This window comes from Candidozyma haemuli (genome assembly GCF_002926055.2).
Source record: "Candidozyma haemuli strain B11899 chromosome Unknown E_2014730914, whole genome shotgun sequence".
Lineage (NCBI taxonomy): Eukaryota > Fungi > Ascomycota > Pichiomycetes > Serinales > Metschnikowiaceae > Candidozyma > Candidozyma haemuli.
In genome coordinates this window covers 405,322-671,659 of record NW_020289903.1, presented here as the reverse complement: position 1 = coordinate 671,659, position 266,338 = coordinate 405,322, and the positions used below count along the sequence as shown (strand labels likewise).

The following is a 266,338-nucleotide window of genomic DNA, read 5'->3' as shown; positions in this document are numbered from 1 at the left end:
TGCGTGAAAGAGGGAGATGCATTGGCCCGGGTCTGTGCAGGTGCCAGTATCGAGTTAGGCCACTCCACAGACGAAGAAGAAACAGTCAGCCAGGAAGTTTGAAGTAGGCAGAAAATATGAAAGAGGGGTGAATATGGTGTATTTACTAAGGAAAATACCGTTTTGATAAATTTCATAAATTCTATATTTGGTGGGTTGGTGTCTCTGGAGGTGCCTGTTTTCTGGACCGGCCCGGTGTACGACGCACAAGCCGAGGCGACGACTAAGTAGTACTGATTTGGACATGTACAGATGTAGATATGAGGTGGGGACAGAGTATGGGAAGTTGGGAAGGCGTAGGTAGAGTTGTTAAGGTAAGGGAATTTGGCGATTAGTGGCAAGTTTCTGGCAGTAGAAATGATAACGTATTATGCTTTGCCTTTTTTTTTTGTTTTGTTTTGTATGGCGTTTATCCGTGGATTGGTATCTCGCTTGTCATTGCTCTTGACTGGTTAGGTGTAGACTTATGCTGGGCAGAATATAGTTAGAAGTGGAGCCTAAGAATTTGTTCATGAAGAGAAATCTTTTGAGGACTTGTCTTAAATGATAAAGTCAAGAAAAACGGAGGTCAATATATATGCCTTTGGAATAGCTGGGTTCTTGTTTGTGGACTCCGTACTGGTTGGTTGGGAGCTCTTATCGAGAAGAGCTACGATAGCAAGTACGTCTATACAAGCGACAAAGCGAACTAGTGTTGAAGAAGTTGACAGATGGATTAAAAGTTGTGTAGTTGCCTCTTGGTCTTTGCATAGCCCGACTTGGCCAGTATTTGGCAAAGTGTGGCATCACTATCCAATGAGCAACCGAATAATCATACATAGTAGTAGAAGGTAGCTACAACAATGCTTTTCTTTGGAAGTCTAAACCACGGTGCCTCGGGAAAAGTCTTCTTCTCGGGCTTCTGAACAGAACCCGGCGACATGGACCTGTTTTAACTTCCCACCTTCAATGGCTGCAAACGCCAAAGCACAGCTACCAAGCAACGCAATGCTTCCCATAATGTGGGTATGAAGAGCTACTCCTCTTTGGTAAAGCTGTACTTAGCTAAAATACTAACCTTTGTTGTTGGTTGTTTTTTTCTTCTTTTTTTTTTTTTTTGAAAATTTCATTACTAAGTCAATTTTCCTATTCTTCACTGAATGTTCATGAGAATGCTGGTTCTGTGGTTTCGTAGTGCGGAAAGTGTAAACCACCTTTTAGTAATACCCACTTCAAAAATCACAAATACCTTGAAACAGCAAAAACACAAGTTTTCTGGAAACCTTTTCGTCTTTTTTCCACTCTCCTCTACTTTTAAGCTCCTTTTGTCGTTTTCCAGGGGCTTTCGTTCCATCACTTCCAACCTACTGGATCTGCACGTCTGCAGGAAATTTTTGACGAAACGAAAACTTCACCACCAACTCTTCCATCACAACAGCCAGCATGAACGCTCCAGACAGATTTGAGTTGTTCATCTTGCCAGATGGCGTTGAGAAGTATGTACCAATGATATTTACCGAGAAAAGCACCCACTAACCGCAGAATCAAAATCATTCCAGACACTAAAGTGCCAAACGCTGCCATCATCAAAATCGAAAGAGAAGACCACACTCTAGCTAACTTATTACGAGCCCAACTCGCCAAAGATGACAGAGTTATCTTTGCTGCCTACAAGGTTGAGCATCCACTTTTTGCTAACTTCGTGTTGAGAATCCAGACCGATGACGACTACACTCCAAGAGACGCTTTGAAGAACGCCTGTTCCAACCTCATTTCCGAATTAGATGTTCTCAAGACCAAGTTCAAGGATGAATGGGCTCTTAAATCATTGCTTAACAACGATGATTATTAATCCCTCAACGAAGATAAAAAATACAGCACCTCACTTGTACATTAAGAAAGCCATTTGATATGGTGACATAATAAAAAGAATAAAAAGGAAACTTACATCATCATCATCATCTTAATCTATGCATTCGTAGTAATTATACATTAGTTGGGAATCTTGTCCCTCATGGCTTTTTCAATCATGGCTATCTTCTCCAAACAGTGGGGCACCTCGGTCTGAGGGAAATTGCCCTGCTTCAACACCAATACTAGTGGATGAGTTTGGATCACTCTATTAGGCAGAACATGGGATATGGCTAGCCCGCCCTTTGAAATGCAAATCTTATGGTGGTCTTTGAAGTTGAACTGGAAGTTGCCATTGGTCATCTCAAACATGATGTAGTCGCTGTTTCTGGTGTATCGCCTTAAGAATACAACCTGTTTGCGCAGCTCGTTTTCGCTGACCTTCGACAAGTTGGTGTTCATGTACTTGGCAAAGAAGTCGACGATTTCAAGCTGTCTCTTTGCCTGTGCTGGTGGGTTGGATACTGAGCTTTCAATGCATGCCCAGCCCTCTTTCTCGTGGTAAATCAACTCGAAGAAAGAGTCGCTGTCGTGAAGTTTGAGAATCGTGTTTTCATCGTTGAAAAGAACGCCGATATCGTCGTTATTCAATTGGTACGAGAAGCCGTACTTGTTGGAATAGTCAACCCACTTGGAGATAAGTGTTGGGTTCTCACATGTGGGGAGTTCTCTGACGTCCAACTCCAACTTGGATCTCTCTCTAGTGAGATCCAGTAGACGGCGGATTGTATCGGCTGTTTCCTGAAGACAAAGATCCAATTTGACAATGGTTTTGTTGAACTTCGAGTGGAAATTGAGTTTTCTCATGGTACTTCTTTGGGAGCTCATCAAGGTGGTTGGCACAGCAACTTCCTGATACTTAAGACGGGTGTCACCTGGCGACAACGATTGTGGCAAGACCGTACGTGGTTGGTCTGACTGTAAGTCCAGCTTCAAAATCTCCACAGGGTTCTTGGTCTTAGGGGTGTAGATACCAGCTCTAGTTTTAGCGTTGGCAAAGTTGAGGGCACTTTGGGCACGGGAAACCTCTCCAACACCGTAAGGAGTAGCCGTCAAGGCGTCCTCAGTAGTCTTATTAGGGAAAGGACCTTTGAACCATGGGTAGTCCAAGATTTCGTGAATAGATGGTCTGTTCAATGGGTTCAAGCTCAACAAGTCTTGGATCAACTGCTTGGCTTCATCGGAAATCTTCTTGTCAGGAGGGAACGAGTAATCGGTTTTCTTGATACGTTCGTAAATGACATTGACATCCTTGGCTTGGAATGGAGGCTTTCCAACAAGCAAGGCGTACATCATGATACCAATGGCCCAGATATCCACTTCAAAGGAGTGGCCGGTGGTCTTTCCACCGAGAACTTCTGGTGCAATGTAGTTTGGAGTACCACAGATGGTGTATTTTCTAGACTCAATGCTAGGCAAGACGGAGGCCAAGCCAAAGTCACCAATCTTCAAGTTCATGTCTGGGTCAAAAAAGATGTTTCCAAGCTTCAAGTCTCTGTGGATAACTCTTCTAGAGTGGAGGTATTTGATGGCGCCGACAATCTGGACCATGAAGTAACGAACCTCTGGCTCGGAAACTCTCTTTCTGGTCTTCAAAAGCTCCATAAGAGACTGGTTAGGGCAGATCTCCAACAAAATGTAGACATTCACATCATCCTCAAAACAGTCCACAAAGTTCACAATATTAAAGTGCTTAAGCGACTTGTGGATCTTGATTTCCAGCAAAAGCTTGGTCTTGGTCTTTTCATTCTTGATCAGCGCCTTGGCTACCGTTTTAGCAGCATATATCTTACCCAGAGCATCTCTCATCTGGAAACAACGGGCGAAACCACCTTCGCCCAAGAAGTTGCCTCTACGGTAGTCAATGCCGCTTCTAGTTCTAACAATGGATGGCGGAGTCTTGCAGAGGGCAGAAAGCTTTTCCTTCTTCTTCTTGGGTTTGTCTTGTTGCTGAACATGGGCCTCCAAATTAGATTGCACAGGCATCTGGTGGTGGACTTGGGCTTGTGCCGGGGCATGATGTTGTTGAGCCTGGTAGTTCTGGTTGTGGTATAGGTCGTATTCTTTCCTTCTGGAGGCCTTGACAGGAGTCAAGTTGGTAGCCTTGTTGAGGTGGCCGCTGTTAAGCGGTTGTAAAGGCTGGGACCTGATGCTCATGACTGGGCGGGAGAAAACAGGCGGTTAGGAGGGAAGGGTTGTAAAGAAAGGAAGAAACCTGAAGGTATGAAGAGTGAACTCACCGGGTTTATTGAGACGATACGGCGCAAGTCAAATATATATGTGTTTGCGTCTTTTGACCAAAACGGCAATGTGCCAACGGAGTAATATTATGTTTTGGGCTGAGAAAGAGAGGGCCTCTACAAAAGAAACTGTGACAGATCGGGAAAAATGAATATAGTCGCTCGGTGGATTCCTGGCAGAGATGTGAAGAAAAGGTGTTTACAAATGCGACCTTTTCGGTAACACCATTGAATTTAGTATTTACAATTTCTCTCCATAGAGGCTGCGCCTGCAGTCTTCTCACCAGTGTTGCAACTACATACCACTCCAACGCCCCGTTTGCTAGCAGACAGGCTAGCGTTGGTGGATTGATGTGTTGAGAGAGTTTGACATTAGTTTAAGGGTATCATGGTGGTATCAGTAGTTTTAATGTTCATAAGATCGGTGTCGCTTGGGTTGCTGAAACATGGTCAATGATAGTGTGTGCAGACAAATCCGACTCGTCCCAATTGGGTATAGTTATGGACGTGTCAACAAACAAACAGTCCGCTATAATTCTCGCACACGGGATCAGAGAGTATCTTCAGGGGCATGGACAGAGCAGGGCTTATTGTCATGGAACACTTCGCAGAACTTATTCGGTGCATCTTTCGATCTTCCATTTTGAGCCCGTTTTGCAGCCAATTTCTCTTGCATCCCGTTTTCTTTCGCCAGAGCCTCGATCTGCAACCTAAATTGAAGCCTATTTTTGCAGCCATTAGTTAAAAGCCACCACTTCACATCTTATCAGCACCTTCGTTGGCAAGCCTATCGGCATGCTCATTACCCACATTGCCCTGGTGACCTCTGACATGCGTAATGCCCAACTTGGACTCTCCACTCGCCTCATACAACTTGTTCACAGCTTCGTACTTACCCACAGCCTCCTTGATCAAGTCCTGATTGGCAACGTCACCGCCCGAGGAGCTTTTCCAGCCATTTTTTGCCCAGTTCTTTGACCAGGTATCCACACAGTTCTTGGCGTAAGACGAGTCGGTATAGATCTCGTAACGGTCACTACCTTGCTTCGCTGATTCCAAAGCCGAGTCCAACGCATGATTTAAAGCATGCAACTCGGCACGCTGGTTGGTGGGTTTAACAGTCGAGACGTTATCCACACTTGACAAAGGCACAGCAGCGTTTCTTGAATCGCCTGGGCCATAGTACACTCCGTACCCTGACTTTGGAGTACCATCCTTACCATTACCACGAGCTGCACCATCAACGTAAATTGCAGATCTGCTAGCCTTCAGCTTGGAGCTGCCGGTGGAGGCAATAGGGAAGCTCAATCCAGTGTAGCCACCCTTGGAGACATTAGAGAAGTCGAATCTAGAGAAGCCACCAGAAGACTTCGAGTTACCATCGCCACGAGACTCAATTAATTCAGGAAATCCAAGCACGCTGCTGGTCCCAGAGGAACCCGAACCAGAAGTTCCCAGGCCACTCGAGCCACTTGCACTGTTCGCATTGATGAAGCTCACCGCATCGGCCTCACTGCTAAACTTCTTATACCTCGAGTTGGATACACCCTGGGTGTTGGCACTGCAATCTTGCCATGAGTTGTAGACACCGACATTCTTTCCTCTTGCCACGGCATAGTATGCCTTGTTTGAATTTCTACCCATGCTAAATAGATGGAATTAGGAGGCAAGATCAAGGGTTGGGCCGCGTAGTTTCAGTATATAGCACGCGGTGCGTACAGGTCCAGGGTTAGTCACGTTAGCATAGATATACCGGTTCCTTGGCGTCCGGGACTGGAAAATTGTCTAGACTGGTAGAGGGCCTGTTAATTGGCTTAAGATTGAATTATGGTGCATTTTGGTACGCCTTGGTGGGTAGTGGTGTTACTGTTTAGGTAGGCAGATGTGCGGTCTGGAACTACATACTAGTGTTCCCCAGATATTTACGGGTATCTTGTAGTGTGGCTAGTTTTTATCTTGAAATGAGATATTAATTGTATTGTGCTAGTTACGATGTGGTGATCGCCTGGCCGTCATTCCTGGTTTCCAGGGAAGCTTAAAGGTTCAGATGGGAATGATCAGGCAATGATAATCTTGACTTCTTCACCCGTAGGTAAAATACCCCACATATATGTCCATTGGATGAAGTGCTATTGAATTCTGGTAGAAAAGTCTGATTTTCAAGCGAATATTAACGGAGTTAGTTTGCACGAGAACTGATACCTGAAAGCATTGGGGCCACTTTTGGAAAATAATTAATAATAATAGTCAAGCAGGTTCCCTGAAGGCCTTCTAGGTTGGGCATTCAACCACGCAACTGTGACAGCAGTTGACGCTCAAGCGGGAACAGCCTGCCAATGAAATGTGGTTACGGCTGTGATCATTCGAACTCTTGGGATACGAGCGACAAAGTATACCAGATAAAGATAGGTCAAGTTTCACTTAGATTGTTCCATTCATATTTCCCTTCCTCAACGCTTCTTCATTAAAAGCACTCTCTTTAGTATCGTGTGTATCTGAATGAGCCTGAAGATCATTTTGACCAGGTTTGTCTCTGGCTAAGGACGCCAGTGTTTGTGCTTTTACCAGAGACCCGAAAAGGGCAATAAATAAACTGGATATGAAGAGACAAGCAACAATCCCCTTCCCGTAATATTTATCTAGAAGGGTATTAAACTCACCAGGATCTAATAGACTAATAAAATGGAGCATCACTATATTAGTAGCTCCACCAATATGAAGTGTCCAATCATGGGGTTTGAACGATCGAGGAGGGCGAGCCAACGATGGCTGGACCATGAATATAACATCATAGACGAATAGACCAAGAACCCAGGGAAGCACAAAAGAATACCCAAACAAACCAATTACTTTCTTGTTCAACCAGTCCACTGTGGTAGAAAAAAGACCCATGTACAACCACAGTACAAGAATACCATAAGAATTATTCCATATGACAAAACGACCGAGATTTACACCAAAGATGTGTTTTCCTAGTTCCAAGAATGCTCCAAAAGCTACGGCCCAAGTATCCTTGCCAAAGTATTGCAAAAGCGTAATCATGCTTTGTGCCGAAAGGATGAGTATAAGCCCAACGAAAACGGAAACTTTAAGTCCAGCCAAAGCTCCCATTCTCCATGCAAACAAAGAATAGCATCCACCAAACAATAAACTCCAAATTGAAGTATCTAGATGGCCTTCAGCGCTGCCGTCATAGGTTATAAGCAGAGCCAGAACAGCCAAGGTCAAAAGACCACAGAAACAGCAATGCACAATTTTCTGCATCTTGGAAAAGCCATTGTATCCCTTAAGAACCAACAGAGCCCCTTCGATATCTTCACTGGCTTCTTCACGTTTCATAGTGGGTTTCTGGAGAAGAAGCGGTTATTGATTGTTTTATCACTGTCAAACGCACTATTACGCAATATGCCAAAATGTGACACATTTGGACAGTTAGACGATACTTAGTGAAAAGTAACATGTTATGTGTTGAAGAAGGGTTCTTTTGAAGAAGAAAGTTCCATTTGACCGTAAGACGTTGACTCCATTGTTTTCGTATCTTTCTGGTATGTCCTATATCTCCTGCCAGTCAAGCCTTAACTAGGTTATCCTGAGAGATCCAATGCTCCAAAACCAACGAACAGAGTCCAGAAAATACAAGTCATTACAGAACTCCTACCCTAAAGATCCATTGCCTCCTGGATTACTGAACAAAATGGCCTTCTTCCACTGAAGTATGCCCTTCACGTCCATGGGCCAGGGCTTTTTGCACCCAACCCAAACTGGCTCAATTCACCCCAGATAAAAACTTCAACTCAAGAATTGCCCTTTTCTCGGCAAAGCAAACCTCAATTGAAGCGACATCCTACGATTGGCTCTTGTTTCACCTGCTTATCTGTAAAGCCCGTTGTGCATCGTCCTTGCTTCTCGCAGAGCATCGCAATGGTACATGTTCAAGAAGCCCCCAACCCAAAAGCTTCCAAAACAAGAACGAGCGGGATGAAATTCCATAATTAAGCTTATTCCTGAACCATAATTTGTTTAAGTTTTGGTTATGGCTATTTCCAGGCCATGGAGGGGATATCTCGTCGGTCGTGTACTTCTCATAATAGAATTCATGACAACAGCAATTTTTTTCCTCAGTCTTCTCCAACACGCTTAGACATCTATCAACAGTCGACCATGAGTGACAGTGAAGATATGACCCTCTCTGAGATCTCGTCTCGAAACGGGCACGGTGTGGTGAAGAACGAGGACGACGAGACCCCATTGGCTCTGTTGAACGGGAGAGCAAAGCAACACAAGAGAAAGCTGTCTGATAAGAGTAATGGAGAGCCAAAGGAGAAGAAGAGGAAGAAGCTGAAGGCTCTGTCTTCTCTGAAGGTGAAGAGTGAAACTCCTTCTGCTCCTACAACGCCAAAAAAGACAAAAAAGACACCCAAGGTCTCACAAACACCAGCTTCTGCTACTCCTACACCTACTCCCAAGAAGGAAGAGTCTGAAGATGCCGATGATGGCTACAAATGGTGGGAAGATGAGAATTTTGGTGAGGGTGAAGAAAGGTGGCAAACTTTGGAGCATGCTGGTGTGATTTTTCCTCCTCCATATGAACCTTTACCAAGCTACGTAAAGCTTTACTATAACGGAAAGGCAGTCGAGTTGCCTCCTCTTGCAGAGGAGGTAGCAGGTTATTTTGCTGCTATGATAGAAACAGACCATGCTAAAAACCCTGTCTTTCAGCAGAACTTCTTCAATGATTTCCTACAAGTATTAGAAGAGTCAGGCGGGTGTAATGTTCAAATCAAAGAGTTTGAGAAGTGTGATTTCTCCAAGATGGCTGCATTCTTTGAAAAGCAAAGAGAAGAAAAGAAGAACTTGACCAAACAAGAGAAACAGCGTATAAAGGAAGAAAAGGAAAAGCTCGAAGAGCCTTACAGAACATGTTTAATGGACGGCCGCAAGGAGAATGTCGGTAACTTTAGAGTCGAACCTCCAGGGCTTTTCCGTGGTCGTGGTGCTCATCCAAAAACAGGAAAATTCAAGAGAAGAGTGTTCCCAGAGGATATTACACTCAACTTGGGTGAAGGAGCGCCAATTCCTCCAGCACCAGAAGGCCATACTTGGGGTGCAATCAGACACGATAAAACCGTCGTTTGGTTGGCAATGTGGCGTGAAAATATATCTGATACTTTCAAGTACGTCAAGTTGGCAGCCAACTCTTCCATCAAAGGTATCTCGGACATGAAGAAGTTCGAGACTTCCAGAAAGCTTAAAGATCACATTCAGCGTATCAGAGCTGACTATACAAAGATGTTGAAGGATCAGTTCATGCAAAATAGACAAATCGCTACTGCCACCTACTTGATTGATATCTTTGCACTTAGAGCAGGTGGTGAAAAAGGTGAAGACGAGGCCGATACTGTTGGTTGTTGTTCTTTGAGATACGAGCACGTCACACTCAAGCCACCAAACAAGGTCATTTTCGATTTCTTGGGTAAGGATTCGATTAGATTTTACCAGGAAGTAGAAGTTGACCGTCAGGTTTTCAAGAACCTACGAATTTTCAAGAAGGAGCCCAAAGGACCTGGCGATGATATGTTCGACAGAATCACCCCCACCATCTTGAACAAGCATTTACAGAATTACATGAAGGGTCTTACAGCAAAGGTGTTCCGTACATATAACGCTTCCAAGACCATGCAAGATCAGATGGACTTGATTTCCAACGAAGGTACGGTGGCTGAGAAGGTGGTCAAGTACAATGCAGCCAACAGAACCGTGGCTATCTTGTGTAATCACCAGCGTACGGTCAGTAAGAACCACGAAGTTGGTGTGAAACGTATCAACGATAAAATCAAGGAGCTCGAGTGGCAGAAGATCAGACTCAAGAAGATGATCTTGGATGTGGATAAGTCTGAAAAGAAGAAGAACCCCAAGTACTTCTCTGAGCTTGAAGATCTCACCAAAGACGAACAAGGCGTTATTGTTGAGCGTGTGATTGAAAGACAGAAAGAGCAGGCCGAGAAGAAGTGGAACAGAGATAACGAGAAGCGTAAGATGGAAAAGGAAGAGTTGTTCACCAAGGACGATCTCAAGGAGAAGCTCGACAAGATCGACGAAACCAAAAAAGAGTACCTTGACGAGATCAAGACCGGCAAGGTGAGTGCCACCAAGGGAGCCTCAGTGTCGTCGTTGCAGAACAAGGTCGAGACCGTGGAGAACAGAATCACCAACACCAGCTACCAGCTCAAGGATAAAGAGGATAACTCAGAAGTGTCGTTGGGTACATCCAAGTTGAACTATATCGATCCACGTTTGACGGTTGTGTTTGCAAAGAAGTTCAACGTGCCGATCGAGAAGCTCTTCACGAAAACACTCAGAGATAAGTTCAACTGGGCCATTGAGTCTACCGATGAGAACTGGCGGTTCTAAAGCATATACACATAATAGAATAACAAAACGGAAAAACCGGAAAGAACACAAAGAAAACCTTCTTTGCCAAGCGCACGGCGTTACACCAATTCCATCATTAATTGGCCTAATTGGTTCTTTGGCAGTATGTAATTTCAGATATGTTTTGCACTTTTGCAACCGTGAACAATTCGCGCTCGCTATATAGGGCATAGTGATAACAATCACTTCGCGCCAGGACGCATTCTGTGCATATTTGCACCCACAGGGGTTCAGCAAAGGGCCATGTATTTCACCAATTCTGGGCGTAAAAAGATGAAAAAAGCTGGAATCTAAATCTCCAAATCCCAAGGATTTTATTGGTGCAATTTTCACATTTTTTCGTCCACTAAATCCCCAAATCGCTAGGACCCTTCATGTCACTGTGGAACCTGCCAAACAGCCAAATCGCGTTTCTACAAACCGCGTACTGCCCCATGCGTCAAAGGTTTTAATGGCTGCAAACCTGATTACCAGCAAGTTCCAGGAGGGTGTCTTTTTAAGCTTTGCACCTCCACTTGTTTTAGACTTTTCTTCCTTTTTTCGATCCCAAGCCTTTTACGTTCCTTTTTTGCTTTGCTTTTTTTGCTTTGGCACTTTTCCCCAGGCTCCACCGTTTACTATGAGACTTCCCTTAGTGCTTCTATTGGCATCGCTTATATCTGCTGGGCCACTTCCACAAAAGACCGGGTTGGTCCATCGTCACCATCTCCATGCTAGAGACGACATGCCGGCGGTCACCGACTCGAAGCCAAAGAGCACGAGTACGACTGAGACAAAGGATCTGAAGAAGACTGACTCTAAGGATGAGTCCAAGGATGACGATAAAGATGAGTCCACGAAAGATGACAAGAAAGATGAATCTGAAACGTCTGACAAGAGTGACATGCCTTCGGCAACTGCTCTGCCTTCAACTACAGATATGCCTTCCGCTTCGGAAATGCCTTCCTTCTCCGAGGAACTGTCGCTGACTACTCTGTATAGCTATGACATTACTGTTCCACCTTCGGTGAATACTGGCGCTTATAGTGCCAACCCTTACGTGCATAGGTCGCTGAAACCGGCCAATATGGTGTTTATTATTGTCGGTGGTATTTTGGGGCTTCTTCTGCTCCTTGTGTTGGTTGTATGGTTTGCTTTCTGGCTTATTAGCAGACACAGAGCCAAGAACGAACGTGCAGTTTACCTAGGCATGCACACGCCTGGCGGAGGCTTCCACCTGAGTCTGTCGAGTTTCCTTCTTAACGACGGTAATCTGTCAATTGCTGAAAAGTCCAGTTCCGGTTGGGGCTCGAATTCTTCAGTTCTCATGCTTCATCGTCAATCGCTGACGCTTACTTTAGACAAACAGAGTGTTTTGCCTTCCCAGGGACGCAGTTATAGAGAAATGCTGGGAATGGAGCATTCCAGACGTGGGTCCATGTACATTTCGCCTGTTCTAGAGATGATGCATGGCAGAAGCCGACTGCAAGTGGATTTGGTACGTCCAGACTCTATATATGGCCTTGAGCTGCCGTATGCTGATTCACCGCTTCCATCGCCTATGGGCAATTCTTCCACAGATGCTATCAACACCCAGCCATTAGAAACACAGGAAAAGAAGAAACTGAGACCGCCTTCACAGCTTCTAGACGACCTTCTAGGCGACGGCATGGACTTTACCATGGATCCAGCGAAGAGGTGAGGAGTTTGAAGAGATGGAGAGAGAATTAAAATTTATAGATTTGTCATGGTAGACATGACACTAATAATACAAACGTCATTTACCAGGGAAGTAGGTAGTGGTAGAGTGGAGGATACGTAATCAGTGGTTGAATTTCAAACGCGAGTAACACAAGCGACGAGTAGGGAACCTTAAATAAACAAATATACCAGAAAATTTACCAGCAAATATACCATGTATATATGGTATACTTTTAGACCTTCTGATGGTTATGGAGGTCCAGTGAATGGCTGCGAATTATATATGTCCCACAGCATAGGCTCCAGAAAAGGGTCAGTCAAAACACGCAATTGGCATAAAGAAGCCAGTAAAAGCATCAAAAGGTAATTAAACAGCCCCAAAAACACCAATTGACCACTTTTCTTCATAAAAATCACCCACCATTCACCCAACGGTTACTTCGGCTGTGGGTCTACTGGACCGAGGACTACTTAGCATGCGACATTGCACTGCCCCCAGGTAACTTCATTTCCAGCGCTTTCCACGTAAAACCAACAAAAATAGACATATTGAGAGGTTCCCAATATTTTCCCCAACCCCTAACTAAACCACATTTAGTCACATTTACATGACACTTGGACGTCTCTGAGTGTGACCAGGCAAAGCCGGTTTCGCAACCACGAAGCCGGTACAGTGAGCCTCGCACGACCACACCCCCATAGTTCCCCGGATACGTCAACTGGTAATTACCTGACACTACTCAACTACACAAAATGCTTAGATCCAGAGTTCCTATCAGAGCATTGCATAACACTGTCAGAGCGTTCGCCAAGAACGACCCTTCCACCATCGACTCCTACAGATTGCCTTCGCAGACGTCTATCAATGAATGGGAGTTCAAGTACGACTATATCCCCAAGGTGAGCCAGCCAAAGATCCCTCCAGTGTCGCCAGAGGCTGTGAAGCAGGACATTGCCCACAACAAGAAGCAGCAGGTTGAGCACGAGTTGTTTGCCAAGGAGCTGAACTCGTCGATCAAGGTGGAGGCCAATGATGCTGATGTGATCCATGGCGGTGAGTCTGTTTCCACAGAACCAGTGAACCTTCAGGAACCGGGCTCCAAGCCTGTGGATGTTGCTAACAAGCACGCTGGCAAGCCAAGCAAGACTCCTAACACTGAGAAGTACGTTCAGTCTTCTACCAATCCCGAGATTAACCAGGCCTCCGTGGTGAACATGGGAGAGAACGAGGTCGACCATAAGGTCAGTCCGGTTAACCCACAAGAGAGAGTTGAGAACGACGTGGAACACGACGAGGTGAAGAGCTCTGGCTCGAGCGTCAACCCAACCACGGTTCTTGCCGTTTTGGGCTTGGGCGGTATCGCCGGCTACTTTGCCTTTGGCCTGGGCCCTCGTGAAAGCAAATCCGAAGCTAAGAAATAATCCCTACAACGAAAGGAATCCCTTAGAATCCCTCCCGCAACAAACAAACGTTCATAGATCAATGCATCGATGCTATATACAATGGCTCACGCTGAAAAGCGTGGAAAAAACACTTTAAATAAAAGCCAAGCGTCTAGTAACGACGAGAAGCCTCCTGGCATGCTCTCAACTGTTGCAAGTAGAAGTCACACACTTGCATGTTGCCGTTGTTCTCCTCCAAACATCTGGTGAAGGTTCTGGCGTCAGCATCACAGGTTCTGCTCTGCTCCTGGTTGTTGTACTGCTGCTGAGCAGCCAAGTCCTGCTGAGGTGCCTCAGCTGGTGGAGCAGAAGAGCCACCGAACATGGAGGTGATACCAGCACCCAAAGTGTGACCAATGGTGGAACCAACAGCTACACCAGCGGCGGTGGAAGCCATTTGGCCAAAGAGACCTGGGCTTTGAGACTGTTGGGTCTGAGGACGAGAAACAGACGATGGGTTGTGAGCTGGAGCGGAAGGAGCAGCGGCGGTGTGGGCCGATCTAGTCTGGGATGGTCTAGCTGGGGCGGATCTTCTTTGTCTGGCCATGGTTTATAAATATGAGTTTGGTGGTTGGATAGAGGCGAGATGATGGGTTATATAGTGTTTTTTAGTGGCGGACGCGCGCGACAATGTCGCTCGTTGTGGAGAAGCTTCGAGAAACACGTGACGCCCTTGGCACGGCTCCAGGTGGGAGATATCAGGTTTTTTTCTGGAGATTTGGGTAATATAAGTGGCTGGTGAAGTTTGGAAGAAATACTGGGTCGGTGGGACAAGGGTGGCGGATGCTGGTAGTTCTGGTAGAAGGTCGAAAACGTGACTGTACTGCATATAACAACATACACCTCTTGGTACCGCTACACCGAGATATTCAAAAAATCAATATCACTAGCAATGTAAAGTACCCTTCAGTAACCGACCTGAAAACTTTGGGGCCCATTGGAAGCAATTGAGGGTGTTTCGATGGAGGGTATGGACTGGTGAATATAGCTGGTGTACGGGTGCGAGCGACATTTTTCGCAGCCAAAACTGAGTCTACCAGGACCCGTGGGCAGTCTCTATATGAGACACAGCTAAGGCAAGAACCTAGTGGGGCTAGGTTGGAGGAGGCTTTTCCAACCTTGTAGTCATGTGACGGCACTCACGAGATACGAGTCACATGACCATAAAGTCACCCTTTCCCGCAAAGTCCAAATTTTTTTACCTTTACCCCAGAAAAAAAGAAAAAAAAAACGAATAGTCTTTGCTTGCACCCATGCAGCATCGTCCCCAGTAAGAGTCACTCTCTCAACCTTCCATCCTCAACGTCTCCCCCCCTTTTCCAACATTCCGTGATTTCCACACTTAATCTTTTCAAACGTCACCTTTCTCGTTCTCTTCCACCTCCCATCTCTTTTCACATGTGGCTTCCCTTCGTGCTCTGGCTCCGAATCGGCAAGTAACCGTTTTACGCCAAACTCGCAGTACAGCCCTCCACGCAGAAGACACTTGAAGGCTTCAACACACAAAGTCACCAAAGAAAAGACGTTTGGTGAAGAGATGGACCAAAAATAGTTGTCTTTAAATAAGCTTTCTTTATCAATCATCTTTTCCGTTTCTGTCTCCACATGCTTGTGGAAGTCACTGGTGCGTCGCTTTATCAGATCTCATAAAATCGCGTGCACCCGCCAGTCCCACTCTACCTTACCACATCTATTCATTAGCAACAAACACAGCACCGTCGATGCTTTCGACACTCGCAAGAGGAGCACTTGGAGGGTCCAGACCGGGAACGCTACTAGCGCCATTGGCGCTTCGGTTTGCTTCTCTGGCGCTGGACTTGAACTACTACCAGATCCTTGAGCTTCCTAGGAATGCATCCATTAAGGATATCAAGGCTCAGTTCAGGAAGCTTTCGAAGAAGTACCATCCTGATCTTAACTCGCATCTTTCAGAGGAGGAAAGGGAGAAGAACAACAAGAAGTACGTGGAGATGCTGCTGGCGTACGATACGTTGAAGGACGTCAAGGCGAAGAGGGAGTATGATGCATCGTTGGGGCTCCGGAAGTCTCCTTCGGGCTCACACTCGCCTAATCCTAACCATTCGGATTGGCAGAATAAGTATTATGGCGAGGCAAAGTATTATTCAAAGGGTAAGGCATCGGGGAGCTACTTCTCCAAGGGCTATAATACCAAGAGACATAGGGTGCATAACTTTTACGATGGTTCGGGCGCTGAAAACAAGAATAGTCAATTTAATGGCGCCCATAGGAACTATGGCGATCGGTTTAGCGTGCCACATTTCAATTATAACGAGCATTTGGCCAAGCATTTGAAGTTTGAGCAGAGGATCATTGAGAAACAGTTGACGCCAGAGAACAGAGAGGCCATTATACGGCAGCTTCGTAGAGACGGCGACATCTCCAAAGTCAGTGAAGAGCTCATCACTAAGCATCTCATGCGCCAGGCTCACGGGAACAATAATCTGGGAAGATCGGTTTCTTCCTCTTCCGCAACCGCCCTGAATCCGTACATGTATCAGGGACCACAGAATGGAGGCCATCACGAACAACTGGCCAGCTTGGGTATGACCACGGCACTTGTGGTTGGCGGGCTCGGCTCTATATATCTACTATACAACGCTATAGCGTGAAACTCTAATAGAAATCTGGTATTAAACAGAAATATGGGAAAGAAAAAAATAGTTACAGAAAGACAACCGTAGCGGCGGATGAAACCTGGGTCTTTTATATAATGCAGTTATGGAGGGTTTATGCGGAAGGAGTGGCAATGCTCTAGAGGGAGGCATGCTTGGGTTCAATTAACGGTCAACCTCACCGAACACCAAATCCATGGTACCAATAATAGCAACTGCGTCAGCCAACAAATTGCCTCTGGAGACGTGGTCAAAGGCTCCCAAGTGAGCGAAACCAGGTGCTCTGATCTTACATCTGTATGGTCTCTCAGAACCGTCAGACACAACGTAGACACCCATCTCACCCTTTGGAGCCTCGATGGCAGTGTAAGTCTCACCAGCTGGGACGGAGTAACCCTTGGTGAACAACAAGAAGTGGTGAATCAAGGCCTCCATATCTTCCTTCATCAAGTCTCTTGGAGGTGGGGAGATCTTGTAGTCTTCGACCTTCACTGGGCCCTCAGGCATATCGTTACAACACTGCTCAATAATTCTCAAACTCTGTCTGAACTCGGCCATTCTGATCAAGTAACGGTCGAAACAGTCACCGTTCATACCGACTGGCACGTCAAAGTCAACCAAGTCATAGGCATCGTAAGGCTGGGACTTTCTGACATCAAATGGAACACCGGAACCTCTAAGCATAGGACCAGACATGGAGTAGTTCAAAGCATCTTCAGCAGTGACAATACCAACGTCTTTGGTTCTGGCGTGCCAAATACGGTTATCGGTAACCAATTCTTCGACTTCATCGATTCTGTCACCAAACTGGGTGGCCCACATGTAGATATCGTCCAACAAACCAGAAGGCAAGTCCTGGGCAACACCACCGGGTCTAACGTAAGCAGCGTGCAATCTAGCACCGGAAACTCTCTCGTAGAACTCCATCAACTTCTCTCTCTCTTCGAAACCCCACAAGAAAGGAGTCAAACCACCGACATCCATAATATGCGACAAGACAGACATACAGTGGTTCAACACTCTGGTGATCTCGCCGAACAAGGTACGCACGTACTTACCTCTCAAAGGCACTTCGACGTTCAACAACTTCTCCACGGCCAAGGCGAAAACCAACTCGTTGGTCATCATCGACACATAGTCCAAACGGTCAAAGTATGGCAATGCTTGCATGTATGTCTTGGACTCTATCAACTTCTCGGTACCTCTGTGAAGCAAACCAACGTGTGGGTCGGCTCTGACAATCTCTTCACCGTGCAATTCCAAAATCAATCTCAACACACCGTGAGCAGCTGGATGCTGGGGTCCAAAGTTGATGGTAAAGTGTCTGATTTTCGTGTTTTGCTTCTCAACCTTGGTAGGGTCATCATCTCTGCCCCATGTCATGTCCACCTCGTCCATGGACTCTGTGAATGTGGTTTTGCCAAACACATTACCGTCCAGACTGACTCGCTGCGCTGGCTTGCCCAAGGCGTTTGTAAATGGCTTAACTGGTTCTTCATTGGCGCCTGCTCTCAATGGAGACATACTGGTAAAGAGTCTGTGGGCATGGGCCACTTTCAAGCTCCTGCTGGCGACCCTGGTCAAAGTAGGGATAGGAAGCATTTCTAGTACTGTGAATATACAAGGGAGGAACTGGTTTGGAAAGGGCTGCTAGGGATCTCTCGGACTCTTTCTATCTTTTTTTTTTTTGAACCTTAGTTTGATCTTTTCGTGCGTAAAATTATGGTACTTAGAAAAAGCCGGGTCTTCATTGGATAGACGACATCAGTACACCGCGACATACCCTATAACACAGAGCCATAAGAAGAAGCAGCAAAAGTGGTGGAAATTATGTAAATAGGGCTTTAGGAGATATATGGGAGGTTAAGTAGAGGGATGGGAGGTTTTCTGGGTAATTTTGATGGCAGGGGCGGGAAATGGCGGGGCCTTTTGGCCAGTAGAAGTCGATGTATGGTTGGTGCGATTGGGTGCAAAAAATGGCCCACTCAGGCTGGATGGATTCATGGAGGGTGGAAATGGGTGAATTGAGTTGGGAGTAGATAAAAGGGAGAGGAAAGAAGATGGAGAGGGTATAGAGGGTATCCTGGATCTTCGTTTTTTGGACTTATGTTGAATTATAGCATGGCGCTTTGGTTGGCTGGTGGAGGTAGCTGGACAGAGTCAGTCGTGGACTGGAAAGGTCAGTTTGGGCAGGGGATTTGGGGATATTTGGTGAACAGGGTTCATTATAAGCTACTTAGTTAGGCTGTTAGAGAAGGTAGAAGGTTTTGGATAGTGGGTGGCATTTGGATGTGGGCTGGTATACCTCTAAGGATAAGGCTGTCCACACAGAGTTCTCATAGATATCTGATAATATTTCAGAATGGTAATTCGACCATGTAGATTATAGTGGATTATTTAAAACCTTTCAAAAGCCGCTGTATAATGAGATATTAGCTAAAACGTTCCACCGGCCCTCCAACCCAAAATCGGCGTCGATTTCGTTATCCTGAGATAAAATTAAACCTAAAAGTTGACAAAAAACAGCAAATTTGATGACTTTTGCCATAGAGCTCTAATATCAAAGCTACTTTTGGTAATGCATAATAGCAGATGCGGTGGCTCAATGGCAGAGCTTTTGATTCCAAATCAAAGGGTTGCAGGTTCGATTCCTGTCCGTGTCATAGCTTCTTTTTTGCACTCTTCACCAAACTCATCTTCAACCTCCAACACCATCTAATCCTCTTCTTTTTGCTATCCAATGGCAAAGAAGAAACCCACCCCTCCTCCTCCCGAGCCAAAGGGCAAAAAGAACCAAAAGGCCAAAACCACAGAGCCTCCACCAGCTAAAGGCAAGAAATCTAAGAGCAATACCCCAGAGGTTTCCAACGATGATCCCCTGAAACCACAACGAGGATTGGCCATTGGAGAGAACTTCGGTTGGACTGGTAAACTTCCAGCAACTTTACTTTACGAGTTCTGTCAGAAACAGAAATGGAACAAAGTCATCTTTGACATGAAGAAGACCTCTAAAGGCTTCATTGGCATTGCAGACCTCAGCTGGGAGAACCCAAAGACCAAAGAGGTTATCCATGTGAAGATGATGCCTGATACTCAGGTCCTTCCTCCTAGAGAAACCACCAACGAGGCTCGTCATTTTGCAGCCACTTACGCCATGCACAGATTGAACTATGTTAAGAACCTACGAATGGTGCTACCCATTATCTTCAGAGACTACTGGTCAGACTTGGAGACTCATAGACAAGAATTGCTTAAGAAGAGCAAAGCTGAACACGATAGGATTTATAATGCAAATCCTTTCCAGGTGTATTTGGACGATAAGGCTGCTAGTGAGAAGAAGGCTAAGGAAAGAGAGGCTAGAGCTAATAACGAAGCTAAGACTAATGCTCCAAAGGCTAGCATATCAATTGGGACACCAAAGACAACAACCAAGGAAAAGACGAAACAGGAGGTTTCCAGACCTATTAGGGTTCGCCTGACTGCTAACCTTCCTACATTTCCTAGAAAAGCATGGGACTCTGCTCCGTTTATTGATTTCCCTATTGAAGTCAGAACGTCTGTGGAAAGGCTGATCAAGGATCATATTGCATGGGTTGAAGATGAAGAGGATTCTCCTGCTGACGAAAAGCTCAGGTCGCAATGGAAGAAGGACTTGGTAGGCTTGAACTTTAGAGAAAGTCATGTTGATGAAGCTCTTTCGTATACACATTCGTTCAAGGACGCTTTGGAATGGCTCTTGTTTCATATTCCCGATGACGATTTACCAGTATTTTTTGCCAAAAGGGACGAGGATTCCAGCGTTTCATTAAAGATTTCCAAGGATATCCAAACCGAGTATGCTATCCAAAGATTGGCACAGTCCGGGTGTGATAAAGACGATATTTTGGAGACTTTGAGCGAATGCAACGGAGATGAAAGGAAAGCAGCCATAAGCCTCTGCTACATGACTCTTGAATACGCTTCTGATGCACCAGAAGACCCAAGCGCTCTTGATACATGGTGCGAGGAATTAGACAGTATAAAGATGATTGGGTCAAATGAAGTTAAGTATCTTGATCAGCTGAAAAAGGTCGCTTGCATAGATCTCAATGTTGAACATGTGGAAAAGGGTATGCTTCTGGTGAACCTCTTCATGCCTGATGCCTACCCAAATGCATTCCCTGGTGTTCAGATTGTTGTCAACAGTCAGTCTTTTAAGCTTGCAAACTATATCAAGTTGGCTATCGTTCGTCAACTTTTAGAGTATGTCGTTCGTGATGGGTTGCTTGGTGACTGCTATATTTATTTTTTGGTTGAATGGCTAGAGACCAACATTGCAAAGGTTATTCAGAACCCTGGACCATTGAGTGTGGCACCAGCAATTGCTGCTTCAGACAAACATCAAACGGCAAGCCTGAAGAAGCTGAGAGATAAGCTGTCTGCTAGAAAGCAACCTCAATTGACCGATAGCGATATTAAAGAGCTTCAAAACGCGTACAAGGCTAAGGCATCACTGGCTGAGCTCAAGAAATCGCTTGATGCTCGTGCTAAACTTCCGGCTTGGCAAAAGAGGGAGCAGTTGGTGGACGTCATTAATTCTAACAAGGTTACCTTGGTCACAGGAGAAACAGGATCAGGTAAAAGTACGCAGATTGTTCAATTCATTCTTGACGACTTAAACAAGAAGGGAAATTTCTCCAGCACAATCATCTGCACCCAGCCAAGAAGAATCTCGACTATCGGTTTAGCTGATCGTATATCTGACGAAAGAATTCTGGATGTGGGCAAAGAAGTTGGATACATTATTCGTGGTGAAAACAAGACATGCAAAACTACAAGACTACTGTTCGTCACTACCGGTGTTCTCCTCAGAATGCTTCAGTCTTTCTTGTCGAACGACCAAGATGGCAATTCATCTATCTTTGACAGGCTTGAGTATATCTTTATTGATGAAGTCCATGAAAGATCAGTGGATAGTGACTTCCTTCTTATCATCTTAAAGAAGATAATGAACAAATTCCCCAAATTGAAGATTGTTCTTATGTCTGCTACCATCAACACGGAGTCGTTCATGAAGTTCTTCCCAACCAAGGTGAATCACATCCATATTGAAGGAAGAACTTTCCCAGTGGAAGACCGTTATCTCGATTCTGTACTCGATGACTTGGACTACAGCATTACAAACTATAACGGTGAAGTCATCAAGCCAAAGGCAGACTCTCACTATTTCAAGACAGGCACTGCTAATTATGATCTTGTTGCCAAGCTTTGTGTTTTGGTTGATAAAAAGCTTGCAAATGAGAGAAATAGTGGCTCCATCTTGATCTTCTTACCTGGTATTATGGAAATTAACAAATGTATCAGGAAGATTGAAGATGAATATGATAGAAAAGGATTGGATTGTTGGTGCTTACCATTGCATTCTACGCTTTCTTCGAAGGATCAAACAAGAGTTTTTAAGAAAGCGCCTTCTGGATCTAGAAAGATTGTCGTTTCGACAAACATTGCAGAGACATCTATCACCATTCCAGATTGTGTTGCTGTGATCGATAGTGGACGTTCTAAGAGCATTTTCTTTGATGCTCAATCGAATGTCTCGAAACTCATTGAAAGCTGGTGCTCAAGAGCGGAAATGTCTCAAAGAAGAGGTCGTTCTGGTCGTATACAGAAGGGAACTTGCTACCATTTGTATACGAAGGATACGTTCGATCTGGTTTTGGCTCAGCCTGTCCCTGAAATTAAGAGAGTCAGGTTGGATAACCTTTATTTGGTTGTCAAAGCTATGGGAATCAAGAAGGTCGATGAGTTCTTGAACAGTGGACTCGATCCTCCTGATGTCCTGGCAATCAAAAAGACAAGAGCTATGCTTGAAGAAATTGGTGCAATTGTTGCATCTGACACTCAGGAATCATTGACCCATTTGGGTAAGTACTTATCCTTCATTCCTACGGATTTGCAGCTGGGCAAGATCTTGATTCTTGGATGTATCTTTTCATGCGTGGAAATGTGTCTTACTCTTGCTGCAATCAGTTCTACTGGAAGTCCTTTCATCAATAACATAGAAAAGGGTGATGAAATAAGACTGATAAAAGCAAGAATAGGAAAGTTGCAAGGTGACTTTATTGCATCAGCTTTGGCCTATCATGAATACGCCGAACTTCAGGGCAATGAGAGAAAGAAGTTTATTGCTGCAAACCATTTATCTTACATGACCTTGCAGGATATACAATCCAACCGTACTCAGTACTTGCTGACATTGAAGGAAATTGGGTTTGTGCCTTTTAATTACCTGAAAGATAAGCCTGAAGGAAAGTTATTGAACAGGAACGATGAGAATTTCGATATCGTTAGAGCCATTATCACTGGGTCTTATACTCCTCAGCTTGCTCGTGTACAGCTTCCTGATCCAAAGTACGCCCAGACTCTTGGAGGAGCAGTGGAAGTGGATCCAGATGCCAAGAAGACAAAATTCTGGATCAGAAACGAAAAGTATATTGCAGAGGTGAATGATGGACCAGAAGTGAAGGAATTGCCTGCTTCGAGAGTGTTCATCCACCCTTCGTCGATGCTCTTTTCGAACTCGGCAACAGGCGCATCTATTCCTAACCTTGAAGACCTCACGCTCGAAGATGGATCCATTGACATGCAAAAAGCCAGAAAACAATTTGACTTGACGCCATCTGTGGGTCTGTCTTCAAAGTCCTTACACAAGTCACCTTTCGTGGTATACAATTCATCCAACTTCACATCCAAGCATTTCTTACGAGACATTACGCCTACGAGCACAATCACTGCATTGCTCTTTGGAGGAGATATTTCGTACGATATCAGTGGCCAACTCCACGCTTCAAAGAAGTGTCCAGGTATTGTATTAGACCGTTGGCAGCCAATCAGGACATGGTGCAAGAACGGTGTTTTGATAAAGAGATTAAGGCTTCTTTTGGATAAGGTGATCGACAACAAACTCTCAAACCCACTGTTTGAAAAATCCCACAATGCCGATGAAGAAATCATAGAGGTAGTCAAGAAGGTCTTGACTGTTGATACCAGGCAGAGATAGATATAGACAGGGTCCAATACTTACAGATTGAGTACCCACAAACATAATATAGATATCACGCAATTGGCGACCACGCCGTCACAACACCTTCCTTTCATCTTCATCATTCATCATTCAACTGTGGAAGTAAGACACTGTCTCAGGATGATCTCGTGACAGTATGCTTTTTAGCGGTTTCGCAGTTTTTTTGCAACCATTCGGAAAACCGTTGACGCGCAGAAGATAAAGAGTTGGACTTCGTTGATGAGCCAACAATAACAGTATAAAAAACGGACTATTTTTCAGATGACACAAAAATCTGAACCCTCTTTTTACCCAGTTTGTGCTTACTTATTCCATTTCCTTGGCTGTGTGGCGGTCACGTGCGCTGATCCAAACACCGACCGCATCGGCTGCGTCTTCTCTTATCGTGCTTACTAACCAATGAGCAAAACATAACATGGCCTGGAGCAACAAAAGCTAACGTTCTTTTCATCTTCCACTACAATATAAAAGCGTTTCTAGAGAATACCTTTTTTTTTTATATCATGTCCTTTCGAAATAGGAAAGATACCCAAGCGCTACTTCTGGATAGCTCAGATCAGAACTATGATACTATCCATCAAAGTCGCCAGCCCGAGGAAGGTGTGAATGAAGTTTCTATAAAGTCAGATCTGGATCTGGACCAGCTTGAAGAAGACCTTGAAGATCTACCGAAAGAGGTTAGGGAGACTGTTCCACTTACAGATGATCCAACTATCCCAGTGTTGACGTTCCGCTACTTCGTGCTACTGACAATTTTCATTATACCAGGTGCTTTTATAGATACGATAAACTCGTTCAGAACGACGTCGGCGGTTTATTCGATATTTTTCGTTCAGATCGCTTCACATTGGGCAGGCAAGTGGATGGCTCGTGTGTTGCCTGATAAGACAGTCAAGATAGGACCTTTATCTTTTTCACTTAACCCAGGCCCTTGGTCGATCAAGGAAACGGCCCTTGTAACTATTACAGCTAAATCGGGCGCTACAGGTAATTTGGCGACCAACGCCTTGGCTCTTTCAGAGCTCTTCTTTCACGTTAAAGTTCCGGCTTACGCCGCCATGCCATTCATGTGGGCCATAGTGTTTATTGGCTATTCATACGCAGCCATTGCCAAGCGAGTCGTCAGCTACGATCCAAGGTTTCCTTGGCCTCAGACTTTAATGCAAACGGCACTTTTGCAGAGCCAGGATAAAGCCGATAAGAAGAATAACTCCAGACGTATGAAAGTGTTCTTCTGGTGTGCTGGTACCCTCTGCTTATGGCAAATGCTTCCGGAGTATTTATTCCCCATGACATCTTCATTGGCAGTCTTGTGCTGGGCAGCTCCTACAGATCCCATTTTGAACTTCATTGGTTCTGGAATGGGAGGCATGGGGTTCCTTAATTTCACCCTAGACTGGGCCAACATCACTTCTGAGGTTATGCTTTATCCTTACTGGGTACAAGTAGTCCAGTTTATTGCATTTATCTGTGGAGCATGGATTCTATTGCCTTTGGCAAAATGGTCCAGCTTGTTTTCCTTCAAGTATGGTCTCATGTCGAACCGTCTCTTTACTTCAGATGGAGACTTGTACCCTACCGAGAAGTTGATCACGCCAGGCGGAGGCTTCAACTCAACAGCATACGAATACTACGGGCCAGTGAACCATGGCGCCCAAAGAGCATGGAATATGTTTTTTGATTACGCAGCTTACGTATCCGGCGTGGTATGGGTGGTGGTCTTTGGCTGGTCCAAGATTCGTTCTTCTTTTGGTCAAGGTGGAGTTTATAAAGACAGATTGAACAAGTTACACTCTGCTTATGCTGATGTACCATTGTCGTGGTATGGAGTTTTATTCGGTATTTCAATCTTGTCATTATTGCATGTTGCAAGAGCTGGCTACATCTTTATGCCATTCTGGACATGTGTGATTGCACTTTTCATCGGATCGATTATCGTCACACCTCTTATGTGGCTTTATGCGCTTTCAAACTTTCAGCTTCCAATCGGTACATTTAATGAGCTTTTGTACGGTTACTTGGTTCAAGATCTGTCACACAAGCACCCTGCTGGAGCAGCATTCTTTGGTTGTGTTGCTGGTAATGCTTGGTATAGATCACAGTTCCACTTGGAGCTGATGAAGCTAGGCTTCTACAACCATATCCCGCCCAAGTATGTCTTCCTTTCACAGATTTATGGCGAACTTATTGGTGTCCCGATCAATTACCTCAGTCTTCGATGGGTATTAGCATCAAAGTGGGATTACCTTGTGGGTAAGCTTAATGATCCATTGCATCAGTGGACAGCGCAAACGGTGATTACATACCACACGAATGCTATTCAGTATGTGATACTTGGTCCACGCCGTTTATTTGCAAACTATCCAGCTCTTCCGTATGGTTTCCTTGTGGGCCTTATAGTCCCAGCTGTGATATTCACTCTCCACAAGAGATTCCCCAACAGCATTTTCAAGTTTCATCTTTGGAACAGTACAGTGTTCTTTTCCACCATGAGTCATTTCTATGGAAACTTGTCCACAGGCTACCTCTCAAAGTTCCTTGGAGGCACTGTCACCATGTTCTACGCCTATAGGTATAAGCATAAGGTGTGGAAGAAGTACAACTACGTTGTTGCAGCAGCTCTCGACACAGGATTCAATTTATCCGTCAGCATAATCTTTATCTTGCTTTCCTTAGGTATTTCTGCACCTACATGGTATGGTAACAACCCCAATAGTGTGGAGCGGTGCTTCGCATTGGACTCATAAAAATCACCCCAAAGACATACACAGATAAAATGAAAGCATCAGGCTTCTATATAACGACTAATAATTACATAATACATTAAAAATTGACCAACTCTTTTAACCATTTAGAATCGAATGGGATTGTAAAAGTCGTCCTTGGTAGTAGTAGCTTACACCCGTGCACCATCAACTTATATCAACCTCACTTATAAACTTCTCAAACAAGCTTGTTACTAAGACTTAAGCTCCACACATCCAGAGATCCAAAGATGAGTCAGCCACCGACACAAGGCAACCCACAACAGGGTGGTCAAGGCGGACAAGGTCAGCAGATCATCCAACCTGCTCAGGCCACTAAACTTCTCAATGCTCTTAAGGAACTGCTTGATCAAGCAAAGAGGGCCACTGACCCACAAGTGTCCCAGCGCTGCTACCAGCGTGCTGAACACATCAAACAGATTCTTATGAACTACCAGAGGCAACAGAAAGCTGCTGCTGCTCGTGGCCAAGCCCAGGCTTCGGGATCTCCAGCTCCTCAAGGTGGACAAGCTCAGAGCCAGGGTCAGGGTCAAAGCCAGGGTCAAGGTCAGGCTGGTAATACTGCAGCAACTGGAGCATCTTTCAGTGGAAATGCTCAGTTGAACGCTCAGCAAAGAATGCAAGCTCAGAGCCAGAATGCTCAGCCTCAGGGCCAGTCTCCAGCTTTGGGTCAGCAACAACCATCACAACAACAGGTCCCTGGTCAGCAGATAAGAGGACCTGGTACAGCAGGACTGCCAGCTGCTGGAGCTGGAGGAGCGGCACCCCAGGGAACCAGACCAAACTCTCAGGTTACCCCAGAGAGATACCAGCAAGTCAGACAGAGAATCCAAGAGGTGGAGAGAAAGATCCAATCTTTGGAGGCTGCCAAGAGGGCCGAGCTTTCTCCAGAACAGACAGCACTGATTGATAATCAACTTAGTGAATGGAGAAACAAGTACGCTCAGTTCCAAAAGATTGCCAACTTTATCAGATCCCAGTTGGTTGAACAAGCTCGCCTGAACTCAGCTAACCAAGCCGGCACTAGCGCTGGAAGCATCGGTGCTGCTGGTAGCCCTGCCGCCTCTTCTGCCGGTGTGAATCTTCAGGGTCTGGCTTCAAGTCCAGTTCCAAGTGCTGCAGCTGCCGCGGCCGCTGCTCAAAATTCTGCTCAGAGAGCTTCTGTGACACAACCATCTATGGGTCCTTCTGGTTCTCCTCCGGCCAACCGCGCCGGATCCCCTGGGTCTTTGGGTAAAGCTGCAAGTGGATCTCCAGTGCCAGTACCTGGCGCTCCGACTCCAGGAGCAGGTGGTCCAAGTGCTCAAGGTGGTACTTCTAGTGCAATGGGCACCCCTGCTCCACAGGGAGCTGCCGCCGCTGCTGCTGCCAAAGGCAGAAGCACTTCTCCTCCTCCATCCGCTAAGGAACCAACGGTGCCTGGTGTGAATCTTTCTGGAATCACTAAACCTAGTGTTCCTTCAATGCCTATTCTGAATACCATCAACGTCAAACCTCCAGCGCCAGTGACGCTAAAACCAGGTGCCAACAATGTGCGTCCTACCTTAACTGGTGGCGGTGCCTCCGGCTTGGGTCAGATCATGGGCACTCCAGCTGTTATGAGAATGCCAACCTATGATATGGCTACCACCTCAGCTGCCACTCTTACTGATAATGGCGGGCGCGTGTTGACTAAGCGTAAGTTGAGCGAACTCATCAATACCATAGGCGCAGATGAAGGCGACGGAAGAACCACGATAGATGGTGATGTCGAGGAATTACTTTTGGATCTCGCGGACGAATTCATCTCTTCCGTTACTTCATTTGCATGCCGTTTGGCCAAACATAGAAAGACAGACTCTGTTGATGTCAGAGATGTACAATTACACCTTGAGCGCAACTGGAACATCCGTATTCCTGGCTATGCCATGGATGAGATCAGAAGCATGAGAAAATGGCAACCAAGCTCATCATACAACCAGAAGGTCTCTGGAGTTGAGATTGCCAAGGCTATTAATGGGAACATGAACTAATCGTGGCGGAACCGCTTGAAATTTATATACTTGTAAACAAATCTATTGCTTATTCTATAACCTTGTAAATTCCATTACTGACGCTTAAGACTGAAGCGTCTACCCAATACTTGAGAGCCTGAGTTGCAGCATACTCCGAAAGACCAGTTGACATTGTGATCAACGAAAGCGATAGACCATCATCTTCCTCATCAAATACTTCAATCACTGTGGCTTGAGTAGGTGTGACAGTGAAGCTCTTTAATTTTCCTTCAAATTCGAGGTCCAAAGTGACCGTGCCCAAGGACGGAAGAAGGTGAAGATCTCTACCCGGCTTCGCTTTGTTGAACAGCTCGGTGTACCTGGTAAACTTATCCTGGATTGGAACAGTAAACTTCTGTTCATTTTCTTGCTTTTGACCTATCGATGGCCAGTACATCTTGGACAAGATCGTCACTTCCATACCAGATTTGTTGAATTTCAGATTGAGTTCTTTACTGTCGTGTACATCCTTGATCATGACATCCAAAGCAGAAAACTCATTAGGACCAAACCTAGCCTTGAGAAGCGTAGTGACATGCTCGATGTCCTCGAGGCTGTATTTGTCCCACTGTAAAAGTCGTTCTCCAAATATGCTTGTGAGCTCCTCAGTGAATACCGAGGACAGCTCGTAGATAGAAACCAAAGCTTCCAATACATCCGATATTTTTCCTCTACGGAAATCAGGCAATGCATCAATTGGATCTGGGTTCCATTTGAGATCTGTCAAATCATCGATAGGCGCAGCAGATGGAGGCTGGTTTGCTTGTAACTCATGTGCCAATTCAACTAAAGGATTTGTATCTGGGTTCAAATCAAGCATTCCATTCACCACTTGTTGAACCAAATCAGGACGTGTGCTTAAGTACTGTCTTATAGGACGAACAACCTTGTCTAGTAAAACGCCTGTAGGATCAATCAAAAGGAATGCCTTGATAGTCTTCATATACGTTATGATCACGTCAGTTGTGTTGGTTCCCAGATGTAGAAGTCTCTGTCCACACTCATCAATAAAAACGTCAACGATCTTTGCACGGTGATGAGCTAAGGACTGGAAACGGTCAGCATCCAATGCCAAACATTCACGTAGCTCCTGTAATGCAACAAAACTGCTTGGATACAGAGATACCATACTGAAGATCTCCTTTACCCGAAGCAGCACTAACTCGTCTCTTGCTATCTGAACGAGATCGTTACTAGAAGCACATGCATATTTGGAACCACATCCTAGAGAAAATGATGGATAAAGCTCAAGTCTCAACCACTTCTCCAAATCATGGAGAACAGGTGAGCTCCATTGGCCACGGCAGACCGTACGCAAATGAGTACATATCTTAGCCACTGTGACCTTTACGACAATCTGTCGTAGCGTAGCATCCATTCCAATTGCCGAAAGAGTCTTCAATTTCACGGAAGGGCCATCAAAAAGAGAATCTCTAACATGGATCTCTAGTTGTTCAAGGAAATGCTGTTGCAGAAGGTACTTGGTAAACAATGCAAACAAACCTCTCAAGAAAGAGTCATTGGCCAATGCAGAAAGCTTCATATGCGTAAGTTGTTTGACGTAGAAAGAACGTAGCTGCCAAACAGTATCCAATGCAGTAAAGAGATCCTGATCTGGAGGAAACCGGTCAGTAAGGTCTAACCTTATCGAGTTGATCCACAACTTCATAAAGTCAAGCTGCTGCAGCTGTGTTCGAAGACACCTTCTTGTTGCTACTTTAGTCCTCGGCAGCGGTTCAGCCTGGCTTGGATCAATGGTCCCCTCATGAGAAGGTTGGAGCCAGTGGAGTAGCTGATCTAGATCATTCTCCAAGTCCTGGTGCAGCTCAGGATTGACATCTCGTAGCGTTTGCAGGGGAAATACCAGTGCAATGACCAGTTTGGAAAGCGTCGGTCTGGCCGACATGCTGATATGTGGAGGTGTTTGGGTAACAGGTAGTTGTAGGTATGGTTGATTGTTGATGTATATGCCAAGCGCGCTTTATGTATTGATGGAATGGTTGCAAAATGGCATACACTGTGGACTACTGATGAGTGGGGCAATGAAAGAGGGGTTTGAGCTGGATTGAAGAATAGGAGAGCACTTTGTTTCGCTTGAGTATTGTATTTTTTTTTTCTTTTTTTCTTTTATTCATTTTGGGTTGTGTTGGTGTAAGTGTTGCTTGGGCGTAGTACTACTGCTCAGTACCCAAGCTAGCCCCAATTATGACACTAACAGGGAACGTAAAGTTTCTAAAAGTACTTACTCTAGTATTTTATTTATGACAGATAAATAAATCATTCTGAAAGAAGCCCTTCTGAGGCGTTTAGTGCTATATCAACATACTACTCTGTAATGCACCTACAGAGACTAACCCACGTAACATAGTTACAGTCTAAGCATCAATTCAAGCCTCATTCTTCTTCTTTTTCGGTAGAGCATCACTTTGAATGATCTACCTAACTTCTTTACAAATCTTGAACTTTACTTCACTTAAGTAGCACCATTGAACGGGACGGTACCACACATTCAGCCATTCAGCCATTCAGCCATTCAGCCATTCGCAGCCAACCACACTGGGTATTCAAAGGACACCAACTTGCCATTGAACGGTCCCTATATAACTTAACTTTTCATTCAATTCCAACCTAAACACCTTCACCGTTCCATTTATCTCCCCTTTATATATATGTACAACCCACCACTGGTTCTCCTCGCCTAACTCGTTGGGTCCACCACGGCCGCGCACATAAATCTGATCGACTGCTAAACTCATCTTCCCACAAGCACTAATGGTATGTACCTCAATGCAAAGTTACCCCAAGAAATTATACTAACATGACAGGCTAGACTTCTGAAGACGAACGCCAAAGCCCAATTTGTGGATATCACCCATGCAAAGCCAGCAGTGGCAACACAGTTTCTTGAAGAGGCAGATTGGAACGTCGATAATGCATTGAGAGAGTACTACAACCAGAATCCCCCACAGGATCCAAAGGTTGGGGCTATTTTTGATAAGTATAGAAGCCCTGAAGATAAAGACATTATCCTGATTGACGGGACATTGGAATACTTGAGTGATTTGGGGTTTGATCCAGAGGAGCTCTTGAGTTTGACGCTTGCATATGTTTTAGAGAGTCCCCAGACGGGTGAGTTCCATAGAGATGCTTTTGTTCGTGTGTGGCTGACGCTATCGATAAACACTCTAGAAGGTATGCGCCAGCACGTTGTGCAGAAGCAAAAGGCCATGGATTCTTCCGTGGAGGAGTTTGAGCCGTTCTACCAGTTCGTGTTTGAATTTGTAAGGGGCTCAGATACACGGATCAAGGTCATTGGCTTTGAAGAGTCTGTTATTTATTGGCAAATGCTCTTGGATACTCGTTTCCCTGCTTCTAAAGAAAGACTACAGCAATGGTACGAGTTCATCGAGGAGACTAAGAAAAGCATCACAAGAGATTCATGGAACATGTTCTTTAAGTTTCTCGTGCAAGTTGTGGAAAAAGACCCATCATCCCTTTCAGCATACGACGAAGCAAGCGCATGGCCTTCTGTGGTCGACGAGTACATGGAATGGCTCGAGGAGAATGGAAAACTACAAACATCTGAAGATACGGCGATGATAAATTAATAGAAACGGAAACTGTTGCGCTCTGCGCGAGAATTGAATCGTTAATAGTGTACCTAATTGAGGAGCTTCTCTATGCTTGGTTTACGAAGCGAGAGTAACGTCTTCGAAGCATCTTCAAGCTTTCCGTCTTCGCTATTCTGGTCCTCGCTCACCTCATCCTCTGGTCCTATATGGGCTGTCATGTTGTTGGCCGGTACACGAGACTTGAAGTACATCCTCTTGGGAAACGAAGCTGCACCGTTGGTAGTGGTTTCGAGGTACTCTTCGTTGGTCGTGACTGGAACACTTGTGGGGATAGCAGGATCAGGAAGGACAAAAGAACCTCTCTTTGCATTCAGTTTGATTGGTATCGTGAATGGAGAAGTTGCGGAGGACACTGAACCTGATTTTGGTGGTGAGTTCAGATACAGAAAGGTCTTGTTAGCCAGTTCAAACTGGTCTGCCAGCTGGTACCTTCCAAAAGCTTTCTGCATCTGAAGGTGCTGCTGCAGAAGAGCACTCTTCTGATCGTTGGAGCACTTACTTAGAAGCGAAAGGATTGGTGTTATGTCTGGGGTCGAGTCAGGACTCGGGAGTTGTTCGCCGTCAGAGGAGGAGTCCCTAGACATGTACATCAGGTCGACGCGTTTCAAGGAGCCTTTCGTATTCTGAAGCACATCTAGCGAGGGACGTTGCTGCTGAGGTTCATCGTCTTCCTTGATCGAACCACAGACAGAGCCCAGTGGCTTGGGAGCCGAAGCAGCAAGATCTGAAAAGTGGAATTCCTTATCGATGTTTCTATACTGGTTAACATCAATTGGCACTTGCGTGTAGCTCGTGTCATAGGTATAATCTATCGGAGTCAGCTCTAAAAGCTCATGTTGTTTCTGGATAATATGGTGCAAGTACAAGATATACTCCACTGAAGACTTAAGGATAGTGAGCTTGTACATGCCATCGATCTTGGAGCTGTTGTTAGACGAAGCACCCTTCTTGGTACCGCCTTCGGTATTACGACAAGCTGGAATAATATACTTGAGGGCCTCAAACTCCCTGTTAATCTTGATTCGCCTGCGCTTCTCGATTATAGAGTGGAGCTGTTTTGTCTCGTTCTTCCTCCTGGCCAATTCGTCGTCGTCCACAAAAGAACTCGATCTTCTTCTCTTCTTTTTTGGTTGTTCTGCTGGAATAGCGTTCAACGAAGGGGACGACCCAGAAGACGCTGGGTTATACACATTATTAAGGATCTCATAATTATTATCCTCCGGATCGATATCCTTGTTAAGCTGGATAATGGTCGTTTTCAACGACGGTGGAGACGGCAAGTGCATGGTTGCAAAAAAAGCGGAAGATGTCTATAACTCTAACGCCAGAAAAGAAGAAAAATCTCTTCACTTGATATTCCCAAGCTTTCTTTCGTTGCAAGCGGCGCAGCATATATAAAGGCTGTAGGGACAAGGCGCTCGCGAGCATAAGCGAAATTAGTGCTGTTTGCAACCATTTGATGCACGTTTACTTCTCCCACGTTTTGCTCACACGAAGCCCACCTGGGCTGGTTCTCAGCAAGGGCCAGGAAAAAAGGGAAAAAAGATAAAAAGAAGAGCTTTTAAAGAGTGGCCTGTATAAAGCTACGTTCAGTGATTTGATTGGTCGAGTTTTATGAACTTTCCCTTCCAAATCTTTTTCCATATCGTGTTGGGATCTCCTTGTCTATTGCTCACACGACCAGGCAGTCTACGTCAACAAAAAAGGTCCCACATGTCTTGTGCGATACAGATAGGGAGGCAGAGAAGCATGGAAAAACAATTAATCACTGGCTGTGTGCAGGCCACACGTGGGGCACGTGTTAGCAATCCCAGTTTTCTGAAACACGGAGGACAAAATGGGGTGGGTGTTGTTTGGGGTGGTCAAAGGAGGGCTGTCTTGTTACGTTTATGAGGTTTTCGGATCGTTTTAGGTTTGTTTTTGGTGGTTTGGTGGTGGTGGTTCACCAGGTGGGTGCTGGAGGCTGTGCAGGAATGGCTGCGAAACAAGCTCTGGCCCTGGTCCACGAGCCAAGTTTAAGAAGCGTACAGACTCCTTGAAACACGTTGACACCAACTAAGGTCATAAGTATATTTAGCGTAATTAGAATAGTCGTACTTTTTTCTTTATTTCAGGCGGAGCGTCTATCTTGTCATATTAAGTTTAACTCAAAAGGTAGGACTTGAACAGCGACGCGTACTCGTCCATCACCTTCTTTCCGTCATTCTCCCACATCTCCATATCATCAACGTTAGCGATCGTAAGGTGGAGCCCACCCTTGGGCGTACTCACAACTGATAAGGTCAAGTGGGATGTAGACACACCTTGGGTAAAGATGATATCGGTGACTTCCCACTGACCTCTTGCGAACCTCTTGCATCCTATATTAGAGATCTCAAGACCACCACGAGCATCTGGGTTCTTGAGCTCGTCCTTAAACCAGTCCCAGATGTTCACCCAGCGAAGCATACCGGCAAACTTGAATGGATCACGCGAAGTCATGGCCTTGTCAAGCAGCTCTTTCAAGCTATCACCCACTTTCTTCACCGTGTTAAGCTCTTGAGGCACGAACGGTAATGTCTGGGACATGTAGAGACCAAAACGCAGCTGGATAGCATGCTCAGGTACAAATCGGCGTCCACAGAGCGCAATTGGCACGTTTAGGCTTCGGCCTTGATCTGGTTTATACCCCTGAAGAACATTAGCATAAGGTATCAAATAGTCTTGAGCGGCAGCATGAGCGCAAGCGCCAATGTAAGGGGTCAAAGTGAGACCGTTTTGTTTACATCGAGCCAAGAGCTGGGAAGTTTCTTGCGGTGTAAAAGCCAAAAGGCGGAACCCCAGGTGGTTGAACTTTTTAGGTCCCACGGGATTGAATACCGGGTAGCGATAAGTATTTGGAGTTGAAGACAGAAACAAGACCTGGAAAAAGTGAACGATGAAATGAGGCAAAAAGATCTCGAGAAGCAAGGTCTTGATCATGTAAAACGTAGGGGTGTCATACAACGGAGCAACCTTGTCCAGGGCAGGCTGGGGAGCAAGATTATCGGTTTCAGCATTGAACAACTGAGTACGGACAGTCTTTGGTAAATTCTTTTCCACCTCGTCGAAGCAGTAAAGAAGTTCGTCAAACACGTTAGCACCAGCGTTCCCATCAAAAAAGATGTGGTTACACACGAAAATGAGCGCCGAGGGTTCATTGTTGTTAAGCTTTAAGTTGTAGATCTTCCAAGTAGGTCTATCAACATCCAAAGGAAGTACTTCCGCTGCCAAGCTTTCAGCCAATTCCGAACCAAAGCTTCCAGCTTCCAATGGCTGGACCACTTGGTCGTAAGCGATCTTCAGAACCGATCTGACCACAAAGTTATCACCATTGTGTTGTCTGTCGCCTTCCTTGTGTCTAAAGAAATTAAGCGAAAATACTGGGTTTTTCAAGATCATAAGACGCAAAGCGTTCGACAAGAGAACATCATCGACAGGACGATTGAAGCGAGCTGCCAAACTGAAACCGTTGTTGCAGTAGCCCATCGAAAGCCGGCAAAGGTAGTACCGCTCAACAGGGCCAATTGGACGAGACATTAGGGGCTGCTCTTCACCAAGCGTGGATGAAGGCAATGTTTTATACGGGCCTGCCATAGTGAGCTGCTCCTTGGACTGGGGGGCCCCAGGGCTATAGTTGCACAAGGGATAATGGGGGCAAGCTGGCGGAAAATGCAGTGGCTGCGAAAAACGTAAAACGTAAAACAAGTAAAAAAATGTACAAGGTAAAATGTGAAAACGCAGTGAGTAGTAAGAATAGGAGACAATAGTGAGAAAACAGGCCTCAGATACAAGACCCAATCCACGAGGTCCAGGGCCAGGGCCAGGTCCAACCAGGTCTAGCCAGTCCCATAAAATAGAAAAACTATAAATTGGATTGACTTCCTCATCCCCATCCCCTTTTCTTTCACCGTTTCACTCCCATTTCATGTTCTACATTCCCAAGGCCATTCCTTCTGCACTGCTTGGCTGGAGCCTCGCTTTTCACACCCTCCAGGCAGCCACACCGGCCAAGGTGGACCCAAGCCGAGCGTAGCACAAAAACGGCCCCAGCGCAAATGTTCCGAGACATTCCCAGGCAGTCCCAGGGAGCCCAGGAAGATACAATAACACAAAGTAACCAGGGGTGACAGAAGAGGGAAAGAGAAGATGAAAAGAATGAGGTTTTTAGTGTTGTTTTGTGTTTTGTTATTTTTTGTTTGTTTTTTGTGTTGGCTTGGGAGTGGCTTGCTTCTTCTGCCTCTGCCTCTGCTCAGCTTCACCTGTCACTGCCTCGCAAGAGCACATTTTTTTTCACCGACGGGTTCCGCCCCGAATTTGCGTTTTCGCTTCCGCCTGCACTGTTTTAACCTTTCCATTTGGGTTGCGAAATTCGCAAAATACCTCGCTAAACCCTTTGTCTTTTGCATCCGCCAATGCGTTCCCGGAGGCTGGAATTTCTCTCGATATCATGTCTGGACGGCTACTTGCTAAAAAGTCAAAACTACCGTTTTGCCTTCTTTTTCTTTAACTTGGTAGATGTAGCCGGCTGGGACTTCCATGTCTGGTGCTGTTTACGACCTCTTGCCTGTAATGAATCATGCCTGTCGCCTTACGCACTTAGGGCCCTGCGTGAAAGTTTCGGTGCTTCTATTTTTTAATCGGCCCTCGTACTTGATTACCTTTTGACGACCCAGTCGAAACAGAAAAAACTCTTCGTCTACTTCTTCACCTTCTGCCTCTTCCCACCATGGCTAAGCTGGCGACTCGAAGAAGACACACAAACTCAAAGCTTGGCTGCGCCAACTGCAAGCGCAAGAAGATCCGCTGTGATGAAGTGCTACCGCAGTGTGAAAACTGCCAGAGGGCAAGGAGAGAAACATGCTCTTACTTGTCGTTGCTGAGTGCCGAGATTAATCGCATCAGGTTGACCCACTCCCTTAGAAACTCCCAGAATAAGCTTCTTTCGAGCAACTTCCGTCTTCCGACGTCTACCAACAACTCGTTTGAATGTCGTGATTTGATCCTGGAAGACCCAACAAAGGTGAAGCTGGAACATAGCTCGCTCGAGTTCAAGTTTGAGCTTTCTAAGTTCAAGAATAAGTTCCCTTCCCTGAGGTACTTGTCTATTCAGTTCCACAACACCTTTATGAATACCTTAGAGCTTGACTATAGACTGGACTCGGATGATCGCTCTCCCGACACCAACACTGTAGTGTCGGACCTCGGCTCTTCAGTTGATCTGGCTGTTGCTGTGAACGGTAAGGCTCTCCCTAATAGCATCCATCGCCCGACTCGTTTCCGCAAGATAGACCATCGTTCTGCCTTCGACAAGTCTATAAACAAAAGGAACCCCATGTGCGGTTTACTATGGGACTTCAACCCGAACGCTTTGTTTTCCGATATCTTTTTCATTTGCCAACGTTGTTTCAGTGCATCGCTACTGCTCCAGCGTGCTAGACAGAACTACGCATATGGCCGGCCAATCCCGCCTTCGACCATCACTTCTCTAGAATCAAAGTGTAACGCGGCAGTTAACGTCGTCAGACAGTTATTTCCTGAAGCTATGCGTACGTTTTGTGAAAACTTGGTCGTTGATATTCATTCTCTCAAGGAGATCAACAGACAGAGGTTTTACTTGGTTCTTGCTAACTGGCTCTGTGCATGTGGCCTCTCTGTGCTTGACTGCTCCATCCCTATAGTCTTTACCTTCCTTGTGGGCCAAAGTATCATCTTTGAAGAATATATTGGGTACACTTTGAAGCATAATCTGAAGCAAGGCGATGGTGTTCAGTGGCTTGGCTTCATGAAAGAGAATATTCTTTTCATCCATTTACCCCCATACGAACCCGCCTTTCTCTACGAGATGCGGTCTAATCTAGACGCTTTAAGGGTGGTTTTCGAAAGCCATTCTATTCCTTTCGAAGACCAGTCGGACGCTATTTATTTCCAAAGACTTAAGCACTATTGTTATCAGATGCTAGAGTTCCTCGATACACAAATTTTAAGTATCGTATACCTTTCCAGAAACGAACATTTCGTCACCACTTATCCTCCAACGGTGATGTATAACGCTGCAAGAAGATGGTGGTTCCTCATACCATCCAAATTCACCCATCACAACCCCAAAAGCCCCGTCCATGCATTCCTTGAAAATCTTACGTGTACGCTCAAAATCTACCGTGCCTCTATTTCAGTCGGCTTAGATGCTGTGTTCCCAACAGCCAGGTACCTTTTGTCACTTGGATTTGAGGATCCAACTTTCCAAGTTAAGGAACATTGCAGCGTCACGCGGCCTCACCCTAACGAATTCCATGATCCCAACCTAGCTGAATATTTATGGAGACATAACGTATATGCTCTTCGAATCTACGGTTTCTTCAAGTCTAGAGTCAAGTTGTTCAAGAACAACGTCATTTGGAAAGGACCTTTCAGTGACTTGAACTCGAATAACAGATTCAGTGCTAGACACGTGAAGAACGCTCTTGAAATCCCTATTAGAAGTTTCAATAACGTTGCTTTACGCCCTGAGCATTACGCTCGCCAGATTCATGGACACTACGATTCGATTCTTAAAGATCCTTCTGCTTCTGCTGTTTTCACACGTCCTGACGAACCACAACTTGATCTCAGTCAGAGATACGATCAGTTCGATGTCTTTGACTACAGTCGGGATGTTCAGCTCAAGGACGATTTCTCGTGCCAATTCGATTATTCACCTGTCATTCAAGATTATGTCGAAGAACAGGAATATTCCGTCGAAGACTTGAAGACATACTTCGAAGACCGTAAAGGTATTCTTCAAGGCATCTTCTAATACCACATTACCACATCACCATACATTGCATCCCCCTCCATCATGTTATTACTAGTCATCACATCCATGTGCTCTACGGTCTGGTAGTTGAATCTACTGGGCTTCTTGTCTATAAGAGCACTATGCATATTTAATAAGAGCAAATTTACGACCCACTAGATTGTAGTACACAACCGAGCTTTTCAAAATTCATAAAAAAATCGAAATCCCAAAAAAGCTTGCCCTAAATATCCTGAAAATTGGTTATACCCTTTGATACACCCGTACATCCCTATACACTAAACCGCCAGTACCATGGCATCGCGATATGCATAGTATATATCAAGAGTCAACCACCTACCCTCTTTATACATACATCCTCCCATGAGCAGAATCATAATACCCGGAGACTCCTTATCTTCTGAGATACCGCAGGATGGTGAGATCACCATTGGTCCAGGTATCTATAAAGTCCCCCAGACGCAACAAATTATTCCTCAACAAGCAGGATACCTCAAGTCGATTGGCAAAAAAAGCTCTCCAGATAAACTTGTATATATTGATGCTAACTCGAAGAGATACACGCCGCAAGTTAATGATTTTGTTGTTGGTGTTGTTTCAGGCGTTTACGGTGACTTTTTCAAGATCTCCCTACAAGACTATTCCCAGCAAGTACAGCTTTCCATGATGGCTTTCCCTAATGCAAGCAAGAAGAACCGTCCTAATCTTAAGCTTGGCCAGGCTGTTTACGCTAGAGTCAGCGAAGCCAACCCAGAAATCGATGTTGAAATCGAGTGCATAGACCCAGAAACAGGTAAAGAAGGTGGCTTTGGTCCGCTAGATGAAAGTGGATTCTTGTTTGAAGTGAATTTGAATTTTGCTAGAGAGTTGCTTTTCAACAAGAGCAGTATCTTCTTGGAGAAGCTTGCTGCCAAGTGTGCATTCGAGATTGCTATTGGAATCAATGGTAGAATCTGGATAAAGGTTGGAGAAGGACTCACATACAAAGGAAAAGAAACGAAAGAAGGAGAAGATGTGGACATGGATCAGCCAGAAGCCACCGTCAAAGACATGAGACTCACAATTGCAGCTGCCAAGTACCTACAAGCATGTCAGCGTGCAAAGAAAGAAGACGCAGATGCCGAACTCAAGAAGGCATTCAAGGGCACAGGTGGTCTTTAGATAGATAAACAGAAGGTAATATCATATAATAATGTAGGCTTACAAGTAGACGTGCTTCTCTCCCAGTGTTAACTATGGCGGTTAATGGCTGCGAGGTGGTGAAAAAATCCACGATGATCATCACCTAGCCTACCATCTATAGAACCCATAGACATGCCCCAAACTCCAGAACAAGTACTCGCCAATAACAGGCGAAAAATAGAAAAGGATAAAAGAAGGTTGGTCTACCATGACTTGCAAGTGCAAGGCACAAACAATTCATCCATTGTATCTAAACGGTCTGTTGAGGCTATCTACAATCCAATACTCGAGCCTGGTCTGAAGGAATGGATCAAGCACTTTGTACCCAAAGCCAAAAGAAGGTCTCCTGCTATTAATAGAGGCTACTGGATAAGAATGGAGTCTATCAAGCAGATGATTCTTCGTATACGACAGAAGTACGCTGAGGTAGATGCTCCAGTGCGTATAGTCAACCTTGGTTGTGGGTTTGATACGCTTCCATTCCAGTTTTTGGAGACGCAGCAAGGAAAATACGAGTTTTATGATTTTGATTACCCTGAACTAGTACAGAGGAAGCTTGCTGTTATTAAAGAATCTGAGGAGATCCTACTGGTCATTGGTAGTCCGAATGAGCTTACTCCAGTGCAGAAGGATATGGGTATCACTATGGCCACAGACACATACAAGCTAGTAGGATGTGATTTGAAGGATACAAAGCTTTACCAGAAACAACTTGAATCGCTATTGCCCAGCTCGAAGGGCGCCGCTACTATATTTATTGCAGAGGTGTCGTTGGCATACATGAAGCCAGAAGATGCTAACCCTGTGATCGAGATTTCCTCTACAGTTGATAACTCCCATTTCCTTGTTTTGGAGCAAATCATGCCTTCTGGCCCACACCACTTCTTTGCCGAGAAGATGCTCTACCACTTCAGCCATCTCCGTTCTCCACTTCAGTGTGTGGAGACATACAGCACTAAAGAAAAGCAAACGGAGAGGTTCGCCCAGTACTTCTCAAATGTCGAGATCAGAGACTTATTTGAGTGTTGGAAAGACCTAGTGGATAAAGAAAAGAAGAAGCTCGTGGACGAAGTGGAAGCGTTCGATGAGTGGGAAGAGTTCATTGTATTCTGCCAGCACTACGTTGTAATCCATGCAACGAACTCTAAACACCTTGTTTTCCGTGATACAGTGACTGCTGAGCCTCTAACGGGCTTTAACGAGAATGTCGATCTCTCGTATCAAGCTTTAAATGGAATAGAACTTAAATTCCCAGGTGCCTGCGAAGATGGCCAAGGCAAGCATCTCGTCTTTGGAGGGATGTTCCAGAGCAGAGAAAACGAGATTTTCGAAATCAATGACGGTTCTAGAAAACCGGTGGGTGATCCTTCACTGCAGAAACCATCTGCCAGGATGTGCCACACGTTCACAAACGTTGGAGATGGTTTGGCCATGATGGCAGGAGGACGTAGCCGTCCTGGGCTTGCATCAGACGACATTTGGGTCTACGATCTCAACAAGTTAGTTTGGAAGCAATCTGGAGAATTACCTGTACCCATGTACCGCCACAGTGCTGTTTGCACTGGCGTTGGTGAGTTATTAGTGTTTGGAGAAGGCCAGTTTACCAAATACGACGATGGGGCTCCCAGTCTTAACCTTTCAGTGGTGGGCAACGTACCATCGCTCAAAAGCTGTGCCATGACCTACGACTCCCAGACGCAAACGGGGTACATTGTGGGAGGAATGGTCGACCATCTTGAGCCATTCATCAACAACCAAGTGTACAGATACAGCCTAAACGAAACCCAGGTCACTGTCGAGCCCGTTTTCCAATCTGAGCATCTTGCCCGTGTTGGGTGCAACGCTATCCAAAAAGACCATCTCTTGGTGGTGATTGGTGGAGCTGGGCTGGCCCTTCAAGACCAGGATACTACCATAGTGGTTATCAACACCACCACCTGGAGCCTTGAAAAAGTACATATCCCAGACGACGTCTGGAAAACCGCCCCTGTCTTTATCGGATCTGCTCTCTCCAAAAACACCATCTTGGTCGGCGGCGCCGTGTGCTACTCTTTTGGCAGCGCCTATAGTGGCCAGTACGAGGTGGTGTTCAAGTGAGACAATGGCTGCAAAATACACCTCCACGATCGGTGCAAAGTCGCGCTGCGGCGGCCGTGCCCTGCCAATTCCACCTCGATGCACCTCCAACTGAAATACCTCCCACGAGGATCCCCCCAATCCCAAGGTTACTCTCCATCCACAAATCTTTATCCGAGATTCCCGTTTATTTACCGCACGTCGATCTTTATCCATGCCTCGGTCTTTTAGCTTTGGCTCTGCCTCGGCCCAACAAAAAACTGTACCATCACCAGACTTAGATCTAACCTCACGCCATGCCGGCCAGTCCGAGCAGTCCGAGCGCTCCCGAGAGGTTTGCTTTTCTTTTCGCAGCCAGCAACTAAAGCAACTGAACCGCCACAGATGAAGCATGAGAGGGGCCATCCACCGAAGTAGTTATGACAGACGACTCATTTCTTTTCTTTCTTTTTTTATTTCTTTGATTTCGGTTCCGGTTGAATCCTTGACGTATTCGTTTTTGTACCTTTATTTGCTGTATCCTCGTAATGAACGGTATGTGGGTGTGTCTGGGCGGCGGCCGCACTAGCCTCTATCTAAGGGGGACCCTTGGGCTCGGACCTGCCTGAGCGATTCTTTCCCGTATAACCCTAATTTTCCTTCAGCGGCAGTGCTGCAACCATACCCTTGGGCCCAAGTTCCCCTGGACGCTAGTCTGTCATTGCATCACTTTCTCTCACCATCTTTGCCAAATGACCACTCTAGGTGCTGCTGCTTCCGACAGCCACCTCGGCCCACCGGCCCCAGATATATCAGACAAGCCTTTGGGTTCTTACCCATCTCCCCCATTGAATGGCGCTACTCCCACCAACGACAAGAACAACCATCATCAAGACATGTCTGCTCAGTCTGAGATCCTTAATGCCACTGATCCACATCCATACTCTGCCCCGGCGGTCGATGGCTACTTCCGCCCTTCCCATGCTGCTTACTCAAGCCACTCGCCTGCTTCCACCAAGCTGAATTCGCTACTGTCTGACTCTTCTGATGATGTCCCGCTTTCCATGAGGTTTATGCATAAACCTCTGCGTTCGGGCGATCAGTTGAGGAAAGCTAGCGACCCTACAAGACGTAACTCCTTGATCAACGCTCATATCGATGATTCCAACTTGAACGAGTGCTCGTCTCCTAACCATCTGCGCCTGGCTTCTATGGATGGAGCTCCCTACCGTTTGGTCAGGAAGAAACTGGGCGAGATTGTCAAGAGTCTGTTGAAGGAAGGCTGTTCTACGCATCGCTCAAAGTCGCTCCCTTCGACTCCGTCGTTTAAGCTGGTTCATTTCGGTAGCGATGCAGATATACGTTATTTCTCCAAGAAGGATAGACCCACAGCTATCCTGGCTCAGAACTCTCCTGCTCTTGGACCTGAAGATGATGACATTAGCGGCGACGACGATGAAGACGAAGACTACTTGGCTCGTGCCCAAAAGGAATTCGATTACTTCGATGATGAGTTGAACTCTCACGCAGAATCTTTTACGCCCTCGTCTGGCCCCCAGAAAGCTAGCGGTATCACGAAGTACCCAGCGCCTCATCATGGTCGTCTTATAGACTGGGATGTCAATGTCACCAACTTCCCTACTACCCTGCTTCATGACCGTATTACTAGCATTCGGCCGCCAGTGTTTCTCGAGAGAGTATTTGTCTCCATTGATAAACGCTTCCTTTTGGGCCATATTGCCGTCAGCAACATCACCTACGAAAAATCTGTCACCGTGCGTTATACCTTGGATAACTGGGCTACAATCGTCGAGATACCAACCATATACGTACCCGATATTCCAGCATCATTGCGCAAGCATAATTACGACAGGTTTGTTTTCAAGATTCCACTCGATTCCATGTTTAATTCCTTCCACATGGGCGACGAATCGAATTTCCTGTTCAGCCGTGAACATCAAAAAATTTACCATTTATGCATCCGCTACTCATTGCCTGGCCATGAATTCTGGGACAATAATGGCGGGAAGGATTATCTGATCAAAATCAAAAAGACGATTCGCTCAAGCGAGCAACTGGCTGGTCCAGATTTCGTCTCTGATGATAAGAAGAAACAGACTCCACGTCTCCGTGGAGGTGGGCTGGTACTTCCTAAGACTGCTCGTTCCAAACCAGAAGCGCACAGTCAGAGGCCAAAGTATTCGTCTCACTACATGAAGCGGTTCCATTCCGAGCCCAACTTAAATGCACCCAAATCGGAATCGAAGAAGGAGAATAAATCTAATGACCATAACGATTTCGAGAATAACAACTTCTACCTTTCTTCGCCTTTATTCACGAGTATCAAAAACAATCGCAGCGATGCACTTTGCGAGGATCAAGACAACCTCAAAGATGCTTCTTTGCAACGTGATCTACTGAATGCAAGGCTGAAAGACAACAAGAAGGAATTCTCGAACATCCCTCGAGACTTGGCATCACGCGAAGATATCCCCACTGATTCAAGCTCGACTGCGGGATCGCCTTCACCTATGGAGGGTATTCTTCCTTCTCGTCCTTTGCATGGAAGTCCTGCCGTGAACGGTTTTTCTGATGGCTTCGATAGCCTCATGGACCTGAAATCCTACAAGGAACTCTTAGAGTCCTACTGCTTCTTCACCACCCCCTCACAACACCTTTGTCCAAATTCACCTCAGCATCATGAGAATTTGTCTCATGTGGATCCGAAGGATACGGGACCTGATAGATCTTTGGATCCTGACAATGCATTTACCGTGTCATCCTTTTTGCGAAAGTAACTTTGTTCTATTTGTTCAAGAGCAAAGCGTTCCTACGGTTTCAACTATCTCCTTTTTCTATAGTTGTAAATAGGTTTGCATTCTTTAATTCTTGCTATAGTTTTGCAATGTTATCGATTAATTTATACCCAAATATATTATCATAAAAAATAAACATGACTTTCTATGATGTTTCGAAATAAAACCATCCTCAACTAGTGAAATTATACATCTTGATCATTCCGTTCTCGAGGCCCGCCACAAAGTTATTACTCGACAAACCGACGCAGCTCACGCTGGCATTGTTACCGAAAGTGTGTAAGCACTTACCGTCTTGTAGATCCCAAACTTTAACCAACCTGTCGTGAGCTCCACTGACAATTCTGAAAGTGTCTGCGCTGATAGACCAGACTCCTTCAATATGGCCAAACTGAGTTCTTACGCATTTTCCAGTCTTCACATCCCACAACTTAATGGTGTTGTCTAAGGATGAGGTCAAAAGATGTGTTGGGTAATCCTGTCCCTCTGCAAGTTCCGGCAAAGGTTCAGGAGCCAGACTTGGCAGAGACGATGACCCGTGTTGACTTTGGTGGTGTGTTTGTTGTTCGTATTGATGCTGCTGATGACGCAAATGATTGCCAGTGTTATCCGAGTCGCTTTCATTTTCGTCTTCAATCAAGTCACCACTGACATATTTGAAAGGAATTACTGTCTCGACTTGGCCAACATGCCCGTTATTCTCTATACCTCCAAATACTCGAAGGCATTGGTTGTTTCTCAAATCCCACATCTTCACCGTAGTGTCATCAGAAGCACTGAAGACAGTATTCGATGGCTCGTGAATCTTGACGCAGTTCACACAATCGCTATGTCCACGTAACGTAAAGCAGGTTCTGGAGTCAACATGCCAAACCTTAACAGTGCAATCGGCAGATCCCGAGACAATAGTTTTGCCAGAAAAGTCCACACTCGACACGGCGTCTTCATGGCCTCTATACGTAGCGATGCAATTTCCAGAGTGGTAGTTCCACACTTTAACAGTAGAGTCTAATCCACCGGTAAACAATTTCTGAGAGTCGAAAGCCAAGGCACGGACACCCTTAGAGTGGCCCGTCAATGTCCTTATGCATTCGCCAGTATCAACATTCCACACTTTGATAGTAGCATCATAGGAACCTGATATAAGATATTTTCTGTTGAACTGAAGACAAGTGATACCATCTTTATGGCCCTGGAAAGTTTTGAGCACATAACTTCCGTTTCTCCAATTCTTCTCCAACTGGTATCTTTCACTGTAAACCGATTTCCAAGGTCTCTTTTTACATTCTGTTTTTCTGCGTTTTTCACCACCTGGACTCTCATCATCGTTGTTGTATTCACGAGCTCTCTTCATGTGCATGAGAGGAAGACCCCAGCCACAGTTAGGACACTTTCTATCGATATGCTGTTCACACATGTGATGCCAGACACGATCATCGTCAGCGAGTTCCTTCCACTTTCTCGAAACCTGTGCTGCATTACATAAAGACTTGCAGTCCAAGTAGCATAGAATTTTCAAGGAGATCTCCACAGGAAGGGTAGCAATAAAATCAATACGAATAAGCTGGCTGATCTCTTGGGAAATAGTGGAAAGCTGAGGGAAACAGCACTGTGTAAGCAAACCCCGAAGGATCAAGCTTCTATGGGAGTGTGGAGCAGCGGAGAAAATCGACCACACATGCGAGATGGCTTCCTGATCTCTGGAAGGTAGCTTTTCAAGCTCTTGTTGGATGTTCTTCATTTTTGCTGCATCGGCTTGTTTATTACACATGATCTCTGGGTTATGTCTGTAGCAATACTTGTGGAAATTGTCAGATGGGATATTATTATGGTCGGCAATGTGTTTCGCCAAGAAGGGCGTCACCACCAGCATTTCTTCAGTAGCGGGAACTGGAGGCAGCAAAGACCCCTTAGGATCTTCTGGCTGGGGAGTAATTTCAGCTGTGGACTCCAGCCATCCACTCTGTCGTATGGATAGTTGATTTTCCGCTTTTGGAGCTTTCGTCGTACGTGAAAGGCCCTTGTTAAGAATCAAGTCGAAGTGCTTTGTCGTTTCCTCTGAGTCGTCAGAGGAACACACGTCATGGAGATTCATGCTTTATAGGAATAAAAAGGGTATGTAAGCGTAGACTGAAACGACAGAAAGGAGGAGGTAAGTGTGGTTATTGTGGCTCTAACCGTTTCTTTGCCTTAGACGAAGGACTGCGCGGACCCTGGGGAAGAAGCTAGGCAAAAGGACGACAAGCCGAGGAACACAGAAAACCGCAAGCTGCAGAAGATAAAGGAGAGAAGAGCCTAATTTAATTATATTATAAAACGTTTACGGTAAAGATATTGGCTTCTTCTACGGTATGACTAATTTGAGTGTTGGACAGTCACGTGGAGTCAGATCACAACGGTTTCGTGGCAGCCGCAAGATCTCTGGTGAAGTAACCCATTCAGCATGGCTGCGGAAAAAGGTCCCAGTGTGATGAGCAAAAGAGGCAATGGGGAAGTTGTAGGGGTTGATTTTGGGGTCGTTTGAGAGAGTAGGAAAATACTTTCAGGGCCTTTGGATTTGGTTTTGGACTTTTTTAAATTTTGTTTTCTTTGTAAGTTTTAGGGGATTCTACTTTTTGAGTAATAGTGCTGGTTTTCAGTAATGGCTGCAAATGGGTCTACGTAAGAAAGAAGCATTCATTAAAAATCGAAAAGTGCATAAAAACGTGTCAGAATAGCACCATAACATAAGAATTTGTCAATAAAGTAATTTCTTTTTGGAAAATTGAGCAGATTCTTGAAATTGAAGAAACTTACCATGGTGGTATCTAAGCCTTCTCTATGACTGGGGCATGCAATAAGAGACCAGCCCATGCCGATTGCCACCAGATCCACAGTTAGCCAAGGATACTTTCATTAAGACTGACCCCTTATATCAGCATAAAAGAGCTTTCTGGAAATAAAATCAGACTACTTTTTGAAAGTAACGTCTATGGCCTTCTACTGCGCTCTATGATACTACAGGTGGTCAGTCATTCATAGGTTGAGATCAACACGCCAACTTTTGAAACAAAAAATAGCACGTTTCGACAAACGAAAAAAGGATAAATCTAATCCAGTAATTCTCTCCTTCCCTTATAGTTTCATGAGCTCCTTGATGTGAACCATCTTAGTGGGCTCTATGTATGGGGCTTACAATGGCTGCGAAATGAGCCCAGCAGACCACATCCCACCAAGACGTTAAAAGTACCGAATGATGCAAAATAAGCATGCTAGCACATAATGACCGGAATGCAAGAGAAGAATGACTAATATGTTATTACGACCGAATATGGCCCCATACTTGTCGCTGACTAAGAAGCTTCTGCCCTGCATTCAGGCAGGATGAGAAGAGCATCGACTGGAAAAATCTCTAGCTTCGAGAACCTTCAATGAAGAGACACGAAGATACTTCTATACCGCTGTCGTCTGAAGACAAAAGACCAAGACTAGACATGCCTGAGAACACAGAAAACCAGGAGAACTTTACCAATGTCGGTGACCAGGTCGCCTCTGTCTCCCAAACTGGTGTTGCCGATGCTCAGGGTCACCCAGTCCAGGAGGTGGAGTCCATGTGTATGAGATGCCACAAGAACGGTTGTACCAGAATGTTGTTGACCAAGATCCCATTCTTCCGTGAGATCATTGTGATGTCTTTCGCTTGTCCTCACTGTGGTTTCAGAAACTCCGAGATCCAGGCTGCTGCTCAGATTGCGGAGAAGGGCTCTCGTTACAACTTCAAGATTGAGTCTAAGGAAGACTTCTCCAGACAAGTGGTCAAGTCCGAGACTGCTACCTGTACTTTCAGTGAGTTGGAGCTTGAGATTCCTCCAGAGCGTGGCCAGTTGACCAACATCGAGGGTCTCCTTACAGAGATGATCAGCAACTTGGAATTGGACCAGGAGGCCCGTAAGGAAGCTCAGCCTGAAGTTTACGAGAAGATTAATGAGTTCATTGCTAAGGTGAGATCTTGCCTCGAAGGTGAGAACTTGCCGCTCACATTCTACGTTGACGACCCTGCTGGTAACTCTTGGGTTGAATACTTGCCTGGCCAGGCTGCTCACAAGTGGTCCATGTACGAATACAATAGAACCGCTGAACAGAACGTCTTCTTGGGATTGATTTCCGCTGATGACGTTGCTCAGCATAGATTGGCTGAACTGAATAAGAAGAAGGATGCTACCGATCAGAATGTGTCCTCTTCTTTGAAGAACGATGAATCTAAACAACCTACAGCATCCGGTTTTGCTGCTGAAAGTGAGATCGAGAACTTCGAAAATGAGGTTCAGACATTCCATGCCACTTGTTCGGCCTGCTCCAACCCTTGTGAGACCCATATGAAGACAGTCAACATCCCTCATTTCAAGGATGTCATCATCATGGCCACCGTCTGTGACAATTGTGGCTACAAGTCCAACGAAGTTAAGACTGGTGGAGCAATCCCAGAGAAGGGTAGAAAGATCACTCTTAAGATCACTGATCCTGAGGACTTGGCCAGAGATATTTTGAAGTCCGAGACCTGTGGTTTGAGAATTCCTGAATTGAACTTGGACTTGACTCCAGGTACATTGGGTGGAAGATTTACCACCATCGAAGGTTTGTTGACTCAGGTCTACGAAGAATTGCACTCCAGAGTGTTCACACAAACCTCTGACTCCATGGACGAAGAGACTAAGCAAAGATGGACTTCTTTCTTCGCCAAATTGCAAGACGCTAACGAAGGTAAGATTGGCTTCACCATTAACATGGAAGATCCATTGGCTTCTTCTTACATTCAAAACGTGTACGCTCCAGACAACGATCCAAACATGTTGATCGAAGACTACGAGAGAACTCATGAACAGAATGAGGATTTGGGTTTGAACGACATGAAAGCTGATTAGGATCAGATCAATGGGCGATTTGTAATATAGTATAACGGTAATGCGATTTTGATATTTCTATGTAATTTTTTCTATGTTGACTTCTTGTCGTCATGACTGGTGAAGGAGTGTTCCAGCCCACCATAACTAGATGCTCGGCGTGAAACATCTTTATTGGAAGATGACCCTCTGCTGGTGACTTCTCTATAAGCGTCGGCCCAACTACTGTTCTCCAAAGTTTCTCCAATGGTCGATAAGTCAACCACAGAAAGGTTGCTTCTTTCGTCGCCAGTAGCCTCCCATGGTGGCAGCCTGCCTGATGGATTAAGCAGCGGACCAGAATGCACATCATCAAACGGCAGATGCAATGATTCATGCTCATGGCCAAACTTCTCCATTCCCTTCAAAAGATGGACTGGTGACTTGGGTATATAATAGTCACTCTTCCTTGCCTTAGCTTTGTTCTCCTTACTCAAAGGTACGGTTTCGGTATCAGAATAGGATTCATCTTCGGTTTCTGAAACACTGACTTCATCATGCTCTTCTAATGGTTCCTTAGAAGTATTCTCCTCGTTAGCAAAGTAGCTTGCCCTCTTGAGCTCTGTGTCGAAACCGATATTAGTATCTCTAACACCATGTCTCTGATTCTCGACATACTTCCAGCGACATGTGAAGGCAGCAATGGTCTCATAAACTCTCTTGAGCTTCATTCTCTTTTCAAGTTTTTGATAGAAGAGTCTTCTATCCAAGAAGTCCAAGAGAATAAGACATTGGCCAGCATCAAATGAGTTATAGAGAGGGATCTGGAGGAGGATCCTGGTGAAAGAAATACCAGGTTCCTCATGGATCTCCATATTCATAATAGCTTCCTCCAAGAACCTTTCGTATTCCTTTCTTCTTTCTTGAATCTTGGGAATGTCCATTTGATCGGTAACTTTTTCAACCTCCTCATAATTCACAGAAACATCATAAGGATCATGGGGGTTATTTCTCCGTATCCATCTATGACAGAGCTCAGGAATAGACAAGTCACCAGAATAGAAACGGAAACTTAAAGATCCCGTGAGAGAGTGCAAAAACTTAGGTAAGTCGTATGGCTTTATAAATCCTGTTCCATTTGGATCAAACTTCTGCCATGCTCTCTTAAACTTTCTGACTTCCTCTCGACTAATCAAATCAATGTAGTCAGATCCGGAATTGATGTAACTGAAACTGTCCAAAATAAGCGAGACGAAAAGGTTTAGGAAGATGTACATCGAGATGACATTCCATGACATGAACAAAATGTATGCGTATTGCTGACTACCGCAATCCAGATCATCAATGGTTTGATCAGCAGTACACCATGGTGATTCAACGATAAAATCACTCATAATGTCGTTCCATCCTTCTCCGAAAGAACACCTGAATAAAAGGATCAATGCTTTTGGCACGGAACGCAAATTAATGTTCCCGGTTGTATTAGGGCCTGTCTTAGTCATACCAAAGATCTGGTTCATTGCAATAGCGTAAACCATAAAGACGACAAACCAGGTAAAAATCAAGGATGCCAAAGATGGGAAAGATGCTGAAGCAAATCGTAAAAGCTGTGAAAGCTTGTTACTTCTGGGAAAGACAAAGATAAGCATCGCGACCAAAAATAACTTGTTAAAGTTGATGAAAACCGAGCCCGAATCAATAGGGAAGGACAAGATAGTGGTGACGAAGGCTCCAATCGAAACAAACGCTTGGAAAATATTCCATTTGTTAGCAGCAAAACTCTTGTAACCGAGCGCGTAGGCCAACATAACAGAATTTAACATGAATATCGACGATGAGATCATCAAAATAACGTAACGAGCAAGATTCAAGCCATCAACCTCAGGGAAGGTTTCCAGTAGCAAGGCCACAACATGAAGAAAGAGACAAGTACTCATGATCTGCCACCAAACATTATGCTTTTCAACAGCTAGGTTATAACAAATCTTTTTAATGCCCGAAAGGGAGGACACATCTTTTCTTTTAGATGGGCGGACCTGCTTCAAAAACTTCTTGACTTGGTACCACTGAATTTGGCTCTTTGTAAGGTAAGCCCTACCTGTCACTCTGGAATAATTGTCGATGATAACAGAAACGAATAATGTCAAGATAAAGACGATAGATACGTTGTTGAAAAGAATCACAAAGACACCATTGAATGGCGAAGCAAAAAGTTCTGGAGGAGTTCCCTCACCTGTACTCGACATGGCTTGCATGAGCAATTCTGTCCAACCCTCCAAAGAGACAATTTGATAAAGCGTAGAAATCGAAGTGGAAAAGTCATTGAAATTGAGGAATGGTTCCACATATGCATTTGGCGAGATAACTTGCCAATCATACACTTTATTAGCAAACTCGTTAATACATTCGTAGTCATGAAGATCATCGTCAGTACAAGTTCCAAGTTTACCGTTGAAGATATTGAGACCCCAAAGTGAGAATGGAAAGAGCAAGGTAATGGATATAAGTGCAGCACTTAAAATCTTACCAAAGCCGGATATCATAGTGAAGTGAAAGTTACTCTTTGCTCGCTCTGAAATTGTCAACAATCTTAGAGCTCTCAATGCTTTCAAACCACGAACAATTCTGGACAAATGCCCATCATTTTTGAGTACAGATATGAACTCAATCCACAAAGATGTCAAGGCAATGAAATCAATCCAGTTCCATGACGATCTCATGTAAGCATTAGGGGTGAAGATAATACCATCGGCAGTTATCTTAATCAACAATTCGGAAGTAAAAATACCGATGAAACATGCATCAACATAGAATGTCCAATTCCACTTTCCTTGATCATTCATGATGTCTCTCCTAAACAATGGCGTCAAGACACACGTCGTCACGACAATTCCAACTGTTGAAAGAAACATAAAGCCGATAAAGAGTTCACCGACAGTTTTGTTAGGCTCCACTCCATCAATTCTCTCACCGTGACTGGAAAATACAAGCCTTTGACAAGCCCTTCTTAATCTATGACGAGGGCCTAACATGTAGAAGACAGTGTTAAACATCGGATTCTCTCTCAAGTACTTGTCTTGCTGATTGACCAATTGATTTCTTTCGCTTATAACATTTCTAGCGAACTGGGCTGGATCAAAGCTTTCGAGCGGGGTAGTTTTCTTTCGAACTAGGTAAAATGGATTCCGGATAAGATCGGTTACACGTGTGAGGTTAACAGTAAACCATCTTTGTACTGGATTCTTTGGAAGCGGGCGCATTTCTTCGTTGTCCCCATCCTCAGGCTCGATATCTTTTTCCAAGAATTCATTGACAGCAGTACCACTCAATAAGAGGTTCGTTATCGCCCTTTCAACATTCTTATCATCCTTTCTCCTGAACACCTTTTGTTTCATTTTCGACAATAGACCGGTTTCATGCGTCACACTTTGAAGCCGTTTTGTCATGTCTTCGATGAATTGCAAAAGCTGTTGCTTACGTTTGCCTTCTTCGGAAACTTCCAAAGTCCTTGCGATGACGGCAATGAAAATACCCAAAATAACAGTATTGGATATGACGAACCAAATGTACAAGAAAACTGTTCCAAAAGCCCTCAGGGCAACAGATTTTGCGTGTTCTTGTAACCCATAAACTGTAGATGTCCAGTTCTCTGTAGTTGTAATGATATACAACGACATGAATGAATTTGGTAACGTGTACATCGAGCCAAAGAAATCTTCGTCCGTATCAGACTTAGTAGCAGTTCCTTCAAAATAACGGGTCAAGATAATACTCAGGAGGAACAACAAAATGTAGTAGAACAAAGCTAAATCGAAAATGGCCTTGATGTTGTTCGTAAGTTTCATCCAGAGATTTCTCGTGATTCCAACAGCGAGAACCACTCTGTAGAATCTAGCGATCTGAAATACCGTTAACCAGTAATAAGCATGTCCCAACTTTGACTTCACTGGACCCAAAATGATGATTCCTGTTATGAGCGCTAAGAAAAGGTCAAAGGAATTTCTTCTTGACATAAAGAAAACACGCCAATGGGGGTAATATAAGGCCATTCTCAAGACAATCTCGGCAAATAAAGTAGCAGTGACAGCTGCCTCAAATCTGTATAACCCATGAGCTCTATTATCGGGCATTCCTTGTTGCCGAAGCGCCATAATAATCAAGTCGGCAGCAATTAGCATAACGAAAAATATCTCGAACTTATAGTATATCCGCAAATAAGATCTCTTTTGAATCAATGGATAAATTCTTTCGTTGTGAAGCTTTTCATTGAAGCCAAAAATGGCGAGTAAAGATGTTCTTCTGCCCTCGTCCTTCCTTTTTTTGTCTTCTGCGTCTTCCATTTGGGCAAGGTTGAACGATGTAACAATCACAGCGATGAAAACGTTCAACAACCACACGGTCAAAATGAAGATAGCAAATATAAAAAATAAGGAAGACCCGATGTTGTCGGTATCCATTGTATAGTACATGAGATCAGTGAAAGTATTGGCACTCATTATGACAAACACCAACTGCATGGACTGCAAGATATTGTCAAAATTGACAGTACCCCCATATGGATTCTCACCAGATTGACAAACGGAATACATGGGGCATCTAAAACCTTTAATTGCACCAGATGGGGAGCCATCTCTTTCAAGGAACGATCTAACAAATCCATCTCGGCCAATGAAAGACCCACAGTACAGGTCCGAATTGAGGTAAGTTTCTGTGGGATCATCAGGATTAGTCCACTGACAATGACGGGTCAAAGAAGACTTGAAAGATTGAACACCGATAACACCGAAGATAACCCAGAAGCAACAGATGAAAAGGGAAACATCAACAAGTTGTGGGATAGCCGAGTGAATAGCACGAAGGATAATATTCGTACCAGTGGTCAAGTTACAAAGACGCAAAATCCTGAGGCAGCTGAGTGCTCTGAAGTGGAATATGTGTTGTCTCGCGTCATAATGATCGATAGACAAAAATAAAGAAATCCAAAAGCAGACCATGGAAATAAAGTCTATGACCTGCCAACTTGTGCGTAAGTACGCACGATGCAAATTCATCTCATCCACCTTCCTTCGTATTTTACTGGAGTGAAGGAATGTATTCTGAGTCCTTAAGTTACGGGACGGAGCCGCACCTTCAGCTATTGAAGCTGCAGATCCAGATCTTTGACGATTGCCGGATTCATGGTGATTGAAATGTGACTCCGGCAGCATAAAGCGATCATATTTAGAGTTGAGGCTAGAAGGACTGTCTGCCAGCATACGGGCCTTCAATCTCCTCTTGTAAAATGTACGCTTTATGATGGAAGTGAACGGGATATTGTTTACCACAGTCTTTGCAGATTGAAGAAAGCCTGTCAGAGGGTAATCCAAGCCCAACTCATCAAACATGACTTTATCGAAAAGAAAGCCGTATGCAATTATCTTGGCGAGAATTTCGGCGGTATACACGAAATTGATGCCCATCAAGATATAGTCTGCCCAGTTATTTCCCGCATAGTAGTATCCACCCAACGCCTCTGGATTCCATTCTCGGTAGGCAAGAAGCACTGTTTGAAATATGAGCAAAAGAAGAAGCACTGAGCTTGTCATAGGATGCGACAGTATACGGTGACATAATATACGAAGGTGGCTGTCTTTGGAAAATATGCCACAAGATTTACCGTAAAGGTAAAGATGATCAAACCTCTCCGTTCTTCTGACCTTCGAAAAGAGTGGGGCTGCAGTCGTGGTGACTGGGGCAGTTCCTCCACTTACACCCAGGCGAGCCTCGGATTGCGTTCTTTGAAGTGTAGGAGCGCTGATGTTCACGTTCCCCTCTGTAGATAGCGTCTGTGCTGATCGTATAGAGCTTTCTCCAGCCAATGAAGGGTACACGCTTGTATTACCAACAGAGGCGGTGTCTTCAGGACGAGCATCACCAAAATACAGATCTTGAGTAAACTTTGGTGAAGTCCCGGATCTAGGTGATGGAAGAGGATTAAGAAGGTCATTGAAAGACTGGTTCTTATCCGTCGTCGGAGTAGGAGGAGGGTTGTTGTCTCCCGCAATTCTATTAGACATCCTAGTGAAGATTCCTGGAAGCTTTGAAGGCGATTGTGGTGGTTTTGTAGGCAGTGGGCTATTATAAGCACCGGCTTCCAAGACATCTAGGTCTTGCGTGGAGAGTTTCAACTGAGGTCTCCCTGAAGAATCATTAGTGGTATCGGGCTGGTTGAATGTAATGAGGGGAATATCATACGTTAGGTCTGTATCAGGAGCGTAATCAGGATGTGTTGATGGATAACGATCGAAATATGAGGTTTCGTCCGGTAGTTCTTCCTTAGCTGGGCTATTACCAACTTTCCACGTAGCCAGGTGGTCCTTGGAACCCAAAGCATAGGAAATACCTTGCTGAACTGCCAGGAAATCAGAATCCACAGCATGGTCAAGAAAATCGTAGTCCTCCTGCGGAACATGCTCTTCGACGTAATCTGGGAGAGCACGGTTCACCGACGTAGATCTGGAAATCGGTTCGAGCGAAGACGTGTCCGACCTCCTGGAAGGTATCAGCAGATTCGTTCTTCTCCGGTACTCCCTCGACTCTCGAGCTCTCCGTTCACTAGACGATACAAACGGGTTCTGAGCATGGTACTGACCTTCAAGGTCGTCGTCCAGCCCAGGCTCGTGGATGTGTATTCCAGGAACAGGCATGGATTAAACAGCTGTGTCTATGCAAGAGATCTAGTGGTCCTGGGGCTGAAAATCACTAAGCAGTAACCGCTTCTTGTCGATGGAAAAATGTATGGCTCTGTGTGTACCGAAGCTAGGGCTTATCCTGAGATGGGTGCTGCGAATTATACAATCGTGGTCTGCACCAGGAGTCCACCAGACAGATCCGCAGCGATAGTACAGCCTGCTTGCAAGGCGCAGTGGGGCCACAAAAGCAGGGGACGAGAGAAGGAGGGAGGAAATGAAAAAGAGTTGGATAAAAGATTCAAGGGGAAATGGTCTCCTTTTATAGTTGGCGAAGGGGAGCCCCTTAGAGTTTGAAGGGGGTGTGCCTTAAGCAATGTATGGTGCTGCGATGGGAGGTGAGCCGAAATCGCTCAGTGTATTCAGACACAAGCGGCTAAAGTGGTGGGAAAAGGCGGCGGGCGGCAGCTTTAGGTTTTTTCAAGCGGTAGCGCCAATTGGGAAGGCTGTGGAAGGATTTTTTTTTTTACCTGATTATACTGAAGGAGACTGGATTTCTTGGAGCTTGTGGGATACGTCTTTTTGTAGGCTTTGGAGTGGCTGCGAAAACAAGCAAATGGATGGTAATAATAGCCAAGTGTGAGCACCAAGAAAAGACGTTGAGTGAAGAAAATGAACGTTGCAAGGGGGTAGATTTGGTGAATTGAGGGAGGTTAAATAAACCGGGTGAAGTGACTTTTGGGATTTCTTTTTTCCATTTTTTACACGTTTCTGTCTTTTTTATCGTCTTCATTGGTGGTTGTTCCTTAGTACTGGCTTCTAAAGACACCACGACCTGCATATACCACCACCTCAATATCTTTACTAAATTTTTCCTACTATATCAATCACCATCCATGTCGCTTCTAAAGTCCTTACCGTCCAAGGGCAGAATGGCCCAGGTCAAGAAGCTTCTGGCACAGATCTTTGGCGAAACATATAACCCTCAAAATTTGAGAAACGGAAACAAAATATTGAGACAGCCATTGCGTGGGCCTGAGTTGTTGGCTTGGTACGGTAACAACGACGCCATGCCTACTTTCAAAGACTTTAAGAAGTGGTTTCCTGAGTTGAAATTGGTCGATCCAAGAGAAGAGGAAAGACTCAGAATGGTCGTCGACCGTAAAAAGAGAAATAAGGGTGCCCCAAAGAAGAAGAAGAGTTGATCTTCTTGACCATGTACATAGCATAATATCAAACAGTCCATACGAGAAGTGTTTTGTTAGCGTAGTTCCGGCAATCCTGGTGGTCTTCGCCGTTTGAAGTTGAGCTTGAACGTATCGGTATCTTCCGTGAGCCTTCTTTTGGCGTTCTTACCCCAGTCGTTCTTCTGAGCCTCTTTCACAAGGTTAACAACTTTGCTGTTGTCCTCACGGTAGGATAAGTTGTTCAACAACAGCAAGCTAGAGTCCTCTGAACTACCTGCCTCTTGCTCGACTTGTCTCCATACTTCACCTTGTGGGGTCCTTTCCACCAAAGTCATTACTGGCGCTCCAAGCTTGTTAGTGATTCTCATGTCAAGCAACGAATACCTGCTTGTAGCCAAAATCGACAAGTTCTCCTCTGTATAAATCGCCACATGTTCCCGGAAAAGTAGAATGATACTGTCGTTGAAGAACTGAATATCATGACAGTGCAGTGATGAAATGTATGCTTCTGGCTCGAACTTCACAAGAGGACCTTCACTAGATCTTCGTAGTATAACAACAACACTATTAGTGGCTAGTACAAGGTACTTACCAGAGTCCTTAGCTAGTTTCCATTCAAATGAGCTTTCTGGACAAACGTCTGTGCGCCTATAAGAGACGTCACCATCAAATCCTTCCAATACCCAGATCGAATCAGATTTCTCGAGATGAACAACAGAAGGATAACAAAGTGACAAATGGCTTACTCCGTGAATGCGGAATTCAAGTTTTTTATAGGACTTTAGCGGGATGGCTGCTATGAACAACAGATCATGAATGTTCAACCATGCAAACGTCCAACCTATCCCCTTGGTATATGAAGAATGTAACGTCGGTTGGGCAAGACGCTTATCACTGTTCTCTGATTTTTGGTATACTCCCAAGCTATTGTAAACTCTCACAGTGTAGCCGAAGAGAGATTCTCCTGAGTCAAAGAAACATATCCAGCTGCCCTTTGGGTCCCATGCAATTTGAGCTGACGGAGACGACTGATGATCCAACTGCAAGGAAGCAAATAGAGCACTTCTGGATCCATTATTTGTAAAATGTAGTAGGTATGGATGACTGTCGGATTGTAGGTCAATCATGATAGACCTTGACGTCAGATTCTTGTCAAAGTATGAGGTCAGTAAAAGAGACCAAAAGCCTGGATGACCTGGCCTGGTCAATGACTTTTGAACAATTGGTTTAGGTACCGTGAAGAGAACCCTTGTGCAATCCAAAGAGTATACACGAGCTAACAAACCAAACAGATCAAACACCACTAGCTGAGTGCAATTCTTATAAGCACTTCCCTCCTCTGGTGCTCCCTCGATCCAAGATATATGTGCAATTGCAGAGTCCAGCTCTATTATTACCGGGTCCGTGGACTGAGAAGTCATATCATAAACAATAGTAGCATGAAAGTCCTTGGACGATATGGATACAGCGATCTTGGTTGAAGTATTCAGGCCAGTAGTGGTTTCCCAAAACAAGCCACCAATCTTGATGGTTCGATCGCTCGAGCCAGACCCTTTAAGGTGCCTTCGTATATCTTTAGCGGCATTGTACCTTCGTAATAGAAAAGATGGCAGGATTCTATGGATGGAAATGTTTGTGTCCTCCACTAGAGCCACATAGTGACCACAATGGGACAACGACACCTGGCTCATTGAAAAAGGATAAATATGATAAGGAACGTGGGCACAAAGGTGTGATTTTGGCCAGTGCTATAGTACAAGGTAGGAACGGTTCTTTATAAAGACAAGATGTATTTGTGGATTTGACGTTTGTTGATAACTGAAAGCGCAGTGTATACAACCCGAAGAGCATCACAACAAGTGCATGTCAAAGTACGAAAGCTAAACAAAAAATACAAAAAAGAAGGAGGCGTCTTTATGATTGAAGTTATTTGATCAATTCAATATTGATAAAAATTATCCTATCTTAACAGTTGAATAGAAGAAGTATGGTAGTTATTGGGCTTCTTTCGCAGCCAATCCACTTACGCCTTACAAACACGACTAAGCAATGCCACAAGAAAACTAGATTTTCAAACATAAGTTAAAGTAGGTATTATCAATTTACCAACTTTAATTTCACTCTTTATAGCCCATTTCATTGGTTTTGCAACCAGCTTCTGGGGAAGCAATATCAATGACCTGCATACCATCATCCACCTACTACTCACCTTCACAATCTCATAAACAAACACCCTCTCACAACATCTCCACACCTGCATCGTTCTCCTACCAACTACGCACTTATCATAATTAGGCTGGCCTACTCAGCTATTTATTAATGCAGCCAAATTTGTTGACAATATTATGCCCCCAAAAAAACTGGCGGCACTGAGGGCCAATGGCTCATCCAAGGTACCTAATCTACCCGGGATCAAGCATAATGCTCCGAGATCCACACGCAATTTTTTCCCTTCGGATTCAGACGAATCTCCGCCTGAGGATACCCCCGAAAAGAAAAGAGCACAACCTTCGAAGAAAACAAGATCTATCCTTGGAGGCACCAATAGTCTAAAAGCTATGTTCTCCAACTCCCAAGAAGCTCAAAAAGAGAAAGAACCCGAGTCAAGCCAAGAATCAACTCCTGTTAAGAAACCTGCTAAGCGAGGCCGTAAACCAAAACAAACTGTTGCGAGTCCCGAAGCACCTATTCATGAAGCTAGTACACCTAAATCGATGCTAAAACGAGCCACTAAGCTGCTTGAGCTGCCCAGCGCACTGAAACCAATCAGGTTTGACGATATCGAAGAAGAACCGCCAAAGAGACTGAAGTCTTCTCGATCCAAAGAACAACAAAGCGAACCACTCCCGAAGAAACGTAGAAAGAAGAATCAACCGCGGGAAGACGACGACTACGTCGAACAGCATTCCCAACACACAATTCAACTTGCAGATGGCGACCGTCCTGGCCCTATACGAAGAAGCTCGTACAGCAACCGTGGGAAACGAACACTGTCTATTGGCAACGGGTTTGTTGCCAAACCACATGATGAAATGTCTGTTACGGAATACTACAAGGTAATTGATAGCTCCTTACCTGGTCCATCAAGAATGCGCCAAGTTCTTGTTTGGTGTTTCAAGAAAAAGCTACAACAAGACCGTGAGAGCGAGGGGGCTGAGACGAACACTGCAAAGGGAATCGCTAAGGTGATCAAGAATGAAATTTTGGAGGATTTAGTCTCCAAAAAGATAGACACCAGTTGGCTACTGGCGAAGCGGTTTGACGCATCGGAACTACAAGGCAAACGGGTGATTAAAAGCAACCCGCTTAATGATGCCAATCAGGAAAGTTATGAAGTGTTTAAGCAGAAATTACGTGAACTACGGCAAGAAAAGCTGCATTGGCAAAGTGCCTTTGATGCCAGCGTGAAACCGCTTGAAGGCTTAGCCATCAGCAGTGAAGATGAAGAAGGAAAGTATAGCCGGGAGTTCAAAGAGTACGTGAAACAGAAAGACCCGAAGCTCGGTGCTGTATTGCAAGAGGAACATCTTGAGACGCTCTCGCAGCAGGTGAAGCAAGTGGAAGCGAGCGTTCCGGAGAAACTCGAAGCAAACATGGCGCAATTGTTCCACACTGCGTACCAACTCAGTAAGAGCGTGGAGCTAGTGGGTAAAATCAGGCAGGAGCTGCTAGCACCCCAAGTGACCCAAGTTGTCAAGGAGTTTATGGAGAGAAACCGCCACAGCAAGCAAGTGACCAAGATCGGAGCCCGAGACCTCCTCCGGGGAATTTCACGGGTCGACTTGCGGCAAAGGTGACGTTAATGTGAACAAAGAAGGATGGAAGTGTTGTATACTAGGAACTGTACTATATCAAACTATGTATTAATAGACGGCGCCGGAGCGCAGTCCGAAGCAAATAAACAAAACAATGCAATCAAATCAGGAACCACTCAGTCCAAAATAAGAGTCCCCCCAACAAAAATCGTCAACCCTCCACAAGCCCCCACGAAGTGGAGAATACCTATTCCCAATTCGCCGTTTGCGGTCCTCTATAGACAAAAAGGCTAATCATCTTTTACGAGTGGCATATTTTGCACCCGCCTGCACCAACGCCTATTAACAAAGCATGTCTCACTCTACCTTCCCCCAAACGTAACTCTACCCCAGTTTCTTCCAACTTGCCTTACTATAAATACGTACCACGCCGCCGCCCTTCTGCCATGGCTAGAAATTTCCTCCTGCTCTTACGACGGCCGTCCTATCGGATATACAGCCTAATGTTTCTTGCCACGTTCGTTCTACTCTTCACAGCATTCCTCTCGGTGCCCCTGCTCGGGTTCCCCATCTACGTGAGGACTCCAACGTCACCTTACCCTCAGGGGAAACACCAGGTGAATGGTGATGACGGTACGCGTCTTGGCCACTTGCAAAACTTGGTGGTTTCACAGGAGAATAAGGCTATTTTCACTAAGCTTTTGTATGCGGATAACGCCTACTATGATAAGGATACCCACACGTTGGGCACTTTGGACTGGGTGCCTCAACATCAGTATCAGAGACAACCATACGTTGCTAATGGGTACTTGGGAAGCAGAATTCCTAACTTGGGCCAGGGTTTTGCCTATGATACTTTGGCTAACGGTACCTATGTGGATGTGTCTACCCCAGATGCTGATCTCCCTTCTGATTTGCTGAATGGGTGGCCTTTATTCAACCGTCGTTATGCTGGAGCTTTTGTTGCTGGTTTTTACAATCTTCAGGAAAATACGACTCTGAATAACTTTCCTTGGCTCTTGGAGGATGGCTACGAGAGCGTAGTGGCTGCCGTTCCTCAATGGACCTCTCTCGCTTTGACAGCCAAAAAGGGCTCGAAATCATACACTTTGGACCCAGCAGGTAATCCAGACAGCTACGGAAAAATTACAAATTACGCTCAGAACTTGTCGTTGGCTGATGGTATTGTCACTACTACTTTTACGTGGTTGGGCTCTCTCGATGTGAAGTATACCGTCCTAGCACATCGTTCCAAGCTTTCTTTGGGCCTTGTTAGCCTTCATGTGGAGAATACTGCTGATTCGAACATCACTGTTTCTGTCCAAGATTCCTTGGATTTTGGAACTGCCCAGAGAGCTCGTTTTGATTCGACTTCGGTGGACAAGGAAAATAGAGCTCTCTATATGTTATACTCGCCCAATGACATTGACTACGTCTACGGAGCTACATATTCATCGCTTCGCTACGATACCTCGGAGTCCCACTGCTTGGGCTCTGAATTCACTACCAGTCACTTCAGCCTGGGCCACACTGTCACGTTTGATATTCCAGCCAAGTCTTCCATTGATGTGACCAAACATGTCGGTGTTGTGACATCAGACTTGGACCCCAAAAAGTACACTTCTTTTGATTTAGTTCTTCTGGAAGCTAAAGCGACTTCTCTCGCTAAGGACCTGTTTGAACTGCTCTCGACTAGCCATAGGGAAGAATGGGGTAATTCGATGGATGCTGGTCTCACTGTTGAATTCCCTGACGATCCTCTCTTGTCTTTAGCTGCTAGAGCTTCCATTTACCACTTGAATGCCAATACTAGACCTGACGCTGAAGGTGTCACTGCTGCTTTGGGTGTATCGGGCCTTTCTTCTGACTCGTATGGAGGCATGGTTTTTTGGGATACAGATCTTTGGATGATGAATGGCTTGCTTCCTTTCAATCCATCTCACGCTCGTTCAATCGTGAATTATCGTCTCCATACTCACGATCAGGCTCGTAAGAATGTCGACAGCGACCGTACTCCGAAGAAGGATATGCATGGTGCAGCTTTCCCTTGGACAAGTGGAAGATTTGGTAACTGTACTGCTACTGGCCCTTGTTTCGATTACGAGTATCATATTAACATGGCCGTTGCTATCTCTGCATGGGAATTGTATAAGAGTGGTGCTGCTGATGATCATTTCTTGGAGCACCTGGCTTTTCCATTAATCAACGACGCTGCTGCGCTTTTCGCTGATTATGTCGAATACAACGACACTTTGCAAGCTTATTCCACACATAACTTGACTGACCCTGATGAATATGCCAATCACGTTGACAATGGAGCTTATACCAATTCGGCCATTTCTGCTACGATGAGATGGGCAATAGCTGTGAGTGAACATCTCGGGAAGCCTGTTCCAAAGTCTTATCAAAATATAATGGGCAATATGCATCTTCCACGTTCTGCTGATGATTCAGATATTATTTTAGAGTTCACTGGTATGAACTCCTCCATTGAAATTAAGCAGGCTGATGTTGTGATGTTAACGTATCCTTTGGAGAATGAGTTGATCACACTTGACCTGGCCAAGGCTAGTATGGAATATGCTTCGATGAAACAAGTTAGTTTTGGACCAGCTATGACATTCCCTATTTTTTCGATCGTTTCGTCGGCTTTACTGGAGAAGGGTTGTTCTGCTGATACCTATCTCATGAAGTCTATTCAACCTTTCTTGAGAGGCCCTTTCGCTCAGTTCTCAGAGCAGAATAGTGATGACTACCTCACAAATGGAGGTACCCATCCTGCTTTTCCCTTTATGACTGCCCATGGCGGGTTCCTCCAGGCAATCCTTCAAGGAATATTAGGTTTGCGGTTTGATCATAAGGTTGAAGATGGAAAGATTGTCCGTTTCCTTAAGTTGGATCCAATCAAGTTGAAGACCCTCCCAAGTGGAGTTTACTTTGATGGTGTCCATTACATGAACCAAACATTGGCATTCAATTTGACCTCCGAGGGTTTGGCTGTTAAACACAACGGCCCAATTAAAGGGCTGGTGCCTCACAAGATCTTGATTGAGTTGGGTTCACGTAACCCTGACGCTGGTACCCATACACTTATGCCAGGTACAGATGCGACGTTCAAGCTTTATGAGACAGAGGATACATTTAAGAATAGTCTTTCCGAATGTGGCCGTGCATTATTTACCAACATCACTGAGTGTGCTCCAGGTGACGCTCCAGTGCTCGCCAACGACGGTGACAATACCACTCACTGGCAAGCCAAGACTCCCGAGAAGAGTAAGGTATTGATTGATTTCCTTGAACCAATTGTTTTGCAGACTTGTTCCATCAACTGGGGCGACAAACCACCAAAGCTGGTTAAGCTTTCCGCAACTGCCCAGGACTTAAGTTCTGAGTATCCTGACCTACTTGAAACTGTTGATTTTTTGAGTAACGTCGACTTTGGTACTGATTTGCCTCGCAAGTATAGTTATAATAACCCTGGTGGAAAGCTATACAAGCAAAGCGACATTTTCACCGCAGTGGATTCTAGGGAAGTAAGCATAAATGAGCCATTCAGGCTAGAGGAGCAGCATTTGATTGTGTTGCCATCAAGGCATAACACTACTGACATTAATCTCGACTCGCCTATCAAGACTCGATATGCGTTGCTTGAATTTGAAGGTGTTCATGACAAGCGCTCTAAGGATGACAAGGAGTCACAGAAAGGTGCTAAAATTTATGAGCTCAATTTCTTCTAAGGATAAGGTGTTCAGTATGCGAATTATATTTTTATCAATACAATCAATTTTAAGTTTAAAGGTAGTAGAGCAATTATCTAAAATGGGTTGGCTAGCAATCAATTGTTGAAAGCTTCAGCCATGGTGATTAAACGCTTCACACCAACATGCCATGTACCGATCTCATTAGGATGTTTCAGCAGAATTTCTTGGTTAATGCTGGATGCTTTGCCCCATTGCTTGCTCTCCAAGGCAGATGCAACTTGTCTCAATTCACCAACAGTCTCCTCTGAAAGCAAATCCCTCTTTTCCAAATGACCATACAAAATGTTGAGTCTCTTCTCCATATCCACCACATGTTTTTCATATCTCACTGGTGCTGCAGGTTTGATCTGGTCCTTGAATTTAGTGAAAGTGGCTATGATTGCACCAGCATTGTCACCAACGGCTGCTTGGCCAACGGTAGTCCCATTTTGAGTGGCATGCGTAGGTGCCTGGCCAAATGACTGGGCTGGTGGCTGTGTAGCTGGTGGTTGTTTCACTTGATTGGAAACAGGTGGAGGCTGGACAGCAGCCTGGGGTGCAGATGTAGGTGGTGCCTGGGCTGGTGGCGCTTGAGCTGGTGGTGCTTGAGCTGGCGGTGCCTGAGCTGGTGGGGCACGAGTAGGAGGAGCCTGAGTTGGTGGAGCCTGAGTGGGTGGCGCCTGGGTAGGTGGTGGTCCCTGAGAGAAAGGTTGTGGAGCCTGAGCGGTAGCTGAAGGAGGGGCCTGAGCTTGGTTCGAGACCTTCTTAGGAGGTGGACCCACGGGAGGTGGACCTACAGGTGGCGTTCCTGGGGCAGCATGTGCCCTCGATGGTGGAGGAGCGATGCTTCCAACAGATGGTTTCCTACTACCTCTGGCCGAAGCAGGTGTCGAGAATTGACCCCTTGGACCCCTCGTAGTTGGTGGTGGGCCATAAGGATTTGAAGGTGGCTGACTTGCTTGCGGAGGAGCGTAAGGATTGCTAGCTGGAGGTGCTGCTGTAGAGGCCGGTGGTCCGTATGGATTAGGTGGATGTGAAGGCTGTGGATAGTTGGCCTGTGGAGGAGCCGCAAAGTTGTTTGCTGGTGGTGGTACGAAAGAGCTCTTTGCAGGTGGAGGATTGTCATTCTGGCTTGGGGCATAAGGGTTCTTAGGTGGAGCCAGAGGAGTTGCAACCTTACTTCCTGGGTTAGATAAACCATTCTGAGGCGGAATAGGAATCGATGATGGTGGTGGAGCGTACTTGTTGTTCACAGAAGCTTGACGAGATGCCGGGGTCACCCTTGGGCTCGAAGCTCCAGATTGCGATGCCTGTCTAGATGCTGTTCTAGGAGGAGGTGGAGCCATCGATGGCGCAGCTGAAGGTTGGCCCTTTCTAACTGGAGGAGCCAATGGTGCTGTAGCAACTTGGGGTGTTGGAGCCTTTGGTGATACAACTGCAGCTGCAGCGGGGGTAGCACGTCTAGCCGCTCTTTGGGACTTGAATGTATCTGGCAAGTCATTCCAGCCATCAGTCTCCTGCTTTACATTCGAAACAGGTTGGGCAGGAGCAGGTGGACTCACAACTGATGCGCCTGGTTGGACTGGGGTGTACCTAGGTGCTGCAGGTGCTGAAGTATTGCCAATTGTTGGGCCAGCTGGAGGAGGCACCACCCCAGTGGATGGCATTCTCTGTGCTGATGGAGGAGCATAAGCATTGGATGGTGGGGCAATGGCAGTAGGAGCTGGTGCAACATGAGCTGAGGGGGCGGCCCTGCTGTAAGGGTTCAGAGCTGCACGAGCTGCTGGAGCAGCAGGTGGCGCTGGGGCAGCAGGAGCACCTGGGAATGAAGGTGCTCCGCCCATTCCAGCAGCAGGTGGAGGGCGACCATAAGGTGGAACTGGTGCACCACCACCAAAAGCTGGTGCCGCATTATTGGCCAATGGATTGAATGCTGGTTTAGCAGGAGTGTTGGCACCGAATCTACCATTCTGAACAGCAGTTTGGGGCACTCTTCTGCGACCCTGCTCTACCTTTTGGACGGGTTGAGCTGTTGCCTTGTTAATACGTTCTTGCTCAGCGTTTAATCCATCGTAATTTTCAGGAAGAATCGACAAGAACTCACGAGCCAACTCAAAGTTTCCGCTGTTTGCAGCCATGGTTGAAAATTCGAATACAGCATTGCATGTTGGTTCAATGGCAGGGCCAGAGAGACGACTAGAAATCTTTGAAAGAGATCTGTAGGCAGAAAGCTTCTCGACAAACCCGCTCAAAGACTTGAACTTAGCATCCAAAGGAGTTTCACCTTCTTCAACAGCGTTACCTCCCTCAGAAGCTGATGGGATCTCCTGCAACCAGAGAGCAGAAACCTTGTCCAACGCCTCACCAGCTAAGTAACACTCCAAAGCGTTCTCACGATCAGCTGCTGTCCCCTGCGATGCAAGAATACGGTCACCCAATTCAACAATCTTCGAATTAAACTCGGTTTTATCAGTGCAATAAGCGAATATACTGGATGCAATCTCCTTCCAGTTGGCAATATCGGCGTTCGCGACAAGGTCGACTACGCTCTTCGAAGATGCGGAGTAGATCAAACGAGATAAGACATCCGAGTTAGTTTCCTTGAAGTATTGGGACTTGACTTTGCTCTTAACAGCATCGTTTTGATCTAGGGACAAGACCAAAGCTTCTAACAACTTACCTTGTCCCAAGCACTGGTCGACGGCATCGCTAATTTTGTTGCTCAAAATGAGCTTAGTCAAACGGGCATCTTGTTCGTTATGAGAGCCATCTAAGATCTTGAATGGGCCACTTGGAGCAAATCCTTCGGAGGAAAATGACTTGACGCCCTGTGAATTAACGTCATTTGATAAGTTTGTGAAGAAATCATCCTCGGTCGTGTTGTCAATTCTACCTGATAATTCCTGGGAATCGGGTTTTTGCTCGCTGGCTTCTTGAGAGTCACCAACGACGTCCTTGAGGAAATGCTCTTTTCCAAACTTTGACAAAGCATCTAATATCTTCCAGTCCGAAATATCGGCAGGGTTGGATTGGAGCTTTTCAGAAATGAGCTCAGAGAAGTCATCATTCTGAAGAGACTGGGTGAGCTTGTCGGCAACGAGCGTTTTGGCACCAGCTGTCTTGTTAATGTTGATGACAGGTTTACCGTCAACAGTCCTGACTGTGACAAGCTTGGATCCAAAACCGAAGGATGCAGAAACAGGTCTTTTGAGCCATTGAGGGGCCTGCTTCAAAGCAAACAGTGGCTGCAGGTGGTCAGCAGTAGATATGTTCGACCAGAACTCATTTTCATCGGTAGCTTTGACTTGCTGGGCCACTGGAGGAGAGGTGTCTTGTAACGTCTGAACGACAATTTTGCCGTCGAAAGAAGCAGATGCAATCACGTCAGGAGCATTAGGAGCGAAGCGTACCAGGAAAGTCCAGTTCGTGGCACTAGGGTAGTCCCCAAGTTTCTCGCCAGTCAATGGATTCCATAACTTGGTTGAATTGTCCTTTCCAGAAGAAAGCAAGAGGCCGGCATCCTTACTGCACCAATCCAAAGATAAAACACCCTTTTCATGGCCTTGGAGTACCTTCTCAGGTTCGCTAGCATTTCTCAAGTCCCAAGTCATTATCGTAGGACAAGAATCACTTTGACTTGCAGTGATCAACTTGGTAGACTGTGTTGGGTGCCATGCAACCTGAGAGAAATCTGCCTTTCCGAGAGGTCCATTGTACTGCAAATGTAACACTTCTCTTTTAGCCTTTAAGTCCCAGATACTTGTGAAGCCGCTGTTCGATGTAGAGGCCAAGATGTGGCTGACGCTGTTGTTCCAGGCAACAGAGGTAATTTCATCCATTGGCACCATAGCTCTACCAGGGGAGAAGGGCTCAGCAAAGGTATTGGCGTCCCAGATGAAAATCTCACCTCTTTGGCCACCAGAAACGAGCAAATGGTTCTGATGAGGGTTAAATGACAAGCATTTCACAGCACCAGTGTGTTTTGAGGATTTATGGACAGAAGAAGCGTCCAACGATTTCGTTCTGATAAGTTTCTCTGCATCCCAAAACTCCACGATACCAGTTTCAAAAGCTCCCACCAACAAACCTCTTGAATAGTTACCGAATGGTTTGGACCAGGCCAAAGCGTGGAACTTGTTTTCCAAAGATGCACTAAACACTGGATCGTAGCTCTGGCTGAAAACATCAAAGATCTCAAGCGTAGAAGACGCAGAGAAGTTCAAATCGAGTGCCCCAGCGACCGAGCCGGTTGCCAACAAGGGGATCACGTCTGAACTCCACGCAAACGTGGAGGTACGTGTTATGTCCTTGATTCTCATAGCGGAACACGAGTCAGGCGAATAATCAAGGAATAACGGTTCTTTAAACAGGTAGCTTCAGTGACGGTAGGCGAATCAGAAGTGAGGAATAGTAATTGAGTCGGTCACTTCCACAGCTATACCTGTGAATTCTTCAGACTCTATGAGTTGCTGATGTGTATTTCCAAAAAATGTCAACTATGGCCAACGCACCGGCGTCTGTTATATGCAGATCAGGAACACCAGGCTACGGCATTTGCACTGAAGAAGTAACCGTCTGAGATTGGGAGGCATTGTGGGTACTAGGGTGTCATTAAAGGAGTTTGGTTGGAGTTTTGGGGCTGGCTTGATAAGTTTGGTTGGTTTCGGAAAAGTCAATATTGAGAGGTAGAGGGGGACATGGTTGACGAGAAGGCTGTATTGACGTGTATCAGGCAACCACATGTCCAAGGGTGATTTAAGGCAGGGAAGTCGATTTTTGTATGGCAAAGTGTTAATGAGTTCATCTACGTTTATTTATTTGGCTGTGGTGTTTTTTGGTGGACATGTGTATTTGGACTTAACATGTAATTGGTGCAAATGGTTGCGAAAAAGTGGCCCCCAGAGAGTACTGCTTGACTGAGGGTTGTTTAGAGGAAAGGTAACAATGTATTGCAAAATGGGAGAGGATTTTTGAAGAATATTAAATTTTTTGGTAATGTCAGGAAAAGTGATTGAGAAAGAAAAATGGAGATAATTCGAGGAAATGGGAGATTTGGATGGCTACATATAGGCTGTACCTATGATTCAGCTCAGCAACGAGCAAGTATACTTGATTATATACTATTTAATTGAAGATTTTTAGGGCTTACTTCGTTCATGAAGCGAAAGTTTAGCGTCTAATATGCTCTCTGAATGATTTATCTCTTCGACACTGTACTCCTCGTCTAGGTTAGTCGAACCATAAATGAAATAAACAAAGCTTCCACTAGACTCGTTCAAGCTTCATCTGTTCAAGCTTCATCTGTTCATATAAGACTTCCAGATATACTTCCATTAAATACAAATACACCTTTTATTCTCTTAATGGCCCTGTTCTTCGCCATTGGAATGTCATACCAGCCCCACACATGGCCCATCGTTTTACACCCATATCTTGCCCATTCTCTTAAATAAGCAGTAAACTGCCAAATTCATACATCCACAGTCATTTCCAACCCTTTCCCTCATCTATAGCAACCATTTGCACCAGCATAGCTCACATAGTGGTCTTTCGCAGCCATTGTGGTTACCACTGACATCACCAACCACCACAGTTTTCCATGTACTAGAACCTCCTAAATCAACCAGCCCATAACCCAAACACAAATAATACCCATTTCAAGTACTTTTTTTTTCCTCTACCTAACAAGCAACTTGTGTATCCCAGCAAGGCGGGGCGGAACCGGTGCTAGTGTATGCGCGGTCTGCGAAGTGGTGGTTTTTCAGCTACCAAGGCAGCTCGAGAAGCTACAACCACATAAACTTATTACATATCAACACCAGCTGGGAAACTTGCATGTCAGATATTGAAGACTCCGACCTGCAACAGGTCATGGAGTTTGATATTCCTCCTAACAATGACGACCAGCGTGATTTCTTCACGGCACACACTATACTTCAACAGAAACTCAGTTTGGACTATGTTGATGATCTCATAGACGATATATTTGAAACGCTTGCGGGTCTTTGTGACCCTTACACACAGCCAGAGGACAACGACGTGAATCCATTGAGTGTTGCCTGCTTGGCAGATGTGTTCATTGCACTTGCATACCAACAACTTCTCGAACAACGAGCTTATGAAGAATATGATGACGAAGAAGATGATGATGATGAACTGCAAAAACCTGACAAGGACGATGACGACCCGCCTCCGTCAATACAATCGCTACGGTTCACACTATCGCTCAAGTGTCTCATTATGTTGGATGCTATCAATAAGAATCTTCGAACAGACGATCCGGTGAGAATAAAAGCTCTTTTGAACAACCTGCTTTATTGGGAGCTTCGAGATCCTTTCTGGCTTCCATCTTTCGAGGAACACGAGGAGCATGATACGAAACTATGCTACTATATGTCTTGTGTTCTCGTAATGACTCTCTATAAGCTCTTCCTACCCGAAGATGGAAGTCCTTATAACCCTGCATTGAATCCATATACTGATTATTTCATCCGTCTATGGAAGTCACACACCGGCATCATAAAGCTTGCCTTTGAGCTAGATCATGATCTCGAACAATTTGCATACCTGAATAGCGATGAGTATTTCGACACTCCAGAGAACGTGAAGAGGGCACTTCTCGGTTCCAGCGCTGTTCGTTCTGTCTTGGCTTACGTCCTTAATCAGACCACGCCAGGCAAAGTATATGGCCAAAGTGTCATTGAGGATAGAAAAGCCCACGAGTATGATGTTTGTCAACTACCACTTTTAGATTTTTATGACCCGCTTGGCAGAAAGCGTGCAGCTGGAGGTTCAATCACTGGTGATTATCATCCCTTCATATTCGTTCAGTTAATACTTCGTTTAGGAATGCCTGATGTTAGGCCTGACCTTGATGGTTTAACGTATGCTTTCTGCAAAGAGGACGACAAGTCTCACTTGGGACGGTACACTTGCTTAAGAGGTGATTACTGTGATCAAACTGAATACAGTTACAGCTTCGATAATAACTTTCCATATGAAGATTTTTTGGACGATGAAATTAAGTACGTCTTCTTTGGCTACGCTGACTCTGAAGAGGAAGATGATGCAGAGGAAGAGGAAAGCAAAACTCCCCTCACCAAAGGTAGTAGCGACGCCAAGAAGGATCTTCGAATGGCTTTGCGCTCTGACCCTGATGCTATTGGCATCGACGAAGAAGGCGTTGACTGGAACGACTGTGCCAGGGGAGAAAATGTGAAATATACAGATAAATTTCTTGACTATTGTGCCCAGCACCAACCCCGGACAAATTTGGAAACATTTAAATTAATGCTCAATATCGTGATGAATATTAATGAGCCTGTTATTGGAGATTCCATCGTGTATACCATCGCCAGGTGTATCAAGGATGAAGCAGAAGAAGCTAGTGATTCTTTTGTTAATCCTGGCGAGATATATGAGTGTCTTGTTTCTCCACCAGACGCTAATGCCCGTGTCCAGGTCCCCCATTATAATATTGAAGCTTACCACAAGGAGGTGACTCGGTTTGAGCGCATCCTTACTGTCAGCCCAGAGATTGCTTCCAGTATTATAGATGAGATCTTGATGTGCAATGGCTTCAGAAGGACATTTATTTGGTTTATCACGCACCTTGTGAACTACTCGCCTAATTTGCTCAATTATATCTATGAATTGGTAGTAGGATTAAGAGGTGCTAAAGCAAACGAGAACTTTTCACGACAAGGTGCGTTGGAACTTTCACCAATCGAAAGGCTGATGCTTCTTCACGAATGCTTCAACAATTTGCTGTTATGGGCACTCTGTTGTGAGAAAGTCTCACGTCTGAGAGCTGAATCGGTCATAGCGGTTGCATGTCTCATGATACGAAGACTTATTGATCATGGGATCATTTCCACCTCCAAGAACAGTCAGTACATGGATAATTATAAAGAGGAAATTGAGTTCCTTTTGATGCCTTACATCGGGGACCTTCCAGAGGCAAGAGATCTATTCTTCGAATTTAAGGGCGGATATGGGAGAAACCAGAAAGAAAGAAAGTTGTGGAATAAGCTTGTGTATAAAGAACCGGAGTCCACTGATGAGCTTCTCCGGGACGTGAGCAACCTCGCCCTTGAAGACGTTGTGCTCTTATATCAAGAGTCTTACGCGGCACAGACGGCAGTTACAGACTTGGTCGAATCCGCTTCCGAAGCTCTCAGGCGTTACCATCACAAGAAGAACAAGGCAAGGGCTACCTACACGAAAGAAGACTTTTATGAAAATGTGAAGAATGCGGACCATGATTTCCGTCTTTTCCTCAAGTACTACAATCAAATCTGTCATCATCCAGAAATGGGTTACCTTTCCTACGTGATGAAAAACAGGGGTTTGATAGTGCCAGGATTTGGTGGTACGTTCCAAGCTGGCGACGGAGAGAGTTTCATGACTGTGGAGGTTATGGAAGGACCTCCTCCAGACCACTATGACGACGAGACTGAACCTCCTCGGTTTGAAGAGACAGAAAGGACCGAGCTTGATAAGCAGAAGAAGAAGAAGGATAAAAAGGGAAAAAAGAAGAAGAAGGGAAAGAAAAAGTAATGGTTGCAAAACAGAGTTTGGGAGTATCCGAGTCACTTTGACAGTCTGACTCGCACAAGTCACTATCGCGCTTTACCTGATAAGGAGCGGGATTTTTCGCCAGATATTCGACTCCGACAGGCCAAAGGTCCGTACCCCACGGCCACACTGTTTGTGGAGACTACCTACCCGTGGAGCTGTGGAATTCTGCCAGTTATAATGTTCACCAATTCCTTACGTGCTGCCCAAAACACATTCAGAATGGCTCAGAGAAACCTTATTACTCCAGTATGTGAATTGGCCTCCCCAGGCCTATAATAACAATTGTATATTATCTATCGAATCAATCCAGCATACTAATCATTTAGGTTAAAACCGCTACCGCTCCACCACCAGCTGCCTCTTACTCCCAGGCTATCAAGGTCAATGGTATGTAACTTCTTTACTTTATCCAATTCTTCAACTAACGCCCAGGTTTTGTCTACGTTTCTGGTCAGATTCCATACACCCCAGAGAACAAGCCATTGTCTGCCAATCCCACCATTGCTGAGCAGGCTGAGCAGGTGATTCAGAATGTCAGCAACATCTTGGACGCCTCCAACTCTTCTTTGAAGCATATAGTTAAGGCCACCATCTTTTTGACCGACATGAAGACCCAATTCGCCGAGTTCAACGGTGTCTACGGTAAGCACTTCAGCGACTTCAAGCCAGCCAGATCTTGTATTGCTGTCAAGGAGTTGCCATTGGGCGTCGACTTGGAGATGGAGGTCGTTGCTGTTGAAAAGGACGACAGCAAGTTGTAAGTAAGACAATTCACTCCGACAATTACTTAAGGATGTAGGCATTAAATTGATGGATTGCCGCATGGAAGATGTACAGTCAATTCATTGGCATTTCGAACTTTGAAACATAGAAGGACCAAAAGCTTCAAATTGGAAGTTCCCTGATTACCACGAATATCTCGGGATCTTCCGGGTATTTTATCCTTGTTGCTCCACGTTAGTTCTTGGAAGGTGGAGACATTTCGCAGCCATTGATAAGACGCTCTATATACTTAAGGACTTCCACTACTTTGATGCTCCAACGAGTCAGAAACGCTTGAAGCTTTTAAACCACAAGAGCAGCATATTCTGTAACTCTCTTACCGTCCTTTGAAAGAATGACTTGCCTCTAGACCACATGGTTCTTGTGCTCTTACCACTGACAGTCTGTCACTACAAGTAGACCACCTACCAATCGAGACATTTTATAAAAAAAGAGTTACAGCACTCACCTACTCTTCTCCATATGACTATGAATTACTTTATACGTTCTTCCCCCACCTCCCATACCGTTTCTCCCTGACTCTACCGTTGTAAGTGGACTAAGTGAGCCTTGAGGGCTACAGCCCTAGCTTCACCTCGCATCACATGACCACATTCGCAACGCACACGAAAACCTCACTAACACAGTACTAGACAGTCTCTTGGTGGAGCCTGCACAGGGCCGCACCCACTAGCCGAAAATTTCTTCTTCATCTCTTAATACTCACATTTTGGGAATTCAGTTAATCCAACGAAACAAAGATGGCTCAGCGTGTTACCTACAGAAGAAAGACTCCATGTATGTTTAAACTCTTCTAATAAGAGAGACCTAAAAAGCCTGCTACCGTTATATCGAAAAAGCTCCATGTCCATTCCGAAAATATGTCCCTTCCCTTGAGATTGAAAATTTTTGATGTCCAAAGAAAGTCCCCATGAACAAGCAACGTATCCAAAGCAATCCATTCCAAAAAACGTAATTTATCAATGATAGTCACATTCCAACATATTGAACTCAAGCAGACCCAGGCTCTTACATTTTATACCCCGTACAATTACTAACAAGCAGACAACACCAAGTCTAACAAGATCAAGGTCGTCAAGACCCCAGGTGGTAAGTTGGTTGCCCAGCACTTGAAGAAGCAGGCTACCACTCCAAAGTGTGGTGACTGTGGTATCGCTTTGCACGGTATCGCCACCTTGAGACCAAGAGAGTACGCTCAGGTTTCCAAGACCAAGAAGACCGTCCAGAGAGCCTACGGTGGTTCCAGATGTGCCAACTGTGTTAAGGAGAGAATTGTCAGAGCTTTCTTGATCGAGGAGCAGAAGATCGTCAAGAGAGTGTTGAAGGATCAGCAGGAGAAGGAGAAGGCTAAGAAATAAGCAGTTTATTGCCTCTAGAATAATAGCCTTGGGGTAAAGCCCCCTTCATGTTGATGTAATTTAGCTCGTGTCATGGTCATTCTGTACTTAATAAAACAGATAGCCGAAAGGTGTTTTAGATGTAGACGTAGGATTTTAAGGTTTAGCGTCGGGTTTTAACCTCTGCGGTTGAGAAGAGATGAGGGAAGTCGAGTCCACGAAAGCCTCGTGCCGTTGTGAACCATTGTATAAGTTGATAACTGCAGCTGGAGTTTAACGTTGACGTGCTTTCGTTGGTGAATTAATATTGATGTGAGTTAGGTGCATCCCAGTGGGTTCATCTATAGGTACCAAGAGGTCCACTTACACTACTAATATCCAGAGAAAGAACAACTAGAGCCTCTTACATGCTATTCTCTATCCTTTAAAAATGCTTGGTCAAGGTATTTACTAGCCAAATTGGGTCCTATACTAGTGACCTTCTGGTTACCAACTTCAACGTCTGGCTTGTACCGTTCCACTGCCTATACCTATAATGCCCACTCACTTAATACAAAACGTAGTACAAAAACCTCCACATAATCTTCCAATTATATCGTACCTCTTTCTTTCGCCGCTAGTGCCTTCCTTAGCGCCGTTCATGACTTACTGATAGCAAATTGTGTAATCCTGATCTGCACCTCTCTTATCCGGATCATCATGGCCCCAGAACTAAGTATAACGAAAATGCCAAAATTCAATTATTTAGAGAATTTAAAGGTTACCAAGTCACTTTTGGACGGATCACTAAGTATATCCCTCACTTCTGTAAAAATCCCTGGCTATCTTTGTCGTCTATCTTCACCAATGGTTGCTCACTGATACAGCCATAGCCCTAATTACCACAAGACATACATCTCTAAAACCAACCCTCCTATAGAAAAACCAATGCCATAGCAATCCTTCCCGAGCTCCAATTACCCAAATTCACAAAACAAAATTCCCCCTCCTTAACTATATACATCAAATACTAGGCCCCTCTGACTCATGCTCTTATCAGTGTGTGGCTGCGAAATAGCGGGAACTTGTTCCCGAGCCTGGGCTATAAAATGGCAAACAACGGTATCAGTAAACTGGCAGTAATATATTTTTCATAAACTCCCCAATGGACTCTACACGTTTGGCTGATTGCCTAAAAAACACCTACATTCCAAAAAGAATAGCATCAACTACTCCTCTGGTACCTAACTACCATCCTTGCTTGATAGTACAGGACTCCCAAACAGACCCAGGCAAGACGAAAAGCTGTGGGTGTGCTGATACTTACTGTGTGAAAAATGCACCTAGATGGATTCCAAGGGGCTAGTGGTAGCATGTTAAATATTTATTAATTTTCGTCTTCTAATATATGCTGGGTATAACGTTTGTGTGTTCTTTGTAGGTTTTTTTCATTCACCCGCCAAAGTTGAAGTATTCTTCGTCATTAGTCGTTTGCGTCATCTGCGATTGCACATCGTCGTAGTGGTTGCTTCCGTCGTCATAGTCGTTGTAGTATTGAGGCTCCGCCTGGTATGGGTTGAAGTTGTGCTGGGCTGTGTACCTGTGGGCTTGTACCATTGGCTCTGGTGCTTCTTGGTATGGGCCCGAGTTTGCAACATATTGCACTTCCTGTGGAGTCTCATATGGATTGACATGACTGCGTGTGCTGTTTCTCTGTTGATGTGACTTTCTGACCTTCTTACTGCTTCTGAATGACTCTGCGTGGTCCACCTGTGGACTGATTGATTCGGCTTCTGTGGTTTGAGAGTATGGCACTGCTGCAAACTCTGAAGGCAGAGGAGGTTTTTGAACTGTCATTCTTTTAAGTACCGGCATGAAGGTTCTTCTATTGCTGTTTTTGTCCTGAGGCAGGTCAAATGGGTTGGACTCTTGCGTAGACATGGACAACTCCCTGGAGTGGACCTTCTCTGAGTGCGTAGACTTCTTAGTGATGGAGTCTTCAGACCAGCTAGAGCCTCCCACCAGTTTACCATCGTGAACGTCGTCGGCTTCTTTGTCGGCGACCTTCATGATCGACTTCATGCTGATGTTCAGGCCCTTACCCATAAGAATACCTGGGTGGAATGGAACAAACAAAATCACCATGAGCAACACCATAAGACCATCGAGGGTCATGACAAACTCTTCGTGAGTGATCAAGAATCCGCTCCAGCCTTCTGTCAATTCAACTAGTCTGTAGACACATCTGACGTAGATGAACATCACTGATAAGAGCAATACCAATGGGAAGTATGCAAACGATCTTCTCGACCAGATATGTTCATACTTCTGGTTATAGTGCTGGTTCAAATGCGTATCCATAAGTCTTCTGCCTCTACTCGTAGCAAAAAGGAAACTGAACAAGTTGTGGAAAGAAAACTTCACTTCTGGACTGGCACGGAACCATATTCTTTTCATGAAATCAAACAAAAAGTATAAGAAAAGCGTCATGGAAGCCACCTGGAATGCAATGCCCGCCACCATGGTGTTTGTGCCTGGAACAGTATCGCCAAACTGCTGAAGCTGAATAGCAGCACTGGCGCCTCCAGCAGCCTGGACAATCAAACTGACGGCATCACAAAACACAAAAATATAAGAAAACCAAAGCGGTTTTAGCACAGAAAATTGTCGTCCGTGTACAACCGTCAACTGAGCCAAAACAAAGTAAACACCTGCCATAAGCAACGCAGGCGCCAACGTCAAACAGATAATCTGGCACAAGTAAGCGTCCAGGTTTTCGTAATCGCCAATAGAAACAAGTCTGCCGATATAACCAGTAAATTCACAAGCCGTGCCCATAGAAAGACAAATACCAAAGTATGGATGTTTCTTCCACACACTAAGCACAATATGAGCCACAAGCAAAAGAGCAAACAAGCCAGCAAAGATACCATTGGCAATGGGACTCAACTCCATCTGGTACAAATTAATACCCTTTTCCAACTCCTGAAGCTCCATGGTAGCGTTCCAGATCACCGAAGTCATCTCTGGAAGCCTTTCATTATCAGTAGCCGTAGCCATGAACATCTGGGCAGAAATCACCGAAAGCGATGCCTGGGCACCTTTTCCCTCCTTGGCCATCTCAAACAAACTCATTCTGTTTGTCTGCGTAGGCAAAGCAGAGGTAATCGACATCAACGTCGAAACCAACCCAGCATAGTTTTGTGGTGCAATGTGAGTCAAGGTAGTCTGGGTTGGTAACTCAGTAGTAGACCAAGGCTGCGTGTACTTGGAGAGCCACTCAGACATTTTTTTTGTTGAAGATAAACGAAAGTCGTTAAACGAAAGAAAGTGTGTTGTTTAGAAAAAAAAAAAATAGATGGGCAAGAAAACAGCAGATATTAATGTGGCATTATATATTTGTATCAGTGTCGAATTGGGCTATTCCAAAGGGACTCGCAGAGGCTTCCCCGGACCTTCCTAAAGTGGTAAGCGAGAAGTGAGTGGTTTGCCTAAAGAAGAAAGAAATTGTGGTTTGTACTGTACACAAGGGCAATTTACGACGCCTGGTGGTATTAGCGAATGAACACCAGCAGAGCATGTATGAAACAGAGGGCTAGTGAACACAAAATCGTAGCCCTGGTGTCCCAAAAGAAGGCATTTTCCAAGACTTTTTGTGCTCAAAGAAGGAAGTAGTGACATGTTGGGGAATCGGGCAGACATAAGTCATTGATAACAAATCTGGTGGGGTAGGGCTTTGCTTACACCTTCTTACGGCCAAAGGTTTACAGATCTGGCTTGCTTCGGACACAGCCACCCCGTTTCCATTGAACATTGGAATATGTCAAGCGAGGCTGAAGCATTCCCTTGTTTCTAGGCTTTGACACAATGAACGGTTTCTTTATCTTGCGCGTCTATTAAATTTACACAATAATCGTACTCTGTATTCTATCAGGAGGGCATCGTGGGTATCCCGATTTGGCAAGGACTTGAAAAGGCCTGGGCCTGGGGGAGTGTGGCACTGTTATCAAGGGATCAGTGGCCCACCAAAACGGTTGTCCAGTCCTTGGAGGGAGGGTCGGCTGGCTGAAATTTGGGAATTTCAGTACCAACGGGGATGCCTTGGGTGGTATGCTCTAAGGGCACTGGGGCTCTGGGGCTGGAGAGGCTTCTGCTAAGGATCACCTAAAGAGCCTGAGTGCCATCCCTTGGGGCGGTAAAATCCTGAGGCTTGGCAATCCTTTCGGGAGACTCTAGTGGGAGAGCATATGGGTCTCTTTGCTGCTGAGTATACTCTTCAGCGTCAGCAAAGGCATCCTGTGTTCTGGCATGGTAGGGAACCTCATCTTCGTCATGTGGAATGTCGTACTGGGTGGTGGTGTGTTCAGGGGTTCTTTCACCACTCTTTAACGAGCCGTCACCTCTATGTAACTTCTCAGCATCACCAGCAGAACCTTCTGAAGGGTTCTGATACTGAGAGTTGGAGTTGGAGTCGCCATAAAGCTTCTCGTTATCGTCAAAGTCGTGGCTTTCTGGCTGTTTCTTGTTTCTGAAGGAAAGTGTTGGGTGGTAGTGGCCCCAGATGAAACCTGGGTGGAATGGAACAAAAATAGTACAGGTAAGGAAAACCATAAGAGCATCAAGACAGAACAAGAACGCTTCGTGACGGATAGTGTAACCGGTCCAGCCCTCGGAAAGTTCCACCAATCTATAGATACAACGGATGTAAATGAGGACAGTACCGGCAAAGATGGCAGTGAAGATGAATGGGAATAACTTTCTGGATCTGACGTGAGCGTACTTTGGATCATAGTTTGGTTCCAATTTCTTCTGCAATTCCTTACCACGGGGAGTGTGAAAGGCAAGGGCGAAAAGGTTACCCAAAGAGAACTTCACCTCCGGCAGAGCCCTGAACCAGGAGCGAGCTACGAAATTGCCGCCCACGATAAGGAACGACGACATGGTAGCCACCTGGAAAGCAATACCGGCAACCATAATATGGGTTCCGTCATCGGTATCTTTATTCGCAGTCAAGGCGGTAGCAGCCATACCACCACCAATGGCCTGAATCACCAAGGAAATGACATCACAGGAGATATAGATGTACGAAAACCACCTGGGTTTAAGCCATGAATATCCGCTGCCAATATAAACCAATTGTCTACCAAGCATATAATAGATACCGGCCATGATGAATGCTGGAGCAATGGTAAGGACAATGATCTGGACCAAGAACGGATCCACCAACGTCTCATCGGTGGCACTGATACATCTAGCAAGGTAGCCTCCGAAATCAAGACCACTACCAACACCAAGCACCACAAAATAGTACCAGTAACGGAAGTATCCAGCCACCAGAAAGTGGAAGATCATGAGCAAGCCAAACACCACACAAAAGAAGACATTGGCACCCATATTAAGATCAGCACGGTACATGTTATCTTCATATGCAATCTTGACAAGCTCAGTGGCAGCCGCCATGATCTCATCTGAAGCCAGCAGCTTGTCTGCACCTGAAGCTGTGGCCATGACAGCCTGAGCGCTGATCACAGCGAGGGAGTTACTGGCAGCAGCAATCAGTTTACTGTACTGATAAAGATCACCATCTTGAGTGGCACCAGCGAAAGCCAGGGTGGCGCTGGCAAGCGCCGTTGTAAGCCCCGGAGCGTGAGTAGGGTTGATCGATGTAAGCGACGTGATAGTCGGGTTTGTGGTAGCCATGATTTGCTTAGCCTCGTGTGGATGATAAAAAGGATAGTGGTTGCAAAAAAGTCGAACCTAAAATGTCTGAGGAAAGCGATAAATAAATAAAAAGAGGAAAATCGATCTTTGCGGGACGCAACCTCTGGGGGGATTGTTCGCTAATATACTTCTGTTTCCAGTTACGTCAAAAACGAAAAAAAAGCCAAAAATGAGTGATTTGTTGCCGCCGCTTCTGCTAAGGTTACAGACGTTACTGCCGAGATGCGCAAACATTGCATCCGGCTGTGTCGCATATCCAGAAGATCCGTCCCAAGACAAGCGGGACAAGAAAAAAACGGGACAAGAAAAAAACTTAACCAGTGTGTAAGGGTTAGAAACGACTATACATGCCCAGCAGGAAAATACGCTAGGTGTTTGAAATTTTCGAGTTTTTAGGTCTTCTGGCGTGGTTTCTTGGCCCCCTGTCCCCCACAAAAAAAAAAAAACAGCCAACCCGGTGTCCAGCTCGGTATCCCCGAACCCGTGTCTTCCGTGTGGTCTCGGCACAAAGTTAACCCGTGCGTTGGATATTTTGCTTTCCGACAGTTGCGATTTTGCAGACTGTGGCATGGGCCCTTACGCCTTACAAGCCGTGCCCAGACGAACAATACCTTAATTTAGCCGTGCCATGGAGTCACAAAGGTGTGGGCAGTGGTGGCTTCAAAAAGGAAATCCAAATCTCATATACTGGTCTTACTGAAGGCTGCCCTCCATGGATGGGACCCTGGAGGTGTGTATGGATATATCCCTTGTTTCCAAGGGCCTCAGTAGTCACAGTTAGTTCCTCGAAAGAAACGCACCTGCTTTTGATTGTATGCCTAACGCGCATCTTTATGCAGAAACTTGTGAGGGAGTTTAGTTCGGCTGTTCAAGGCAGCTTTTGTTTGGCGAGGGTTAGAGCACTTTTTGCTAATGTAAAACCAGCGCCATCGTTTTTTTTTTTGGCTCTTCGCAAACCTCTTCTTAACTCCGGCCGGGTGGATTTAACGCATGTAATCTGATTAGCATGTGACGTAAACTGACTTTCCAAACGGCAACAAGAGAAGTTAAACTAAAAAACGGTGTGCTCTTACTTTGTGAATTAATCCGTGGACCCCCATTGTTTGTCGTGTTTTCTTTTTATTTTTTTGTCAAAGCGTAAGAATTCCTTGTGCATTTGACACATGGGCCTCCTGTTCTTTTCACCCATTTTTAATGCTGACAAACAAGCCACCTGTATGTATGCTGCTGGATAATTGCGCTTCTCATGCACAATATGACACCCATGGGTTTTTGTATTACTTTCGAGCATCCAAACGCTGAACTACTTTGCTTCTTGTGTACTTTTCTAGCGCTTATTATTGCACTTTTTTAGACCCTCGAGGTTCCCTCAGATGGGCTCGTGGGTTGTAGGTTGTGGGGCGGTTCGCCCATAAGTTGGTGGTGTAATATATTCACGTATTAGCCGCCGCGGAGCCTGCTTCCGCCTTGTTAGCAGTATCCACTAGGTCAGTGGCCAATTGCTCTCGTTTCCAGAACTTAAGCAAAAGGTCACCGTAGTTTTGGAGGTCTTCAACAGATATCATGAGCTTGAAATCGAGCAAAAGAAGAAACTGCAACTCTAAATAGTTGAGCTCTTCCAATGGGAGTCCTCCAACTTTGGCATACCGAAGGTTCTTGTAAAAAATATCACTAAAGAACTTCGAACTCACCGTGATCCCCAGGATTATGAGCCTGTGGATGTTGTACGAATCCATTACGAAAAGCTGCTCAGCGTCTCCATTCCCGTCTCCACTTCCGTCTCCAAACTCCAGGTTTTTCTTGAGGTTGTTGGCCTTCTTGGCAATTCGGTCAAAGTAAACCAAAAGCGAAAGGAACACTTCGTTTGTCACAGGACAGTACTTGAGCACTCTCGTGAGGTAGGCGTTAAGAGAGATCCCAGGAATGTTGGTTCCGTGAAATGCAAGGACATTTGCCAAGTATCTGTTCTTTAATTCATCTTCGGCGTCTTGTTCGTCTCCGGACGAGTTCGCATAATCTTCGTCAATGTGCTCCACTGTAGTGTTGATGCCATCGTTCGAGTACGTCATACTGTCGATGGAATGTTGTCTGGACTTTTCCTTTTCTAACTTCTTCTTTTTCTTCTCCTCCTTTAGTTTCTGTCTGATAGCTATGGTTGTGTCAAAATGATTAGGATGAAGCTTATCATTAGCTTCAATGATCTTAGTTAGAAGACATGCAAGCATTGTGATGAGATCATTCACGGGGAACTTCACAATATTAAGATGCTCGTCATATCCATTCTCGTCCGTTGGTGGTGCCTCTGCATCACGTTTGTTGAGTTTCTCCAAGTATTCATCATATGTCATGTAATGGTCAGGTGTGTTTATGAATTGATTGATTTGGCTAAAATCTGGGGCACCTGAACCGACAGGAGTAGGTTCTACCAGGGGGGCCTGCGGCTGTGAAGGTTGTGATGCAAAATTCGTAGGTCCACTTGGCGATTCTTGGGCAAGAGACGAGCGCTGGTTTATTGGGGGAAGCGAACGATTGGAAAACCCACCGGTGGGTAGCGATTGAGCCACCTGATTCAGAAAATGGGAGCCTGGCTCAAAATGTGACTGGTACAGCTGTGGAGTAGCAGAAAAGCTGGATCTATGAAAGTCAGAGCCATGGTTGTATGGGCTTGAGCTAGAATTGACTGAATTCATGGTAAGATTAGTGGTGGGGAGTCCGTGGCCCATTGGCGCCTTTGAATATGATGAAGGAAGAAACCCAGTTTGTACATGGGGAGCGTTTTGATGCGCCATGCCTGGCACCATCCCCGTAGAGTTGCTGGTCATATTGCTATCATTTCTATCCATGAACTGAGCAGAAGCACTTTGGAAAGACGGCGTATGGGAAAAGTTCGAGGTGTATGACGACGAAACCATATTAGGAGCGTTATGGCCCAAAGGAATATAGTTCATGTTGCTGTTGGCAGGCTTGTTGCCATTTTGTCTATAGAACCCATGGTGTGGGTTGGAGGTGAACAGAGACGATATCGAATGTGGAGGAAGGCTCTGGGAAGGGTCAAGGTTCTGCGATGCGGAGGTCACCAGGCCAGCCGGGATGAACTTATTAGAAGAATCGACAGAACCTGCTGTAAAAGACGAGGGATCTCTGGAGTAGGAAAAGCCTTCGGGCCGATTGCCATGGTGGTGAGACAGTTGGCCAGCGTTAAACTCTTGAGGAGCAGATTCAGGCTGGTTTCTGTTTTGCCCTGATGACATGAGGTTCTTGGTTAAATTGGAAACAGGCACAGGCTTAAACAGCGAGTCCAGCAGGGCAAATATCGATGACGATAGGCTGTGGTCACCACTGGAGCCAGACTCGGCATTGGGTTCATTAAAGCGGCTCATATACTGGCTGTTAGTAAACAAGTTTCAAAATCATCAATTAAGTGGGCCCCCAAGCCCATATTAACGCATACCTTCTTGTAGTCTATACTTCACTGTTGGAACAAGGTCAATCAAAAAAATGAGCAAGAATCGAGCACAGACAGCAGAACGAAACAAGGCCAAGGAATAAGATTGCAAATATAAACACGTCTCACTAAGCCTGTATCACTAACAAAACGTCTGCTTCTCCCGATAAAATTGCCTGTGAATATGGACAAGATGTGGTTTTTGGTTTGGACAGACCTGACGCAGATATCACCAACCCAGCCGGTGCACGGGTGCTGTCCACAAGGCCATACTCTGGTTTATTGGTGCGACTCTGATGGAGACTTATCGGACTCTGAACGGGAAAAAGGTGGGTGGATTAAAGGGCGTGGTGGATTAGAGATTGGAGGTGATTTATATTGTTTTGGATTTTTCTACTTTTTTGGATATCTCGTTCTCGTAGACCTGGCAAGTATAAACCGTTGGGGGATTCGGTGTATAATTCTTTCGCAGCCATTATGAGACAATGGGGTACAAGGCTGAAGAAGTAAGAGGAAGACAAATGTGGAAAAGAGTCGATACTGGATTTTCAGATCATTCGTATTCTATTTCCCTCTTACTCTGTTTGATACATTTCAGGAGGGCCTTGGAAATGCCGGTTATGTGAGAGGCTTGACGTGCTCACAGATAATACATCAGACATGAATGGCTGCCGCCGTGCAACTCCCTATTCTGGGCGGTCCTGGGTGGATTTAAGGAGTGGTGAGTGTAGTGTGAGTGTACTTGGTGGGTTTGTGGGAAATTTGGTTTCTGATTTCTGTTTGGGTGGATTTTGGGGGAATTGGATGGGACTGGTGGTGGTGGATACGGTTAGGCACCAGTGGCTGCAAATGGTTAGTAGAGTTGGTAGGAGTGAAGGAAACAGGGTTTGACAGAGTCTGAGCTTGTGAAAAAGAACCTGGTTTACCCCAGTATTGCCTCATTATATGTTTTTGGTATACTTCCTGGGCCCTTCTTGGCCTGTGGATGACTGGTGCTTGTTAGTAGAGCACAGTCTATTGGCCATGCTCAGGGCAGTACATGTCCATACAAATACACCACTGAATGCTCTTATAACTCCAAAATCAGAAAAACTCTACTTCCCCAGAACACTCCCTTCATTTACTTAACGTCATTACTTATATTTTGCTTCTTCACTTATCCCTTTCCCTCATTCTCTATCCACCTCCAGACGTCCCTCATTTTGCACCCAATGGTGGTTGTGCACCCACTCACTCGCAGTTTCTCAGATCGAACCATACTCCATTTCTTCTTACCCCAACCTTCAACTACCAACTACCAACTGCCATGTCAACAACATCCAAAGTCACATTCGTCTCTTCTTGTCTCTTCGCAGCGGGCGCGTTTCTCTACATCTCATACGAACAGGAAGTCGACAGGCATAACCAGAGACAGGGCCCTATCAAGGATGCTAAGAGACTCTTGGAAAGGAACTTATCCAAGAAACAAACAGCCAATGATTTGGAACACGTGGAACAGATGGCGTTGAAGAAACAGTACGAAAGCGTTCAGCCTTTGAATGCTGAAATCATACGAGGTGAAGATGAACCACTGAAGTGAGGAGCCCCCAGAGGGACCTTTTAGAGAGCCTTCCGGCTCTTTTTTTTCCATGTAAATAGCAATAAGATATCATGATCTCAGGTTTGCTTGTGTTTCTACGTATGTCTGTGCGCTTGGAGACACCCGTGGTCTTGACATTCCCCGAAGGGGCCGCCGGATGTACTATGATACACTGGGGACGGTAAGTCCGCTTTAATATGCCAACTTCATCGCCTCTTCTGCCTCAGATGAATCACCAAAACGGGTCTTCGCAAAGAGGATGTTTGGCGGTGAACCGCCGGGCCAGGAGCTTGGGATGAAGTTGGGTGATATAGAAGAAATTCTTCTCTGCTAGCTTTTCAGTCTTTTGGAAATTCCGGTGGTGCACGGGTTTCTTGCCCAGGGCTCTCTGCCTTTGGTAGTCTCTCCAGGTTAGGGCTTTTCGCAACCATTTCTACGTTAAAATGAAGCTCTATATATATATCCTATACCTTGGGCCAGCTCTGCTGGCGGTGACTTTCGAAGACTGATGCTTCTTACTCCATCTTGCCAATGATCTCCTCGTCAGACTCGGCCTCGTTCTCTTCATCCTCCTCCTTCACTTCGCTTTCTCTTCTACGCACAATGTGCTCTCGACTAGGTACATCGATGTAACCTCCAACATGGCCTGGATAAAGCCTGGAGATCTCGACCGCCAGCGGTGGGTGACCCGAAATAGACGAGGATCTGTCCAGAATAGAGTGCGAGCGTTGTTCGACTTCAAACCCGTTCGAGCTGCCGAAAGAATCGTTGAACCGAAGAGAGTCTTGCTGTGGCAGAAATGCCCTTTGTGATAATCTTCTTTGCATTCTTAAACTGGAGGGCTCCAGCACGCCGTCTTCGGGCACAGGATCGTTCATGCCGACCAAGATCGACGCAGCTTCTAGTAATTGGACCTGCTGATGTTTCGACATGACGAACTTCTTGGTCATCTTCCACTCGGGTGTATGTTCCCAGAGATGCTTTGCTAACGAAGAGACATGCTTGTAGCCCTTTCCACACTCTTCACAGTTGAGTTGCAGCTTCATTCGTCCCGATTCACCTTCCGATATACGTCTAGCAGCAAAGCCTCTTGAGACAGAAGGCCCTGATTGTGATAGTCTGCTAGGACTCTTGGTACTATACGAATGAGCATGCATTTGGCTGTGGAGATGGTCGTGAGCGTGCCCGCTGGGACCATGGTGGCTCAGAGGGAGATGAGGTCTGTGGTTATGATTAGCTGGGATCGAGTAAGGAGAAGCGGCTGAATTTCGGCGAGCATATGGATGTTGGACGTGGCTCGACATGGTTAAAACGACTGGTCGAGGAAATCTGGGTATCAGGTGTGGTTGTTGACTTTCAAGCGAATCTTGAAACGTCTCGAAAAAATGCCTCTATGAAGAGCTGCGATGGGTTACAACAAATGCCACAATGGAAACTTTGGGCGGGGCACAAAAAAAAATAGAAACTTTGGAAAAAAACGACAGTGGAGGTTAATTTTTCGACACTTTTGCGCTTCAACAAGATTTCCAAAAATCTGGTGCTGCTTTAAAATAACTTCGGAAAATTTATAAGACCCTTTCTCGACGCCTCAGGGTCTCATCTGCTCGAGGTTTTTTCATTACTGGCAGGAAAAAGACTCAACGAGTATGCACAACCTGCTGCCCAGTTTCCATTCTTGCTAAAGAGATTGCGCCTTGTCCAGCTTCAGATCGTGGGGGGAAAAGAGCAAATGACAATCGGAATATGCGGTTCTGGCGGGGGAGGTCAAGTTTGGGAAAGTTTCGATCCGTGGGAACGTCAAGGCGGTATGTACTCTTGATCCATGTATGCCAGGGGTGTAGAGGTGTGGTCACAAGAGCTTTTGGTCTAGAAGAACTCGGCATCCATTTCGTCTGTGTTACTTTCGAACCCCGTGTCTTTTTGCCATAGGATTTCTTGTACTTGCTTGACCAATTCCTGGATAGGCATTTTCTGGATTTCTTTGGAGCTGGCGTCGTCTTTATCGAAAGCAGTTTCGATATTTTGCGTCAAGATCTCGATCTCCCGTAGTTTGTTGAAGTAGAAGTTCCTCTCTGTTTCTAGCGTCTCGACGTTGACTCTGCTATCACTGATTTCGGTCTTGGCCTGCTCCAATTGGGCCATTAGCTCGTTTACACGCTCATCTGCCACACCTCTGCCACTTCCCTGGCTAGAAACACGTCTTTTCGGGACAGAAATCGAAGGCCCTTCGGCGACGCCATTATAACTACCTGAGCTGATTCTGCTAGGTCTTGTGCTGGAGCCAGCGCTTGGAGGGTTGGAAGACATGGTGTTTCTTCTGGAATTTGGTCCCAGAGGCGTCCTGGCACCGCCCAGCTTCCTCCTGGAAGTAGCATCATAAATAACATTCACATCCTTATGCTCCATCCAGTGTCTCTTGAACCACTGTAGAAGCTCCAAGTTATCCTGGAGTCTGCACTTGATGAGTCTCTCCACCTCGATCTGTTTCAGAATCCGCTGCTTATTGAAAGCAGCCTGGAGCACCTTCATATTCGCCCTTGAGTCGTATTCACTCAAGTTAGTATCAAACTTGACTTTGCTCATGGGTACTCCACCGTATATGCTATCCATCAACTGGCAGTAGGCTGCACCGGTCCCACACTGTTCGACCTTGGCGTAATTGAGGTTGAGGGTGGCATTAAGCCAATTAAGGAGCTCTGTTCTGCTTTCACCAACGACCATTTTGGTAGGGTTTGAGTGTGTTTTTTGGCAGTTGTGCTTGTGTTGTTTGGGTCTCACCAAAAGGTAAATAAAGGAAGATGTAGTACCTGTAGGATGGATGCCTCGCGGTTTCACCTTACCACGAGTGGAAAGGCACCCAGGAGGAATGAAATGTGGGAGTATACAAATTGGAAGGTAAAGAGGATGGGAGGGTTTTGGAAATTACTATTTATTGAATTTCTGGAAGTTAGGTTGAGTTTGGCAGTGTTGGGGTAGAAGTGGTTTGCTTAATGGCTGCGAAATCGGATCTACCTGGCAGTACTAATCAGTCAACCATATATGGTAAAGTTGGGAAGCTTTGTTTCTGACTTGGGATGATAATTGGAAAGTTCAATTATTATATTGGGCTTCAAGTAATATCACACACAATGTTCCAGAATCGTTCCAATAGGTAGTGTGTTCCAGATACTCAGGCATGTCTGAAACATGCTTCATGACTCAACCCTACCTTCCCTACACCTGCCCACGTCATATTACTCGTTTTCATTAAAATCTCTACTCTATTTTTGCTTATCCTTTTTACTCCGTAGGCTTCGCAGACTTCTCAGAAGCTTGCGCCGTAAACTGGTGAAAGACGCTCGGGACTCCTTCAGTGGTTTGGGCAGTAGCCCAAGCTCACTGGCGCTCTCTTCAGGCGACAGCCTGTCTGCGCTCGTGGAGGCGTCTAATTTCGTCGACTTGTCTGTCGACTTGGCGGAGAAACCTCTCTTTAACTTTTTCCACATCTTCTTGCGGGTACTTGGTAAGGGTTGTGACAATTTTGGGCTGGGGAGAACTCGCATTTTTATGACAGATCTCTTCCACTTGCTTCAGCACATTGTGGGCCACTTGTTGGTGGACGCTTTGCATGTACATCAGCTGGAAGGTCTCGCTGGGGCAGATCGGTGAGCTGGCGCCTACTTCGTTGGCTTTGTCAATGAACTCCTGAGTCACTTTCTCGCCTAGCTCGTGGATCTGTTTATCATTCTCTATCCTTTCTTCTTCATGACGAGCAATCACTTCAGCTTCGCTTTCTTCCGTAGCGCCGTTGCTGCTCAGACCACCACTTATACTGAGGTTCTGGTAGCTTTCAGATATGCTTCCGCCGCCGTAACCACTGCCCCTGGAAGTCTCCCTTCTGTCCAGACTTCTATCTTGCTCTTCTTCCAGATCAGGCTCATCCTCCTCTTCGGAACTGACATCGTACGCAATAATAGCGTGCAGCTTCACTCCGGAAGGCTCTTTCGTACCTTCAAAGAACGTACCATGGCGCCAGATGTTATACTGAACCACCGACTCAAACGCAGCCTTATCTGAACGGAATAGGTTCGCCAGGTCGATGTTAAGCGGCGAGTCTGGCTCTGGGTCGTCTATAAGCATCAAAATGGCCACAACAATGTGCTCCAAGTTCCATGCTGGCAGCCAGCTCTCATCCTTCAAGATATCCAAGCAAATCTCGCCTGTTTCGATGTTGATGTTGGGATGACAAATCGGCGTCTGGCGGGAAAAGATCACCGCCGGCGGGCTCTTGGGGTAGTCTTCAGCGACAGATATTTCAAGCGTCCACTGGCCATTATAGTACCATTCACTATCAGCTTTAGTTGGTTTTGCTATGACTGCTCTCCAGAGATAAAGCGAGTCCTCACTGCGAGGCTCTATGCTCATGATCTGGGCATTTGTAAGCGACGGGTGGTGTTTATTTAGCTGTTTGAGCTCCTTAAGAAGACGTTTCTGTGACATGGTCTGGGTAGTAGATACACAGCAGCTGTAGCGATATAAAAGGGCCTTGTTACAATTTAACCCATAGAATGCAGGGCATGTGAGAGGGTTAGTTATTCAGTCTCTTCTGCGCAGGCTGACGTCAGGCGACTTCCGGGTAGAACCGTAACAAAAAAAAAAAAAAAAAAACAAGTGACTCCCTACCAAAAGGATATTATGCTTTTTTGCCGCCTAAAGTGTCCATTTCCATGGTCTGGTCATTCCAGTAGTTGTAGTCCACTGGGTGCGGGGCCTTGCCTGGTTCTTCCTCGGCATGCTAGCGACTGCGATTTACAGGGTGAGGCGGTTTTGTGCCTTTCCTAGTATACTGTCAACAAAGCCTGCCGGTCATCAGTAGCAGTAATGGGACAAAAAAGAAGAGGAAAAAAGGACAAAATGAAATGGGACAAATAGGAAGGTGGAGTTTACGAGCGAAGGTTGCTACTGGCGGTGGACGAAGGACGTTGGACATGGGCACTTTCTTGGGCCCTGGGACACCAGGGTGAAAAGTTCCTTCCCTGCTTACACGCCAGACAGGATACAGATGAGGGATGAGGTGGATGGACTACAGGTTACTACGTAATTGAATAAGGTTAGGTTTTTTTTTTTCTAGGTTTTCTTCTTTTCTTTTTTGGGGGCTTGGGTCGTAGTTAGTTGGCGAGGAATGTTGATTTGGTCTGGACTTAGCTGTTTTGTGTGGTTACTGGTTGTGGTTTGTGGGGTCTGAGACACTCATTGTGGTACATCGAGGAGATGGAAAAGGACAACAAAAAAGTACGAGAAATACTGGTTTTCTGGGATTTTTTGGTCAAATCATCTTGGGATCCCCCACCACCTCCAATCCAGACCATATTTGGGGGATCAGGCTTGACGGTGGCTTCTGACTACGGGCAAATAGGCACTGCCTGGTAAAGGCTTAAGCGAGAGAGGCGCCAGTCTTAGTATCCCCCAAAAAGCAATACCGGGAAAGGTAACCTTTTCGATCCAGCAGCTCGACCCACCTCATCGCTTCCTCGACCTATCAGTGGCTCCAAACATGTACGCTAGTGTGTTAGTCTGCTTCTTTCTTTTCTTTTTTTTTTTTTTTCGCAGCCACCAACCTTGATTTGCAACCGTTTAAGCCTCAACGTTCCGATGTCGTCACTGCCCTCCTTCACTTCTTAAAATAGACCGTTCATTTCTAAATCCTCTATAAGTGTTTGTCTAAAAACTGTGCAACTGCGCCAAAGTTGAACTTCTTGCGTTGCTTCCCAGCCAAGATGTCTTTCTGGCCTTGGGCAAAACTCATTCCAAGCACTTCGGCTGCAAACATGGCATCGTGGATCCCGCCAGGATGCATTAGCGTGTTAAACTTCTTGCCGTTTGCCTCGGCAAACTTCTCTTGACTACCACGAAGATGTTCTCTTTCGCCGTATATGTAAAGCACTGCTTCGGGGGTGGTGAATGCTGGAATAGCTGCCCAGTGGTCTTCGAATGACGTTTCGTTGAAATCCACAAACGGCGCAACTTTCTGCTTATCCAGCCCAGTGATGTATAAGTCTCCTTTTGTGTTTAATTTAGGCCTGATGAGATCTCCTTTATGGTTAGCACCAGGGTAGACTTGGGAGCCATTGGTTACTTGCACCCAGGGCGCTATAAGCACTAGCAAACGAGGTGGAGTAAGACCCAGAAAGTTCCATTCAAACTCAGTGTACGGTGAAAACTGGGCCTTGGCTTCTTCAGGGTATGCAGTAAACCGTGCCAATGCAAGGGCCAAATTGCCGCCAGCCGAGTCTCCAAAAGGAATCACTTCGTACCCCAAGTCACTTAACTTTCTGTATGCTGCCACTGCCTCGAAGATCTGTGTAGGGTAGTACTTCTTTCTTGAAGAAAGGGAGTAGTCCAAAACGGCTACAGCCAAGTCTTCACGCTTTTCAGCATCAACTGCGTACCACACTGCAATGATACCTATGAATTGTTGTGTAGCCAATGGCATCGTGTAACCACCGCCATGGAGGTATAAAAGCACCTTCTTGGCCTGCTTAGGTCTAACCACCCAAGTCAAATCCTGGTCTTCCGTCACTGGTTCTCCATAATGAGGAAGGTCCTTGGCCACTGACAGACCTCTAAACTTCTCAATAATCAGGCTCAATTTCGGTAAAAGGTCCACGTCAGAAGAGGTAACTCCTGGAGAGAGATGCACTATGGAAGCCAAAGCGATGTTCTTGAAAAGCGAGCCTTCAAACTCAGCGTCAGTCCTTGTGTATACTGTACCAACCGTATAATACTGAATGGCAATTTTAAGTATCACCAAAGGCACCGAAAGGGCCCTAAGCGTAAGGCCAAATGAAGGAATAGGCATTGGCTGGTGAAAAACAATAGATAACAATGGTCTGGGGAACCCAGCGCTTTATATATGGTTCCCGCGCAGCAACTGGGGTAAATTATCTCCGGATGCGTGGGGAACCGGGATCCACCAGAAGAGTGTGAAATCAAGAAAAGAGACAGTACTAGTAGCCTTTGAATTTAAGTGTACTTATGTTTCCAATGGCTGCAAATACCATGTGGCTTGTGCGCTGAAGGCTATTGTTTCGCAGGCGAGATCTGCCGTAAAGTAGACGATGCGTTACAACAAGAGTCAGAGAGGCCATGTACTTTATGAGTCTTTGGTTGAAGTGTATTCCTGTGAATATCATTGTGTTCCCACAGTGAGCCATGTTTGGGTATCCGCTTGCGCTGTTGGGTTTGCGCTTATCGGGACGGTTTTGGCTGCAAAACCACTTTCTTCTGGCGGCTATATGGCTGCGAATGTCAGGAACAGGGAAGTATGATTGTGGCGTTGTGGACCAGCGAAACGAAGTAATTGTAAGCAGAAAATTATAAAGGGATCAGGGTTAGTTTTAGCATGTCTATATATATATATATATCTTTTTTTTTCTTCTCCATTGGGTAACTTGTCGTTTGGTGGTTCCCCAGTATGGCCTTGTGGTTCACCGGAACTTATCATGGAACGACCCAGAAAACGGTTTTATCCCGCTGCGGCTGGGTGGGGAATAAACGGTAGTTTCGGAAAAATGGTTATTCCTTTGCTTGGAGTTTTGGAGAAATAGACGCCTTTGTTATGTGTCTTTGTATGGCTTCATTGCTTCATGTGGTATTTCTCGTAAACTGCGGTCTTCTTGCAGCCAATTGTTCCACTGGAAGGCAGTAGCTTGCATTGCACCTTTTTCGCAGCCATTCTGGGAAAGGAAGGTAAATGGAGGGTTTCTTTGGTTTGGTTGGTAAGAAGTGGTTAGAGGTTGGCAGTGGTGTTGTTGAGTGGATCCCTTGTTGGTCAGGGAGATCTACTACTTGGATGTTCCAGGTGGAAGTCGCCTGGTTGGCTATGTTAGTATGGCCACCAGATCAAGTCATACCGTAAGACGGTCTATACTACGTTCAAAACTGAAACAGAGAGAAAACAGTTTGTGTCTGAATAGAACCAATGGCTGTGTTTCCATGGCGACTCTTAGTAATGCTACTTCAAAGCGTGATGGCAGAATCATGAAAAGGAGCTACCAGTGAATACCAAGAACCATTTCCACACAGAGAAACCTGTTACGTCCATTCTAGATCGCTCCACTGCTCCTGAAAGCTTTTGAACGGCCTGGCTACAACTTTCATCGAACCACTGGATGACCTCAATACAACCAGGACCAAAGGAACCTCAATTATTCGCCAAATGCCTCTTCGAAACCTCCCGTAAACATCCATCATCCATCTATACGCCAAGACGGAATGTTGACATCTGGCCCGAACAATGGATGGTCACTCACCAGACAAGTGGTGACCTCGCCAACAAGTAAACACCAGTAAGCAACCAACTATCAACACACAACAAAGGCATCAGCACTCCAAATCAACTACCAAAGCCATTGAGCCTAGATCTCCAATCCAACTCACCTTTCTTGACCTTCCCTGGAAAGCCCGCATCAGCCTCCAGAGAAGCCTCAGCCACAAAGCTAGTTTACCCCTGGTCCCCTGTTTCTTGCCACAATTGGCCATTGGCAACTCAATGGCACCTTCAACATCAATGACATACCCCTACAGCCTACACTACATCGTCTTCTAGCCAGCAAACAACCCGTTTGCCCGCTGCACCGTATCAATTCATGACTTGTATTACCATAAATACCATGGGTAAGCCCTCAACAACTATCACGTAAAGTCACACGCTTAGTTCTTGATGTTCTTAATATCCTGCTCGAGCTTGTCGACAACCTTCTTCTGCTCCTCCAATCTCTCTCTCAACTTCTTTATCTGCTCAGCTTCGTGCTTCTTGATGTAGGCACCTTCCTGGGCAGACTCTCTCTCCTTGAACGAGTCAGACTTGCTTGGACCATCGACCATGGCTCTTCTGGAGATCGAGAAGGCTCTGATGGACTTGGTGGTGTTTCTGGCGGCCAATTGTCTCAACATTGTGTGTATGAATATGAGTAAGATGTATCTATTCGAAAGGTATTGCTTTCTCTTTTTCGAATATGTGTGAGCTTCGCACCGGGGGTTTTTATTGGTGACTGTGTCTGTGCAGGCCCGAATGGGCCCATTCCAACCTTCTTTGCTTCTTTACCCCAGATCCTAGGAATGATAGCCTGATCGAAGAATGACGAAGCTTTTAGTATAATGGGCGTGGCGATGTTATGCGGGGAGAATGATCAATTTATGGTGTGAGCATTTTGGTTACTGTATCTGTTGCTTCCAGAGTTGTCCGATTTCGCACTATAAGGCTTCCCAGCCACCAGAGCAAGTCCACTGTGGATGCTGTGGTAGTTGGTAAAAAGTAATGGTTGTTGTTAATTGGTGACCTGGTTGAATTGGAGTGTTTCAATGTGTTCTTCTTTTTTCTGTAGCGGTGGCATGCTCCATATCACTATAAGGTTTAGATCTCCAGATAATGGCTGCAAATGGCATGCACGGTCTCATGCTCAGTGAACTGGTGGAGTGTCAAAGTGTTCTTTGATATGGGGTTTATGATATCAAGGTGTGACTCTTATCTGGTCTGGATGACTACGAGAAAGGGGCAGATCAGGTCTTGTGTAGATCTGGCGTTACTTGCACATGATAGAGTAGGTTGTGGATGGTTGGCTCTATAGCGGTTGAAGTGGTTGAAAAGTGGCATTGAATGATATGTAGTGGTTCGGGAAGGTTCGTATTTCAGATTCTTGTTTGTGTGTTAACGGTCCAACGGTTAGCTTATCGCTGACCCTGGTCATTTCCATCGAATCACAGCTAGCATGATTACCAAGGCTGGACAACCATCAAGGCAACTTCTTACAGTGTCACCAAAATTCGCCACAGGGCATTTTCTCTCTTGACATCTCCCTACGCTGGTCTCTTCCAATGTCGTTTCTATTTACATGCGTTACATAATACGGAATGGCGTAAAGCGGTTGTGCTTGTGCTGTGGAGACAAGAGGCCAAGCGAGCGAGCCCTCTTAATGGCTATGCTGAGTTTCTTTTGGTTGGTAGGGTTGCATCTGGTCTTTTCTCTTGGGTAAATGTGGCCCACTGGCGACACGAACCGAGACAACACCTCAGGCATCATATACAAGTCAAGAGGGCTGATACCAGCACGGACAAACGGGTCGTGGGCACCATTATCGTAATTCAAAATGGATGGTTTCTTCAGATCACGCATCTTATTCTCGATATGACGCTTATCAAGAGTAAAGTCGAATGGATCGTACACAGAGCCAAAGTCAAACCTCTTTGCAAACTTTTTGTCGATTTCCAATGGCGGTCTGCTTGTCTCCTGGATATTTCTAGCCATTCCAACCACGGTTTTCGTGATAGAAGAGTCGGCCTTGCTGGACTCTGACCATGTCTCCAGAGACTTCATTTCTGGCGTAGAAGGCAAGGCTTCACTTTCATTATTGTTGTTGGCATTAAGCACCTTGGGCGTCACCAGAAACGTCCTCCTCAGGCTTCTCACAAGCACCGTTCGAAGCGACAACATGGCCTATCTCCTGTTTTTTTTATAATTAGAAGGGTCGATGTTGGTTAGGAAGTACTGGCGTTTGGGTCGTGCAAGCTCAGGTAAATTTTTCGCTGCCTCACATTTTTTCTGTCTCTTTGTTCTGACCTGTACCTGGCTTCCTCGACTGGCCCTACATCGAATATACATACATCATTATTTGTCATTGAACCCTCAAAGTACCTGGCTTGAGTTTGAAGAGTCTGCTTTGGTACAGAGTTCTAATTGTTGACGATCTAATTTATTAAGGTTCTGGTTTCTTTCCCAGCGCTTGTTCCCTTCTGCAAACCCGTTTTTCCTCGCGCATCCTTGCTGCTACCTGCCATGGGTGAAAGAGGTCCCGACCAGTGGTTGGAACAGATTAAAAATTGCATATCGCTTTCTGAAAATGACATGAAACAGCTCTGTGAGCTTGTGAAGGAGCTTTTGATGGAGGAGTCCAATATCCAGCCGGTGCAGCTGCCGGTGACGGTGTGTGGTGATATCCACGGACAGTTCCACGACTTGCTAGAGCTTTTCAAGATATCCGGTGGCTTGCCCACGGAGGATAACGACACGAATTATATCTTTTTGGGTGATTATGTCGATAGAGGTTATTTTTCTTTGGAGACGTTTACGCTTCTTATGGTGTTGAAGGTGAAGTTCCCCAACCGCATCACCTTGGTCCGTGGAAACCACGAGTCCAGACAGATCACCCAGGTCTACGGCTTTTACGATGAATGTTTAACGAAATACGGCTCCACAACCGTGTGGAAGTACTGCTGTCAGGTTTTTGACTTTTTGACTTTGGCAGCCATCATTGACGGGAAAATCTTATGTGTGCATGGCGGCTTGTCGCCAGAGATTCGTATGTTGGATCAAATCCGTGTGTTGAGCAGAGCCCAGGAGGTGCCCCACGAAGGTGGTTTCTGTGATTTGGTTTGGTCTGATCCCGACAATATTGATAAATGGGCTGTTTCGCCAAGAGGCGCAGGATGGCTCTTTGGCTCGAAGGTCAGTCGGGAATTCAACCACATCAACAACTTGGACTTAATAGCGAGAGCGCATCAGTTGGTCATGGAGGGCTTCAGATACCATTTCAAGGAGAAGGACGTGGTGACCGTTTGGTCCGCTCCAAACTACTGTTATAGGTGTGGTAACGTTGCCAGTGTCATGCAAGTCGGCAGCGACTTGGAGCCTAACTTCAAGATCTTCAGTGCTGTTCAGGACGGAGACTTGGCAGCAAAGAATAACCCATCGAAGCAACAGCGCATTGACTACTTCTTGTAATGCCGTTCACAGAAAAAAAGTCCCCCCTCGATGACACGGTTATGCATTATAGACTCCGTGGAGCCACACAAGTCCTATATCCCTCTCATAACTTTTACCATTCATTCTAGATTTATGCGGCTCTATGTTATTAATGATTACGAACAATAGCTTTGTGCTAACCAGCCCACTTTAACTATATTAACGATGCCATTAAGACTGAATGCAAGATGTAGTTACCTTAGTTCTTTCCCTTTCTGTTCTTTCTCTTTCTTCCGATTATCAGCTTGACATCATTAGAAAGACCGGATTTGTTGTTTTCTTTTTTCTCCCCTTCTTTAGCTTCCTTATCCTTAGGTGCTTTAGGGCCCTTGTTCATGTTACCCTTCTTACCCTTCTTCTTTTGCTTCTTAGATGGGCGTTCGTCGGCATCGTCGTCCTTCTTGTCTCCTTCGCCCTCATCATCGTCTCTCTTTCTCTTATTGTTTCTGGCAATGAAGACCTTGTCCTTTCTTCTCTTGACAACCTGAGCGTTTTCAATGGCAAACTCGACAATAAGACGTCTCTTGGTAAGTCCTTCAAGGTTGGCAACCTTCTTTTCATCTTCATCAAGCCCCGTCAACACCTCTTCGGTAGTGACCTCGTGAGCATTAAGCCAACGAAGACCCATCAATGCAGATTTGTGGTCTCTGAATTCCAAGAAACCGTAACCTCTACTTCTTCCTGTCTCTCCAGTACCCTTGACCTCCATGATAACCTTGGCCTGTTTAACAACACCAGTGTGCTTAGTCTTCTTTTTCTTTTCTTTCTCCTCGTCCTCGACATTCTTGATCTGCTCGTCAAATTCGTGCTTGGCCTTTGTCGAACGGCTGATTTCCTCCTTCGACAAAGGATGTCTCTTTTCTTCCTTGACTTCTGTGGCAAACAGAACGACAGCCTTACGACCCAAAGCTTTCAAGGCTTTTGACGTCATTGCTCTTGGAAGATTCCTGATAGCTAATCTTGTGAGGGATAAATGCAAAGTAGGGTTTTTGTTAAGTTGCTGGACACGCATTTTGTAAGACTTTTCTCTGACCTCCATGTCAGTCTTGGACATGACCTCAGCAAGTTTGGAGTTTTCTGTCACACGACCTTCGTTCAACAAGAACAAGTTTCTCTTATCCTTCTCGCCTTCTTCTTTACCGTAGACCTCCTTTCTCTTATTCAGGTTTCTCTCTGCTAATCTGCCGGCGGAGGTTCTATCAACAGTAGATACAATAGAGAGAATTCTGCCCTGGTAGACATATTCAGGCAGAACATCGTCTGAGATCAACATGGAAGTAGAAGACACAGATGGAGCGTTCAGTAGACAGGAGTTATAAGCATCTTCGGTTCTGAAAGCAACGAAAGCAGATCCTCTGGCCAAACCAGTGGCTTTGTCAATAACTGGCAAGGCATACTTGACAGGACCGAACTGGGTGAAGTGAGTCGTCAAGGATTCCTTGTCGGCGTCGTATGGAATGTTTCTCACAAAGACAGAGAAAGCATCTTGTCTGTTTTGCTTTTCTTTTTCCTCCTCCTCCTCCTCCTCCTCTTCTTCTTCTTCGTCTTCGTCCATGTCTTCATCGTCTTCTTCCTTTACCTTGTCACCATTAAGCTCATCAAATTCAGAATCGTCTTCGGCCTCAGACTCAACATCGGAGTCTTCCTCCTCCTTGACGGCAACCTCTTCTTCGCTTTCAGTCTTGACTTCTCTCTCTCTGCCTGTAGTCTTGTCTTCTTCAGTCTCACGGACCTGTTCCCACTTAGACTTCTCCACAGCCAAATCCACAGCAACTTCTCTGCCGTCAATCTTCAAGCCGACAGACTCCTTAACGGCTCTCTCGGCAGCAGCCTTCTTCTTCATAACCACAAAGGCGAAACCCTTCATTAGGCCACCCTTCTTAGTTGGAATATAAGCATCGTGAACACCACCGTACTTCAGGAAGAGCTTTTTGAGGGTCTCAGCATCCTTACAAGACCAAGGCAAGTTTCTAACAATCAAACGAGATCTTCTCTTCTCAACTGGTGCCTGTTCCTCTCTCTCTCTAGGCTCAGCACCGTCCTTACCCTTTCTGTCTCTTCTCTTAGCAATGTCAACTCGAAGGAAACGGTTCTGGAATTTCACCTTCTTAGCTTCGACCAAAGCAGTCAAAGTATCGTCTTCCATAGTGAAAGAAACGAAACCAAACCCACGAGACTGTTTCTCGTTATCGGTAACCACAACCGCATGCTTCACTGGGACAAACTGAGAGAAGTACTCAGAGAGTTCAGCCGTGGTGGCTTCTTTTGGAATTGCTCTAACGAAAAGAGTCTTTTTATCCAAGTTGTCGTCAACCTCCTCTGTTTTTACGGCCGTAGCCTCGGTAGGTTCAGACATGTATGTGTTTGTGGAGATCTAACTGAAAAGTCCACTGAGATGAGCATCTCAAAAAAAGTGTACTGCGACTGCACCCACTAGTATGGGAAGCCTGTCAACTACATCATCAATATGTATGTAAATTGGAGAAAAGCTTTAAGAAACACTTGGAAATGGTGTATTTGGTGACATTTGAAGAACATGATTTATATGTTTTTCTCTTTTTTATCGGGTGTTTGGAATAACTCTATGTATGGATATTCACCATTTGGCTGCAAAGTAGACAACTACGATCCCTTGTGTTGTTGAAACACATAGTATTCTCATTACTAAAAGATACAATTCGTCTATTATTCTCCACAAATCTCTTAACTCACCTTTCATAGGTCATATTGAGTTCAACCATTCCATTGATGGTACCAAAGTGTAGCCATGACGCGAATTTGCACCCACTCTAAAACGGCCTCCACTACCTTTTTTTAAATATTTTACGTTTTTATTCCAATCACTACTTTAACATCTAAAGTCTCCAACTACTAAAAACCATTCCTTTCTGCCTCTCATAGAGATATTGCTATTTCTTCTGATTTCCTGGGGAATATGTGGTGGTGTACGGGTGTAACTTTGTAACATAAACACAAACATTACTGTCTCAGATCAATCAAATCTACATCGTATGGCGAAAACCAAGCTCAAAAACGTACTACCGAATACATACGTGCCTGTCCTTTCGAAGGATGTGCTTACGGCCGTTCTTAACAGGCTACAAAAGCTGAGTCTCATTGCACTAATGCTGCTATGGCCTCGTCTCAAGAATACTCAACCCCAACTTGATAAAGAAAACGCCCTCAATAGTCAGGTTGAGTTCAATAGAATGGCAAGAAATGATGCCAAGGAGATGAAAGAGGGTGAGAAGAAATGGATCAAGTCCAAGATCATTGATAAGATCTTATTTGAGTACTGGAGTCGAGGACTTAATCTCCTCCAATTGGCTCAAGTTGATTGTCAACTAATAGTGGACAATTCAAATGCGTTCCTTTGGAACCTGTCGACTGTGAAGAACGTTAACAATGAAGAGATTCCTCTATGTTTGGATCCTTCCGTGTTTTTGAATGCATTGGCAGCAGAGTTGAGTAAGCTCTTCATGTCCTATATTTATGTTTGCAAGCATCCCAACATGCCGCTTGTGTTAGTCCGCATACAAGTGTTTGACCTCATACCAAATGTGAAACGTGGGAGAGGACGTTCAAGAACACTGCATCCTCATATTACATCGCATAAGCCATACTTTTTGGCGTTTCCTTCCAATTCTCCACATCTTATACACTCTCCAGGAGCTGATCTTGTATCCCAAGTGATTCTCACGGTGGTGGAGAATTGCCTATCACAGAATAGGAGAAATCAGCATCGTTTGATAACACCTACAAACCAAAAGGCGGTGCGTTCTCTTGAGTCAATGCATATCTTGAAAGGATGTTCTAGGTTTGGTAACAGTTTAGGTGCGTGGACGCCATACGCGGATGGTGAAGTCGATTGTTCTCCTTTGGCTAGCGCTTCCAAGCAGCTAGATCATAAAGCCAAGCAAGTTTCTGTTGGCTCTGTAGAAGAGAAGTTCAGGAAGCTTGCAAATGTCAGATTCAAGGGCTCTGCGGGTGGAAACATCGTCTCTAAGAGATTGTATGACGACATTAGGCCTCTTAAAAAGGCTAAACTTACGAACGGACAGTCAGAAAGCACTGATAATGAGTTTTCTTCTATTGCTCCTGTTAGATTTGCTCAATATGAGTTGAAGGAAAAGGTAAAAGAAAATGACGAAGAACCTTCACTGGTGAATATGAAGCTTATCGGGACAGATGTATTCGCGGGATTACATGAATTAGCTTCCAACGCATTTGATGAAGCAAATTCGGTAGTTGATCCTAGAACGATACCAGGGTGGTTGACAGGTGAGGAAGGCATTAATTGTGGACAGGTTAGAAATGGTCGCTTTTATAGTGACCCGGAGTAGCGTACATTAGGATTAAATGGGACATAACTAAACACGGGAAATGTAGTCCTTGATGGCAGAAATTGTGTCTTCATCAGATCCACGAGCTTTCTTCAATATGGACTGTAGAGCCACGCCATCCTTATTATTGAAAGCCTCTTGAGCTGCCTGCTTGAAATCGCCAATTTTGAGGTAAAGCTCGATAATCTTGTCGTAGGACGCATCCGTTATCGAACTGATATAGACCAGAATGTATGCTTTTGGTGCCCCATAAGTAATACATGTCTCTGCAATGACTGTCATTCCTATTGGAGACTTCAACTTGGCGCCGCTGCTATTCGACGTAAGGAATTTATGAAGGCGTTCGAATTCACCAATCTTGCTGTACACTTCGAGTACCAAATGCCAAAGCTTTTCCTGGGGAAGTTTCTGGTCCTTAACTATTTTACCAGCTGTCTTGATCTGATGCATCTTGATAAGTTTCACAAGAATATCCGTGAGTGCCTTGGCTCCAAAAAAGGATGTCTGGTACATTTCAGATAATTTCTTCTTGAGTTCAAGTATTGCTAGCTCTCTTTGGATTAGCTTAGTATACTTCAGATTGTTTAACAAGGAATGTAGCTTTTGTTTATGGACTTGAAAGACCTCCTCATAGTTGTTGTTACCTGTGTCATCATTCTCTTTGAGAAACTTCTTGACTTTGTAAATACTCCTTTCCAGAGACTTACTCTCATGTTTGTAGTAAGAATCTATAAGAGAAGCATTGTACTTTGCAATATTTTGAACCCAAAAGTTTCCAATCAAGTCTCCGCTCACAAATAGGTTATCTTGTAGGATTACTTTAATCTCTTCATCTTTAAGCAATTGTCTCGCAGGAGTATCCTTGAAGAGACCGCTTTGTTCATTTTGATTCAAAATCTTGAAAAGTTGTAACTTAGGGAGACTATCTTGAAGATGTAGAAGTAAAAGGCGGCAAAGATCAAGGTCACCAGCTTGAAATGTTTTCACGAGCGCTAACTCAGTCTCTTCAATCATCAAGTACTCCTTCATTTTCGCAAGCATGGATGGCTCAAGATTTATAAGAAGTTTGCATAAGTCCACTCTGCCTTCTTGATATGCAACATTGGATATGTCTATGACAGATATGTGGTTTCTCTTCATATCACCTGGTGTGTTCTTTTCCAAGGAGATCAACTTCTTGGCCACGATCTTGAAGAGGTCGAAATCCGATAAATTGAGCTCCTTTCTGATCTTGCAACAGCACCAGTGAGAATACACCAAGTTATTAAGGTCTGGCATCTGAAGTAAAGCAATTACTTTGAGAGCAAGCAAATGGGCATGTCTCCTCAATAACATCTTGATGACACTCTCCCAGCCGATCTTAGTGACAACTTGATAAGTCAAGAAGATTCCGTATTCAGGTGATCTCAACTGATCAAGGACCTTTATGATATTAACAACTTCAAGGTATTCCTCTGCGTTGTAATAATCGTTGTCGTAGATCTTCCCAAAAGATACGGCTTTAAGAATAGCTTTTTGCCATTGTGGATCAAATTCATGCAAAACCGCATCCAAGCAGCCAGCCATTGCCTCACGAAGAGACTTCTCGCTTTTTAATAGCGATATGTTCGTGTCCGCTTTCGAGGATTGTTCTTTAAGTTTGTCCACACAATCAAGAAGGATCTGTGACGGATGAGACGAGCCCACCAGATGTATGTTGATAGATGACTGAGATACACGAGAAAGGAACTCGACTTTATTGGGTGTGATGATCCGAAGTCCATCAGGCTCGGACTTGATGATGGGTATCGTGAAAGAAAGGTCAGAGTCTGGATTCTCGCGAAGTAAATGGTCTAAGTCAAACTCTTCCAGGTCAACGATATCATAGAAGAATGAGATGGAGATCTGGTCTGGACCTACCAATTTGATCTCGTCTCGTAGAGACAAGATAATGGCATCATTTCCAGCCCATTCTATCATGAATGGAGCGCTTGATTCGTTGGAAGTATCATACTCTAGCAAAACTCTATCGAACAGTTTTCTAACAACATAAATCTTTGAAGATTTAGCATTGAAAATAGATATTAATGAGCCATCATGTGAGGTCGAAATCTTCGTGAAGGGACCGTCCGTGAGCTTTTGGTCATCAAAGCTTGCGATTTGGGTAGCTAGACTGATCTTTATGATGTAAATGGTGTTCGAATAGCCTAGTAGAAACTCGATTTCTTGACTATCAGAGGCAATGAGCGCCATGCAATGTACTTGAGACAAGTCCAAGTGATCCAAGGAGAGATCGTAATTCTGGAAAGTGTCTAAACGGGAGAAGGTTATTCTGTTCTTGTGACGAAGCACCAATATTTGGTCCCATACCTGAGCCTCCACCACATCAAAAGCCTCTTCAGTCTCATTATTCTCGAGGTTGGTGATCACGTACTTAGGCGCCCTACTAGGGTCGTCACTCTGATCACCCAATGCCGTAAGATTCTCAGTAAAGCTGTATTCGTTGAAAGTACCTTGAAAGTCAGTGTATAGTCTATACTTCCCACTGCTAAGAACAACAATTAGGTCCTCACCCCGGAAAGCAAAGTCCACAATGTGTTCTTGTGGGGTGGAATTGAAGATCACCGACCAGAGCTTATTGCCACTGATGGAATATACATCAATTACATTCGGATAGTTTGCCGAACGAGACGCTAGCGCCATAAGCGTAGTATTCGTGGAAATAGCCACCCTATAGTTGGCATGTAGGTTGTCGATAGACCAATTCAAGGAGTCGTAACATGTTCTTATGCTATAGTAAACATCATGAAGTTTTTGCCATGTAAGGCTAGGACTGGATAGCATTTGAGGTAGCTATACAATTGGCGTTTGTTACCGGTCGTTAATGGTTTGAGGTGTACGTGAATGAATGAAGTAAATAAGTAGTCTGTAGTTTATGTAGCATTCGCATGTCCATAGTATCGTAGATAGTGGCTGCGAAAGGCTTACTAGGAAAGCAGATACCAGTACAATGCACCATGGCATTTTATTCAGATCGTGATTTTGGTGAATGTTTCTGCCTTTAATCGTCTAAGCGTGTCTATTTTGAATTCTTTATATTACTTCGTTGATCCGATCTACCTTGGCACTGGTCTTCTTCATACATAAGCACTGGATAGGTTGAAACCTACCTCTACTCGAAAACCTGCCAACCCCAACTTAATCTAAATGTCCTCGTCATTACACTTTTTATGTATTGAGGATCTATTCTCTCCTGAGCCTTTCTCTCTTCCACCCTCTCTGGCTGACTCTTCACTATGGCCATCACATCTGAGCTCTTCTCGCCGCGCAAGAAACCAAGAAACCAATTTCCAACCCAAGTACTACTCTCCATCCACAAGTGCCCCCACCAAACAATGGCCGAGCCAGACGCATCTACAAGCTATATCACGCTCGTCTCTTCAGACAATCACAAATTCATCTTGATGAAAGATGTGGCGCTGATATCGTCTGTGCTTCGAAACATGGAAGAGTTCGAGGAGGGCCAAACTGGAAAGATCAACTTGGATATGGACGGCGAGATCCTCGATGTGGTGGTGAATTACTTGCACTATAACTATAAGTATAAGGATCAGGACGATACGGGCGAGATTCCAGAGTTCAAGATTCCAACCCACTTGGCCTTGGAGCTTCTTGTCAAGGCCGACTACTTGGACATTTAGATGGAGATTGACGAATACGGGGGAAACTAATCTATGGAAGAGGTTGTATAAAATGTCTTCTTTGGCTTTGGTAGGCCTCCGTTGGGTTGGGTGTGCCTCTTAGGTTCAGTGATGCCTGGTGATGCTACTGCTACTTGCGGTGAGAAATGGATAACTGCTTTTTCCAGGACCGGTAAAAAGCACTTTGGGTTAACCCGCTTTCCAAAATCATCCCAAACCACCAAATAATGTCTTCTTGTTCTCGGATCGTTCTCGTATAGGCTGCCTTCAGCTGCTGTCTGTTGCTGCTGCCTGCCTCGAGCGCTACAGCATAACCATATATCACACCAGAACAGAAACAAACACATGCTCTGCAAAACCAATAAATTAATTCTAATATATTCCCATTTCATATTACACCTTATTCACCCATTTATTGTTAATCTACGCCTCTGATCTGCTTCTCCCAGGTGACCCGTCCTGCACCTGTTGAACCCGTCTGGCTACTCCCTGGGGTACTCCTACAAGAGCCACCTTATCGCATTTCCTTACGTCAATGAACCACTCATGACTCAACTCTTGGATAATCTTAATAAAGAAGTGGATCTCATAGATGCTGCTGGCAGGTCTAGTCTAGACTCGCTTCTAGCGGAGTCGGATAGTATTCTCGACGAGCTCCGAGATATGGAGACCAGTCTCCAGAACGAGCCTGATCAGACTGAAGGCGGCTCAGCTGTGGCATCCAAACTTGATTCAGTGACACTGAAGTGGTACAAGAACTCAATTACCAACTTGAAGACTTACAACTCGCAAATCAACAAGTTCAACAAGAATATTGTCAATAGTCATAAGTACAAGGTGGACTTGGATAACGCATACCCCTTTCCACTTGTCTTGAACTCGTTTCCGGTGAAGGAATTGACAAAACAAGAGAGAGAGGATCTCTCGGAGAAGGACTCTCTTGCTGTGTTGAAGCTGGAGAACAGACAGCACCTAATGAAATCTATCATATTGCATTTGCTTAAGATCGGCCAGGGTGACGCAGTGGAACTGCTCCTCGAGGAGGTTGGCGAAGCTGAAATTGATCGTGTTCAGTTAGCCAACTTCCGGAAATTGAGGACGATGGTTGAAGATGTGCGTGAACGCCATGATCTTAATGGGGTACTTGAATGGTTCGAGGAGAAGGAGCGTCTCAAGATCCCTCTAGATAGTGATGACATATCTTTCAAGTTTCACATTCTTCAATTTGCCTTGCTATTAGCTGGCCTCGCCGAGGATAAGCTGGCGCCGCAGATTGACTCTGCCTTGGCTGCCTATAGCTATGCAAAACAGCATTTCCCACGGTATTTCAAAGACTTCCTTAATGAGATCGCTCCCATCATGACACTAATGCTATTCAAAAGGATTGATGATGCCAGCGAGGAAGAGTCACAGAATAACTTTAAGGAAACGATCATTCAAGCTTTCCAACAGTATGGGGCTAGAAACAAAAGCCACTCGCATGAGGTGGAATTCGTTAGCGAGATTCTAAGCTGCTTCGATCTGCTTCACACAAATCACCTGCTTTTTGAAAACCTATCAATCAAGTTTATCTCCGAATTCTGTGCATCCATGCAACTTTCCAGTGAACTGTCGTTATTCCAGAGTCTCTTGGCGGGTTTCATCAACATACCCAATTTCTACAAGTATAACAACCTTCAAAGGAGACTCGGTCGTGGTAGTCGCCTGGGCTTGGCTAATGGCGATGCTAAAGAGGAGTCATCTATCACCCAGTCATTCAAACAAGATCTTCCGTTCCAGTTACCAGACACAAACCGTTTCTTGTTCAACTATCATCCAATCTTCATCTGTCCTGTTTCTAAAGAACAGTTGGTTCCGCTAAGTACAGTGGCTAAGATATCTGAAGAAGACGTTTTGGATCCAAAGAGAAAGTTTACGCTTATATCGCCTACGCAGAAATTGGTGCCAATGAGTAACCCAGTGGTGGTGTTCAACCACTGTAGGCACTTGGCTTTGAAGGACAGTGTCAAGCATCTTTCCAGAGGCGGGTCGGAAGTTTTCAAGTGTCACTATTGTTACAAAAAGCATAAGCTTCTGGATGTCAGTGACGCATATTTTATAGATTTGTAATGAAGTTACGTTCCTGGTTCAATGTAGAGGTACTATGGTAGTTCCTGAAGACCATCGCGAAAATTATAGGTTGCAGCCATATCCAATCTCCATCCCATTCCATGACGAAAAAGCAGGACCCAACGTCCCTCATATCGGAAGACTCGGTATTGGGTGACTCGTGGATTCCTATCTATGAGGAACCCGTGGACTTTGACGCCAGCCATTTTGATACTGCCATGAGTAACCTCATACGAGAACCCAATATCAACTCAACAGTGATCATGAGAGCAGATATCCTCGAACAAAACAAGTATAATGACAAGGGAGAGCTTGAGGACACCAAGAGCTTTAACCTGGAACTTCCAGCGTTTGACTCCGGCAACTCGGACTCCCAGGAACTTCTCCACAGAGATCTAGATGATATCAAACTTCGATCAGTACCCTTGAATGGCCTGAAGGTAAAGCTCCTTGATAGCTACAATGTCATTCGTCGCATGATTCCAAGGAATCCTTATAAAGATCACATTATCAATCAGACTTGTTTGGTTCTCCTGGGTAATCAGGGACAGTCAGTTTTAGTGGTCTATATCCCTCACATCCAGCATATCGAAGAAGTTCCCTTTTACCTCCCACCAGTGATAGCTGTGGGTATTCTATATCATGAAGGAAAGCTTCTGATCCATTATGTTCCATTCCAAGGTACAAACATGAGAGAAATGGATCTTTCAGAGAGACCATTTAGAATTGCATTAAGGCTTCTCCAGACGTCGGCAAAACATTCTCTGGGAGCTAAGCTGGGTTATGAAAAGAGAGTCAAGCATGATCTTGTCGTTCCTCGCGTTGCTTTTCAGAATCGTTATATTGCATTGAAGAAGAAGTACCTGGCGGAATTGGTTGCAAATTGGTGTGAGAGCACCGATCCAAAGAAGCATGTCTTTGAAGACTTGGCTGTGGCCGCATTTCTTATAGAACTATGGAACGATAGGTATCCTGAGAAAGACTTTGAGTTCCGTGATTTAGGGTGTGGTAACGGTCTACTTGTACATATATTGATCATGGAGGGTTACAAAGGTAAAGGCATTGATGCTCGTGCCCGTAAGTCCTGGAAGACTTACCCAGCTGAAGTGCAGAAGTGTCTTACAGAGCAGATTATCATCCCCGGTATCCTTTTAAAGCCTCACCCTACTGTGGCCAAGATGGCTCCTCATATCACTAATAATGGTCGTCTTTTCCAAGTTCCGGAAGCCGATACACCGCATCCAAAGCAGGTTCCGCTTATGAAATACTACTCCTCGGCCAATCTTCTTGAATCTTCCAAGGTTTGCACGACGGAAGAATTCCCTAAAAACACTTTCCTCATTGGAAATCACTCTGATGAACTCACATGTTGGATGCCTCTTTTCAACCTACCTTTCGTTGTTATTCCTTGTTGCTCACATGCTCTCAGTGGTGCAAAAATCCGTTATAATCCTCGTCCAAATTTCGACCCTGTCACGAAAGCCAAGTTGCCTCCTCAAAACGTATCTACATATGGTGCATTAGTCGACCATGTGGAAGACTTGGCTCAAAAAATGGGCTGGGATGTTGAAAAAGAGATTTTGAGAATTCCCAGTACGAGAAATGCTGCTATCATTGGAATTCAAAAGCAAGATGCTTTTAAAGACGAGCCAGAAGAGGTGACTGGAATGAAGACTATAGATATTCTTGCCACGGAAGGAGGAGCTGAAGGATGGGTAGAGAACTCCATGGCACTTATGAAAAAGAACCCAAAGAACCATTAATTAAGATTATTTTAAAATAGAGAATAATAAAAAATAACGGAAAGTTAATATTAGTAGTTAGATCTGTTATATTCATGAAATGGGTGCAAAATACGCAGTTTTTAGTGCAATTTGCGACCCTATACAAAAAGCGAAAACATAAAAGTGTCATGAAAAATCAGAATCTTCTCTAAACTGGATGAAAGCTTAACCGAAGGTTCTTATCCACCAAAGGAATACTCCAAGTGGATAAAATAGTGATCCAAAGCTTGCAAACGTGTTTACCGACCCAAGTTGTAGAACGCCCAGGCTCTCTACTATTAATAGCCCAATAAATAGCATAATAGTAAGTTAACCAAAAGCAGAACCTACAGAGTAGCTCAAGACATAAAATTACTAATTATAGTAACGTTTACGTATCATAAACTGCCATTCCGTCCATTTTTCCACACCTAGCAAAACCCTTTCCAGTGAAGGTCCTGCACCTTTCGGTTCCACTTCTGATTCATTATCGCCAACGCGCCATAGCCGAATTATTCACCAGTATGACAGGGTCCTCGTCTCAGTATGTATAAGTTTTTGGCTTAAAAAGAAGTGCATTACTAACATTAAGATTCCAGCAGCTCGAGAAGCTCGGTGAGGGTACTTATGCCACCGTTTACAAGGGCAGAAACAGGGCCACAGGTGCGCTAGTTGCCTTAAAGGAGATTAGTTTGGACTCAGAGGAGGGAACGCCGTCCACTGCTATTAGAGAAATCTCTCTTATGAAGGAATTGGAGTATGAAAATATTGTTACGTTGTATGATGTGATTCATACCGAAAACAAGTTGACGCTTGTCTTCGAGTACATGGACAAGGACTTGAAGAAGTACATGGAGACCCATGGCACGAACGGTGCGTTGGACTTGAAAATCGTTAAGCTGTTCATGTTCCAATTACTCAAGGGTATCATGTTCTGCCACGACAACTCGGTCTTACATCGTGACTTGAAGCCTCAGAATCTTTTGATTAACCAGAAGGGCGAGTTGAAAATCGGTGATTTTGGTTTGGCTCGTGCGTTTGGAATTCCTTTCAACACTTTCTCCAATGAGGTCGTGACTTTATGGTACAGAGCTCCTGACGTCTTGCTAGGATCTAGAGCTTACACTACTTCCATTGACATTTGGTCGGCCGGTTGTATTTTCGCTGAGATGTGTACTGGTAAGCCACTCTTCCCTGGTACAGCCAACGACGACCAGCTCAATAAAATCTTCAGGTTGATGGGTACTCCTAACGAAAGAACTTGGCCTGGTGTTTCACAATATCCTAACTTCAAGAACAATTGGCAGATTTGTGTCCCTCAAGACTTGCGCTTAATCGTGCCTAACTTGGATCCAATGGGATTGAATTTGTTGACTTCATTACTACAGATGCGCCCTGAGGCACGTATTACAGCCAGGCAAGCCTTGCAACACCCATGGTTCCACGAGATTGCCAATCCAACACCTAATCCAATGATGCAGCCTATGGCTGATCCATACCAGCACCAGCAGCAACAGCAGCAGCCACAACAATAGAATAGCCGCCAAGTTGCTTGTTATCAGTGCGGGCACACTGACGGTGAGCATTTTAGCCCCAAAGCATCTCTAAATAGCTTCAATGTTAAGCTCTTCTATCGTTATTTCAACCGGTACTAAATAAGTTTCATCAAACATTAAATTAAATTATTCTATTAAAGCGTCTCCAAAGATCTATTAGATAAAAGTTGTTGCAAGTCAGGTTTTTCAACTTGCAGTGTGAGCCATGCGAGATCCCTAAGTCTTTCCTGATCTTCAATGGGACACAGCAAAAGGGCATCTTCGGCGAGCGTGTAAAGTAATTCACGAGTAAAGTCAGGTACCAGCCTGTTATTCTCATCACCAGATAATGATTCTGCACGAGTTATACATTCAACAAGCATTTTAAATTCGTCGAAGGTGTACACTTGCTGCAGTGATTTAAAGTCAGCATATTCAGGAAACTGCTCGTAAAGTAGCTGATCAAAGCATGCTTTCCTAAAGGCTGTTGGACTTTCCAATGCACATTTACAGCTTTCGACCAAGCGCCTGATCATTAATGCTCTGGAGTGAGTTAACCTTTGGTAGAGCGAACCCGGGATCTGAGTAGGAGGCGGAAGGTTCGAAGCTACTTCGATAGCTTTCACATTCTTCTGCTTTTTAACCTCTTCAAGAATGATAAACTCACTTGCATCTCCCTCAGCCTGCTGAGCCTTTTTCATACCTTCCACCATGACTTTGAAGTGCCACTGAAAGAACGCCTGGCGATTCTTGATTTGAAACTCCATCTCGTTCTCATCATAGATTGGAATGCCAGGGTATCTCTCTCTTATAATCTTGAGAGCAACGTCATTCATGAAACGATGACGAAATACTCGGATATCAATCCCATACTTCTCTTCATAGATATCTCTCGCAAACATTAGTTGAAAGGTAGCAAAGCGTTCCATCACATCAGATCGAGTCTCGTAACTATTATAGACGGCCTCGTGTCTTTCAATCCAATCACTGTCGACCTCCTGATTCTTATTCTGGATCATGCAGTGGTCTAGTACCTTAAGGAAGAGCCATTTGTTCTGTGTAACCTCTTCAGCATCTTCGTCAGTTAACTTCGGTGCAACAAGAACGTCATTAAAATACTTCGATGTAAGCGGTAAGCCGTTATCTATACCAGCTAACAAGAACACTTCCCATAGAATATCATGCGGTAGGCGTTCAAGAATGGAAGAAGAAGACTCGATGGGCTGTTTGAAAGTTCTGGCTCTGCGCACTTTCAAGGGATCCAAAGGAACAGCACGGTTTCGTTGAGCAACATACTCAATCACAGCAGCATTAGTACCCGGCCTCTTTCGTCTGAAACGTCTTCCTGGAGCCACGAAGCCCATGAGCCAGTGTGGGTCAAGGAAGAAGTGATGAGATCAGTGAGTGCGATGGAAATTGTACATAGTGGTTAATGGCTGCGAAAATGCGTTCATTGCGATCTACGACGCTAGTGCTATATTCAATGTAATAAAATAGGAAATACTTAGATGAGACGATAGCAGAGCTTAGAACTTGCCACCAGCCTTCTCCTTGAACTGCTCCTCGGTGACACCAGCACCCATGGCAGCAGTAGAAGTGACACCTCCACTCACCATTCTCAACAAGGAGTCGATGTACTCGGCACCAGACCATTTCTGGTGCTTCACCACCTCGACACCACCGTCGATTTCTGGCTTCTGGACCTGCTGGCCGTAAGCCTTCATACCAATCTCGGCGTAGTTCTTGGAGAAAGAGTCGACAGCCAAGGCGGTGGTGTGCAAACCAGCCAAGGTGATGAACTGCCAGACGTAACCCAACTTACCCAATCTCTTGATGTAAGTCTCCTGGTCAGAGGTGCTCATGGCAGTGTTCCAGTTGAAAGATGGAGACAAGTTGTAAGCCAACCACTGGTCTGGCCACTTGGACTTGACACCCTCGGCGAACTCCTTAGCCTGGTTGTAGTCTGGCAAAGCGGACTCCATCCAGATCAAGTCAGCGTATGGAGCGAAAGCTCTACCTCTCATGACGGCACACTGGGTACCACCAATGTATCTGTAGTAACCTTCTCTGGTTCTAGAAGCGTCCCAGTTGAAGTAAATGTCCTTACCCAAGATCTCCTTGGCAAGCTTTCTGGCCTCCTTGTGAGAAGTCTCAGACAATGGGTTAACCTTGGCGGTGAACTTGGAGATAGCACCCTCCTTGTCAGAGATGTTAGAAGCCTTGATGGCGTCAACAACAGCCTCGGAGAACAACTTGACACCAGCCTTCTTGTTCCACTCGGTCTCGATGCTGGCCAACTTGTCACCGTAGATACCAGAAGCCTCAGCCTCGGCCATCAAGGTGCTCAAGTCTGGGGAGTCTGGGTTGGTGGAACCAGCAATGAAGAAGTGGTCTCTGTGGTCGATAGTAGAGGTGATCAAAGTAGCAGCCTCAGAGTCGGTTCTGGCAACAGCCAAAAGGTCAGAGCCGCAGATATCAGCGGAAGCTCTGATGGCAACCAATCTGTTGATGTGTTCCTGAACAGGCACCAACACCTTACCACCCATGTGACCACACTTCTTGGTACCTGGGGCCTGGTCCTCAATATGGATACCAGCAGCACCACGCTCAATGAACAACTTGGTCAACTTGATGATGGCAGTCAAACCACCGTGACCAGTGTCACCGTCAGCGATGATTGGTCTCAAGAAGTCAGTGTATGGAGTCTTGGCTCTCTCCTCCTTGGTCATACCCAAACGCTCCAGTCTCTGCTTTCTGTCGTGGAAAAGCTGAGCGAAGAACAAGTGCTCAACCTTGTTTGGCACAGTGTCGTAAGGGTAGTCAGCCAAATCTGGGGATGGCTCGTTGGAGGTAGAGGCGGTGGAAGAACATTGCCATCCAGAAACGTAGATGGAGTCAACGTACTTGGCCATCTGGGAAACGTGGATTGGGTCCAAAGCACCAAAGGTGAAAGAAGCAGTACCGTTCTTGTCGTGCTCCTCCAAGAGCTTGAACATCTTCTTAGCCTGCTGAGAGGATGGGTAATCAATCTTCAAGGTGCCTCTCTTGGCAGCAATCTCCTCTGGAGAATAGATACGCTTGGTCTTTCTCCAACGAGGTTGAGACCACCACTGCTTGAGTTCAGTGAGCTGGTCCTGGTAGAACTTTTCTTCTTCGTTGACGTCGATTTTCGTGTAAGGCATGATTGATTTACAGAAATGGGATGGAGAAGAGAAAAGAAGAAAAAAAAAAAGCCTAGTTATGGGTGGGAGAATTGGCGCCTTATATATCACAAGTGAGGTTACCCCAGACTTTTCGGCATGTCCGCTCGCCCTGCAGTAACTTTCTGGTGGTTCACCGCGCAAATGCTGGAGGCCTCGGATATGCGGACAAAACCGAGTTGGCGAAAAATGTGGGTATAGAACGGAAGCGAGGAAGAGAGTCAGAGGTAGAGAAGTCAGACTTGTACGTTTTATGACTCTGACCGTTCAGCCAAAGACCAAAGAATAATATTCTTCTTTACAGCAAGGAGGGGCAATGTCCAAGGAGGTGGATTACGTTTTTGTCGTTTCCCTCTACCCTCCACTTTTCACATTCTTTAAGGCGCCCGGGATACACGTACTGCAGAGAGCCCGGCTCACCCAAGCCCATGGCTCACAGGCAAGCATGGTTGAAGGAAAAAAAGAAGAGGTAGTACTGCTAGCTAGGCAAGACCGATACCCGGCGCCGACACATCCGGACGTCCGGATGTGCCCCCATACTTTCCGCGGCACCATGCCCTTGTAACCCATTAACGAATAACGAAAAATGTCATAGTTTTTCCGAACTCTCCTTGAACGTCGCCAGGCGCAGCAAGGACCTCCCTCCCATTATGGTACTCTACGAATCCGTCATGCGGCAGCCAAACGATTCAGAGTCGTCCGCCTTGGCTGACTCAAGCTCGGTAAGTCACATGGCTGGTCCCCCGGGTACACTGAAAAAAAGACAAGAATGGGTGCGAAACCGCTCACAAGAGGCCTTTCCCAGCCAGTCTACTCAGTCCACAAGACCATTCACTGACAACCCACAATGACCTCTACTACCTCTACAAATCTAGTATTCTTCAAATTATCACCTGTTTCCCACGGAAGTTGCTCTCGCGACTTTTAGCCTTTGTTGCGTTGTCTCAGTAGAGCATTATCTGGACCAGGGCAGTTTTTCATTGGACCAGACCGCGGGGGGTCTATGGTTGCGGTTAACACACCAGTGTCCAGTACCCGGGACAATCAGGCCCAGGCTGGTGGAGAGGAGTGCCCCGCTGACATCACAAAGAGGGATGGGGACAATGTATGGAGGGAAGTAATTGGGGGTGAGTATTTCGGAGTTGACTCCGATCAGTAGGTTATCGGTGGGACCGATCTTATCGGCACTGCCGTAGTGGTAGAAAGTGCCCCGCTGGAGGGGCCCCCAAGAAAGCGACATAACTTGACGTGGGTATTCCGTGTGGGTCTATTCCGCGTTTTGCAACCATTTCTGATGGAGGGGAACGGGTGGATTACTTGGATAGTGATATAAGGAAAGTGGTTTGGCGGAATTTTTTTAAGGGGTTGGCTTGGGCTGCGCTTGGTTGGCTCGCGTTGGTTGGGTTTGGGTGGATACGTGAAATGAGGTGGGTTTCCGGGAATCCTCGTGGGGGCACATATACGAGGTATGGTAATGGCTGCAAACGTGCAGTGGGGGTGAAAAGTATGGAATTTTCAGAAGGGGCGGTGAAGAATACGGTGTTTCTTGAGTTTAGAGACTATGGTGACTGGACGATGATCTAGGAGAATTGGTTGGGACCAAGTGCTGGATCCATCTAGTGCATACACTTATCGCTCACATCATGCGTTTAGAGGGGTGGGTTAAGCAGGGAACAAAGGAGACACTGGTCATATTACAGGGGTCAATTCAGATCAAGCATTTGTGGTTTGAAACTCAGGAAGTTTGGAGCTAGAGCATTTAGATCGTGGCCTTAGTTAAACCATCATGATACGATCCAACCATCCAGATCTGATCACCTTCTTTATAAGAACGTCACATTTCTTATCAAACACCAAGATTTCAAACGATAACGACCATTAGTGCTTGCTAGAGACCCCAAATGAATCGTTTACTGTTCCTTTAGGCATATTTTTCACTCCATCTGCTACGAGGGATTCACTTGAGGTCCTGAGTAACCCATCAAGGCTCGATCATCAAACTGACTAATAAGCCCAATTGACAACTTTCCCTACACGTTGGGACCGCCTATTGTCCTAATTATCCCCACCAACGTTACTTCGATCGTCCCCAGGCTGGCCAGACTCCAAGTGCTGGTCTACCCCAACCATCCACCACTTCCAGGACTTGCAACCACTTGGCGGACCAAAGGCTCCGTCAACACCACAGTGACATCATTCTATTCATTTTTCCTTCTTTCCGTCTTACGAATCAGACGTTTATCCATACCGTTGGCGTTTATGCAGCATGATCCAATGAGTCTTCCGTTCATCCATACTCCGAGCCCGCGAGGTATCACCGAGATCACCGAACCACTATATAGACAGTTAGTCAGCTACTTTATCAAGAAGTGGATGATCAACTTGAATTACTCATCCAGGCGGTTGAACGGGTGATGAGTCGACGGATAGCGGCCATAAGGAACGGTTTGTGGGGGATCTGGCTTGTTTTCCACGGAAGAGAGGGTGGGTACTGAAGGGTAACACAATAGGTGGAGAATTCTACTGATCTGGCTGTCAATGCTGGATTGGGTACGGGAGAAAGCTTCACGGGGGGCCCAGTGGGTCTTCAGCAATGATATCATGGTAAGGTAAGTTACCCGTGGGTTCAACGCTCCTTGCTGGATCTCTACACTCCACAAGGACAGTAATTGGCAAGATGGTACGAAACCAAGTGGAAATTTACCTCATAATTCTAGACAGAGTGTAGGGTTCCTCCGATGCTCTTTCTCTATTAAGCTAAATTTCCCGTTCAATGAGTTGGGTGGGAGAGAGGGCCGTACCTGATCCTCATCAATGGCTGCAACAAATCAACTGAAAGGCCCCTTCCCAGCAACTTCAACTTCTAAACCCAAAAATAGCCAGTATCTCTTTAAAAGAGCAACTCAATATCCACCTTGACAGGTCGTAAAACCAATCATTCGAAAAACCATAAATAGCTTTACTCTTCCTACATCTCTCACTACCAATCGGGCCTCGGCACATTAACACTCCGGCTCAGGTACAGCCACTGTCGCTCAAAGCCCATGGAAAAAAAAATATCACAAAATAAAAATTCTACTACATAGTTATACTGAAGCCAACAAACCACTCTCCCTCACATTTCGACGTTTTTCCATAGTGTGGTTGCAATTCGTCTCTCGCCCATTTCTCTGCAAAATCATATCTAACCTCGCACAAACCACTCAGTGCAACAACTCATCTTCCAACTACCCATGATAGAGTCCTACATTCCCCAGGAGTACCTCCAGTACTTCCAGTACTTTCCAGATGCCCAGAAAGTCACGAATGCCATCATTTCGACGACGCCCCTCTTTACGTATGGGTTGGCCTGCTGGGGAATATATAGGAACAAGTCTTCAACAGGCTTCTCGATAGATATCTGCTTGTCGATGCTTGTGGCGTCGATACTACGGATCTTGTATTATTTTGTGACGCCATATGAAGTGTCGCTTTTACGCCAGTCATTTTCTATGGTGTTCATTCAGTGTCTTCTTCTACGGACGGCTTTGACTTATAGACCAAGAACATACAACCCTGAGAACTTGGCTGAGCTTCCTGACCTACTGGAGGAATTGAGCAATGTACCGAAAGTATTGGTCTCTCCATATTCATACGACCAATCGGAGTTTTACATTCATATTCTTACTTCTGCTCTCCAGTACATTTCGGTTTGGGGAAAGCAAGGTCTTCGACTTTTCGATGTATACTATAAACGACCAGGTTTCTTCTGGCAATGGATAGACCAGGATAAATACTGGCTGTTTATTGGCGTGTTTACGTTATTTTTCACGACGATGACGATATTTTTCCAAAAATCTGATACATTTGGCTCTACCATCGGCTTCTTCGGCCTTTTCGTCGAATCATTGCTCCCACTTCCACAGATCTTGTTATTGAACAGACTTCGGTCCGTCAAGGGGTTCAAACTGGTCTTGTTGATCCTGTGGCTCTGTGGTGACCTTACGAAATTGAGTTATTTATTCTTTGGAGCATCCGACATCTCAATAATATTTATACTTGCAGCCTTATTCCAAATGGGCTTGGATCTTGTCATTCTTTACCAATACTTCCATTTCAAAAAGATAGATGAGGCGACCCCTGAGATACCCATGTTCAACGTACCTCAGCCCTCAGCATAGAGCTTAGAACTAATCTTACTACGACTACATTTAATATTTAACGCATATTTAATAATGACTTTAAAACTCGATCTAGCGGATCATATATGTAAAATTCGTAAAAAAAAAAAAGTAACGTAAATAATATTAAATAAAATCAACAGACACTGAGGTACTCGACATTCTCCTTGGCCTCATTGATCAAGTCGGCCGCGTCCCTGCCACTGATCCCATGCTTGACTTTGATATGCCTTGACAAGGCATCGCCTCTGGAGAACGTCTTCGACTTGCCATTGCCGGCACCACCATGCTCCCTGCCTTCGCAAATCACACAACGGAATATCTTCTTCTTAGCAGCGTGTATCGTTTCCTGATGTCTAATCAAATCGTACGGTCTGCTGAAATGTTTATGACAAGGCGTTCCAGTGGAAGGATTTATCATAGTACATTCATGCGTAGGATTGTTAGCAGTAATCTCTGCAGCTGTGGCGTGTTGATTCGTGAAGGACTGGTGAGGCATCGTTCTGGGCTCATCTTCTCTCTTGAACAAGTCGACATGATTATTACTCTGTAGATCATTTACCATGACACCATCATTGTCGTTCTTGAATGCAATTTCCTGTTCACTTCCGTAGTCCATGCTATCAGTCGTAGGAGCTCTCTGGAGGGTTTCCATGAAACCACCGAGCTGAGGAGCAGCCTGGGCAGGCTCTTCGAGAGGAGACTCGAAAGGAGCGTAGCCAGCAGGGGATGGGAACTGAAGGTCTGGAGCGGCAGTCGATTCCATCATGTCATCGAAGTCATCATCTTGAAAGTAGTTGTCATCATCCTCATCGTCTGAATCATCACTGAAATCAGACTCTTCGGCAATATTATCCATCATGACATAGTCGCTCTCGAAACCTGGCACAGGGAGACTGGCAGGGCCAGTACCCAAGTGGGAAGATTTATCTAGATCGCTATCCATAATGAAAAATGAGTCGTCTGTACCGTTAGGGAAGAATGAGCTGTTATTTGTCATCAAGGAGGATGGCTGGATATCAGTGTTAAATAAATAGAAGTCTTCGTCGTTGTATTTCTTACCATTTCCAACATCAGGCTGTTCAAGTGTCGTTATGCGTCTTCTTCTAGCTGGATGAGAGCTTCTCTGAAGAACCTCAGGTCTGACGAAATGCTGCTGTGATGGGGAAGGGTATGGCTGGTTAGGCATGTTCTCAGGTATTAGGTCATCGGCGGCAGCGCCGTTAGTGTTCAATGCAGTGGATTCGAAATTCAGGTATTCGTTACTCGAGTCGAGGAATAGGCTGGGCACAGTGGAGTTCACTTGAGTGTTGGAGCCGTTGACACGGTTATAGTGTTCAACAAACGATTCAGGAATATTAAGCAAATTCGACAAGGTCTGTGCAGCGGATGACGGGTTCTGAGCAGGGTTCAAGGAAGGAGATGAGCCAGCCTGCAAGCTCCCTGGAGCCGGCTGGTACAAATCATCATCCATGACATCGGTAATGGTCTTCTTGAGAGGGGGTAACACTGCCAAGGAGGTCATTATTTCTTCAACAGTTTGAAAGGTCTGTTTAGGCCCTTGAGACAAAGCGGAAGAAAGAAGGTTTGGGGTAGTGTGGGTCGAAGGTTCAGCTATCAGTTCCACAAGAAGGTTATGGAAGGATAACGAAGGGCTTCGAAGGGCGGACAGAAAGCTTTTCTCTTTTTTTAATTAAAGGTCACGGAATTCAGAGATAGAATTCGGATTACACACCAGACGATAGAAAGAAGTGGTGTGGTGGCGAAAAGTGGGTATAAGGTAGAAAAAAAAGCTAACTTGGATGGTGAAAAGCAAAATCGAGAAATGGTGGCAAATATATAGAGCTTACTAATGCAGGCTGAGGTGGCGTGCAGCACCGAAGCCTCAGTAATATGAGATAAGACATTTTTTCCTACTGTATTGTCTGGGTGCGAAAACAAGCAGGTGAAAGTGACTTGAAGGGTATAGTTATATGGGGTTCCGGGGGTCGAAAAAGAAAAAGAAAAATATGGAAATGATGCCCTGAGTTTGGCGATCACGAATATGTAATTAGTTTTCCGAAGTTCCCACTCGTTCCCCCAAAAAACCACCAACACGCCCTTCCCAAATGTCACTTTTCGCTTTTGTGTCTGTGCCACTGAGCTTTCTCCGTGTCCGAATGGCGCGAAAAGTGTGCCAATTTTGGGTCCTTTCTGGGGCCAGAGGCCTCCTCTACCGCCGAATCCCTCGCCTTTTCGGTGCTACCCCCGTCCGTAAGGTCCGATTTGGCCCTGCTACGCAAATGACTCATCCACAGTTTCAGAAGGGGAATCAGGGAAACGAAAAAAGAGGGATTCTTCTTTTTTTCCTTTTTTTTTTTTTATGCCATAGCATTTCAGCTAAAACTGGTTTCCCTTTCTGTCTTTTTTCTTCTCCTTCAAATCCTCCAAGGTGGCTACTTTGGTGGGTGGGCCACGGCTGGTGACAGGTGTATTTGGTCTTGCAGCATAGTAGGCAGTAGGAGCGCTGGAGCGCTGGAGCGTTTGATGACAGCCCCGGCGGTTGGACGTTTCTTTTTTCGGAAAGGCTTTGGGGTTGAACGTTGCCACCGACAGATGGAGGGAAGAAAAAGGGTTTTCTTCTATTTATGGAATTTGTTGCTTTTGTTAGGTAATGCCTCCTTGTCCACCATGAACAGTAGCCACGGTGGATTCTTTGTGTGAAGTGGCTGCGAAATATGTGTGCACCGTTATAGCCACAATGGAGAGCAATGGTGAGGGAGATCCAAGAAAGCAACAGATCTGGACCGAATGTAGTTTATCACAATGTATCTTGAATGTTCCGCCATTGTTGATGATGTGGGGATTCCTCGTCCTCTGGTGATCGGTGCACCCACCACACCTTTCTCTATAAGTGTATATCTATGCCAACGAACCTTTGCCAGGTTCGTATTTGATGTGATGGAAGTGTTTGTAAGGCAATGTCGTGATTTTGCTTGCGCTCGTATGCTCCTTGCTTGATGTTTCGGAAGCCCGGATCATCAATCCAACCTGGGGATCCGTCCGGTTCTAGACTTCAACCCCCTGGATCTAGTCACAATCAAATGCCATGAAATGCCCGTACAAGAGCTTTGCATGACCAGAAACGGGCCCTGGCGGAGCTCACGGTAGATTAGCATGTTGATTGTAGTCTCCAAAAGCATACCCGTGTGACGCCATGCATCGATTCGGCCTGTGACCTTGGCCTTAGCCCCTAGTATCTCCGGTTAAGGCCAGCTGTTCCATTTCCATTTCCGTTTCTGTTGATTCTGCATTCCACAGTATATGCCTCGTGTCTATAACTTTGAATCGTGATTGTTGTTCCCGTTTCCGTTTCCGCTCCCATGGCCCTCCATGGCCACTTTTGCCATACCTTTCTGCGCCAACTCCTCATCCAAATAATACATATCCTTTATTAATTGTCCCTTCTCGTCCAACTCAAACACTAAGGGCACACCCGTGGGCGCATTGATCTTGCTGATAGCGTCATCGCTGATCTTACAGAAATGCTTGATAAGACTTCTCACAATCGATCCATGGGTCACAATAAGAACCTCCCGCTCACGTTGTAAGACTTCATGCTCAACAATATCATCCACATAGGGCACCACTCGGCCCATAGTCATCCGAAGCAGCTCACCTTGGGGAAATTTTTCAATAGGAATATCCCCAAACTTGTACCTTTCATCAATTGAGTCGTCATTGTTAACACTCCCTGTTTCAGGAGGTACACCATCATAGTTTCTTCTATAATACTGGTACTTCTCCTTACCAAACTCCTTGAACACTTCGTTCTTATCTCTTCCTTGGAACAGTCCATAGTGTCTCTCATTGAGTCTCCACAGCTTATGCTGAGGGATCCACATACGACCAAGCACTTCCAAGATAATGTTCCCCGTCTTGATCAGTCTTTGTAGCATCGACGTAAACATCACATCTGGCTTGAAATCATACTTCTTCATAAGCTCTCCAGCATGCTGAGCTTCTCGTTCACCTTTGGCAGATAACGGGATATCGATCCAACCGCAAAACTTGTTTTCATGGTTCCACTGACTCTCTCCGTGACGAAGCACTATTAGCTTATGCATTACACCAGGGAGTCTATAAGGGTGGTGGTCAGGTAGTTTTGATCTGGACCAAGATAAGTACTTGCTTCCATCACGTGTGTTCAGCGCACCATCTGACTAGCGGAAGCACCTGGAACATACATATGGTGGGGGTAGAAAAAAAAAAGTAGTAAGGTGATTGGTTGGTTTGGGTAAGGAGATGAAGGTTTGAAGGTTTTGATGACTATTGGGTTTGTGTGGGTGCTCATGGCGGTACATTCATTCACTGTTCTGGCTGCGACTGTGATTTTTGCACCCATTTGCAGCGACGCAGAAGAAGATGGTGGTAGTAAATGGAGATTGTGAATATGGAGTATAATATGAGGAAAATGAAAGAAGAGTATTGTAAAGAACTATGGATTGGAGAGGGAGATTAATAGAGAGACAAATTGGAAGAAGTGAAATGTGTTTGTGGAAAGATGATTATGTACTACGAATGAAGCTAGTAGGATGAGAGAAGCCTGGTAATGGGGATGTAAACGAAGCAAAAGTGGGACTATAGAATAGAAAATACTGCTGGTGTCCATTAAAAGAGATATGGGCTGGAAAGGTGCCATCCAGAAAGTTTTGATAAAGGACTAGGGTAGAGATGACGTGAAGTAACTTATAGATCTTGCATTTTCAAACCCCGGGTGGGTGTCCCATTAATCGTATAAATTCAAAAACCTTAATTACTGGTACTGATATTCAGAAAAGGAGTGTCAAGAGCACTCTGAAACCTGGTAACTCATCGACATCTCTTCGGGGTAATTCCAGATCTACCGTTCCCAACTTAACCAAGACCATTCCAAACAGACCCAATTACCAAACATCTCTTCTAGAATCCCCACCATCCTTCCAACAACACCCAAAAAGCTTAACTCAATTCCCTTAATACTTTCCAAGTACAAAACCTAAATGTCCCAAACGTTAATCCCCAAATTCCGTTGCCCATACCGTTCCTCTTATCTTCTTCCCCAGATCCCATTACGTCCAAACAGGCAAGCCAAGCTAGCCACAAATACCGACAATGCCCTCGTTGACAACCACAACAAACAAACAGTCAAAGTTAATTACACCACCCACCAATTCTCACTAAACCATACAAAGACAAACCAAGCATATTCAAAACCCTCGGGGTTATCTACACCAAAAAATTTATTCCACCATTTCTTCTATTTCCAACCGCCCAAACCACAAAAGATCCAAATCCCGAAATTTCTCTTTCTCTTTCGGTACCCTGGCTTCCTCTTTTGGACTCTTCTTCCTACACCGTTCATGTAGATGCAAACCGCTCTTTGTTCCCCATGTTACATTTTCACCAAGTCGCATCTGGGGCCGCACGGCTCTGGCAGAAATAATTAATAATCTGATTTTTTTTACCATGAAATGATACAGATCAGACAGTATAGTCTATATTGACCCCAAAAAACACAAAAAATGTCCATTTCTTTCCTTCTTGCTACACCTCGTGGGCAGTGTGACCTGACCAGAAAATGTAACCTCTTCGCGGCTCCATGGTTTTCTTTTTCGCCATGCCTCACCTCACCTCGGCTCCATGCATAAAGCCTTCTGCTCAACGTTACAGTGCATCTGGAAGACTATATAATAGAAACAACCTCCCGCTGGGGTGGAAAAAAAATGTAGCTTACTTATCAGCCACCGCCACCTACCCTTTCCCAACCTGAAACTTTGCCTTTTGGTCTGCGCACGATGACCTCTACCCTCACCATCCAACCTACTCGCATCCCCATCACCGTCATCCACTCGCCAGACATGCCATCTGCTTCCAAGATCTCTGAGAGACCATACACATGGCCTGAGGTTCGTGATATAGTCAAGTATAACGATCTCGATGCGTTTGCTCGTCTGGGCGAACAGACAGAGAGTTACTTGGCGTTTAAGCGGTACTTGAAGCAACACAACTCTACGGTGTTTCGCCACATTGTCACGCTGACTTTGGGCTGGAGACGTTTGGACGAGTTGGACGGTGTTAAGGATAACAACATCACCGTGGACGCATCTGGAGATGCGCTTTTCACGAACCCAGACGACTTGAAGATTGTTAGAAACGACTTTCCATACTACTTCGAGGACGATGTCACTCATTTGTGTGTGTGGACAAAGAGGAGGATCGAAAGCGACCCCAACTCGAAAATGGGCGACCTTTCCCAGGCATCTAGAGACATTATAGAGCAATACGTCGACCAGACGATTGTGAAGCACCTTGGCATTCCTAGAGAGAACTTGGTGTGGTTCCGTAACTGGGACGCTCTTCAGAGCGTCAAGGAAATCAGCCATGTTCATATCGTCATCAAGGGAATGACTCAGGAGCAGCTTGGCCAGATTTTGGGCACTCCTGGTGTTCCTTTAAAGGCATAAACAACCTTAGAACTTTTTTCGTTATACCCGGCATTAAAGCCAACCCCACCTGTCCGCAGGCATTTACCTTAGACGGTTTTATTTATCTTAGATCATGTATTATTAGCATCTCGGTTGGAATGGACATAGAATTAGTGTTAGAGGCAGTAGATGTAGAGAGAGTAAAGCTGGCTGTACAGACAGGTCCATAACAAGAGGTGAAGAAGACGAGGCAACGTATTATAAGGAGGAGTATAAGCAGGCAAATTAAGACCAGAAAGGATAGGTGCTTCTAAGTATCTGTGGTTTACCAGTTGAGCCATGTTGGTACAGCCACATGGCCAGAGCGTGCCCAGACAGAACCCATACAAAAGCAATGGCTTAAGATTTGCCGCATTTAGTATAGCAATGTCGCAATTGCCTCCCATGGATCCCGTTCTGGCCTGCCATTGGCCAACCCCATGCTACCACCCATAGACGACCAGACGACCAGCCAACGTACCCAACATTCTGGCCCCCATAGCCATTCTCCATCCCCTATCAACCCTAAATCTCTACAACATCTTTTCGTTCATCATAAATTCAAAATAATATACAATAATATACCCAAAAGCAGCTTAACCACCGAAACCGTACAAGGTTCTGCCCTGTCTCTTCAAAGCGTAAACAACATCAAGAGAAGTAACAGTCTTTCTCTTAGCGTGTTCAGTGTAAGTAACAGCATCTCTGATGACGTTCTCCAAGAAGGACTTCAAGACACCTCTGACTTCCTCGTAAATCAAGGCAGAGATACGCTTGACACCACCTCTTCTGGCCAATCTTCTGATGGCAGGCTTGGTAATACCTTGAATGTTATCTCTCAAAATCTTTCTGTGACGCTTAGCACCACCCTTTCCGAGACCTTTTCCGCCTTTTCCTCTACCAGACATTGTTGAATGTAAATTTAAATGTGTATAGTTATCAGAAACAAAAAAGAAGAAGCCTTAATAAACGGGGGCAGAATCCGCACTATATATGTGAGTGGCGAGAGTTCCCTCAGGAAACCTGGCCTTGTTATTTGTTGCCCCGCCCCTGAGCCAAGTGTGTAAATTTTCTCACACTGCCCTGCTCACCTGGTGTGCTTTTTTCCCGCAACCAAATTGTGCCTCCACTTCCATACTAATGCGTAGTGAGCATACTGGGGTAGCTTTTTTTGTACACTTCTGTGCGCACGAAAAGTGCCTTTACTGTGCGAAACTAAGGCTTCTGGGGGTCTCTGGTGAACGGGTGTGGTGGTGCGCGCGCCTGAAACACCATGGGAAGTGTGCTTTTCTCGGTGCCAGAATGTGCGCACCACTTGCGTATATCGTGGGCCTTGGCTTTTGGTCGCACACTGTTTCTTCTCGGGGCTGCAAAAGAGTGGCACATTTTGTTATCGATGTTTGTTATGACGTACTGCAGGAGAGGTAGAGCAGATATATAAACACACAAGTTTCCTTCTCTCTTTCACTCTTTTTTATCATCATCTAAAATGGCTAGAACTAAACAAACAGCTAGAAAGTCTACCGGTGGTAAGGCCCCAAGAAAGCAGTTGGCTTCCAAGGCCGCCAGAAAGTCCGCCCCATCTACCGGAGGTGTCAAGAAGCCTCACAGATATAAGCCAGGTACCGTTGCCTTGAGAGAAATCAGAAGATTCCAGAAGTCTACTGACCTTTTGATCAGAAAGTTGCCTTTCCAGAGATTGGTTAGAGAAATTGCTCAGGACTTCAAGACCGACTTGAGATTCCAGTCCTCTGCTATTGGTGCTTTGCAGGAATCCGTTGAAGCCTACTTGGTCTCCTTGTTTGAGGACACTAACTTGTGTGCTATCCACGCCAAGAGAGTCACCATCCAGAAGAAGGACATCCAGTTGGCTAGAAGATTGAGAGGTGAGAGATCCTAAGCGGGATTAGCCCTTTCTCATTTACTTCGTTCTCCTTGTATTATTTATGTTTTGTATATTAGTAACGTCACGACTTCATATCATTTAAGCTTTTTTTTAAAATGGGTAGACCGATGGCTCTGTGCCTGGAACATAGCCTTGTTTCTCTTGCTCTTGTGCTTGTTTTGCTAAGTATGGTAAAATCACATCCTTGAACTTCTCGTACCCGCGGTACTCTCTAACATCATCACTCCAGCTCTCGATACCTTCCAAAAGCCTTCTGGGAATGTATGGTTCTTTACAGATTTCTGGAATAGGGGCAAAATACGTCCGGATCGTGAACACTACCGCTCCGCTTTTAGGGAGCCTTCTCAAACTTTGTCTTTCTGATCGGTAGTATAACTGTTCTGGGGAGGTTGCCTTGTCTGCGGTATACCAACCAACAGTATCAGAATCTTCGTTACCAATAGATTTAGACCAGCCTAGAACATCATCAAGCTGAATGAAATAGTTGTTTCTAACCACGGGCTTGTCACACGTAAGACGGGTGAAGAATTTGCTCATGCCGCTTTGCAACTTCTGCTTGTACTGAGGCACATCGCCTGTGGTGTGAATTTCGTTCAATGAAAGACCAAACTTATCTCTGAATCTCCAGAAGCCAGGCAAAATGATTGCTCCTGCCTTCAAGAAGTACTCGCCTGTAGGGCCTTCCATCATGATGGCTAAGTCGTCTTGGACCATTTTCGCAGCCATTACCATTGGATCTTCAGCCATGTCATTTACTTTGCAACCTCTAAAGATGAACTCTTCACCAGTCTTAACATTCTTAAGACCCTTTGGAAGCTGCTCAAAAAGTGATGGATACCTGTTTGGCAAGTAGGTCCAGAACTCCTCTAAAAGCTCGAAAACTGCAGCCTGGGCTTCGGGTTTGGTATCGTAGAGCTCAGTACTCCTCTCTTCGAGTCTCTTTACTTTAGCATCATGAAACTTAGGCCATTCTCTGTCGAGCTCGATCCATGAATCCCATTCCATGTTACGGATCCCCATAGTGATGTTGTACTTGTTCCTGAAGGCTCTATATGGCAAAGGCTTTGTCTTTTCATAGTCCCAATTTGGATAAGAAGGAGGAACTGGTGTTTTGAAGTCTTCAGGAACCCAAGTACCATGTTTACGGTTTTCGTTTGGTCTTTTCTTATTGGCATTTTTGGCCTTCACCTGTGCATTGAGCTTGAGACCTTTCTGGGACTGGAAGTAAACGAACACGCCAGCAGCGCCAATTAAATAAATCCAAAGCTTGATATCCGCAAATGTAGTCATGATATTCTTGAAAAACCAATTGTCATCATTATAGGTGCTCTTACCGTCTTTTAAACTGCGTTATCATGGAGATTTCGCAACCGATAGTATGCGCACAGAGCTACCCAAAAGGGTTACGAGATCCGAACAACCCCATACTTTAGGCTGGTGGAAGGAATGCCGCAAAAAGGGCAGGTTGGACGACGTTCCAGACTATGAAGTAGCCGAAAACCACCTTCTTAAGGATAGGGTAATCGTTGTGAGTCCATAAGCCAGCTGCCACCCAGTACATCATGGGTAAGAAAGTGTGTATCCTGGTTACTATCTGAACATGCCAGGAGAGTAGTAGAGCTGTAAGGAAAGCAGCATTAACCAAGGAAACAGGTAGTATACGGCTCACAGGGTACTCTTTAGCAAAGTACTTAATGCTGAAAGCCGAAAGGCCAATGGTAGGCGCTCCAAATATAAAGTTGGGGATATTGTTCAACGTCCAGTACTTGAACAAGCCAATGTTCCAATAGTGTCCTTGGGCGTATGCAAAAAGCGAAGGAATTCTGTTTGAGCACCATTCTCCTCGGTCCCCTGAGAGACAAATGGCGACGTAGTTGTATATGTTAGACACAAGAAAGGCCAATCCTAAGATCAGACCTGCTGCCAACGGAAGTAAGGGCGTCTCTGTCTTTCTGCCAAATAAGTCGTATATGTAAATTAAGCCAAGCAAAAGACAGTTAGCTCTGAATCCGAATGAGAGAGCAGCGGCCACTCCACTAAGTAAGTAGAGCACTTTTCTTGATGTGGTGTTGTATTTTGCACCCATACTGAACTCTAGAGCCTTTTCCCTCAATGCCAAACAAGTGAAGCTGAAAAGCGCAGCTATACTCTCAGAGTAGGGAGCAGTCAAGAAAGCTGCTCCTGGCAGAAGCACAAAGAATAATGATGCTAGTTCTGCCATCTTCTGTGGAGGGAAGAGTCTTGCCTGGCTGAAGACAATATATGTATAGTAATATAGAACCACTGCTGCACCAAAATGACAAATATTGGAAAGCAACGTAGCACAAATCACGTTCAGGTAGAACACAGCCTTCCCATTCACTGGAATCAACTTTATAAGTCTCCACCATAGAGGGCAGAAGACATACTGATGCTCGTAAGTCAAACCATTGGTAAACTGGTCAGCGAAGTAGACTGTATCCCATATGACAAATCTATCGACGATATTATCTAGAATTGAACGAACAACCCTTTCTATAAGTCTGTCTATGGGTGAAATGGACGTGTGTATGGCGGTTGCAAGGACGTGTTTTTCAGATTCGTACTTCTTGAGGAGTATGGCCAGCAGGATATCGAATTGGGTAGGCAGAAGGTAGAAGATGACGATGTGAATGGATTTAAGGGCCAAAATCGCCACTAAAAGGCGCCCTATAGCATTCATGAATGGATTGTATGTTGGTGATGATCTAGTACTCAAAGACATATAGCGAGAAGAGAAGTCCATCTGGGATCACGTGTACAAACTACCAAAAAACATGCCGTAACCAAATTCTATCTATTTTATTAAACCATAAGGTTAGTCTCTAATTAAGTCCTATTGACATTTGTGGGGTGGTTGTAACTTATTTCTTGGTGGTGAACTGGGCGCCGAAAGAGTCGATGATACCAGCAACAGAACCTGGGTTGGCCAAAGTGGAAATGTCACCCAACTGGTCGGCCTCGTTCAGGGAAATCTTTCTCAAGATTCTTCTCATGATCTTACCAGATCTGGTCTTTGGCAAGTCTTGCACGATAATGACAGACTTTGGTGCAGCGAATGGACCGATTTCCTTACGGACAGTCAAGATCAATTCTCTTCTAAGGTTGAAGGCTTCTTCACTGGTCTCGTTACCGTTGATAGTGTCAAGGTACTCGTCCTTCAAGGCAACAAAAGCGACAACAGCCTGACCGGTCAAGTCGTCAGCGATACCAACAACAGCAGCTTCAGAAACACCAATGTGCTCGATCAAAGCAGCCTCAATCTCGGCAGTAGACAATCTGTGACCAGAGACATTGACAACATCGTCAACTCTACCTCTGATCCAGTAGTAACCGTCGTGGTCACGAGCAGCACCGTCACCAGTGAAGTAGTAGCCTGGGTAAGGCTTCAAGTAGGTGTCCATGTACTTTTCGTGGTTTCTGTAGACGGAACGAGCCATGGAAGGCCATGGGCTCTTGACAGCCAACACACCTTCGACATCGTTACCGTGGATCTCTTGACCAGAGACTGGGTCGATAAGACAAGCGTCAATACCGAAGAAAGGCAAAGAGGCAGAACCTGGCTTGTTTGGAGTGATACCGGCAACTGGAGCAATGAAGTGAGAGCCGGACTCGGTTTGCCAGTAAGTGTCAGAGATGTGGCACTGGTTCTTACCAACCTTCTCGTTGTACCATTCCCAGATATCTGGAGAAATTGGCTCACCAACAGAACCCAAGGTTCTCAAGGAAGACAAGTCGTACTTACCAATCTCGGACTCACCAGCCTTTCTCAAAAGACGCAAAGCAGTTGGAGCAACGTAGAAGTGAGTGGCCTTGTGCTTCTCAACAATCTGCCACAAACGACCGTAGTCAGGGTAAGCTGGAGTACCTTCGAAGACGATGGTTGGGATACCCAAAGACAATGGACCGTAAAGAGCGTAAGTGTGGCCAGTAATCCAACCAACGTCACCAGCAGTGAAGAGAATATCCTCAGGGTGCACATCGAAAATGTACTTGGTGGTCATGGCAGCACCCAACAAGTAACCACCAGTGGTGTGAACGACACCCTTTGGAGTACCAGTAGAACCAGAAGTGTACAACAAGAACAAAGGATCCTCAGCATCCACAGACACTGGAGGGAAGTAGCCAGCGAACTTTGGAGCCTCCTCGTCCCACCAGAAGTCTCTAGCCTCGTCAAAAGCGACATCTGGGTTGCCAGTACGTCTGTGGACCAAGACCTTCTCAACAGAAGGACACTGAAGCAAAGCTTCGTCACACAACTTCTTGATGTTGATGGTTCTGCCACCACGCTTACCTTCATCGCAAGTGATCAAAGCCTTACAGTTGGCATCGTTAACTCTGTCCTTGATAGAACCAGAGGAGAAACCAGCAAAGATAACCGAGTGGACAGCACCCAAACGAGCGACAGCCAACATGGCAATAACGGCCTGGGCGTTCATTGGCAAGTAGATGGCCACATTGTCGCCCTTCTTGATACCCCAAGAAGCCAAGATACCAGCGGTCTGGGAAACCTCTCTCAAGAGCTCAGCATAAGTCAAGGTACGAGAATCGCTCTCGTCGTCAGCCTCGCAAATCAAAGCAGTCTTGTTTGGGTGAGCGTAAGCCCATCTGTCCACACAGTTGTAGGAAGCGTTCAACTGACCGCCAACAAACCAGTGGGCGTCACCGTGGACCAAATCACCAGCAGAAACCTGGTCAAAGTCACGGTCCCAGTGCAACAAGTCTCTAGCCATCTGGCCAAAGAACTGCTGGGGGTTTTCGATGGACTCTTTGTACAACTTCTGGAACTCTTCCATGGACGAGATGTGGCCCTGACGAGGCTGTCTCTGGAAGAACTCCTCTGGGGTGTGTCTCAAGGAGACATTGTTTGCTTCATGGACCACCTGGTGGGCTGGGGCCGAAGTCATTTTCAATTTCTTTGGTTGTGAAATGGCTGAATATAGACCCTGTAAGGGGAAGGTGAAAAATATCTAAAACGGAGCTTCTAGCAAAAGAAGGGAAAATAAAATTTCAATTAAAACTGAATACCAAAGATAAACGAATTAAAATTTTCGTCAATTCTAAGGTGGTTTTGTTTATGGAACCGAAAAAAAAAAAAAATAAAAATTAAATGACTTTTGCGTGTCACCTCTATACGATAGAAGTGGAATTTTTTCCACCACCGTTTTTTGGGCCCCTCAGATACAGGCGATTTGGGTCTCGCTAAACCACCACTCCGTAGGCGAGGCAGAAACGCAAATCTGGAACGACACAAGGAATAACGCAAATTGAGAAAAAAAGGAAATGAGGAAAATAGAGAGATGTTTAGGAGAGGTTAAAATGTCTGGTTTTACCGAATTTGGTTGCTTTTTGTATGGAAGTACTGGACTATCTGGAGTCTGGACGGCTCGTTTAAGGCTACAGAGACGCGCATCATAGCGAGATGTCATGATATTGTTGGAGGGGACGGACGTTTTCTTTTTTTCTCGTTTGACAGGTTTGGGCGAATATTATTTAAAGGAGGGGAAGAGGAGGGGGGAAAAGAAATATATTTATATTTTGTATATCTTTAATCTGATTGGTTGGTTGAGGTATGGATGGGTCTGCTGGGGGGACTTTGCAGATTGTTGGCTATGGAATGGGTGAGAAAATACCCAAATTACGCTGCTATCGTTGGGGGTGGTAATCTATACGGTGGGCGTAGCCTTTGTGCAGTACAGAACAGTTTTTTTCATTCGCGCCAATACAGAGTGTAATCACTCGTCTACAATTGGTAGTCGTCTACAAGTTTCAATTTCTTAACGTAGTACCCATTAAATCTATTACATATCTAGATCTTACCAATAGTCTAGTCATCTGTGGTTCTAGCTTGCTAAAACGCTTAGTCGACCTCCTCGACAGTTGGACCGTCGTCGGCTGGTGGAGCACCAGCACCTGGAGCACCGCCTGGGAATCCACCTGGAGCACCACCTGGGGCACCACCGGCCTGGTAAGCCTTGGACATGATTGGGTTGGCAACACCCTCCAACTCCTTCTGCTTGTCAGCGTACTCCTCAGTAGTGGCAGTCTGGTTCTCGTCCAACCAGGAGATGGTCTCGTCAGCAGCCTTGGTGACAGACTCAACCTCGGACTCCTCCAACTTGGACTTGAGCTGCTCCTCACCCAAAGAGGTCTTCAAAGAGTAAGCGTAAGATTCCAAACCGTTCTTGGCCTGGACTCTAGCAGCCTCCTTCTCATCCTCATCCTTGAACTTCTCAGCCTCAGAGACCATTCTCTCAATGTCCTCCTTGGACAATCTACCCTTGTCGTTGGTGATGGTAATCTTCTGAGTCTTACCAGTACCCTTCTCCAAGGCAGAAACGTTCAAGATACCGTTGGCGTCAACGTCAAAGGTAACCTCAATCTGAGGAACACCTCTTGGGGCTGGTGGGATACCAGACAACTCGAACTTACCCAACAAGTTGTTGTCCTTGGTCTTGGCTCTCTCACCCTCGAACACCTGAATCAAAACACCAGGCTGATTGTCGGCGTAAGTGGAGAAAGTCTCGGACTTCTTGGTTGGAATGGTGGAGTTTCTTGGGATCAACTTGGTCATGATACCACCAGCGGTCTCGATACCCATAGACAATGGGGCGACATCCAACAACAACAAGTCCTGGGTCTTGGAAGAAGTGTCACCAGACAAGATAGCAGCCTGGACAGCGGCACCGTAGGCAACAGCCTCATCTGGGTTGATAGATCTGTTTGGCTCCTTACCGTTGAAGAAGTCAGAAACCAACTTCTGGACCTTTGGAATTCTGGTAGAACCACCAACAAGGACAATCTCGTGAACCTGAGACTTGTCAACCTTGGCGTCTCTCAAGACCTTCTCGACTGGGTCCAAGGTGGATCTGAAGAGGTCCTGACACAACTCCTCGAATCTGGCTCTGGTGATGGAGGTGTAGAAGTCAACACCCTCGTAAAGGGAGTCAATCTCGATAGAGGTCTGGGCAGAAGAGGACAAGGTTCTCTTGGCTCTCTCACAGGCAGTTCTCAATCTTCTCAAGGCTCTCTGGTTGGAAGAGAGGTCCTTCTTGTTCTTTCTCTTGAACTCGTTAACAAAGTGGTTAACCAATCTGTGGTCGAAATCTTCACCACCCAAGTGAGTGTCACCGGCAGTAGACTTGACCTCGAAGATACCATCCTCGATAGACAACAAGGAAACATCGAAGGTACCACCACCCAAGTCGAAGATAAGAACGTTCTTCTCTTGGTCGTCCTTCTTGTCCAAACCGTAAGCGATAGCGGCGGCGGTTGGCTCGTTAATAATTCTCATAACGTTCAAACCAGCAATCAAACCAGCATCCTTGGTGGCCTGTCTCTGGGAGTCGTTGAAGTAGGCTGGGACGGTAACGACGGCATCGTTAACGGTAGTACCCAAGAAAGACTCAGCAGTCTCCTTCATCTTACCCAAAACCATGGAAGAGATTTCCTCAGGAGTGAAGACCTTGGTCTCACCCTTGTACTCAACCTGGATGTTTGGCTTACCACCCTTGTCAACAATCTTGAAAGGGAAGTGCTTAGCATCACCTTGAACCTCTGGGTCGTCGAACTTACGACCAATAAGTCTCTTGGCGTCAAAGACAGTGTTGGAAGGGTTCATGGCGGCCTGGTTCTTGGCGGCATCACCAATCAATCTCTCAGAGTCAGTGAAGGCAACGAAAGATGGAGTGGTTCTGTTACCTTGGTCGTTGGCAATGATTTCCACACGGTCGTTGGCGAAATGAGCGACACAGGAGTACGTAGTACCCAAGTCAATACCGACAGCTTTAGACATGATGTATTAATTAATTGATAAAAAAAAGTAAACTCTTTTCTAAAGTTGGAAAAAAGAGAAACAGGAATGCGTGGAAATGCCACCTCTTATATATTCTTCACCTGGCGTCGAAGAAGCTTCCAAAGGGTTCCATACAAAATGTATGCGCCCGCAGTACATGCATTACCCATTAAGATGCCCTGGAATATTGAAGAAGATTCTTCCTGCAGAATGCACCTATAAAGGCACTCACTGTAGACCATTAAAGAACAATAAAGAAGGGCCTGTCGAAATGGCTGCAAATGATGAAAAACTGGAAAGTACTAGTATTTTCTAGAATAAGCTAGAAAACGCAAGTGAAGGTTGGGGGGTGGCTCTTCTCTACCACTTTTCTTCCTTTTTCCTTCGCTTCCTCCTCTGTGCTCTTTGTTTCCTGTTCTGCATCTTTTCATTGTATGGACTGTTCCAGCTCAGCAACCGTCGCTGCACGGCTTTGCCAGTGTTCAGTACGAGAAGGCTATTTCTTTTTAGTAGCAATCTTTCGAGTGTCAGGCATGATTCGTAATTTGACAGCAGCAGCGGGTGAGGGAAAATGGAGATGCCCATCGGGCTGGAAAAAGTGAAAAATCGGCAGGGTGGGGGTACCGATGAGGCAGTGAATTTCAGGCATCCTCGTGGGCCACTGGGAGGGAGAATGGAGAGGGTTTAGAAATGTGTGAAAATGGTACTTTCACGAATTACTAGGATAGAGTAGAGTTTGGTATTTGCCCGTGGGCTGATGTGGATCTTTGATGGGTGTAATTAGGTTTTCTCGTTCTTAGTAGGCCACTGGGGACCACCCGGGACGAGAAATTGGATGATCCACAGTTGCACTGAGTGAAAACTTCTATTTTACTACATTTACGAGACGTTTCTGGTTCGATATCCTCCACTTTCACTTCTCTATTCTTTGCAAAAAATGGGTGTACTGACGCTTCTCTTAGACCGAGGATCAGTGAACTGACGTAAACGTCACTAATAAGAGACCTTTTAAGGTATGGACGGCACCTGGAGCTTCACTGGAACGCAGGTATGACGCCAGACAAGCCAAAAAGTAAAAAAGTAAGCCCGATGCGGGGCTCGAACCCGCAACCTTTTGATTGACCTTATGAAGATTAAGAGTCAAATGCTCTACCGATTGAGCTAACCAGGCTTTCGTGTTTGCCCTAGAATTACGCATAAATATATACCCCAGAATAGGAAAAGCGCAAAAATAGTGAATTTTGAGGCATAAAAACAAGTTCTTGACGTCTCGGTTATATGGCTTATATGCCCAAATTGGGGTATCGCTCGCGATTACCGATTTAGCACCTCTAACTCGACGTGGAGCCATTTTATGAGATTCAAAAGTAGCTTATAATGATATTCACGTTGTATTAGACCTATGTAATTAGTTATCTAGTCAGCTTTACGTTTTTGTAGGCAGTAAAGTAGAGCTGAATCTCAATGCACCATACAAAAGCAGCGTAACAGCATCCATCCAAAAACAATGAAAACTGTGTCTGATGAAGAAAACTCACCAGCTTAACCTTGTAACACCTAGAATAAAAATTCCTCGAAGCTATATTATCGCTAACTTCCCATTTGTGTTCAACTCGTGAAGGTGTTGATCATGATGGAACCGTTGATAGTGCGCAGAGACAGCTAGAGAATGAGATAAGCCTTCTTACATTAACCATCAAGATAGACTTTCGGTAGCAGGGAAGAACAATAAAATTCATGCCACTAACCAGCATAATCTAACTTTAATGGTTTAAATGGAATTCTAGGTCAATTGAGTAGAAGTGGGGGAAGGCCTATTTCTACAACGAGGAAACGGTTTTCGCAGCCATTTCCCATTGTGGCTCAAAACGCCAAAAGTCGTAAGACCACCCCTTAACCAATTGCATTACAATGGGCAATTGGCTCCGGTTGACGGCATTCAGCCCTGGTAGTTTCATCGATTTGACGAACCCAAGAATTTATATCAGCCCATTTACTCATTGGCATGTGCGAAAGCACTATAGAACATGTGCAAGAAAGGTCATCGGGTCTACATTTATAGGATATCGCCGAATAGTAGTATTGGCAGACACTAATGAAACAACATACATAGGCACATGTGTGCAACAGAACAAATAGTTAAAAAGCAAACAGGGGAAAGTGGGCCGTGAATGGTTGCAAAACTGCTTGTGGGGACCCATTAAGTCAGACAAGCAGCATGCGCAGACAATGCGGCGCAACTTCGAGTGTAGGGAGTCAAGCCTTAGATGGACTTGTCCTTGGTGTGGTCGTGGAAGAAGTGGATGGAGCCGACCTGGTGGAAAACACCCTTGGCCTTCAACCAAGCATCCTTGATAGCTGGGTTGCCAGAGCCATTGACAACGTTCTCCACACGGATCTCAGCCTGTTTGAAGTAGTTTCTGGTGAAAGCAGACTTCTCGTATCTCAACTTAATGAAGATCAGGTAGGCAAGGAAAGGAGTCAAGGATCTCTTTCTGAAGGTGATCACACGCACGAACAACCAGGCCAAGGTGACAACCTCCAAGAGGGCAGCAAGCTGGATAGACTTGTTGTTGTTGGCAGCGACAAAGTCACCAATCTTCTTGGAAAGTGGGTGGGTCTCTGGGATGTCCAAAGCAGGCAAGATAAAGTGCTTGGTGTAGGACAAAACGTGGAAAGTGGAGAACAAGAAGAACACCAACAAGGTCAACAAGACGTGAGGAGGAGCAATGAAAAGCAACACACCCAAGAACAAGTACTGAGCGTTATCCTCAGCAAGCAACTTGGCGTTGAAGCCGTGCTTCTTGACAGTCTGGAAGAGCAACACACCGAAACTCTCAATGACACCAATGAGGGCCAAACTGTACCAGAACTTGTAACTGCTTGGGAACACCTTCACGTAAGTAAGGGCGTAGAAGATGGTGGACACCACAGTGATCACATGGCCAATGTACCAGGCAAACTGGAGGGTTTGCACGGTGGCAGCAAGGTCCTTCTTTGGACCAGTGCCAGTGGAAGAAGGCGAGGACGAGGAGGTGTTAGAGGTGCCAGCGGCAGACGAGGAAGCACCAGTGGCGCCAGCCGAGATGTTGTCGGCGGCAGCGTTGATTTTCAGATCAGGAACAGACATTGCAATTGAGAAAGTATCAAACAGACACGAGGTTCTTCAAAGAAAAAGATCTGGTTAGTAGGTAGCTTTTTTCTCTGGCATTCTCACATTTTTTTCTAGACAACTGCGCAAGTATATGTTCGCGGGACAGAAACGACGTCAGGCGCAGAGGCCCCAAATATAGCAATGACGGCGGGATTTTTTCGGGATGGATGGAAATGGGATAGAAATTTCAAAGGCAATTGAGCTGGATGGGTAGATAATATTGGGAAGTTTCTGGCTTGTGGGAGGCCTGGAGGGTAAGGGGCGGTCATCGCTGGTTGCTGCTGACTTGTGGCGCTCAGTCACAAGACTGAGGGAATGCTGCATGGTTATCTTTGCGGTTTTCCTTCGCTGCGTCTGTCTGCCGAGGCATTCTACAACAAGCCTCTGAGCACTTGGTTTGACATTACATATATTTAAAACACACACTCTCATTGTTGCACATTCTTGACCTACCGATTTCTTATTCTTTTACCCTGGTGTTTAACGCAAGAATCCCTTACGGGTCTTTTGGGGCGTCGACAGCACTGGGGGTTCTTGTGGTAAGCTCTTCTGCTTCTCCAACTGTGTTTTCTTATCCTCCAACAACTTGATCTGCTTCAACAACTTCTCCTTCATCTCCTTGTGTCTGGCAAACAAGTCGGCCTCCGACCTCTGCAACTTCTTCTCCTTTTCGCTGACCTTCTGCTGGAACACTGCCTTCATCTCGGCTTCCATCTTGGCGAGTTTGGCCTCGTGCAAGGCTCTCTCTTCTTCCTGCTTGGTCATAGGGTCGAACTCCTTGAAAACTGTGTGGTCCTGCTCAATACCCATCTTGAGCAATTTGTCGGATCTGTAGTTCTCGTACAACTTATCAGATGTAGACTCCTTGAGCTCTTCCAAATTGCTTCTGATCAACAACTGTCTCAATCTGACAAAGTCGTTGTGGTCGCCATTGTCGACCTCGATAGTGCCCCATGGGTATGATCTGCCTCTAACGGTTCTTCCGTCTGGAGTGGTCACCTCGTTCATCGAGCCCACTACAGCAAATGGGTATGATGCAAGAAGAGCCTTTGAGTTGGTGACGGTTTCTTCATCGTCATTTTCAAACACAGAGGGCTCAAACACACTAATCTGCTGGTGCTGGATGTCGGCCAAGATTCTCTGCTTAAAGCCGTAGATTTCCTCGTCGACCAACGTGTCAGACTTGGCAATAACTGGAATCAAGTTGACCTTTTGGTGCACGGCCTTCATGAGCTCAATATCTAAGCTTCTCAACGAGTGGGCGGTTGGCTCCACAAAGTATAACAAGGCGTGGATTCTCTCGTCTGGAACCTGGGAACGGTTGACGCGAGATTCAGCCTCCAAGTAACGGTCGAATCTCTGGTCAATCTCGTCAACAATTGGCTTCCACGATTCCGTGTTGTTCAACGAGTCGCCGAAGCCAGGGGCGGTGATGATATTCAAGTTCAACTTCACGCCATCCTCTTCAATCTCGGCCTTGGTGGTTTCAATCTTCACTGGAATCTCGCCAGTAGGGTTCTCCACGGCCTCCTCGTCTTCCTCAGGCTCAGCAGGCTTCTTCAACACCTCGCGGTTGAACAAGGTGTTGACCAAAGTGGTCTTACCCAAGCCGCTCTCTCCTACGACCATAAAGTTCAAGGAGAATCCTCTTCTGACGGATTTTCTGTGCCACTGCTTAGGCAAGTTGGCGAAACCAACAAAGCTGTTGAGTTTTCTGCGGATGATCTTGATATCCGTTTCCGGAGCCTTGTCAACTGGAAGGTTAGTATATTCATAATAGGATTGAACTGTTGGGGATAGACATACCTGAAGCCATTCTTGTGTTTGTAGTTGGTAATTTACGTGTTTGGTGCGAAGAAGAAGTTGACGGATTTGAGGCGTAGAAGTCACGTGCGAACCAACGAAATCTTGAAAAAGAGCCCGTATTTTTAGAAATAGAAGATACAGAAGGGTAATTAATGCCCATTTAAATGGAACCGACAAGATTATACTATACTTTTGTGATTTGTGGGGGTATTGGCTGCAATTGAGGCGCACACTTGTGCCTGGATTATTATTGATCTGGACGCGCGATATGTTATTCTTTTTTTTTTCCAGTGCCTGGGTCCAGTTCCACTAAGACTGAGACTTAATTATAGAATATGGCTGTAGGAAGTGGACTGGCGCTCATTGGATGGCGTTTCTGAAACCTGGGGTAGCTGTAGATCAGAAGACACGAGTAGAGGGCCAATTAAGGCACAGCGCTGACAAAACGTTTTCGACCTTTGAGGCCCATTCGACTCTTTGGTAACTGAACCTTAAAAAGACTTCCAAGCTAGTCTTCTGTAGTCTAGCAGTAGCCTAGCAGCCTATCTAGAAGAACCAGCCATCCCTTGTTAGTGCTTGACGCGGGATATAGTAGTCTCTAAAAGGCCAGTTCCACAACTTTCCTTGGAGCTCTTGCTACCCAATTGGGTAGGGTAATGTGCTGTGTACCTGTGAATTATCAGGTAGCCCTAGTTGGGAACCACTCCAGTATATGGAAGGCTATTCGTGTACGGGTCAATCCTAAATCAGAGGACACCGACCGTTCATTACGACTTCATCTCAAAAACAATCCACTCTTAGGTCTCTTCCTTAAGGGTCTTCAACAAGAACTCTAAGCCCATGCGTGCAAACTCAGTCATGTTCTTTGATCTCTCAGAGCTACCGGTAGTACTGCTGAACGTGTGTTCGCCATTAGGACCACTCACACCAAAGTAGACCGTTCCAACGCCAGCATCCAGGTTTTGATTCGTCTGGAGGTGCAAGTCTGTCGAAGGACCAGCAAACCCAGTTTCAGAAAGCACATAGGTAGAACCCAAGTCGTACTTCGTCGTACGGGCCAATTTCAACGCCACTTGCTTTGAAGGCCCCACATAGCTGGAAATGTCCTCGTTGGACCAGCCAGAAAGCCTCAATCTCTGGCGAACCGAGTACACAAGCTTTCCACCAATGTAGAAGTCCGAAGCACCCGGAACTGAAATAAGGTAAGCTGAAAGAAGACCGCCGCAAGCAGCCTCAGAAATGGCCAATGTCTGGTTCTTCGACCTCAACACATCGGCAATCTCCTCGACCAAGGCCTTGATCTCTGTAGGGGGGAATTCCATGACTGGCAATTGAAGAAGAAGTAGGGTTGTAGGTGTATACCGTTTTTCGCGAGCACTTGATTAGTGTAGTGTAAGGGCAGAAAGGGTGGTTGTTAAGAGGGAACAACCGGAGTGGTGGAGGGACTATGTTTTGTTCTCGACGTTATTTACAGTCACCTCTTCCTTATTGAAAGTGCATCATATAAAAATATTAATGACGTTGTTCGGTGGTAATGGGTATACACATTTGACGGTTCAGGGCATTTTCGCAGCCACTAGTCAAGTACAGCCATACCAAAGACATGCCATTCTGGGGCAACATACCTTAGTGAAAGGATATTTACGCTCTATAATCGCTACTTTAAACTCGCCTGAACTGTAGTTGGCAATTTTTGAATGCTGGGAGTGACCTTAACTTCCTCTTGGTGGACCACTCTGGCCATACCATGGCCAGGTCGAAGAGAATTACCGCTTTAGAAGCTTCCTCTTCTTGAACTAAAAATATACCACTTAGTTTGCTTTATTTATTGATTGCTTTCACTAGTATTACCCTTTGCGGTCAGGTCCAGTAGGTATTCTGACTTTTCGCAGCCATGCTGTTAATCTGAGATCTACATGGATAGACACCACCAAAGCAACCCAAACCGTTTTTCTAAGCTTAAAGCTATTTAAATACGAAAAATAGAGCTCTCATTGTCCCAGAAAACTTCTATTATCATTCTTTTACGAACAACATGCTTATGTCTATTAGCCACGACAAAAGCAGGTGACCATCCGCTTTGGTAAAGGCAGTTGTTTTAACCTCTCTTCTTTTTAAACATTTCTTCAAGCACGTCAATCCTCTAAACCATCCCTTCCTTCACATTTCCAAGTCAGTTCTTATGCACCTGTCTTGTCTTTGGACACTGCCTAGGTTGGCGGTACTGATGGACTGCATTCTGACGTGTGGCGAGCTCTATTGACCGGCGTTCCAATATACTACAACTGCTCCATATCAAGCAAATAGACAGCATGAGCAAGACCATCAAGTTCAACGCCGGAAAGGTTCAGTACGACGAAGAAACCAAAAAGTGTACTCCATTGCCTCACAAGGGCCAGGTTGTCATCAAGCCGCTGGCGGAAGAAGAGGACTTCTTCAGTTTCCAGTGGTCGCCAAAGGGCAGCCTGGGCAATGTCGAAAGAGATGAGCTTCTTATTATTCCTGGCGATGTCACCTTCAAGCATGTCAAGCTGTGTAAATCTGGCCGTGTGTTTGCATTGACGTTTTTGAGTTCTGGTGCCAAAAACTTATACTGGCTTCAGGACATTGGCGACGACGAGCAGTTGGACCAGTTGACCGAGAAGGACAAGGAGTTGTTGTCATCCGTACAGTCACTAGTGGCTTTGGAAGAGTAAGTATGGTGGGATATTCTGGGTTTTTTTTGCCGCTAAGAATTATAAGTATTAACGCCAGGGATGAACCAGAGCCTGAAGAAGAGACGGTAGTGGAGCAGCAGCAGCAGCAGCAGCCTCGTGGAAGAAGCAACACACACGTTCCAATCACAGCAATCGATGATGTGCTTACTTTGGACGTCATCGAGAAGCATCTATCACTGTTGCTGGAGAAAGAACTAGAGGAGAAGTACGGAGACTTGTTACCAGAAGGAGTGAAGCCCACGAAAGAGGAGATTGCCTTGGTGGTCAGAAATGGCTTTTTCCAACAAGCCAACAAGGAGTTGAGCAGTACTATATTGAACAACGGTGTTGGCCAGATATTAGCCAGCAGCTTAGGCTATGAGTACCAAGGAGAGGGCATTGATGCATTCCTCGAGGGTCTTCGGAAATCCAAATAATTGAAGGAGCATAGATACGGAAGGCCAGGGCCTTCTTTTGTTTCAGTGTATTACAATCAAACAGCATTAGAATGAGTGTAGAAGAGAACAAGGAGGACATTGTAGGCTAACAAAAGCAGGAATGGAGCATGTTGGCTTTGAAGAGCACTTACGAACCTACGAAGTACTCCTTCAGAGGCTAAACTCTACAAAAGGTAAATGGGGAATACAAGGCTTGAAAAATCAAATTCTCCCGAACTCGGTCACCCTGGATCATTTTCAGCCCTGGCTGAGCCGTGCCAATAAACGACCTCTTCCTGGAAAAGTCGATCCATATTGATAAGCCACTGCGTTAATGACATGCCTTCTGGTGTCCCCTCGTTCCCCCATATCCTATCGTCCTGTGCAACCAACCAACCAACCAGCCATAAACTTTCCACTACAAACAATCCCCCCTTAAAACGCCTAAACTCTCCAAAACAACCAACTTATCTAAACCATTCACCAACCAGTCCAAATGTGCGTTCCCTCATCTAAACGGAATTCTCGGCTTGTATCATCTTATCTCGGACTTGATGCCCAATTAGCACCTACTGCGCTAACCTTATACCCACTGCCTAAGGAAGCTTAAAGAGACATAAAGAACCCCCAATAAAACCCAAAAGATCGATGCAGATAAAACCTGTTTATCCGTGAATCACGGTCATTTCAATGACTTGTCCTTTTCTTTTTTATACTTACCTCTAATTTCTCTACGGCTGTTCCTTCCTTTATCCTATCGTCTGGTCTTCGTCTTTTTCTTAGGTGCTCACAAATGGTGCCATTTGCACCCAACAGGCAACCAACCATCCAACCACATTCATCAAAACCTCTTCGTTTTCCTCCAAGTAGACTGTCCCTTCACCCCCGATAAAGCCTATAGTTAAACCACGTAAACCTTGTCAAATCTGTATTTCTACCTTTTCCAGTGGAAGACCCAACATGAAGGGTACCCCATTTGGGGTAGAGCCTGGATGAAGAAAAAAGGCCTGTCTTTGGTTGCGCACAAGAGCAGTAACTTTTTTATTTTTTTTTTTTTTTTTTTTTTTTTAGTGCCTGGTCTTTTTAAGCAATCGTGAATACAACCAACAACAGCCAACAAAACCTCCCAATAAACCAGTAAACCAGAAGGCAACAATCCCACATAAGCGAAAACAATCCACCTAACCTTCTTCTTTACGTTTTTGTTTTCAGCTTTTTTTTTCCCCAGGTTTCATTGCCGGTGTCTTTCCCCAGATATCACTGTGGTTTTTGACTTTTTTCTTCCCCAAGCCGGCTGCTGCGATCAGTCAGAACATTCCTCTTTTTTCCAGAACTTTTCATCACCTCCAGAAAGGGCCCTCTCCATACTTTGTCCAGCCACTCAAGCAGAAGTGCCCTATAGCATGCCGCCGGACCTGCTTAAAGTGAAGACCAAATCGGCGTTTCCGACCACCGAGGTGTCGTTCAGCAACGATATCACTCCTACGCTTCTGGCGTCGGAGGATCATTCACATCTGCTGAACCATTCGCAACTCAACCTGGTCCAGCCAAAGAGACCTTCGGTGCCTCGCACGTCTGATACTGACGATAGACTGTTACGCCAGAATCTTATTGGCAAGGTTGCCAATTTGCTCCACAGCACGATTTCCAGATCGAGGGAAAACTCCGTTTCCTCCAATGCCTCGAATAGCTCTCTTCCTCGTGTCACCAGTCCGACTTCTGACCGTTTTCCGGCTCTGGGTATCCTGACACCTTCAAGACCTCGTCTGCGGATGGTCAAGGAAACGAATTTCGTGTCACTTGAATATGATCCCATCTCAAGACGTAAAGTTTTGAACACTTACGAGATCAGAGGTGAGATTGGCCGTGGTGAACATGGCAAGGTGAAGCTAGCCCGTGACCTTCATTCCGGCGAGCTCGTTGCTATCAAGATTGTCAACAGAAAGAATAAGAAAGAACGGTACCTACTAAGTAACCGTGGATCAATTGCTGCTCCCAATCATCCATACAGCGACTACGAAACCAAGATTCGTAGGGAGATAGCGATCATGAAGAGATGCGATCATAAGTATATCGTTAATCTCAAAGAAGTGCTAGATGACCGGAGATCCCATAAGATCTACTTGGTGCTAGAATACCTTGAAAAGGGCGAGATCAAATGGAAGCGCCTGTCACCAATCCAGACCCCAATGCCCTTGCATGACTCCCAAGAATCAAACATTCCTTGCTGTGATTCCAATACCCATATGAAAACTGAAGCGTCTCCTTTAGATGACAACGAGTTGCTTGCTGACATTTACTCCCCTAATCTTACCTTTAGACAATCCAGGAAGGTATTTAGAGATGTTCTTCTTGGTCTCGAGTACCTTCACATGCAAGGTATTATTCACAGAGATATAAAGCCAGCGAACTTGCTTGTGGGCTCTGATAACACAGTCAAGATCAGCGATTTCGGTGTTTCATTTGCATCGTACTTGGGAAATACAGGTGAAGGTTTCCGTATGAGCGAAGCCGAGCTTGCAAAGACAGTCGGTACGCCTGCCTTCTTTGCTCCAGAACTTTGCCGTACCTCCCACTCGGCTAGCAACAGCACCATCAAGATGACTTCTTTAGATATGGATAAGCTGAGCTCTCAGCAAAATGGTACAGAGACGCCAAAGGTCACATATAAGATAGATATTTGGGCTCTAGGTGTCACGCTTTACTGTTTGCTTTTCGGAAAGGTGCCGTTTAATGCAGAGCTGGAGTTCGCCTTATTCGATGTCATCGTCAATCAGGAGGTCCAATTCCCTCAATCCAAGGATGAATTCCATTCGCCACAAGAAGTTAGCGATGAAGAGTTTGAACTCGCTAAGGACTTGGTTAGAAAGCTTCTCGACAAGAACAGCGAGACCAGACTTACCATTCGTGGTATCAAAGAGCATCCATTTGTCTTGATGGATCTTGAAGATGACTTAGATAAGCTCAACGAGTTCTTCTTTATTAATTCTACCGAGCCTTATGGTCCATTTGATTCGATTGGAAAGAATCATGAAATCGGAAAAGATGAACTTGATGATGCGGTTGTCGGTGTCGGTGCGCGTATCCAGGGAAGCTTTCTTCAAGCTATCCGCTCCAGAGATCCAGAAGCGCTTCGTAAGGCAGCTCTCAAGATGGAGACAAGCACATCCTCAAGCGACGAGTCTTCGAATTTCGTTACTCGTACTAACAGCAATACTTTTGGATATAATCCCTCCATCAATAACTCATTGATTCTTCTGGAGTCCGTTCAAACACCACCGATGGGAGCCTCTAGAGCACACTTACAGACTAATGATACTGGCTCCTTCCTCAAATCGGTAACTGGTCATACAGGTAACCATACACCTGAATTGTCGACTCTCTCGCGTCAGAACACCGGAAGCCGGCCTTCAGTGGTGCTTAGCCGCAATAATCTTTTATTTCAAGATGTTCTTGAGACCAATAGCTCATCTTCCAGCAGACAAGGAAGTGTCAGTGGGATCCTGGAAGCTCCTCAAATCGAAACCAAGAGAAACGTGGGTGGTGATCTTTACTTGAAGAACGAATCCGTCATAGACACTTTCAAGGGTATCCAGCAACTTGACCAAAAGAGAAGGAAATCGAGTGCGTTCGTTCGCAATAATAGCTCTCCCTCGAGTCCACGCCCCAGCAAGACTGAATCAACTCTGGGCCTGGAATCCAAGCATCCTCTCTCGCAACCTCAAGCGATACCCATGTCTTCAGATTCTTCTGTTCTGAGCAAGATCAAGGTGGGTCCTATCAGCATTGATAACAAGAGACGTGCTTCATCCGTTATATCATTGCCGTTAACAGAAAGCTTTGCATCGTTGGATAGTTTCAATGATGACTACTTGACCCACAAGTACCACGAATACAGGAAAAAGAAGCTCGGTAGTAAGTTGCCAGAGCCTGGTGCAGTTAATTCGGATCCTAACTTGGGTGACAATGCATTTAACACCATCAATGAGAAATTCAAGAACTTCAACCTTGGATCGCTGATGACTGCGTCGAAGAACGCTAAAGAAGGACGGACGAATGAGGGCGTTGCCCCCAACTCAAGGTCAAGATTCCTGTCGTATTCCACTGAGACAAAGTCCCTGGCTTCTCAATCGTACAGCAGTTGCAGCACAAGTGGAAGTGGGAGCAGTGATAGCGAAAGTGACGAAGAAGCTGGCAATTTGACGTTGAAGTTCTCTTCTAAAGTCACTCCTCGCAGTCGTCCTCCGTTCCTCTCTCTCAAGGATCGGGCACACTCTCACGATTCCAATTTACCCAACTTGATCAACCATCAAAACAATGCTTACGACGTTCCAGTTGTCTTCCAGGGCGATCTTCTCGAGTTTGAGGATGTCCCGGAGAATTTGATGGGTAACGTACAGAAGGCGGCAGATACTGACATGAGCGCATCTGTTTCCATCATCTCACAGAATTCGATTGCCACGATAACAAATGGCTCGGATGAACAGCCTTCGCTCCTTCGGGTTCCTCATAAACCATCTGTTCAACACTCGCCGTTGCGCAATCAGGTAGACGTCGATAGTCAATCAAACGGAAGTCCTCGTCAGGAACGCGATCCACAGTCCCGTGTCAATGATGCTATACTGGGAGTTGCCAAGTCTGCCTTGAGGTCAGGATATTTCAGAAATCACTACAAGAAAGAACCGATGCACTCTCCATTTCCTAAATCTAAGCATCTCGATAATGACAAAGAAAGTGTTGTCAAAAGCCAAATGAGAGAAGGAACTGAACACATCCGCCCTTGTTACCAGCGTTCTAATTCTGTAACGTTGGGACTTCTTCAGCACACACGACCTGATCCAACATAATAGGAAGCATTGTAAATTCTGGCTGGCTCAGAATTTACCACTTAAGCATTTGCATATGTAACAGCACAACGAGTGTAACTGTACTACTTTATAGTCTAATATATCCTCCAGCATGATCGTTGATCGATCAAGAGTGGCAGCTTACAGAAGTTCTTGTTTCAAATTAACGTAATATCTTGTCCTATCTTACTTTATTTTTATATTTTCTCCTTTTTCCTTTTTTTTTTTTTTTTTTCTTTTTTGCTTTTGAATTCTTAGTTTCCTTCCAGTATAAATATGCCTTTCCCGAGGCTTGTTGACCAGGTGATTATATCCTTTCCCTTCACCAAATTACCAAATAAAAACGAAAGTGAACAAGAAAAGGAATGAAATAAAAATAATAAGTGAAGCTTTCAGAGCTTCTTTCAACTCAAGTCAAGCTTCTTCTTCAACACTGATAACCTGTTGCCAATACTGACAACAAATTTCTCCACCATTGCCCGGTCCTCTTCATCCAATTTCTCGACATCGGGCGACTCCTCGTCAAGAAGTGCTTCCAACATCCAAATAGCTGTACTGTAAGCAAGTTCGCAACCTTTCAAGTCTTCCTTTACCAACTCATTAACTGCTGCGTTCCTTGAAATCTCTAGAGCCCTATCGAAGATTAACTTCTCGGCTACAACTCGGAAGGAATCGCTGTTCACATCCCCGCCTAGCGTTGTTGCCGTAGCAGTGCCGAGACTGTTTTGGTCGGTATAGTTAGAGACGCCGTGTACATCCTCTTCTTTAGTGATGCTAGCGTTAGCTTCTTCTAACCTAAGCTTGATAAACTCCGCTTTCTCCAAACATTCATTGAACTGATCACGAATCCATTGCACTAACTCATTGATCTGTGATGACACTTGAAGGTCCAATGACCGAACTAGCTGTTGTTCACCGGTAGCTTCATCCTTGTGGTAATGAGCCATCCACCAGCTACTAGCGAGAGCCATGCCCTTTGCAAGTAATGATAGAGTCTTCACGTATAACACAACACCCTCTTCACTTATGGCCTTCACCATCTTTGGCGGAAGCAAATCATTATGCTGCATTATTTCATCATCGTACTCGTCAGTTGAAGGTGGAGAAGGAATCAATTGGCTGAACTTGACGTCGGCGAATAGGCTAATAGCATGCGACTTCGTTGCTACTGACTCCAATTGACTAAGGACTCTTTCATCGTAAGAAAGATCCTCCTGTTTACTCTCTCCGTGAGGTGATGCAGCCAAAAGAGTGTTGGAAGTAGGGAGTTTAACTTTCTTTAACAACAAGTTGTTAGCAAAATCTGGACTCGAGATGATGGTTGAGAAATTGTTGAGATCACCAGTCTGAGAACCCTCCTCCTGTAAATCAGAAGAGTGGCCAGCATTTCCAAACAAACGATTAGAAGCAAGGCTTATGGCCTTTCCCAAAGCATTTGTTGGTGAGATTGAGATTGAGATTCTCCTATCACCAAAACTCGTTCTACGACCTGAAGGGGCCGTCGATTTCTGAGAAGGCCTTCTCAGAAGTACTATGTTGCGATCTGGTCCCTGAGCATGTTGAGAGTGTTGATGATGCGATCCAATGCCATTCGTGCCGACTTTCGCCAACTCATCTGCAATGGCATTCACCTCCACCGCCCGTTTCTCAACAACAACGTAATCCTTCTCCAAAATCACATCATTCTTAGAGCGCTGGCCCTGCTTGAGCTCGATTTGTTTTGGCTGGATAGAGTGCGTGAGAGCAGCAGAGTCGGGGCTATTCTGATTGATTATCAGTTTAATCTGCTCATCACGGGAGTTAGAACGGTGAGATAACATCTCACGAGGATAGTCTCTTCTGATCATCTGCGGAGTCTGTGGGGGCGTCCTATCGCCAGAATCTGAAGTATGGACTTCTTCTGAAGTGCCCTTGTGTTGCCTTTCGCCTGTCATAGGCATAATTGGAGCCACAAACTTAGCCCTATCAGAAGGTTTGATGGGCGATATGTACTCACTGATGAAGAGATTCGTATCCATTTCTGAAGTATCCAAGGGTCTGTCATTACCCTCCAAGTCATTGACGATAAGAGGATGGTTGAAAAACTCATTGAAAGAAACACGTTCCGTTGGATTGTACTTCAAGAGAGACTTGATCAACTTGCGAAGCGATTCTGGGACCTGCGCTGATGAAGGAAACTTGATCCGATCATGAGTCTTCTCTATAGTTTTCAACAACTCAATATGATTGGCAGCTCGAAAGGGCGGCTTTCCGACTGTCATTTCATAGAATACAGCACCCACAGACCATAAGTCAGCCTTTGCATTGTACTTTTCGTAGCGTAAGATTTCTGGGGCCATGTACAAGGGAGAGCCACATAACGTCTCAGCCATAGAAGTAGAAGGCAAGAACCTGGCAAAGCCGAAGTCGGCAATCTTCAAGATAGGAAGTTCCCAGAGGCCAACGTAATTTTCCTTCTCAAACTGTTCCTTAGTGTGAGCCGGAGGGCAAAGAAGCAAGTTCTGTGGCTTGATATCCCTATGAACAAGAGACTTTGAGCGTAAGAACTCGAGTGCGGAGCTTAACTGCTTCAAGAAATGTATAACAAGTGTCTCATTCAATCCGTGAGAGCCTTCTGGGGATGGGTAGCGAGCAAGCAACTGTGAAACAACCGGATGGGTCTTTACGAGCTGGTCTCGGCGGCGTATGAAGTAAGATAAGTCACCCATGGAGCAATAGTCCATGATCAAGTGAAAGTGAGTGGAAGTCTGGTGATAGTCAAGAAGACCAACGACATGAGGATGCTTCATAGACTTGAGAATGGAGATCTCCACTTCCAAGTTCTCAATGAGCTTCTTGGACTTGAGCTTCAGGCGTACCACCGACTTGATAGCAACGGACTCGTGCGTATTATTGTCCACACACTTGTAGACCGTGGCAAAGGAGCCCTTCCCTATCTCAGGTCCAACGGTGTAGGCACCGATTGTCTTCGACATTGTGTGGGGGGTCTTGTTACAACTTGAGGGCTAAGAAGTGTGTTATTGTGGTTGCCAGCTTATTAATCACTGTGGAAGACACCTAGCGAAATTGAATGATAGATTCAAGAATAAGCCCCACCTTTAAGAACGGTCTCTATGTGGCTGACGATGTTCCGTCCTCTATAATTTATAAGTTTAGGATGGATCTCTTGCCACTACGCGAGTGTGGTGAGTCAGAAGGGGGGTAGGCGACAGAATGTAGGGAATTCTGTTTGGCCAAATAATGACAAGGTTCAGGGTTATGACAGGATTTCAGCTCCCTTTTGCGTCCTCAAAAGTATACTTTTTGTAGGAATTAAAAAAAATACCCGTAAAAGAATATAGGGTTTCAGGGCGTACGGATACACCACACTAAACAGAGGGAGGGAGTGATCTACGATAAGATAAAGTCATGTGAGTGCAGTCACGCGACTAGTCCGAAGTGGGATTTGCGCCAATGCCTCGAGGCTGCTTGACCTAGGTAAATGTTAATGGTGGGGAAAGTGTGTGCAGCATTTATAGTAGTAATGACCCCGAGATTCAATTAAGGTAAATTTAATACTTATCGTGTAAACAAACAACATTTTGAGGTTTCATTTCATGTCTTTCGTTTGTTGCTGGGCGTGCTGGGCGTGCTGGTATTCGCTGTTTGCGGATGTCCCTGGCAATTGGCTGCGAAAAGTAGCCTACGACAAGAAATACGCAACTTACAGATGGAACCCACAGTAATTTACAAAAGTTTCAAAACACCATAAAAAATACAAAAACCATTCTTTTCTTCTCCAAAACCTTATAAATCTTCCCTTTACCCCCCTGGGTATGCCGACCCAACAAAACAGCCACATTCTTTCCATTTAAAGTTTGCATAGTCTCCTGTTGCACCATGAGACGGTGTTTAGATATACCACACATTCTGCTACCGCACTAGGTCAACTGATCATGGCTGTGCGGAGTACTTTGTGTAGGTGCCTTTATAGAAAAAAAAAGGAGAAACAGGAAAGGGGATGTCTTCTATTGGCGAATTGGCGAATTTAGAAGATTGTTCAATGTAACCTTGCAGTGAAGGTTGTCACTTGGGGGATGTCTTATGGTGCTGCATCTTTAACCCGCGTGCATGTATGGGTGGAGCTAGAGGGGCAGAGAACGTAAGAAGAAGGAAAGAATTGAGTAGCTGGAGGGTATTTATTGTAGAAATTGACATAAATTGGCCCTAGTTTATTCATGGGTATCCCTTTTTTTATGTTCCTGAATGGGTTTCTTTAAATAGTAGGATGCTTTTGTTTGGCATTGTATACACGCCTTGTATCGGTAGATTGCTTACCACTGAAGTGTTCCATAGTTTATTTTGAAAGTTCATTACTGTCTCCATCAATTCACCTAGAAGATGTTTGAATCCGTTGTGGCGACATTGTTGAACCGTTTCTTGGGCTCATACATTGAGAACTTCGATACGAAGCAACTTAACATCGGAATCTGGTCTGGTGATGTCCGACTCAAGAACTTGAGACTTAAGAAGGAATCCTTAGATAAGTTTAAATTGCCTGTGGACGTCAAATTTGGCCATTTGGGTGAACTCACCTTGCTGATTCCATGGTCTAATTTAAAGGGAAAGCCAGTTAAGGTTGTTATAGAAGACGTCTACCTTCTAGCGTCCCCGATCATCATCACTGACTTTGACGCTGATGAAGATGCCACTAGAGAACAGAAGCTTAAACAAGAGAAGCTTCAGGATTTAGAAGCCTTACAGAGTGCAATTACTGCCAACTTGAATGCTAGTAAAGACGGCGATGCTCAAGCTTCAAATGAATCTTTCACTGAGAGCTTGGTTACCAAGATCGTCGATAACTTACAGGTAACCATTAAGAATATCCATGTCCGTTACGAAGATGAGGGTGTTTTGACTGATTCTCCTTATGCCTTAGGTCTCACTCTTGACGAATTGTCTGCTGTGTCTACAGACGAAAACTGGAAGGCCAGCTTCATTTCCATCACACAAAGCCTTACGAGAAAGCTACTTATGCTTAAAAACTTCTCGTGCTATATGAATACAGAGAGTCCTTCAATCTTTTCTGGATCGCCTGATGATGTGCTTGATGCGCTTAGATCGTCTCTTGGGACGAGATCAGAGAAACAGTACCTTCTTAAACCTGTTTCTGGAGAAGGAAGACTTACTGTCCACAAGACTGGTGCCACAGAAACACATCCACATGTAACTACAGAGCTTTTTTTCGAGGAGTTTGGCATTGAGTTCGATAGTAGTCAGTATCGGGACATCTTGTGGACTGCTTCCAAGCTTCACTGGTACCAAAAGACATGGAAATTCCGTAAATATAGACCACGGGTTTCTGTGGAAGAGGATCCAAAGCAATGGTTTAGGTACACCGCCAAGAGTATTCTCGGTGAGATCCACGAAAAGAACTATAGATGGAGTTGGGATCACTTCAAAAAGAGAAGGGACCAAAGAAAGAAATATATCAGCTTGTGGAAGAATAAGGTTCTTAAGAAGCCACTTAATGCTCTGGACCAAACAATGTTCGAAAAGTTAGAATGGGACCTTCCTTATGAGGATATCAGATTTTATAGATCCCTCGCCAGAAGTGAGATCAGGAAAGAGAAGTTGTCGGCTCCTCCTTCCACTCCCCAACCAGCATCAAGCGGCGGCTGGATTTCTTCGTGGTGGTATGGTAACAAGAGCCAGGAAACCATCGAGGCACCCAAATCAGAGGGTGGCTTGAATCTCACTTTGACTGACGAGCAAAGAAAGGCTCTTTATGAAACCATTGATTTTAACGAAGATGACACTCTCAGCGACGCAGTCAATATTCCACGCGATAGAGTCACAGTTGAAATCTTCATGACTATTAAGAAAGCAGGTATTTCTTTGAAGCCAGTCAAACATGGCCCAAGTTTGGCAGAAGTCATGGTAGAGGGTTGCAGGACTCAGATCTACCAGAGGCCAGATTCTTTCTTGGCCAATTTCCAATTGCAAGAGCTTAAGGTAGAGGATGGAACTTCGAAAACGTTGTACAAGCACATTGTCAGCGTCAAGCACGTCCATTCAGGTCTTCATTCTTCGGTGGAAGAGTTCCATGACGCCTCTTCATCTGTGAGCTCTCAAAAGAGTGACCCATTCTTCAGAGTCTCTTTTGAGAACAACCCGTTGGATGGAAGTGCTGATTCTGTTCTTCTTGCAAAGTTGAATTCGATGACAATTTTCTATAACGCATTTTTCATTGAAGAAATCATCCGATTCTTTAAGCCCCCGAAGATCCATCTTGATACTATTGGTGCTATCATGAATGCTGCAGAGGCAACTATGGAGGGTATCACGGAACAGACAAGATTGGGTCTTCAGTATGCTTTGGAGGAACACAAGACTATCAATGTCAAGCTTGACCTCCAAGCACCTTTGGTCATTATGCCTCTTGACCCAACTAGCTGGAAATCACCGGTCGCTATCCTAGACGCTGGTCATTTGAGCGTCACGAGTGATTTGGTTGACAAAGCGACTATTGAGGATATCAAGTCCAAAGAGAGTTATAGCAATGAGGATTGGAGTAAGCTCAAGACTCTCATGTATGATCAGTTCAATCTTCATCTTCAAGATGCCCAGTTTCTTGTGGGTTCCACGATTAAGGATACCATGGAGCAGCTTCACACAGAGAAGTCAAAGCAGTCAGCTGTTATGCTTAATAATTTAGACATACGACTCAATTTGGGCGTCTCTATCATCCCAGAAGCTACTAATTTGGCTAGATTCAAGCTTGGAGGTGAGATTCCCGAAATTGACGTTGCCCTCAATGACTTCCAGTATAAGACTATCATGAAACTTATAGACGTCGTTATACCTGATTTAGCTGCCAACGAGGGTGACGATAACAGTGTTTTCCATGCCTTTGGTCAAAAAGAAGAACAGTACAAGCTCGAAGATGTCGAAGAATCTGCCGTGGCTCTCAGAGATGCTAAGAAGCCAGAGAACCCCCAGCATATGGTTGAGATGGATTTCACAATCACCCGAGTTAACTTGTCATTGTCGAGATGTACTAATGCTGTCACCCTCGAGGCCGAACCTTTCCTCGATCTTGTCGGCGACACACTTGAACTTTCTTTCTACAAGACTGATTATGATATGCATCTTGACTTGACCTTGATTGACGTTGACATTATTGATCACATAGAAAAATCTGGTGTTCCTGAGTTCGAGAAGTTGATGTCTTCGAGAAACTTTACCGAAAGCGAAGCAGTGGTGCGTAAGAACAAAGAACTTTTCAAGCTTGATCTTACCAGGACTCAGAGGATTGTCGAGTTCAACGGGAATGACATCGAAGTGTTTGACTTGGATATTATTGTTGACATGTCTGCCGTAAAGTGTGTTGTCTCACGTATGTCATACTTGAGTATCCTCAACTTTATGTTGAATACGTTCACCGATCCTAATGCTGAAGAAACCCCTGCCGACACATTGAAGCACAATGATTACAATGATGACCGCATTGCTCCTCAAAAGATAAACGTGAAGGTCAATCTTGATAGTATCATTGTCGTCCTTAACGAAGATGATCTTAAATTGGCAACCTTGCAATTGAGTACGGCGAACGTGAAGGTATTTGTCCTTCCAGAGGCGCTTGAGGTTAGCGGTTCGTTAGGTGCCTTGTCTTTACATGACGAATCAAACGAGGGCTCGCCAAGAGACTCCATCTTCCGCAATTTGATTAACATCGAAGGCGACAACCTAGCCGAATTCACGTACAAGACTTACGATCCAACTACCAATAAGGAACCATATGATAGTTATATTGAGTTTATCACCGGTTCTTCTACTATCAACTTTGCCGAGGATGCCTTTGGAAAGATCTTTAATTATCTCAACAAGTTTGCGCAGATGAAGGCCATTTATGATAAGGCTCGTGACGCGGCTATCAACCAAGCTAACCAAATTGACGCCTCCAATAAGATGAAGATGAATATTCTTGTCAGGGCACCTACGGTACGTTTGCCTAAGCTTATTGGTAGCGCTGCTGACGATTATGATGTCATAGTGGCGGAACTTGGTGAACTTTACCTTCACAACGATTTCGAGCCAAGGGGTGATTTGTTATACAACGTGATGAATGCCGGCCTCAGAAACACCAAAGTAACTTCAAAGTTTCATCTCGATGAGGTTATCCAAGAGAGTCAGATGGTCGATGCATTGGATATTGGTTTCCTGATTGATTATCTTGAGGACTTCCACGAGGATAAGCCTACTTTTAAGGTCAACGGAAGCTTACCAGAGCTTGACTTCCATTTATCTGAACTCCAGCTCAACTATTTGTATAACTTGCAGAACAAGATTAGTGCTGTCTTTATGGCATCAGACGATGAGGACTCCATGGATAAGATTGAGGCTGATGCAGAGAATGCCAATGCATTAATGGCACACGACTCGTCTTTAATCAGACAGAAGCAGCAATCTGATAAATCTGCACCGGAAGTTTCAGAGCCAAAGCCAGCTAGCACAGCAAGCCAGAATTCTCCTGATCATGTTAAGTTTGATATTGCTTTGGAGATCCCAAAAATTTCGTTGCTGCTTTATCATAACACGCATGATGTGGCTTCCTTTGACTCAAGAAAGCTTGCTTTGTTAGCCATCAAAGACTTTAAAGCGCTGTTCTTCATGAAGGATGACGATAATTTCACCTCAGACCTTACGGTTAATGCATTCACTATTAGTGACGTTAGATCCCACACTTCAAACAAATTCCCCGAAGTCATCCCACCTTTGCAGGATGAGAGGAATCAGTTCAAATTGAATGCATCTACTGGATCGACTGGAGTTAATGACAAGAAAGCTACTACGGTGATGTTGACAATCGAGGAACCGCAAGTTATCTTAGCCTTAGACTTCCTTTTCGGCTTGCAAGCCTTCGCCAACAAGGGTCTACAGGTCGACTCTGTTCAGCCAACTTTCGACATGGATGATGAGTTTGATTCTGAAGATGAATCTATTGATGGGCGCCTCCATAAAGCTGAAGAAGAAGAAGCAGAAGTCGCGGAGACATTTGCTTCCACATTGGGCTTTTCGGTCAATATTACTAAACCTTCTGTGTTACTTCTTGCTGATTCTACCCAGGAGGATTCTGAAGCAATTGTGTTCAAGGTAGAGCAAATGCTTATAACCAGCCAGAACATCGTTTCTTTGGCTGCAGACAGCATTGGAATGTTTGTTTCGAGGATGGATGACTTTGAGCGGAGGCTTCGTATTATTGATGACTTCTCCGTCTCTTTTGCATTAGATGGAAGAGGTTCGACGGCGACGTCATTTTTGACAAACATTCAGCTTTCAATTGATCCTTTACTTGTTAGACTTTCATTGAGAGAAGTCCGTCTAGGCTTGAGAATAGCAAACAGGGCAAATGAGCTTTACGCAGAGGCTATGGGTAAAGATCTCAATGCTAATACCGAGCCGGATCATAGTATTACCGATGATTTCAAACGCCGCTTATCGCAGTACGCTCCGAGTGTTGTCTCTGGCTTCTCCAGGGATTCAGCAAAGCGTAGAAAGCGTTCGATGACTACTGAAGTAATTGTGAAGGGGGAGGAGTTCAATGCTTCCTTTGGTGGTGCCAGATTTGTACTTATTGGTGATATTCATGAATTGCCTGTTATTGATGCCAACATCAACGCCTTCGAAACTAAAGTCTTGAATTGGTCTACGGAATTGAGCGCTGAATGTCACCTTGAGCCTTACGTGAACATCTACAACTACGCTAAGTCGACATGGGAGCCTCTCGTTGAGCCCTGGCCTGTATCTGTCTATGCATCTAAGGCCATGGATCCCAAGCCTACTATTATGATTGACGTTGTTTCCAGAAGCATGGCCCAAATTACTGTCTCATCCAGATCTGTCGCTTTGCTTTCCCAAGTGTTTTCTGCAATTAATCCTGACATCGATCTTAAGTCTCGAGAAGAAGTGACTCCTTACACGATCCTTAATGAGACTGGATACGATTTAGAGGTCTGGACCGATCGTGACGAAGAGCTGAGGAAGGATTCGACTGTTTTGAAGAACAGTCAAAAGATCCCTTGGGCTTTTGAGGACTGGAGAGTGATTCGTGAGAAGTTGGATACTGACAGTGACCAAGATGTCCTTGGCTTGAAGATTCTCGGCTCTTCCTATGAAAAGGTTAGAAAGATCAACGCTGCAGGTGTTGGAGAGCAAATATTCATGCTTAGACCTCCAGTTGATGGTGTTCACAGCAGACTTGCTGCTGAAGTGATCCTAGGTGATGATAATGTTAAGACGATTGTTTTGCGCTCAACAGTTAAGGTTCAAAATGACTCGGATTCAGGCATTACTATAAGAGTGACTGAAGAGAACCAGAATATTGACTCTGAAATACTTATTGAGCCCAATCAAACGAAGTCGCTTCCGATTGATGCTGTGTTCTCTGGCAAGATAAAGATCAAGCCACACCTTGAAACAAAGTTCAACTGGTCTAACGAGACTTTGGAGTGGAAGGATCTTATGAAGCAAGGCACTGCTCTTTCATGCTCTTCAGTTGGAACGGGCCAGACATCCGTCTTCTATTATCAAGCTGAAGTCAAGTATGACGAGGAAGAGCCTCTAGCCAGAGTGTACCCTCATTTCACGCTTGTTATCTCTGCGCCACTTGAAATCGAGAACTTGCTACCATTCGATTTCAACTTCAGGTTGTATGATAAAAGCAGCAAAAAGGACTGGAGCGGCTCTGTTAAGAAAGGGCAAAGCACGTTTGTCCATGTTGTCACATTAAATGCATTACTTTTACTCAGTATTGAGCCGCTCGAGTGTGGATTTGGCAAGTCGGAGTTTGCCATTATCAACTCCACCAAAAAGAGTGAATTCAAACGTGAATCGCTCATCAACACCAGAGGTGATTCGGGCAGAAATGTGAGATTGAAGATGCACTATCCAAAGGACGATGTTAAGACGAATTTGAAGGTGGCAGTGTTCAGTCCATACGTTTTGTTGAACAGAACAGGCCAGAACTTAACCGTGGTGGACAAGGCCAGTCGTTCCAATGTTATGGAGTCTTCCAGTTTGCAAGAAAACATACCTCACATGTTTTCCTTCGATAGAGACGGGGAAAGACTGAACAGAGCTCTTGTTAAATTAGCTGACTCGGTCCTTTCAGCTCCAGTAAGTTTTGATGCTATTGGTCAAAGTTTGGGTATGCTGGTGCAATTGAATCACAAACAAACTGAGATGAACTTTGGCGTTTCTATTGGAGAAGGTGAAGGAAAATACAAGCTCACAAAGGTCGTGACTTTCTCTCCTCGTTACGTCATTAAAAACGCTATTTCCGAGCCTCTCTCACTTGTTGAAAATGGATCAACGAAGCAGCTTCTGCTTGACCCGGGACAGCTGGTACCTCTTTACTCTCTTCATAAAGTTGAGAATAAGAGCATTATGTTGAAGTTCGACCAGGGTGGAAAGGGATGGTCATCTCCGTTTGCCATTGACGATGTGGGTCAAATCTTCTTAAAGTTACAAAAAGAAGGACAAGGCCAGTCTCTTTGAAGGTTAACGTGTTGACTGAGGATGCTACAATCTTTATCCAGGTGGAAAGTGCCCACAACAATTGGCCATATTCCATCAGAAATTTCACAGACCACGAGCTTTACATTTACCAGGCCAACCCGAACGTTGATCTGAATGGTGAGGTTGTGAAGCGGGATACAGTCTACAAACCGGTTTACTACAAGGTTCCAGCAAAGAGTGTCATGCCATATGCGTACGACTATCCTAATGCTGTTGTCAAGGAGTTGATCATTAGAGCCCGTGGACGTGAAAGAGCAGTTAACTTGGCCGAAATTGGTAACCTTAAACCTTTCAGGTTGCCAGCTACTGAAAGAGATTCACAGAATATCTTGGATCTCAATGTTGTTGCTGATGGACCTACCCAATCATTGGTCATCTCTGACTATGACCCTGGCATGAGTTTGTACAAGTTGAGAAAGACTGAGACGAGCTCAACGGCTAACACATCGAAGCAACAGTTTGAGGTTGATGAAGTGGACGACAATTACCACACCAAGATCTTGACACGCTTTGAGGGTTTGGGTATTTCTTTGATCAACACCCGCTCTCAAGAATTATGCTACATAACCTTGAGAGGCCTTGAGCTCAGATACAATGAATCTGATTTGTATCAGAATTTGAGTATGAAGTTGAAGTGGGTCCAGATTGACAATCAGCTTTACGGAGGAATCTTCCCTATTATCCTTTACCCTACCGTCGTTCCAAAATCAGGAAAGGAGATGAACAGCCATCCATCCTTCTCTGGTTCCATCTGTAAGGTAAAGGATGATTCTCATGGTGTGGTGTTCATCAAGTATGCTACAGTGCTTCTTCAGGAAATGACGATGGAGCTTGACGAAGATTTCCTTTTTGCCTTGCTAGATTTCTCTAAGTTCCCAGGTGCAAGCTGGAATGCGCTTGTCGAAGACAAACTTTGCGACACGAATCTTGAAATTCCGGAGCCCACGAAATTGTCTGATGCTAGTGATATTTATTTCGAGGCCTTGCATTTGCAGCCAACCTTGTCTCACTTGTCTTTCGTCAGAACCGAAAGAGTTAATGCCGAGGACAGGACTTCGTCCCAGAACACCATTATGTTCTTCGTTAATGTTCTTACAATGGCTATTGGCAATATTAATGATGCACCAATTAAGTTGAACGCATTGTTCATTGAAAACATCAGAGTGCCTATTCCCATTTTGCTTGAATCTGTACAGAAGCATTACGGTCAATCGTTCTTTTACCAGTTGCACAAGATTTTGGGCTCAGCAGATTTCCTTGGTAACCCAGTTGGGTTGTTCAATAACATTTCTTCTGGTGTTCTTGATATCTTTTATGAACCTTATCAAGGTTTCATTATCAACGACCGTCCACAAGAGTTGGGTATTGGCATTGCAAAGGGTGGACTTAGTTTCCTCAAGAAGTCCGTGTTTGGATTCTCCGACTCTTTCGCTAAGGTTACTGGCTCGCTTGCAAAGGGTTTATCTGTCGCTACTATGGATAAATCGTTCCAAGAGAGAAGAAGACTCAACCAGCGCAGAAACAAACCAAAGCACGCATTGTATGGCTTTTCTTCCGGTGCTAATTCGTTCTTTGAGTCTATTTCATCTGGTGTAACAGGTATCGCTACTGCTCCAGCCGAGGGCGCTGCTAAAGGAGGCGCCAATGGTTTCTTTAAGGGTCTTGGTAAGGGTGTTGTTGGTCTCCCTACAAAGACAGCTATTGGTTTCTTCGATCTTGCATCTAATGTCGGAGAGGGAATCAGGAACACAACAACAGTGTTTGATGCCGATGGATTAGAGAAGGTCCGTCTTCCACGCCATGTCTCCTACGATGAAGTCATTCGTCCATACTCGCAGAGAGAAGCTCAAGGCCAGTTCTGGCTTAAGTCTATCGACGGTGGTCGCTTCTTTAATGAGACGTACTTGGCCCATTTGCTTCTTGCCGGCGAAGAGAAGTCAGTTGTGATTACTTTTAAGCGGATTATACTCTTCTCGATCGATTCATTGAAGGTGGTTTGGGTGACAAACTTCGACCAAGTCAAGGCTATTTCTTTGGAGCCAACGGGTATTTCTATTAAGCTAAAGACAAAGGAAGGTCCATTTATCCCAATTTCCGAGAAGAAGAACAGAGAGTTCTTATATGGAAGGCTTCGGGTTGCCGTTGATAAATTCAACGAGCATGCAAAAGTTATTCAGTGAGTAAGTTGTTTAAAAATAAATTGATTCGGTGTTTGACCTGCTCTTTTTGTAAGTCTCTGGATGAAAGTCTTGGGATCCTCGTCACTGCAAAATTGGAATTTGAGCTTTCTAACGATTATAGACCCACCAATTGTACGGATGGCAATTGAAGCAGTAGGAGCATCATATTTGAATTCACCAGGCTCTTTGAGGCCGAAGTCGTTTGTAGAAATTTCGATATCGTCAAGAATAACCTTTTGAAGTTCATGTATTCTCTCCTTCTTCTTCATTATATCAACCTCCTTGTACGAATGAATAGGGCCAAGAGCATCATTCAAGCGCTTTATTTGCCTGGAGGAGAGATTCCAATCAACTTGGGATTCTGCAGAAGATATCTTGGGTGCTAGCGATGGCGTATGCCCCGAGTCAATTGGTTTAGGATCTAGGTAGATACCATTGGTGATAGCTGAAGCAAGCAATTCTGCACCCACACCACTCAACCGTTCACTTAGGCTTACAAAGTTGTCGTTATCCTCAATTGGAACAGCTTCAGATTGCAGAAGAATCAAGCCATGGTCGAACTTTGTTGGGTGTAAGGTCTGAAGTGATACGCCTGTTTCCTTCAAGTCATCCTTCAATGCATATTGAATTGGAGAAGAGCCTCGATACATTGGCAACAATGACGGATGAACATTGAGACCACCATACTTCATGGCATTGATGAACGCGCCTGGGATGAGTTTACCATAAGAAACGGCCACTGCCAAATCGAACTTTTCGTGATCTAAAACACCTAGAATCTGTTCCAGCGAGTCTGCTCTAAACGTATGTATACCGTTCTGCAGAGCGTATTCGCCAATTGGGACATCCACTAGTTTTTTGAGCTTCCTTCCCGTCGGTTTGATAGAGCGAGTGATGACTTTCAAAGATGATATAATGGAGGGTTTTTGCTGATGGATATCATATAGCCTTCGTAGCGAAGCAACGCTGAACTTGTCTGAGCCAAAAAAGGCAATTCGTAGAGGAGGAGGAAGTGTCATGAAGGGGTACCAGTGGGACCAGTTAATCGTTGGTGGTTGATAAATCTACAGAGGTGTAGGAATGGCTGCGAAAAAGTATGTAGTGGTCCATAGTGGAGAAGGAAGGCGATGGACAGCCTTAATTGAAGGCACGACAGCTTTAACCTATATATAAATCAATCGGGAGACTCGTCGGTCACATATTGTGCAACGTAACCTTCTTGTTGAGGGAAGATAGGGTAGGGTGTGGCTTCTTCATCTGAATCAACGTAGGTGAGTCTTTCAGTAAGTGCACCAGGTTGACCATACTTCAAATGTACCCTTTCCGGGTACTGAAGCTCTTCTGCTTCCATTAGCTGGTAAGCTTTATCAGTGTCAACTTCCACGGTTTCTGCTGAGCTGTACGGTTTATAGAACCAGCGACTTACTCGAACTCGTCGATCCTGTGAAGGTGGAGGAGGCCGGTTGTTTCTCTCTCGGTTCCGCTTTTCTTTTGAACGATATCTATTGTAGACAAGCTTATCAATCAAGATATATAAGCCAATTCCCACAGCAGCAGCGGCGAGAAAGATAAGAAGGATATAGAAGACAGCCAATATCAACACTAGCAACCTACCAGCTTCTTGTAAAGTTTCTTCCACGACGGCAGAAGGTAACGGGTCATTGATGACTTCAATTTGTTGGCTTTTTGTATCGTAGGTCAAGACTGGCATGGGTATGACATGTGGGTGGAGGGAGTAAGTGTTGTAGGAGCAGAATGGTTGCAAAAAGAATGGCTGCGAAATCTGGAGAGGCAGTTGGATAGTGAGAGGGTAGGCCCGTAGGGGCTCCAGGTATTGTAATATAAAAAGAGAATTTTGGCTGGTTTTGAACGACTAGGGTTTTTATTGAAGTCGTAAAGTGTAGATAGGAGTTGGGGACTGGGGACTCGAAATACTGATGGCGACATGTACCATGGTTGGTCCACAGAGCGTATAGTAAGCTCCACCCATAGCCATTCAAAGGACAGCATTTAGGCCCAATGGGATATCTAATAAGTACACTCCGGCAACACGAACTACCGGGTCATCTCTAATGTAGTATGTGGTTGAGTATGGCCAGAGTACACTTCACAGGTTTAACAACCACCTTCACGGTCCAACCCACTAACCATAAACTCTAGCACCCAAAATTTTCATGAATCCTCCCATTTTCATCAAATACTAACATACCTTGGACGTGTCACAGCCTCTGAGTTATGGACCCAGTGCTAGTGTGCACTTTAAAGAAGAATGGACCAAGCGAGGCGGTTTAGAGTTTGGAGGAAGAATCCGCCTCGAACAAGGTTTGAAAAGTCCCCAAACAACCAACCTACCACCCCCAAAAACCAACTATATAAAGCCCACAAATTCCTAAGAACTTCCACCAAAAACCCTTCACTATCCTCCCAATCACATAGCCCTCTTCTGACCCATTGCCTGTTTTCTTCACACCGCACGACACCATCAGACGGTTCCTGAGATTTACGACCCGCGCGATCCACGGCTGCAACTCCAGACCACCAAGGGCCCCCAAGAAGCCCAAGCAAAAACCCCAAAACTGGTCAAAAAGAAAAGGCAAAAGACCTCTAAAGAAATTGAAAACTTAAGTTTTCTCCTCTCTTCAAACCCCCTCGGTTTCCTTGTTTGTTGCTATATTTGGCACCCAGTTGAGGCTTTCTCCCTCCCTTTATTGTCTATTCGCTTCTCGCGCTCCTCCACGCGACTTCACCTCGACATAGTAACACACAGCGTTTTCCACTGCGACTTTCCAAGTTTTGATCCCTTCAACTACCACCCGTGTACTCGATGTCCAAGTGCTGGTTTCCACGATAAACCTTGCTAATCACTAATCTTTGAAAATATGCCCTCCACCATCACAAAGTCACTTACCCTTCTTTCATGCACTTTCTTGGGCCTCATATGTGGAACCTTATACCTATACTCGTCATATAGCCCGCAGTTGGCCCAGAGACTTCTGTACTCCGCCACTGATCTGTCTTTGATAGCGCTTTTCGGGTCTTTGGGTGTTGCTGTAACGGGTCCTGTGGCTGGCTTGGTTGTTGATCGTAAGGGTTACACTGTTTCGCTTGCCATTGGTGGCTTGTCTATTTGTCTTGGCTACTATGGCCTTAGACGCCAGTTTGCCTCGGCAATGTCGAACTTAAGCTACCTGTGTTTTTTGCTTTTCATTGTTGGGCTTGGATCTACGTTTATCAATTCAGCGTGTCTTAAATGTTGTGCCGTTTCGTTCCCTAATATCCGTGGCGTGGCTACTTCCCTTCCCTTGGCATTATATGGCTTGCTGGCCATGTTCTACTCGGTCATTGCCTCGGTGTATTATCCCGGTGACACTTCGGGGTTTCTCTGGTTCCTTATCGTTTCTGTGGGAGTCATTCTTGCAATCTGTTCGCCTCAATTGATGCTCTGTGACATAAGGAACATCCAACCAAAGAGACACGCTGCAAGCAACTCAGAAATCATCCAAATGACTACAATTGGCCAGAAACTCGAGCCAGAACCCATTCAGTACCATGGCCTTCACCATAATACCGAGGCATCCGGGTTCGACTTGCTTCGAAGCCCAAGATTCTGGCTTCTTTTCATTGCTACAGGTGCCTTTGCTTCCTTGGGACAGATGTACATCTACACTGTCGGTTACATGGTCAAGGCGTTAGTTACAAACACTTTTACCACTCCAGTTGACACTTCTGTTGAATATGTCCCCATGGAAGTGGTGATTCAACAGGAACAGCAAGTTCAGGTTGGTCTTTTATCGGTTGCAAATTGCGTCGGGAGACTTCTGGCCGGTATTTTGGGTGACATCATCAGCCAAAGTTTCCGGAAACCACGCGGATGGCTTCTTTTCATTCCTGGATTAGGCCTTGTGATCACCCAAATCATGGGATTGAGTATCACCCAGCCACACCATTTGGAATGGGCTTCTATGCTTTCAGGCTTTTTCTACGGTTTCACTTTCTGCATCATGCCAATTATCGTAGGTGATGTCTTTGGCATGGAAAACTTCTCAGGCAACTGGGGTCTTGTCGGTATGTCGCCTATCGTACCATCGTTCTTCTTCACTAATCACTTTGGTAAGGTCTACGACAGACATTCATCCATGTCTGAGCTCGGTATCACCGTTTGCACTCTCGGCAACGGCTGCTATAGACAAGTCTACAAACTTACACTTGGAGTCAGCGTTTTTGCCATTCTAATCATTTCAATCTTTAATTTTGGCGAACGGTACTTGGCAAGCCGGTCTCTCTACGATAAGAGGAAGGGTGTTCTCGGCCTCAAGTCTGAAAAACAGTGAGGCGCGAAACGCACTTCTTAACCAGCGCGACTACTCATACTACATTTCTTAATGTCAGAGAAGAAGAAGTATGTTCCGCCCAATCGAAGAAATAAGTCTGAGGATGAAAAGTTGAAGGAGCGGAAAGCTAGATTTGAGAAACCCAAGCAAGAAGAATACGGTTACGTTTCCAGAGGCGAAGAGAACAAACTACAGAAGGATGAGAGCGCCCGTCGTTCATACTTTGACAAGATCAAGAAGATGGACAGAGAAAAGCCTGACCTTATACTAGATTCCCTAAGAAAACTTCGAGAAGCGATGCTTCAGCACAAACCTGACGAGTTCACAAAGTCAGTGTACATGTTTTCCTTCGAGTTCAGCTCAAGTATTGGAAGGTACCAAGCATACGTCCCATGCGGACAGTTCCTTCTACGAGAGAAGCATTTGCTAACCAAAGACGAAATCAAGCAGATTGCACAGGTGATCATCCTCCACATTTCCCACTGCAACAACGACAGCGGCCGAGCATGGCTGCTCTTCTTTAGGCATTTTACAAGGCAGGACCCATTGTACGCCGTTCTTGAGTCGTGGGACCTCGAAGATTATTACAAATGGATACAATTCTTCGAAAGAGAAAAAGACCCAGCCCGGAAAAACGTAATGAAGCTAGGTCTTCCGAAAATGATGCGCCACATGGCGGCATGCTTAACCATACTGTACTTTACCATGGCCGTGAACGACATGGCTCACCTAATGGTCGATGGAGATGTTGAACAGTTCATCGACAAATACAATACCGGCTGGACCATTGAAGGAAGCACAGTCACACTTCGAAGAAGAAAATAGATATTATTAAAATTGCACAATACACCAAGGCGGTCTCGGGCCGTGCGAGTTTCCATATTCGCGATTAATCACCACATAGATCTTCTCCTCACCTCTCACACTCATCATCAAACAACCATTGAACATGAACGAGTTGACTGGGCCAATAAAAATCGATGACATTGCAAGTGGTAAAATAGATAGCAAGGCCATATACGATGAGCTTGAGCGGCTTAAAGCTGAGGTCAACATTCTCAGAAACGACATGTCCTTATTCCTAAAGCAGCTAGCAACGATTCCCGAGAAACACAGCCAACAAGAGTACCAGGATGCTCTTCAGCAGCGTCTTACGCAAGTGCAAAACACCATCAAGGAGTATTGTGTTCGTTATAACCGTCTTCTTCCTATAATAAACTTATCTCAAATCAAGCTTGGGCAGGAACCCGAGACGAATCCCAAAGCTAACGGGCTGCCAGCTAAAAAACAAGGTGTTCTGCCACAAAAGAACGGACAAAAGAAGAAATAAAGTGATTTACGAAGCTTTCTTGGATGTTGTACTATACAAGTTGTTAGACGATGCTGGTTGATGGTGTTTTTAAAGCTTTGAAGATTCCTTCAACGACCATGAAAGTAATAATGAAGAAACTGCTTCTTAAGCTATTGAAGTTGGTTTAACCAAATTCTTTGATGCTATTACGTTTCGTGGAAAAGCTTCCAGAAGCTTGTCGAATGGGCTGTAACCCTTGACTATTCCACTGTATCATTGAGGCTATGGATGAGAACAGACGTTGTATTTTGGCATCAGAATGTCAAATCACTCAAACTAATGCATTTGTTTTCCTTTTCTTGAAGATGGATATTATCTTAGGTCCACATTCCAGCGTCCTTACGTCAACGCACTCTGTCAAACGAGGCCTGTAATTCTATGGCTTCTACCGAAGAAACATTCCTTTTACCTGGACGATCAACCTAACTTACTTCGTTTCCATCACTTCTACAGGTTCTATTGATTTTTCATTTTTCGACAAATGGACCGAAGACGGTCGTGGTACGGTCTACGGTCATCGCACATACGCTTACTAGACTACTTTGTGCCTTATCAGGTTTTCTTTTGCGGGATGTCGAAACCCTCAAAATCCACGAAATTGGACATTCTGGAATTCATCAAAACCCCAATTACCAAAATAATCGAATTTATGCTATTTTTTGCAACCTTAATTTTTGGCTCCCCCACATTAGCCTAGAGGGTTACCCTGAACTGACTCATTGGATCTGATAACGATTGTGTATATAAAGCTTTGGTGCTGCGCTCGAAAAGGTAGAAGCTCATTCTTGATTTTTCAATCTCAGACCTGCCAATCTAGCCCCACACAATGTCTGCTTTATTGAAAGAAACTTTCGCCAGATGCAAAAAAGAAGGCAGAAATGCCTTGGTGAACTTCATCACTGCTGGTTACCCAAGCGTGGAAGACACCATTCCTATCTTGAAGGGAATGCAGAAAGGTGGTGTCGACATCATTGAATTGGGTGTTCCATTCTCTGACCCTATTGCTGACGGTCCAACTATCCAGGCCGCTAACACTGTCGCTTTGCTGAACGGTATGACTGTTCCAAAATGTTTGGAAATGGTTGCTCAGGCTAGAAAGGAAGGTGTTACTGTTCCAATCATCTTGATGGGCTACTACAATCCTATCATGAAGTACGGCGAGGACCAGATGGTCGAGGATTCTGCTAAGGCAGGTGCTAACGGTTACATTGTCGTCGACTTGCCTCCAGAAGAAGCTATCAAGTTCAGAACTACCTGCTCCAAGTATGGTATGAGTTACGTTCCTTTGGTTGCCCCAGCCACCAGCGATGCCCGTTTGGAAGTCTTGGGTGGCATTGCGGACTCTTTCATCTACGTTGTTTCTCGTATGGGAACCACTGGTGCCACCCAGGAAGTCTCTCTGAGCATTTCTGAGTTGTGTGGCCGTGTGAGGAAATTCGCTGGTGACACTCCATTGGCTGTTGGTTTCGGTGTCAGCACTAGAGAGCATTTCTTGACTGTCGGTGCTGCCGCTGACGGTGTCGTCATTGGTTCTAAGATCATCACTCTTTTGGGTGACTCTAAGCCAGGTGAGAGAGGTGAGATTGCTTACAAGTACGTGCGTTCCATCTTGGGTGAGGACTACAACGGTACTGCCCAGCTGACTTCAAGCCATACGCTGCCCCATCTGAAATCAATGCTCCAAGACCTCTTTTGGAAGAGGAGCACAAGTACAACCCTAGATTCGGTGACTTTGGTGGTCAATATGTGCCAGAGGCTTTGCACACTTGTTTGGCTGAATTGGAGAGAGGTTTCGAGTCTGCTGTCGCTGACCCAGGTTTCTGGGAGGAGTTCAGATCTTTGTACTCTTACATTGGCAGACCTTCCAGTCTACACAAGGCTGACAGATTGACTGAACACGCTGGTGGTGCTCAAATCTGGTTAAAGAGAGAGGACTTGAACCACACCGGTTCTCACAAGATTAACAACGCTTTGGCTCAGGTTCTTATCGCCAAGAGATTGGGTAAGAAGAGAATCATTGCCGAGACCGGTGCTGGTCAGCACGGTGTGGCTACAGCTACTGCTTGTGCCAAGTTCGGTTTGGAGTGTTGCGTCTTCATGGGTGCTGAGGATGTCAAGCGTCAAGCTCTTAACGTTTTCAGAATGCGTATCTTGGGTGCTAAGTGTGTCGCCGTTACCAACGGTACGCAAACCCTTAGAGATGCCACCTCTGAAGCTTTCAGATACTGGGTTTCCAACTTGGAGTCTACCCACTACGTCGTCGGCTCTGCCATTGGTCCTCACCCTTACCCTACTCTTGTGAGAACTTTCCAGAGTGTCATTGGTAGAGAAGCCAAGGAACAATTCAAGGAGTTGAACGAAGGCCGTTTGCCTGATGCTGTTGTTGCATGTGTCGGTGGTGGTTCTAACGCTACTGGTATGTTCTCTCCATTCGAGAATGACACATCCGTCAGAATGGTCGGTGTTGAAGCTGGTGGTGACGGTTTGGATACTGAGCGTCACTCTGCTACCTTGACTGCTGGTATTCCAGGTGTTTTCCACGGTGTCAGAACTTACGTCTTGCAAGACTCTGACGGTCAAGTTCACGACACCCACTCCGTGTCTGCTGGTTTGGACTACCCTGGTGTTGGACCTGAGTTGGCATACTGGAAGAACTCTGGCCGTGCCGATTTCGTCGCTGCCACGGACGCTCAAGCATTGGAGGGCTTCAGATTGTTGTCTCAATTGGAAGGTATCATTCCTGCCTTAGAGTCTTCTCACGCTGTGTATGGTGCTGTCCAGCTTGCTAAGACTATGTCCAAGGACCAGCACATCATTATCAATGTCTCCGGTAGAGGTGATAAGGACGTTCAGAGTGTGGCTAAAGCCTTGCCTGTTTTGGGTGAGAAGATCGGTTGGGATTTGAGATTCGAGGACGATCCTTCCAAGTAAGTGGGAAGGTCTCAAATCAAGAAAAAAAATTAATGATTATCTATAATGTATAATACAAATGCTATAAATAAGTTATGCAAATCCACCCTTCTTCTTCTTTTTTCGTTGACTTGTGCTCTGTGAGCCTGGCCTTTTGAGTGTCTGGGACTGCCGCTTGGGTACATCCAGCTTCTTCTGAGATCTTGAGATAGCCTGTGACAGAGATGGTTCAGGAAGTTCTTGAGAGCTGTCTGGGAATGCTTGAGAAGGCTGTGGTAGCTGTGATGTCGCTTGTGACATATGCTGTGAGTTTTGAGTGAGTGCACGATGTAGAAGTCCTCTCTTCTTTGTATCCACTGTTGGTGGAGCAGATTTGGCCCTTTCTCTAGGAAACTGTATATCCCAATCATCAAACATTGACGTTAATTCTGGATCACATTTCTTGACCTCTTCACGATACAAGTTTTGAAGACGGGTTTCAATATCCTCATTCGAGACCTTGAAAAGACTGTTGGCTAAGATCATAGCAGCTTGGCCATTGTTGGGATGATCAGTATAAACGTTATCCAACGCTTCTTTAAGCTGTTGCACAGATGGTTCACTTTCGAGGGATAAGCTTTTAAGAGCTTGCTTAACATTCTTTTGTACCTCAATACCACAGCTGTTGTAGAAATCACTTAGTTGATCGACCATCGAGTCAAACTCTTCCATGTCGTCGATGGTAAGAGGCACACAATCAGCAACAGCGGCAAATGGCGTGAAACTCGGGATGTAAACGTCTGGCACTTTTGCTGAACCATTACTGCTTACTTCATCAGAATCTTGAGTCCCGTGTTCACTAGGGAGCTCCTCTTCAATCCGAAGACGCTTTTTTATATCATTACCAAGCCTAAAAGCATAGTTTTGAACGAGTTGTACCAGAGTCGGCCCATCTGCATTGTCATCTTCCCTTATTTCCTCATTTTCATGTGTCATTCGTTCAGAAGTAGAAAAGGAATGAAATGCATTGGTAGCTTCTGCGATAGAGATCATGTTGAAAATGTCTTTTGTTGGTTCAGTTTCCAATGTTGAGGCAGAACGAGTTGCCTTTTCGGTTAATGCCAATTCAAGGGATTCCGAGCCATGAAGGCTACTATAATGTAACCCTGAACCTGTTGATTGAACTTGAAAGAACGTCATATCGTCATCAACATTGTACCTTATGCTGTCAAAGAAGAAAGTCAGACAGTCTTCACTAGTCCTGATGAAGTACGGATCACACAAGAGAGCAGGCCGCCCTTGGTTGAAGCCCAATGTATAAATCATGGCCATAGGCGTGTTTTGTGAAAAGACAGAGCAAATGAAAAGCTCTTCCCTTTTAGCCTCGCAGACATGTAGCCTAAATGATGGATCTTCGTCGTCTAGGAAATGCTTCCAAGAGAGGAGTCTCTTGAATGGTGCTTCTTTCTCGGATTCAAGGAAGATCAACTCCCTCGAAGTTAAAAGAAGAGCATACTTCAGGAAGCTTTTAAAATCCCAGATGTTGGCCCACAGATCCGACGTTATTAGTTTTTGACTCGAGTTGGGCCTTCCCTCGGAAAGCTTAAATATTGTCGCTTCTTTTCGACTAAATGCAATGAGAGAACTCGATTGTGTGTCCCAGCAAATTTTTTTCCAGGCTGATAAGTCTTCCGAGTTAGCGATGGTGAGTGGGATGGATGACTTTTCTTGGTTTGAAGGAACGGACGTGTATCTCAATTCTGTTGTCCAGACAGAATCATGACGTAGAGACCACACAGCAAAATTACCACGGACGTCTATAATCGAAAATAAGTGCTTATCATCAGAAGAAAACTCGATATGAGCAAATTCATGGCCACTCAATTCATGTACATCAATGATGCATGGAAGAGTCTCAAGAGTTGGACCTTTTTCATCTGGATCGTTCAGCCACAGGAATTTAATAAAGTGGATCGTTGATCTGCAACGAATGGCAATGATAGGAAAGAATGGAGATGCTTGGATCTGAAGCACAGGTGTTGGAAATATGCAATATTCGTAGTTGTTTGTTTCTTTGGGTGCATTAGGAAGAAGTAGCTCTTTTGTATCGTTGGAATCTAAATTAGTAGCTTTATTGAGCGTCGGTAGGAGTGGAGTGACGCACAAATTTGTGTTGTTGTCCCCACAGACGTATGCTAGGCCTTTAAGGTGCAAGACATTATTCTTCACTTTGGGGAACACTTTACGGTTGCCAATGACGATCGGATCCGAATATGCGGCCACACCTAGATTTATCAGGATTATTTTATCACCTTCAGTAGGATCATAGGCAAACAGCTCGTTCATCGGGGCCAGCTCGACTGTCAAAGCCTCTGTTATGAGATCTGGAGCATATATGGTAGAATGGGCTTTCTTTCGGAACCAGGACATGGAAGTAGTAGCAAGTGAATCTTCATTCAGTGTAGTTGACGGGAGAGTCCATGAAGAGTTCTTAATAGGTCGTAGATGGGGCCCTTGGTCTCGTAGTCGTGGAAAATGGATCTTGGGTTGGAAGGACGGTAGCTCTTCCAGGGAGGATGGCCCTTCCTCAGGAAGCACTATCCCGTTTCCTTGAACGCCATAGGCAAGCTGGACACCTATATGGTGTTTGCTTGGCCACATTGTAGGCACTTTTCTATATGTTTAGGAATGAAGGTAGTTGATCCGAGTAGTAGTATATTCACGGTAAGGTACAGTACGATGAGATGGAGGTTTGGCTGCAAATGGGTCTCGTGGAGAAGTCAACTAGAAGGGCCGAAGAAAGTGAAATTTAGATTTCTAAGGCTTTCTGGATATGGATGAAGCCTAGTAGATATATTTATACTGTATTTTTCAGTCCTCCTGGGTGATTTACCATACAGTGTATTAAATGGCTGCGAAATATGGCTATCCAGAAGATACTCAGTGACAAAAACAAAGAACAGTCAGTGGTCCCATGAAATGGAACTTTGCTAGTAAAAGGGCCTCAAAATTTGACATGTTTTATTCTTCAAACTTCAATTAGGTGCTTCAAGGAAACATTTCACATTGACATAGGTATAGTGCTACCGCGCTGAAGCACTCATAGCCAGCCTTACTATATTTCGCCATAATCACGCCAGAACAAAAAAACCAAACATGGCAATAACTCAAGGACATTTTGAAAGCTCCAGAAACTTCCTTTACTGACTTCCCAGTTTCGGAAATGGGGCCCTAAATACCATAATGCATCACGTGCGCTCACAGCCTATATACTTAGTACCTCAGACAAGTGTTACAACCAACTACCGATGCTTCTGACCAGACTCTGTACATTACTATTTATTCTTTTTGCTACGGTCCTCTCGATCAGGGAGCAGGATAAGTTCGATATCCTCAATGACCAGTCCTTTGAAGAAGCTCCCGAGGACTACGAGAAGGTGTCTCACGACTCGCTTCTTTGGGGCCCATACAACTCAGGTCGTTACTTGGGTATCCGTCCGAGAATCCCAGAATCGCTATTGTCTGGGCTTATGTGGTTCAATGTTGATAGCCAGATGGGCGTGAGTGCTGCTCGTGATTTCTATGAACAGGGCGACAATATGGCTAGGGCCAATTGGGTGCAATTTGATCCACGCTTGGGTGGCAGACAGGTGATAAGTGATAACGATTGTCATATTGATATCACAATTGATTTTGTGAAGAGTGATAACGGACGCAATTGGGCCGTGAAGGTTAAACTGGTGCCTCACAAGGGCCACGAGAATGTCAAGACGTCGTTTGTCTGGTACTCTGGTCTCCAGGGTGAGAGAAAGGGAATTGATTCCCAAACAGCTAACGAGGGAGTCTTGAAACTCGATACTCCTCGTGATGAAAACGGATACAAGGGTACTGTCAAGCTTTCAGGTTTCTCAGAAGAATTGGGTTTGTTCGAGATTAAGATCAACGATGGTGGTTCCGGAACCAAGAACAAGCATCCAGACCCTCCAAAGGGCACTTTGAGGGAACTCAACTCTAAGAGAACGCATCACTTGAGTTTGCGTGTTCCAAATCATTCAGTTTGGCAATCGAGAGCTATCTTTATGACTCTCTTGAAGGAGTCGGTACAAGAGATCGTTAGCACCTACGAACAGGATTCTGAAAAATTCCCACCACACGTCGTGTACCTCATTCGTAACATGAACAAGTACGAGGGTAATTTGCACTTTATCCAGAAAGTGTTTGAAGGAGCTTCAGAATTCGACGTGGTCTATTCTGACGTTGCTTCACCACCAACTGAAAGAATTACTTTTGGTAATATTGACAACAAGATTGATGAGGTTTTGCTGAAGGTTAACCAGAACTTCAAGGAGAACTTCCAGCTTCTGAAGTTCCTGAATAAACAACAAGAGTTTGGCCAAGAGATGCTCTCTGGTCTCTTGGGTGGCCTTTCGTATTTCTACGGTGACCATTTGGTTGATAGACAATCTAAGCTTGATAGTGAAGATTTCTCTGCCGATGGGGAAGGAGATGGTACTGAGTTGCCAAAACTTAAGGGTGAACTTGAGGGCCCATTTGAATTGTTTACTCTTGTTCCATCTCGTCCATTCTTCCCAAGAGGCTTCTACTGGGATGAAGGTTTCCATCTTCTTCCACTCTTGAAGTATGATTCTGACTTGGCTTTAGAGATCATCAAGTCGTGGTTCAACCTTATTGACGACGATGGCTGGATTGCCAGAGAACAGATTTTGGGAGCAGAATCAAGATCTAGAGTTCCAGAAGCATTCCAAGTTCAAAGTCCTGCTATCGTCAACCCACCAACAATAATGCTTGCTTTCACATACCTCCTTGAGAACTCTCAGAAGACTAAGGTTGAAGAGACGGTTGATTTGGATGAAGGCGATGTGAAGGCCAATATCGGTAGAGTTGTCTTGAACAACCCAGAGTTGCTTGCCGACTATACCCGTCAAATCTACCCTAAACTCAAATCACACTTTGAAATGTTCCGCAGAACTCAACAAGGATCAGTGGAGGAGTTCAACCGTGGCGATAACTACGAGGCATACAGATGGAGGGGAAGAACTGTCACCCATAGTCTTGCTTCCGGAATTGACGACTATCCTCGTGCTCTTCCACTTGATGTTGCTGAGCTCAACGTTGATCTATTGTGCTGGATGGGCGTGATGACAAGATCTATCAAGATGATTGCCCAGGTCCTCGAGTTGAAGGATGATGAGCAGCATTACACTAAGATCGAGAATGATATCATTGCAAACGTCGAGGCAATCCACTGGTCTGAAAAGGATAAGTCCTACTGTGATGTCTCGGTAGATGACGATGATGAGAATGTACATGTCTGTCACAAGGGATACATTTCACTCTTCCCATTCTTGACTAAGATGATACCAGTTGAAAGCGTGGACAAGATCGAGCATGTTGTTGACCAGATCACCGACCCTGAGGAACTTTGGTCCGAATACGGTATTAGATCTCTCTCCAAGTCTGACGAACACTATAGAACTGGTGAGAACTACTGGAGAGCACCCGTCTGGATCAACATCAACTACTTGGTGCTTGAAAACTTACAATACTACCATGAAGCCACAAAGCCTCATGCTAGCAAGGAACTCAAAAAGAAGATCGAGCTGGCTTACTCCAATCTTCGTAAGAACCTTATCAAGAATGTGTTCGACCAGTGGGAGAAGACCGGGTTCGTTTGGGAGTCATACGATGACCAATCTGGAGACAACAAGGGAGCCAAAAACTTCTTGGGCTGGACATCCACCATTTTACTCATGATGGAAATGCCAGAAAAATTAACTTAGATATATAGCTTGCAATAAGACATTTTGCAGCCATAGTTGGATGCGCACTGTGCACGATTATCAGCATACACCTCTAAGTGAGAAGTACTAGGACTTTCCTCACCGAATACACCCAACTCTTTCCCAATGACAGGCGTCACTTTCAACCAAGAAAAGGAAAAAGATGTTCTTCATCCTCCTCGTGAGCATATTCAACGACAACAGTACCACGACCAAATTCCCAGGCATAAAATCAACAAGTTGATCCTCAACTACTTCATCCAAGAAGGGTTCCCCAACGCAGCGTTAAGTTTCTCCAAAGAAGCGAACATCGAGTTGAAACACGAAGAAGAGCCTTGGTCTCAGCAAGATAACGATACGAAACAGTTCCTCAACACGCCCAAGTCTTCTTCTGACGAGTTTGTCCAAGCAGTGAACAAGTACTTGGATTCACAGGTGACGAGTAGCTCACCAGACGACCATGCTATGGAAACTGGTGAACATGATACGATCAAGGGGTTTTCGTCAATTGAGAAGAGAAAGGAGATTAAGTACTTGATCTTGAAAGGCGATATAACACAGGCAATTGCTGCCATCAGTACACACTTCCCCACAGTGCTTGACTCAAACAACCTCTTGCTCTTTAAGCTACTAAGACTCAATTTGATTGAGATGATAAGAACGCACAAGTTGCAAATGAGCCATTTGGAGAAGGAGGATGCTGCAGCTGAGAGGAAGTTCTTGGATGATATCCTTACGTTCGTGAGAAAGAACTTGATCAGTAAAGTGACACAGTCATACGACTTGTTGAAGGAGCTTGAAATGACCATGAGTTTGCTTTGCTTTAATTTTGATCCTAAGAGACCCGTGCAAGAGCTGAGTGACTTGCCAGAGGAATTGAAGCAGCTATTTGACCTTTCGCTTCGTGCAGATTGCTATAAAGTCGTGAACAGAGTGATTTTGGACTTGGAGAATGCAGAGCAGGACTCTCTCCAGTACAGAAGACAAGAGGTGGTTACTTTCAATGCATCTAAGTTGGCCAACCTTGGTCCTCCACCTGCTCTTAGGCCTAAGGAAGATGTGGAAATGGAAGATACCAACGAAGTTTCCAATGAGCTCGACGATATCATACCCAAAGACATTACAGAAAAGGACCCAGTATTGGCACCATCAGCAGACAAGACAGCAGAAGAACAGCCAAGTCTGTTGGACTCACGGCTTGAAACAATTGCTAAGTTGTGGGTCATGACGGAAAGAGTTTTGGTGGAGAAGAAGATAATACCTCTGAGGCATAGCGAGAGCGATAAGAAATGGCTTTAAACGGTAACTTTTTCTTTTTGATTATGAATATTTAGACGAGCACAATGGCATCAATAACGTTTCCTGTTTCGATGTGGATCTTACTGAGGTAGGTTTTGTCATTTTCTGAACCAACCTCAGCTGACTTATTGTTGTAGATCAACACATCGTCTTTTGTTAGTTTTTTCGATTCAAAACGACTGTAAAGGGGCGAAGCAAAGAACGTAGTAAGCACTTTCTGGCGCAAGTGCTCGATATTGGAGCCAAACTCCGGTTCCGGGTTTCCTTCAAAGTCTTCCGGGCTGAATTCAAAATGGTACTTGACAAACTGGCGCAACTTAAACATCAGAAGACCCAACTCATTGAGCTTCTTCCAGTTCAACACATTATAGGTCGACCTCTGTCTCAACTCGTAGTACTCCCTCACGGCAGGTAGGTTCTCTTTGTCAGCGATATTGACACGCACGTAAACGTGGGCACAGTGGATAGGCACCTCCGTAAAGATATCTTTCGCATGGTATTCCCACAAGTCCAAGTAGATTCCAGACCAGTATATCGTCTCGTACGTAAATAAAACGATAAACGTAACGAAAAGCGATTCCGAGATAACGCGGGATATGGGGTTTTGTATGAGGTCAGAAAGAAACCAGTGGCTGCGCATCATTGCCATGAACCAGTCGTCGAAATCACGAGCGTAAGCCGTGACCAAAGCAGTGGCATCATCGACAAGCGGGATCTGGACAGCCATCAGGGAGAAGGCGAGAAGGCGAGTGGTTGTTCGAGAAGGGAAGAAACTCCCAACAAAAAATGGTCTCATTATTGCACCCGATTCGGAGCGCGCACAGTACCTGGGAACGAGATACGAGAACGACGACTAGCATAGGGAACCAATGTATGGCGGGAAAGAAACGGTAACTTGTAGGCTGTGATGGGAAAACACTAAAAACAAAGTATTATTCAGTGTTCCTTCCGACTTTTCTGTATGCACCGTTCCTGAAAGAATATGTCAATAGGGTCTGCCTAGAACTTCACATACAATGGCCCAGGCGCCTTGATAGGTGCTACCTGGTCAGCATACTGCTTGGAGTCTTCCAAGATTTTTTTCTTTTCATCAATGCTAAGGAGGTGGGGGAATGACTTGTCGTTGCTCAATGACACTGGAACAACGCTGGGTGATGCATGGGCAGTGCCTGGAGCAGAGGTGGAGTTGGCAGCTGCTGAAAGAGCAGGCGATTGGATTTCGTTTTCTGGTTCTTGGCTGGTTGCTTCGTTCTCCGCGGCTTGAGTATTCGATACGAACGTGGATACATCGATTAAGTCGTTATTGAGGTCGCTGACGATACCGTTGAGCTCACTTTGCCTCTGTTGTTGCTTGATTAGTTGTTCCTGGTAGTTTTCGTCAGCATATTGCTGGTGGTTCCCGAGTAATGATTGTCTTTCGTTATCGTCATTTTCATCCAGGCCTATAAGGCATGAAAAACAGATGCCCATGGTTAGAGAAGAAGGAGAATGTGGTTTGGTGCTGATAGCGCTGGATGGATGAGTCTTTGTACAGGCCAGACACTAACACACCAGGGGGATCATTGAAGAACGGGCCAGGGAAGGTGATATAGGCATTTATGAATAGAGTTATGGAATTGTGGGACTCTAAATCTTTTGGTGTACTTGTTTGGTGGCTGTCGGGTGTTGGAGAGGCAAGTATCGACCTCCTACTCGGCGTCCTCCCACTCACAGTACATCCAATGGGTATACATCCCAGCGAAAAAACAGCTAATTCACCTGAGAACACATTCACCGTATAAGCCACGTTCGGAGCTTCTCGGGCATGCTTCACAAAGTGGTACCCTAGTTGTGATTGAACTTCCACGAATGACTGCAAAATGCGGCACCTCCAACCACAGCACCGTTATAGGTCAGCTTTAAGCAACCAAGCCACCGTCAAATCCCACCCATGAAGCCGTTGCAATGCAAATCATGCCATTAAAGAAACAGACTTTTATAAAAAGAGTACTAACTGTTTACACTTTAAGGTTTGGTCTCCCCAGCGGTCACGTCCAGTTGTCTCAAGTTGGATGCGTCAAAGCAACACATTTGGACACCAAGAAACCGAGTCAGCCTGAAAAAGACCTGATTAAACTTCCAACTTCAATACCACTTTGGGTGGTACTACGCTTAGAATGCCGATCAGAGACGTTTGCTTCACGTGCATTACCGACAATCACAAGCAAGCATATACAAGCAACGGGGTTTGCCGGTGATCCAAATAAAAGAAAACCACTCAAATAAAGAAAGTCCAAAACCAGATTTTTTTCCTAGTGGCTCTAAATTTCATCCTGCTGTATAAGCACGTTCAACACGTCCTCCAAAAAGTACTATAGTGGTTATCGCGGTTTTTCACAGCCGATTTACCCCAGGAATACTACATCCATAGTACTTTCCACACACACATTCCCTGAAGAAAATTCATAGATTGTCCGATGGAGCTGTTTTTCGCTCTTCCTCCTGAACTCCAAACCCTTGTGTTGAAGTACCTGGACCATGAAGACCTCGACCGTCTTTTCGAACTACCTTCTTTACTACGACAGACTGCTTTTCGCAGCCCATACTTAGAGCTCCAGCACCAGGCTCTTTGGGCCAAGTACTATCGAAGCAACTTGGTGATGCTGAATAGCGATGAGTTTCGGAAGTTTTCGTTGGAAGAATTGGAATACCTTATTGAACGGGGAATTATGATCGCTCCGGCCGAGATCACTGTGGTGCTCTTTGACTTTACTGATTATAAGAACTCAGTGTCTTTCATGTATACCATGTTCAAACGGTACTTCCCCCATTTGAGACGGTTTACAAGGAATTTCAGTGTGCAATTGCTTCTCGTGGAAAATGTGCCTTTGGAAAATACTTTGCTTAAACTGCTTTTTGAACCGCTCTGTTCTGGCGAATATAACGTCAATTGGTTCACCATCAAGTACCACCCAGGAATGGGTAAAAGGTCAAGGGAGAATGGATCGTTGCATTTTAATGCCAACGACTTGCTACAACCAGGAAACGAGATTGCTATTACAAATCTACAGTTGCATTTGTTCAATTCTAGCAACTTGTTGAAACATTTGGTCGACGATAGCGGTTGTTTCTATTGTAGCAACCTTAAATCGTTGGACCTTTCGTTCAACAACATTACAGATTCAATTCTTGAAACGCTTAAACTCCCTTCGTCTTTGGAACACTTGAACCTTTCAAATAACCTGTTGAAGATTATCAGCAACAGGACGCTTCCGTACCGTGATTTGGGCCAGCTCAGAAGTCTTAACCTTTCCAATAACAACATCATGAAAGTGGAACTTCAAGATTACCTTGGATTTGAGAATGACCCGCCTTACAGTTTAGAGCTGGTCAATTTGGCTGGAAACTTATTGGCAGAGTACCGTGGGATCTTTGGGTGCAAATTCTTTGAAAGAATCAAGCGCATCGATTTATCCAAGAACCTTTTAGAAAGAGTGACTCCATTTCCAGAGCTGGTTATCTCGATAGATGTTAGTGGGAACTATTTCGCTTTACACGGTCACCAGATGGTTGGTGTTTTTCCGAGAGGATTGAGAAGGCTTTGTGTCAGTGCTGCCATGCCAACGGACCAGTGTTATGGAGAATTCGCCAGATTTTTGATTCAGGAAGCTGAGTTATGGAACCTTGGAGAATTACAAATCTGCGGTGTCAACCGTGAGCTTCCTCGAGAGGTTATTTAAGTATAGATACTATGGCTGCAAAATACCAAAAAGCATAAAAAGGGAAATAAGTTGTAGGGGAGGAAGAAAATAGCTTGTAGATTCAATGATTCTGGAAGTAAATGCTCGGAGGAGTTCCGAAGGGGTAGGGAGTACCAGGGCTACTCTTGCTTATCTATCCATAGAGGGTCTCATAGTACCCATTTTACTTCAATCAGCCTCAACCAAAAAAGCCAAGAACCACGAAAACTAGTTATCTTCAAAATGGATAACATAAAACTATACTCCACAATTTTCATAGTATATGCAAACATTCCACTGCTTATCACTTCTCCAGTAGCCTCTAACTCAGTGGACTCCACATATGTAGGCGCTGCGGAATCTATAACTAAGGATCACCACATACCGATAAGACCCCTTTTCACCACCACTACATCTACATTTCCAGTTACACATAAACTACACTAAAAAAACCATCCAAAATGACTAAAGCACTTTGTCTCTGGGCGTTTGAAAGCTTGAACCGCCGTTTGTTCCCTGATACAGCCGGTTCAGGGTTGAACCACTTTTTGCTGGCTACCGGTTCCACCACTGCAGAGTTCCCCAAGGACGCTCCCATGTTCATTACGTGGAACAAAGATGACGATTTGAGGGGATGCATTGGAACGTTCCTGCCATTGAATACAGAGAAAGGCGTGGCCAAGTATGCGTTGGTAAGTGCCTTTGAGGACCCCAGGTTCCCACCAATTGAAGCCAAAGAGCTTCCCAGGTTAAGTGCCAGCGTGACGTTGCTTGACAAGTTTGAAAAAATAGACAACCCGTTGGATTGGACCGTGGGAGAGCACGGGCTCAAAGTGTACTTTGAAATTTCAGGCAGGGGATATCTGGGCACGTTTTTGCCCAGCGTTGCGGAAGACCAAGGCTGGGATGCCGAAGATACGCTTTGGAACTTGGCGAGAAAGGCCCATTATAGTGGGTTGAAGCGTAGCGATACCGTGGGGTTCTACGAACGGGGAATTGCCGAAGGATGGCTCCAGTTGACGAGGTACCGGGGCCTCAAGGCAGAGGCCAGTTACGAGGAGTACAAGGCTGCCAAGTAGACTGATTGGGAAGGAGTCTTGGCTAGCATTGACCTTTGGGAAGTAGAGAATTCTAGATTAGAGGAGACGAACTATCAAAAGGAAGAGGGACTCCACTAGCCGTCGTACCTACTAGACCCGTATCTGTCGTTCTCTGGTGACGCGTCATGGAAAAGACGAAAACAAGGTAATCGTGATGTGTTGGCCCACAAACGCTATACCGTGTTTCGCTTATCTGATGAGAATCAGGATCGGTCTCGCTTGCCGTGCTGAGGTTTATCTGACGACGTTGACGTAAGTCTAAATTCGGACAAGCGCAATGCCTCGACTTTGACGGATGTATCGCCCTGCAAGGGATGAGCCCAAGCCCAAGCACAAGGCAAAAGGTCTAGGGCCAATTTGCAACCAGTACTTGCAGGGTACCCTTTTTAACGGCTGCGAATTCGGAGAGCCTAGGGATGTGGCGTACTTGATTGCACAAAAAAAAAGGTTACAAGCGTATGTGTCCTTTTGTTCCCCCCTTTTTCTTCATTGTTCTACGGAATCCCCCCTTTTCAAGCATCGTCTAAAATGCTCAATCTTCGGTTTGCCATCTTTATGCCCCATTATAGCAAACCACAGACCATAGCTGGAGGGGGTGGTTCCGGGATGAGGACCCGGAATTCTTCGGGTGTCAGCCTCACTGCAAGTAAGCCTATCTGCACTAACAACGATCAGTCTACTGCTCAGCGCGATCAGCATGAAAAAAAAAGAAGAGAGAAAGGCAGCACCACCCGATGGGTATCAGGAGGGTAACAAAAAAAAAATTGCTTTTTCACAACAAGAAACAAAAGATCGTACCCTGTTGCCTGACAATATTATGAGAAAAGGAGACGAATAAAAAGTTGAACCAGCATTATCTTCGACCATCAGCTGGGGCGTCTTAGCTACCCATTCGGAATACGTTGGTCTCGGCGCGAAGGATCTCTCCTATGAGTCAGTGGTAGATGCCGATGGAAAGGGAGCAGTGTAAGTGGCTAAAATACACTACAGACAATGTTCTTCATACATTCATGTCGTTTATGCTGCGTGAAAAATGCGCTCATTTGCTTGGCGGCAGTGCTAACAAAGGCTCTAGTAGGAGCATTTACAGCAACAGAGAGAGAGGTAAAAAAAAAGGCACATAATGTGTGTCCTTTATACACCAGCAGGGCTACGCCCTGATGGTTTTCTCAACAGGTATAAGTTTGCACAGTCCCCACATTCTCGCAACCAAATTTGCAACCAGGTGCTTGTTTTCTTTGGAACTACCAACAACATACTATTACCAAAAATATCGTTAAAAAATGGGAGAGTGTTCTGGAGCTGATTTCGTTGACGAGCATATGGAGCTCAGAGTGGCTTCTGTGTTTATTGTGCTTGTGCTTTCAGCTATAGGTGTATTCTTTCCCTTGCTAGGGCTCAAGAACCATATTTTCCATATCCCAAAGATTCTTTTATTTGCAGTGCGTTTCTTTGGCTCCGGTGTTATTGTCGCCACGGCGTTTATCCATTTGCTAGGTGACGCCTCTGAGTACTTGTCTGAGCCTTGTCTTGGTGGCATCTGGCAAGAGTACCCATGGGCTACTGCCTTTTGTCTTATGGGTGTTTGGATCATGTTTACTATTGAGCTTTGTGTCAGTGAATACGTCAAGCACAAGGGCTTGAAGCGTCTGGATGGGTGCAGTGGATGTGCTGAGTTGGTCCTTGACGAAGACTCTGCCGAACCACACACTGACCCATACCACCAAAGCAGAAGACCTCTGCTGCATCTGCATCCCGCCGAACAACATCTGCATCTGCATCAACTTGAAGACTTGGGCGCTAGCAAGAGCGTCCAGTTTGCTGCTGCTGAAAAGATGAATACATCTCTGAGTGAAACCTTGGAGAGAGATATGGAAGCGGCTACTGCTTCCGACCTTTCAGAGAGCACCTACCGTGTGCTTGTAAGCATTTTCATTCTTGAGTTTGGCATTGTCTTCCACTCTGTGTTTGTGGGTTTGTCGCTTGCTATTGCCCAGGACGAGTTCAGGACTCTTTTGGTGGCTATCTCGTTCCACCAGTTCTTCGAAGGCATGGGTCTTGGTGCTAGATTTGCTGGTGCCATTTGGCCTAAGAACCAACACTGGGTGCCATGGGCTCTCGGTTTAGCATTTGCTTTGACTACGCCTACGGGTGTTGCTGTTGGTTTGGGTGTTCGTCATACCTATTCTGAAGACTCCCGGGAGGCCCTTCTCACTGTGGGTATCTTCAACTCGTTCTGTTCGGGCATTTTGATTTACAATGGTTTGGTTGACTTGATGAGTCAAGATTTTATCCACGGCGATTTCTTGAGAGCCTGTCGCTGGAAGAAGGTGGCTTTTGCATACTCGATGCTCACGCTTGGGTGTCTCCTCATGGCGCTTATTGGCAAATGGGCCTAATCCTCGTTTTTTTTTTTCTTTCTTTTTACTACCATTTTTTATCTACCACCACTTTACTTCCGCGTTATTTGATTACGTTCCGCAGGTCAACGGGACTTTGGGCATAATAGAAGACTTTATTTTATTCACTGTAGTCGAATGTGTCTTAGCTTTGTGGTGCAAAATGTCTAAGGTACGGTGATGCACGAAATTGACACACGTGACACAAAGCACATGACCAAATCTCTCCCACTATTAGCTAAACTGGCTCAACGTTATCTATCTCCAATACAGTAAACAGCTTATAAGTCTGTTCCACCTAAAAACGGCTTCTTGCCATATCCAGGCGCTCACTTACACAACCTAAACACAATGACAAAGGAACATTTCGACCTACCCCACGGCGATGGCTCGTACAAGATATTCGGTATGGAGAACTTTGGGAACTCATGCTACTGCAATTCCATCCTCCAGTGTCTCTTCCACACAAGCAAGTTCCGGGAACGTCTTCTTCGGTATAAGTACGAGCCCCACGAAAGAATTCTGTCTGTCCAGGGCCAAAACGGTCACAACTTCTCCTTTAAGTACGAGCAGTTGTACCAAAAGAGACTTAAAGAACAAGGCAAGCCCCCAGAGTCTGCTGGCAGCAGTGTGGGCAATGGCTCTGCTCCCCTGACGAACAGCAGACCTTCTATACGAAACTCGATTTTTGGAAAATTCAGCACCAACTCTACCCCTATCACGACCACGGACGAATCCGCCACATTTGTGCCACCAAAGAAACTAGACTATGTGTATGAGGCGGGTTCGTGTGACGCGTTGAATACAGAGCAGAGAATGATGGTGAAAAGACACCCAGAGTTGAACGGGCTTCAGATTCTTGTTACAAGACCGCTGCCTACTACTGCTTCGCTGACAAATGATACAAGGAACGATAATTCCACATCTTCCACCGCTTTACTTGATAGCGGAAACAGCAATAACAATAATGTCAATACTGCTGAATTGGCTGCTCCCATCACCTCACGACTGGCGTTTGTCGTTGTGGGTATTCCTCATCCAGAGACAGCCCTCGCGAACCCGATCAACCCCTTTAACCCTAATCCGGCCAGCGACCAACGTAAACGGTCTGCTCTTATAAACGGACCTATCATCAACCTTGACCATCCGCTTCGCGAGGATGGAAGAACGGCGGAAACGTCTTTGTTGTACGCGCTTAAGGATATGTTTGAGGCTATGGCTGAAAACCAATCTCAGATCGGTGTTGTATCTCCAAATCACTTTATTGAAAAGCTCAAGGAGAAGAATGCCCTTTTCCGTCAGGTTAACATGCATCAGGATGCCCACGAATTCTGCAACTACCTTATTAACGAGACAATTGAAAGTATCAACTTGGAAGTTGGAGCTTCGAAGAACTGGTGTACAGAAATCTTCCAGGGAACCATTACAAACGAAACAAAATGCTTTTCTTGTGAAACGGTGACTTCTAAAGATGAAACTTTCCTTGACCTTTCAATTGATATCCCTCCAGGAGAATCCGCTTACTCGCTCACTTACTCGTTAAACAACTTTTCCAAACTGGAGATCTTGAGTCACCAAAATAAATTCTACTGTAATACGTGCCTGTCGTTACAAGAAGCTGTCAAGACAATCAAGCTTAAGAGTACACCCGATGTGTTGGTCATCAATTTCAAACGTTTCAAGTATGATGATAAACTCGATCGTATGGTGAAGTTATTCGACTCCATTTCCTACCCACTTCGCCTCAGACTATTCAACACCACGAAAGACCAAGAGCCTGCTACTCCGAACCAGGAATCTAAGCTTTATGGTCTATATGCATTGGTTGTACACATTGGTGGTGGGCCAATGCATGGCCATTACGTCGCCTTATGCAAATGCCGAGCTGGTCTCTGGTTTTTGTTTGACGATGAGACAATTGAGATTGTGGACGAAGCATATGTGCTCCGATTCTTCGGTGACGGGCCCGGTTTGGCCAGTGCCTACATTTTATTCTACGAGAAACTAGACACAACGATTGGCGAGGATGGCGAAACGCACGATTTCGGAATCGATCTCAATGGAATTTACAATGGAAGCGACTACTCGATGGCGTACATGAAGCCAAGCAATGATTCAAACGCAAGTGTCAATAACGCTAAGGCTGCCGATGACTCTTTGGTTGAAGTCGAGAACGATGAAGATAGCGTAAGAGACTTTTTACCTGAATCGCTGGTTTCTCTCGAGAACAGTTCCATCGGCATGGGCCGCAAGACATCCATCTTCAAGAAAACCTTCATGTTCGACAATAAAGACAGCAAAGAAAACAAGGACCACAACAAGGACTCCATCAGCAACGGAATTGCCGAAGCTGCATCCAAGACAGTGTCACGTACATCTTCTAACAAAGATGGCGTAGAAAACGTCCCACCCACAGCCTATGCGCCTGCAGGTTTTTCGGAGCCCAAACCACCGCCTCCAGTGGTGAAGAAGTCCTGGGTCAATGGCCTTAAACGGAGAGAGCTGAAGGTTGAATTACAAGAAAACGAAAGAAAAGGGTCTCAAGGAAGTATTTTGACAAACAGCAGTGGCAAAACTTCCGACAGTAAAGAAGACAAGAAGAAACGGGGATTCTTCTCGTTTAAGCGAAAGCCGAAGAACTAAAAAAAATGATTTTTTTTTTTTTTTTTTTTTCGCAGGACCCTCTTACAGAGCAAATTATTGACTAAAGTGAGGTGGGAAAAAATAAAATGCAACGTCCTTCCAAACTAAGACAGCTGTGGCACGCCAGCTCACGTGATTGCATCACAGGGGATACACCGAGATAGTGGGTTTGTAAGCGGAATCAAAATACTTAAGAAACTCCAAGTCTTCCCCCATTGCTCGGTGATTATAGCATTTTTTACCAGATATTCTCGAGACATAATGAGTGTTGTTTCTCCTACAATCAAGACCACCGCCACAACTCGCTTGGTGACAGTCGGCGCCGGCTGCTTTTGGGGCGTTGAGAGAGTTTTCAGCAAATACTTCAAAGACAAGGGTTTGGTTGATTCCAAAGTCGGATACGCCAATGGTTTGAAATCAGTTTCGCCACCAGTCAGCTACGAGAAAGTTTGCTCTGGCTCTACCAATTTCGTTGAAGCCTTGCAAATCGCCTATGAGCCTTCCCAGGTGTCCCTACGCGACCTCTTGGACATCTTCTTCAGAATCCACGATCCAACCACAGTGAACTCCCAGGGCCCAGATGTGGGAACCCAGTACAGATCTGCTATCATGACACACAGCGCCGAGGACTACCAGACGGCAAAGGAGGTGAGAGACTACTTCCAGAAAGAGTGGTACCCTAACCACAAGATCGCCACCACCATCGAGAACATCGAGACTTGGTACGACGCCGAAGCATACCACCAGAAGTACTTGGACAAGAACCCTGGTGGATACGAATGCCCTACGCATTTCTTGAGAACGAAGCCCAAGGCTTAAGGCATTAGCATGATACAAGACTCCCTCAACACTCCCACTTACGACAGCCAACAACAACGAACAATGTTGACGACAGTAAATAATGAAACCTGAAACCACCACATGAACAAAAACAAAGAAGCTAACATGGACCTCACTATTTAGCTGGACATATATAGAGTAACAGGTGCACTTCCACTTTCCACAGTATCCTACATCGCGAGCGCGATACGCGTAGAACTGAAAAAGCTTCAACCACCAACTACCACCAACCTAAAGAAAATGTCATTGTGGGTAGACAAGTATAGACCAAAAAAGCTAGACCAGCTTTCCTTCCATGCCTCTACTACTGACCATTTGAGGGCATTGGCCAGTACTGGTGACTTCCCCCACTTGCTTGTGTATGGGCCTACTGGAGCAGGTAAGAAGACGAGAATCTATGCCACGCTTAACGAGCTTTTTGGAGCTCAAACGGAGAAATTGAAGATTGACGTTAAGACGTTTACGACTTCTTCAAATAGAAAGTTGGAGTTCAATGTTTTATCTTCGCCATACCACTTTGAGATCACTCCTTCTGATATGGGTAACAACGATAGGGTGGTGATCCAGGACTTGCTTAAAGAGGTGGCCTCTACTGAACAAGTTGATTTTTCAAACCAGTCTAAATCTGGCCAAAAGCACCGTTTTAAGGTGGTCATCATCAACGAAGCTGATTCGTTGTCTAGAGATGCTCAGGCTGCATTGAGAAGAACCATGGAGAAGTACTCGTCCAACATTCGTATCATTATGGTTTGCAATATGGTTTCGAGTATTATTCCGCCAATTAAATCCAGAACTTTTTTGGTGAGAGTGGCAGCGCCTTCAACAAAGGAGATTGCTGATATTCTTGGGTACGTTGCCCAGAAGGAGTCTGTGAAGTTTAGCAACAACGACGAGGAGGTTAAACAGAAGTACCTTGAATCGGTTGCATCCGGATCGAGCCGTAACTTGAGAAGAGCCTTGTTGAGTTTTGAAACTTTGACAATGCAACAAGAAACTCTTGCTGTGGATAACGTGGGTGCTTCAGCAGTACCACTCGATTGGGAAAGTATTATTTTGAGCATGGCCCGTTCGGTGTTGCAAAACAAGACCGTGGCCAATATTGGAAAATTACGTGTTACTTTTTACGAGTTGATCTCCCATTGCATTCCTCCAAGACTCATATTGAAGGAGTTGGCCATGCACATTATGCGTGCTTTGGGTAACGATACCAAGCGGGTGGTTGCAGTGATTGAGCTTGCTGCTATCTTTGACGAACGTTTGAGCTTGGGTCTGAAGGCTATCTTCCATTTGGAGGGCTTTGTCGCCAAGACCATGGTTGCATTGGGCTAACCATAGTACTGTGAATGGATTATTAGGAGCCCATTGGTCTACGCCAAAGCATTTTGGCTCAGATCTCATTGCATTCCCTTTTGGGCTATACGGGGATTCAACTAGTGGCCATTAAGGAACAAGCAGCGTTCCTTACGGCCCATAAGTGCTACAGTCTACATTGTGCAAACAGTCATTTGCATCACTGCTTGCCCAATGGTGTCGTAACAAGTTTGTTCATTGAATATTCGTTCAGCTAATCATGTTCTAAACAGAGTCCAAAGCTCCCGGCCGCTCTTCCTTACACCGATTGTTCACTCTCCATGTATCCGGTGGAGAGACTGCGTCCCTTCTGGAACCCACTATGAACAAACCTAAAGGAGTAAACATAAGAAACAGCCTGGACGAGTAGCCAGATGATATTGAATCCCCTGCCAACGACTATAGCAGCCACACAGGCCAATTGCAACATCACAGACACGAAGAACTCCCATGTACGGCACGTATAGTTTGGACCAGTCAAAACGAAAAAAGGACATGGAGGGGCGATCAACGCCATTATATAAAGCATGATCTTTTCATCTTTTGTTGGCTCTCTAGCATTAACAAACGGTTTGGAAATAGCCATGGTTCTTGATGATGTTGGTTGTTTCCATGAGATTAGGGGCTGCGAAATAGTGGCTGGGGGGAGGTTACTTCTCCCTTGTGTGCACGCAGCACCATCGTTTTGTGCCATTTTAGCAGCCTAAAATAGCCATTGACGTCAAAAAGGAGATATGCCGTGACGTAAGAAGAGGATAATTAAATTAACACATTTATTGGATTCCTTTAAAACAGTAACAAAATAAAATTCATGAAGAGAAATATTCATCTGCGGCCGCAGACTATCTAACCGCACTTATCTTAGTGCTGGATCTTGTGGTCTCCCAAATGCTTGGAGTCTTTGCCATCAGAAGGCAAATTTGCACCTTCACTCTCCTCGTAGGATGGAAGAGGAGCATCAGAGTGAGCCTCGTAAGACTCACGGCCCTGCTCTGGCTCCGCTCCGGCGGCAGTAGCGGCTGTGGCGGAGTGTGTTTCACCCGCACGAGCAGACTCTCCACGTTCAAGGTCGTTATCCAATCTCTGGTAGTCAGTCTTTCTGCCTTCGTCAAAGCCAATGTAGATAAACCAAACGGCATAGATAATGGCACCAAAGTAGAGGAAAATCGTCAACAACACGGAGATCCAGAACTCCTTGGTTCTAAGGGTGAACTTTGGCCCAGTCATGAGGAAAAAGGGCACGGGCGGTAAAAGAAGACCCAAAATACACATGAGGTGTTTCTGGGTGAAAGTCAATTCGTCCACAGACAAATAAGCAGGGGAAAGTGGCATGGTGGAGGTGTTTTGGTGGACCTGGTGAAGAAGAAAAAGTGGTACTTAGGGGAAGGAACCAGGAGTACTCAGTGCGTCCTTATCTTAGTAGGGTGCGAAAATCCACAACTCACTGGAGCCTACTACTACAAGCATGGATTACATCAAAAAGGCCATTTACGGGCCGGACCCGAAGGAACAGGTATGTTATGGTTAGCTTTAAGTTGATGGTTGGTACTAACAATAGATGCGTAAGATTAACCTGTTGTTGAGGAAGAATAAGCGGGAGTTGGAGAGACTGTTGAACCAGCTCCAGCCGTTGAAGAAGAAGACAGAAGGGCTTGTGAAGAAACTGGCCAAGGCTGGGGACTATAAGCTGGCAAAGATTTACGCTAGAGAGCTTATCAACATAAATAACCAGCATAAGAAGCTTCATCTTCTGAAAACTCGTCTTGAGTCTATCACCATGTCCATTAATGAGCAATGGCAGATGAGGAAGATGTCCCAGTCCATTCAGCAGCTGACAGGTATTATGAAAGATGTCAATGCATTGACCAATATTGGTGTTATCACGGGCACGATGCAAGAGTTGTCGAAAGAGTTAATGAAGGCAGGTATCATCAACGAGATGATGGACGATATGGTGGACTTGGACGTGGACGAGGAGCTTGAAGACGAGAGCCAGGAGGAGGTCAACAAGATCATAGAAAACCTCACTGAAGACAAATTCTCCAAGATTGACTCTGAGGTGCCTCAAACAAGCATGCCTGAGCAAGAAATCTCGGCGCCTGTGGAGGAAGAGGAAGATACAGAGGCTTTGGACGAGATGAGACAGAGATTGAGGGAACTACAGGAGTAATTGATGATGGTTTTATTGTTACCGTGGTTATACTAGTATCAAGAGGGCTGTGGCGATCCAGCAGATCGGTGTGGCTGGAGCCAGCGATTCCATCAAGCGATAGATATCGTCAAGTCTCGGCACTGATTGGCGAGGCGAAGAACGCAGAAGTGACGAGTTGGTTTCTGCGGAATGGCCCGTGGTGTTGATAAGTGCATTGGCTGAGATGGTGACGAGATTGGCCGTGGTGTGGTTGGTGTATGTGGTCATGGGAATGGCAGTGTTTGCAGCATTGGGCTCGGTAGTATTCGCCTTTGGACCCTTGGGCTGCTGTACGCTAGACGGTAAGAAGAAAAGGATCTTCTTGAGAAGTCCTCGTTCATCGTCGTCGTCACAGTCATCGTCATAATCTGAGTCTGAATCAGAGCAGTCTTCATCTCCTTTTCTGACATCGAAGAAGAGACCTGTCTCGATCCTCATGTTCGTGCTGTGGACGGTGTTATTAAGACTTTCATTGTTATCGGCGGTAATCTCGTCGTCCACGTTCTGCTCGTCGTTCATCTGCTCGTCATCCATGCTCTGCTCGACCTGTTCTGGCTCTTCCACGCTAGGCTCAGCATCAAGCGCCTCTTCAAATTGCTCGCCCTCGTCGTCACTACCGTCGCTCCCTTCTTCCAGGCCTTTATCGCTTGCTGGGTCCCAGACGAATTGTTGGCTTTGACTTGCAAAGTCAATGAGACTCTCCACGAACGATAAGTCTTTGAACTCTGGGATCGATTCTGGCGTATCGGCAACAGCCGCCGGCGCCGGCGCCGTCAATACAGTGCCTAGAAAGGCTAGATGAAATACTATTATTTTCATAAGCATTTTAGAGCGGGTGGTGGTAAAGAAAAGTGGGAAATGGTGATTATCACAAACCCATAATCGCGGTTCTCATAGATACTCGAAAAGGCTAAGGGCGGTCATGTATTACTATATAACACTGAAAAGGATCAATACGATGATCAAGTTTTCCAAGGTTACCCTACTGGCAGCACTCATCTCCTCGTGAGATGTATCTACACTGTAGTTAGAGTAGTTCATACGAACAGGCAGTACCACTGCTGGAGGTCTTCTCGCCAGCTCTGTCCAATTGGGCAGAGTATAGTTGGTGAAGTTGAATACGGGCGCATAGGTGATGTTGGTGGTACCGTTGGTGTAATTCGCCATGGAGCCGTTTCCTCTTGATCCGTAACTCTCATAGTCGTAGTCCCACGAATACTTATAGTCGTCGCAGTCATCATCACTACCTGAACTCAGATCAGAAGAGTCACAGTCAGATTCTGAATTAGAGGAGCCGCCACTACCTGAATCGCAATCTGAATCGGAATCGGAATCATCAGACTCAAGGTCCTTACCAAGAAGCTTCCTCAATAAGCTGGTAGAGTTAACCAGAGACGGGTCCTCTTCAACAACAGTAACATTCTCTGGCAAGGGCTCCTTCAGCGAATGAATCACCTCAGATACCAAGCCCTTAACAGCCTCCTTCAGTACGAGCTTGGAGGCAGATAAGTACTTCTGCTTCACCACGTTCTTGGCCTTCTGGACCTTCTCCTGAGGGTATAAGGCATGGTAGAGCTCGATCCAAGTCTCCAAATCAATTGGGCTTTTCATAAGCCTCGCCGCCCGACTCTTTGCATCCGTAGGCTCATCAAGGGCAGTTGGAACCGCCGAATGGGGCCCAGAAGGAATGTAAATTGTGGTAGTTGGCCCTAAATCCAGGTACCCTGTAGAGATAGGTTTAGACAAGCCAGGGGTCGTAAGAGACGACGAAAAGTTACCATTGACCGAGGCGATGCTTCCCTTTATGAAAATAGACGCCAAAAGTATGAATTTAGTGGGCTTCATGGTTTTGGGTGGGAAAACAGGAAAGGGTGTAGTAGTCAGAAATGGTTGCAAAATGCGCGAGCATATAGGTGTGAGGGAACCAGAGTAAGAGAAGAGCCAATCCACCAATAAACCATAAAACGATGAAGAAATGAAAAAGTAAGCCCCTTCCTCATGAGGAAACCCTTATAACCTACCTTTGAAATTCCACATCTCAAACTTGAGCAACCGCCAAACTGGCCATATCTAGCCTTATTTATGGACAGCAGCAGGCCATCCCAACGTTGAATCCTGGCTCTCTACCAGCAATCCAGTCGTCTCATCTGTTTCTTCACCTCACTTCCTCTTCTCCTCCTCGAGCTCCTTGGTCCAGCCATCGAGCTCGTTCACCAACTCGGTCACCACGTCTACCTGTTTCTCTATCTGAGCTAGGTCCTGCTGTAACAGTTTAAACTCTTCCTGAAGAGCTTCTGACTTCTTGGCACCCACTTCAAGCTCATTAAGGTCCTGCTCGAGCTTTATATAGTTAAGGGACTGGTTGGTGTTGAGATTGACGAGTAGGTTCAAATCAATCGTGGAGACTTGAGTATCTGACTCGTTTAGCTGGAGAGCCTGGTTCAACGCGTGACTCACCAACTTAGAAGTATCCTTCAGCATGGTGGGAGTGGAAAGAATGTAGCTTATAGTGCTATACTATTCAGCAAGTGTTTGGAAGCCAGGTAGTTGGGGTAGGTAACTTTTCACTTATAGACGTGAACTGAAAAGTGCGCATACACTGAAAGCATATGACTACTCTAGATACTACACTAACTTGAATACTATAATTTATGTCTTGATATATGTACATGCGGATTTGAGAGTCTCTTTAACGGTTTCTGTAGAGACGGTACTCTGGGGATTTGGACTTTTCAATGTTGGTCCACTTCTTCGTAGGTGCCTCCTTCATCTTCTCCAACCAGTTCACTGGCTCAGGCTTGTCAACCAACATGGTAGGACTCACTCTGATCTTCGACTGAGTGTCGATGATTTCCATGATTCCAGGCAACTTGTCACCGGCCTTACGCAAAGCTTCTCTGGCAACCTTGTCGTGAACATTTCCCACAATCTCAAACAAAACCTTACCGGTTGGCACTCTCACAGCCCAGTGGTCGAAGCCACCCTTACCTTTACCCATTCTGGTCTGGTTACCCTTGACACACACTGGCGTGTTACAGGTGAATCTGGTAATGTACTTGGCTCCAGAGCCTCTAAGCTGTCTCTGAATAACCTTGTCAGCTTCTTTGAGCTGGATGGCGGCCATTCTGATACCGTTAGATTTGAGTCTCAAGCCGTAGGTACCACGTTCAAGAGAGTTACCCTTGACGGAACCACCAGTTCTGACGGTGACTCTGCCTTTAAAGGCCTTGAAGAGGTTCTTGTATCTTGGGTTATATTCGTGCTTGTATCTTCTAAAAACAGCAAACGAGTTGGAGGCGCACGGGAGCTGGGGAGTTTTGAAAGCCCCGCTCAAGGACGATGTCATCAATCTGCCCAACCCAAGCATCTTTATGGATAAGTAGAGTGTTGGTGATCTTTTTCAAACTTGACTTGGTGCGAAAAAAAAAAGTGCACTCCAGGCAGTGAGAAGCCACCAAGAGACTGTTAAGCAGTACTAACGTGAGTCGAGGGAAATATGATCGAAAAATACGTAGATTTGAATATTACTGGGATTTAGACTTCTGTTTGTACCTTATATTGTGGAATTTGTAGTTGTTGGTCGAGTTTGTTCACCTCTTTTCTCTACATGGCTGCGAAAGCCTGTTCTCCATTCTAACTTTTATATCTATTTACAGCTGTTTACGGATTTCAACCTTGAAGGTGTCTTGAAGCTCTGCTAACACAGCTTCGTGCATGGAGTTCACTTCCTCTCTGGTCAAGTTCCTGTCAAAGGACTGGAAGTGGATTCTGTAGGTCTGGGACCTCTTGCCGGTCTTGGGATGGGTGAAGTCGTCCACCATTTCGACGTTTTCGACCAAGTCACCAGCATGCAGACGGAACAACTCCATCACGTCATTAACGTGCAAATTGCTATTGGGAGGCATCCAGAAACTGACGTCTCTCTTGATACCTGGGTACTTGGAGTATGGCTGGAACAAGCTGATCTCGCCTTGGGTGAATTGCTTTCCAAATCTCTCGTCGAGCGACCAGAAAAGTCTAATGTCAGGAATACCAAAGAGAAGCATGGCAATTCTGTCAAGACCAATACCAAAAGCCCAACCAATCTTGTCCTCTGTAAGGCCAGAATTGAGCAAAACTTGCTGCTGCACAACACCACAACCACAACACTCTAACCATTCACCTTTCCACCATACTTCAATCTCCCAAGAAGGAGATGTCCAGGGGAAGTAAGCCTCCACCCAGCGCACTCTCAAAGGTTCCTTTAAGAACTCATCTTCAGCACCTGCCTTCAAGGCAGCAGCACGAGCACTTTCAAACACCAAGTTGACCATATATTCAACGGTCTTCTTCAAATGTGTGGCGACAAGGCGAACTTCGGGATCACTCATATGCTTCTGCTTGGGGTTTCCCTCATTCAGTGGCTGGTCTCTGAATGGATCTTCCACAATGATATCTGTTTGAGGAATAGCATCTATATCTGCCTGTAAGACCTTTTCCAAATCAGGGGTCTTCTGAGACCACAATCTGGCACCTTCCATCTGGTGGAAAGCAGGGTAATGTGTCCTGTCGATCTCGTCTCTTCTATATACATCAGCGGTGATGAAGTAGCCAGGAGTGGTACATTTCTGGAAGCACTCATGTTCGTGAGCAGAGGTGTGGGTTCGTAAAAGGTGTTCTTCGTTCAAGTAGTATGTGTCCAGCTTGGCTCTACCTGGATGGTCTTTAGGAAAGTCAAGAACATCAAAGTTCTCGAACGTCGTCACCACAGGACGGAAGTCATTATAGAAAGTGTATCCCAATCCTTTGAAGTTCTTTTCGATCAATTCACGAAGAATACCAATAGGATGGTTTGGGTTTTGATGCAATTGTCTCTCGGTGAGCGCTAAGATCTGGGGAGGCACGTTCGTCCACTCATCGGTCTTGAAGGATTTCCCGTCTATCACGATCTCCGGAGGGAACTTTGAAGCCCACCGACGTGCTAAACTTGGAACATTCCGTGAAAGCCCCAATTGGGTGGCTCTCGTTAGGGTAAGCATTGGTGGAGTAGGAAACAGTCGGGTTTGGTGAAAAAATGCGGGTGCGATTCGTTAAATGTATGAATGTCCAGGATAACCGCTTTACCATGTTTCTTGGATATACCGACCCGAATCTTCCATTCTTAAAAGATACTTGTCGGCGTCAGCTTCTTCGAGACCGGTTTTCTTTAATATTTCGACCAACGTCATTCTGACTTGCCGAGGCATATTACCACTGGAGCCGCACACAAACACTATGGCATTCTCTTCTAGTATCAATTTTGCAACCGTTTTCTGTTCCACAAAAATTTTGTCTTGGACATACTTCACCTTCGACCCCGGTTCTCTTGAGAAGCAGGGATACATATGAAGGAGTCCTTTAGCCTCTAAAGTTTCCCAAAGCTCTTGGAAGAGGTAGTCTTTATTTGGGAAACGACAGCCGTAGAACAAGTGGAGCTCCTGCTGACCAGCTTTTTGTTCAATGAGAGACTTCATTGGTGCTACTCCTGTGCCAGGAGACACCATGAGAATGGGAGGGTTGGGATTATCCGGAAGACTGAAACTTAAGTTAGACTTGTGGATGGAGAATACTAACGAATCGCCTTCCTTCAACAGCTTGATCCATTTGGTGCACAAACCACGTCTGATTCTCCTGAGGATGGTTTTATACTCCACAATACCAGCAATAATCTCAACCGTGTCTGTAGAAGACTTTGAAGCAATCAGGAATAGTCTAACTTTAATCAATGGAAATAAGTCGAGAACGTATTCAAGAGGAATCTTGAGGTTCTTTTCAAACTCCATGATAGTCTCTAGGATCAGTCGTCTAGGACGGTTAGCATAGTCGTAAAGATCTTCAGCCTCAGCAAGGGTACTAAACTCATAAAGCTTCTCTTTCTCCCTCTGGCCTTCCTCGGTCAGTTCATCCACAAAGTGATGCAAAAGGGCAAAGAAAGATCGCCTTGGAATCGACATGACATCCAAATGGTACTTTATAAGAGATCTCAAAGTGAGCTGGCTCAGATCAATGAAACCTCCTTCGACATCTGGGGCACTCTCAATCTCGAGTGGCTTATCTGCAAATGGAAGCCAATGTGGCTGCAGCTCCAAAAGCAAATCAACACTTCTATCATCGTTTGGTGGATAAAGAGCTAGGGTATCACCGGGTATATAAGAAAGATTATGCTCATTATCCTCGACAATCATGTGTCTCACATCTTGGAAATGGCCTTCAGCTGTCTTACGTTCATTCTTCACGACTGTACCAATCGATAATCCCTTTGAACGTCTGGTTATACTCAAGTCCGAGTCTTCTGTAGCATCAAACCCATCCTCTTTAACATTCATCTTGAACACTGGTGGAAGAAGGACATGGTCGTCTATCGAGTAAATATTAGGGAACTCTTTCTGGAGAGCATCGATAACAGAGGTCTCCCATTCCGCGTAGTATCCATCTATTCCTTCTGGAGACTGTTCGTCACTTTCACATCTTGGACAAAGCTCTTTGCATCCGAGTTGCCGAAGTCTAATATGGATCTTCTTAATGGCATAGTTGAACTTTGGATAAGACGAGTCACCAAGACCAAATGTGGTGAACTTGATATGGTTTAGAAGGTCATCTGGTAACTTCTTCTTCAATAAAAACTTGATAAACTTTTTGGAGTTTCTTGGAACCTCTCCCTGTCCCGTCGTGGAACATACAACAATAAGATATTGGATATCAGTTACAAGACTCTTGAGTGGGAACGAGTCTAGCGAGCAGACAGTAGGTCTTAACGAGTTGTATCGCAACTTTCTGGCTAAAAAGTACGCGTAGTCTTGAGCGTTCCCCGACTCGCTACCATACAAAATAGCCACACTATCGACATTAGGTCCGGCTGTCATCTATGGTGTTCTCTTGTCTTTGGTGGATCAGTAAGCCTTACTGATATCGCAGCCAAACGGTGTTGAAAAGATCGGTACACCAACTAAAGAAACGGTCGACCGTTGGACACTAAAGACCTTTAATAATTGCTATTAGCCTAGAGATAGGGATCTATTACTATCTGAAGGTCATATAGACTAGTTTAATTGGTTCTGGGGACCAGAGTAGCTTGGGTATTTGAATATTTCAGTTAATGTCACGTGACTATACACCATATCGACCATTCATGTCATCACCAACAACAAAAGATAAGAAAAATACCCCAAAGTCTTACATTTTTAATCAAGCTAGTCTTTACCCTCTTTAACTTCCTTCTTTTTAGCAACTCTTGCTACAGAACTGCTCTTCATCGTCTATCGCCTGCACATACCTCGACGGCTTCAAAATCAACAAAACCTCACTACTTACAATCTTCTCATACATTAAACAGTACCATGCCTCGTGTTAAAAGAGCAGCCACGGGCGATTCCGGAGCCCCTAAAAGGCACAAGGGCCAGTCTGCAGAAGAATTTTTCAAAACTGTCTTGGAAGAATTGGATACCTTGCAAGATGACGAAGGTGAACGTGCCTTGGTTACTGCTTTTGTCAAGCTTCCTTCCAAGAAGTTGTATCCTGACTACTACACACTCATTGAGGAACCAATTTCTTTGAACGAAATAAATAAGAAAGTTGCACGTGGGAGCTATGAAAGTGCGCTGGACTTTGTGCTGGACTTCAACCTCATGTATGAGAATGCGCAGAAGTATAACGACCCAGAATCATGGATTGTTGTGGATGCTAAGAAACTTTTAGAATATGTTACTACGCGTGCTGACGATTTTGCCGAGTCTCTGTCGTCGATCACTGTGAGTGACTTGCCAAAGCTTGCAGACGATATCTTGGAGGAAGTGATTGCACATGAGTTCCCAGAAGATGGAGTGCTTAGTGGACCGTTTATGGAAGTCGTGGATCCTGAGGAATACCCAGATTATTATAAGCTTATTGAAGAACCTACGTCTTTCCTGGATGTGAAGAAGGAGCTCAAGAGTGGGTTGTTTTCTGAAGACAAATCTCTTGAAGACAACTTACAGGCCTTTTATGATGCTACTGTTCTCATTTTCACCAACGCACAGACTTACAATGACCCATCGTCCTTGATCTATGAAGATGCTAGAAAGTTGCGTGAATTGTTTGAAGAGAAGTTTGATTCATTAAAGAAGGAGGCTGTTCCTCAGTCTAAGCTTAAGTTGAAGGTAAAGGCTCCAAAGGAACCTCCAAAGCTCAAGTTGAACTTGAAGTCTGAAACGCCGCAGCCACAAAAGAAGAAGAGAGGAAGAAAGTCAAAGAAGGTGCTCCAGGAGGAAGAGGAAGCAAGAAAAGCTGCCGAGGTCGAGAGTGGTGAAGTTAAGCAAGAAGATCTGGATACTGAGGACGGTGAAGATGAAGATGATGATGCTAAGCGCAAGCTCGATGCCACCGAGTCTAATGTCATGGGTAAGACACCAGTTACCCCTCCAAGCGAGGAAGTGTTCATCAGAGGAGTCACATTTTCGTCGTCTCACTCTGCCACTCAACAGATTGCCAACTCTCTTGCTCAACAGGGTCCAGCACTCATCACATCAGCACAGAACTACAAAAGGGACATGTTTCCAAGTGTGCCAGTCTTGAATGCAGCAACGTTGTTCCAGTACAAGTTTGGTCCTGTTGGCTATTCTACAAAGGCATACTCCATCAATCTACCCGCAGAAGCTTCACCTTTCATTTCATTCAAGGTGAGTTTGCATGAAATCATTTACAACTTGAAAAAGAGGGACCTTGTCGGCGGACAAGGCATTCTTAAGGGCAGTGCCGAGGAGGATTTCCTGGTTGCTCTTTTCATAAACGACGAGAAAATCTCCGGTTGCGAAATCTACGAAGATGATGATCCAGAAAATGAATCAAAGTCGCTCTTGGGTCTTCAGTACGAGTTAAAGTTGAGCTACGGACTCAATATAATCAACTTCGAATTGCGCCTTTCACCAAACTTGGCCAAGAGTCTCCGCAAAGACGAACCGGAGCCAGAAAACGACCTAGGGTCACGTCACACTAGACACCAGCTACAACAGATAAAGCTCAATTGGGAAGTGGAGAAGTTCCAGCTCATGGCCGTCTGCCACAACCCATAATAAGACTACTCACCATTGTATTATATTAACCGAACCTTATTTCCCAATACAAAAGCTCAGGAAAACCACACCCAAGATCTCTTCGACACCTACTGCGTCACCTGTAATCTTACCGATACCTTCTGCAGAAATTCTCAAACTCTCTAGAGCAAGTATCACATCCTCCTCTTGCTTCCATTTTTTGAACTCTTCAAGACCATAAAGAACGTCATTTTCCAAAAGATCCTGCGTTCTTCCGGAGAGTGTCACTGGCTCCGACGTAGTGACTGACTTAAACTGTTCTGTTAAAGTTTCTTGGAGCTCCTTCATGCCTTGACCTGTTTTGCATGATACAATATAGAAGTTCTCTTTCGGTAAACCAAGAACTTCTGAAAACTGTTCAACGTCAACACTTTCAGTCAAATCTGCCTTATTGAGCACAACGACTATTTGACGGTCAGCATCTTTAAGGATTTGGATGTTCTCAACCAAAGATTCTGTTACAGGTTCATTTACTGGGACAACGGCTAGCACCAAATCGCCCGCCAAGGCCCTCTGTTTGGCTCGTTTGATACCTTCAGCTTCAATAGTGTCAGCATCCTTAAGTGATCTGATACCTGCTGTATCGCCAACCACCACTTTGTACCCATTTATATCTAGAGGCACATCTATAACGTCCCTGGTGGTTCCAGCTATATCACTGACAATGGCTGTTTCTCTGTTTGCCAAGTAGTTCAAGAGAGACAGTTTTCCAGCGTTTGTAGGTCCAAGAAGACTGACCTTTATACCTTTAAGAAGTACCTCAGACAGTTTTACCCTGGCAAGATATTCCTGGATCTTTGCTTTAAGTGTATCGATGTTAGCATCGACTTGGTCAAACAACTGGTTTGTTTCTTCGAGATCATGTTCCTCTCCAAAATCCACCACGGTGGTAAGAAGAGCAACATTGTTGACAATGTCTGTTCGCCATTCAGTGACTGTCTTTTTCGTATCGCCTGTAAGCGAAGCCAATGCAGCTCTTCTCTGAGTTTCTGTCTCGGCATCTATCATCTCACGAATACCTTCAATTTCTGTAAGATCAAAACGGCCATTCAAGAACGCCCTTTGTGAGAACTCTCCATTCTCGGCATGTCGTATATCAATGCCCTTCTCTGGATCATGTAGCTTCTTGATCGCATCCACCACTGAATCAACTATAGCAGTACCTCCATGCACATGCAACTCTAACAAGTCCTCGCCAGTATATGTCTTCGGGGCTTTAAAGAACAAAGTCAATGCTTCATCCAATAACAGTTTCGTTCCAGGCTTAAACAACTTACGAACACTGGTTTTCTGCGGTAGCGGTTGTTTCTTGGTAGCAGTAAGCTGGTTATAGATATACAGCGAGTGGGAGCCCAGGACTCGAATCACGCCTATAGCAGCACGTCCTGGTTTCGTAGACAATGCATATATTGTCGGACGAAACATAATGAAGGATAGTAGTAGCTGGGTAGGATGCCTGGGAACCTGGGGTAAGATGTATATATGTTTCGCAGCCTCATCGCATCAGATGTATAGGGCCCACTGAGTAAGCTACTGGTTCTTCCTTAGCATATCCATCCAAAGAACAGCATCATGGCATTGACGAAAACCACCAACTTCATTCGTCCACAGTTCATTTCAAGGACTTTGGCTCTGTCCCAGAGCTTGCGTCACGAGAATCCATTGGGTTTGCCAAAGGATAAGAATGCCCCACAGATGCCTCGTATGTCCAGAGGACTACCGGTGAAACAACGTATTCCTAATGTGGATAAGACAATTCTTGTTGCTTCGGGTAAAGGTGGAGTTGGCAAGTCGACCGTTGCAGTGAACACAGCATTGGGGCTACAGAAGCTCGGTAAGAACACAGGTATCCTAGATGTGGATATCTTTGGACCATCTATCCCAAAGCTACTCAAATTGAGTGGCGAACCAAGACTATCAGAAAGTGGGAAGTTGCTACCCATGACTAACTATGGTTTAGCGTCCATGTCTATGGGCTACTTAGTTCCTCCAGAGAATGCCGTGGTATGGCGAGGACTCATGGTGATGAAAGCACTACAGCAATTGATGTTTGAAGTGGAATGGCCTAAGTTGGATTACTTGGTGGTGGACATGCCTCCAGGAACAGGCGATACTCAACTTAGTGTGACACAGCAATTGAAGGTTGATGGTGCTGTCATTGTCTCTACTCCACAGGATATTGCATTGATTGATGCTGTGAAAGGTATGGCAATGTTCAATAAGGTTAACACTCCAGTGCTAGGAATAGTTCAGAATATGAGCTACTTTTTATGTCCTAATTGCAAGCACGAGTCTCATGTCTTTGGCACTGAAGGTGCTGCCAAGGAAGCAAAGAAACAAGGCCTTGATGTATTGGCCAGTATTCCATTAAACGAAATTATTTGCACTCAGTCGGACGCTGGTAAGCCAGTGGTTGTGCTGCACCCCGATGATCCAGTCCTGGACCCATACGTGGATGTTGCAAGAGCAGTCATACAAAAATTGGAAAACTAAAGAATATTCTATAAGAACACCATGAAGAAGGCAAACACTAAGATGCCCAAAGTCAGTGAATATGATGGTTGGGCCACCGCAGTGTTAGAGAAAACATCGTATATATGGGCGGTCCTTGTCTTTCGGCGTCTTTCCCATGTGGACTGGAGCTTTTCTGGTGTCTGAGGAGCAACAGTGGCGTATAACACGGAGTCAGCCGGGTTTCTAGTCTTATTGCTCTTATTGATTTTTGGAATTGAGCTCAATGTTGTCGGTTTAGTTGGAGCGTTAGAAGCGGATCTTCTACTGGAAGGTGATGCCGTTGTAAGTGGAAGCTCTGCTGTCGATGTCATTTGGGGCACCGGGGCTTCTGTGATACTCGAGCCTTCGGGTTCATAGTCCCATTCTTCGTCCCCTTGTGCTTCCTCCACCTCTGCATGAGGCGCTTCCTCGATGATGGTATCGACTTCTGGAAACTCAGTCAGAAAGGATGTTACTGAAGAAGTTTCTGGAGCCGGCAAAGAAACAGCAGCTTCTGGCTTCGTCGCATAATTGCCGAACCAAGCTACCTTTGGCTTCCCATATATACCGCCTTTGATAGCCTGCCCTATCTTGTGGTGTCTGAATTGCGGTAAGACCTGGATCTTGTTTTCATGCTTGATATTGGCGAGTTGTTTCTTGGTGCCGCCTTTTGGCAGCTGGTCTGATGGAGGCTTTGTATCATCTAGGCTATCTGTTGGTATAAGAACAGGCTCTGATGGTGTTGCTGGCTGCGTAGGTGCAGCTTCATTCTCAAACGTCTTGGAAGGCTCGACCCACAGGGTGGTCTCCCTTGACTCCGCCGGCGATGGTTGTATATACGTCTTCAAATGTTGCTGCAAAAGGCTTTTAAATATCTCTTCGAGGGCCGTTGATTCAATCGGGTTGGGAGTCACAACTGACGTCACTGTAACAGTTAAGGGCTCAGTCTTGGTTGGAACCGCTGGTGGAGGCATTGGACCGATGGGAAGAATAGAAAAAATCATTTCAGAGGTTGTTTCAGAGCCACCACTCACATCTATGGGTACTTCTGTTGTAGAGTGTGTTTCCTCAAGCATCTTGCGAAGCATAGCCAACCTTGTCTCGTTCCTAACACCTAAAACATCACGGAAAATTCGTAGATGATCTTGAAACCGCTCCAAGTCCGAGTCTGGATCCTGTGATGCAACCAATAGTGCCAAAAGCACCGGAACGAAGCAACGTAGGAAAAGCATGGTGATTGTGAAATGGTTGCAAAATGTAACAGTGGCTGCGAAATACAAAAGTAGCCTACTTTTACGAATATAAGAAAGTATAACTAAAACACGTCGTAAAAAATACAAATTTCAAACCTGAAGCATCACACGAGTCATAAAGATCGAACAATGATCCGTATCTACCAATTAACAAAGTCCATAGCACATAACGTTCGGAGAATATTGTCCCAGGTGGCTTGGCGGCTCGTTTGGAGCTGAGCCGAGGATGAAAAGTCCGAGAAAGCAAGTATATAAAGCGACACATCGCCCCTATCACACAAAAACGAACCGACACATTCCGGGCTGACCTCACAAGCAGGCTTGTTTTTATTTTTTACCCAACATTCCCACCCCTTCGCCTTTAGTTTCTTATTGCTTCCCCCTAGATAAAGTGATCATCTAAAGCTGACCCAGATCGCATCGCATCGCACAATAAACAGGGCCAAACAAACAAATCCAAACTACCAGTTACTTTCAGCAAACCATGTCCGTGCCAGTAACACCTACGCCTCCAAGAACACAACTGGCCACGGCCACGCCGCAAAAGTCTGCTAGAAAGAGACTTGTCAACGCCTCGTTTGCCAATTACAATGAAGACGAGGATCCTACGTTTATTGATGAGGCAACTGAGGTGAGCGACTCAGAGGACCTGATCTCTGTCATTAGCACAGACGTGCTGTTGAGTGACGCTACTCAAGACTCCGTATTGACCAAAGGCGGCGATGGGGATATCAAGACCGGCGCAGTGGCCCAGGAACCAGAAACATGGAAGGAATGGGCCTTGAGACACGAGATCCCCAGAAAAGTATTGCATTCTTCGATTGGACCATTTTCGCTATATCTTTATACGTTGGGATGCACGATGAACCAGATCTTGTACCCGATGATTGCGTTAACCACTGTTCTTTTCCTCAATGACTTTATTCGTCTTCGTAACCCTAAAGTCAATGAGATGGTGACTAAATGGTTTGGTATTATTCTGAGACAAAGTGAAATCAACGGATGGAACGGCACGCTATTCTACGCGTTGGGCGTGCTGCTTGTTTTCACATCAGCACCTAAAGATATTGCCGTCATGAGCGTGTTGCTCTTGAGTTGGGCTGACACCGCTGCGCTGACCATCGGGCGTCTCTGGGGTAAGTATACGCCAAAAGTGATGCCCGGCAAGTCTTTGGCGGGATGCCTTGCCAGCTTTGCCACAGGCGTGTTCCTGTGCTATTTATTCTACGGCTACTTTTGCGTGGAGTACGACTATGTGAACTTGCCAGGGCAGATTTTCTGGACCAAGGAAACCAGCATGATGAACTTGCACGTCTATGCGCTTGCCACAGGCGTAGCAGCCTCCGTATCCGAAGCATCTGACATTGGCGGCATCGACGACAATCTCATCATCCCAGTGATGAGTGCCATTCTCTTGTACGCGTTGGTGTGGGCTACCAAGGTGTAAAGTGTGAGAAGAGGGAGAAATAGAGTAGAAATAGACCGGGCTGCCTTGCCTCCGTGCGCTAATGCCAACCCGCACCAGCACAGATCAAAGCGACCAGGTGACCAGGTGACCAGGCGACCTTGGTAGCTGCCACACATAGTTAATGAAAGGCCAAGCGGCCGACATACGTACTTGCATCAAGGATTTATATCCTTTTCTTCTTGTCCATCGTAGCGTGGCCACTCAGGGCAGTACCAAGAGTTTCGCATCTTTGTGTTATCCGAGAAGCCGAGCCAGAACCGAATACCGAGTTTTTCACTGCGTTTCGCCGTAATCACCGAGACCACTTCCACCACCTTTTTTCTCGCAACCGCAAATGGCTCCAGCAGCCGCAACAGGGGATACAGCAAAGAGGCAACTGGTGGCAAAAACTACCATAAGGAAGTTTCAGCACAAGGGCAATTTTTCCCGTTTTTCCTCCACCTCCTCTGCTCCCCCTCCCTCACCACAAATCAAGGCTTATCGTTTGCCTCCAACCGAGAAAGTATAGTCATACCTTATACCTTCCATCTGTAAAGCCTATCTGTCTTCCACTTCCCTCTTGGCTATTTGCTGTCCGTATATATTCTGTGCTCATACCCAGCTTGTGTAACCACCTACGAATTTTTCGCTTTTTTTGCTTAAGCCGTGCTCTTGTGTGTGGTGCCTCACTGTCGGTTGGCTCCCAACGTTACTATCTATCTGCCAGGCAGCCTGTCTTACCCTATTGTGTGTGCAAGACAGATTGCAGCTTTACTAATTCTCCGCGCAGTTCCGCACCTCCGCTTCTTTCTCCGTGGTACTACTTAAGCCCTGGCATTTGCATCCAAAGCTACGGCTGTATTGAATATCACAGCAATGGACCAGCGTCGCCAGAAGCGGCTTTTGACGCCGTTTCTTTCTAAGAAAGTGCCTCCCGTGCCCTATGACGATGAGCGGATAGTGTACCCCAAAAGACCCAATATCTTTTCCGCCATTTTCTTTTGGTGGCTTCATCCTGTGATGAGCACAGGTTACAAGAGAACCTTGGATACTGCTGATTTGTATAAGCTTAATGACGAGAATGAGGTTGAAGCAATGACTGCTCGTTTTGAAGGCATCTTTGAACGTCGTCTTCATGATGCTCGTCAGAAACATATCGCCGCAAAGTGCAAGGCTAGAGGCGAAACCATTGAAAATAGCTCCGTGCCGGCTGAAGAGGACCTTGAAGGTTACCAGCCTCCAAAGCTATTATGTGCATGGGCCATTCTTGAAACTTTCAAGTGGCAGTATGGTCTTGCTTGCTTGTATAACACTTTGGCCAACACTGCGGCTGTGACCAATCCATTGCTTTCCAAGAAACTTATTCAGTTTGTCGAGAGACACGCCATGGGCCTCGACACTCAAACCGGTAAAGGTGTAGGTTACGCCTTGGGTGCCTCTTTTATGGTGCTTATTATCGGTATTTTAATTAACCATGGTTTCCAGAACGCTATGCTCACAGGTGCCCAGGTCAAGGGTGTTTTGACCAAGGCTTTCCTAGATAAGTCGTTCCGTTTGAGTGATCGTGCTAGACACGATTACCCTGCTTCTAAAATCACTTCCATGATGGGTACAGATTTGGCTAGAATTGATTTTGCCTTGGGCTTCCAGCCTTTCTTGGTGTCGTTCCCCATCCCTATTGCCGTCGCCATCGGTATTTTAATTTGGAACATTGGCGCCCCAGCATTGGTCGGTATCGGCCTCGTTTTCCTTTTCTTGGGTTTCATTATGGTCTTCACTGGTAAGTTGTTTGCTTACAGAAAGAAGGCTAACAAGTATACCGATGCCCGTGTCAATTATATCAAGGAAGTCCTCAACAACCTCAAAATCATCAAGTACTATTCTTGGGAGGAACCCTACAATGATGTTATTGGCGAGAACCGTGCTAAGGAAATGAACATCATCTATAAAATGCAAGTCGGCAGAAACGTTATTCTTTCGCTGGCTATGTGTCTTACATTGTTTGCATCTATGGCATCCTTTTTGGTATTGTATGCCACTTCTGGCTCTACTAAGGACCCTGCCAGTTTATTCTCTTCCATTTCCTTGTTCAACTCCATGGCTCAACAAGTCATCATGTTGCCACTTGCTTTGGCAACTGGTTCGGACGCTGCTGTTGGTATCATGAGAGCCGCTCAATTCTTAGCTGCCGAGGAGGTTGACGCTAATGCCACCGCCATTTACGCTCCTCCAGAAACCAGGGACCAAATGGAAAAGGATGGCCTCTCCATTTCTATTAAAAATGCTAGCTTTGAATGGGAATCTTTCGACAACTCTTCGGATGACGATGAAGATGAAGTTAAGCCTAAAAATGACCTCGAGATTACCGAGAAGGGCGAAGCCAAAGAAAATCAAGGACAGTCAGACGACAAGCTGTCTCTGTCCACTAATACTATGAAGGAGTCAGATGCCGAACCAAAGCTTACCACTTATTCCACTGGCTCTTCCACCATGGAAGCTACTATCTTTACTGGTTTGTCAAACATTGACCTTTCCGTACAAAAGGGTGAATTCATTGTTATCACTGGTCTCATTGGTTCTGGTAAGACTTCCTTGTTGAATGCTCTTGCCGGATTTATGAAGCGTGTTGCCGGCCATGTCGATGTAAACGGTAGCCTCTTGCTTTGTGAAAACCCTTGGATTCAAAACACTACCGTGAGAGAAAACATCTTGTTCGGTGAAGAGTTCGACCAGGACACCTATGATTCCGTTCTTTATGCATGTTCTCTTGAGAGTGATTTGGAGATTTTGCCTGCCGGTGACCAGACCGAAATTGGTGAAAGAGGTATCAACTTGTCAGGTGGTCAGAAGGCCAGAATCAACTTGGCCAGAGCTGTGTACGCTAACAAGGATATCGTTCTTTTAGATGACGTGTTGAGTGCAGTTGATGCCCGTGTTGGTAAGCATATCATGAACAACTGTCTTTTGGGTCTCTTGAAGGACAAGACTAGAATCTTGGCTACTCACCAGTTGTCTTTGATTGGTGCAGCTGATCGTGTCGTTTTCCTTAACGGTGACGGTACCGTTGATGTGGGCACCCTCGAGGATTTGAGAAAGACGAATGCTGGCTTCGAACACTTGATGAAGTTTAGCTCGGAGTCTGCTGACGATGACGAAGAAGAGACCCTGCCAGAGGAAGCACTTGGTGAGGACCCTGAAATTGAAGAGCGCGAGATGATTGAGCGTCAGCTCTCTCAAAAGCAAAGTACCATTCCCGACGAAGAAGCTGAACGTCACGATTATAACGTCAACGAGAAGCAAGATGGTCGTCTTATGTCTCAGGAGAACCGTGCCGTGAACCGTATCAAGGGTGTGGTTTACAAGAGATACATCAAGTACGGATCCGGTATATTCAAGTACTACACTGGTGTTCCAATAATTATCACTTTGACTATTGTGGCTGTTTTCTGTCAGTTGTTCACGAACACTTGGTTGACCTTCTGGTCAGATTTCAAGTTCGATGGTAAGGACAATGGTTTTTACATTGGCTTCTACGTCATGTTCACTGTTCTTGCCTTCATTTTCTTGTCTTCCGAATTTATTATCGTTGCTTACATGACGAACGAGGCCGCAAAGGTGTTGAACTTGAAGGCTGTTAGCAGAGTCTTGCGTGCGCCTATGTCTTTCATGGATACCACTCCAATGGGCAGAATTCTCAACAGATTCACCAAGGACACCGACACGTTGGATAACGAGATTGGTAATCAGATTAGAATGTTGATTTACTTCTTGTCTAACATTATCGGTGTGATTGTTTTGTGTGTCATTTACCTTCCATGGTTCGCCATTGCCATCCCATTCTTGGGTGCTATTTTTGTTTCCGTGGGTAATTTCTATCAAGCATCTGCTAGAGAGATCAAGAGACTTGAAGCTACTCAGAGATCTTTTGTCTACAACAATTTCAATGAGACTCTTAGTGGTATGAACACCATCAAAGCTTACAAGGCTCAGACTCGTTTCAGAAAGAAGAATTCTACCTTTATTGACAACATGAATGAGGCTTACTATTTGACCATTGCTAACCAGCGTTGGTTAGCCATTCATTTGGATCTCATTGCGATGTTGTTTGCCATTATCATTTGTTTCCTCTGTATCTTCAGAGTGTTTGACATTGGTCCAGCTGCCACTGGTTTGTTGTTATCCTATGTTTTGCAAATTGCTGGTCAGTTGTCGATGTTGGTCAGGACATACACCCAGGTTGAAAACGAGATGAACGCCGTTGAACGTATCTGTGAGTATGCATTCCATTTGGAACAAGAGGCTCCTTACACTTACGAGAACTCCGTTCTTCCTCCATCATGGCCAGAAGAGGGTGGTATCAGGTTCATCAATGCTTCTTTGGCTTACAGAGAGGGCTTACCAAATGTCTTGAAGTCTCTCAACATGGATATCAATCCGCTTGAAAAGATTGGTATCTGTGGTCGTACAGGTGCTGGAAAGTCGTCCATCATGACTGCTTTGTACAGATTGGCAGAGTTGAATGAAGGTAGCATTGAGATTGACGGCGTCGATATCGGCAGTATCGGTCTTCGCGACTTGAGATCCAAATTGTCCATCATTCCTCAAGATCCCGTTTTGTTTAGAGGCAGCATTAGGAAGAACTTGGATCCATTTGGCGCCAGTCCTGACGACGTCTTGTGGGATGCTATGAGAAGAGCTGGCCTCATCGAGGCCTCTAAACTTTCAACCATCAGGAACCAAAGCAAGAGCAGTGAGAATCTTTTTAAGTTCCACTTGGACAGAGAAGTGGAAGATAACGGTTCCAACTTCTCTCTTGGTGAAAGACAACTCATTTCGTTCGCTAGAGCCTTGGTGAGAGGTTCGAAGATTTTGATTTTGGATGAAGCTACCTCGTCTGTCGATTACGAGACGGACAGCAAGATTCAAGAAACAATCAAGAGGGAGTTTAATGATTGTACCATTTTGTGCATTGCTCATAGATTGAAGACGATTGTCAACTACGACAGAATTCTCGTCTTAGATAAGGGTGAGATCAAGGAATTTGACACCCCATGGAACTTATTTAATCTGAAGCATAGCATCTTCCAGCAAATGTGTGAAAAATCCAACATTACGAAGGAAGACTTTGTGGCTAGAGATAGATAACTGCGGCATAACTTAATTAGGGTAATAAAGGATAGATTCTATGATTGTTTTCTATTAACATAATTTTACAATTAACATTGTCCCTCTGTATCGGGTGCAAATGATCGTTTACTTCATCTTCTTCTTGTAGTCTGCGAACGAAAGCTTCTTCACAACAGCTGGTGTCTTAGTAACAGGCTCCACAACTTCCTCAGACCTCGAAGTTGCAAGTTCCACTGGAACATTCTCTTTTTCTTGACCACCAACGCTCTCCTTTCTTTCGGTCGAGTCCACAGAGACCTTTACATCGCTAGTAATTCTTGCTAAAGGTTTCAATGTTTCGTTCACAGTGTCCCGAATCAGAGAAAGAATTTCTGGTACAATAGGTATAGCCAACACTCTTGAACCATCTGCTTCTTTAGTATCTCCGGCTGTCTTCTCCTCAGTCGAATATTCAATGGTCCGTCCATTATTAGGGTAAAAGTGCCCGCGAGAAAGAAGTTGTTTCTTAAAAGGAACGCGGAAGAAGGACGACTTGTCTCGCACAGCTTTCTCCACTGTCACATCAGCCACAGATTGAACCCCAGGAGTAGCAGATCGCTCAAGAGCTGGATCATCTTCGCTCGAGATCTCGCTCGACTCATCTGATGGAGTAAGAGAGAATAAAGCGGCATGCAATTTCCCGTCACGCTCCACGAGTCTCTCCTTCCATGAGACAAATTCTTTGACCTGTTGGGGCATCATCAAAACCTCCTTTGATTTACTCAAGGAGGTATTGGAGAGACCCGAGGCTTTCCTAGTAGATCTCAGCAAATACGAAGTTGCCTTCTTGATCTTGAAAATAGCGCATTGTGATGTCGAAGGTGCTGTATTGCAACCACACTCAGTAAAGTTGAGGATAGCATCAACACATGAGATCAAAAGAAATTTCAGGTCTTCGTCGAAATCCTCAAACTTCTTACAGTCCTTAATATCCGCTGACTCGGTCGCAGGCACCATTTGCTTGATAGGATGCAAATCATCCCATTCCCAGGCAATCCGCAACTCTTCATCCATGGTATCACCCTTCAATGTGATTGGCTTTGTAGTAACAACAAAGAATTTGAAGGACCTTAACTGTGGAATGTAAACAGGCCTTATTTCACAATTAGCTGCATTTGGACAGGACTTTCGGATGAAACGAGATTCATTACCAACAAAACGAGCATCAATAACGACCTGAACCGGTGGCTGGTTCTCAAAAAGCTTCAAGTCGACAACAGCTACCTTCGGTTTCACTGCACCCCACAGCGAGTACTGATTGGCATGATTAGCCTTGTACAGATCAAAGAAGTCGACTTCACCCAAATACTCGATAACATTAGTCCCGGCAGGAATAGTCGTGTCAGCGCCAGGGGTTGCAGCACGTTCAGTAATATACAATCCGACCTTCTGAACGCCCGTGAATTTGTGCTTCGGGTTCTCACTGTATGGCTTCACTTGGACTGCTGTCTTATTATAGCCTTTGTTCTTTTGAAGCTCATTCTTCTCCTGCAAGTATCTTTGATGAATCGGCAAGATTACTTTACTGAACTTAGTCGACTTGTAGGAGGCTAATGGGACTGTTTCGATCGCCAGCGATCTTTGGGAGCTCTTCTCGAACTCAGCACCCAATAACTCCAAATTTCTCTTGACAGAAGGCGTCTTGTAATCGTAGTCCTTGAGTTTGTAGTAGACGCTTTGATAAGTTTCTGCGGTAACACCGTCTTCGAGCAAATCATTATTCTTGAGTGGGATGTCCAGCACACCAGGAGATGCTGGCGTGACATTCGCAGCTGCTAAGTTTCCTGAAGACTTACGCTTGCTATTGCCAGGACGGACCTCACTGGAAGTAGCGACCGCAGGTTTAGCATCCTTTTCAGTCTTGCGTTTCTTTTTGTCTTCCCCGTTGCTACCAGAGGCTTTACGCTTCCCTGGAAGAGATTTAGATGTTGCCAGTTCAGAAGCCTTCTCGAGTTCCAAGCGTGCCAAGGTATCTTTTCGGCATGTGTCAGGATTAAACTTATTCCATTTTCTTTCGTCACAGTAATAACACTTGTATTCGTCCTCTGGAACTTCCTCATTGGTTCTATAGCCCATACAAGAGCAGTGCTGCCAACGGAAACAAACATCACACTGAATAGTAAAACCATCATCTTCTTCAATACCGCAAATACAACCAATGATGCCTGAGTCTGGATCCACCTTGTAAAGATGAAGTGGAGGAGGTCTATAATTTGTTGTGCTGTGAGGCTCTTGCTCTTCCTTTGGTTGCACGGCAGCGGCATGCTCTGAAGATGTCAGGCCGATTGCTTTAGCAGTCTCTAGCGAGCCATCGTTCAAAGTAAGTGGTTTTGGAGGCTCCTGTTGGGGAGATGGTGGAGTGACAGGACGATTCACACGGGGCTGTGTTGACGTGGATGGGAAAGCTGCCACGGCACCTGTTCTTGGCGTGTTTTCTGGTATCGTCTCATCGTCCGTTTTGTTATCATCCTCTGGCTCTGTAACGACAGAATCATCTTTGGTAGCAGGGGCTTTTGAAGTGTCCTCTGGCTTGGTCTCCTCTTCCTTCCGCTTTAGTGGAAGAGGAATGTCAGCAGCGGCCGCCAAAGCGGCAGCGGCAATGACAGCATTGTCCGTGCTTCTCTTCCCTGTTTCGACATTAATTCCTCTTGACAATGCAACCTTGGCTGCACCAGGAGAGTGGCCCGAACTAGAGAAGCCTCCTGAAGTCGACCTGCGGTGCGTCTGGAAGCTACCTTGAGCAGGAAGGTTGCCCTGGCTTGGTGACTGTGGTTTTCCAGAATCAAGCGGAGGACTTTTCACATTAGCACTGTCCTTAGGCTCTTGTTTGATAGCAGCACTCTCTTCTAGCTTTGGATAACTCAGGATGTTGGCGATAGATGGAATTTTGGCTTCACTAGATTGGGGAGAATGTCCTAAGTGAGGTAACTGTTGTGGAGGCTGTTGGAGGCCTGGCCCGTAATGTGAGCTGCCAGAGTACACATATGGAAAATAGCCTCTATTAGGGAGAGCAGGCGGTAGGGAGCCGCTGCCTGGCAGTAAATGGGACTGAGAGCCTAGAGGAGTATTCCACGACCCGTGTCGAAGTTGTGGTGGCGAACGCACAGCCGGCTGGCTAGGAGATAGTTGTGGACCTGAAGGTGTCTGGCTTGGTATCTGGCTAGGCGACTTCTGAGGTATCGAGGGAGACTCGGTGGCACCCTGCGTTGGAGAGTTCTTCAAAGTAGTAGAAACACTCGAGCCACCACTGTGAGGTTGTCCGCTTGGGTTTGGTTGGTTTGCTTCTTGTGGTGAAGATGTTTTGTTCTGATCGGTAGGTGAGTCGCCAGGCAGCCCCAGGCCTTGACGGGCCACGTTGGCGAACATAAGAAGGGTAGAAGCGTCCTGAAGAAGCTGCTCCTTTTCTTTTTCCTTGTTCATGGAGAATCTGATACCAGGGGCAGAAAGAGTCCTGTGGTTGCTTAAATATACGATTTTTTAGGAAAGTATCGTTAAGCTATGCTATGCGACCAAACGTTTAAGGTCACGTGCGCTTTGTACATTGTTAGATGAAGGGTGCACGACTGTAGGTAAGAAAGACTATGTAACGGACATAGCTGGGTTTATAGTAAAGAGTGGTTCGTAGTGTATTGAGATAACTAGTTAAGGAAAGAAGGATGGGAGATGCCATCCTTATATAGTGAAGACATTGGATGGCAAGCAAGTAAGAGGGTCATCATCATAGCAACTATAGGAATCTGGGCAACAGGATATCATCATGCCTGCATATAGAGCATGTATTCCAACACCCGTTCTTAGCCTGTGGCCTAAGATTCATTTGAGTTCGGGTAGATATGGCCTGTATCAGTGGAGCGTCCTTATCAAAAGTAGTCTGTAAATGTTCGTATAGTTGTTGTTAAGGATTTGGGACATTCGAAGGACCACTTAAATGATTGTCCATGACACTGAATTTTGAGCCCAAAGCTTCGTGAAGGGCGTAACTGTCTGATGATGAATGACAGTTCTGATTCCTTTGATTCTTCGACGATTATTTAAGTCACATATTGATCGTTCGTTCGAAAATTGACTTCTTTCCTCTTGGAACCGTCTGTCCTCTTGGGACCGGTTGTCCTCTTACTTTCGCTTTTCCACTGGGATAGAGTTTGTTACTCTATATCCCACAGGCACATCAACGAGAACCTAGACATGTTTGTGAGTGTTGCAACCGTATGGTCGGGACGCTCATGGTGCTCAAGACATTACATCTGGGTAGAGACACCTCATGACAAACTGGTTGTTATCTCTCGTTGTAGTACCACAGCAGAGTATTTATTTTATCTTCTCTGCTTTGTCCAAGGTTGTCGCGGATTTATTGTAGCTCGGCGGTAGGGTGAATTCCCTTTATCTTTGTTGCGCAAGAGATGTAGCTAGGTTAACAAGTATCTGGCTTCTTCAGATAGTTCTTTGATGAAATCTTCCGTAGGACCCGTCCTTCTATATTTGCAATTGTCCCAGGTAACCTGCTGTTTTCTTCCTGACTTCTTGTCTCGCAACTTGCTCATGTTCCGTCATAGCCGCCTTTAACAAATAATCTCTGAGTACATTTCTATGTTGTGTCTTCAACGCGACTGGCCTTGTTCACTAGTAATCCACTCTTTAAGACAGGTCTCCTTCTTATGGGAGTAAAGCCTATTTGATCAGCCCAAGGTTGCATGCGTAGTCCATTTAGTGTGTCATTAGGGGAAGTCTCTGTTCAAGGTTTCGTGGTTTAGTTCCTTTGGGATTAGTGAAATCAGGTCCAGCTAACTTTATCAGTTCAAAGTTCGACATCGTTTTGTTTAAGCATCCATGTTAGTTGTTAAGGACCAACGTTTAATTTAGCTGTTTCGAACTGTATTGCTGGCTGTTGAGTTCCTTGGTTGAGAACCTGATTGACTGTTGTGCCTGCTCTCACTATCCCCTTTTTCTTTCTATGGCGAGTGTGCTTGTCCTGCTATCCGTTAGGTTTCATGCTCGAAGTATAACTGGGGGAACTTTGGTGACTCCCTAACTCTCCAGTTCAACCTATTAGATATTGCGGATGTGTTTGAAGTCTTTTGGTGAACTTAAACCCGTTCTTAACATGCTTTCCTTTCCTATGATCATCACTTCAAGTGTGCAATCCTTCTTTGGTTCTGATTAGTAGTGATATTCTTGTTATGTTGTTTTGGTTCCTCTTATTAGGGTTGACTTAAATAGCTGCATGGAAATCAATGGTAAATTGGCGACCTTCGGGGAGGTATCTCCCTCATATAGATCTGAAAGTGAGAACAACACATGAATTCCCCCTTTCGCCAATTTGGCACCATGCGCTTTGAATAGTAGTCTTCTTGTCTAAAACCGTTCTGAACTCACCGACGATGCATACGCTGTCCTGCTAGCCGGGACAGTACTCGGAGCTGTGTTGACTTCGTCTCTCGAGCCTGCCCTCTAGGCTTGTACTCTCCTAAACCGGCCAAGATTCATGGAGGTCCCCACTCTCACTACTTCAATGTCTTTTTGCATTGTGACTTCCCTGGTATCCATTCCACCCTGTCAGAGGAAGATTTAATACCAGCCGCCAGAGAAACATCCTCCTTAACTTTCCGGGGTAAGGAGGTCAAAAAAATTCTGGACGAAGTCAGTGGGATGGCTTGCTTAGGACTCTAAGAACGTCTTCCTAGAATTGTGCGTAGGCGTTGGTGATTCTGTCAACTGGAACTGGACTGTAAAGAGTCAAAATGTTGACTCCACTTGACGCAGTTTCTGCGTTCGCTGTTTCGCTGTTAGTAGCATTCTAACACATCTCCAAGATGTGGTTAGTGGTGGAACCTGGTATAATGTGCTTTGCTTAGCTTCATATACTTATTACTGACGGGCTTTAAGTGTCAATAATAATCCACCTATTATCTAAAGGGACGATCGACGGAGAGACCTGTTCTCCTTTGGTCATATTTTGCTTTCAAATCTTTCGCAAGTCAATTATTAAGATAACGAATAAATGGCTTACCTTTTAACGATAGTGGGTCTCTATTGTAGACTCTCTTCTATCGAGCGAGAATGATTGAGGAGTACCTGACCTGGTAGCCATATAGTCCAGCGGCGCTTATTAGAGTACGCTCTTTCTGGATAGGAAACACGAGCTTAAGCGGATTTTCTTTCTTCGCTTTTCTTATGATGTTGGCGAGTTAGAGCGAGGGTTGGTTTGTCAATAATGAGACATAATGGAGCGCCAATTATGGTCTGAGGTACCAAAGTAAGGTCACCTTACCATACATTCCTGGTTTCTAATGAGAATAACGAAGTGCCAGTCATTATCTACCTGTATCGTGGTACATTTGCCGGTCAATGATAATGTAATTTCTTTACCCTTGTCGCTTTAACCTTCAGTGAGCTCGTGTCTCATGGATGTCGAAAATGCAGCGATCCCCCTTTGGCATCAAGTGGGGTTTCTGTCCAAGCTGCTTGTGGAAACCTCAACTTCTAGCTCACATTTCAATGATGTTATTTCAATGATGTTCTTGCTCCAGAACTGGATGGCGCTTCAGAGCTGTTTAGTCTCGTTGCTTGGCATAAGTATACTCTTGTTCATTCATACGAGACGATGCGTCGATATATGATCAAATATTCCGGCCCTAAGTTTAGCCATGAACCCAGTTGGGGTTGTGAGGTGAAAAAAAACAGCTTCACACTCATGACGCTTCGAAATGCCAGTATTGTGGTAGAATTGCAACGGTGACTCAGTAACATAGCTCTGTTCATTGATTGTTGAGTTTCCTGAGGAGAATGTAGCATCTGTGGCCCAATTAACGATTTGATGATCTCATTCTTGGACGCGTTGGGCCATGTGCGTTCCTCGTATCCCAGCAAGTGTATCTTGCTTCTCCAAGTCTTTCTAATAACAGTGTCCATGTTAGTGAGCTTTACTGGCGATAGTCGTCCAGAACAATGCACAGGTTACACAGGTAAAAGTTAATAAGCATGGCACTTTGAGTTGCATAAGACTGGGAGTATTATCTCTTAGGCTGGAAGAAATGCGGAAAGACGGGGAAATTGGAGATTTGTCATCTTGGAAATGATACCAGTCTTGTAGTACAGCGTAGATGGTATGGACCTCGAGTCTGCATTATTATTGTAGACTATTCGGAAATCGGCCAACTGCTTTGTAATTAAGATAGATGTAAAGCAGATTTCTTAGGATGTATTTAAACTCTTGGTACCCTTTGGCCTTGGACTTTCCCGGTAAATGTCATAGTAGTCCTTGTATGTGGAAGTGCTAGACACCGATAAAGACATTGGAAACATCTATACTCTACCTTCTGTAATGATGGCTGGAGTAGTTGCATTGACTCAGTAATAACCAATCGATGTGTAGGCTGAGTTTGTGCAAATGTGTAGAAAAATGAGTTTTGCTTCTTTAATTTTCTATCACAATTAGATTGTTCGTCAAATTTGTGTCCATGTCCTCGACTTCTTAGAAGGGCGTTGCTTTGTCAACGTCTCTCCTTCTTGACCTTTAGGTTTAGGGTTAATGATGCATAGTCGATGATGCATAGTCGAAGGACTCCAACCGCTGAATGGTATAGGGCTCTTCCACCTGCAATGCAGAGATGACAGTTATAAAAGTTCTCGCCTCACAAGAGCTCCCGGGAAGTGAAAGATTCCTTACACAAAGACTGTTGTTCTATTGTGTTTTCCAAGATAGATGCCTTCCCTATTATCAGGGAACTTATCCCGTTTGCTCTTGTGTTTGTGGGTACCACTGAGTTATTGTGGTTCCTCTCTGTCTAATCTCTGTTATGTATGCATGGAGTTTGCCTTGAGCCTTACGTCTAGCGTGCTTTGTTTGAGACTTCCTGACTTTAAAAAAGATTTGTAGTCTCGTAGATTCATATGTTGTTCTTGATGTCAGGGCCCATTGTTGTTTATTCCCAGCTAAGCACGCTAGTCTGTTTGGAACGTATTATTTAGTTGTTCTGCTGTAGTCATAAGTTTCCAGTCCGTCACTGATGAACACCTGAATTTCGTAAGCCTGAACTCTTCTCTGTAGTAGACAAACCGTATAGTCAATAGTCAATAGCTTATGTTTGATATGTTGTTCAGTGTTCAAGTTCTCAGCCACTGTTTGCTGAGGGTCCAACTGTTGGTCAACGAGCATGTTAGTAGACCATTGCTTTCCCAATCTATTCTTATCCGAGTATGGTCAATTGGGTTCATTAGTTATGATAGTCTTGATCTTCTTCGTTCTTCGGTAGAATGGTTCAATAGTCTGAGGACTCTTGCTTCCTTACGACGATTGTACACAGAAGACGTCATGGTAGTCTGAAGACCCTTCAAAGTTGATCAACTCTTGATGGCGCCGAAGCTAACTACCATCTTTATAAAGATGTTAGATGAAGGGTGCACGACTGTAGGTAAGAAAGACTATGTAACGGACATAGCTGGGTTTATAGTAAAGAGTGGTTCGTAGTGTATTGAGATAACTAGTTAAGGAAAGAAGGATGGGAGATGCCATCCTTATATAGTGAAGACATTGGATGGCAAGCAAGTAAGAGGGTCATCATCATAGCAACTATAGGAATCTGGGCAACAGGATATCATCATGCCTGCATATAGAGCATGTATTCCAACATACATATACGAGAAGTCCCGACTGCTGTCATAGGCGACGTCAACAAGACGCTGAAGATAAAGTTCAAAAAGATACAGACTTGGGTTCTCTGAAAAAGGGCTTGCTCCCGAGCATTCCACTGATTCTTGTATCCTTATGGTGTTGTGGCACGGCGCTACTCCCTCTTCGCGAAGACTTCTGGATACGAGGGAACCAGCAGTTATGGTACTATTGTCTATCATTCTTGCTGTTATGAAGTTTAATATGATGCTCCCTCTAGTCGTTTAGTATTTTCGTGGTTTAGGCTTTCCAAGGGGTTCTGCTGAGGTATGACGACCAGCAGTGGCTGTGTTTGCATTAGGGCTGTCATTTGCAGCCATGGCGGTTAACCCAAGGTGGTAGATATGACAGAAGCCAAAAGCTACATATCACAAAAATAGCCCACTCTGTGGAACGGTGTTTTTGGCTTACCGAAGGGGTTTGAGGGATTTATGGATAATCTTTGGATAAGAAAATGAAGATAAAGGAAGTGAAAACTGAATAAGGCACAGAATGTCTTACCATGACTACGGTATGGAGAGATGGTCGGTTCTACGCTTCGAAGGGATACCAGCTGTCGACTATAGGATGTGGATGCTCATTCAAATGGATTATGGGAGAAGGTTTCCATGATTTTATGTTGATCAAAGTGAAAGTCTTAGTCGTCTGTCTCTCATTGACTTCCACCAGATGCCTGTTCCAGGTACATCGTGATGGGAGCTGTGATTTACCCTTTAAGATTCAAGCTAAGCTCCCATTCTAAGCAACCCTTTTGACAAGCTTTTGTATCATACTCAAATGTACCATCAAACTCACCTCCCATCGCCCTACAGACTCCATAACGTCTATGGCTCGCAAGCCGTTCATCACATTTCTTTATTTACAGACCCATTATGCTAATAATACGAAAACACTCCAAACCATGCTTTACAGCGTCTCCTTTTCGCCATTCTTGGCCTCCCTCATCTTTTGTAGATACTCTAGCTCCTTCCGTAAAGTATCTGAGGCATAATAAACCTTCGATTGCAAGAAGAAGGAGTTACCCTTTTCTTTCGAGTTCACATCGAAAAGGTACTGGTACTTCTTTTCTATTTCTTCAGGAGAAATCTCTTCCTTCTCAATATCTAAAATCTTCAATGCCTCCTCAACTGGGATTCCGCCGGCAGACTTGGCCTTGGTAGCGCCAGTAGCAGCAGCAGATGCACTAGCTTTGGCTGCTTGCTTGTAGGCCTCCGTAAAGGCACGTCCAAACACAGAGGCACCTGTGAAAATGACGTTAACGAGTAATCTGTGGGCCATTTTAGTGGAACTGGGGAAGTTTGATGTATAATTTCTTGAAGCGAGAAAATATGAGCCAGAAGGCGAAGAAGGTCACGTGATTTGTTTCAATGGAACCGTCGTCGTCTTGCCATACAAGGGACGAAAGCGTGAAGTCAAGGCCGTTTACAGAAACGGATAGCGTATGGCTAGAGTTGAATGGTCGTGATATCTACAAGGCGTTTTATCAACACCATATGGTTACGGAATGAAATGAAATGTAGCACCAGGCTTTGATCCAACCGAACTGTTAGCGACATGGTCGCCACATCGGCCAGAGTTTAGGAAAACCTTAAGAATGCGTAGCTCTAAAAGACCAGAAACGGAGCGCTGATTGTGACCTATTTGTTAGATAAGTCAACCAGTGCTTAGCTGAACGTGAAGCCCCGGTCACGCTATCGCTAACGCGGCGTAGTTCGGGCAACACTAGGGTCTTTAAAGTAGTGTGCCGTAGCACGAAGTTATACTTATATTAGAGTAGTATAACCACTACTGATGGTTGGTTTTCAAAACCAAGGTGGCAGGAGCGATGGACCTTATATAGTGCGAAATCTTTTTGCGCCGGGTAACGTCTGCGCACGTTAGATGCAAGAGAACGGAGGGTCCATTGCAGCACCATACTGGAGTAGCTCTAGAGGCCATATTAGTATCTTTTCCAGAAATGATTGTAATTTGATGACGGGGAGTCTTTGAAATCTATTGATTAGAAGGTTATTGAATTTTATTAGGAATTGAAAAAAAAAAAAAAAAAAAAAAAAAAAAAAAAAAAGACCTCTATCACAGACCGTGGAGATGCTCATCGACCCAATGCAATCAGAAAGTCTTCTTCTTTCAATAATTTTTCTTCATCAAAGCTATTACCTAGGCTTCAATTTACTTGTCTCTTGAGTGTTCATATCATACTCTTGTAGTTCAATTGTTACTTTTGTACCTCTTCTTCAGGCCCCACTATGGCTGCGAAAACGACTGATAACCTAAGATATACCCTATGGCGCCCAAGTAACCTTACTGGAAATGATGTTCTATTCCAAAAGGTTCTCTTTTATTCAATCTTAAGGGTTGCTACCACCTTGTATAAAGTGCTGATGTATATCTTTCTGACACCACTTGTTGTACTAGAAACTAACCTAAGTAGAGAACCGACATCCAACCACAGAACTAGTGTTCATAAAAAGGAAAAATCTTAAGATGTAGAAAACGAGTTTTGATGTAAATTAATCCAATAATTTATATGCTTGTTGCCTCCTTCTTTTGGTCCTTCCTAGGCTGCCTCCTTCCAGTGGCTCTGCCTTCACTATGGCAGATCTGCACACCACGATGCTCATCGAACAGACATACCTACTACCTCTTCTCCAATACATGTCCTCCACTAGTATACCGAAGGTTGAAGGTCTTTTAGCGTGGCTCGAGGAAAATGCATTCTGGAACTCGGATTTGGTGGAGGTGAGAGAGTCTCTGGTTGGCGGAACTGGTGTGTTCTGGAAATTGAAGGATCAGCCTGATCCAAGCCAAGATTCCTTGATCCTTAGAATTCCCAAGAGCTCCATCTTGTCGCCAAAGAACTCGTGCTTGTGTAACCTTCTAATGGACTATGAGCCGTCTGATCCAGCTATAGACTTGACCCAGGGAATGCACGCTATAGTGTTAACGTACATATATGAACAGGCATTAGGTGAACGGTCTCCATGGTATGCCTACCTCGATACATTTGACTTGAATGAAGAAGATGATCAATACCTTCCGTTGTGCTTGTGGTCTAAGATCGAAAAGGAGGCATTGTTCAATTCAGAGTGTGATATGTTGAACATGCTTGACTCCAGTGAGCTCATCCTGTTCTACCTTGAATGTGTGAACTTTGCAAAGACAAACACGTCTGTGTTGGAAATTCCGCCAACATTAAGTCTAGACACAGCTGAAGAGGTCGATGAAAATACCCCAAAGCTTCGTTTCTTTGCTAAATGTGTCCAGGCGGTTATCTCTAGAGCATTTACAGTGGATAAGTTCCATGGTCTTTCGTTAGTTCCAGGTGCTGATCTCTTTAACCACTTGCTGCCTATCAAGGATGGCGATAAGATTGTGCCTAGAGAGAACGTTCATTTTGTTTGTGACGATGACGAAGACTTATGTGGGGATTGTGGTGAAATGGGCTGCGAGCACGATGAGAGTGATGAAGAAATAGAAGAGGAAGTCTTAGACGAAGATGGCTCAGCTGATGAGGAGGGCCAGGAAGAAGATGATGCAGAAGAAGATACTGCTCAGGACAATAACGATATCGAAGATCTAATGGAGGATATTCCTTTATCTTCCGATTCGGAGGACTCAGATGATGATGGCCATTCGAGCGAGACGGAAAGCATAAACGAAGACGATGAAGCAAAGGAGGATGAAGAGAAAAGACCCTTCTGATGGAAGACATTGAAAGGTTTGAAAATTCAGATGCCGAAACGGACCAGGATGAAGAAGAAGTTTCTACCTTGTCACTCAGTGAAGACGAGGAAAACGACGAGGGTCACTCTGAACACCAAATGCCAGAAGAGAACGACAATGGTTCTAGAGTTGATTTAGCAAAGGAACTTTCTGAGAGCTCCAAATGCTGTGATATCATGTTGACTGCACTTCCTTCCAAGGAACACGATTATGAACTATTCAACACATACGGCAATGAGCTCGCAAATCCATATTTACTTCAACGGTACGGATTTGTAAGTAAAGGCAACCCCAACACATCATGCCTTTTGTCAGTTCCAATGTTTGCATACTTGAAGAAGCTGAAAGCCAACGAAAAGACCAAGGCTTCATTGGACATTAAACTCGACTGGTACGAGTCTATAGGCTTTGAGCTCGTCAATGAACTCTGTGGAGGCTGTCAGGACGACGACTGCAACGACTGCGGTGAAAAGGACCAGCATGGATGTTGTGATGACGATGACTGTGGCGACTGTGACGATAAAGGAAAAGATTGTGAGAGTCAAGAGCCTCCAGAGTCATGGCAATTACTGCCTAGAATTCATGGATCTGGCGAGCCCACGAAACAAACCAAGGCGCTCTTGCACCTTCTCATCATGCCATTCAAGGTATTCTACCACAAGCTTGCACAAGCTCCTAGCGAGAGAAAGACAGCAAAAAGAGTCGAAAAATACTTACTAGAACCCGAACTCTCCAAGACAGAAAAGACAATCTTACGAGGATGGGTGGAGAGTCGCTTACAAAGATATAGAGCTGTGGAGCCACAAGGGCCCAGGGCCGAAAACATAGCATGTATGATGGACGAAGAGAAAGCCCTTCTCGAAAAAGCCCTCAAACAGCTACTTTGATTGCATATATTGATAGAACTTTTATTACCCTGGTATATCTCTCTTGTTGCACCTTCCTCATTGAAGCACGCACCTACAGATGAAGGCTGCGAAATACATTATCTACCACAGCGCCTTCCCTATTAATACCCATATCGCCACCACATCTCCCTACCAGGCTTCTTTTAGTCGTATATTCATCCTAACCTTTTGCCCATGCCTCATTCCGACATCGACTCGGCCGAGTCTGACATTAGCTTCGACTATGAAGATGACGACAATCTGGTGATACTGGTAGATGGTGATCTCGCTTCTCCTACACCAGTTGACGATTACACAGAGAATGAAGCTAGCCTTCCGACTCTGTGGCAGAAACCTTCGCTGAACCACCTCTCCCTGTGCCACTACAGGCCTTTGAAGCTCGGCTGGTACATCATGGATCAGATGATAACCCCAGCGAAGAAGCTCTTGGAGACTCTAATTGTTGGCCACTCCTTGGATGAGCTTTTGGTCATGTTGCATTATAAGAAATGGCTGGTGGATGAACTCACGAGTGATTTCTACGATGACCAGAGCAGGCTACGAGCGAAATGTGGACTTCCACCTACAACAAATGAGACTTACCCCATTATACACCGTGATGAGGACTTCATGTGCTTTATATGCTGTGAGTCAGGTCCTATGGATACTTTCCGTCTTTCTTGTGGGCACGAGTTTTGTGCTCCATGTTATGGTCAATACTTGTCTGGATGCGTCAACAAGGGCGACCTTATCAAGTGCATGGATCCACAGTGTAACATGACTTTGTATCATGCTGATGTTGACAAGCTTCTCGATTGTATCCCACCAGAAGAGCAAGTTACCATGGATGCCAACATTCCCAGTGATAGTGACTCTGATAGCTCAGAAGAGGAACAATCTCCCGCCCAGGAGTTCAAGAACTACGAGGTTAGCGTCGTGGATGAGTATGACCTTAATTTTGACCATATGGAGTTTAAGGAAGATAGATGGCCCTCAGAAAATGAAGATCCTCTACTACGTAACCGGTTGCTTCAGACCGCTGCTAAGGTTAACCTCGACGCCACACGCAAACGCTACAAGTGGTGCCCGGCTATTGACTGTGAACATTTCGTGGAATTATCAAAGGATACAAGACCATATGGCTTTGATCATAAGGCCAATGAAGTATTGAAACACACGCCAGTTGTGAGGTGCCCATCATCACATGAGTTCTGCTTTGACTGTCAATACGAGAACCATCTTCCATGTTCTTGTCTGGTTGCCTCAAAGTGGGTGAAGCGATGCCAGGACGATTCAGAGACGGTGAATTGGATTGAAGCCAATACTCAAAATTGTCCGAAATGCTCCTCGCTGATTGAGAAAAATGGTGGTTGTAACCATATGGTTTGCCAGCATTGTCAATTCCAGTTTTGCTGGATTTGTTTGCATGATTGGCGCCAACATACCCAATCGCATTGGTCTTGCAACCGTTTCAATGAACGTAAGGAGATCAACTCGGGTAAGAATGAGAAGCAAAATGCCCTCGCTCGTTACTTGCATTACTACAAGAGATTCAGTGTTCATCAACATTCTATGAAAGGTGATGAGAAGACGCTTGCAAGCATTCATCGTTACATGCTCTTGTATATGAAGTCTCAGACCCAGACTAGCAAAAAGGACGTATCATGGAATGACGCTCAGTTCATGTCAGATGCTATTCGAAGTCTCATTGGCGGAAGAAGGACCTTGATGTGGACGTACGCTTTCATGTTCTACCTCGATAAAAGCAATTATTGTGACATTCTCGAGGGAATGCAAGATTATTTAAATGAAACCGTGGAAGCACTCTCAAGGATTTTTGAAGATGTGGGAGCAGAGAAGAAGAAGAAGTCTGAGGAGAATATCATGCAAGCTCTTACGAACAAGCGGGTTAAGATTGTACATTTATCATCTTTGGTCTCAAAAAGACAGCGTCTTTTGGTTGAATGCGCCAACCACGGAATAGAAGAAGGGTCTTTGATCTTCAAAGAAATCACTTGATTCAATTCTTGGCTGTTTCGAAGTCAACTCTGATTGTGACGATAAGGATTCTGCAGGACCCAATAAAGTTCCGCATCTCGTCCTTGCGTATGCGGATTATCCGTGTTTGATCACGTGGAGATAAGGATTTTTAAGACACCATCGGAGGAAGGGTACGCTTTGTGGGCCAGATTGAATTAAACAACAATAAACAGATGGATCGGAATATGTGGATATTATCAGATGTTCCTCTTTCCTCGTTTGTTCTGCCCGGCGTCTAAAAATTGCAGGTGCTTTTGCGTCCTCAAAGGTTATTTGCGTGCGCGTTATCTGAGGAAATGCCTTATCATTCTACTCGATCGCCGTCTTGGCTACTACATCTTCTTCCCTAGGAAATTATGGCCGATGGTAATAGAGGGCGAACCCTTGTAAGGGCAAGCTCGGCCAACCAGGTCTCCCAATTACCCAAGTCGAATGATGTTCCCCAGCGTTCCCAGTCCACGCAGCTCCCTCTAACATTCAACGTTCAAGACGAGCTACGCCAGAGAGCTATCCGAAATGAACAAGTCAGACACACTTCTATCACATCATTGGAGGCTCCTCGAGCAGTTGTACCGCCGCATAAAAATATACCTATGCTTGATGAGAACAGCTCGACGAGGACGCCGAATCCACATCTGCATTCGCATAAATCTGGCAACAGATGGTCCCAATTCTCGATGAACAATAGTCTTAAGAAACCACCACAGAGCTCAGTTGAAGGCCTTGGACCGCATACTCCCATAAAGAAGAAAATAAACATATCACCGTTGACCCAGATCAAGCAGCCGGCATCCGCTTCGTCTGTTTTGAAGGGAGGTGATTATTCATCGGAACGAGGATCAGCAAACTCTTCTGGAAGAACTTCAAATGCTCATTCTAATACTCTGTCTTTGACGGAGAGGCTACTGGGACACTCGTGGAAACTGACGGGCCGTACTGGGAAAGTCAGTAGTCATGCCTCGATGAACACCTTAGTTCCCATGTCCAGGCATGATGTGGAACTGAATACAAGTGAAGAGGAAGATGATGATGAAGCTGGTGAAGAAAGTCATGGTGAAGTGGACCGCATGCTTGCTACAGGAGACGCTGAAGATGTCGACTTGACCACCTCACTGACTATTTTTGACATTGCAAAGGAGCTACAAGACTTCCAAAATATGGTAGCACTGCCTCACCATCAGGACCCATCTGGAACCAATAGAACCCAGCAGAAAGTCCTTGATCTTAAACAATACCAGGAGGAACAAGAGAGCCTGGTAGTTAGCCATCTGCTTGATCACGCAGTTAAGATCCAGAATGAAGCACTTCTATCTACCTGGACGCTGCTTCGGCTACGGTTCTCTAGTCATGCCACAGGAGAGTCCAACTCAAACCTAAGATGTTCGGCGGGCGTTCTCGGTAGTATCCAGCGCAAACCTATCAAAGAAACTGGCACTAACCAGGTGAAAAGGTCTGAGAAAGAGGAGTATCTTCTGAACATGTGGACCAATGAGCTACATGATATGTTCGACGGCTACCTCAAACCGACGCTGATAGGCGGATATGACGAAGACATCTATCAAGATACTGGAGCTGGTCAGCCATTCAACATGTCCCATATGGCACTGCGAGCCCTTCATTCTCGAAGTGAAAGTCAGTTGGGCTAACAGGATAATTAGCACACGCCCAACAGCAAGATTTACATATAAGCATATTTAAAGGCATCATTTCAGACATTCTTTTGCCCCTTCAAGTTCAATGGGTGTAGGAAAATGTACTAGTACTTAAAGGCCTATATCGCGACCACTTTTTGCACCCATTCTGCTTACCTTACCTTTTCTTCCTAAACCCAAATAATGACTAAAAAACTTGCTAAAGACAATAAAGCACCTCGGCGGCAACAGACTAGAAGCCCTACTGAGCCCGAAGAGTCTCCCCAAGACAATAGCGTCTCAGGAAACGGAACTTCCCAAAATGTACCTCTCAACTTCCCAAGGCCAATAACGCCTCCAGTCACACCCCGTCATTTGACTCCAAATCCAATTGAAAGACCTCCTAGCAGGCGCCCACAGAGACATATTGGGTTTCAAGAGAACCTTCTGCGTCAAAGGCCGCGTAGTAACGCCTTGCTTGACCATGGTACTCGTTCAAGAACGCATACTAGAGCTACAAGCCAGTCAAGAGGACGTCGTCGTTCTACACCAGGAGAGCAATTGATAACCATCAGAGCTCCGTGGTTTTATAATCCTCACCACTTACAGTCGTATTTCTTTTTACGGAAGAAACGTCCTGATCTTGCGTGCTTGTTCGCCTTGTACATGGTTGTGAGTTCATATATCTTGCTTGAGCCCAACATGACAGAGTTCTGGGCATACAAGTATTACTGCTGCTGGTTCAAGTACTTGGCTTGGAAAGACCGGAACGCCAGGAGAAGACCAAGTGGCTAGGGCTGGTTTGAGGGTAGTTAGCTTAGGTAAGTGTGTATAGCTATTACAGATAAGGGTTGAGCGTGACGTAGAATATTTAGAAGCATTTTGGACTAATCAAATTATTTAGTGATACAGATATTCAACAAATAGAAGTCCAAGTTCTGTTTTTAGAGTACAATTGGCTTGGACTACCAGTGGAGTCCGAGTAGCGGCTCATTTGCCATGGTTGGAAATTTCAATAGTTAAGACAATTAACTCAATATGTTTGGGATTCTGTCTATTTTCTCTCAGGATGTTGACAGTCTCCTCTTGCTCAATCCCTATATATTCAATGCCATTTCATGATTTTCCAGTTTGGTCTACTTTGCCAGAATTTGGCTGCGAAAACTGTCCAGTCAATACATATGCTTGTCTATCATGCCCACAGTAATCGTAGCTCAAACAACAAACACAATCTAGACTTTAATTCACGTAAAACAATCAGATTCTTATGAATGTTCCCCATTACATATGCTCCAGACATGGAGGGCTCCCCTCTCCCTTGTTCTTACCCTGCCCTCTATCAACCTCCATACATTCGCACCCTCATGTAGTTAAATCTCATTCACACCACCTACTCCCAGTGAAGCTCCATTTACAACCCACCTGCAATGAGCAAAAGGGGCAATTTACCGTACGCTTACCAAGACTTGTTCCCACAGGCAGCCAATCTGCCCAGGGACTTTCGCACGCCGGGCTCCATCTCGGCAGCTTCGTTTGCCGAATCGTCCTCTAGAAACACTACAGCGGCCTTTGCTCCAGCTAGAACTACAGATAGACTGGGGTTGTTGGGCAATTGGAAGAGGCTTTTGAAAAGACTTTTTAAGCCTAAAACTCTTGATTTCGAAACAGCAACATGGGAGGTGTTCCACTTGATTGTGAACCCAAGGAAGATGTACAGATCGAATTACACGTATAAACAGCAGAACAGCAGGAAATCCTCGTACGCTAGAGACGACCCATCTTTCTTAATCTTGCTTACGGCACTTTTATCGTTTAGTGCAATTGCGTGGGGAGCTGCTTACCTGCCCCATTTCTGGGACATTGTGAAGCTAATTATCAATATGGTGTGCATTGATTTCTACGTGACAGGCTTTTTCATAGCCACTTTGCTGTGGCTTCTTACCAACAAATTGGCCAACCCCCAGTTTTCTCTTCAGCATGCCTTTTCGGCAGCGTCTCGTTACAATGTAAACTATATTGACTGGACATTTTGCTTTGATGTTCACTGCAATTCGTTCTTGATGATCTGGTGCTTGTTGTACATGTTACAGTTCTTCCTTCTTCCCTTGATCAACAGCAAAAAGTCCTTTATCTCAATGTTATTGGGCAATTCGCTTTACTTCGGTGCCGTTGGGTACTACTTTGTCATTACGTTCTATGGGTTTAACTCACTTCCATTTTTCAACAGTCTAACAGTAACAAGGTCTGGCTCGGGTATAAATCCTGCAAAAGTACTACAGCTCATTATAATCGCAGGTATACTACCTATTTTGGCTGTCGGCTGGATACTCACCATCGTGTTTCGTGTGAATGTCGCATACACCATGGTCGACAATTATTTCAATTGATCATTTCACAACTGATCCTTCAACAGCTCCAATCTCTCTGAAGCTGCCTTGATTCTCATACTTGTCCTATTGCTCAACTCGTAATCACCGATATCCGAAGTTGTTTCAGCTTTCTTCAACCAATTCACACTTTCGTTGATCGCTCTGCTTGGATCATCCTTAGATTTGAGGATCCAGACAAACATTGCCTTCTCATAAAGTGCCGTTGGGTAAAGATACGGAGCGTATGTCATCTTGGTAAACTTGAATGGGGCATGCGCAGAATCTTGGATAACGTACTTTGAGATCACGGCACTGTCAAGCTTTGACAAACCTTCCTTAACATCACCCAATTGTCTCAAAGTGATGGCCTCAAAAAAGCTTCTTGTCATGCACTCATCGAAAGTTTCGCTAATCTTTGCCAAGTTGCTTGTTGAGAACTTCAACATACGGTTCAGGAGCCTGAGATCATCTTGGGTCATCCTGTTATAACCGTTCCAAAAGTAGACAAGCTCATGAATAAGAGAGGTACCAACACACTCAATATAAGCTAAATCAGGATTCTTGCGTTTCGTTTCCTCAAGTAACTTTGTTTTGCGTAGGACAAATTTGTCAAATGGCATCTGCTTATTGCTACCGCCGATACCACCCTTCTTTTTAGTGGCATTGTGACCATGACCAGGAACATAAGTTGGTGCTAACTTCAAATAATGGTCAGCCTGTTTAGCGTAGTGAGCCAATTTTTCCTCCCGCTCTTTGCTTGATTCGTACTTGACTTCGTCAGCCAAAATCATACGCCATTGCTCCAAGTAACAAGAACCGGCGAAGAACAAGTAGACTGCCAGGGACCATGAGTTGATCTCTAAAAGTCTAAGGAAATCCCTTGCGGCCTTATCGTATTGATGGGTAAATGCGTATAACATCGCCCTATCAAATGTAAGAAGCGCTTCAACCTGCTCCATATTGATTTTGGTGTCCGGGTCATCTGTGAAAGATTGCATAAGATCGATAGCCTTGTGGATGTTATTTTGGGCGGCCAACATTCTTCCTTCTTGCAAAAGCCATAAGGCATTGTGGGGGAAAAGATGTCTTGCCTTTGCAAGGATTTGCTTCGTGTATAAGTTAGGGTTTCTGATTATGATGGTTAAGTCGTCATCAGAAATACTGGATCTCTCTGAGATAGAAAGTACATCGGTGATGTTGGAATCCTCGTGTCCTGGGAGCTGGAACCCAACATCGATAAATTGAATCGGACCATCGTAGAAGACCAAAAGACACAAGAGAGCCAATTCACCGTGGATGTTTCTTGCCGTAATGGCAGTACGCCAAAGCATACGGAGGCCAGTGTCTCTGTCACCTTTGAAACCAACAATGGAGAGAACCTTACCGATTGCTGGAGGGATCAAAGAAAGCACCACTTGTAAGATACCGAAACACAATTGCACGCCAGAATGAATGAATTCATCAATCGTAGAGACATGCAAATGAGCGTTGGAAGAAGCGCAGGAGCTTTCAGATGTGTTCACAGACACTGCTGAGGAACCCTTTGTGCCTTCATTCACACTTGAGGCACCGTATTGAGTCGTAGGCGGCGTCAAGGATCCTCTATTGAAAGAGTATTCGTTCATAGTAGGGTTCGTAGCGGTGAAAGAATCTCCAGCGTCCGAAAATTCATCGTTATCATCACCATCATCTTCTTCCGACAGACTGAGGTTGTTCTTACGAGCAAAAGCAGAATTGGCAGCAACAGGAGGTGTCGCTGTTCTTGGTCTGCTTGATTGAACGCCGGTATGTTCTTGAAGAGAAGGTAAGCTGTTCTTGGAAGACAAAGAGGGAGTTTCCAGCTCTGCGAACAAGTTCACCTGAGAGCACGAAACGCCAGTACCTTCAATTCTCGATTTTCTCATCTGATAAATCTGTTCCATGTCTTTCATCAACTTGATATCCTCAGGCAAGGAAGCCAGGGAAGAGTTGGCGGATCCCTTGGAGCTTGGTATGTCGTAGCCCGGCAAGTCCACAGACGAAACCAGAGAACCGTTTGCCTGTTTGCGGAACTTGGCCAAGTTATGATTAAACAAGCCTTCCGATTCCTTGATCTTCTTAAAAGTAGCGTCAAGAATTTGGTAAGCCTTTCTTAACTTGAACAAGGCCTTAGCCTGTTCCATCATACCATTATTCTCATGCAAAAGCATCACAAGCGCATTAAGCAATGTCAGTTCAGCATAAGTCACTTGAAACTCTGTGCCTGGAGGGTATATGTGAGACGTGGCAAGATGAATCTTTTGGTTGTACTTGGAGTGGCTAAGGGAAGCTTCCTCTGCTTCAGATAAGGTATTGTGGGCCCTATTCATGACCTCGGTTTCAAACCCCAAGGTGGCCTCAATAAACTCCATAACACCCAACGCCAAAGGAAAGATGGCGCCTGGATTCTTCAGATCCACTTTCTTGTTTCTCTGGACCTCAGTTTTCAAGAGATCGGTACCCTGATCACCTCTGTCGTCGAGCAAGAAGTCCATGGCCTGAAGAGCGATCTCAAAGTCACGAACTTGTCTGAGAACCTTCTGATAGCGTTCGTGTTGTTCCAGTGTGTCATCCGCAGACAGCTGCAGCGACAAGGAAAGCATGGAAGCCTTCTTTCTGAAACCTTTCAACATGATATCTGAACCAAGAATAGCAAATGCGTAGGGGTCGGGCCAAACGGGTAGGAGCCAGCGTTAAAACGAGATCTCAAAGCGAAAGAGACGACTCTTAAGTGACGAAGAACAGTACCAGACTAACTGAAGAAAGCAGGAAGGTAGCAGGAAGAAGGAAAGTGGGTATGGCAGAGATATAGGAGATCTCGAGAACGCAAGTTAGATACAAGCAGGCAGGGCCAGTGAGGGTGTGCAATGCACGTGATGTGGGGCGCCCTAAAAGGCGGCCTTTTTCCACATGTGTCTGACAGTGACAGGTCGCGGCTGTACCACCAGGAAGACGAACAGAGAAAGTACAAGGGAGAGGTAATAAACAAGTCTTTTAATTAAATCCATCAAGGTTTGTCATCCTCTAATAACTTCGTTCTCTTTGATGATTTGTGCCCGTTTTGTGGATTTACTCAGCCGGGCGGGCGGTGCTGAGGCAGTGAGGCAGAGTGGGTAGAAGTCTGGCGACTAACCAGTTGGCGGTAGGCCGTAGGCGGTTACGCAACGCAATCTCGTGGTACATCTGTCGCAGAAGACCCTTGTGATTTGGAAGGAAGGTTGCGTGTGGTAAGAAAAAGAAGTGGTTTTGTGGTATAAAGGGGGTTTTCCATACTTTTAGACTTTAACAGAAAAGAAGAACAGTGTTTTCTGGTTCTTTTGCTGGTTGTTTGGTGCCTCTTTGTTGACTGGGATGGCTGCGAAAAACACCTGAGGCAGAAAACGAGGCAGAAAAAGACGCAGAAAACAAGGCAGTGCGACTGACTTTATCTTTTTTGCCTATGCCCTAAGTGGTCCCTCTGAACTCCGATTATGTAAGGGATACGGGTTTGGCGTTTTGTGGTACATTCAGAGGATCCAGAGGATAAATCAAGAAAATGAGGCCAGATGTTGAGTGGTCAAAGTTTAAGTTCTTTTTAGGTTGTTTTGTTGTTTCATGGTTGCTTCCATTCACCTCTTGGCTTCCTTGGCCAGGGCGTTTTTCGAGAGAGCACCACTCATTGTTAGGGCCAGTGCTGGGCATAGACATCTGGTGGAAGCATTCCTGATACGTTTTTCTCCTGGTTTCTGGAACTACTTGTTGCTGCTGCTGCTGCTGCTTCGTTCAAGCCTTCTTCTCCTTCTTTTCCTTCTCTTTAGCCTCTTTTCTGGCTTCTTCGCTGGTGGTTACTCGGTAAGCCTGGAGTAGCCAGTGTCCTGCTTCTAGTGGCTGGCGCTTGGTGTATGCTACTACTGATTATACACGTTTCACCAACCACGGGCATTCCAGAGCAACAATAAAGACAAAGAGTGGCTTCACCAAAGTCAACCTGGAACACCTAATTTTAGTTTCCCATTGTACTCTTCTTCGGTTGCTTACAAGCGACTGCTCTAGCTCTGGTCGCGACGTGCTACCACCTCTCTTTACCTCACCAACCCCTCATACTTTCGCTAGCTTAACTACCCAGAGCAAAGCTAAACAGTCTATTCGTTCAAAGCATAATGCTATTTTTTAGTATCCCTTTAAATTTTCATCCCATGATCTAGTGGATCGTTCCTGGGTGCCAGATCTGGGAGTTTCCTAACTGGGCCAGATTCAGCACTTTTTTTTTCGCAGCCAGCCTCCCGCATGCAGCCTCTAGGTGACATAGCTTTAGACCAGTTTTAGACAAGCATGAAGCGACGAGAATAAAGTAGGGTAAAGCAAGTTTCAGAAGTTGACTATGCCCACAAGAAATAAGAATCCCACCGAGGAAAAATCCCTTTTATGGTGGTTTATCCACTTTCGTCTACCTCTTCTTCTTATCTGTGCCTACTACCCACCATCCACCTACATAACTACACCTACCAAAGCCTCCTTGACGAATGGTCCGTATCTGGAACATATTCCGAGGCGGGAGGCTGGATGTCCAAAACCGGACTTGCTGAATATTGTGTGTGCAAATGGTGCCAACGGTGTTTCGCAACTGGCTGATAGTACGTTTTTAGACTTCCAGCCGCACTCGCTAATGCTGGATTGGGTGCAAAAAAAAGGAAGCCAAAAGCCTAAGCCTACAGTACCAGATCTGGTTCTTGTCCCGTTCCTGACAGACCTTCTACAGCCAGCACCTTTTGGTATAAAGGGACGTGGATCTGCTCGAATTTTTTTCCTTTAGTCTTCAAACTCCAACTTTCGTTAAAAAACCACTTTCGTTCTTTTTTCCCCACCACCAACTACTAGTCCTTCTTTCAAATGAGATTCACTACTACACTCCTTCTTGCAGCCACTGCTCACGCTGCCACCATCACTAGATGGCACACCACTGTCAATGTCATCACTTCTTCATATGACACCACCACCATCAGCACGTTACCTCCTACTACTGTGGTCATTGACGGTAACGGACTGACTATTGGTGAACAGCCAGAGACTGCTAAGCCAGAGTCTCCAGCTGCCCCAACCCCAGCTGCTCCATCTCCTGAAGCTCCATCTCCAGAGACTCAATCTCCAGAAACCCCAACTGTTGTCACTCCTTCGACATCCTCCTCCTCGTCCTCCTCGTCTATCAACTGGGTTCCAACTACTTTGAGCACTGCGACTGCTTCTTCATCGTCGTCTTCTTCTACTTCTTCCACTCCTTCCACCTCCAGCTCCTCGTCTTCTGGACCTGCTCCAACCGAGGGCCTCAATGAGTTCCAGCGTGATATCTTGGAACAGACAAACAAGAAGAGAGCTCTTCATTCTGCCCCAGCCCTCGAGTGGGACTGGAAGTTGACTGATTTCGCAGCCAACTACGCTAAGAAATTCGACTGTAACAATGTCAAGTTGATCCACTCTGATGGCCCATACGGTGAGAACTTGGCTGCCGGTTTCGTTGGCGGTAAAGACCCAGTCAATGCTTGGTACGATGAAATCAAGGATTACGACTACTCCAACCCAGGCTACTCTGAAGCCACTGGTCACTTCACCCAGCTCATCTGGAAGGACAGCTCCAAGATGGGTTGCGCCAAGGTGACTTGTGATAACGTCTGGCGCCAGTACACTATTTGTGAGTACTCTTCTCGTGGAAACATCGTTGGCACCTCCCTGCCGGTCACTGCCAAATACTTCAGCGCTAACGTCTTGCCTTTGCTGTCTTAGATCTATAGGTTTTTCTTCTCTTCGGTACACTATTATTTCGAGCATGGCCTAGAGCCGTTGCATTTACATAGCACATTTTAATGATACATATGGTAACTATTTGTTTGTAGTTAACGACTGGTTATTGTCGTCAAGTATTTAATTCGTTATTGGATAAGTTTGACTACAGTTTATTGGAAAGCTCTTCATTGTGTATTCATAACCACATATAGTAAGTAAGGAAACCCTACATTTACTGCTTCAACAAGTGAGCGAACTGACCCTTAGATGGCTTAGCCTTCTTCTTCTCAACCTTGACAGAGCCCAACTTCTTCTCGGAATAAGCCTTGGCGTATGGGTTCAATCTCAACAACACCTGCTTGTTCTTCAATGGGTTCTTCTTCTGGACGTGACCTCTCTTGGTGAAGCCCTCCTGGGATGGTCTAACGACAGCCTGGATCTCAGCAGAGTTGATCAAGGACTTGTAGTCAGTGTTGGAAACAACGTTGGATGGCAAAGCGTAACCAGACTTGGCAGACTTGGTGTTCTCAGAGCCGTAGACAGAGTCCAAGGACTCGAAAGCAGCCTGGGTCCAGATAACGAATCTACCCAAGTGAGCACCTGGAGCCAACTGCAACAAACCCAAACGGGAAACGTGAGCAAGGTCGACACCTGGGATGTTTCTCAAAGCCTTGGTGATACCGTTGTCGTTGGCGTAAACAACCAATGGACCTCTCTTCTGGACCCATCTTCTGTTTCTCAACTTACCCTTACCGGCTCTCAACTTCTTGGACTTGATGACTCTGACAATGTCCTTGTGGGCACCGACAGCCTTCAAGACAGCAACAGCGTCCTTGGTCTTGGTGACGGACTCCAAGTCGTTGGAGACAACGAGAGGCAATTCCTCAACCTGCTCAACTCTGTGACCTCTGGCCAACACCAAAGAAGTAACAGCGGAGGCAGCAATGGCAGAAGCGGTAGCGTAACGCTTTTCGTTCTGGTTAACCTTGACGTGCCATCTTCTCCAGGTCTTAGTAGGAGCGAACATACGACCGCCTCTACACATGTTACCGAAAGCACCCTGACCGGAACGGTGAGTACCGGAACCACCAACTCTTGGGATTCTGGCAACAGCTCTACCGGTACCCCAGGACTCAGCGGAGGTCTGGTGACCAGCCTTCTCGGAAACAGCGTAAGCCTGTCTCTTGTTCTTGTTCACTCTGACGAAGACGGAGTGGACAATGTCAGCTCTAACTGGAGCGTTGAAAACAGCTGGAAGTGGCAACTGGGAGGAGGTCTTCTCGCCCTTGGCGGAGACAACAGAAACTTGAGGACGGGTGGACATTTTAGTGTTGGTATCTAAAGAGATGAAGTGTTAAGGAAGGGTGAAAAATTTTTTTCAGTGGTTGGTAGTGAGAATTTCGGTTGTTTGGTCACGTGCGCTCATAGGGCTTCGCAAAGCCAGTCCCATTGGCCAGGGCTGCGGCCGCTTGAGAGAAGGATGCATCGCAATGGGTGCAAAAAAAAAATGGTGTAGACTTACCAAGTAGGGCTAACACTAAAGGGAGAAAATTGACTAAAATTATTAAAATTAGCTCGTTTTGGCTCTTCGTGCACTAGTTTCCTTCAAGGCTTGTGCTCTCTTACTCTTCCTTTCTTTTTTCTTTACGTTTTAGCATGTATGTTGTAGGTTGTATCAGGTCCAGTAACTGTGGTACATGGGCTGTGAAGGATAGGTTCTACAAACTACGAAAATTCAACTTTAAAGGAACGTAACATTATTCGAGAAAAAGCTGTCTCTTATTTGAATTACATTGGCTGTGGAGGCATTACTAGTTATTGTAAAGAGTATACATAATGTGACTGGCCTTGCAAGGTAAGATGGCAGACTAAACTGTTGAAATTTAATTCCCAAAGTTTTTAATAAAGAAAAGGTCGAATAGGCATCCCCAAAGATCTGCTTTTTAATACTGCTACTTGATTTTCACTTTTTTATCGTGGATATTTAAGTTTCTAATCCTTATCTAAAACCAGTATTTCCTCATATTCTCAGTAATACTACTCGGTTTATGTAAAAGTCACAAATTACATAAAGAACAAAACACTCCAAAAATACATCAATGACAAACTAAGCAAAGAGAAGCTACCGAATACTACCTAAAACGTCCCTTTACCTTCAGATATTCTATTAAGCCAATTGGCTTGATGTCTATGTAGGGTTGGACTAACCGAAGAACTTGGCGTATTTCGCTCTTTCGGCTTTCTTCGAGGCTTCCAACTGCTCCTCAGCTCTTGTAAGTTCCTTCTTGATACCGGCATCTTCCGGTACAAGCTTCTGTGCTTCTTCAAGAGTACGGATAGCCTCCTTGTATTCTCGTAGTTCAATCTTGGCACTACCAGCTCTGAAAAGTGTCTTGGCCTTCTCCTGGGGAGTAATTTTCATTTCGAAAAGGTAATTGCAGTAGTCGAGACACCTGGAGTATTGCTTAAGCTTCAAGGTGGCCAACGAGAAGTTAAGGTAAATCTTCTTCTTCAAATCAGTATACTTAGCATAGAACTCAGGCTCCTCATCCTGGTCAGGGAAGTATTCCGTAAGATACCTCATGGCTTTCCTAAACTTGAACGAAGCCTTTTGTGGCTCTCCAGATTTGAGAAGCTCACCTCCAGCATTCTTGATTCTCGTGGCTGCTTTTAAGGCTGACGCAGAAGATTCTTTGTCTATATGGTCATCATCGTCTGGATATTCCTCGTATATATCACCAGCAATTTCATCGTAGCATGCATTGAAGATGGGCACTGGGTCACCCTCTTCCCACTGGCCACAGTCCTTGATGATAACGGGATCAGATTCAAGTGGAGCATGCTCTTTATCTGTCTGAACATTCTCTATCTCTCTAATAACCGACTTGCCCTTTAAAACTCGACCAAAGCAGGTGTGCAAACCCAGTAAGTGCTGTGACTTGTATGTGGTGATGAAGAACTGAGACACAGACTGGCCAGCTAAGGCTAGAAGGAAAGGCTGCTCAAAAGGTTCTTCTTTATTCTCCTCTGGAAGCTTTTCGGATTCATCAATATTGCCATTGTCGCATTGGATCATGAAGTTCTTAATGATTCTGTTGAACCCATGGCCTTTATAGCTATCCAACTGTTCTAGGAAAGCAGCGGTTGTCGAAGGAGCCTTACTAACAAAAAGCTCAGCAACGATTCTTCCAACTTCCCTTTCTCCCACAGAGATGTCTAGATAGACTTTAGGTAGCACTTCCTCCACTTTCATAGTATAGAAGATTGTTGGTTGGAGCCCCAGATTTCGCGATGCCCTACCACATACATAATCAGAGTACCGCAACCACTCACTTACGATATACTCCCTTTACCATGTCATTGAAGCAGACTACACAGCTTCTTCGAGGAATTCGTAATATCAGCTCGACGGCAGTTCGTCATACATACGAACAGCAGCTTGCCAAGTCTGCCGAGAACGTCAATGTTCTATTGGAGAACTCCGACAGACTGTCGTACATCCTCGCCCAGTATATCCCAGAACCAGCTAGGAACGGGTTTCTAGCTATCAAGGCATTTGGGCTAGAGGCAAATAAGATCACCGATGGTGGATCTGCCTCTGGATCCAGGGCGCTGAAAGCACTGAATCAGCTTTCATCCTCTATGGGCTTAACTACAGCCGACATGAAGTTCAAGTTCTGGTCAGATATGGTTTCGAAAGCATTCACAGACCAAGGCGAGCTCCATGAACCTACAGTATTTCTTTTAAGAGACGCTTTGCGTCTGGGCCTTAATCTGGACATTTCATACTTCCACCAGTACCTTCAGACAAGACGGTACTTTCTTCAATCGAAACAGTTCAAGAGTGTCGAAGATATCTGTTCATACGGTGAAGGTACTTACTCACAGCTTAATTATGCTACACAGGCATTGCTTCTCCTGCCTCTGATTTCGCCTTCTGTCATTCACTTGTTGGAGCTTTCGCCCCAATTGCAGAATAAGGTCAGCGACATTGCAGCTCATATTGGCCAGGCCACTGCTGTCAGTTCGATGATATTGGGCTTTGATTACTATGCATCGACTCGTAATATTGTCACAATGCCTGTGGATCTTATGACCAAGTTTGAACTTTCTCAGGAATTGGCGATTCGTTTAGCCCAGGGTCACATAAAGGATGCTACAGAAAAGGAAGAAGCCATTGAGAAATTGCAAAATGTTGTTTTCGAAACTGCGGTGACTGCCAATGACCACTTGATTTCAGCTCGTCTGAAACTCACGCAAGTGAGGGAGGATATTGCTAAGCTCGTAAAGAGCAAACCACACGATTCATTGCTTCAGAGGAACTTCAAAAAGTGGAGAAAAGGTATTCCAGATGTTATTTTCATCCCATTCATGAATGCTATTCCTACATCGCTCTACTTGGAGAAGTTGGAGAAGAATGACTTTAACATGTACAGTCCAAAATTGAAGCAGAAGGAGTGGCGTCTAGGCTGGAGATCTTTCCGTAACTACTACAAGAGGGTAATTTAAGGGAATACTTCTCGAATGTGTCTGATGCCTTGTAGTGGTATCGATGTTTCATTTTTCGCAGCCACTCACAAAAGGACCATTGTACCACTGAGAGCGGAATAAAGGAATACAACTTCACGTCAGGTAATATTTATCTTACCCTGCCATACCAATTGTTCATAAAACTGACATATTAACTTGATATGGCGTATGTCTCGGTATTCATGTGACAGATCAAGACTCCGCATTGCACTCATCCACCATACATACATTCAGCACAGCGGTACGTCTTACGAATATAATCATAACTTATTCTCACTACACAGTTAACAAAAAAAAAAAATTCTCGAACTCAAGTACTTTACAACTCCCTGCATTTCTTCACCCCCTACCCAGCAGATCTTATTCTTATCTGTTTTCTCACAATCCTCTTTATTATCCTTTGGGCCTGGTTTATGGGTTTCGCACTTTTCGACGCTTTGGCTTTACGTGTAACTCCATACCACTGAATCAACAATTCACGGAGACTACAGGACTTTACCGGAAACAGCATGTTCTCCAAGTCTCCTACGCCAATAAACCCGCGGAGTTTGGCCCCAGCCTGGCTGCTCCAGTCCCATCCGCCATTTTCGCCCCAGACCGCATCCATAGATCCAATTACTTTGGTGATAAATGAATGTATGGTGATTTCATCAGCCATGCGTAAAATGAGTCGCTGGCCACAAACGGGAGTCGCTGCTATATTGGGTGGAGGTGACTTGTTTGGTGAAGAGGATGGACTCTCGAACTTGGGTCTTTCTTCATCTCACTTTGGCCTGGCTGCCTCCACACCTAGAGTTACCAATGGGGGCACGGCTAATCCTAACACGAGCTCTAACCCTTTGCACTCGAGTTTTTTGCAATTACGTGCTATACTCACTGAAACCTCGGACATTCACTCAGTTGACTCGTTGACGATTCTTCAACCGTTTTTATTGGCGGTGGAGTCGAGCTCTACTTCAGGAAACGTTACTGGGTTGGCGCTCAACGCTATAAACAAATTCTTAGACTATGGAGTGGTGGGCTGGAACTCGAAGAATATCCAGAACTCTCTTATACAGATCACTAGCTCCTTGACCCATTGCAGGTTCGAGGCTGCTGATCAAAGCTCAGATGACTCGGTGCTCCTTAAGGTCTTGAGGTTGTTGGAGTCCATTGTTGATTCATCCTTTTCCAAGCTTCTTCCCAACGCTGTCGTCTCTGAGGTGATACAGACGTGCTTGTCACTTGCATGTAACAAGAGAAGATCGGAGGTTCTTCGAAGAGCTGCCGAGATGGCTATGATCTCAATGACTATTCGTGTCTTCCTGCGCCTTCGTGAGCTTACACCAGAGACCAGTAATATGGACGATCTTCCCACGAATTATGCCGAGAATCAATTGCCTGCTGACGTTATTGGAGGTACCAATTCGCCAACTGATGATACTAGTGCCATAGCCCAAGACATTGCTTCTGGAGGGGCAGACCAAGAGTTAAAACCTCCCACCGTTGACCTCGCTCCTGTTTCACCCAAGAGAAAACCATCAATGAGCGACGAGAAAGAACCGCAATTTGATATTGCTTGCATTAATGAATTTTTCGCTATCTTGATCTCGATGATTTCTCCTTCTAATCAATACCAACACATGGAAAGTACTCGTGTCTTTGCTTTGCTGCTCATAAATATTGCAATTGAGGTGTCAGGCTCTGAGATTCCAAAACATCCTTCTTTAATGGGTCTTGTGGCAGACCCAGTCTCCAAAGACGTGTTGCAAATCATTACAGTCACAGATTCACCACCCTTGTTGCTGGCTGCATTGAGACTTTTTTCCACTATGGCTATCATTCTTGGTAAGAACATCAAGTCTCAGATTGAGCTTACGTTTAATTTGTTGTTCCATTCAATCTTGCCTCCTGATACATCCAAGGATAACACGATAAAGGGTAATAAGATGGCTATCTCTACGAGAATTGCATCATCAAAAGAAGCTATTGTTGAGTCGCTATCTTTACTTTGGATAAGGTCTCCTCAATTCTTCTCCCTGTTGTTCGTCGATTACGACTGTGACTTTGAGAGATTTAACATGGCTGCTGATTTTGTCAACTTCCTTTGTAAGTTAGCCTTACCCGAGGCCGCTGTCATCTCCACTGATAACGTTCCACCTATCTGTTTGGAAGGAATTTTATCATTGGTTGCCGGTATCAATGATCGGATCAAAAATTCTGAAAGCAGTTCCGCCCGCCAAAGCAAGGAACACCCTCACCAGCTCCTCGTTGATAAGGACAAGAAGACCGCTTTTGTTCGCTGCACTGAATTATTCAATGAAAACCCTAAGAAGGGTGTCGCTGCACTTGCCGAGAAGAAGTTCCTTGAAGATCCTAATGACACACACGAACTAGCATCGCTTCTTTTCAACAAGTCTGCTCGTCTTAATAAAAAGATACTTGGTGAGTATCTTGCCAAGCCATCCAACACTGAACTACTAAAAGAATTCATGAACCTATTCGAGTTTGCAGGCTTGCGTGTGGATGAAGCGTTGAGACTTCTTCTCAAGTCTTTCAGATTACCAGGTGAATCTCAACAAATCGAGAGGATTGTGGAGCTTTTTGCCCAGGCATATGTTGAATGTCAAAAGTCCTTCACCCCGGAGGAATTGACCGAGGAGGAGAAAAATGAACCTGTTAATCCTGACCAAGATGCTGTTTTCGTTTTGTCATACTCGATCATCATGCTTAATACTGATTTACACAATCCTCAAGTCAAGAGGCAGATGGACCTTGATTCGTACAAGAGAAATTTGAAAGGTGTTAACAACGGAAAAGACTTCCCTGAATGGTACCTTTCGAAGATCTACAGCTCTATCCGTGACAGAGAAATCATCATGCCTGAGGAACATCATGGAACTGATAAATGGTTTGATGACGTGTGGCATAATCTCATCTCTTCTCAAACGAGAGTCACCCGTGACAGGGATGTGTCATTGGAATCCATTGATGTGGGAACATTGTGCCAATTTGATAAGTTGTTCTTTGAAAGTTCTGTTGATGTCATCATAGAAACTCTTATCAAGGTCTTCAGTGAAGCTTCCGACGATAACATCATCACCAAATTGATGTCATCGATTGATAAATGTGCCAGTATCTGTATTCATTATGGCCTTTCTGATCCAGTCAACCATCTCATCGAAGAGTTGACTAAGATTACCCATCTTTCAGAGAAGTCCTTCCCTCCTCCTCACCCAGAAGAAAATATTCGTCGCGATATACCTATCACTCAGATCACTATTGAGAAAAAAGAGGAAGCTATTAATATCAGTGATATGGCAGTATACTTTGGTCGTGACTTTAAGGCTCAATTGGCAGCCGTCGTTCTTTTCAGACTCATTAAGAAGGCTGACTGCAAGGTGAGCCATTCGTGGGATGGAATTGTCAAGATTATCTTGACATTGTTGGAGAACTGCTTGATTAATCCTAATCTATTCTGCGAGTTTCAGAAGAAGGTTAATTTGTCTCCTTTGGCAAAGGTTAAACCTCGCTACATCATACAAGGAACGAAACCACTCAATAATTCTGGTATATTGTCGAGTTTCTCGTCATTCTTGAAGGGCTACTCTGACGAGCCACCAGAGCCATCCGATCAGGAGATTGAGTCGACCCTCTCGACAATCGACTGTGTTAGATCTATTAACGTCCCTGGTATTTTTGACACAGTTTCTAAGGGAACCCAGGTGGAACTTAAACAGTTTGTGGATTTGCTTTTGAACAACTTACCCACATTTTCAGATGACAAGAAACGTTTTTATGAGTCGGAGATTTTGTTCTTGTTTGAGGTTGGGGTATGTTTCTCATTAATTGTTAGTGAGACTGAAGTGACCGATAAACTTATTGATAAGTTGGTGGAATATATGAAGACACATGTTTCCAAAAAGGGGTACATGAGGCTTTCAACATACCTATTTTTATTAGCCAGACAGAGTGACAAGAGCCATGAGAAAGAAGCCGCAGAAGCGTTCGAACGGATCAACAGCTTTGATAGAGAGCTTGTCACCAAACATGGAGCTTCACTCGTGAAGTCTCTCTTTTCCCTTGTCGACCAGGACTCCAAATCTAGACCATTGATACAGAAAGAGAGTTTCTGGGATTTCCTCAAGCTCGCTGGGTCTTCCGCAGAGCTTGCCGATGAAATATTGGACTTTTTGCATTCAATTGTTCAAGGCTCTTCTGATGAGGTGTCTGACCAAAACCATATCCTCTTACTTGGCTTGCTCGATGAGGTTTCTTCTCTAGGTGCTGTGGGTGCTCAATGGGAACAAGCTAAGGACAGTGGCAGGCCAGTTGAGAAGAGCAAGCTCACTGACGGAACCGAAGAAAGCAAAAACGTTCAAAAGCTTATCAAGGTCTCCATAAGATCCATTGACCAGACTGGCCTCTTGGGAAGTTCCAGCAGAAAGCTCTCTTATCCATTGATCCAGGCGTTAGCCCATCAGTGCTTTAATCCATGCAGAGAAGTGCGCTCGCATGCTATAACTGTTTTGCAGAATACTTTACTTTCGGGCGCATTAAACGATAACTTCACCGCGTTAGGAATCTACGAATATGGTCTTTTCCCACTCTTGGCAGAACTTGAGAAGGAAGAAGTGATCTTTACCGACAAGAAGGGGTTCCCGGAAACACACTCTCAAATCTTGAACTTGGTAAGCAAGGTATTCCTTCACCATCACCATGAGCTCAATGAAGAGGACAGAAAGACAGTCTGGTTGGGCATCGTAAACCACTTCGTGAGAGTGAACACCATGAACTCAACACAAGAGAAGAGCTACGTGAAGGAATCCAGTTTGGAGGTTATGAAGAACATGATTTTGGTTTTACAAAACGAGTTCCTCATCCCCGAGAACAAGGAACTATGGGATTCTACATGGAAGAGCCTTCAAGAGGTCTATCCCGATCTTGAAAAGGAACTTGCCAAGTAGAGTCCTTTCTATAGACGATCTAATAAACCATATTAGATGGTACACCATCTTAAGATGTGACGATTAGCCGTTCACTGCTCTGTAGTCTTCCCATTTTTAACGAACTGATTATTTCTTCTTTAACCAAGAATTCACAGACACAATTGACCTCGACGCCTGCCCCATCTCTTTATGGCTGCAACTTTGAGATAACCAGCCGCTTCCTCTGGAGTCATAAGATACCTTACAATATACTCATCAAATCAAAGTTTTTTTGAATTCCTTTTAATGCCAAGCTGAACCACCACACTACATCAGAAGCGTCTTCGAGCTTAAACGGACGAGTCATAGTGCTATCCTTATAGTCCGCATCCAAGTCTGTAGATGCTGAGACGTAACCAGCTGCTTTACTCCAACCTACAGAAGTTAATCAAGAAATCTGGTCAAGTGTTAAAAAGATCAAGTGTTAAAAAGAAGTAAAAAAAATTGAAAAATTTGAAGTTTCATTGTTTGGTACGAAAAGTTAATAAATTTACAGGACCAGTTGTGGGAGACTATTAACGTACTAGTGGAAGATTAATGCGCACCAAAGCAGAACGTTTAAGCAAGCATTCTAGAGAGGCCACTGAGTGAAAAATTGGCTTGAGCGGCTGCTTAAACTAACGAACATATAAAAAATCTTAATTCTCAAATCAAGCCCGCGTAACCTTCTTCTTTGGAGTCCCGACTGAAGGTATACCCAAAAGGACCCAATTCTATCACGCGGATGTCATGTGCGGACATCGCCAAAAGATTAGACGGGCTGAATAACACTTCAGATCTGTCAACACCAAGATGGCCGAAACTTACACCCAAAGAGCGGAAAAGCACCCTTCGCCCGTGGCCCAGCGCCTCCTCCGCCTCATGGAGTCTAAGAAGTCCAATCTCTGTGCATCTGTTGATGTCAACACAACCGAGGAGTTTTTGACCCTCATCGATAAGTTGGGCCCTTACATTTGCTTGGTGAAGACCCATATCGATATCATTGACGACTTCTCATATGAGGGCACGATTGTTCCTCTTCTTGAGCTTTCCAGGAAACACAAGTTTATGATCTTTGAGGATCGTAAGTTTGCTGATATCGGTAACACTGTCAAGCACCAGTACTCTGGAGGAGCTTTCAAGATTGCCCAATGGGCTGATATTACGAATGCTCATGGCGTCACTGGTGCTGGTATTGTCCGTGGTTTGAAAGAAGCTGCCCAGGAAACTACCCAGGAACCTCGTGGTTTGTTGATGCTTGCAGAGCTCTCCAGTAAGGGCTCATTGGCATATGGTGAGTACACCAAGCAGACGGTGGAGATTGCCAAGAGTGACAAGGACTTTGTCATTGGCTTTATCGCACAGAGAGATATGGGTGGTCACGATGAAGGCTTCGACTGGTTGGTCATGACTCCAGGTGTGGGCCTTGACGACAAGGGAGATGCATTGGGTCAACAGTACAGAACCGTTGACGAGGTTGTATCCACTGGAACCGACATTATCATTGTCGGTAGAGGCTTGTTCGGAAAAGGTAGAGACCCACACGTGGAGGGTGAACGTTACAGATCAGCAGGCTGGAATGCCTATCTCAAAAAGACTGGCCAATAAATAAATATGTACAAGAGCTGGCAAAACTTAATACCTTAATCATAACCGCTCACTGAGCTCATCAATGTTATCAGAGAGACGGGTACGCATGATCTCGAAAACAAGTAGACCAACGGATGTGGCTGGAATGGTTGTCAAAGCATTCCTAGCAAACCCTTTGTAGGCGAGCTTGAACCACGTTTGCTTGCTTTTCCTTTTGATGGCGATACAATGCTGAAAAGTATCGACATAGGAGTTGTAGTAGATTTTAAAGAATCTTCGCTGCTGCTTATGCATCGTCGCAGAATAAATGTCTAATGCTTCTAACCGATGTAGATGGATCTTCTGCACCTTAGATATAGGGTATTGAACTGCTAGAAGGGAAAAGGCGGCCGAGGCGCCAGCTAGGAGAATAAACGAAGATTTAAGAATCTTCATCAGACGATTTTGTTCGAACCGTAGCAACTGGGCATCTGTTTCCTGGTTTTTTGATGACATGTGTATGAACGAGAACTTGTCTCTTAGCTTCTGCTTGAACCGACGGTAAGACGAAATCACTCTATAAGTCAAACTGTAACCTCTCGTCTTTACAATCTCAAACGTTGAAAAATAAAATGCAAACCCCAAACTCTCTTTGATAAGTGAGAACCCATAACCTGCGAACACACCAATGAAACCAACTTCCTTCAATTTTTCCCAACCAAACACCCATAGATTCTGATGCTTTCCGCTCATGACCTCAGCCATAGACAGTCTTGTAAAGATAGCGTCAACTGGCGCAGCAGCTAGCGATTGCATAGCTCCAGCCACGAAACCAGCCCTCCATGTATCCGAAGGTGGATAATAGTAGTCTTTTCTGTTGAGGTTCAGCTGGTCCCTATTCTTATCGAAATAGTCGAGGGCTGTCAAGTATGAGCCATATAGGATAATACCAGTGGCAGAGTTGGCAATAAAGGGCGGAAGTACTTGATCGGGTATGAATTTCCAGCCTTCCTTCTTGATCACACTATGGAGCATGCCAAGCGTGGAATGGGTTCTGAATTTATAAGGTTTTGAGTGTATGTTATCGTGTTTATTGGCCAATTCTCTAACGTAGACCATGTAATCAAACCGAGAGGGACGGAAGAGTTTGACTGGTGTTCTCATATATAATGCTTGGAGTTGATATAGCACAGCTCTAATACCAGCCGTGGAAAGGGACACTTTTTGGTTGCTGGCTTTGTCCCGTCGGACAAATTCATCATCAGAGCTTCTAGTTAGGTCGGTACTCATTGCAGCATTGTGATCAAGGTGATGTATTTTATTGGAAACTGAGTTGGTCTTCCCAGTGCCGCAGAACTGATAGGACGAATGCAGGAATCACAGTGTGGGCAGAAGGCACCAGTTATCATCCAACCTAAATCTCTCCACTTGATGTGGTATGATCTTTGGAATATCGGCAATTCCCTTGGTATATCATAATGGAACGGTTTGTCAGGTTCGTATTGTCAACTGAAGTGTTCTCGAAATGTGGCTGCGAAAATGGATTCAAACTGGCTCCGTTTTTGCCGTCCGTGGCGCCGTTCTCCTTCTAAAATCAAGCATTACCTGCCCACCGCTTCAACTGTCTCCCTTGATTTACTCGTCACGGAAAAGGGTGATTTCGCTTTGCTTGAAGTACCTCCTGCCATCTTCATCAATCAACACCAACTGCAAGTACGACCTGCAAGAGAACTTCTTGTTAACGTCCTTATAAGTTGGCGTTAGATCGTAACCGTTCAAAAATAATCTAATTGGAATGCTTTCACCCTTCACTGGGGCGCCATCCATGATCTCAAATCTCACCATGGTCTCGGACTCAAGCACCAGACTTGGCCCAGAGCCAACAGTTTCTCTGCGGACAATAGATACTTCCATATGCTTGATTTTGATGCGTACTAGCAAAAAGAAGATCCGTCCCATGATCACATCCTTGAGCGAAAATCGGCTCTTGTTGTATTCAAACTCGATATGAAGACAGTGTTCAATACCAACATCCATCTTCACAGCTGACGATGCAATTGACTTTGCAGCATTAGTTTCTGTAACTTCCCCATTTGCGCTTCCCGTACTACTCTTTCTTCCACCTGGAGCGTTGCCATTAGTATCATCGTTCAGTGAGTTGGCATACTGCAACACCCAGAGATCCTTCTCTCTAGTAATATCAGCCTTGTTCTTTCTTGATACCACAACACGAATAAAGTAACGCAAGTTCACGTTCTTTCCTCTGTAGCTCTCATACTGCTTCTCCACATTCCGGAAAGCAAATCCATATGTGTCTGATTGGTTCAAGTGACCAGGAGCAGCAAGCTCCGTCGCTAGACTAAGAAACTCAGACAGAGTGATTGTATCTAAAGGAGACTCAATAACACCTAGCAATTGCACTTTCACTCCGATATGTTCAACAACTTTACCACCTCTGGATCTGAGGGTCACTTGTCCTTTGACGGACTCGCCGTCTCTGAAAAGCGGGAACAGTTCTATTCTGCCTTGCTTGGATTTAAGCTCAATGTGTTTGCGTGACTTTTCATCTTCCAAGCGTATTTCGATATCCAATGGGGCCTTGAAAAAGAGTGACATGGAGGTTTGTAGTACGTAGTATTGGAGGGTGTGAGAATCTGGTGAGATAAGGTAGTACTAGGCTAGATACACTCTGGGGTTGATTGACCATATAAGCATTAAGGAAAGGACAAAAGTCGAAAAGTAAGAGGAACGTATTAATGACTTTCTATTTATTTCTTTATTGATTGTGTTTGATTATATTTCAGAAGTTTCGTTGTCTTGGTACTGAACTAATGGCCATACTAGTGGTGCTAATGGAGACTCGCATTAGCTGTACCACTGTCTTTCTCTTGAACAATTCTCTAACCAGCTTAGGTAGTCAAATAGCATTCATTTCACTTTGAACCAAGCTGAAGTGTTCCACATTACATGTCAAATCTCCACTCTCAGTCCCTACAGATCTACAGGTATATCATCAGCTATCATTCAGCATTGCTTATTCGTGATACCTAAGTCATAACTTTGGTTTTTAGTTCTTAGCGACGTACTCAACCAAGTCAACGACTCTGGTGGAGTAACCGTACTCGTTATCGTACCAAGCGATCAACTTGACGAATCTTGGGGACAACAAGATACCGGCCTTAGAGTCGAACACAGAGGAGACCTCAGAGGAGATGAAGTCAGAAGACACAACAGCGTCCTCAGTGTAAGCCAAAACACCCTTCAACTTACCCTCAGAAGCCTTCTTGACGGCAGCACAGATCTCCTCGTAGGTGACGTCCTTCTTCAACTTGACAGTCAAGTCAACGACAGAGACATCGACGGTTGGGACTCTCAAAGCCATACCGGTCAATTTACCGTTCAAGTGAGGAATAACCTTACCAACGGCCTTGGCAGCACCAGTGGAAGATGGAATGATGTTACCGGAAGCAGTTCTACCACCTCTCCAGTCCTTGTGGGATGGACCATCGACAGTCTTCTGGGTAGCAGTGATGGAGTGGACAGTGGTCATCAAACCCTCCTCAATACCGAAGTTGTCGTCAATGACCTTGGCCAATGGAGCCAAACAGTTGGTGGTACAAGAAGCGTTGGAGATGATCTTCTGGCCAGCGTACTCGCTCTCGTTGACACCAACAACGAACATTGGAGCGTCAGCAGAAGGAGCAGTGATAACGACCTTCTTGGCACCAGCGTCAATGTGCTTCTGGGCACCCTCGAGCTTGGTGAAAACACCAGTGGAGTCAACAACCAAGTCAACACCGTCAGCACCCCATGGGATCTGGGCTGGGTCCTTCTCACCGTAGACCTTGATCTTGTGGCCGCCAATGATCAAGTTGCTACCCTCAGACTTGACCTCCTCCTTGTACTGACCGTGAGTGGAGTCGTACTTGAACATGTAAGCAGCGTAGTCGGCAGCAATGAATGGGTCATTGACAGCAACAACCTCAATGTCCTTTCTTTGCAAAGCGATTCTCAAGACGAGACGACCAATTCTGCCGAAACCGTTGATACCAATAGTGACCATTTTTATTAAGTTTTTATTTGTGATGTGATGAGGAACTAAAAAAGAAGAAGAGAAACACACAAGGAAAAGCCTACCCTATTTATACCCACCAAGGCCCCCAGGGGGGCCAAGGGTACACTGAGGTAGGCAGTATGGTGATGGTGCGGCGTCTTGGTGGGTAACCAAGGCTCCAGGTGGAATACGTAGTGGTGTGATGTGAAAGCGCATACCCGGGTGGCCCCTGTTCCAGGCTACATAGTAAAAAGGGGCTTTTTGGGGTATAAGGCGAAGGGCAAGAAAACAAGCAATATGACCAATTAAGGCACTGCTGGTTTTAAGTTGCTGTGTCAAACGAGTGGGATACCTTCTGTCTGTATTTTGCAGCCATTTAGTGCGGTGGGTGGTGCTGTATGCGCTAAAGGACCATCAGGTGGTCTGGAGGGTAAGGATCGTTCGGATTCTGCGGGACTGCTTAACTATGGTGGTTTATTAGCCTGCTGATCTTGAAACGTGCTATGCCGTTAGATGGTTCGAGAAAAAAAGGAAAAAGAATGGCAGATGAACAAAGGGTGTCAGGCTTGGGTTGGCTACCAGAGCTTGTGGTATGCAGAGACTGGGCCTAGACAGGCTTAAACGTGGATACCATTAGACTTTTGCTTTTGGGTTTTGGGAAATTACGATTTTGGTTTTGGTGGATTGGTGTTTTTTTGTTATCTGATCTTCGGTTACAGTGCCCGTCAACGTAACGTTACCGTTGGTGGTGGTGGTTCTACTAACTGGAGATTGAGTATGCGCTAGGAAAGGGTGACGTGGGTGGACGTTGACGGGAAGGTCGGTGGTGGATTTGGTGGTGAGCTAACGATCGAAGACGGTGCAACGGTTACGTGGTAGCTTAATTGACTGGAAATGGTTGGCGTGGTTGATGTGGACTGGGTCTGTGTGGTTAGCAGCCAGTACATGCTACAAGTGCCAAGGGGACACAAAACGAGACCGTTTTCAAGATTAAGCTATTCAGTGTCCTGATTTGGCCTAAAATGCTTGAAAACCAACGTTTTCTACCGTTAACTGCTCTTTGAATTGCCAACTACTGTTGTGTGTTGCCTTGTGAGCTTCCTCATACATTTTGCAGCCATTATTTTGCCGGGACCAAGTATCAGACAGTCACCGAAAGAGCAATCGGAAGATTTAAGCCGGTTCTTTGATAAATCATACCTTCATTACTGCTATCCATATATAGAGATCGCAAACTGTCCATGTGGTATGTGCCACAGGCAGCAGATACACCGAGCCGAGCCTACCGGAGGTGCACGAACAAATATCCGAGTTTCGAACCAGCAACGAAGAAGAAACGAGATGGGCTTGGGTATATAATGCTCATTTTGGAAATCACCGAATTGACATATTTTTGCTTGTTCTCTTGGTGTATGGAACGCTAGGACATGGACTGTGTCTCATCCAGCCAATGGCATACCATCAACACCAACACCAACCAAACCAGTCAACTCTCATCTTTAGAATTTTCCTCTAAACCACTTCTAAACACATTTCCTATAGATCTCAAATATACCCCAAAACACGTATTCTTCACCAGTATCTTGGTACGGTTCTTGTTGGGCCGACCTGCACCCTGCTCACTCTTTTCTGGTCTCTGGTTCAAGATATCTACCAACCACCGCTGTCTGTGGGAAACATTGGCCAAACCTAAAAACCATTTCAATTCTTCCTATCATGTCATACGAGGAAATTCCTCCTGACGTCGTGTCCCCTCACGATGCTCCCACGCAGACTATCCAACAGACACTCAAATGCAAAGACACTGTGATCGCCCTTTACGACTTTCCCGGAACCCAGCCTTCCCATCTCCCGCTAGATTTGGGAGACACCGTTTACGTGTTGGCAAAAAGCGACTCCGGCTGGTGGGACGGTGTGGTTATCGCCAATGGCGAACTACTGCGTGGCTGGTTCCCGCATAACTATGTCCGGTCGGTTAACTACGTTCAGCCGGTGTTAAACAAATTGAAGTCCAATAAGGAGATAGACTCCATTACTGCTGCCAATACCGCTGCAAATGTGCTTATACCTTCGTTTACCAGTCTCCTACAACGGTCGCTAGTCGATCTGGGTAAGAACAGCCCGGCCAGTAATACCCGTAAGAATTCCGTGGTATCCTTTGCCTCCCTGGAAACTAGTATATCCGACCTGAAACTGCGTTCCAACCAGGCTCTTTCTGTCCATACGCCTTCTCCAGGCTCAGAGGGAACTGAAGGCGCATCTCCAGCTCCAGCCCCTGCCCTCCATCAGCCTTCATTTGCATCTACGCTATCGTCACACTCTGAAGATATCCCAGTGCCCCAAGAGGCACCTCCCCTCAAATTCGTTCCTGTTGAAGAGGCTGAGAGATTGACGCTAGAAGTGAAGCAAACAGAGGGTAAGAACATTGTCTGGACTCCTCGTGGTACAACTTCTGGTAATGTGGCTTTCTACTCAGAACAGCTCGAAGTGTACTGTGAGACGCTACCGTTAGTACCATTTATGCCCCACATAGATTTGGCAGGCGGAAACCTTGCCTTACCTACTGTGGAAGCCCTTCATGAAATTACCCCAGTGAATGTTGTGAGGGATGATGAACCGGAAGATGGTGAAACTCACGATCGTTCAAACTCTAGCGTCAAGGGCTTTGACTTGAAGCGTGACTCCAATGCATCTTCCATGTCGACTACAAGCTCGGTCTCGTCTTACCATCATTTCCTGCAACCATTCTTCGCTACGAACGGCTTGTTCTATAATCTGTTTGATGATATAAACAAGTGGACTGAGCTCAAAGAACACTTCAACTATCTACTAGATTTGACTTACAAAGCTTTAAAGGATTCAAACAAACAGCTTTTCTCCATGCATCTTTCTCAGCTTACTAAAGTCGTCTCGATAGTTCTCGCCGGCTCAAGACTATGCCACCACGACTTTGCAGATTCAAAATACGAAAGTTCGATTAGACGGAAGCTCAAGCGTATCACTAATGGCTTTTCCCAGCTATACATCAACGGGCTCCTTCATTTAAGTGTTATGCATTATTCAGTCGCTGCATCAAATGCAGAGCTCTTCAGTCTTGATATCCGGAGTTTGAATAAGTCAACTGGTCCTACGCCCCAAGCATCTACCATACTGCCTTCTGATTCAATTGGTTCCGGTAATACTGTACCTCATCCTCGTGGAAGCCTGGCAGAAGATTTGGAGAAGATGGGCAGGTCTTCTGGTCTGGAAGTTTCTCAAGATTCGGTAGATTCATACCTTCTGCAGATTGATCATGAGGTCGAGGCTGTTAGGTCTAATATGAATGGATTGATCAAAATTTTCCTTCGGCTCAGCAAAGGTAAGAGAATTACTATCAAGGATTATGATAGTTCTGATGCATCCGAAGACGAGGGAGAAGACCGTTACAATGTCCTTCCGCAGGTATATCCCCGTTTTCTTGCGGACGAGTTTAATGGTGGAAATTGGTGTAACCCATTCTTCACGAATACGAAACCATATCTCAATTTGAGTGGTGAGCACTTGAAGAACAGATATCATCTCAAGATAATCATCGATAGTGTCGGATATGAACGTGTCAAACTGTCGGCATCTGAAATTGTCAAGATAAGTTCGGAAACATTGAACTACTTGGAACCCCATAACCAGGAAAGGTACTACAATGAACAACTAAGGAACGGAAGGAACGAGCAGATTTTGCGTTTTATCTACAAGTATTTGCATCACGCTAGCTCCATGATAGACCTATTGGAATCTTTTGACTTCACAGTTTTCTGTCTTATCAAAAGATCGTCTTCCGGTGACAGTTTAGGTAGCAATGAAGAACCACGGGACGATGCACAGCATGATGACAACACCACTGGTAACCTTACATTTGATTACCCTGTGGTCCTTGAGTTCTTCAAAGCGAAACAGTACTTTCACACTTTGGTATCAAAGGTCATCATGTATTCGCAATCGCTTACTTTGGATGATCCTGATGTGTTCACCGCTATGAAGGAGGATGACCCTGTACTTTATAACAGAGAAACAATCAAAGATCCCCTTGAAAGATCGGCGATGGTTTTGAGTAATATATTGATGCAGCAGAATAAGATGAAGGCCCCAGAGGCCATCACTCTTGACAAAGATGAAGTGGTTTCCGATTTACTTCTTGAAGGTATCGACTTCTGCGAGCATATTACAACGTTGGTGCAACAACTTGTGGAAGAACGTGAGACAATCTTGAATTATGCCACCAGAGTTATGTATGATGATTTCAATGTGCAACTTCTTGTCATCGAAAGAAACAATACGGCTGCTGGTGACAAGAATGAGGATAGCGGCGCTCAATATTATAGCAGCAAAAAGGGTAATGAAGATACGCCATGGTATTTGGAAGGTGACGAAGAATGTGACTTATTGCTCGATATTAAGGGCAACATAAAGGGTGGAACAAAGGAGGCGCTTGTCGCTCACTTGACTCGTCACGAATCACTTGACAGTGGCTTCATTTCTGTTTTCCTCATTACTCTCGCTACGATGATGTCAATCGGCGAATTTGTTCAGCTTCTTATAAACAGATTCAACATGGATGCGCCAGAAGGTTTGAGTTACGAGGAGTATTTGGCATGGAAATCCATGAAGCAAAGCAAAGTGCGTACCAAGGTTTTGGACATCATGAAGCTTTTAATTGATGTCCATTGGTGTGACTCCTATTATAGCATAACGGTGTTGCAACGTTGGTTATCCTTTGCGCAGTTGCCGACGGTCAAGCGTTTCCCTGTTTCAGGCAAAATTGCAGAAGGTATTGAAAAGATTCTTCGTGGAGAGAAGACTACTAGAAGACAAGATACTGCTGTTGTGCTTGGTAAGCCTCCAGCTCCAATTCTCAAGGGTTTCTCTATCAAAAAGTTGAAACTTCAGGACATTGATTACATTGAATTTGCACGTCAAATCACCATTCGTGAATTCCTGCTCTTCTGCCAGATCAACAAGCTCGCATGTATCAATAAGGTATGGGGAAAGAAGTCTGGTCTTCAGGAAACTATTGAGCCTATCACTAACTTCATCAAAGTTTCGAACCAGTTAACGAACTTCGTCGCTTATATGATTTTGAGAAAGGACGATGCAAAGAAGAGAGTGAGGGCAATCAGATACTTTGTTCAAGTGGCCGAGAAATGTCGTCAGTACAATAACTTCTCGTCAATGACGGCTATCATTTCAGCTCTTTATTCATCACCTATCCATCGTCTTAAGAAGACCTGGGCATATGTATCTCGAGACATTCTTACGCAGCTTCACAACATGAACAGGCTTATGAATTCTACGAGAAATTTCAACGAGTACAGAGATGTTCTCAAGTTCATCGGATCCGAGCCATGTGTGCCTTTCTTTGGTGTGTACTTGAGTGACTTGACTTTCATCTACCACGGAAATCCACAATACTTGTTGAACCGTACCAGAATGATTAATTTTGCTAAGAGATCGAAGACGGTTGAGATTGTTGAAGGTATTGACAGATTCCAAAAAATCGGTTATAACTTCCAAAGTGTCAGTGAAATCCAAAAGTACCTCGACCTTTGGTTCGATAAGTGCCCTTCAATTGAAGAACAATACCAATTGTCATTGAATTTGGAGCCACGTGAGGTTATTGACCGCAGCAGGACAAAGAAGAAGAATGAAAAAGACGAATCAGGTGGTCAGCTGCAGCCGAAACTGGCGGTGAACGTGAACATATGGGGCCTCAAATAAGCAGAACCACTAAAAGAAGCTTATTCGCAGCCACAAGAATTCCATATACCGCTCCCGGTCGGTGGTCAAAATTTCCTACGCTACCCTGCAGGACAGAATCGGTAGTGGTCTACGTGCGCTTGAACGATCAAGTCGATATAAACCTGGTTACCGGGGTCGACTGCCACGAAATATGTTTAATAGACTAAAGTCCTTCTCGGAAAACGTTGCAAACTCCCTTAATGAAATAGGCGAGCCCCAGAGTAAAAGTATAGAGAATATTAGACAACTTAAGAATGGATCCAGCATATTGAACACCAAAACCCCAGATCCCCAAGAACTTCTACAACCAGGAGATGAACCCGAGTCCACAAACTCCAGCCAGGTCCAATTAACCAAGGAGAACACTCCTTCTGGTGATAAACCAACTGGGACAAGCCCTGCTGGAGATAGTCCTGCTCCTGCTCCTTCCCCTTCTCCTATAGCCACTTCGGGTCCCTTGAAAGACATTGACATGGAACAATTACCCCCAGCAGTAAAACTCAAACTCAATAAGTTCGTCAGATATGAAGATAAGTACCCGAAGCTTTTCGATGCCTATAAGACAGAGAAGCGTAAAGCCAGTCTTGTTGATGCATTCGGTGATGTTCTTCGAGAGTACACACCAGTTACACTGATTGCTGATGCTGGAGAGCTAGTGGAGTATTTGCAGAGTATACATGACAAGACTAAGATTGCTGAACAAGAACTAAGGAAGAAAACGACAGAGGCATCGCAATTGGCGAGACGTCTTGCTGATGCAGAAAAGACTGTGAGGTATACTGAAGAGTCGCTTGATAAGGCTCTGAAAGGCAAGGAGTCGCTCAATGCCAGAATTGAATCACTACTGCGTGAATTGCAAAGAGTTAAGGCTGAGAATGAGAATAGGACGGAAAATACTGAGGGTGGAGCCGATCCAGAGCTTCAGAAGTCTGTCGATTCTCTTAAGGAACAGCTCGGCTCAACGCAAGCTGAATTAGACGAGCTTGTCGAACAGAAGAAAACTTTCACTAAGGACCTTGAATCTCAGAAGGAAAAGACAGAAGCTCTTACCAAAGAGGTCGATACATTAAAATCCGAGAAGCAAGCTGCTTTGGACGAACTCGAATCGCTGAACTCCAAGCATGACGCACTTTCTAAAGAGCTTGAATCTCTTAAGGCGGAAAAGGAAGCTCTTCAAAAGGATAAAGAATCTCTTGAGCGTGAAAAGCAGACTCTTCAAGCTACCGTCGACGATTTGGAAAAGAAGCTTACAGATTTAAACAAGCAACTTGAGGAGGTCAAGGTTGAAAGGGATGAGGCAAAATCAAACGCTAGTGCGGCCCCTGAATCCCCGTCTACTGCTGCACCTGCTCAACAGACGCAGCAACGTGCTGGAGGCAACAAGAAGAAGAAGAACAAGAAGAACAAAGGTCAACAGAACGCTGCGGTAGCTACGGAGCCAGCTGCTGTCTCTACTGAAGCTGACAATGGCTCATCTGAATGGGAATCTAAATACAACGAGCTCTCGCTGAAGTATGATGCCCTTGTTAATGAGAAGGATTCACTTGCTGCAGAACTTAGCCTTTCTCGAAAGGCTGTTGAAGCTAAGGACGAGGAGATCGAACTCTTGAAAGACCTGTTGAGAGATATTGGAGATGAGTTAGTTACAGCTAAGGATGAACTCAAGAACCTTAACCTGGACAATTCTACCAAGGAGAAACTCCAGAAGTATGATGATCTCGAAAAACAGGCCGAAGAAGCATCAGCTCAGCTTGAAAAGCTCAAGAGGGACTCAGAAGACCAGGTGAAGAAGATGAAGGCTGAGTTGACCGAACAAGTCGAGAAAGCAAAGAGTGAATCTTTGGCAAGTGCAGAGAAGCAGCAGGAAGATACTAAAGCAGAAATCGAGAAGCTCAAACTGGAATCTCAAAAATCCTCAGGAACTATCAAAGATTTGAGAACCCAACTCACAACTGTCAATAAAGAATTAGATGGTTCTAAGAAGGAGATCGAGAGCTTGCATCAAGAGAAAGCTAAGTTGAACCTGAGAATAGATGAGCTTTCAAAGGCAAAGAGCATGGATTCTTCCTTAAAACTTGAAATTGCTTCATTGCAATCTTCGGTCTCACACAAGGACGAGTTAATCAAGGAATACAGAGACGAGTCTGAGAAGCGTGTTAAGGAAAGAGATACTTTGAGGGCTACTATTTCGCAACTTGAAAATTCTAACTCCAGTTTACAAAGCAGTAACAAAAGCCTCGTTCAAGAAAAGTCTAACCTCATTAATGAGAAGGAGAATACTACCCAACGCATCAATTCTTTGAATTCTGAGCTTTCTAAGCTTCAGGTTAGTAAGCATGAGGTGGCAAGCGAACTCGACGGTTTGAAGACGAAGTATGACTCCATGGTCAAGAACAAGGCCACTTCTTCCGACGAGGTTCAGTCTTATAAGCAGCAGTATGACGAGCTTAGTATGAAACTGAAGGAGGCACAACTTAGAATTGACACTTTGGAAGACGAACTTTCGGAAGCAAAACTGATGCTTCAAGAAAGAACAAGGGAATCTTCTACAATTAGAAAGCTTCTTATTGAGGCGGAGGAGAGGAATAATATTGAGTGCGCTAACCTCAAGAATGAGATCCGGTCTATCAATGAAGAAAAGCTGGAGCTTGAGTCTTCCCTCCAAGGCTCAATCAAGCAGAGACAAAGAGAAATTGAAGACTTGAAAGCCAAATCTTCGGAGTCTGCTAAGAAGATTAAGGAGTTATTGGAGCAGATTGATGCTCTCAAGAAGAAGTATGAACCTTTGATTAATGAGGCTGCAATCTCTCCCGAAGCCGCCAAGAAGACCAAGGACTTGGAAAATACCATTGACGAATTGCGCAGCTCTCTCCAGTCCTCGAGTTCTAAGGTGAAAGAGTATGAGAATTTGAACCGTGTTCTCAAAAAGTTGAACGAGGAGTCCTCCTTGAAGTTCGAGCGTCTCCTGAAGAACTACAAGCATGTGACGCAGCAGTATCGCCAGATGCAAAGCACCAAGGCTACACCTCCAGAGTCCACTAGAAGCTCTTCTGAACAGCCTCCTGCTGCTGCGGCTCCACCTGATAAGGACACCAATACTGCGTACCTCAAGAATGTTCTTTTTGGATTCTTTGAGCACAAGGAACAACGCGAGCAACTTTTGCCGGTGGTCAAGACTCTTTTCCAACTCGATGATGCCGACGAAGCTAAATTAATGAACGCCTTGAAATAGTGTGTTTCTTGTTGATGTCACACCGGCTCATTGGTTGCAAATCGGGGCGTGCATAGAGGTGTCTTCTCGATGGCATCGATGGACCGTACTTCCCACTACAGAGGGTGACTTCCAACGTCCATACAATGCAAGCTTTTAACCAAAAGAAAGCTTCCATCCTTCAAGAGATAGGCGGAAACTCCCTGGATTCTCCTGATGCGTCTCCTAAAGGTACCATTGATTCCCTATGTCTCCCCATCATCGAAGTGATTAACTCCCATCCAGACATGGTAACAACATCGCTGTGCTCAGGAAGAGTGTCAGTCTTCCTTGAAGGTATCAAAAAGGAAAGTCAGATTGGTGCTAAGGGAAATGAAGGTCGCTGGCTCTTTGTTACTCACCATCCTGAGGATCTTCCACAATGGCATAAGAAGCTTGATCTCAAGTATGAGGAACCACAATCGATGGAGGATAGTCAGCGTTACATTCTTTTCAAATTTGAACCTCTCATATTGCATGTGAAGTGCCGTGATTTGGCCACGTCGAACCTACTATACTCAACAGCAATGGGCTGTGGCTTCAGAGAAAGTGGTATTGGCAGTAACAACATAGTGGGAATCAGAACTTCCATCAAGCTTGACGTTCCCATTGGCTGCCTTGACGGAGAACAATTGGTATCTTTTGTTTCTGAATCATACCTCGAGCTCATCACTAAGCTTTCATTAGACAGGTTCACCGAAAACTTCAAGAAGATGGATACGCTCAAAAACGCTATAACACTGATGGGTCAGGCGAAAGTTCCTGATGCGAAGGAAACCAAGGAGGAACGTCGGATTCGCAAGATGAAAGAAGGAATGGCAAGAAGAGATGGTGTCAGAGAAGAAAAAGAGAAAAAGAAAAGAGAAAAAGAGCTTCTTCAATCACAAGAACAGAAGCAGGAGAAAAGTTGATAATACGATATTAAAGTTAATGTACATTCGGGATATATAGTAATTCTCAAACATAGAACTCTAGGATGGTGTTCATCATTGAGGGGTATCATTAGACAGACCCTGATTGAAGTCGGGGCCAAATGCAGATTCATCCAGGTTATGACCATTTTCATTTGTAGTAGTCTCCACTCCATTAGCAGTTCGTCTGCTCGAGACTCCAGATGCAAAAATGGAAGAAGCACCACTCTGGTCTTCTTCTCTTCTCCTTCTATTTCTTCCAAATAAATTAAGAATTTGTGTTATCATGGGCGATACCGGCGAGTTACGGCGGCGGCCCATGTTTGATGACAGCAGGGATCTCGAGAACCCAGGCATAGTTCTTTCCAGTGCATTCCTACCAAGTTGCAGTCTATGAGGATGGAATATGACAGAAGTAGCTCTTCGGAGCAAGCCTGGGTGATCTTGTGATTGAGTATCGGGTTCAGATTCACCAGTTGGTGGCTGGGTCTCTTCTTGAGGCTCATTTGCCTCGGGCTCAGGTCTTTCAGTAGACTGAGCTCGAGGATTATCGCCATAAAGATGCATGCCACCATTTCCGGGACCACCAAAACGCAAGTATGTCACAGGTGGCACTTCAGAACGTTCGTCATCGCCTTCTTCACCTTCACAAAGGTTCTTACGGCATAACGGACAACTACGGTTGTCGTTGAGCCAATGAGCCAAACAAGACTGACCAAAGATATGTCCACACGGAAGTTCAACTGGAACGTGTTTCCATTCTGCACTGCAGCTTTCTAAAGTAGTGTTATGTTCACGGTCATTGGACGAAGTTGCCGTAGGCGTTGGTTCTCTCAGGTTCATCTTACGTTTCTTGGTGATACAATCCAGATCATCATCTATCGGGTGGATCTCTTCGAATCGCTCGAAACAGATAGAGCACGACTGTTCATTGAGCGTCAGTAGTGGTTTCACAGGGAACTCTCTAAACTTGTCTGGCGTGATGCCCCGTTTTCTAGTGGTATTATTCACCAAGACCAGGTATGCCATACGGGTTGCCAATGAGATGAATTGTTGGATGGCCCTAGGCTCTCTATTGGAAGGATTGTTAGGCAATGTAACGACAAGCGAACCGGTACGGCCAGGTCCGTCACCTTCTGTTCCATCTAAGAACATATAATTAACAGTAATAATAATGGATCCAGAAGGGTCTGTACCAACAAAGCCTAAAGGATGGTATGCATTTAAGTTGCTAGCCAGCTGGTCGGTGTCTCCTGTAGTGGAAGGTTCAGTAGTACCTGGACCATTTGTAGGGCCACTAGCAGTGGCGTCAGCAGCTGGTTCGTTGGATGGAGCATCAGTTCGGCTTGCCTCTTCGTTAGATCTACCTAAAGCGGTATCGAGTAAGTAGTCAAAGAAGTTATAGTTCAGCATTTGCTCTGGATCGGATGTTCTAGTTTCACTTTGGGAGGCAGACTGTGGATCAGAATGTTGCTCTTCTTCTGGGTGTGGATCGGACTGTGCTTGCGATGTTGAGTCATAGAAATGGGTATTCTGGGAGCTAGTGCTCTCTTGGTCACCAGCCTGTCCTTCTTCGAAGGTCATTTGTCTCTATAGCTCCAGGAACGGAGGAAGTTGTATGGAAATAAGCGGATCGGTGGTTGCTGAGTCAGATAAGCGGTATAGAGGAAGATCCGCGGTTTGTAGTTCTAAAAAAAGTATGCTTTTTTTGTTTCGTTCTCCTATATGCTATTATATGGTTAAAGGATCATAAACCGTGGAGAAAAAGCTATGGAAGAAGTTGGAAGAAGTTGAGGTTCGTGAGAGGTGAACAGTGACTGTCGTGGTGGTTTTTGGCCCAGTCATGATCACATGACCTGCCAGGCACCAGACATAACAGTGGCTCAGTTTTCGGGCAAATGGCAAGAAGAAGCAAATCCTGATCGTCCAAAAAGTCTTTTTTAATTAAATAAGTGTCCTTTGCCTTTATGTGGCTTGGGGTTCCCAGGGGCCGGCAATGCCGGTTAATGGTGAGTGCGACGCAGATACAGAATGGTTGCAAATGAAGGTTAGGCAGGATGACATAACCATAGGTTGATGCGAAACCAACAACTGTGAAACACCAACATATGCAATTTTAAACTATTTTTTGAATTTCTGGGGCAGTTGGTGGCAACGCATTGTGATTTCGTCATACGCATGCAAGATAAGCTTTGTACTAAGATGGCATGCTTTTAGACATTCCATGACGTTCGCTAGGTAAATCCCGTGGTCACCGCGTGATTGGAGACCAAGGCGAAGGCTGTGGTCAGTCACTTTCAATTGCATCATCTTCCTGCTTATTGTTATAGTTCAAGGTATTGCTCGACATGCTGCTTTGAAAACCAAAAGCCTCTGTAGGAATGCTCAAACTCACGTAGGAACGCGGTGCTCAACACCAACGTCTTGGTAATAAATATAGGTTTCTCTTGATGCAATTTAGCGACATCACCAAATCTCCAAAGCTGCTCGATGTAATTAGAGGCAGTCAGGTCCATGCCAAAAAGCAGCTGAACGAATGTGTTCCATGTAGACTTGTCGACTTTGCTTTTGATATGGGTGAAAAACTGCTTAGCTGGAACTTCTCCTTCTTCGGGCTCAAACGTATTAACTTGAGCATCTAGCATGAGTAGTTCACTCGTCTTGAGTAATGCAGTAGCCAAAGGAAGAGTGGCGTATGGCTGCAAATTCTCAAGAAGCCCACGAGCACGGGTGTATGAGGCAGTCACAGTGTTTACCAAAAGTCTGAGGTCAAGCCCCCAATGAGAAGTAGGAGCTTTGATGAAGTTAGCCATCACTGCAACGAAAAGAGCCTGAACAGCCAACATATTGTACATGTCGAGAACGGTGTTGAGTTGCGAACAAGACTGGAGGGACACAACAAGACTCTGGGGCAGCACCGCTCCCGTTTCGGCAATCGCCATGATAGGATTAAACATCGAGATTAAAGTTGTGACATAATGGGCGAACCGAAGTGTGACGAACTTATTAGGTTCAGCACGAATAATCAGGAGCCAACGGACACAGATGAAGGAAACCTTGAGCATAGCTCCAAGCTGCTGGCCATGATTGCGTAGTATAGCACTCACGTCAGCAGTGGGTTTTGGTGAATTAACCGCTGTATCAATTGAATGAAACAAAGGATCAGCTGCTGGAACAGCCATAGCGCAAAACTCACTGTAAAGTGTGAGATATGCGTATGAGATTTCCCTCGGTGTGGTGCAACCTTCAAAACGACGGAAAAACAAACTCGATGCTAAGAGGCCAATATCATAAACCAGATAAGCAGGCAATGGCGTCTCAGGTTCTAGGCCATAAAGCCACTTGACAAGTGCACGGTCAGGCTGAATGGTGTCTCTGAGTGAGGGATGCTCATACTGAAACAGTGTTTCTGCCTGGAGTACCAGGGCTTCCGTTTCGACAAGCTTGACATACGTCCAACATTTCGCCACAATTGCAAACGCTTCTGTTTTATCAGGCAGAAGCATCGTGTAATCAAGGTTATGCAAAAGCAGTAGAAACAGCCCATTACGAGAAATGGCTGCGAAAAAATGGCGAGTATCAGTAGCTAGACGATCGAATTGGCCCAATGCCATAAGTGTTGTTTTCGTCAGTACAAGTTGTACTAAAAGAAAGACGCCGTCTTCCCATGAATCATTAGGCACGCAAGCAGCCATCTCTGTCAGGACAGTAAGCCATTGATTAGCACGCGCAATAGCCTTGGGAGACAAGCGAGGTCCACTAAGACACCCAGCAGCACAGAATGCAGCTGCTATAGCCATACATTCAGCGGAGTGCTTGTCCATAGGTGATGCATCAAAAGAGAGCATTTTCTGACCAGCAGCATAGACAGAGGCCCAGTCGACGAGTTCATGGAGACCCAGATTTTCGGCCAGGTGTGCCCAATTGAAGTAATCCTTTAGCCATGTTTTCGACCCGCGTGTAAGAGACGATATTATTTTTTGCCAACGTAATAGAGATTCTTCTGGTACCGGTAGAAATTGGGCATGGCACTGGGCTGCATACCGTTGCAACGGCGCCAGGCGATGAATATTTCTTGCCATTACACTTGGAGCCACGGGATCCTGCGACGGCAGGCCCATGGAGAATGGCAGGTTGGCGACAATGGGAGGAGCGTATGGCAGAAATGGAGATGTGTGGTCCCCAGGAGGCAGCAGGAACAGCAGCTGAGGCAGATGATCTAGCTGAGGCCAATCACGCTGGGCCCAAGGCGGCGTTCGTTGTAGAGAGCCGAAAAGGGGAAGCGGGTTCCCATAGACTGCACTGACATTAGATGTATGGGACAGACCCAGACGGGAGGATGAGACCTCATCGGAAGAGTCATGAGGCTCTGGTTGGCGTTGTAGTTTATCCTTTCTGCGGGAATTTCTAGAACGACGTTCTTGCAGTCGAATACGTTCTGCTTCAGATGGTGGATTTGGGGGACATTCACGACATAGGTGTTCACGGTGGGTACGGACACACAGCGAGCACGGTAGCTCAAGGTTGCACTTCATTTTGTAACGTTTGCATGGCCCACAGGAATAGGTACGGCGAGTACGACGAGGTTTCATGATTGAATAGAATTAATGGGTGGTGGTGGGTTGGAATGAAATATTAGGAGTTTACCCCAGTGATGGATGTATGGGATGCAGCAGGTGTTAAAACAGATGTGGAGATCAAGAAGGACGAACTCAAGAGTTCAAAGGCCAGAATAGATATTTCCGAAACCCTATGCCCGTATAACGAAAGGAAATACCAGGGTTTATAGATACCTGGGGAAGTATGGGGAACTCGGGGGATGGGCTAAGACTCAACGGGAGAACGCAGATATGGATCCGAGAACAAGCTCCGAAAAGATGTGAGGCAACCAAAAGTGAGTTTTGGGTGATAGAGCGTCGTAAATGGAGCTGACCCAGCAGTGAATACGTCCAAGGATGACTTTAGAAGTACTGGGTTGGGGCAGTGGGTTGGCCTTCTAGTCACGCTTCCTGAGTGGTTGGTGTAAACGCAAGGAGAAGATAGCAAGTGACCT

The 266,338-nt window shown here is 45.2% G+C and overlaps 118 protein-coding genes and 2 non-coding genes across 120 annotated transcripts; 60 read left to right on the top strand and 60 right to left on the bottom strand. All coding sequences in view use genetic code 12, as the record gives it.

Annotated features, from left to right (window-relative positions):
* Positions 1 to 1,461: 1,461 nt before the first annotated feature.
* Positions 1,462 to 1,870, top strand: RPB11 (DNA-directed RNA polymerase II core subunit; the record flags this gene model as incomplete). The annotated part of the gene is made up of 2 exons (XM_025487117.1): positions 1,462 to 1,514; positions 1,561 to 1,870. The coding sequence occupies 2 exons, from the start codon at positions 1,462 to 1,464 to the stop codon at positions 1,868 to 1,870; spliced, it is 363 nt and encodes a 120-aa protein (XP_025340565.1).
* Positions 1,871 to 2,010: 140 nt separating this feature from the next.
* CDC5 (polo kinase) lies at positions 2,011 to 4,086 on the bottom strand (the record flags this gene model as incomplete). Its single annotated transcript, XM_025487116.1, has 1 exon — positions 2,011 to 4,086. One exon carries the CDS (start codon positions 4,084 to 4,086, stop codon positions 2,011 to 2,013), a length of 2,076 nt encoding a protein of 691 aa, XP_025340564.1.
* Positions 4,087 to 6,590: 2,504 nt separating this feature from the next.
* CXQ85_003471 (uncharacterized protein) lies at positions 6,591 to 7,508 on the bottom strand (the record flags this gene model as incomplete). Its single annotated transcript, XM_025487115.1, has 1 exon — positions 6,591 to 7,508. The coding sequence occupies one exon, from the start codon at positions 7,506 to 7,508 to the stop codon at positions 6,591 to 6,593; it is 918 nt and encodes a 305-aa protein (XP_025340563.1).
* An 822-nt stretch (positions 7,509 to 8,330) lies between these two features.
* TOP1 (DNA topoisomerase 1) lies at positions 8,331 to 10,580 on the top strand (the record flags this gene model as incomplete). Its single annotated transcript, XM_025487114.1, has 1 exon — positions 8,331 to 10,580. The coding sequence occupies one exon, from the start codon at positions 8,331 to 8,333 to the stop codon at positions 10,578 to 10,580; it is 2,250 nt and encodes a 749-aa protein (XP_025340562.1).
* Positions 10,581 to 11,220: 640 nt separating this feature from the next.
* Positions 11,221 to 12,282, top strand: CXQ85_003469 (pheromone-regulated protein; the record flags this gene model as incomplete). The annotated part of the gene is made up of 1 exon (XM_025487113.1): positions 11,221 to 12,282. The coding sequence occupies one exon, from the start codon at positions 11,221 to 11,223 to the stop codon at positions 12,280 to 12,282; it is 1,062 nt and encodes a 353-aa protein (XP_025340561.1).
* A 752-nt stretch (positions 12,283 to 13,034) lies between these two features.
* Positions 13,035 to 13,703, top strand: CXQ85_003468 (uncharacterized protein; the record flags this gene model as incomplete). Its single annotated transcript, XM_025487112.1, has 1 exon — positions 13,035 to 13,703. The coding sequence occupies one exon, from the start codon at positions 13,035 to 13,037 to the stop codon at positions 13,701 to 13,703; it is 669 nt and encodes a 222-aa protein (XP_025340560.1).
* Positions 13,704 to 13,836: 133 nt separating this feature from the next.
* Positions 13,837 to 14,271, bottom strand: CXQ85_003467 (uncharacterized protein; the record flags this gene model as incomplete). Its single annotated transcript, XM_025487111.1, has 1 exon — positions 13,837 to 14,271. The coding sequence occupies one exon, from the start codon at positions 14,269 to 14,271 to the stop codon at positions 13,837 to 13,839; it is 435 nt and encodes a 144-aa protein (XP_025340559.1).
* A 1,174-nt stretch (positions 14,272 to 15,445) lies between these two features.
* On the top strand, positions 15,446 to 16,354 carry CXQ85_003466 (uncharacterized protein; the record flags this gene model as incomplete). The annotated part of the gene is made up of 1 exon (XM_025487110.1): positions 15,446 to 16,354. One exon carries the CDS (start codon positions 15,446 to 15,448, stop codon positions 16,352 to 16,354), a length of 909 nt encoding a protein of 302 aa, XP_025340558.1.
* A 168-nt stretch (positions 16,355 to 16,522) lies between these two features.
* On the bottom strand, positions 16,523 to 17,959 carry NUC2 (Nuc2p; the record flags this gene model as incomplete). The annotated part of the gene is made up of 1 exon (XM_025487109.1): positions 16,523 to 17,959. One exon carries the CDS (start codon positions 17,957 to 17,959, stop codon positions 16,523 to 16,525), a length of 1,437 nt encoding a protein of 478 aa, XP_025340557.1.
* A 989-nt stretch (positions 17,960 to 18,948) lies between these two features.
* On the top strand, positions 18,949 to 19,020 carry CXQ85_003464. Its single transcript has one exon. It is a non-coding gene; the product is annotated as a tRNA-Trp (tRNA).
* Positions 19,021 to 19,097: 77 nt separating this feature from the next.
* Positions 19,098 to 23,396, top strand: CXQ85_003463 (putative helicase; the record flags this gene model as incomplete). The annotated part of the gene is made up of 1 exon (XM_025487108.1): positions 19,098 to 23,396. The coding sequence occupies one exon, from the start codon at positions 19,098 to 19,100 to the stop codon at positions 23,394 to 23,396; it is 4,299 nt and encodes a 1,432-aa protein (XP_025340556.1).
* A 527-nt stretch (positions 23,397 to 23,923) lies between these two features.
* CXQ85_003462 (uncharacterized protein) lies at positions 23,924 to 28,197 on the top strand (the record flags this gene model as incomplete). Its single annotated transcript, XM_025487107.1, has 2 exons — positions 23,924 to 26,145; positions 26,406 to 28,197. 2 exons carry the CDS (start codon positions 23,924 to 23,926, stop codon positions 28,195 to 28,197), a joined length of 4,014 nt encoding a protein of 1,337 aa, XP_025340555.1.
* A 49-nt stretch (positions 28,198 to 28,246) lies between these two features.
* CXQ85_003461 (anaphase promoting complex subunit 2) lies at positions 28,247 to 30,124 on the bottom strand (the record flags this gene model as incomplete). Its single annotated transcript, XM_025487106.1, has 1 exon — positions 28,247 to 30,124. The coding sequence occupies one exon, from the start codon at positions 30,122 to 30,124 to the stop codon at positions 28,247 to 28,249; it is 1,878 nt and encodes a 625-aa protein (XP_025340554.1).
* An 866-nt stretch (positions 30,125 to 30,990) lies between these two features.
* On the top strand, positions 30,991 to 31,826 carry CXQ85_003460 (NEDD8 ligase; the record flags this gene model as incomplete). Its single annotated transcript, XM_025487105.1, has 2 exons — positions 30,991 to 30,993; positions 31,044 to 31,826. The coding sequence occupies 2 exons, from the start codon at positions 30,991 to 30,993 to the stop codon at positions 31,824 to 31,826; spliced, it is 786 nt and encodes a 261-aa protein (XP_025340553.1).
* Positions 31,827 to 31,879: 53 nt separating this feature from the next.
* On the bottom strand, positions 31,880 to 33,136 carry TRY6 (Try6p; the record flags this gene model as incomplete). Its single annotated transcript, XM_025487104.1, has 1 exon — positions 31,880 to 33,136. The coding sequence occupies one exon, from the start codon at positions 33,134 to 33,136 to the stop codon at positions 31,880 to 31,882; it is 1,257 nt and encodes a 418-aa protein (XP_025340552.1).
* Positions 33,137 to 33,992: 856 nt separating this feature from the next.
* Positions 33,993 to 35,408, bottom strand: CXQ85_003458 (uncharacterized protein; the record flags this gene model as incomplete). The annotated part of the gene is made up of 1 exon (XM_025487103.1): positions 33,993 to 35,408. One exon carries the CDS (start codon positions 35,406 to 35,408, stop codon positions 33,993 to 33,995), a length of 1,416 nt encoding a protein of 471 aa, XP_025340551.1.
* Positions 35,409 to 36,597: 1,189 nt separating this feature from the next.
* ZCF17 (Zcf17p) lies at positions 36,598 to 38,664 on the top strand (the record flags this gene model as incomplete). The annotated part of the gene is made up of 1 exon (XM_025487102.1): positions 36,598 to 38,664. The coding sequence occupies one exon, from the start codon at positions 36,598 to 36,600 to the stop codon at positions 38,662 to 38,664; it is 2,067 nt and encodes a 688-aa protein (XP_025340550.1).
* A 363-nt stretch (positions 38,665 to 39,027) lies between these two features.
* Positions 39,028 to 39,825, top strand: CXQ85_003456 (exosome non-catalytic core subunit; the record flags this gene model as incomplete). Its single annotated transcript, XM_025487101.1, has 1 exon — positions 39,028 to 39,825. The coding sequence occupies one exon, from the start codon at positions 39,028 to 39,030 to the stop codon at positions 39,823 to 39,825; it is 798 nt and encodes a 265-aa protein (XP_025340549.1).
* Positions 39,826 to 39,978: 153 nt separating this feature from the next.
* Positions 39,979 to 41,943, top strand: CXQ85_003455 (tRNA methyltransferase; the record flags this gene model as incomplete). The annotated part of the gene is made up of 1 exon (XM_025487100.1): positions 39,979 to 41,943. The coding sequence occupies one exon, from the start codon at positions 39,979 to 39,981 to the stop codon at positions 41,941 to 41,943; it is 1,965 nt and encodes a 654-aa protein (XP_025340548.1).
* A 710-nt stretch (positions 41,944 to 42,653) lies between these two features.
* On the top strand, positions 42,654 to 44,699 carry CXQ85_003454 (uncharacterized protein; the record flags this gene model as incomplete). The annotated part of the gene is made up of 1 exon (XM_025487099.1): positions 42,654 to 44,699. The coding sequence occupies one exon, from the start codon at positions 42,654 to 42,656 to the stop codon at positions 44,697 to 44,699; it is 2,046 nt and encodes a 681-aa protein (XP_025340547.1).
* A 190-nt stretch (positions 44,700 to 44,889) lies between these two features.
* Positions 44,890 to 46,812, bottom strand: CXQ85_003453 (ubiquitin-binding SDF ubiquitin ligase complex subunit; the record flags this gene model as incomplete). Its single annotated transcript, XM_025487098.1, has 1 exon — positions 44,890 to 46,812. One exon carries the CDS (start codon positions 46,810 to 46,812, stop codon positions 44,890 to 44,892), a length of 1,923 nt encoding a protein of 640 aa, XP_025340546.1.
* Positions 46,813 to 48,127: 1,315 nt separating this feature from the next.
* On the top strand, positions 48,128 to 49,618 carry ZPR1 (zinc finger-containing protein; the record flags this gene model as incomplete). Its single annotated transcript, XM_025487097.1, has 1 exon — positions 48,128 to 49,618. The coding sequence occupies one exon, from the start codon at positions 48,128 to 48,130 to the stop codon at positions 49,616 to 49,618; it is 1,491 nt and encodes a 496-aa protein (XP_025340545.1).
* Positions 49,619 to 49,689: 71 nt separating this feature from the next.
* On the bottom strand, positions 49,690 to 56,262 carry CCH1 (Cch1p; the record flags this gene model as incomplete). Its single annotated transcript, XM_025487096.1, has 2 exons — positions 49,690 to 54,494; positions 54,705 to 56,262. 2 exons carry the CDS (start codon positions 56,260 to 56,262, stop codon positions 49,690 to 49,692), a joined length of 6,363 nt encoding a protein of 2,120 aa, XP_025340544.1.
* An 878-nt stretch (positions 56,263 to 57,140) lies between these two features.
* CXQ85_003450 (mitochondrial 37S ribosomal protein mS33) lies at positions 57,141 to 57,449 on the top strand (the record flags this gene model as incomplete). The annotated part of the gene is made up of 1 exon (XM_025487095.1): positions 57,141 to 57,449. The coding sequence occupies one exon, from the start codon at positions 57,141 to 57,143 to the stop codon at positions 57,447 to 57,449; it is 309 nt and encodes a 102-aa protein (XP_025340543.1).
* A 56-nt stretch (positions 57,450 to 57,505) lies between these two features.
* CXQ85_003449 (uncharacterized protein) lies at positions 57,506 to 59,122 on the bottom strand (the record flags this gene model as incomplete). Its single annotated transcript, XM_025487094.1, has 1 exon — positions 57,506 to 59,122. The coding sequence occupies one exon, from the start codon at positions 59,120 to 59,122 to the stop codon at positions 57,506 to 57,508; it is 1,617 nt and encodes a 538-aa protein (XP_025340542.1).
* A 654-nt stretch (positions 59,123 to 59,776) lies between these two features.
* On the top strand, positions 59,777 to 64,923 carry CXQ85_003448 (uncharacterized protein; the record flags this gene model as incomplete). The annotated part of the gene is made up of 2 exons (XM_025487093.1): positions 59,777 to 61,162; positions 61,792 to 64,923. The coding sequence occupies 2 exons, from the start codon at positions 59,777 to 59,779 to the stop codon at positions 64,921 to 64,923; spliced, it is 4,518 nt and encodes a 1,505-aa protein (XP_025340541.1).
* A 98-nt stretch (positions 64,924 to 65,021) lies between these two features.
* Positions 65,022 to 69,245, bottom strand: PGA63 (Pga63p; the record flags this gene model as incomplete). Its single annotated transcript, XM_025487092.1, has 1 exon — positions 65,022 to 69,245. One exon carries the CDS (start codon positions 69,243 to 69,245, stop codon positions 65,022 to 65,024), a length of 4,224 nt encoding a protein of 1,407 aa, XP_025340540.1.
* Positions 69,246 to 70,761: 1,516 nt separating this feature from the next.
* Positions 70,762 to 73,485, top strand: CXQ85_003446 (CCR4-NOT core subunit; the record flags this gene model as incomplete). Its single annotated transcript, XM_025487091.1, has 1 exon — positions 70,762 to 73,485. The coding sequence occupies one exon, from the start codon at positions 70,762 to 70,764 to the stop codon at positions 73,483 to 73,485; it is 2,724 nt and encodes a 907-aa protein (XP_025340539.1).
* A 198-nt stretch (positions 73,486 to 73,683) lies between these two features.
* Positions 73,684 to 74,267, top strand: MMD1 (isoleucine biosynthesis protein; the record flags this gene model as incomplete). Its single annotated transcript, XM_025487090.1, has 3 exons — positions 73,684 to 73,752; positions 73,833 to 73,893; positions 73,939 to 74,267. The coding sequence occupies 3 exons, from the start codon at positions 73,684 to 73,686 to the stop codon at positions 74,265 to 74,267; spliced, it is 459 nt and encodes a 152-aa protein (XP_025340538.1).
* A 762-nt stretch (positions 74,268 to 75,029) lies between these two features.
* On the top strand, positions 75,030 to 75,647 carry CXQ85_003444 (60S ribosomal protein eL34; the record flags this gene model as incomplete). The annotated part of the gene is made up of 2 exons (XM_025487089.1): positions 75,030 to 75,066; positions 75,334 to 75,647. 2 exons carry the CDS (start codon positions 75,030 to 75,032, stop codon positions 75,645 to 75,647), a joined length of 351 nt encoding a protein of 116 aa, XP_025340537.1.
* A 1,410-nt stretch (positions 75,648 to 77,057) lies between these two features.
* Positions 77,058 to 78,893, bottom strand: CXQ85_003443 (RTA1 domain-containing protein; the record flags this gene model as incomplete). Its single annotated transcript, XM_025487088.1, has 1 exon — positions 77,058 to 78,893. One exon carries the CDS (start codon positions 78,891 to 78,893, stop codon positions 77,058 to 77,060), a length of 1,836 nt encoding a protein of 611 aa, XP_025340536.1.
* An 876-nt stretch (positions 78,894 to 79,769) lies between these two features.
* CXQ85_003442 (RTA1 domain-containing protein) lies at positions 79,770 to 81,305 on the bottom strand (the record flags this gene model as incomplete). Its single annotated transcript, XM_025487087.1, has 1 exon — positions 79,770 to 81,305. The coding sequence occupies one exon, from the start codon at positions 81,303 to 81,305 to the stop codon at positions 79,770 to 79,772; it is 1,536 nt and encodes a 511-aa protein (XP_025340535.1).
* Positions 81,306 to 82,759: 1,454 nt separating this feature from the next.
* On the bottom strand, positions 82,760 to 84,706 carry PCL7 (Pcl7p; the record flags this gene model as incomplete). Its single annotated transcript, XM_025487086.1, has 1 exon — positions 82,760 to 84,706. The coding sequence occupies one exon, from the start codon at positions 84,704 to 84,706 to the stop codon at positions 82,760 to 82,762; it is 1,947 nt and encodes a 648-aa protein (XP_025340534.1).
* A 2,159-nt stretch (positions 84,707 to 86,865) lies between these two features.
* Positions 86,866 to 87,654, bottom strand: CXQ85_003440 (uncharacterized protein; the record flags this gene model as incomplete). The annotated part of the gene is made up of 1 exon (XM_025487085.1): positions 86,866 to 87,654. The coding sequence occupies one exon, from the start codon at positions 87,652 to 87,654 to the stop codon at positions 86,866 to 86,868; it is 789 nt and encodes a 262-aa protein (XP_025340533.1).
* Positions 87,655 to 88,216: 562 nt separating this feature from the next.
* CXQ85_003439 (microtubule-binding protein) lies at positions 88,217 to 89,071 on the bottom strand (the record flags this gene model as incomplete). Its single annotated transcript, XM_025487084.1, has 1 exon — positions 88,217 to 89,071. The coding sequence occupies one exon, from the start codon at positions 89,069 to 89,071 to the stop codon at positions 88,217 to 88,219; it is 855 nt and encodes a 284-aa protein (XP_025340532.1).
* Positions 89,072 to 89,740: 669 nt separating this feature from the next.
* Positions 89,741 to 90,829, bottom strand: PEX4 (E2 ubiquitin-protein ligase peroxin 4; the record flags this gene model as incomplete). Its single annotated transcript, XM_025487083.1, has 1 exon — positions 89,741 to 90,829. One exon carries the CDS (start codon positions 90,827 to 90,829, stop codon positions 89,741 to 89,743), a length of 1,089 nt encoding a protein of 362 aa, XP_025340531.1.
* A 1,207-nt stretch (positions 90,830 to 92,036) lies between these two features.
* On the bottom strand, positions 92,037 to 93,188 carry CXQ85_003437 (uncharacterized protein; the record flags this gene model as incomplete). Its single annotated transcript, XM_025487082.1, has 1 exon — positions 92,037 to 93,188. The coding sequence occupies one exon, from the start codon at positions 93,186 to 93,188 to the stop codon at positions 92,037 to 92,039; it is 1,152 nt and encodes a 383-aa protein (XP_025340530.1).
* Positions 93,189 to 95,041: 1,853 nt separating this feature from the next.
* On the bottom strand, positions 95,042 to 96,821 carry CXQ85_003436 (mitochondrial 37S ribosomal protein bS18m; the record flags this gene model as incomplete). The annotated part of the gene is made up of 2 exons (XM_025487081.1): positions 95,042 to 95,276; positions 96,232 to 96,821. The coding sequence occupies 2 exons, from the start codon at positions 96,819 to 96,821 to the stop codon at positions 95,042 to 95,044; spliced, it is 825 nt and encodes a 274-aa protein (XP_025340529.1).
* Positions 96,822 to 97,163: 342 nt separating this feature from the next.
* Positions 97,164 to 98,108, top strand: SIT4 (type 2A-related serine/threonine-protein phosphatase; the record flags this gene model as incomplete). The annotated part of the gene is made up of 1 exon (XM_025487080.1): positions 97,164 to 98,108. One exon carries the CDS (start codon positions 97,164 to 97,166, stop codon positions 98,106 to 98,108), a length of 945 nt encoding a protein of 314 aa, XP_025340528.1.
* A 220-nt stretch (positions 98,109 to 98,328) lies between these two features.
* NOP4 (mRNA-binding ribosome biosynthesis protein) lies at positions 98,329 to 100,485 on the bottom strand (the record flags this gene model as incomplete). Its single annotated transcript, XM_025487079.1, has 1 exon — positions 98,329 to 100,485. One exon carries the CDS (start codon positions 100,483 to 100,485, stop codon positions 98,329 to 98,331), a length of 2,157 nt encoding a protein of 718 aa, XP_025340527.1.
* Positions 100,486 to 101,140: 655 nt separating this feature from the next.
* CHL4 (Chl4p) lies at positions 101,141 to 102,472 on the top strand (the record flags this gene model as incomplete). The annotated part of the gene is made up of 1 exon (XM_025487078.1): positions 101,141 to 102,472. The coding sequence occupies one exon, from the start codon at positions 101,141 to 101,143 to the stop codon at positions 102,470 to 102,472; it is 1,332 nt and encodes a 443-aa protein (XP_025340526.1).
* A 27-nt stretch (positions 102,473 to 102,499) lies between these two features.
* Positions 102,500 to 105,295, bottom strand: VPS16 (tethering complex subunit; the record flags this gene model as incomplete). Its single annotated transcript, XM_025487077.1, has 1 exon — positions 102,500 to 105,295. One exon carries the CDS (start codon positions 105,293 to 105,295, stop codon positions 102,500 to 102,502), a length of 2,796 nt encoding a protein of 931 aa, XP_025340525.1.
* A 551-nt stretch (positions 105,296 to 105,846) lies between these two features.
* On the top strand, positions 105,847 to 106,152 carry ELC1 (elongin C; the record flags this gene model as incomplete). The annotated part of the gene is made up of 1 exon (XM_025487076.1): positions 105,847 to 106,152. The coding sequence occupies one exon, from the start codon at positions 105,847 to 105,849 to the stop codon at positions 106,150 to 106,152; it is 306 nt and encodes a 101-aa protein (XP_025340524.1).
* Positions 106,153 to 106,698: 546 nt separating this feature from the next.
* CXQ85_003430 (ubiquitin-protein ligase) lies at positions 106,699 to 108,261 on the top strand (the record flags this gene model as incomplete). Its single annotated transcript, XM_025487075.1, has 1 exon — positions 106,699 to 108,261. One exon carries the CDS (start codon positions 106,699 to 106,701, stop codon positions 108,259 to 108,261), a length of 1,563 nt encoding a protein of 520 aa, XP_025340523.1.
* Positions 108,262 to 108,362: 101 nt separating this feature from the next.
* Positions 108,363 to 110,024, top strand: CXQ85_003429 (tRNA (uracil) methyltransferase; the record flags this gene model as incomplete). Its single annotated transcript, XM_025487074.1, has 1 exon — positions 108,363 to 110,024. One exon carries the CDS (start codon positions 108,363 to 108,365, stop codon positions 110,022 to 110,024), a length of 1,662 nt encoding a protein of 553 aa, XP_025340522.1.
* A 524-nt stretch (positions 110,025 to 110,548) lies between these two features.
* On the top strand, positions 110,549 to 111,559 carry PHO85 (cyclin-dependent serine/threonine-protein kinase; the record flags this gene model as incomplete). The annotated part of the gene is made up of 2 exons (XM_025487073.1): positions 110,549 to 110,568; positions 110,617 to 111,559. 2 exons carry the CDS (start codon positions 110,549 to 110,551, stop codon positions 111,557 to 111,559), a joined length of 963 nt encoding a protein of 320 aa, XP_025340521.1.
* Positions 111,560 to 111,714: 155 nt separating this feature from the next.
* On the bottom strand, positions 111,715 to 112,923 carry CXQ85_003427 (uncharacterized protein; the record flags this gene model as incomplete). Its single annotated transcript, XM_025487072.1, has 1 exon — positions 111,715 to 112,923. The coding sequence occupies one exon, from the start codon at positions 112,921 to 112,923 to the stop codon at positions 111,715 to 111,717; it is 1,209 nt and encodes a 402-aa protein (XP_025340520.1).
* A 162-nt stretch (positions 112,924 to 113,085) lies between these two features.
* Positions 113,086 to 114,741, bottom strand: ICL1 (isocitrate lyase 1; the record flags this gene model as incomplete). The annotated part of the gene is made up of 1 exon (XM_025487071.1): positions 113,086 to 114,741. The coding sequence occupies one exon, from the start codon at positions 114,739 to 114,741 to the stop codon at positions 113,086 to 113,088; it is 1,656 nt and encodes a 551-aa protein (XP_025340519.1).
* A 3,251-nt stretch (positions 114,742 to 117,992) lies between these two features.
* CXQ85_003425 (uncharacterized protein) lies at positions 117,993 to 118,919 on the top strand (the record flags this gene model as incomplete). Its single annotated transcript, XM_025487070.1, has 1 exon — positions 117,993 to 118,919. The coding sequence occupies one exon, from the start codon at positions 117,993 to 117,995 to the stop codon at positions 118,917 to 118,919; it is 927 nt and encodes a 308-aa protein (XP_025340518.1).
* A 136-nt stretch (positions 118,920 to 119,055) lies between these two features.
* On the bottom strand, positions 119,056 to 120,444 carry RPN4 (stress-regulated transcription factor; the record flags this gene model as incomplete). The annotated part of the gene is made up of 1 exon (XM_025487069.1): positions 119,056 to 120,444. One exon carries the CDS (start codon positions 120,442 to 120,444, stop codon positions 119,056 to 119,058), a length of 1,389 nt encoding a protein of 462 aa, XP_025340517.1.
* Positions 120,445 to 122,233: 1,789 nt separating this feature from the next.
* GPM2 (Gpm2p) lies at positions 122,234 to 123,025 on the bottom strand (the record flags this gene model as incomplete). The annotated part of the gene is made up of 1 exon (XM_025487068.1): positions 122,234 to 123,025. The coding sequence occupies one exon, from the start codon at positions 123,023 to 123,025 to the stop codon at positions 122,234 to 122,236; it is 792 nt and encodes a 263-aa protein (XP_025340516.1).
* Positions 123,026 to 124,798: 1,773 nt separating this feature from the next.
* GIG1 (Gig1p) lies at positions 124,799 to 125,404 on the top strand (the record flags this gene model as incomplete). Its single annotated transcript, XM_025487067.1, has 1 exon — positions 124,799 to 125,404. One exon carries the CDS (start codon positions 124,799 to 124,801, stop codon positions 125,402 to 125,404), a length of 606 nt encoding a protein of 201 aa, XP_025340515.1.
* Positions 125,405 to 126,000: 596 nt separating this feature from the next.
* HHF1 (histone) lies at positions 126,001 to 126,312 on the bottom strand (the record flags this gene model as incomplete). Its single annotated transcript, XM_025487066.1, has 1 exon — positions 126,001 to 126,312. One exon carries the CDS (start codon positions 126,310 to 126,312, stop codon positions 126,001 to 126,003), a length of 312 nt encoding a protein of 103 aa, XP_025340514.1.
* A 581-nt stretch (positions 126,313 to 126,893) lies between these two features.
* HHT21 (Hht21p) lies at positions 126,894 to 127,304 on the top strand (the record flags this gene model as incomplete). Its single annotated transcript, XM_025487065.1, has 1 exon — positions 126,894 to 127,304. One exon carries the CDS (start codon positions 126,894 to 126,896, stop codon positions 127,302 to 127,304), a length of 411 nt encoding a protein of 136 aa, XP_025340513.1.
* Positions 127,305 to 127,400: 96 nt separating this feature from the next.
* Positions 127,401 to 128,600, bottom strand: CXQ85_003419 (uncharacterized protein; the record flags this gene model as incomplete). Its single annotated transcript, XM_025487064.1, has 1 exon — positions 127,401 to 128,600. The coding sequence occupies one exon, from the start codon at positions 128,598 to 128,600 to the stop codon at positions 127,401 to 127,403; it is 1,200 nt and encodes a 399-aa protein (XP_025340512.1).
* A 139-nt stretch (positions 128,601 to 128,739) lies between these two features.
* Positions 128,740 to 130,053, bottom strand: CXQ85_003418 (GPI-anchor transamidase; the record flags this gene model as incomplete). Its single annotated transcript, XM_025487063.1, has 1 exon — positions 128,740 to 130,053. One exon carries the CDS (start codon positions 130,051 to 130,053, stop codon positions 128,740 to 128,742), a length of 1,314 nt encoding a protein of 437 aa, XP_025340511.1.
* Positions 130,054 to 130,192: 139 nt separating this feature from the next.
* Positions 130,193 to 132,235, bottom strand: ACS2 (acetate--CoA ligase; the record flags this gene model as incomplete). The annotated part of the gene is made up of 1 exon (XM_025487062.1): positions 130,193 to 132,235. One exon carries the CDS (start codon positions 132,233 to 132,235, stop codon positions 130,193 to 130,195), a length of 2,043 nt encoding a protein of 680 aa, XP_025340510.1.
* A 953-nt stretch (positions 132,236 to 133,188) lies between these two features.
* SSA2 (Hsp70 family chaperone) lies at positions 133,189 to 135,123 on the bottom strand (the record flags this gene model as incomplete). Its single annotated transcript, XM_025487061.1, has 1 exon — positions 133,189 to 135,123. One exon carries the CDS (start codon positions 135,121 to 135,123, stop codon positions 133,189 to 133,191), a length of 1,935 nt encoding a protein of 644 aa, XP_025340509.1.
* A 1,083-nt stretch (positions 135,124 to 136,206) lies between these two features.
* On the bottom strand, positions 136,207 to 136,294 carry CXQ85_003415. The gene has a single exon. It is a non-coding gene; the product is annotated as a tRNA-Lys (tRNA).
* Positions 136,295 to 137,386: 1,092 nt separating this feature from the next.
* CXQ85_003414 (nucleoporin) lies at positions 137,387 to 138,253 on the bottom strand (the record flags this gene model as incomplete). Its single annotated transcript, XM_025487060.1, has 1 exon — positions 137,387 to 138,253. The coding sequence occupies one exon, from the start codon at positions 138,251 to 138,253 to the stop codon at positions 137,387 to 137,389; it is 867 nt and encodes a 288-aa protein (XP_025340508.1).
* Positions 138,254 to 138,757: 504 nt separating this feature from the next.
* CDC3 (septin) lies at positions 138,758 to 140,093 on the bottom strand (the record flags this gene model as incomplete). The annotated part of the gene is made up of 2 exons (XM_025487059.1): positions 138,758 to 140,031; positions 140,066 to 140,093. 2 exons carry the CDS (start codon positions 140,091 to 140,093, stop codon positions 138,758 to 138,760), a joined length of 1,302 nt encoding a protein of 433 aa, XP_025340507.1.
* Positions 140,094 to 140,880: 787 nt separating this feature from the next.
* CXQ85_003412 (uncharacterized protein) lies at positions 140,881 to 141,405 on the bottom strand (the record flags this gene model as incomplete). Its single annotated transcript, XM_025487058.1, has 1 exon — positions 140,881 to 141,405. One exon carries the CDS (start codon positions 141,403 to 141,405, stop codon positions 140,881 to 140,883), a length of 525 nt encoding a protein of 174 aa, XP_025340506.1.
* A 990-nt stretch (positions 141,406 to 142,395) lies between these two features.
* CXQ85_003411 (proteasome regulatory particle lid subunit) lies at positions 142,396 to 143,216 on the top strand (the record flags this gene model as incomplete). Its single annotated transcript, XM_025487057.1, has 2 exons — positions 142,396 to 142,775; positions 142,826 to 143,216. The coding sequence occupies 2 exons, from the start codon at positions 142,396 to 142,398 to the stop codon at positions 143,214 to 143,216; spliced, it is 771 nt and encodes a 256-aa protein (XP_025340505.1).
* Positions 143,217 to 144,619: 1,403 nt separating this feature from the next.
* Positions 144,620 to 148,063, top strand: CXQ85_003410 (serine/threonine protein kinase; the record flags this gene model as incomplete). Its single annotated transcript, XM_025487056.1, has 1 exon — positions 144,620 to 148,063. One exon carries the CDS (start codon positions 144,620 to 144,622, stop codon positions 148,061 to 148,063), a length of 3,444 nt encoding a protein of 1,147 aa, XP_025340504.1.
* A 404-nt stretch (positions 148,064 to 148,467) lies between these two features.
* On the bottom strand, positions 148,468 to 151,038 carry ATG1 (serine/threonine protein kinase; the record flags this gene model as incomplete). The annotated part of the gene is made up of 1 exon (XM_025487055.1): positions 148,468 to 151,038. The coding sequence occupies one exon, from the start codon at positions 151,036 to 151,038 to the stop codon at positions 148,468 to 148,470; it is 2,571 nt and encodes an 856-aa protein (XP_025340503.1).
* Positions 151,039 to 152,443: 1,405 nt separating this feature from the next.
* Positions 152,444 to 161,802, top strand: VPS13 (membrane morphogenesis protein; the record flags this gene model as incomplete). Its single annotated transcript, XM_025487054.1, has 2 exons — positions 152,444 to 159,551; positions 159,593 to 161,802. The coding sequence occupies 2 exons, from the start codon at positions 152,444 to 152,446 to the stop codon at positions 161,800 to 161,802; spliced, it is 9,318 nt and encodes a 3,105-aa protein (XP_025340502.1).
* An 81-nt stretch (positions 161,803 to 161,883) lies between these two features.
* On the bottom strand, positions 161,884 to 162,821 carry FMT1 (methionyl-tRNA formyltransferase; the record flags this gene model as incomplete). The annotated part of the gene is made up of 2 exons (XM_025487053.1): positions 161,884 to 161,886; positions 161,916 to 162,821. The coding sequence occupies 2 exons, from the start codon at positions 162,819 to 162,821 to the stop codon at positions 161,884 to 161,886; spliced, it is 909 nt and encodes a 302-aa protein (XP_025340501.1).
* A 155-nt stretch (positions 162,822 to 162,976) lies between these two features.
* On the bottom strand, positions 162,977 to 163,513 carry CXQ85_003406 (uncharacterized protein; the record flags this gene model as incomplete). Its single annotated transcript, XM_025487052.1, has 1 exon — positions 162,977 to 163,513. One exon carries the CDS (start codon positions 163,511 to 163,513, stop codon positions 162,977 to 162,979), a length of 537 nt encoding a protein of 178 aa, XP_025340500.1.
* A 1,168-nt stretch (positions 163,514 to 164,681) lies between these two features.
* CXQ85_003405 (uncharacterized protein) lies at positions 164,682 to 166,133 on the top strand (the record flags this gene model as incomplete). Its single annotated transcript, XM_025487051.1, has 1 exon — positions 164,682 to 166,133. One exon carries the CDS (start codon positions 164,682 to 164,684, stop codon positions 166,131 to 166,133), a length of 1,452 nt encoding a protein of 483 aa, XP_025340499.1.
* A 51-nt stretch (positions 166,134 to 166,184) lies between these two features.
* On the top strand, positions 166,185 to 166,958 carry CXQ85_003404 (uncharacterized protein; the record flags this gene model as incomplete). The annotated part of the gene is made up of 1 exon (XM_025487050.1): positions 166,185 to 166,958. The coding sequence occupies one exon, from the start codon at positions 166,185 to 166,187 to the stop codon at positions 166,956 to 166,958; it is 774 nt and encodes a 257-aa protein (XP_025340498.1).
* Positions 166,959 to 167,082: 124 nt separating this feature from the next.
* MED3 (Med3p) lies at positions 167,083 to 167,463 on the top strand (the record flags this gene model as incomplete). The annotated part of the gene is made up of 1 exon (XM_025487049.1): positions 167,083 to 167,463. One exon carries the CDS (start codon positions 167,083 to 167,085, stop codon positions 167,461 to 167,463), a length of 381 nt encoding a protein of 126 aa, XP_025340497.1.
* Positions 167,464 to 168,310: 847 nt separating this feature from the next.
* TRP5 (tryptophan synthase) lies at positions 168,311 to 170,415 on the top strand (the record flags this gene model as incomplete). The annotated part of the gene is made up of 2 exons (XM_025487048.1): positions 168,311 to 169,097; positions 169,124 to 170,415. The coding sequence occupies 2 exons, from the start codon at positions 168,311 to 168,313 to the stop codon at positions 170,413 to 170,415; spliced, it is 2,079 nt and encodes a 692-aa protein (XP_025340496.1).
* Positions 170,416 to 170,487: 72 nt separating this feature from the next.
* CXQ85_003401 (uncharacterized protein) lies at positions 170,488 to 172,803 on the bottom strand (the record flags this gene model as incomplete). The annotated part of the gene is made up of 1 exon (XM_025487047.1): positions 170,488 to 172,803. The coding sequence occupies one exon, from the start codon at positions 172,801 to 172,803 to the stop codon at positions 170,488 to 170,490; it is 2,316 nt and encodes a 771-aa protein (XP_025340495.1).
* An 878-nt stretch (positions 172,804 to 173,681) lies between these two features.
* CWH41 (Cwh41p) lies at positions 173,682 to 176,174 on the top strand (the record flags this gene model as incomplete). The annotated part of the gene is made up of 1 exon (XM_025487046.1): positions 173,682 to 176,174. The coding sequence occupies one exon, from the start codon at positions 173,682 to 173,684 to the stop codon at positions 176,172 to 176,174; it is 2,493 nt and encodes an 830-aa protein (XP_025340494.1).
* Positions 176,175 to 176,300: 126 nt separating this feature from the next.
* CXQ85_003399 (glucose-induced degradation complex subunit) lies at positions 176,301 to 177,473 on the top strand (the record flags this gene model as incomplete). Its single annotated transcript, XM_025487045.1, has 1 exon — positions 176,301 to 177,473. One exon carries the CDS (start codon positions 176,301 to 176,303, stop codon positions 177,471 to 177,473), a length of 1,173 nt encoding a protein of 390 aa, XP_025340493.1.
* A 31-nt stretch (positions 177,474 to 177,504) lies between these two features.
* On the bottom strand, positions 177,505 to 178,200 carry CXQ85_003398 (uncharacterized protein; the record flags this gene model as incomplete). Its single annotated transcript, XM_025487044.1, has 1 exon — positions 177,505 to 178,200. The coding sequence occupies one exon, from the start codon at positions 178,198 to 178,200 to the stop codon at positions 177,505 to 177,507; it is 696 nt and encodes a 231-aa protein (XP_025340492.1).
* Positions 178,201 to 178,472: 272 nt separating this feature from the next.
* Positions 178,473 to 178,943, bottom strand: CXQ85_003397 (uncharacterized protein; the record flags this gene model as incomplete). Its single annotated transcript, XM_025487043.1, has 1 exon — positions 178,473 to 178,943. The coding sequence occupies one exon, from the start codon at positions 178,941 to 178,943 to the stop codon at positions 178,473 to 178,475; it is 471 nt and encodes a 156-aa protein (XP_025340491.1).
* Positions 178,944 to 179,929: 986 nt separating this feature from the next.
* CXQ85_003396 (uncharacterized protein) lies at positions 179,930 to 181,192 on the top strand (the record flags this gene model as incomplete). Its single annotated transcript, XM_025487042.1, has 1 exon — positions 179,930 to 181,192. One exon carries the CDS (start codon positions 179,930 to 179,932, stop codon positions 181,190 to 181,192), a length of 1,263 nt encoding a protein of 420 aa, XP_025340490.1.
* Positions 181,193 to 181,653: 461 nt separating this feature from the next.
* Positions 181,654 to 182,271, top strand: CXQ85_003395 (uncharacterized protein; the record flags this gene model as incomplete). Its single annotated transcript, XM_025487041.1, has 1 exon — positions 181,654 to 182,271. One exon carries the CDS (start codon positions 181,654 to 181,656, stop codon positions 182,269 to 182,271), a length of 618 nt encoding a protein of 205 aa, XP_025340489.1.
* A 1,304-nt stretch (positions 182,272 to 183,575) lies between these two features.
* On the top strand, positions 183,576 to 184,691 carry CXQ85_003394 (uncharacterized protein; the record flags this gene model as incomplete). The annotated part of the gene is made up of 1 exon (XM_025487040.1): positions 183,576 to 184,691. The coding sequence occupies one exon, from the start codon at positions 183,576 to 183,578 to the stop codon at positions 184,689 to 184,691; it is 1,116 nt and encodes a 371-aa protein (XP_025340488.1).
* Positions 184,692 to 185,042: 351 nt separating this feature from the next.
* Positions 185,043 to 187,334, top strand: UBP13 (ubiquitin-specific protease; the record flags this gene model as incomplete). Its single annotated transcript, XM_025487039.1, has 1 exon — positions 185,043 to 187,334. The coding sequence occupies one exon, from the start codon at positions 185,043 to 185,045 to the stop codon at positions 187,332 to 187,334; it is 2,292 nt and encodes a 763-aa protein (XP_025340487.1).
* A 261-nt stretch (positions 187,335 to 187,595) lies between these two features.
* On the top strand, positions 187,596 to 188,153 carry MXR1 (peptide-methionine-S-sulfoxide reductase; the record flags this gene model as incomplete). Its single annotated transcript, XM_025487038.1, has 1 exon — positions 187,596 to 188,153. The coding sequence occupies one exon, from the start codon at positions 187,596 to 187,598 to the stop codon at positions 188,151 to 188,153; it is 558 nt and encodes a 185-aa protein (XP_025340486.1).
* A 261-nt stretch (positions 188,154 to 188,414) lies between these two features.
* RFC5 (replication factor C subunit 5) lies at positions 188,415 to 189,503 on the top strand (the record flags this gene model as incomplete). Its single annotated transcript, XM_025487037.1, has 1 exon — positions 188,415 to 189,503. One exon carries the CDS (start codon positions 188,415 to 188,417, stop codon positions 189,501 to 189,503), a length of 1,089 nt encoding a protein of 362 aa, XP_025340485.1.
* Positions 189,504 to 189,783: 280 nt separating this feature from the next.
* CXQ85_003390 (uncharacterized protein) lies at positions 189,784 to 190,110 on the bottom strand (the record flags this gene model as incomplete). Its single annotated transcript, XM_025487036.1, has 1 exon — positions 189,784 to 190,110. One exon carries the CDS (start codon positions 190,108 to 190,110, stop codon positions 189,784 to 189,786), a length of 327 nt encoding a protein of 108 aa, XP_025340484.1.
* A 275-nt stretch (positions 190,111 to 190,385) lies between these two features.
* On the bottom strand, positions 190,386 to 190,856 carry CXQ85_003389 (uncharacterized protein; the record flags this gene model as incomplete). Its single annotated transcript, XM_025487035.1, has 1 exon — positions 190,386 to 190,856. One exon carries the CDS (start codon positions 190,854 to 190,856, stop codon positions 190,386 to 190,388), a length of 471 nt encoding a protein of 156 aa, XP_025340483.1.
* Positions 190,857 to 191,082: 226 nt separating this feature from the next.
* Positions 191,083 to 191,694, top strand: VPS24 (ESCRT-III subunit protein; the record flags this gene model as incomplete). The annotated part of the gene is made up of 1 exon (XM_025487034.1): positions 191,083 to 191,694. The coding sequence occupies one exon, from the start codon at positions 191,083 to 191,085 to the stop codon at positions 191,692 to 191,694; it is 612 nt and encodes a 203-aa protein (XP_025340482.1).
* Positions 191,695 to 191,721: 27 nt separating this feature from the next.
* CXQ85_003387 (uncharacterized protein) lies at positions 191,722 to 192,540 on the bottom strand (the record flags this gene model as incomplete). Its single annotated transcript, XM_025487033.1, has 1 exon — positions 191,722 to 192,540. One exon carries the CDS (start codon positions 192,538 to 192,540, stop codon positions 191,722 to 191,724), a length of 819 nt encoding a protein of 272 aa, XP_025340481.1.
* Positions 192,541 to 192,645: 105 nt separating this feature from the next.
* On the bottom strand, positions 192,646 to 193,560 carry CXQ85_003386 (uncharacterized protein; the record flags this gene model as incomplete). The annotated part of the gene is made up of 1 exon (XM_025487032.1): positions 192,646 to 193,560. One exon carries the CDS (start codon positions 193,558 to 193,560, stop codon positions 192,646 to 192,648), a length of 915 nt encoding a protein of 304 aa, XP_025340480.1.
* Positions 193,561 to 193,875: 315 nt separating this feature from the next.
* On the bottom strand, positions 193,876 to 194,196 carry CXQ85_003385 (uncharacterized protein; the record flags this gene model as incomplete). Its single annotated transcript, XM_025487031.1, has 1 exon — positions 193,876 to 194,196. The coding sequence occupies one exon, from the start codon at positions 194,194 to 194,196 to the stop codon at positions 193,876 to 193,878; it is 321 nt and encodes a 106-aa protein (XP_025340479.1).
* A 208-nt stretch (positions 194,197 to 194,404) lies between these two features.
* Positions 194,405 to 195,082, bottom strand: CXQ85_003384 (mitochondrial 54S ribosomal protein uL16m; the record flags this gene model as incomplete). The annotated part of the gene is made up of 1 exon (XM_025487030.1): positions 194,405 to 195,082. The coding sequence occupies one exon, from the start codon at positions 195,080 to 195,082 to the stop codon at positions 194,405 to 194,407; it is 678 nt and encodes a 225-aa protein (XP_025340478.1).
* Positions 195,083 to 195,365: 283 nt separating this feature from the next.
* On the bottom strand, positions 195,366 to 196,733 carry MSF1 (phenylalanine--tRNA ligase; the record flags this gene model as incomplete). Its single annotated transcript, XM_025487029.1, has 1 exon — positions 195,366 to 196,733. One exon carries the CDS (start codon positions 196,731 to 196,733, stop codon positions 195,366 to 195,368), a length of 1,368 nt encoding a protein of 455 aa, XP_025340477.1.
* An 81-nt stretch (positions 196,734 to 196,814) lies between these two features.
* Positions 196,815 to 198,596, bottom strand: CXQ85_003382 (NAPDH-dependent diflavin reductase; the record flags this gene model as incomplete). The annotated part of the gene is made up of 1 exon (XM_025487028.1): positions 196,815 to 198,596. One exon carries the CDS (start codon positions 198,594 to 198,596, stop codon positions 196,815 to 196,817), a length of 1,782 nt encoding a protein of 593 aa, XP_025340476.1.
* Positions 198,597 to 199,070: 474 nt separating this feature from the next.
* CXQ85_003381 (uncharacterized protein) lies at positions 199,071 to 200,780 on the top strand (the record flags this gene model as incomplete). Its single annotated transcript, XM_025487027.1, has 1 exon — positions 199,071 to 200,780. The coding sequence occupies one exon, from the start codon at positions 199,071 to 199,073 to the stop codon at positions 200,778 to 200,780; it is 1,710 nt and encodes a 569-aa protein (XP_025340475.1).
* Positions 200,781 to 200,816: 36 nt separating this feature from the next.
* On the bottom strand, positions 200,817 to 202,226 carry CXQ85_003380 (uncharacterized protein; the record flags this gene model as incomplete). The annotated part of the gene is made up of 1 exon (XM_025487026.1): positions 200,817 to 202,226. The coding sequence occupies one exon, from the start codon at positions 202,224 to 202,226 to the stop codon at positions 200,817 to 200,819; it is 1,410 nt and encodes a 469-aa protein (XP_025340474.1).
* Positions 202,227 to 202,373: 147 nt separating this feature from the next.
* Positions 202,374 to 203,206, top strand: CXQ85_003379 (uncharacterized protein; the record flags this gene model as incomplete). Its single annotated transcript, XM_025487025.1, has 2 exons — positions 202,374 to 203,160; positions 203,193 to 203,206. The coding sequence occupies 2 exons, from the start codon at positions 202,374 to 202,376 to the stop codon at positions 203,204 to 203,206; spliced, it is 801 nt and encodes a 266-aa protein (XP_025340473.1).
* A 96-nt stretch (positions 203,207 to 203,302) lies between these two features.
* CXQ85_003378 (uncharacterized protein) lies at positions 203,303 to 204,526 on the bottom strand (the record flags this gene model as incomplete). The annotated part of the gene is made up of 1 exon (XM_025487024.1): positions 203,303 to 204,526. The coding sequence occupies one exon, from the start codon at positions 204,524 to 204,526 to the stop codon at positions 203,303 to 203,305; it is 1,224 nt and encodes a 407-aa protein (XP_025340472.1).
* A 505-nt stretch (positions 204,527 to 205,031) lies between these two features.
* CXQ85_003377 (diacylglycerol kinase) lies at positions 205,032 to 205,994 on the top strand (the record flags this gene model as incomplete). The annotated part of the gene is made up of 1 exon (XM_025487023.1): positions 205,032 to 205,994. The coding sequence occupies one exon, from the start codon at positions 205,032 to 205,034 to the stop codon at positions 205,992 to 205,994; it is 963 nt and encodes a 320-aa protein (XP_025340471.1).
* Positions 205,995 to 206,870: 876 nt separating this feature from the next.
* Positions 206,871 to 211,139, top strand: CXQ85_003376 (uncharacterized protein; the record flags this gene model as incomplete). Its single annotated transcript, XM_025487022.1, has 1 exon — positions 206,871 to 211,139. The coding sequence occupies one exon, from the start codon at positions 206,871 to 206,873 to the stop codon at positions 211,137 to 211,139; it is 4,269 nt and encodes a 1,422-aa protein (XP_025340470.1).
* A 108-nt stretch (positions 211,140 to 211,247) lies between these two features.
* SET3 (histone-binding protein) lies at positions 211,248 to 214,580 on the bottom strand (the record flags this gene model as incomplete). The annotated part of the gene is made up of 1 exon (XM_025487021.1): positions 211,248 to 214,580. The coding sequence occupies one exon, from the start codon at positions 214,578 to 214,580 to the stop codon at positions 211,248 to 211,250; it is 3,333 nt and encodes a 1,110-aa protein (XP_025340469.1).
* Positions 214,581 to 219,120: 4,540 nt separating this feature from the next.
* On the bottom strand, positions 219,121 to 221,106 carry PAM16 (import motor complex subunit; the record flags this gene model as incomplete). The annotated part of the gene is made up of 2 exons (XM_025487020.1): positions 219,121 to 219,340; positions 220,739 to 221,106. The coding sequence occupies 2 exons, from the start codon at positions 221,104 to 221,106 to the stop codon at positions 219,121 to 219,123; spliced, it is 588 nt and encodes a 195-aa protein (XP_025340468.1).
* A 1,377-nt stretch (positions 221,107 to 222,483) lies between these two features.
* CXQ85_003373 (SET domain-containing protein) lies at positions 222,484 to 223,530 on the top strand (the record flags this gene model as incomplete). The annotated part of the gene is made up of 1 exon (XM_025487019.1): positions 222,484 to 223,530. One exon carries the CDS (start codon positions 222,484 to 222,486, stop codon positions 223,528 to 223,530), a length of 1,047 nt encoding a protein of 348 aa, XP_025340467.1.
* A 119-nt stretch (positions 223,531 to 223,649) lies between these two features.
* On the top strand, positions 223,650 to 224,438 carry CXQ85_003372 (uncharacterized protein; the record flags this gene model as incomplete). Its single annotated transcript, XM_025487018.1, has 1 exon — positions 223,650 to 224,438. One exon carries the CDS (start codon positions 223,650 to 223,652, stop codon positions 224,436 to 224,438), a length of 789 nt encoding a protein of 262 aa, XP_025340466.1.
* A 195-nt stretch (positions 224,439 to 224,633) lies between these two features.
* Positions 224,634 to 226,457, top strand: CXQ85_003371 (E3 ubiquitin-protein ligase; the record flags this gene model as incomplete). The annotated part of the gene is made up of 2 exons (XM_025487017.1): positions 224,634 to 225,623; positions 225,924 to 226,457. The coding sequence occupies 2 exons, from the start codon at positions 224,634 to 224,636 to the stop codon at positions 226,455 to 226,457; spliced, it is 1,524 nt and encodes a 507-aa protein (XP_025340465.1).
* A 377-nt stretch (positions 226,458 to 226,834) lies between these two features.
* On the top strand, positions 226,835 to 228,124 carry CXQ85_003370 (uncharacterized protein; the record flags this gene model as incomplete). The annotated part of the gene is made up of 1 exon (XM_025487016.1): positions 226,835 to 228,124. The coding sequence occupies one exon, from the start codon at positions 226,835 to 226,837 to the stop codon at positions 228,122 to 228,124; it is 1,290 nt and encodes a 429-aa protein (XP_025340464.1).
* A 189-nt stretch (positions 228,125 to 228,313) lies between these two features.
* CXQ85_003369 (uncharacterized protein) lies at positions 228,314 to 228,904 on the top strand (the record flags this gene model as incomplete). Its single annotated transcript, XM_025487015.1, has 1 exon — positions 228,314 to 228,904. One exon carries the CDS (start codon positions 228,314 to 228,316, stop codon positions 228,902 to 228,904), a length of 591 nt encoding a protein of 196 aa, XP_025340463.1.
* A 632-nt stretch (positions 228,905 to 229,536) lies between these two features.
* On the top strand, positions 229,537 to 230,398 carry CXQ85_003368 (uncharacterized protein; the record flags this gene model as incomplete). Its single annotated transcript, XM_025487014.1, has 2 exons — positions 229,537 to 230,343; positions 230,381 to 230,398. The coding sequence occupies 2 exons, from the start codon at positions 229,537 to 229,539 to the stop codon at positions 230,396 to 230,398; spliced, it is 825 nt and encodes a 274-aa protein (XP_025340462.1).
* A 103-nt stretch (positions 230,399 to 230,501) lies between these two features.
* On the bottom strand, positions 230,502 to 233,129 carry IML2 (Iml2p; the record flags this gene model as incomplete). The annotated part of the gene is made up of 1 exon (XM_025487013.1): positions 230,502 to 233,129. One exon carries the CDS (start codon positions 233,127 to 233,129, stop codon positions 230,502 to 230,504), a length of 2,628 nt encoding a protein of 875 aa, XP_025340461.1.
* Positions 233,130 to 235,365: 2,236 nt separating this feature from the next.
* Positions 235,366 to 236,253, top strand: RBE1 (sterol-binding protein; the record flags this gene model as incomplete). Its single annotated transcript, XM_025487012.1, has 1 exon — positions 235,366 to 236,253. The coding sequence occupies one exon, from the start codon at positions 235,366 to 235,368 to the stop codon at positions 236,251 to 236,253; it is 888 nt and encodes a 295-aa protein (XP_025340460.1).
* Positions 236,254 to 236,485: 232 nt separating this feature from the next.
* RPL4B (60S ribosomal protein uL4) lies at positions 236,486 to 237,577 on the bottom strand (the record flags this gene model as incomplete). Its single annotated transcript, XM_025487011.1, has 1 exon — positions 236,486 to 237,577. One exon carries the CDS (start codon positions 237,575 to 237,577, stop codon positions 236,486 to 236,488), a length of 1,092 nt encoding a protein of 363 aa, XP_025340459.1.
* Positions 237,578 to 238,456: 879 nt separating this feature from the next.
* Positions 238,457 to 239,506, bottom strand: CXQ85_003364 (peptidylprolyl isomerase; the record flags this gene model as incomplete). The annotated part of the gene is made up of 1 exon (XM_025487010.1): positions 238,457 to 239,506. One exon carries the CDS (start codon positions 239,504 to 239,506, stop codon positions 238,457 to 238,459), a length of 1,050 nt encoding a protein of 349 aa, XP_025340458.1.
* A 101-nt stretch (positions 239,507 to 239,607) lies between these two features.
* CXQ85_003363 (uncharacterized protein) lies at positions 239,608 to 240,762 on the top strand (the record flags this gene model as incomplete). Its single annotated transcript, XM_025487009.1, has 1 exon — positions 239,608 to 240,762. One exon carries the CDS (start codon positions 239,608 to 239,610, stop codon positions 240,760 to 240,762), a length of 1,155 nt encoding a protein of 384 aa, XP_025340457.1.
* Positions 240,763 to 241,439: 677 nt separating this feature from the next.
* GEA2 (Arf family guanine nucleotide exchange factor) lies at positions 241,440 to 245,729 on the top strand (the record flags this gene model as incomplete). The annotated part of the gene is made up of 1 exon (XM_025487008.1): positions 241,440 to 245,729. The coding sequence occupies one exon, from the start codon at positions 241,440 to 241,442 to the stop codon at positions 245,727 to 245,729; it is 4,290 nt and encodes a 1,429-aa protein (XP_025340456.1).
* Positions 245,730 to 246,542: 813 nt separating this feature from the next.
* Positions 246,543 to 247,337, top strand: URA3 (orotidine-5'-phosphate decarboxylase; the record flags this gene model as incomplete). Its single annotated transcript, XM_025487007.1, has 1 exon — positions 246,543 to 247,337. One exon carries the CDS (start codon positions 246,543 to 246,545, stop codon positions 247,335 to 247,337), a length of 795 nt encoding a protein of 264 aa, XP_025340455.1.
* A 39-nt stretch (positions 247,338 to 247,376) lies between these two features.
* Positions 247,377 to 248,333, bottom strand: CXQ85_003360 (uncharacterized protein; the record flags this gene model as incomplete). Its single annotated transcript, XM_025487006.1, has 1 exon — positions 247,377 to 248,333. The coding sequence occupies one exon, from the start codon at positions 248,331 to 248,333 to the stop codon at positions 247,377 to 247,379; it is 957 nt and encodes a 318-aa protein (XP_025340454.1).
* Positions 248,334 to 248,933: 600 nt separating this feature from the next.
* Positions 248,934 to 249,914, bottom strand: PEP8 (retromer subunit; the record flags this gene model as incomplete). Its single annotated transcript, XM_025487005.1, has 1 exon — positions 248,934 to 249,914. One exon carries the CDS (start codon positions 249,912 to 249,914, stop codon positions 248,934 to 248,936), a length of 981 nt encoding a protein of 326 aa, XP_025340453.1.
* A 451-nt stretch (positions 249,915 to 250,365) lies between these two features.
* CXQ85_003358 (type I glyceraldehyde-3-phosphate dehydrogenase) lies at positions 250,366 to 251,361 on the bottom strand (the record flags this gene model as incomplete). Its single annotated transcript, XM_025487004.1, has 1 exon — positions 250,366 to 251,361. One exon carries the CDS (start codon positions 251,359 to 251,361, stop codon positions 250,366 to 250,368), a length of 996 nt encoding a protein of 331 aa, XP_025340452.1.
* A 1,707-nt stretch (positions 251,362 to 253,068) lies between these two features.
* CSC25 (Ras family guanine nucleotide exchange factor) lies at positions 253,069 to 260,356 on the top strand (the record flags this gene model as incomplete). Its single annotated transcript, XM_025487003.1, has 2 exons — positions 253,069 to 257,079; positions 257,294 to 260,356. The coding sequence occupies 2 exons, from the start codon at positions 253,069 to 253,071 to the stop codon at positions 260,354 to 260,356; spliced, it is 7,074 nt and encodes a 2,357-aa protein (XP_025340451.1).
* A 125-nt stretch (positions 260,357 to 260,481) lies between these two features.
* CXQ85_003356 (tRNA methyltransferase) lies at positions 260,482 to 261,285 on the top strand (the record flags this gene model as incomplete). Its single annotated transcript, XM_025487002.1, has 1 exon — positions 260,482 to 261,285. One exon carries the CDS (start codon positions 260,482 to 260,484, stop codon positions 261,283 to 261,285), a length of 804 nt encoding a protein of 267 aa, XP_025340450.1.
* Positions 261,286 to 261,360: 75 nt separating this feature from the next.
* On the bottom strand, positions 261,361 to 262,869 carry CXQ85_003355 (ubiquitin-protein ligase; the record flags this gene model as incomplete). The annotated part of the gene is made up of 1 exon (XM_025487001.1): positions 261,361 to 262,869. The coding sequence occupies one exon, from the start codon at positions 262,867 to 262,869 to the stop codon at positions 261,361 to 261,363; it is 1,509 nt and encodes a 502-aa protein (XP_025340449.1).
* Positions 262,870 to 263,609: 740 nt separating this feature from the next.
* Positions 263,610 to 265,820, bottom strand: ZCF8 (Zcf8p; the record flags this gene model as incomplete). The annotated part of the gene is made up of 1 exon (XM_025487000.1): positions 263,610 to 265,820. One exon carries the CDS (start codon positions 265,818 to 265,820, stop codon positions 263,610 to 263,612), a length of 2,211 nt encoding a protein of 736 aa, XP_025340448.1.
* Between the last annotated feature and the right edge of the window lie 518 nt (positions 265,821 to 266,338).